Source organism: Cervus elaphus, chromosome 17 (genome assembly GCF_910594005.1).
Source record: "Cervus elaphus chromosome 17, mCerEla1.1, whole genome shotgun sequence".
NCBI classification, from domain to species: Eukaryota; Metazoa; Chordata; class Mammalia; order Artiodactyla; family Cervidae; genus Cervus; species Cervus elaphus.
In genome coordinates this window covers 62,420,350-62,708,707 of record NC_057831.1, presented here as the reverse complement: position 1 = coordinate 62,708,707, position 288,358 = coordinate 62,420,350, and the positions used below count along the sequence as shown (strand labels likewise).

General features: G+C 37.6%; 1 long non-coding RNA gene across 1 annotated transcript; it reads left to right on the top strand.

The window, feature by feature from the left end:
• The first annotated feature begins 101,046 nt into the window (after window positions 1-101,046).
• LOC122673298 lies at window positions 101,047-270,256 on the top strand. The gene is made up of 4 exons (XR_006334660.1): window positions 101,047-101,151; window positions 102,708-102,846; window positions 159,308-159,427; window positions 270,140-270,256. It is a non-coding gene; the product is annotated as an uncharacterized LOC122673298 (long non-coding RNA).
• Window positions 270,257-288,358: the final 18,102 nt, after the last annotated feature.

Sequence of the window (288,358 nt, the reverse complement as noted above, 5' to 3'; positions counted from 1 at the left end):
GAAACACTTTAAATCTGTTTAACATTGGATAAGTTACTTAAGACCCCTATTTCCTGGGATACACACCTTTAAAGTGGGGGAAATAACAGTGTTTGATACATAAACATTCCAAGAATTAAAAGCACTCTGAAAGCTAGCTAGTCCAGGATCTGCCACACGGTAAATTCTAAAAAACATTTGTTCTTATATTACTGTAACATGCTATTATTGTAATGTATGAGATATCTGTTACTCTAGAATGGATAAAATATATATATTTCGGCACTCATAGTGTATCTTATACTAAGGCATATTTGGGACTTTAAAGGGCTAATGATAACACTTTGCAAAAAGTGACATACTGGAAGAAAACCTTCAACTTGACAATAACTCTACAGTCTTGAATATAAATATATATATATATATATATATATATACCCTAAATATAACCTCATCTCTTTATGTGCTGAAATATCTTTTTGAAAGCTCTACAAAATTAAAAAAAAAAAGAAACTTCTCTGTTCATGTGAGAATTGCACTCTATACTAAACAGAAGTGTGCTGATTTTGATTGAAATTGTTTTGACAGACTTCAAATCAGTGACTATTTGGCAAATATTGTGTCAAAATTCAAGTAAAAGGTGGTTTAGCAAAGAATCTTTAATATTTACAGAATTTTTAGTCTCATTTCATTTTCAAAAAATCTTTAAAGTAATTATTTCTTATTCAATAGATATAACAGCATGATTTTAATACACGCAGGATTTAATTTCATTTGGTTTCCTGAAGAAATAGTAGGACAATTAATTCCAAGACTTAACAACAATATAATTGAATGAGAACACTCTAACAGTTACCTTTCTATTTTTTTCATGGGAAGCAATATTTTATGAATAGATTATCAGAAACTACTTGACACTCTGAAGGGGTCGCTCAATATGATTAACAATTCTCCTGTCAGAATTCTGAACAGATAAAGAATGAATTAAAGGGAATCAATCAGATAATGACCAGAATATTGCTTTTGTTACTGTGAAAGACGCAGCTACAGAAGGGAAACTCACGTGAGCCTTCCGAGCGGTGAGGGAGAGCGCACCACTCAGAGTGGCAGCATGCTTGCGACCTGCGGAACGCTGGCTCCCAGGAGGATGCGGGTAGAGTGAGCAAGCCTCGGCTCTCTTCCCCAGGGTGGGACTTACCCCTCTGCTTCTTCGTGGACGTGAGCATGGAGAACAGAAGAGCGGCAACGCTTCGGAGGAAATCTCTTCTTGTGGGTCTCGGGAGCAGGAAACAAAGCGCCCCTTCCAATGTGGATAATCCGTGAACACACGGGCTGTCCTGTCCTGTCCTTCGTCGCTCAGACGTGCTTGACTCTTGGCGACCCCGTGGACTGTAGCCCCCAGGCTCCTCTGTCCATGGGATTCTCCAGGCAGGAACACTGGAGTGGGTTGCCATGCCCTCCTCCAGGGGATCTTCCCAACCAGGGGCTGAACCCAGGCTTCCAGCACTACAGGCAGATTCTTTACTGTCTGAGCCCACCAGAGCAGCCCAAAAATACTGGAATGGGTAGCCTGTCCCTTCCCCAGAGGATCTTCCCAACCCACAAATCGAACCAAGGTCTCCTTGCAGACCTTGCAGTGCAGGTGGATTCTTTAATAGCTGAGCTACCAGGGAAGTCCTAATACACAGGATTCCATATGAAAAGTGAATTTAGGCAAAAGCCCTGATAGCTACAAAGCAATAATAACTTCCTCACAGTTTAGAGGTTGTAAGAAAAAAAACAAAACAAAACACTAGACCTAAGACAGAAATGGTGCTAAGAAAGAAAACTCTGTTTCAACAGCAAAGATGTACTGATAGCTTTTGTCAAAGTACATTTTCCAAAACATTATAAATGATGCATGCAAATATAGGATGACTATGTGCCACATTTAGCTATTTAATGAGAGAAACTGCACAATGGTAAATTCAGTTAAAAAGAAATTTTGATAGTATGCTGTGAGTACTGAATAAATAGGACAGAGTACACATTGGATATGTGTCAGCACTGAAAAAATTATAGAAACAGATTAGCAATTGAGATATAAAATAGGTCAATAGGATTATAAGGCAACAAAACAGTGACCTCTGGGTTACTATTATCTGATATACAGACAAAAGTAACTTTAATCTCTACCAGACAAATATATGGAAGATATCATGTTATGCTGGAGAGCCTGAATCAAAAGTAATGGTAAATATTCAATTAATCAAGGGCATTTTTCTCTAGAAAATCAAATAACTCTTGGATAGGATTGTTAAACACTTCACTTTGATCCTTTGAAAAGTTGTGGAGTCATTCTTTTGCCTAATTTTTAATTTAGGTGCAGCTTTTTAATAGTTTCTTCAGAGTGCTAATTCTCAAAAGTGTTTAATTGGAAATAACATACCCAAGGTAGAAGAACTCATAAATGCTAGAAGAAAGAGAAAATGAAGATTTTTGAACTCTCAGTATCTTCTTCATCATATTGCAAGCTGTTTACAAATAATTTTCCAAAAATATTATCCTCAAAACTAAAACTATCTAAAAAGTAGTGTTGAGAGGTCAAGGACCACCTCTTAGACCTTAAAGAGTTAAGGCAACAAGAAAAGTGTTCCTAGAGTAGCTAAAATTGAAGTCAGTTTCTTAAACTTAGATCACCTGTTAATCATTGTTTTCCACTTAAGTCTAAGTACTTAAAAATCTGTACTTAATATAAAAAATGTAAAAATGAGTTTCCTATTTGTTCTAACTATAACAGTGCTGTTGCTACAGAATGAAATAAATAGAATACATCCAGTAGTCTCTGGTATGAGGGACAGACTAACAAATTAATGGTAACTCCTGGCACTTAAATTAGTTGACAAATGAAAACTATGTATGTGAAGACATCTACAAGAAATTATTTGCTTATAAATGGATTTATAAAAATAAGATGGATGGTTTTAGAGCAGAAACATTTGTACAGTGTTCTTATAACACTTCAGTATGCCAGATGGAGCATTTAATAGCAAAGAATCTACTTCCTGAAAGCACTAATAGTAAACACTTATTCAAAATGCTATTTATTTTCTAGGCTTTACAGAGATGATTTTTTAAAGAAAATCATACTGCGCTTTGTGATGAGAAAGGACTTGTGAATAATCAGAAACAGGATGTTATTTCACATTGCATCCACTCAAACCTTGCAGACATAATAATTCTTGAAAAGGTCTGAAGTCCTCTTAAAGACATCTGCCTCTTAAGGCCATTTTCACAGCATTCTAAAATGATAACAAAGACACATCCCCAGATATTTCGATAGGAATATAAAAAGCTCATCTGGAAGGAAATGCTATAATTTCAACTCTATTAATATTTCAAGGACAGTAGGTTGCATTCTAGAGGGCTGCAGAGTTCAATCTTAAGTGCTGTGATTTTATATTGTAAGTACAAAAATCAAAACTGTTAGCTTATTGCATGCTCATATTGCAAGTGAGAATGAAATGCCTGAAAATTACAGTATTTTCGTAACATACATTCATATAAATAATGACCAAATTAAGTCATAGTTGATTTAATCCTAAATACTTTGTGATAGATAAATTTATTGGAATTTAGTTCCTAGTACATTATCAGCCCTAAAGTTAAGGGTGATGAACAGCATAGATTGAATTGTGTGGCTTCTGGAGAGAAAGACAAAGTATTTTGAAAGTGAGTTACCACATACCAACATATTTTCAAAATGCGTTTCAGGAAACCTCTAGTGTTATTCATTGATGCCTCAGAATTTTTTCATTATTTGGTTCAAATTTAAATGTAATTTAATATTTCTTAAACTGTAATAAGAGTGGAAATTGGTATTTGTTTATATTAACCCTTAATATAGACAATGAATGTGTCAACTTTAGCTACCAGGTCAACCCAGAATGAAGCTTTTTAGTCATCGTTGAGCAAATGTTTAAGCTTCTTATAAATGTGTCACTGACTTGGAATGTTACAGCTCTGCAGCTGTCTATTTTTAAAAACGAAGTCCTGGATACGTCTGCTCATGTAAAGCTTTACAAAGACACTGGTAAAGCACAGATCTATTTATTCAAATAACTGGGGAAATTCAGATGAATGTTCTTGAGGCGTATACGTATTATGGCATCAAAATATATGTGAAAATAAAATCATTTTATACATATCATACCCACTTCAGTTTTAACACTTATTACTGGCTTTCATATTTCTAGAGATTTTGAGTAAGTTGTAGATATTTTTACTTTCTTGAATCTGAAACATTCTACTACTATTATGAGCCTGGCTGGCTTCAGTTCAGTTCAGTCACTCAGTCATATCTGACTCTCTGCGACCCCATGGACTGCAGCACGCCAGGCCTCCCTGTCCATCACCAACTCCTGGGGTTGACTCAAACTCATGTCCATCGAGTCAGTGATGCCATCCAACCATCTCATCCTCTGTCGTCCCCTTCTCCTCCCGCCTTCAATCCTTCCCAGCATGAGGATCTTTTAAAATGAATCAGTTCTTCGCATCAGGTGGCCAAAGTATTGGAGTTTCAGCTTCAACATCAGTCCTCCCAATGAATATTCAGGACTGATTTCCTTTAAGATGGACTGGTTGGATCTCCTTGCAGTCCAAGGGACTCTCAAGAGTCTTCTCCAACACCACAGTTCAGAAGCATCAACTCTTCAGCGCTCAGTGTTCTTTATAGTCCAACTCTCACATCCATACATGACCACTGGAAAAACCATAGCTTTGACTAGATGGACCTTTGTTGGCAAAGAAAATGTCTCTGCTGTTTAATACGCTGTCTAGGTTGGTCATAGATTTTCTTCCAAGGAGAAAGTGTCTTTTAATTTCATGGCCACAGTTACCATCTGCAGTGATTTTGGAGCCCCCCAAAAATAAAGTCTATCATTGTTTCCATTGTTTCCCCATCTATTTGCCATGAAGTGATGGGACCAGATGCCATGATCTTAGTTTTCTGAATGTTGAGTTTTAACCCAACTTTTTCACTCTCCTCTTTCACTTTCATCAAGAGGCTCTCTAGTTCTTTGCTTTCTGCCATAAGTCTGGTGTCATCTGCATATCTGAGATTATTGATATTTCTCCTGGCAATCTTGATTCCAGCTTGTGCTTCATCCAGCCCAGCATTTCTCATGATGTACTCTGCATATAAGTTAAATAAGGAAGGTGACAATATAAGGTTGTGGCTGTGACTGGTGATGGAAGTAAAGTCCGATGCTGGCTGGCTTACTTACCAATTTACCTGAAGTTGCAAGATTAGGTATTAAAATGGGTAGTTTCAGATTTATTTTACATGACTTTTAAAATTATTACCAGAATACAGACAAAAGAATAATCTCTCAGCATTCTGCCAATATACTCACTTGCTATTAGCTCCCATTTCTGCCATGGGTTTCCCTAGCTATTCACATTCCAATCTCCAGATTAAATAGCACTTCCTTAGAGTGCCTCAGATTACCCTATTTAAAGGTCTATTTCTTCTTATTATTTGTTTCCTATACTTTTGCTTGTACATTTAATAAAGTGTGTATTGATTTTGCAGCTCTATGTTGATGAATAAGATTGTATATATTTATGGTGTACAGTGTGATAAAATATATCCACCATCTCATATGGTTGTCATTTTAAGCATGTGCGTACGTGTGTCTGTGTGTGTCATAAGGACACTAAGATCTACTCTCTAAACAAGTTTCAAGTATACAATACAGTATTATTAACTATAGTCTCAGTTGATATATAAAATAATCTTAGTATTTATTTGTTTCAGTGATATTTACATTTTTATATTTGTTATGCTATTAGTTCCATGAGGAGAGAGATTTTGTCAGTTTTATTCAAGAGTTTCTGGAAGTAAGTATACAATGGAAAGAAGACAAGGAGCTAAGGTAAGGATTGGAATAAAGAGGACGTAAAACTGCGCAAAATCCCAAAAGGATATCAAAATCCTCCAGAAAATGTAGTCGGTTTAATAACCATGACATTTTTAACCAAATATAATACATATATTCTGTTTCACAGTTCAAATTTATGCTGTATCATAGTATAAATATCAAAAAATATTATTCTTATATGTGACCCGTGTGGGAAATTTAACATGTCAGTATTTCATGGTAAGTTCTTAAAAACATTTGCTGTTGTGTGTTAACTTGCCTCAGTCGTGTATGACTCTTTGCGACGCTGTGGACTGCAGCTCGCCAGGCTCCCGTGTCCACGGGATCCTCCAGGCAAGGATACTGGAGTGGGCTGCCATGTCTTCCTCCAGGGGATCTTCCTGACTCAGGGATCAGACCCATGTCTCTTAGGTCTCCTGCATTGGCAGGCAGGTTCTTTAGCTCTAGCGCCACCTGGGAAGCCCATTTAAAAAAAAAAAATAATAATTACCATAAGGTGTTTTGTCCTTAGGCCTCCCAGATGGTGCCAGAGGTAAGAAGCCTGCCTGCCGATGCACTTTTTCTTGCATTTTGTTCTTAAGGCTTCCCACGCGACGTGACTGAAGCGGCTTAGCACTTTCTGTACTTACACATTTTGTACTTGTGCTGTGGCCCTAAAGATGGACTTTCCTTAAACACAAATTCTTCCTCTTCTTACTATTCTTCATGCCATGACCCCTTATCTAGAACTCACCTTATTACATTTTAATTTGTAAATAAGATTATAGATTGAAAAGTTCACCTGTGAAATATACAGGAGAAGCATTTGTTGAGTGTTGCATTTTGTCAGACACACTCCAGTTATTTCATGACCTGCCCAAAGGAGTTCAACTCTATTTTACAAATGCAGAAATTTAAATCCATAGGAAGTAGAGAATATCTGCATGCCCATTCAACTCGTAACATTTTGGAGCATTTTACCTACAATCTCTTTGACCCCATCTCTAAAGTAAGTGCTGCTGGGAAAGCACTAAAAAGAATGAAGAAAGGAATTATGGAATTTTAAATGTTATGAGAAAGACAAGCATCACAAATAACTCTAACATAAAGTAAATATTTTAATTTTTTTTAGAGACAGAAGATCATCATGTGCATAGCAGAAACCAAGGACAATATTGTAAAGCAAATGTCTAGTAATAAAAAATTTAAAACAAAGATCGTCCTGCAGTTGTTAAGAAAATAATTTGTAAATATGACTGGGTTCTCCCCCACAAAAGGAAAGTTTTCTGTATAATGGCAAAATAAACAAATCGAGTGAACACTATAAAACTTGACTGCAAGATTAAACAGAAAGATAGATAAAGATATATAATGGTGTGTGCTGTGTGGTGCTTAGCCACCCAGTCGTGTCTGACTCTTTCCAACCCGACGGACAGTAGCCCGCCAGGCTCCTCTGTCCATGGGATTCTCCAGGCAAGAATAAAGGAGTGGGTTGCCATGCCCTCCTCCAGGGGATCTTCCCAACCCAGGGATTGAACCCACATCTCCGACATTGCAGGCAGATTCTCTTCCGTTTGAGCCACCAGGGACCTACAGGATTTATGAACACTAGAGTTGTATCCAACACAAAGTGGTAGTAAGTGAGCAGGTTTCAAAAAATAAAAATGTTAAAACATGGCTAGGTGATATTGTGAGATGTGATTTCAGAGATGTATTTACTGGAAATGAACCTCAGATTGTTCACAGCAGCATAATATATTTCTTCCTAGAGCTATCATAATGTATGTTATTTATAATTAATTATCCTAAGCAATTTAAAAATTTTGAAATGATCACTGTTGAAAAAGTGTGATCATTGTGCATTGCAAATTTAAGTGAAATTAATCTTAGTATGAATGTAACAGGTCATCAAACACTAAAGGTTCTCTTCTGTATACTGTACTCCTTACTTACAGTAGGCAGATTTCCTGAGTTAAAGTGTCATATTCCTGGAGAAGGAAATGGAAACCCACTTCAGTACTCTTGCCTGGAAAATCCCACAGACGGAGGAGCCTGGTAGGGCTACAGTCCATGGGGTCGCAGAGAGCTGGACACGACTGAGCGACTTCACTTCCCTTTTCACTTTATTGTGGTGCAATCTGTAAGCACACAGTCTCACCTAGCCCTTCCCTTTACAAATGAAAAACAGAAAATGATTCACCTATTTATTTTCAATCATATTTGGTTTTTTAAATAAAATTTCTATTTAAAGTTCTGGTCAAACAAAGCATTGCCACCTACCAGGAAAAAAATGCATGAGAGTTCAGGATGACTAGGTCACTGCTCTAAGCTACTTGCAGAAGGGAGTAAAAAGAAGAAACGCAAAAGGAAGAAAAGGAGTGAAGCTGTTAGTTCAAGTAAACAAATAAACTTTAATTAACTTTTAGGATGTAGCCTTTAACTTTAAAAAATAATGCAAGCTTTAAGAACAGATATAAAAGCTGTTGTCAGAAAACTCAAAAGAGCTGGCAATCTTATGTATTAGAAGACAAAGGCAAGCAGCTGGATGCTAATTTCACAAAGGGTAAATGCCACAATTCCAAAAACAGCTTAATTTACATGAAAATTATTCATCTTAGTCCTAGTACACAATTTTGGAAAAAAAAAAAAAGTTTTTCAGAATGTTACAGATCAGTAAAATAACAAGAATTTTAACTCTAGAGACTCTTTTCAGACCATTAATTCACAAAGCCTTAGTACGCAAAGCACATTTTTGTTGTACTTATTTTATTAAGATCAGAAAAACTACCATCTGAGCAAGTGTTTAATGTTTGACATTGATGTAAGTGGAATGATTTGAAAGTAAAATTTGCCAAATGCTTGAAAATTTTTCCCTATCTTTGAAACTATTGAATATTAATATGCTCATGAAATTTGTCATTCATATTGATCAAGATCATCTCCAGGCAGATATTTTACCTGAATACTTTGGTTTTGACATATCCTTTGTTGAAACAGTAAATTACTTTTATTGTAAATAGTAAGCTGATTGTCTGCTACTTTCTCACATCCCTTCTTCCATTTTCCAATCTACTTGTCCATCCTGAGGATCGCCTCACCCACAATATGCAGATGCTGTAGAGTTCCAGGATTAATCCCTGACATGATGGGGATGTCAATGATATAGAAAGCTTTCACTCTGATTGCTCTCCATCAATATCATGCAGGTTTTTAAATATTTTGAATTAAATTCCAGGTTTGAATGACCTGGTGAATTATGGTAGGTATATACATCATTATTGACATCTCTTTATGCATAGTTCCAGAAATGTCCACTTGTTTAAATGTCATTAAAACCGCATTAAAGGAGTACAGTTCTTCTAACAAGAGTTAGCAAATAATTGTTAATAATATTTACATATAAAGAATAATCCTTCATTTATGCAAATATTTACTAAGCACCTATTTGCCAAAGCTATTTTGCACTTAGAACACCATGTAGAAAAATTAAGATTCATTTTATTATATGACAGATAGTATATTTTATATCTTTATCCCATATTAGGAGCTTTCCAAAGCACCATAATCAGAAATGCTTAGCAAAATAATATATAAATATATCATGTACTTTAACATTTGTTCTTTTTTAGCATTCAATAATAATTGGATATAGAACATTTCTGCCTGATATTGAAACAAAATATCATGAATATGTCAAAAAAAATTCTCTGTATCTGCTAAATATTGGCTTTTCTATATGAATGGATTTTCATAATATTTTCCTTTTGCTAACCTAAGGAAAGAGCTTCTCTTTATTTTTTCTTTTCTTTACAGGAATGTTCTAGCTTCAAATAACACCTATAATTTTGTAATTCTTTGATCTGGTGTATAAGACATGTTCATGTTATGTACGTAGCACTTGTGCTGTTACTCATCAGCAACTGATAGTAATCACACTTAGAAAATGATAACTGTTTATTAAACTGGATACCCTGAAAGGTGCAATGTAATCATATCCCCAAAGTTATTCTGAAAGTCAACTCATTCTTTAGTTTTGAATCATGTTAAACATTGATGTAAAAAGGTAGAGATTATCAATTTATTTTTGTCAGAAAGCCAAATTAACCTAGAGCTATTTAAAGACTGGATCAGTTTTTATATGTACTCATTTGAAAGTACTTAAGACTTGAAAGAAAGGATAAAAATCTTTTTTCCTTTACTCTTCTTAGGATCTTGCCTGGGCCCCTGCAAATTAGACTGACAAAAGACAAAATTACAAGAAAAAAACAGAGGACTTCGTGCTGAGTAACTCAAAGGAATCTGAGGACGTGGTTGCATATAGCGTCTTCACAAAGGAAGAATAAATTTGTAGAGGAGTGACAAAATAAAGAAAAGGGCATTGAGCTTCTAACCTTTGATCTTCTAGAAGAGAAAAATTGTGGGGAGGTAAATCTATACAGATACGTAACGGAAGATAAATATCAGTTAGTGAGGCTTGTTATGTAGGTTCTTCTGGTGCCAACTCCAGGCTTATGTGAGTCTGGAGTTGTCTCAGGTAATTAAGCACAGGCTTGCCTTTCCTGGTAGGGAAGGCAGTGTAAAGAGTTTTTCTTGAATCTGCTTCTTTTCAGTTTCCCTTAGCTTAAAACAATCATTATGCCAAAGTGGCATATTTTGGGGTAACATATTCTGGAACTCTTCAGATTCATTAACTTAAATTAAATGGAAATTGCAGGTAATATTTTATTAATTTAGATTTATATTTGTTCTCTATCACTTTCAATATTTGATTTATATATTCACTGGGCAAATCTTTTATGAATACATAATATATTATAACAATGCATTACACTTCAGGAACTACAGTGGGCAAATCAAAGCCTCATCTGTAACAAAACTGATTCCTAATAAGGAGTGGCATAGTAAATAAATAATAATAACATGTAGTATGTACTGAAAGTGCTACAGAGAAAAGTGAACCAAGAGAGGGATGGGATAAAATATACTAGGTTTATGAGGGGGAAGATATTGTATGATAAAGAAAATGCAACATACAAATGCCCTGAAGAATAGCAAAGAGACCAATGTTTGAAACAAAGTTGTCCAGAAAATGGAGATCATAAAATCAGAAAGGTAACTGGTATTGTGAAGGGCAGGCTACACATGAATGTATGTCCCTGCATTGTTTGATACTGAAAAGCACTAGAAGGAAAAAGTCTTAAAGAGTAATAACAGCAAATAAATTTGTAAAAGATCATTTTATTTACCATGTTTCATACAGAAATGCAAGGGCAGAACTAGGGAGAAGAATTAGTTCCTAGAAGAACTAGGAGAAGAATTAAAAGGCAGTTGCAATAAAAGTCTAGATGAGACTCTATGGTGAATTGGATTAAGGAGTAGACTTGAATGTGGTGGGAGTCAGTAGGATTTTTAGTTCATTTTGAAAGTAGAGCAAACAGTCTGCTGATGGATTAAATTTAAGATGTGAGAAAAACAGAGAACTCGGGAGTGGATCAAATTTTTGTCTTTAGCAACTAAAATTAGGGAGTAGTCTGGTAGCTCAGACGGAGCATCTGCCTACAGTGCGGGAGACCCAAGTTCAACCCCTGGGTCGGGAAGATCCTCTGGAGAAGGAAAAGCACCCCGCTCCAGTACTCTTGCGTGGACAATCCCATGGATGGAGAAGCCTGGTAAGCTACAGTTCATAGGCTCGCAAAGAGTCGGACACGACTGAGCGACTTCACTTTCACTTTCTACAACTGTAATGGAAAAGATGAGAGGAAGAAGGCACCATTTGGTAAAGATGAAACTGTATCTTTTGGCCTTGTTGAAGTTGTAACATCTATTAGACACTTCAACAAAGATGGCAAGAGAGAAGTTGAATATATTAATCCAGAGTTCAAGGATGATACAGATTGTAGGGAATTTATAATAGCTCAGTTATAATAGTTAAAGCAATAAAATTTCATGAGATCACCAAGAAAGTACAAGTAGCTGGTTAAGTGATAAGGTCTAATTACTCAGCCTTGGAACTCTTCCACATTGATGTTCAGTCACTCAGTTGTGTCCTACACTTTGTGACCCCATAGACGGTAGCACGCCAGTCTTTCCTGTCCGTCACTATCTCCTGGAGTTTGCTCAAACTCAGGTCCATTGTCATCCAACCATCTCATCCACTGGCATTCCCTTCTCCTCCTGCTCTCAATCTTTCCTGGCATCAGGGTCTTCGCATCAGGTGGCCTAAGTTTTGGAGCTTCAGTTTTAGCATCAGTCCTCCCGATGAATATTCAAGATTGATTTCCTTTAGGACTGACTGGTTTGAGCTTCTTACTGTCCAAAGGACTCTCAAGAGTCTTCTCTAGCTCCAGAGTTTGAAAGCATTAATTCTTCCATACTCAGCCTTCTTTGTGGTCCAATTCTCAATCCATGCATGACTACTGGAAAAACCATAGTTTTGACTACTAGGAGATCACAGAAAAGAAAAAACAAAACAAAAAAGGAGACATGGAAGCAGAGGGAGGAAAGTAAGGTAGATGACCTGAAAGCCAAATGGACAAAAAAAAAAATCAGAGAGAAGCAGATGATTAGCTTCATCCAATGATCTCAGTTCACTTCAGTTGCTCAGTCGTGTCTGACTCTTTGTGACCCCATGAACAGGAGCACGCCAGCCCCCCATTGTCCATCACCAACTCCCAGAGTTAAGTAGCAGCTGTACGCAGGAGCGGCTGAGAAGAGCTACCTCACACCCAAGGTCAGGAGCGGTGACCAAGAGGAGATACCCCACATCCAAGGTAAGAAACAGTGGCTTCACTTCGCTGGAGCAGCGGTGAAGAGACACCCCACGTGCAAGGCAAGAGAAACCTAAGTAAGACGGTAGGCGCTGAGAGAGGGCGTCAGAGGGCAGACAGACTGAAACCACAATCAGAGACAACTAGCCAATGTGATCACAAGGACCACACCTTGTCTAACTCAGTGAAACTAAGCCATGCCCTGTGGGGCCACCCAAGACAGTCAGGTCATGGTGGAGAGGTCTGACAAAATGTGGTCCACTGGAGAAGGGAATGGCAAACCACTTCAGTATTCTTGCCTTGAGAACCCCATGAATAGTATGAAAAGGCAAAAAGATAGGACACTGAAAGATGAACTCCCCAGGTCGGTAGGTGCCCAATATGCTACTGGAGATGAGTGGAGAAATAACTCCAGAAAGAATGAAGAGACAGAACCAAAGCAAAAACAACACCCAGTTGTGGATGTGACTGGTGATAGAAGCAAGGTTCGATGCTGTAAAGAACAATATTGCATAGGAATCTGGAATGTCAGGTCCATGAATCAAGGCAAATTGGAAGTGATCAAACAGGAGATGGCAAGAGTGAAGGTTGACATTCTAGGAATCAGCAAACTAAAATGGACTGGAATGGGTGAATTTAAATCAGATGATCATTATATCCACTACTGTGGGCAAGAATCCCTTAGAAGGAATGGAGTAGCCATCATAGTTAACAAAAGAGTCCGAAATGCAGTACTTGGATGCAATCTCAAAAATGATAGAATGATCTCTGTTCATTTCCAAGGCAAGCCATTCAATATCACGGTAATCCAAGTCTATGCCCCTGCCAGTAACACTGAAGAAGCTGAAGTTGAATTGTTCTATGAAGACCTGTAAGATCTTTCAGAACTAACACACAAAAAAGATGTCCTTTTCATTATAGGGGACTGGAATGCAAAAGTAGGAAGTCAAGAAACACCTGGAATAACAGGCAAATTTGGTCTTGGAGTATAGAAGGAAGCAGGGCAAAGGCTAACAGAGTTTTGCCAAGAGAACGCACTGGTCATAGCAAACACCCTCTTCCAACAACACAAGAGAAGACTCTATACATGGATATAACCAGATGGTCAACACCGAAATCAGATTGATTATATTCTTTGCAGCCAAAGATGGAGAAGCTCTATACGGTCAGCAAAAACAAGACTGGGAGCTGACTGTGGCTCAGATCATGAACTCCTATTGCCAAATTCAAGGCTTAAATTGAAGAAAGTGGGGAAAACCACTAGACCATTCAGGTACGACCTAAATCAAATCCCTTATGATTATACAGTGGAAGTGAGAAATAGATTTAAGGGACTAGATCTGATAGACAGAGTGCCTGATGAACTATGGACAGAGGTTCGTGACATTGTACAGGAGACAGGGATCAAGACCACCCCCATGGAAAAGAAATGCAAAAAAGCAAAATGGCTGTCTGAGGAGGCCTTACAAATAGCTGTGAAATGAAGAGAAGTGAAAAACAAAGGAGAAAAGAAAATATATAAGCATCTGAACGCAGAGTTCCAAAGAGTAACAAGGAGAGATTTAAAAAAAGCCTTCATCAGCAATCAATGAAAAGAAATAGAGGAAAACAATACAATGGGAAAAACTAGAGATCTCTTCAAGAGAATTAGAGATACCAAGGGAACATTTCATTCAAAGATGGGCTCAATAAAGGACAGAAATTGTATGGACCTAACAGAAGCAGAGGATATTAAGAAGAGGTGGCATTAATACACAGAAGAACTGTACAAAAAAGATCTTCATGACCCAGATAATCACGATGGTGTGATCACTCACCTAGAGCCAGACATCCTGGAATGTGAAGTTAAGTGGGTCTTAGGAAGCATCACTATGAACAAAGCTAGTGGAGGTGATGGAAGTCCAGTTGAGCTATTTCTAATCCAATGATCTATCAACTGCAGTAAGCATTGTGTTTGGCAATGTGGAGACCACTGATATGTTTATAAAGCAATTTCAGTAGAGTAGTGGTGGGAAAGAGTTAATTAAAAATAGTTCCAATAAAGCAAGGAGAGAAATTGACAACTTGGAGGACAAGTGATGTTTTTGAGGATTTTGAGATAAAGGAAACTAGAAATGTGATAGTAAATTGTAGAGAAAATTAGGACATGTAAGTGTTTCTATCTTTTTTTAAAACTGGGAAATTTAGCAGCATTTACTGCTATTATGAAAATTCCAGTAGACAAGAAAAACACTGGTGATGTATGAAAGAGACAAGATTACTGGTAGACATATATATCCTTGATCTACCAATAATCTTGTCTCTTTTGTACATCACCAGTGTTTTTCTTGCCTACTGGAATTTTCATTATTGTTAGACATATATTCTTGAGTGGGCTTCCCTGGTAGCTCAGCTGGTAAAGAATCTGCCTGCAATGCAGGAGACCCTAGTTCGATTCCTGTGTCGGGAAGACCCACGGGAGAAGGGATAGGCTAACTCCAGGATTCTGGCCTGGAAAATTCCATGGACTGTAAAGTCCATGAGATCACAAAGAGTCGGACACAACTGAGCAACTTTCACACACATGTCCTTAAGTAGAAAATAAATAACAGAATAATGAGCACAAGTGAAGTTTGTGTTACACAGGCGCGCGGACAGATCATCCTTGGTAACAGAAGGGAATGCAGAGTATCTGTGCAAGTCTTCATGTATAGGGATAATTCACTGGTGGTATTGTGTTAAAGTTCTCTTCTACCAGCTCCTAATTTTTGCATCAAAAATGATCAGTTGAGAATGACAATGAAGTGAGGCTTGGAAGGTTTCATCAAACAGAAAAATGTGACATTTACTTTTAGAAGTGTTTGAGATCAACGGATCAGAAAACAGAAATAAAACTACCTGGCATCACAATGAGCATGATTTAAGTAGTGGTCATGAACTTAAAGCGAGCCTTGACAAGAGGGTAGTGATTTTCTCCTGTCAGATTAGCTCTCCAGGGCTAGGTTTAAAGAAGGAAAGGGTTGGATTTAACAGAGGTTTGCATTTTCCCAAGACCACAAAGAGACAGGGGGGCCTGAGGGGCTGAAGACAGAGACAGCAGAGTGATTATTAAAAAGCAGCAAAAAAGTGGTGACATAAAGGAGTGGGAGGAAATGAAAAGAGAGGGACAACAGACTGGTATTGCCAAAGGATTGTTGTTAAAAGATAAGGGAAATAGTGAGCTATGAAAACAGGAAGTTCTGATGGAGAATGAGATCCTTAGTTAAAATACAGCTTTTAATTAATTTAAGAGCATGAGTTTTGTTCTCAAAGGGAAGTTGGCAAGTCATATAAATTTTATGATCCTCAATTTTGTCATTTGTAAATGAGGGAAAATAAGTTTAGCTTAAAGAGCTTTTAGAATGGCTATAGAAAATTACAACCCTGTTGTCAAGGCTCGCTTTAAATTCATGACCACTAGTTAAAGCATGCTCATTTAAACAACCCAGGTAACATGCTTAGGCCAGTGTCTGCACACAGAAATCACACTATTGGTACTACAATATATTTAACTAAAGTGCCATTGATCAGCAATAAAACAGCCTTGATCTCTCTTTGAATGATGATAAGTTAGATTCATAGGTTTAATTATGATTCATACCACAAGGGCAAATAATACTAGTTTTTAACTTCTTTCTATTAATATTTTCATGAAAATAGAATGCTAATTATAAGAGATTTAATTATGTAAAATTCATGAGGCTTTAAATAAAAATATCACAGTAAAACTACTGTGAGAATGTTTTTCACATTCAAAAGGAGAGATTTCAAAAATTATTACCAAGTATTGATTTGATATCCAGTCCATGTTTAACACCAGGCTAGAAAAAAAGAGATGTGCTCTAATCTCTGAGAACTTATCAATAAATATGAGGCAAAATATGTAATCAGACATGAAACAAATGCATAAACAAAAATCCCACATTGATAATTCAATGACAATTTATGTAGGAAGTATTTTAAAGACTATTTCTATTAAATTTTCTAGATTAAAAAAAAAAGAGGGCACCTTCAATATATTAGTTTAATTATTTTTAAAATAACCATTCAACTTGAGGAAATTCCGTGAATTGGAAATAAAGGAATGTATATTTTCAATCATTGATAACATACATGTTTTGTTTCTAGAGAAAAAAATATTGGTAGTCCCAAAAAGTAAAAGAAAATTTGAAAATGATCTTTAAAATTTTATCAGATTTTCTAAACACAAATATTGATATTTTACTGTTTTTTAATGACCCTGGATACTCCTGCTCACCAATTATTGACTGCTAATATATAATTAATATAATGATATTTCAAGAATTTCTTGATATCTGAGGCAACTCACTCTGAATAAAGTATTTTGAGTTGTAAAGATTAGAAAATAAGAATCAGTTAAAACTCAATTTCAGTATATATGATGACTGGATGAATAAGGACAAAATATTGATGCTTTGGTAGCTCTTTTGTGGCAAAATTATGAGGTTCTGAAAGCTCTTTTGAAAGTTAGTGAGTCATCAACTTTCTATTTTTCTCTGTGATTTAATCAATATTTAGAACTCCAGCCATCTCATCTTATCTTTCCAGCAAATGAAGTATGGGGAAGTAGCTGATCAAACTCCAAGAAATTTTTTCAAGTTTATCATTTAGGCCTCAAGTTTCACAATCATTCATTTATATAGCTTATTATGGCAGCAGGTTTAAAAAAAAACTGATTTATTTCTCAATAAAACATAAACTCGATTTTATATTTAAAACTCTAATAGGCATGATATAGATATCAGAAAATAAATATTATATATATATATATATATATATAGTGAGTGTGTGTGTGTGTGTGTGTGTGAGCATGTGCATGCACATGTGCTTCCTCTCTTAGTTGTGTCTGACTCTTTGTGACCCCGTGGGCTATTATAGCCCACCAGGCTCCTCTGTCCATGAAATTCTCCAGGCAAGAATACTGGACTGGGTAGCCATCCCCTCCTCCAGGGAATCTCCCAACCCAGGGATCGAACCCAGGTCTCTGCATTGCAGGTGGATTCTTTATCATCTGAGTCACCAGGAAAGTCTCTCTCTCTCTCTATATATATATATATATATATATATACACACATATATATACATATGCATATATACATATATATGAATTTAATTGGAATGTTTAGGTCATTTCCCTTTTTCATCTTATCAAATTCACCTAAACAAAACCCTTGGTAGAATGAAACATAAGAGATGTTATTTTACTGAGAGAAATATGGTACATTCAGAACAGTCACAAAGACTTGTAATAAAATGCTTAAGCAACTTTGAGGTACATATTTTACTTATTTATGTTCATTTCACGTTCTGCCCTTTCATTTTCACAGGTTGGTACAGTGACTGGCCCATGGTTTCTCTTCAGTATGTACTGTTCTACTTCTGAATAAGAGTTATTGGTGGCAAATGCCTACAAAATATATCTACTAATTGTAAATAGTCCTACGAGTTTGACCTAAAGCATTGAAATATATAAATATGTTGCTAGTGCCTAACAAATTTTGAGAGAAACAGAAACATGATAGTCTTGAAACGGTCGTGACTGTGTTAATTTATTTTTCATCCACCTCTAGCATAAGCTCCGAAGCCGTTGGCAGATCCACAAAATGAAAGCGCGCTGGGTCAATTCTGTTGGCCATATCACTTTACTCAATACTCCTACATGTTTATACAGACATACACATGTCAGTTCTTACTTAATTTGATTCAGATTAACTTGTTTCACTCAAATTTTTGCTTTAAAATTATGTCATTCAGTTTTAAAAAGTAAGAAAATTTTTAAAAGCTTTTTTTTTTTTTTTAAGACAAAACTACAAAGCAGCAGTAAACTAGCGGTTGACAGGGGTTTCAGGGTGGGCCAGGGGATAATCGGGTGGAGAGCAGAGATTTCTAAAGCAGTGGAAGCATGCTGCGAGATGTGCACATGCGTGTGTTCCCTGCTCAGTCACGTCAGACTCTGTGACCCCACGGGCTGAAGCCCACCAGGCTCTTCTGTCCACGGGCTCTCCCCAGCAAGAAAACTGCGGTGGGTAGCCATTTCCTTCTCCAGGGATACTCCTGACCCAGGGATCGAACCTAGGTCTCCTACATATCTTCTGCTTGGCATTTCTTTACCACTGAGCCACCTGGGAAGCCCCATAGCTACTGTCATAAGATGCATTTAATTGTACAATATTTAACAGAGTATATTATATGTAATAAATAGTACAAATAGAAATTAGTAAATAGTAAATATAACTAGCAACAAAATAAATAATAAAAGCATATTTTAATAATTTCAGGTACGTAAGAATGGTTCACTATTAGAAATATCTGTTAATATAAGTTAACTTTTTAAATTTAAATATAGTTGACTCTCAATATTATGCTACTTTCAGGAGTAATACATATGGCTTTGATACTTTCCTACATTATGGAATGAGCACAACAACAAGTCTACTGACCATCTGACCCCATACAAAGCTATTATAGTATTACTCACCAGATTCCTTATGACAGTATAACCTTGTGACTTATTTAAAACTGTAGATATGGACCTCTCAATCTCCTACACCTTCAATCCTAACCTCTTCCCTTTTGGCAGTTATCTATCTGTTTTCTGCATCTGTGATGGTGGTTTAGTCACTAAATCATGTCCAACTCTTGCGATCCCATAGACTGTAGCCTGCCAGGCTTCTCTGTCCATGGGATTTTCCAGGCAAGAAAACTGGAGTGAGTTGCTATTTTGTTCTGCAGAGGGTCTTCCTGACCCAGGAATCGAACCTGGGTCTCCTGCATTGTAGGCAGATTCTTTGCCAACTGAGCTACAAGGGAAGCTGTTCTCTGCATCTATTATTTCTATTTTTCTTTTGTTTGTTTCTTAGATTTCACATATAAGTGAGATAATGAAATATTTGTCTTTCTCTGTCTGAATTACTTCAATTACCATAATACCCTCTAGACCCATCCATGTTTTCCATAATAGCAAGATTTCAACCTTTGATGGCCGAGTAATATTCCACTGTGTATACAGACAAACATACACACACAAATGATATTTAGGTGATGACTTCTTACATTTAAATGCATTCTAATAGTCCTTTTTACTCCTTCCCATGTTTACTGCTTTTGAAATAATATTTTATATTCCTTTATTTTGTGTATCCTCAAATCCTTGTTATAGATTGATGATTTTACTACTTTTGTCTTTAATCTTTCTACTAGCTTTATAAGTGGTTGATCTACTATCTTTATTGTATGCTTGCCTTTACCAGTGAGATTTTTTCCTTTTGTAATTTTCAAATTTCTAGCTGTGGTCTTTTTATTTTTTTCTATTTAAAGAAGTCCTTTTAATATTTCTTATAAAGCTGATTCAGTGGTGCTGAATTATTTTAGCTTGTTTTTTGTCTGTAAAATTCCGTGTCTTTCCAAATCTATGATAACCTTGCTGTACTCTGTATTATAGGTTTTTCCCTTTCAACATTTTGGATGTATTTTGCCACTCCCTTATGCTCTTCAAATTTTCTACTGAAAAGCCAGCTGATAGTCCTGTGGAAGCTCTCTTGTATGTAACTAGTTGCTTTTCTCTAGTCTCTTTTAAGGGGCTCCCTTTATCTTTAATTTTTTACATCCTAATTATGTATCTTGGTGTGGTCCTCTTTGGGCTCATCTTGTTTTGGACTCTGCACCTCCTGGGCCTGGAGGTCTTCTTCCCCAGGTTAAAGAAGTTCTCAGTTATTATTTCTTCAAATAAGCTTTTTGCCACTTTTTGTCTTGTCTTGGACTTCTATCATATGAATGTTAATAAACTTGATGTTATTCCAGAAGTCTCTTAAATTATCCTCATTTTTAAGACTCCTTTCTTCTTTTTTTTCTGTTCATCTTAGATGATTTCCACTATTATGTATTCCTGTTCACTGACTTATCCCTGTATACCATTTAATTGATTCGTTTTAGTGTTTGGTTCTTCTTTATATTTTCTAATACTTCGTTAAACTTTTCACTTGTTCATCTTTTCTTCTGAGTTTGTTGAGAATCTTTTTGATCATTACTTGAACTGTATCGGATGGCTTATCTCCACTTCATTTATTTTTCTAAGGTTTGGTTTTCATATTCATAAGGAACATATTCCTCTGTCTCCTCATTTTGCCTATTTCGCTGTGTTTATTTCCATGTATTTATGTCCGTTACGTTTCCCGTCATGGAAAAGTGGCCTTTTGTAGGAATACACCCTCTGGGGCCCAGCAGTCCCTGCTGCCCTGATCACCAGAGACATGTTCTCTAGCGGGGTCCAGTGTGGGCTGCGTGGGCCTTCCTCTCGTGATGGGGCTGAGTACCCCGGGCACACTGGTAGCTGAGTCTTGCTCTCAGCTAAGCTGGCTGCCAGGCCCTGCCTCCTGCTGTGGTTGTCAGCCTGCTGGTGGGCAGGCCAGGTCCTGGCTCGGCTAGCCCTGCAGCCCAATACTAGTGGTGACTTGTGCTGGTGATCTGGTAAGCACGGAGGTTCTCAGTGCAAACAGGCTAAAAGAAGGACTCCAAAACTGCATCTGCCAGCACCAGTCTGCTTCTGGTAGAATACGCTTCCCAAAAGGGCTGCTCCCAGGATCTGTGTCCGTACATTGAGTTTCAGTTGCCTCCTGCCTCTCTGGAGACTCTCTTAAGATCAGCAAGTGGGTAATACCCGGGTTCTTTTTAAATTCCTGCCTCTACAAGAGGACTCAGGGCATGTGAGATTTTGTGTGTTCCCTTTAGCCCTCCAAGCTCTCTCTTAAGTGCGATTTGCTGGCCTTCAAAGTCAAACATTCTGGGACCTTGTCTTCCCAGCAAAGGACCCCTAGGCTGTGGAGCCTGGTGTGGGGCTCAGACTCTCTGCTCCTCTGGTGGATCTCTACAATCGCTATTATTGCCTCTTTAGAGTTTCTCTGGTGGCTCAGACAGTAAAAAATCTGCCTGCAATGAGGGAGACCTGGGTTCAATTTCTGGATCAGGAGGATCCCCTGGAGAAGGAAATGGAAACCCAGTTAAGTATTCTTGCCTGGAGAATCCTATAGACAGAGGAGCCTGGCAGGCTGCAGCCCAAGGGGGTCACGAAGAGTCAGACAGGAATAAGTGACTGACACTACCCACTGGTATGGGCACTGACTGCAGAATGTCTCTGCCCCCTCCTACTCATCCTGAGTTCCCTTCTTATATCTTTAACTGTGGAAAATATTTTCTGTTCATCTTCAAGACATTTCAAAGACAGTTGTTCTGTAAATAGTTCTGATTATGGGGTGATGAGCTGAGCTCAGGATCCTCCTACTATGCTATTGTAACCATACCCAGCTAACATACTTAGATCATACTAGATCAATATAACAACCCATGTGCTCATCCCAATAAAGCAAATAAACACTTTTAAAGGACTTATAATAAGATTATCTAGCCATATCTTTGAAATGATTAAAAAATGTCATCTCAGTACAAAAAAGTATTTAGCCTAAGGTTGATAATCAAAGCATTCCTGTTAAAGTCAGGAATAAAATCTGGAATCTATCACTAGTATTATTTACTATTAATATGGGAGTACTCACTAACACAATAAAATGAAATATTATACAAGAATGGTCAGAATTATTATTAGGTGTGGATGTTATTCTTGTATGCTTATGAAATGCAAGAAAACAAAGCCATAGCTATATGAAAAGTAAGTCAAGAGAAAGGTTAGAACTTAAATAAAAATCAGAAGAAATATTTCAACCTTGCTTATATGAAGAAGGTATAAAACTTTACTAATTCATGCAGGAGCCAACTCAAAAATATAGATGTTTAAGAAAAAAAACATTGTTTATAAATTAATAAATGCATTCCCTGTAATTCAATTTCCTAATAAACTTTTCATGATACGAAATAGTCTAAAATCCTTCTTAAAAAAATACTCATGTGCAAAGCAAGAACAACAAAAAATTTTAGGAAGTATATGAAGATATAAGAAGAAACTTATTCATATCTGATAAGAATCATATTGAAGTCTTAATAATTAAAACAGTGTGATATCAGCATTGAAACAAAAGAACTCTATTAATTTGGCAGCAGGTTGTAGAATGCGTGGTGAATGGTGGTTTAAATGATAATGATCTTTATTTTTTATCTGAGTAGCCTTGAAGTGAGCAGTTTGGGAATTTTTTCAGCAGTCTCAGATCTGTGTTGCAATTATTCTGGTCTTTCCTTCATCATTGCAATACTCTTGCTAAGCAACAAATATCAAGTCCTCACTCAACTGTAAACCATAAAGAAAGAAAGGTATGGGTGGAGAGAAAACTATCTTCCTAAATCAGTTTCTCTTATCAGGAAAGACATCTTCTCTCAACATATTATTTACCAGAAGTGCAATACATGCTTACTCCCTGTCTAAGCACTAGGGAAACAATGCAATTATAGTTACTGATAGAGGACTATTATGATTCATCTCCTGACGTTTCCTCACAAGCACCTGTCCTTGTAGCCATAACTGACATAACGTCAACAATGTTAAGAGGCAGTGCTGGATACTGAATAGGCAAATCAGGTTCTCTTCCTTGCATTTCAATGTACCAGAACAGAGAGCAGAGATATAAAGTCAAAATATAGTATCTGTTCTCTGGAAGAAAGAATGAATACCCATGCATTGGTGTTAGGGTAACTTCCCATGCCATCTGGAATCACAAGTAAAATAAACTTTCATTCATTATGCTTTATAATAGAAGAAATACCAATTCAAATGATTTCAAAAAATTTAAAATTACAAGAAATGTAAAACAAAAGAGTAGTAAAGTAGTAGTAAATAGCAGTAAAGATATTTTTAACTTGAATTGAGGAATGCCAATATAAATTGACCTTAAAACTTTAAAGGAAAATAAAAATATCTGTAAATAAATATTTAACAGTTTAAAATCATAAGACAAAAGAAAAAAGCCATATAAAAATTTAAAAGATAAATGAAAGAACATAAAATCAATATTTATGACAATTAAAACTGAAAAATATAAGAGTATTGACATATTAATAATCAACTTAATATAAAAACAGAATAAATGGATAGAGCAAGTATAAAAAGAAACTAACTGAAAAAGAATTAAAATGAGGCAAACATGAATAATCATAGGTAAATATCAATGCCAGAATGAATAAGATAAAGCAAATACTTCTATTAAATTATGAGTACACTACCTTTCTGAAACACTATTTGAATAAAAAAATTATTACTATTATTATTCTATATAAATGATTTTTACCAGTATTAGTAACCAGATTTAATAAATATGTGAGATAGATGAATGCATATTATTGCAAATAATCAATGCCAACAACTCAATAAGACAACACAATTATACTAGTACCTTTATGCACCTAAGAAAATATACTCAGAAAAGTTAAGAAATTTGCTCAAGGACATGGAGCAAGAAAGTGGAAGAGTTAATGTTAGCAGACATAAAATGTGTTCACTTTGCACTAGAAATTCATTTTTTAGTAATTTATGCTAATAAGACAAACAGACTGTAAAAATGTATGCAGGAGTATTTATTCAATCACACCATTTTACAATAACATTATTTAGAAACCACATAAATGTGCATCACAGATACTGGTGAAGTTAAAGTTGGTCCATGCATTATAAAATTTTAAATAGCCTTAAAATAATAATGTAGCTCATTCATTTACATGGAAAACCAAAAATGCCTGAAACATGCAGTTGCATACTAATGAATTATCATTAAACAGTAGACTGACAGCATTAATCTCTTCTTCCCCTCATAATACAATTACAAAACAGGTAATTGAATCATGTGTGACTGTGTGTGCCTCTGTGTGTATATCCTTAGAGGAAAAAAACAAAAATAGAACAACAACAAAAAAAAACAGAAAGACACAACAGGCTGGATAAGTGATGACAACATATTTTTGCTTGTGCTGCTGTATTTAAAAAATAGTGAATATTCCTGTTTGGTGAGAAAAGAGACCTTGGAGGAAGAAACAATTTGACACATTCATTCCTCTGGAGCTTAGCATTTTAAGGGAATTATTAATTTTGGAAAAAGTATCAAAAGAAATATGCACAAGTATATCCTATTAACTGATTCAGCTGTGAAAAATGTATATAAGAATAAGGTAGCAATGTGTTTTTAACATCTGTGTGCCATGGACATTTGTGACAGTCTGCTGGAACCTATGGACCTTTTTTCAGATACATGTTTTTAAAGGGAGAAAACAAAATGGATGATGTTACAAAGGAAATTAGTTACATTTAAATATTATTCATGAATTATTAAAATATAATGCATTTATACATGTGCTTCTTTATTCATTCAATAAATAATATTCACTGTAGACCTAATAACAGTGATGGATATAACTGCTATTTTGAAATCCCTACAACAACTGGAATGTGATTTTAAAAGTATTACTACTATTGGTGCTAAAGTCACAAGTACTGCTAAGACTACTTGATTTTTGTTTACAAAAATGTCTTTTCTGGGGAGAGGAGTCAAGATGGCAGAATAACAGGATGAGGAATTCGCCTCTTCTCACAAGTACATTAAGAACACATCTACAGATGGAGCGATTCTCACACAGCGCTTGCTGAACACCAGCAGAAGACCTTCACACCAAAAAGGACCAGGAAATTCTCCACACAGAAGGTGACTGTGGCCTGAAACAGTGAATTCAGAAGTGTTCCATCTCTGCGACATTCTGTAATACTTTCAAAAGGATAGATGCTAACTCTTTAAATATTTGATACAGTTCACCTGTGAACCCCTCTGGTCCTGCAATTTTGTTTGTTGAGAGTTTTTAAATCAAAGATTCAACTTTAGTATTTATAATTGGCCTGTTTATATTTTCTATATCTTCACGGTTCAGTCTTGGGAGACTGTACCTTTCTAAGAATCTGTCCCTGTCGTCTAGGCAGACCATTTAATGTAAGCCACATAGCTGCTTGCAGTAGTCTCCCATGATCTCTGTATTTCTATGATGTCAGTTGTAACTTCTTTTTCATTTCTGATTTTATTGATTCGAACCCTCTCATTTTTTTCCTTGATGAGTCTGGCTAAAGCAGTATCAGTGTTGTTTATCTTTTCAAACAACCAGCTTTTAGTTTCAATGATCTTTTGTAGTGTTTTCTTTGTCTCTATTTCATTTATTTCTGCTCTGATCTTTGTGATTTCTTTCTGCCTACTAACTTTAGGTTTTACTTGTTCTTTTTTTCTCTACCTGTTTTAGGTGTAGGGTTAAATTGTTTACTTGAGGTTTTTTCTTATTTCCTGAGGTACACTTGTATTGCTATAAACTTCCCTCTTAGAACCATCTTTTTCTTTTTTTTGCTGAATCCCATAGGATTTGGATTATTGTGTCTTCATACTCATTTGTCTCTGGGAAGAGCCAAGACAAGGAACCATCTAACTGTCCACTGGCAGAAAAATGGAGAATGTAGATGTTGTACATTTATACAATAGGATACTACTCACCTATAAAAAGGAATGAAATAATGTCATTGGTCATAACACGGATGGACCTGGAGATTATACTACTAAGTGATATACCAGAAAAAAACAAATATTATATGATATCACTTATATGTGGACTCTAAAAATGATACAAATGAACTTATATTAAAAAACAGAGATAGACACACAGACATAGAAAACAAACCTGTTTACCAAAAGGGAGAGAGGGAGAGGGATAAATTGTGAGTTTGAGATTAGCAATATTCACACTACTATATGTAAAAGAGATAATCAATGAAGACCTATTGTATAGCACAGGGAACTGTTTCTCAATATTTTGTAATAACCTATAAGGGAAAAGAATCTGAATATATATGTGTGTGTGTGTGTGTGTGTGTGTGTATAACTCAATCACTTTCCTGTATACTTGTAACTAACACAACATTGTAAATCAAGTATAGTTCAAAATCATCTCTCCCTATTTATATAATTGTGTGTGACCTTGATCAGGAGCTTCCCTGGTGGATCAGTGGTAAAGAATCCACCTGCCAGGAAGGAAAGCCAGGTTCAATCCTTGGGTCAAGAATGTCCATGGAGAAGGCGATGGCGCCCCACGCCAGTACTCTTGCCTGGAGAATCCCACGGACGGAGGAGCCTGGTGGGCTGCAGTCCATGGGGTCGCTAAGAGTCAGACACGACTGAGCGGCTTCATTTTCCCTTTTCACTTTCATGCATTGGAGGAGGAAACGGCAACCCACTCCAGTGTTCTTGCCTGGAGAATCCCAGGGACAGAGAAACATTGCAGGCTATAGACCATGGAGTCACAAAAGAGCCAGGCTAAACAACAACAAACACCTTGATCATTTATGTACAACTAGAAAAAACTAGGTATTTATCCATGACATAGGACGACAACTGAAAAGTCTGTCGGAAAGGAGCATTTTCCAGATAGTCTCTCATAACAGAGGTATTCATGATAATCAGACACAGACATGGCTGTGTCATTTTTTTTTTTCAGTTCAAAATTCCCTTCTCATAAATTGTGTTTAAATAAATTTCAATCAATTTGTAAACTCAAAAATGGCTTAAAGAAGTATATTACATCACTTCTAACTCTAAATTTAGTCTGTTTGATGAATATAAAATATAGCACAGGAAGTTATAATTTCTAGCTCAAATAATGATAATTTTTTAAAGCAGCTCCAGGCTTATTTAATGAAAATTGGTATATTGTAACACTTAATACTCATCTATTGTAAATGCCTTAGCACTCACTCAAGTGAAACTGCATTGCTCTTTATTTAGCTCTAAATGACAGATAAGAAAAATAGCATCATTCAAATTTATAATAATAGGTGTATTTATGACAGTATGTTCTTCTCTTGTACATGAACTGAAATAAAAGATACATGTGACAATAGAAATGAAGTAGATTTAGGAAATAATTTTTATAAATTAATTTTACTGTGAGATAATTTGAAATGTCATGTATATTTTTATTCAACAAGTATTATTTTAATCACTAATATGCGCCAGACATTGTGCTAATAAGTGGGAGATATTCTTCTGAAATAAGTCATTACCTCTTTCCTTGCAATTTTTTCAGTAAGTATATGATTCTGAAATGTCACTGAGGCAATTTTAGGTATCATTACACATCTTTTCACATGGGGGTCCGTTATGGTTTCATCATCAAGCCTTAGCACATATTCAAATATCAGGAGAAAAGCTGTAATTTGGAAAGCAAGTTCATGCTTCCTGGATTCATAAAAATAGAGGATGCTTTAATTTCTGTGCCGTATATGTGATGCAACTTCATGGGTTAGGAACTTTCACTGTCTGTTACAAAGGTCAAATTTACTTGGGTCATGAGGGGATTTTGGAGAACTTCATTTGGAAACATAATTCATAATAATTCTATAATGTCACCTAAAATATTCCAAGCTATTAAGTTGAGATAGAAAGTACATTTGGAGAATATTAAGTAAGACTGAAACATAGCTGAGACATTAGCTAGTTCTGTCCGTTTCAAACTGCTCCAACAAATTACTACAAAATTAGTAGTTTAAAATAACATAAATTTATTTTCTTAAATTTCTGGAGAAAATTTCTGGAGTAAAAAGTAGCACTTGCAGGGATAAAATCAAGGCGACAGCAGAGCTATTTTCTTTTTGGCAGCTATGGAGGAGAATCTGTTTCTTAGTTATTTCCAGCTTCTAGTAGCAGTCCCCAAAATTACTGGGACCAGGGACTGGTTTCTAGAAGAAAATGTTTTTATGGACCGAGGCTGGAGAAAGGTGATGGTTTCTGGATGACTCAAGTGCATTACATTTATTGTGCACTTAATTTCTATTATTATTACATCAGCTCTACATCAGATCACCAGGTATTAGATCCCAGATATTAGGGACCCCTGTTAGCAGATGTCTATATTCTTAGCATGTGGCCCCATTCTTCTTTAAAGTGTAACATTACCAATCTCTCTCTTTTCTTTTTCTAATTTCTCCTCCTCTGTAAACACATCCTCTTCCTTAACAAAGCATCGCCTCTGTCTGACACTTTTGGCTCCTGTCTTATGAAAATCCTTGGGTCCATCTAGATAAGATAGAATAGTGAATCTAATTTAAGACTCTTTTTTTTTTTTTTTTTTTTACATTTCATTGGGTTTTGTCATACATTGATATGAATCAGCCATAGATTTACACGTATTCCCCATCCCGATCCCCCCTCCCACCTCCCTCTCCACCCGATTCCTCTGGGTCTTCCCAGTGCACCAGGCCCGAGCACTTGTCTCATGCATCCCACCTGGGCTGGTGATCTGTTTCACCATAGATAGTATACATGCTATTCTTTTGAAACATACCACCCTCACCTTCTCCCGCAGAGTCCAAAAGTCTGTTCTGTATTTCTGTGTCTCTTTTTCTGTTTTGCATATAGGGTTATCATTACCATCTTTCTAAATTCCATACATATGTGTTAGTATGCTGTAATGTTCTTTATCTTTCTGGCTTACTTCACTCTGTATAATGGGCTCCAGTTTCATCCATCTCATTAGGACTGATTCAAATGAATTCTTTTTAATGGCTGAGTAATATTCCATGGTGTATATGTACCACAGCTTCCTTATCCATTCATCTGCTGATGGGCATCTAGGTTGCTTCCGTGTCCTGGCTATTATAAACAGTGCTGCAATGAACATTGGGGTGCACGTGTCTCTTTCAGATCTGGTTTCCTCAGTGTGTATGCCCAGAAGTGGTATTGCTGGGTCATATGGCAGTTCTGTTTCCAGTTTTTTAAGAAATCTCCACACTGTTTTCTATAGCGGCTGTACTAGTTTGCATTCCCACCAACAGTGTAAGAGGGTTCCCTTTTCTAAGACTGTTAATCACATCTCTTGCCATAAGATGTTCACTCTTTTGCCCTGTAACCTAACTATTCACAGATCCCAGGGGTCAGAATGTGAACATCTTTGGGGCATTGTTCAGCCTATCACACTGTGTGCACTTGTAGAAACAATTTAAGTTTTCATGGTCTTAATTTTCTTATCACAAAAATGAAGGATTTAATACCACTGATGTTCTCAGTAAAAAATGAGGATATGTGTATATATACATGTATGTATATCACTGATTACATTACTATATCTCTATCTACCTACCTATATTCTGTATGCCTAGTTAGCTATCTATTGTGTAATTTATTATCTAACATAAAACAGTACCTAATTCATAGTGTGACCCATGGTTTATGTAATTGTTAACTAAAATGTCTGTAAGTCTGAATATATGCTGAATTTTACTTTTAAATAACTGTTCAGTCACTAAATCCTGTACCATTCTTTGGGACCCTATGAAGTGCAGCACGCCAGGCTTCCCTGTCTTTCACTATCTCCCAGAGTTTGCTCAAACTCATGTCCATTGAGTCGGTGATACCATCCAAGCAACACGTCCTCTGTCCCCCCTTCTCTTGCTTCCCTCAATCTTTCCCAGCATCAGGATCTTTTCCAATGAGTGGCCAAGCTATTGGAGCTTCAGCTTCATCAGTGAATATTGAGTTGGTTTTCTCTGGATTGATTAGTTTGATTTCCTTGTTGTCCAAGGGACTCTCAAGAGTCTTCTCCAGCACCACAATTTGAAAACATCAATTCTTTGGTGCTAAACCTTCTTTACAATCCAACTATCATATCCATACATGACTACTGGAAAAACCATAGCTTTGACTATATGGACCTTTGCTGGCAAAGTTATTTCTCTACTTTTTAATATACTGTCTAGATTTGTCATAGCTTTTCTTCCAAGAAGCAAGTGTCTTTTAATTTCATGGCTAAATAACTGAGAATTTCTCAAAATCAGAAAAAAAAAATGTTTTTAACAATAGACTATTAATAAATACATTAGACTTTGAAAAATAAATAAGTAACAGTAAGGAATTAATAATAACAATGGCTAGAATCTAGAGCACATCTGCTTGTATTATTTTGAGTACTTTTTGTCTCCCAATCCCGTTCCCAACCATCTCCACCATTCCTCACAAGTTTAATATATTTATATATTTATGTATCCTTGAGATTATATAGCACTGGCTTGAGCATATATTTATTTTTAATTTATATAAATGGTACTTCTCTGTAGTTTTCATCATCTTGCTTATATTTTTGACACAATGCTATCTTCTTTGAGAGCTATGACTAAAAGAACAATCTGAAATGATATGACAAAGAGTTTGTAATAGCTCTACTGATTAATAGTTATTCAATGCTGAGAAAATTGTATAATCTCTTTGTTGCTTGGTATTTCCAAGTTATTGCATCTAATTGCATGGCTAATATTATTTTTCTCCTGATGATGGACACATAAGGCTCCTCTAATTCCCTTTCACCATAAACAATGTTAAATGAACCTACTTGTTCATGTTTTATATGAACCCATGCTTAAAATACTATGAGATACATACAAAAATATCATAGTCCTTAATTTATGACCGTACTTAATTTCAGTGATTGACACCAGTATATGTTCATAAACTGGTATTAAGGCCACAAAAAGGGTAAGTACAATTTCTCCTATTAACTTTACAATGTTATAGATTTAGTCTTTACATTTAGGGGTTAGTTTGTTTTTAGAAATGGTGTATGCATGATTCTGGTTATTGTTTCTTCCATGAAGACATCATTTGTCTCACCCATGTCTATTCTATCTTTTTATGACTAGTATAAAATATAGACAGAGTCTGTCTTCTTATAGCTAATATAAAATATAATCCCTACTAAAAAGTTGGCTTAAAGCTTAACATTCAGAAAACTAAGATCATGGCATCTGGTCCCATCACCTCATGGGAGATAGATGGGGAGACAGTGGAAACAGTGTCAGACTTCATTTTTTTGGGCTCCAAAATCACTGCAGTTGGTGACTGCAGCCATGAAATTAAAAGCCACTTACTCCTTGGAAGGAAAGTTATGACCAACCTAGACAGCATATTAAAAAGCAGAGACATTACTTTGCCAACAAAGGTCCGTCTAGTCAAGGCTATGGTTTTTCCAGTGGTCATGTATGGATGTGAGAGTTGGTCTATAAAGAAAGCTGAGTGCTGAAGACTTGATGCTTTTGCACTGTGGTGTTGGAGAAGACTCTTGAGAGTCCCTTGGACTGCAAGGAGATCCAACCAGTCCATCCTGAAGGAGATCAGTCCTGGGTGTTCATTGGAAGGACTGATGCTGAAGCTGAAACTCCAATACTTTGGCCACCTCATGCGAAGAATTGACTCATTGGAAAAGACCCTGATGCTGGGAGGGATTGGGGCAGGAGGAGAAGGGGACGACAGAGGATGAGATGGTTGGATGGCATCACCAACTCAATGGGCATGAGTTTGAGTAAACTCCGGGAGTTGGTGATGGACAAGGAGGCCTGGCGTGCTGCAATTCATGGGGTCACAAAGAGTTGGACACGACTGAGTGACTGAACTGAACTGAACTGATACAAGGATTTATATCTGGTTTTTCAGCTATTTTTTATTGGAAAATTTACTATAATGTGATAGAATTATTCTTAAATTATGTTCATTGTTACTATATCTTTGAAATAATAGGGTGTCTGTTTCTTCTTGAGCTCTCTCATAATTTCTTTAGCTACACATGGACATTTATTTTTTCCCAATCATAATTTCAGTTATAATGGCAGTAAATTCATGGATTGGAGAGACAAAATATTTACAATTAATATTACATTTAGATATTACACCTGAAAAGAGTATATTTCTTCATGTGTTTAGGCTTTTTATATACTCAAATCATTTTACAAATTTTGTTCATCAAGGAGTTAGGAACTTCTCATTAGATTAAAAAATTATGTACAATATTATTTTATTGCTCCTTGGGAAAATAATCTAATTTTCTATTATGATTTCTATTTGGAACTTACTGGCCTAGATGAAAGAAATTTATTGAGGAGTTGATTCAATAGTTATCTTAAATAGACCCTATTTGGAGTTTGTGTGTGGATTTTTATCAAGTTTTTTTTTTTTTTTAGAGCTGTTACAGCACTTATTCCTACTTTTGTAATGGTTCTTACCAAGTCCTCTTACAATTAACAAGGACAGGAAAACCTGGTTCAAAGAATTAAGGAAATATGCCTTAAAAGTGATCTTTTCAGAATACACACATGTGTGTGTGTGTGTGTAACTAAACTGCTGTACTATGCCTGAAACTAACATGGCATTGTAAATCAACTATACTTCAATAGAAATAAAGAATGTATCACTTAAATTTTAAAAAGCAATAGGAATGAGAACAAAATGGGTTAAAAATTGATTTTTTTGAAAATGATCAGGCAGTGATGAAATAAAATCTACCAACTAGTATTCTATATCCAGCTAAACTATATATCCTCCAATAGCAAAGGTAAAATTGGCCCATTACATAGATTTTCAGACTTCTGCTTTTTCACCAAACAACTGTGCTGATTGTTATATGATGTGCTACTTCAATAAGAAAGAAAATTTCAATGTTTTGTCTATGTCTAGTGTTGTCATTAGCAGTTTAAAATGGACTACTGTTCAGAAAATTTAATTAACATTTTGTTTTAGGATAAACTGAGATTTACAGAAAAGTTCTAATGATAGTCCAGAGAGTTTCCATATATTCCTTACCCAGTTTCCCACATCCTTATCATCTTACATTACCACAGTCAATACTAGGCAACTGGCATTTTAATATATTACTTTTAACTGCATTCCAATTTTTATTTTTATTTGAGTAGCTTTTTTATAGCTTTTTTTTTTTCTGTTCCAGGAACAATCCAGTGTACTATATTGTAATTAATTATCACATATTCTTACTCTCTACTGTTTTTTATTATTTTTTTTAATAAAGTTGGGAGTCTTAAGGAATATAACCAGGATCTTGTTGTTATTTTCATATCATGAGATAAAGACAATAGATTTTTGGAAAGAATACAACAGAGTTGAAGTGCCCTTCTAGCCATACCATAACCAGGTAACTGAGATCTACATGATTTCACTGGTGATATTAACTTTCATTACCTGGATCAGGTTAGATTTGCTGTTTCTCCACAGTAAAGTTAATATTTAAGGTCATAGTTTTTTCCACTGTTCAGTTAATATTTTCAAGACCCATCACTTATAACCATCAAAGACTCTCAAGATCGTGAAAATAATATAGTCTATTTTTCCTATATTTTTTTAATAACTTTGTATTTCAAACTCATGATAAACTAAGTTGGAATGAATTGCCATTTGAGAGTTGAGTAAGTAAGCAAAGAAATGTTCAATATCATGTCAAGGACAATGTTACAGAGCAAGCAGAAGAGCTGCACAAAAATCAAAATTTTTATTCCTTCACCGATCCTATAACATAAGACACCCTCACTTTAGTATTTTTAGACATGACAATCATCATGCTGCTATTAGGGATGCTTCCTCACATGATCACCATAATTTGAAAAGCAACGGTGCTGTCAAATGAAGTGTATGTAGTGTGAATCCTTCATGGAGAGTCCTTTGGGTACCAGAAAAATACTCTTTCCCCACAACTATCAGCCTTTAACTCTGGATTCATGTCCCTTGGTGCACTTTTTCTAATTTTGACCTTAACTTTATATTAATATACATATCAGAGTTGTGGATTTAAATGGAGCTATAAGCTTTTTCATGTTATCAAGATGAACCTTTTATATTAATATATTGTCAAAATGAACTTTTAAGGAATAATCACTAATAAACTGCCACTACCAAATAATAATAGAGAAAAAAAAAAACCCTTCAGCTTCAAGTGTATAAGGAAAAATGAAAGTTTAAGGTAAAATATTCTGAAGTCTCATTTTTATCTAAAATGCATGCAGTGTAAAAACAAAATAATACATCAGAAAATACTTCTCTAATTATTTCCATGTAATACAAGAAGACATTTATTCTTGCCATTAAGAGCAAAGCTGTTCAGTGATGTCAACAGGTTGAAGGGAAGTCTGCATAAAATGAATCATGATTATCAAAGTAAAAACCACACTGTGAGTAATGAGTAGAACTGACATTGTAGAAATTCCAATTAGAAATTCACAGACTCACTTGAAAAACATCCTCAAGACACAAAAGAATAAAGTGGAGAAATGCAATTAAAGAATAAAATTTAAAAGATATGATGTCCAGATCTTGGAGACTCATTTTAAATATAGTAGATATTCACAAAGCAGAAAGTATCCCAAATGAATGAGACAGTAATCTAGGGTACACAATGAGGAAAAATTTTGTAAGTTCGGAAGGATAGCTATCATATTTCATGTAAATCTCATGAAGAGATGATGGACATATACGCACTGCTGCTAAGTCGCCTCAGTCGTGTCCGACTCTGTGCGACCCCGTAGACGGCAGCCCACCAGGCTCCGCCGTCCCTGGGATTCTCCAGGCAAGAACACCGGAGTGGGTTGCCGTTTCCTTCTCTAGTGCATGAAAGTGAAAAGGGAAAGTGCAGTCGCTCAGTCGTGTCTGACTCTTAGCGACCCCATGGACTGCAGCCCACCAGGCTCCTCCGTCCATGGGATTTTCCAGGCAAGAGTACTGGAGTGGGGTGCCATCGCCTTCTCCAGATATATACACATTCAAATAGCTATTTTAATTACAAATTCTGAAAATATCAAAGAAATATGGCAAAATAGGTAAACCAGGTTTTCCTCCTTTTTATGCTTCAATAGTTTCCTCAATATTAAAGAAGAAAAACTGAAAAATATCATTTTAGATAAATTTTTATGTCTGTATTAAGATCCCAGGGTAAATATATTTTGGATTTAAACTATTTTCAATATTATCAAATAATTATTTATAAGTTGTAAAGACTATTATTTAGAATACACAAAAATAACAAGATAACATTTCTAATGAATATCAAATTTAATGTTAGGTATATAATAAAAACTGCAAATAGGGACATGTAAATGGATGTGCCTGTGTATATATCTCCTTCAGAAAGTTCTAAATAAAGAATAGAAATATGAGTTAAAACACTTTGAAAAGAAAGCAATACTTTTTACCTGTCATATAAAAAAATAAATTTTGATTTACAGTTGAGTTTTTAAATGAGATCACTTGTGTTCTTTCTAGCTCCAACTTACTTTGTGTGTATTCTTAAACTAATTTTAAACCTCAACTTCCATATATGGAAAATGGAATAATAATCACACCCATATCATAAAACTGTTCTGATAAAATTAGGTAACCATGTTTTTATTAGTAACAGAGAAAGTAACAGAGGCTAAGTTTTAAATGTGATTTTAAAATTTATGACTATTTTAGTTATTTTTAATCAAGAAAATAAACTGAGAGGGAGACTTAATAAGAAATTTCAGAATTTTGGATGGATACCAACATTTTAAATATATCTGTATATGTTAATTTGAAATTAGCAAATAAATTAGAAAGTAAGTTAATTTGATAACTTGCGCTCGACAATACAAACAAAATTATAAAATGCTGATCCTTATAGATGTATAAATCATTATAGGAAACAATACAAACTACCACTGGATTACTTAAAAATATAAATGAATGGGAATGTTCGCTTTATTGCAAACACTTAGACTGACGTGTATATTATTAATTCTTTTCTTTTAAACTTTTAGTAAAAAGTTTACTTTATAAATATTTGTGAATCTTTCATATTAAAGATTTACCTAAATATGTTTCTAAAGTAACATTTGTAAGAATAATAAGACATAAAGGGATTAAAAAGTAAATAAACACTTAAGGGATTAAGCATCTTGTGAGATATTATATATATAATGTTTCAATATAAGTAATAAAATAATGGTCATACAAAACAATATTCAGTAATTATAAATACTGTCAACAAAATAATAAAATAAGAAGCCATGAGCCCAGGACCCACTCAAGGCAGAGTGTTACTGTCACATTCTCCAAGCTCCTAGCTGCCAAACTCTTACCTTATCCCAATTATAAAAGTAACAACTACTCCATGATTTATTTTCTTATTCCTTATTTTTCTTTAAAACTTGACTAACAAGATGTCAGTATCATACTCTAAGAATGCTTCAGAGATGTTTTTTCATTAAATATTGTTTCTAAGATTTATCCAAATTGTGTAGCCATAGTTATTTACTATATAGTTTTATATTTTAAGAAGGACAATGCATTTGTTCTGTTTCCTATAAATGGACATTTGTAATCACTAAAATTGATAAGATGAGCATTATATGTGTACTGTTGTAAACATGGTGAAGTTGATATAGATGAAATAACTACAAATGAATTGCTTGTCTCACAATTTACACTGTGTGTGCACATATGTGTGCATATGCATGTGTGTGTCTGTGCCTAACTTTAAAATGTGTTCCAATATCATTTTACCACTTTACAGATCCAGAAGACAATGTTAAGAAAATTTCTTTAAAAAATAGGAAGCCTTCTTGCTCCATATAGTTAATGATGACAGACAAATGTAAACTTGGCAGTCTAGGACTGTGAAATTGTATCTAATGATGGTTTTACCAGTTAAGTCTTAATTTTTCAATAAGGATTTAATATTCAAATATAGTCTAAGGATTAGATCTGATAGACAGAGTTTAGTTCAGTTCAGTCACTCAGTTGTGCCTGACTCTTTGCAACCCCATGGACTGCAGCACGCCAGGTTTCCCTGTCCATAACCAACTCCAGAACCTTGCTCAAACTCACATCCATCTAGTCAGTGATGCCATCCAAATATCTCATCCTCTGTCTTCCTCTTTTCCTCCTGCCTTAAATCTTTCCCAGCATAAAGGTCTTTCCCAATGAATCAGTTCTTTGCATCAGGTAGCTTTGCAAGGTATTGGATTTTCAGCTTCAATATCAGTCCTTCCAATGAATATTCAGGACTCATTTCCTTTAGAATTGACTGGTTGGATCTCCTTGCAGTCCAAGGGAATCAAGAGTCTTTCCCAACACAACAGTTCAAAAGCATCAATTCTTTGGCACTCAGCTTTCTTTATAGTCCAACTCTCTCACATGCATACATGACTACTGGAAAAACCATAGCTTTAACTAGGCAGACATTTATCTGCAAAGTAATATCTCTGCTTTTTAATATGCTGTCTAGTTTGGTCAAAGCTTTTCTTCCAAAGAGCAAGTGTCTGTTAAATGGCTGCAGACACTATCCGCAGTAATTTTGGAGCCCAAAAACCTAAAGTCTTTCACTATTTCCATTGTTTCCCCATCCATTTGCCATGAAGTGATGGGACTGGATGCCATGATCTTACTTTTAGGAATGCTGAGTTTTAAGCGAATTTTTTCACTCTCCTCTTTCACGTTCGTCAAGAGGCTCTTTAGTTTTTCTTTGCTTTCTGCCATAGGTTAGTGTCATCTGCGTATCTGAGGTAATTGACATTTCTCCCAACAATCTTGATTCCAGCTTGTGCTACATCCAGCCCGGTATTTTGCATGACGTACTCTGCATAGAAGTTAAATAAGCAGGGTGACAATAGGTAGCCTTCGTGTACTCCTTTCCCAATGTTAAACCAGCCCGTTGTTCCATATCCAGTTCTAAATGTTGCTCCTTTACCTGCACACAGATTTCTCAGGAGGCAGGTAAAATGTGGTCTGGTATTTCCATCTCTCTAAGAATTTTCAGTAGTTTGCTGCGATCCACACAGGCAAAGGCTTTGGCGTAGTCAACGAAGCAGAAATAGATGTTTTTCTGAAACCCTCTTGTTTTGCTATGATCCAATGGATTTTGGCAAATTGACAGAGTTTAAAATTCCTGAGGGCTTTCTGAAGTGTAGTGAAAATCACTCAGTCGTGTATGAGTTGCGACCCCATGGCCTATACAGCCACAGAATTCTCCAGGCCAGAACACTGGAGTTGGTACTTTTCCCTTCTCCAGGGGGATCTTCCCAAGCCAGGGATCAAACCCAGGTGTCCTGCATTGCAGGCAGATATTTTATCAGCTGAGCCACAAGGGAAGCCCGATAGAGAGTGCCTGAAGATATATGGATGGAGGTTCATAACACTACACATGAGCGAGAGGAAAAGCAAATGCAAAAATGCAAAATGCTTGGCTGAGGAAGCCTTACAAATTGCTGAGAAAAGAGGAGTGAAAGGCAAAGGAGAAAAGGAAAGATAAATCTGTCTGAATGCAGAGTTCCAAAGAATAACAAGAAGAGATAAGAAAGCCTTCCTCAGAGATCAATGCAAAGAAAGAGAGGAAAATAATAGAATGGGAAAGACTAGAGATCGCTTCAAGAAAATTAGACATACCAAGGGAACTTTTCATGCAAAATGGGCACAACAAAGGACAGAAATGGTATGGACCTAAAAGGAGCAGAAGATATTAGGAAGAGGCTGCATGAATAAACATAAGAACTATACAAAAAAATATCTTAATGACCCAGATAACCACAAAGGTGTGATAAATAACCTAGAGCCAGACATCCTGGAATGCAAAGTCAAGTGGGCCTTAGGAAGCATCACTATGGACAAAGCTACTGGAGGTGATGGAATTCCAGTTGAGCTATTTCAAATCCTAAAAGATGATGCTGTGAAAGTGTTGCACTTAATATTCAAGAAAATTTGGAAAACTCAGCAGTGGCCACAAGACTGGAAAAGGTCAGTTTCCCTTCCAATCCCGAAGAAAGGCAACACCAATGAATCTTCAAACAACTGCATAATTGCAGTCATCTCACATACTAGCAAATAAATGTTCAAAATTCTCCAAGCTAGGCTTCAACATGACATGAACCAAGAATTTCCCAACATTCAGTTGGATTTAGAAAAGGAGAGGAACCAGAGATCAAATTGCCAACATGCATTGGATCATGGGAAAAGCAAGAGAATTCCAGAAAAACATTTACTTCTGCTTCATTGACTACACCAAAGCCTTTGACTCTGTGGATCACAAAGTGCAAAACTCTTAAAGAGATGGGAATATCAGACCACCTTACCTCCCTCCTGAGAAATCCATGAATGCAGGTCAAGAAGCAGCAGTTAGAACTAGACATGGAACAATGGACTGGTTCAAAGTTGGGGAAGAGTATGTCAAGGCTGTATATTGTCACCCTGATTATTTAACTTCTATGCAGAGTACATCATGCGAAATGCTGGACTGGATGAAGTACAAGCAGGAATCAAGATTGTAGGGAGAAATATCAATAACCTCAGATGCAGATGACACCACCTTAATGGTAGAAAACAAAGAGGAACATAGAGTCTCCTGAAAGTGAAAGAGGAGCGTGAAAAAGCTGGCTTAAAAAACTCAACATTCCAAAAACTAAGATCATGGCATCCAGTCTCATCACTCCATGGCAAATAGATGGGGAAACAATGGAAACAGTGACAGACTTTATTTTCTTGGGTTCCAAAATCACTGTAGATAGTTCCTGCAGCCATGAAATCAAAAGATGCTTGCTCCTTGGAAGAAAAGCTATGATCAACCCAGACAGCATATTAAAAAGCAGAGACATTACTTTGCCAACAAAGGACAAAGGTCTGTCTAGTCAAAGCTATGGTTTTTCCAGTAGTCATGTATATATGTGAGAGTTGCACCATAAAGAAACTTGAATGCTGAAGAACTGATCCTTCTGATTTGTGGTATTGGAGAAGACTCTTGAGAATCACTTGGACTGCAAGGAGATAATACCAGTCAACCCTAAAGGAAATCAGTCCTGAATATTCATTGGAAGGACTGATGCTGAAGCTGAAACTCCAATACTTTGCAAAGCCACCTGATGCAAAGAACTGAGTCTTTGGGAAAGACCCTGATGCTGGGAAAGATTGAAGGCAGGAGGAAAAGGGGATGACAAGGATGAGTTGGTTGGATGGCATTACCAACTCGATGGACATAAGTTTGAGCAAACTCTGGGAATTGTTGATGAACAGGGAAGCCTGGTGTGCTGCAGTCCATGGGGTCGCAAAGAGTTGGACAACACTGAGCGACTGAACTGAGCTGAGATGGTTTTACTATTTGTTGTCTTTTTTTAATGTGTTCATATCCCCGTGTACAATATTGAACTTATTCCTTGTTTAACAATTATTTGTGTTCACTTTTATGTGAAATGCCTCCTCAAGACTCTGGTTCATTTTTCTTTTTGATTCTTCCCATGTTCTTATTCTTTTTAGGAGCCCCTTATATATTCTGTAAGCAATCTGTTGACAATTGCTGCTACAACTATCTCTCCCAGCTTATGACTTGATTTTTTAATAGCATATGGTATATCTTCATGAAAAGAAAGGATTATTATTCCCTAACCCAAGGTAAACTTTTATTTCTTACATAAGAAGTTTTCCCTACATAATTGATACTCATGTTTACAGTGAAGAAAGGATTCAGTATTTTTTCTTTATTTCTAAACAATTAAGCTGTTACTATTTATTGAATAGCACATGTTTACACTGATCTTCAAACTGTGCTGATTAAATACTTTTTATGCGAGTGAGTTACATCTTGGGCGCTCTTTCTCATTGGCAATCCCTGCACTTATGTCACACAGTTTTTGTTTTAAAGCTACTTACTGAGGTATGACTGACATGTAAAAAGCTGTACGTACTAAAAGTACATAACTGGGTGAGTTTGGGGGTAAGTATGTACCTTGAAAACATCAGCATTATCAAGGCCATTTATATTCATCACCTCCAAAGTCTCCTCCCATCTCTACTACTACTACTATTATCAGTCATTAAGAATACTTTACATAAGAGTTAATCTCTTAGGAAACTTTAATTATACAATACAATAATTTTAGCTATAGGCTGTAGGCTATATAGCAGACTTTCAATTGCCAACTTCTTATCTTAAATATCTGAAACTGCCCATTTTCACCTTGCCCAGCCCTTGGCAACTATCATTCTCTATTTCTATGAGTTGGACTATTTTAAATCACACATATATATGAAAATGTATAGTATTTGTCTAAGTATGGTTTATTTCACTTAAAATTATGTCTTCCAAGTCCATCCACATCATTTAATGGAATAGGATAGAAAGCCCAACAATAAATCCATGCACCTGTGACCAATTAATCTACAACAAAGAAGGCAGAACTATTCACTGGGAAAAGACAGTCTCTTCAGTAAATGGTGCTGGGAAAACCAGACAGCTACATGTTAAAAAATGAAATTCAAACATTCTTTAACACTATACAAAAAATGATGAGGTCTTTTGAAACAAAATTGACAAACCCTTTGCTAAACTAACTAGAAAGAAGCTTCAAATAAGTAAATAAAATCATAAATAAAATAGGATTCATCAAACTGCCATGACAAAAATCCAAAGACTACAAAAGACTACTATAAACAAATATAAACAAACAATTGTACAACCTTGAAGTGTTCAGAAGTGGTTAATAAATTGCAGAAACAAGCAACCTACCAAGACTAATTCGGGTATAAAGAGAAAATCTGAACAAGCAATAATGACAGTAATGAGACCAAGGCAGCAATCAAAGTCCTGTCAACAAAGAAAAGCCTGGGATTAGATGTCTTCGAGGGTGAGTTCTAACACATTTTAAAAGAAGAACTCATGCCATTCCTTCTCAAAATCTTTCAAACAATTGAGGACCAGGGAATAACTGCAAATTTTATGAAGCCAGCACTACTTTAATATCGAAGGCAGATAAGCACACTAGAAGCAAAGAAAATCACAGGCCAGTATCCATGATGATGATATAAACAAACAAACAAACAAAAATACTAGTAACGCAAAATTAGATTGATTGCTCATGCATCATGACCAAGCAGGATTTATCCTGGGATGAAAGGATGGTGCAAAATATCCAAATCAGTAAAAAACAAAAACATTTACAGAATGAAGGGTAAAAATCATACCATCTCAACAGCCACAGAAAAAGCATTTAACAAAATTCCATATACACTCATGATAAAAACTCTCAGCAAAATGGGTGTGGAAGGAACTTACCTAAAAATGATAAAGACCATATAACAAGGTGACAGCTATCGTACTATAAACAGATTACCAGCATTTATAAAGAGTTCATTATCATTATCTTCAACCTATTGTGATCAGGCCATCACATATGGCCTGATTGATATCACCTCTTTCAAATGGATGATAAAAATCTATTTTCAATAGCAATGAGATCTATAAATCTGATCCTTAAGGATGTGTGCTAAGTCACTTCAGTCATGTCCAGCTCTTTGCGACCCTATGGACTGTAGCCTGCCAGGCTCCTCTGTCCACAGGAATTTCCCAGGCAAGAATACTGGAGAGGGTTGCCAGTCCTTCTCCAGGAGATCTTCCTGACCCAGGGGTTGAACCTGTGCCTCTGTATTGGAAAGCAAGTTCTTTACCACTAGCACCACTTGATCAAATGATGTCTTTTTTTCTTCAAGATTTCTAGAAAGCAAAATGAAGAGAAATGCTGTCGTTATTGAGATAATATTATTATTGAGAGAAATAAAAGTTCAGAATTTTATGAACCACCTATAAGAAAATGAATCAAAGGCTAAGTAAAAAAAAAAAAAGTAGTTAAATAGAAATAGTAGAAGTTAAATAGAAAAAGGTTTTTTATATTCAGAAAGTTAGCGATGGTGGTGAGTTAGTTGTTAATTCATGTCCAACTCTTTTAAGACCCCATGGACTGTAGCCCACCAGGCTCCTCTGTCCATGGGATTTTCCAGGTAAGAAATATTGGGTTGCCATTTCCTCCTACAGGGGATCTTCTGGAAACAAGGATCGAACCTGCATCTCATGCTTTGCAGAATTCTTTTACCACCGAGCCACAAGGGAGCCCTGAAAGTAAGCTGTTGTTTGGTTACTAAGGTATATCTGACTCTTTGCGGCCCTATGGACTGCAGCACCAGATCTCCCTGTCCTTCACTTCCTCCCAGAGTTGGCTCACACTCATGTTCATTGAATTGGTGATGCCATCCAATCATCTTATGTCCTGTCACCTGCTTCTCCTTTTTGCATCAATCTTTCCCGGCATCAGGCTCTCTATTAATGGGTGGGCTCTTTGCATCACATAGCTAAAGTACTGGATCTTCAACTTCAGCATCAGTTGTTCCAATGAATATTCATGATTGATTTCCTTAAGTATTGATTAGTTTGATCTCCTTGCTGTCCAAGGGACTCTCAAGAGTCTTCTCCAGCTCCACAATTCAAAAGCATCAATTCTTTGGTGCTCAGCCTTCTTTATGGTCCAATTCTCATATCTCTACATGACTACTGGAAAAACCATAGCTTTGAGTATGCTGGTTTTTGTCAACAAAGTGGTGTCTCTGTTTTTTAAAACACTATCTAGCTTTTCTTCCAAGGAGCAAGCATCTTTTAATTTCATGGCTGTGGTCACCATTCAAGGTAATTTTGGAGCCCAAGAAAATAAAGTCTGTCACTGTTTCCACTGTTTCCCCATCTATTTGCCATGAAGTGATGGGACTAGATGCCACGAGTTTAGTTTTTTGAATGTTTGCTTAAGCCATTTTTCTCAATATCCTCTTTCACCTTAATCAAGAAGTTCTTTAGTTCCCCTTTGCTTTCTGCCATTAGGGCAGAATTTCTGCCTTATTATCACCTGCATATATAAAGTTGTTGGTATATACCCTGGCAATCTTGATTTCAGCTTGTGATTCATCCAGCTTGGGATTTCACATGATGTATCTGCATATAAGTTAAATAAGCATGGTGACAATATAAATCCTTGACAAAATCCTTTTCCAATCTGGAACCAGCCTGTTGTTCTATGTCCAGTTCTAACTATTGCTTCTTGACCTGCATAAAAGTTTATCAGGAGGCAAGTATGTTGTCTGGTAATCCCATCTCTTTAAGACTTTTCCACAGTTTGTTGTGATCCACACAGTCATGGGCTTTAGTCTAGTCAATGAAGCTGAAGTAGATGCTTTTTTCTGGAATTCTCTTACTTTTTCTATGATCCAATGGATGTTGGCAGTTTGCTCTCTGGTTCTTCTGCCATTTCTAAATTCACCTTGTACATCTGAAAGTTCTTGGTCCACGTACTGTTGAAGTCTAGCTTGAAGGATTTTGAGCATTGCCTTGCTAGCATGTGAAATGAGAGCAACTGTACAGTAACTTGAACATTCTTTGGCATTACCTTTCTTTGGGATTGGAATGAAAACTGATCTTTTCCAGGCCTGTCGCTATTGCTGAATTTTCCAAATTTGCTGGCATATTGCGTGTAGCCCTTTAGCAGCAGCATCTTTTAGGATTTGAAATTTTAGCTCAGCTGGAGTTCCATCACCTCCACTATCTTTGTTCATAACAATGCTCCCTTAGGCCCACTTGACTTTACATTCCAGGATGTCTGACTCTAGGTGATTGATCATACTCTAGGTGATTGATCATACCATCATAGTTATCTGGGACAGTAAGACCCTTTTGTATAGTTCTGCGTATTCTTGTCATCTCTTCTTAATCTCTTCTGCTTCTCTTATGTCTTTACATTTTCTGTCCTATATTGTACCCATTTTTGCATGAAATATTCCCTTGGTATCTCTAATTTTCTTGAAGTGATCTCTAGTCTTTCCCATTCTATTGTTTTCCACTATTTCTTTGAATTGTTCATTTAAGAAGTTTTTCTTATACCTCCTGAATATTCTCTGGAACTCTGCATTCAGTTGGGTATATCTTTCTCTCTCTCCTTTGCCTTTTATTTCTCTTTTTTTCTCAGCTATTTGTAAGGCCTCCTAAAAGGCCTACCATTTTGCCTTTTTGAGTTTCTTTTTCTTCTTGATGGTTTTGGTCTCTATACAATGTTATGAACCTCCACCCATAGTTCTTCAGGCACTCTATAAGATTTATTCCCTTGAAACTCCTGTTACCTCCAGTGTATAATCATAAGGGATTAATTTAGTTCATACCTGAATGACCTAATGGTTTTCCCTACTTTCTCCAATTTAAGTCTGAAGTTTGAAATAAGGAGCTCATGATCTGAGTCACATTAATCTTTGCTAACTTCCTTCATTACAGATGCTACCAATATCTGTCCAAATGCTACAAATAGCTGTTTTTTCTTTTACTGCATAAAGTTTAATATACTTTACAGCATCCAAGATTCATAAACCTCTGCAAAGTGAAGTTTTGTTTCTTCTATGAATTTTGTAAAATCATCACTCTTTATCAATACAAACACTACCCATTTCCAACTCATTTAACATTTTTCCTTATGACATATCTTTTTTACCCATTTTTTTCATTTTATCATATACATTTCTTCATTGGAAAAAGACTCTGCTGCTGATAAAGACTGAGGGAAGGAGGAGAAGGGTGTGATGGAAGATGAGATGTTTGTATGGCATCACCAACTCAATGGACATGAGTCTGAGCAAATTCTAAGAGATAATGAAGGACAGGACAGCCTGGTGTGCTGCAGTCCATGGGGTCACAAAGAGTCAGACATGGCTTCTAAAGAACAACAATTTCCTGATTTTAACATGTCTTTATATATATGTAAGGACATATGTGCATGCTAACTTGCTTGAGTTGTGTCCAGCTCTGCGACCCTGTGGACTATAGCCCACCAGGATCCTTTGTTCACGGGAATACTCAAGGCAAGAATACTGGACTGAGTATATATGTCCCTTCATTTAAAACTCTTTCCAGTCTTCAAAAATTATAATATCATAGAATTATATTTCATAAACAAAGAATGCTCAAACTACTGCACAATTGCACTCATCTCACACGCTAGTAAAGTAATGCTCAAAATTCTCCAAGCCAGGCTTCAGCAATATGTGAACCATGAACTTCCAGATGTTCAAGCTGGTTTTAGAAAAGGCAGAGGAACCAGGATCAAATTGCCAACATCCGCTGGATCATTGAAAAAGCAAGAGTTTCAGAAAACATCTATTTCTGCTTTATTGACTATGCCAAAGCTTTTGACTGGATTACAATAAACTGTAGAAAATTCTGAAGGAGAAGGGATTACCAGACCACCTGACCTGCCTCTTGAGAAACCGGTATGCAGGTCAGGAAGCAACAGTCAGAACTGGACATGGAACAACAGACTGGTTCCAAATAGGAAAAGGAGTATGTCAGGCTGTAAATTGTCACCCTGCTTATTTAACTTATACGCAGAGTACATCATGAGAAATGCTGGGCTGGAAGAAGCACAAGCTGGAATCAAGATTGCCAGGAGAAATATCAATAACCTCAGATATGCAGATGACACCACCCTTATGGCAGAAAGTGAAGAAGAACTAAAGAGCCTCTTGATGAAAGTGCAAGAGGAGAGTGAAAAAGTTGGCTTAAAGCTCAACATTCAGAAAACTAAGATAATGGCATCTGGTCCCATCACTTCATGGGAAATAGATGGGGAGACAGTGGCTGACTTTATTTTTTTGGTCTCCAAAATCACTGCAGATGGTAGCTGCAGCCATGAAATTAAAAGATGCTTACTCCTTGGAGGAAAAGTTATGACCAACCTAGATAGCATATTAAAAGCAGAGGCATTACTTTGTCAACAAAGGTCTGTCTGGTCAAGGCTATGGTTTTTCCAGTGTCATGTATGGATGTGAGAGTTGGACTCTAAAGAAAGCTGAGCGCTGAAGAATTGATGCTTTTGCACTGTGGTGTTGGAGAAGACTCTTGAGAGTCCCTTGGACTGCAAGGAGATCCAACCAGTCCATCCTAAAGGAAATCAGTCCTGGGTGTTCATTGGAAGGACTGATGCTGAAGCTGAAACTCCAATACTTTGACCACCTGATGCGACGAGCTGACTGATTTGAAAAGACCCTGATGCTGGGAGGGATTGGGGGCAGAAGGAGAAGGGGACGACAGAGGATGAGATGGTTGGATGGCATCACCGACTCGATGGGCATGAGTTTGGGTAGACTCCGGGAGCTGGTGATGGACAGGGAGGCCTGGCGTGCTGCGGTTCATGGGGTCACAAAGAGTCGGACAACAGCTGAGCGACTGAACTGAACTGAAACAATATTTGCTTTTCCTATCCTTGCTTATATATATGTTTGCATTATGGTAATTATAAAAATATATTCAGTATATGATAAAAATATTTCCTTCAAGAATATTAATTCTTTAAAAAGTCTAAAAAATAGTTTGAACTTTATCATTTCATGACCTCTTTCTCATTCATATTTGTGAATTTTATTGATATCTGTAGGGCTTCCCTGGTGGCTCAGATGGTAAAGAATCTGCTTGCAATGCGGGAGACCTGGGTTTGATCCCTGGGTAGGGAAGATCGCTTGGAGAAGGAAACGGCAGCACACTCCAGTATTCTTGCCTGGAGAATTCCATGGACAGAGGGGCCTGACAGGCTACAGTTCATGGGGTCACAAAGAGTCAGACACGACTGAGTGACTAACACACCTACACACACACATACACATTGATATCTATAAAATTACTTCATATCAAGTGAAATAATCCCAAGTCTATTTAGTCTTAAAAATATATATATTTACCACATTATTTAACTTTACTCTATTAAAACATATGAGAAAATAATCCTTTATTTTCCTTCATGATGAGATTTTTTTTTTTTTTCCTTCTCACTCCCTATCCATCAGCAAAAATACCATTCAGGAACATAATTGAACATAGTGGTTGCAAAAAATTAATCAAGATAAAATCCACACAGTTAAAGGAACAAGCTAACACATTAAATGAAACTTCACCAAGTTTATTTGGCTTATATTAAAATATCATAAATGCCATCAGGAGATGCCTAACAAATCCTTTCATAAGGATTTGACCTTCATGTGTAAGAGTTATAGTCATTAATTCCAAGGTTCCTCAAGAGTAGAAAAATTACATTTTTATAATGTCAAGCACCAAGTTTACAGAATTTATATATTTCTTTTATTTGAAAAATAACATATGGCATTTCTCTGATGTTATGACCTATATTTATGCATATTAGAAGATAAGTCAGTTTAGCTACTCTTATATTAGAATTGTTAGTGGAAAATCACATGGGCATCTGGCAATGAAGAGAGATGTGGTACAGGCTGTTCTGCCCTTCTCACAAACAATTATTTGAAACAGAAATTAGATACAGCTTTTTCCCTGCCATAATTTCAGTATATTCTCCCTGAAAAATTGACTTCTATAATTTCAACTTTATCAAAATAATTTAGAAATGTGATATTCATTCTTTATAAAAAGTTGATAAAGAATATTGATGCAGAACAGAAGTAACATGTATGCATTGTTTCTGAAGTGCAGTTCTCAGAAATACTGATACACTAACTAAAAGAAAGATCAAGTCAGAGTTGATGTACTTTTATTTGCCTTTGTAGCCAGCTGGAAAATATGGGTACAAGACTTCTACATTTACTGTGATTTGCTTTTTTCTTGTATGCTTTCCCTTGTTAGACCAAATATTTTGCTAATTTTTCCATTCTGGGTCAATGTGACTTAAGACACAAGAGAATCAAAGTGTAATTCAAAATACTCCATTTCTGAATGTTAAGGTCGGAAGTTTCAGAATTCTTTCGTGTATTTAAGAGGCAGAAGTTAGAGCAGTGCGCACACATTTGAGAGTAAGGCACCCTCCTCTCTGCGACACCACTGTAGGGCTCTCCGTTGTTTTAAGGGGAACTCACAAGTAATATTCTTCATTTTAATCCTCATTAGAACATTGCTCACCTGTATGTGACTAACCTAGTAGAGAAACACCGTTGTTGTTGTTTTTTTTTTTTTAATACTTTACTCTTTTTTTATTCCGTTTTTTTTAAAGTGAAAGTCGCTCAGTTGTGTCCAACTCGTTTGCGACCCCATGGACTATACAGTCCACGGAATTCTCCAGTCCAGAATATTGGAGTGGTAACCATTCCCTTCTCCAGGGAATCTTCCTACCCCAGGGATCGAACCCAGGTCTCCCACATTGCAGGCAGATTCTTTACCAGCTAAGCTACAAGGGAAGCCATTTTTTTAAGCCAGCTCTTAAATCGATTTAAAATCTATCCATGTTTTGATAAATTTCTTTTTGAAGGAAAGATGTTGAACTTGATGGAACTCTTTTTGGAAAATTGAATAGTTTTAGTTTGTAGATATCATAGAACACAAAGTGTTTTCCGTTAGAGGAGAAAAGAGCCTGCAGCTTGAAGAACACACATACTTGGAGAAAACAGAGCTATTAGTAACATTTTTGTGTTAATCCTAATAGCAGGCAGTCATCATGACCTTTTAGGAGGGCCTGCTAACGAATAGCACTTTCGTAATTAATATCCCCGTGTAACTGAAATGAACGAATTCCCAGCTAACGGGCGAGGGTGTGTGCGTGTGCGCTCAGTCTCTCAGTTGGGTCTGATTCTTTACGACCCTGTGGGCTGGAGCCCGCCAGGCTCCTCTCTCCAGGGGATTCTCCAGGCGAGAATACTGAATGGTTTGCCGTTTCCTCCTCCAGGGGATCTTCCCGAGCCAGGGATCGAACCCGGGTCTCCTACGCCTCTTGCATTGACAGGCAGATTCCTTACCACCGAGCCACCTGGGGAGCCCAGAGAGAAAGGGATACAGACGTAAAAATCAGGGGAAAAAAGGACAGAAGCATAAAGCAAAGACAGTGGACACGAGTGCAGCAAGTTTTTTTTAAAGGAAGAATTCTTTTTTCTAAAATCAGTCAAAAGCACTATCGGCAGGGGTTCTCTATCTCTGTCTGAATTGACCATTGGTCCCTGCTGTTTCTGTCAAGAAAAAAGACACTGTAATTTCTAGTGTAATTTTAAACCTTGTGTTATGATTGGCAGTCTGCCCTTCCAGCAAGCTGGAAGATCTCACACTTGAATGAAAGGCAATTTACCTCTGTCACAGGGTGATGTTGTGAGACGTGACCGTCTCAAAGAAGGATAATACAAAATTTTATCTTACAAAACATTGCAAGATGTTGATTGAATCTTAAATTCAAACAAATGTATTATATCATATCTACCATGCTTAATAGACCACACAGGAAAAGAAATTATTCAGAAAAAGTGTTAGGAAATCTGTCAAACTTAATGAAATCACTGCCAAATAATTTTAAAGAGCTGAATACATACTGACACTAAAGGTACATATTGTTTGATTATTTTTAAATTAATAGAAGAGAGAAGGTCAATAATTAGGCTCAATTAATGAACATGGAATACCTTTAGTTATAACACTAAAACCCAGCAGTCTAACAATTAGGTAAGCTACCCTGTTATAAAACTGTCTCCAAAAATTGATTTTAAATATAAGAATAAGAATTAGCTGAGTCTTCCTGTGACTGTCTTCAGCAAACACTGACTGGCATGTTTCTAATATTGTATATTAAGTTTTAAAATATTAGATTACAGACAAGTTATTTTTAAAATAAAATTTCTTGCTCAGTCTAGCCCTTCCCTCAAAGTATTTATGAAAGAATCATTTGGATTTTAAGAAATCTATATTTGTTAGAATTCAGTAATGTATTGCAATTTTTCTTGAATTATGCTAACCCAGAAAGGGTGCAAAATCATACCTACTTTATTGGAAACAGGTATTTTTGAGAGAACTGGTTGTTTAACATATTTAGCATTGCTCCATTTAATTCACATAAGAACTCAATGAGTTATCAGTAACTTCATTTTACAGTTAAGAACACAGCATCTCAGAGAGAACACAGACTTATTTATAAGTAAAAAACAAAAGAAGTAGAATCTTTGAAAATACCCCAAATCAGATGCCAATGATCTTTTAGATTATCATTTCCCATCAAACCATAGTTATTCAAAATTTACTGAATATTTAAGAATAAATTGGGCTCGACTTTTTGTGAAATGTTGTGCTATAATTTAGATGAAGTTTTGTTATTCATGTGTATTAAGATTATCCCAGGGCTTCCCAGATGGCACTAGTAAATAACCCGGCTGCCAGTGCAAGAGACTAAGAAACACAGGTTCCTTCCCTGCATCTGGAAGATCCCCCGAAAGAGGGCACGGCGACCCACCCCAGTACTCTTGCCTGGAGAACCCCGCGGACACAGGGGCCTGGTGGGCCAGGGTCCACGGGGCTGAGAGGAGGGGACACAGTGGGAGACCTGAGCGCGCGTGCACACAAGATCATCCCAAACGTGCTTTAACACGTGGCCCTTTCGTTTCTTTCCTTGGAAGACGGTCACTGCTGTTCAGTAAAACACAATCTAGAAAAAAGCTGTCTCGGCAAGTCAGTGATTGATCTAAATTTTATTGATTGTTTAATGTGTCAAGTACTTTGCCAAGCACTAGAAAAGCAGTTTCATAAGGTAGAGTCCCGCAAAGAAATGACAGCCTAGAACTGAACACTAAAAACTCTCTGCCCTGTAATAAAGATAGAAATAAATTCAGGGAATTGTGGTATCACACAAGAGTAGCACCTAACACAGCGTGAGTTTAGGACGAAATTTATGCAAGGAGGGCTATTTAAGATAATTTTAAACAAATCAAAGTGATTCTTTTTATATTCCACATTATTTGTATAACTAATTTATGAATATTATTGTGTTTTGTTTGGCATTTCATATAATGAATATTATATCTGAGAAATGTCTGAATTTGAATTTTTATTTTTGTTCTTTAATTCTGAATAAATTAACTGTGGATTTCACATATACATATATATATACATCTTTTTTCACCAAAGCACATTATTTATACCTCATGGTGACAAACACCAATATTCTACATTCAAGCATGAAGTGCTCTTTATATTATCTTTGGTTAAACTACATTATGAATGAAATGGTTAAACTACATTATGAATGAAATGGAAAACAACTTTACATAAGTTCATACTCATGGTACTGTTTGTCACCTAGAAACCCAACAACAATAAAGCAGTTTAGGAATAAAGTCACAGGCCAGAGGTATAATGGATAACTTTTATTCATTTTCTTTAATTTATATTAGAATTATAGTTCTGATTAAAACAAACATATGCTGACTACTGTAGAGTGAATAGATTTATGTGTCTTAACTTCTCAAAACAACTAAAATACTCAACAAAATTGCCAAGAACAGACATTTTTGGGGCTCTGGAAATAAACCAGAGACAAACAACAAATTCATAAGAGTTTATTCATGAAAAACTCTCAAACTTCCAGGAAGAACAGCCAATGTGTTCTTGCCTTGGGCTTCTCTGCAAGAAATTCTATAGAAATTGTTCAGGCTGAAATCAAAGACACTAGTTAGAATATAAATCTGCAAGAAGAAATTAGTGGTGCTCATAAAGGTAACTAATAGACAAATACAAAAGAGTATAAATGCATGTTTGTTTATAATTAGTTTCTCCTACTATTTGATTTAAAAGTCAACTGCATAATGCAATACATTTTAAATGTATTGATGAGACTGTAATTTATAAAGATGTAATTTATATGACAATGATAGCAAAAAAGAGAAGGAATAACAAAACTATACTGCAACAGCTTTTTATACTATCAAAATAAAATTTTACAAATGAATGCAAAGGCATGTGATTCAGCAATAAAAAGGAACTATAGACATTGGGCTAACATAGATAAACATCAAAAACCTTACGCTGAATAAAATAAACCAGATACAAAAGACTTACTACATTTATATGAAACTTCCTAGACAGGCAAATCTATAGAGACAGTAGTTGCCTGAAGCTGAGGATGGGAGTGGAGATTGACTGAAAATAAGACACCAGGGAACATTTAAAGGTAATGGAAATGTTCTAAAACTAAATAATGTTCTGGCTACATAGCTTTATAAATTCACTAAAGATACTGAATTCTATGCTTATCCTATGTAAATTATACTTCTATAAAAAGAGCAAATTGTTCATGCTACTTTTATGTCTTAAAATGTATGCAACCAGTACACATTAGCTTCCAATCCCGTAACTTCTTTGACTATTTCACAAATTGCTGCTTCTAGTTCCATGTCAAGCATACAGAGAAAGCTCCTGATGTGTGAGATCCTCATTATAAGCTATGGAACAATTAAAAGTCACAAAGAGTAGCTTCTATTTCACATAGAATCATGAATCTGATTTCCTATATGAGCATATAAAAGGGTTTAACTGCTGGCTTTGTATGATATACAACTCATTATTATTCATATGAAAAATGCTATTCCTCCTTATAATGTGAATTATTCTAAAGCTGTGAAACAGCCCTGTGTTTGAAAAATTATAATAGAAATAGGATAGAAAAAGTCTGTCACATGAATTTCATTACTCATGTGACCTTCAAAAATTCTTGAAGTCAGCAAGGGAAAACATTCCTCTGTTTCAATATTTTCATGGAGCAGAAGGATACAGATCAATCCCAGTGTTTAAGTTGAATTTGGGTGGCTGCAGGAAGCTTTGTCATATTATCTGTGTTAGTTAACAACACAGCTGACCCTCAGCTAAAAATACACACACATAGTATATACACATGTGTCTATAATACATGTATATATATGATATATAGCATATACAGGTAGCTGCTCAGTCATATCCAAGTCTGCGACCCCACTGACTGTAGCCCACCAGGCTCCTCTGTCCATGGAATTCTCCAGGCAAGAATACTGGAGTGGGTAGCCGTTCCCTTCTTCAGAGGATCTTCCCAATCCAGGGATCAAACCCTGGTCTCCTGCATTGCAGGCAGATTCTTCACCATCTGAGCCACCAGGAAATATTCATGTATGTGTATGCATATATTAAATATTCAGGTGTATACATGTACTCTTTACCATAATATACAGAGCTCCTTTCACCATCTCTCCTTCATAGTGAGCACAACGTGCAGCAAGTTTTCTCAGTAAAGGACACTAGAAGGTACTGAAAAAGAAAGGCACTGCCTTGGGTTTCCAGCTGTTGCTTATTGAGTCAGTGATGGGGAGGTGGAGGTGATAAAGACATCAAGGGGAATTCTGCCCGAGCCTGTGACTAGCAAGCATGCTCACCTGGGGACATTGTAGCCCAATGTGGTCTAGTGATTACCTCCATGTGGTCCTCTTGACACAGAAATCAATGCCTGAGAGACCTTCCACCCACACTGGCAATCTGATTCCTTCTGCATGTCCCTGAACTGCTTGCCTGCCGTCCAGAGGGTTCTTTCCAAACCACCGCCCATTTTTGGTAACGGCGCCATCATCTACTGATGAACTGTACCCCTCTTGCTCTTTGAAGGGTTGCTTACTTCTTGCCCAAGGACTTCACACTAGTTCTGGCTATGCAAATCCATGAATAGTTTGGACACCTAGAATTGGGGTCCCAGCCTTCAGGAGTAGGGAAGTCAGTTCTCTCTTTTTTTTTCTTTTTCCTCTCCATCAGCTGTAAGGTAACAGAGTTTCCTTATATTAAGTACTTCCTGTTTTATATTAAGTACTTCCTGTTTTACTCACTGTGTGGTTTCTATGCCTTGAATCAACTCAGACACTGCTGGGTCTAACATAGTTTAAGTAGTATAGCTGGTTATAGAAGAGCATTTTTTCTTTTTCTTTCTTTCTTTTTGCTGCTGAAATTGGCACCATTTATTACTTTTGTAATGTTAAAATATGACAGTGTTTATTCTTAAATAAGATGGGGAATACACTTTGCAAGGACATAGAAGAAAATGACTGGTTACCAGATTGTGGTATGGGATGTTCAGAGGTGGAGAGACATTTTCCACTATATATATATTTTTTTTGCAGGAAAATATACATAAATTTCCATGTTAGCCATTTTAGGTATACAATTCTACAGCATTAAATGCGTTAACATTACTACTATGTGTTTTCAGAATTTTCTCATCTTCCCATAGATAAACTCTATATGCACTAAGCAGTAACTCATTATTTACCCACACCTCCAGCCTCTGGTAACCTCTGTTTTACTTTCTGTCTCTCTGAATTTACCTCTTCTAGATACTCAATGTAAGTAGAATCATATTTGTTATTTTGTGTCTGGCTTATTTTACTTAGCATGATTTCAGGGTTCATCCTTTATATCACTGAATAATATAACATTGCATGGGTATATGACTTTTTTCAATCCATCATGTATTGTTGGACGTATACATGTCACAGTGATTGTGATGATCATGGATTTTTTTTCTAATCTTGGATATTTATTGCATTAAGATTTTTTTCAGCAGGTAGCTACAAAGTATTTTGAAGAATAATTAATTCCTCCAAATTTGTATGAGATTGGGTAGATGAGACATAGTAGAAATCTTTTTAAGAATTTTTTTTTAATTCAAAATGGGAACAACAGTGAGAAAGGGAAATGGAAATTTAAATGTATGATTGTATTAGTTATTGATAGGCAGTGCCTGGACACCTGTTGCAAACTGCGTTTCTTTTCCCTGTTATTAGCAACTGAATCTAAGGCTAAGGATGGAGCTGTGGTAGTAAAACTTGGCTGGAGTCCACAGATTTATAAGACACATTTGCTAATGCCTGCAACGCAGGAGACTCCGGTTAGATTCTTGGGTCGGGAAGATCCCCTGGAGAAGGGAGAGACTACCCACTCCAGTATTCTTGGGCTTCCTTTGTGGCTCAGCTGGTAAAGAATCCGCCTGCAAAGCGGGAGACCTGGGTTCGATCCCTGGGTTGGGAAGATTTCCTGGAGAAGGGAAAGGCTACCCACTCCAGTGTTCTGGCCTGGAGACTTCCATGGACTGAAGAGTCTGACACAACTGAGCGACTTTCACACTTCACTGGGGTTTTAGTCATGGGGCGTGAAAATTTGTATCAATGAATACATAAAGCCAGTGTGAGAAGAATAAAGATACATACAATTTCACGAGTTAAAGAAGTAAGCCTCTAGAATTTTATTAGAAATGCCAAGGCTCAGGAGGTTATTGAAAATAGCAGTCTGTCACAGACACGGAGAACAGGCTTGTAGTTGCTCAAGGAGGTGGTGGGGGGGAGTGGGACGGGTGGGGATTTTGGGTTAGTAGATGCAAGCTATTACATACAGGATGGATTACAAAAGGTCCTTCTGTACCGCTCAGGGAGCAACATTCAATATTCTATGACAAAACAAAGTGGAAAAGAATATAAAAAAGAATTCCTATAACTGAATTACTTCCCTGGATAGCAGAAATTAACACAACATTTGAAAATCAACAAAAGAAAATACATGAATCTAGATGACTATGTTTCTGATGATCAAATTTGTTTTAAGATTCAAAGATAAATATTTTTAAAGAAAAGTTGTGTTGACTTCATATGGGAACAAGAGTGAATAAGTGAAAGGGAATTAAGCAAACAAGCTGATTATATTGGCAGAAGAAAACAAAAATCCTTAGGGGAATGGTAAAAATCTCAAAGGCCAGCTAAGACAAATGTGAAAGTGAAAAGAAAATATCCTTTACTGCTCTTGTTGATGGGTCCAGTATTTTTTGTTGTTGTTTATATGTTTTATTTTTGGTTTTGGTTCTGAAGATATAACCATTTTGTTAGGTAGAAAGTTAGGCATGAACAATGAGGGGTGGCTTGGCTGAAAAGGATGCAAGCAGTTCTAACCCCACCCCCACCCCCCTCAACCCCCCCCCCCTCAACCTCCCCCCAACCACCACCCCAGACAAGCCCGGGAGAGCTCACAGGTATGCTACAAAAATAACCGCAAAGACTTTTCTAACTCTTGCACTTGTGCCCTAGAAGAGCACACTGTGGATAGAAACTAACCACAGGGGCTTCTCCAACTCAGGCACATGCGTCCTTGATGCACAACTGTGTCCTCAAGTAACTTTAGGCAGCTAGGAGACCATTCAGTTCAGTTCAGTTCAGTCACTCAGTAGTGTCTGACTCTGCAACCCCATGAATCGCAGCTCGCCAGGCCTCCCTGTCCATCACCAACTCCCGGAGTTTACCCAGACTCATATCCATCGAGTCGGTGATGCCATCCAGCCATCTCATTCCCTGTCGCCCCCTTCTCCTCCTACCCCCAATCCCTCCCAGCGTCAGGGTCTTTTCCAATGAGTCAACTCTTCACATGAGGTGGCCAAAGTATTGGAGTTTCATCTTCAGCATCAGTCCTTCCAGTGAACACTCAGGACTGATCTCCTTGAGGATGGACTGGTTGGATCTCCTTGCAGTCCAAGGGACTCTCAAGAGTCTTCTCCAAAACCACAGTTCAAAAGCATCAATTTTTCGACACTCAGCTTTCCTCACAGTCCAAATCTCACATCCATACATGACCACTGGAAAAACCATAATCTTGACCAGACTGACTTTTGTCGGCAAAGTAATGTCTCTGCTTTTTAATATGCTGTCTAGGTTGGTCATAACTTTCAAGGAGTAAGCGTCTTTTAATTTCATGGCTGCAATCACCACTTGCAGTGATTTTGGAGCCCAAAAAATAAAGTTTGACACTGTTTCCACTGTCTCCCCATCTATTTCTCATGAAGTGATGGGACCAGATACCATGATCTTAGTGTTCTGAATGTTGAGCTTTAAGCCAACTTTTTCACTCTCCTCTTTCACCTTCATCAAGAGGCTTTTTAGTTCATCTTCACTTTCTGCCATAAGGGTGGTGTCATCTGCATATATGAGGTTATTGATATTTCTCCCTGCAATCTTGATTCTGGCCTGTGCTTCCTCCAGCCCAGCGTTTCTCATGATGTACTCTGCATAATAGTTAAATAATCAGGGTGACAATATACAGCCTTGACGTACTCCTTTTCCTATTTGGAACCAGTCTGTTGTTCCATGTCCAGTTCTAACTGTTGCTTCCTGACCTGCATACAGGTTTCTCAAGAGGCAGGTCAGGTGGTATAGTATTCCCATCTCTTTCAGAATTCTCCACAGTTTATTGTGATCCACACAGTCAAAGACTTTGGCGTAGTCAATAAAGCAGAAATAGATGTTTTTCTGGAACTAAGGTTTCACAAATATTCTATACATACATACATCTGATTACAACAGACTGAATGATGGGAAAGACATGCAGAATTAGAGCCTTTTGTTATGTAACTTACAACTGTCAATCAAAACTCTCAGTCCATGCGAACCTAGATAAATATGTAAAAGTCCTATTTTGTATGTGCCCAGACATGCCCCCTTCCCTGATTGGCCTGAGTGTATGCCCATTTGCATTTTGCACAGAGCAAAACCAAGAGGAGGAGACAGGGAGTATAAAAAGGGAAGCCAAGACAGCTCATGGCCACTCCTTCAGGGTCAGCCCACTCCCACATCTCAGGAGTGTACTATCCACTTTCTGTTTAATAAAAGATCTGCTTGAGCTATAACTGAGCTGTGACCAATCTATTGTTTTGAATCTTGCTACAACAAGACAGGAGCTGAGAAATCCTGCTTGCTTGATCTGTAATTAATCAGTCATTCCAAATTTTTGTTGATGAGACAAGAACTGAGGGAGAGAAAGAAACTGACCCGACATTTTGACTCTAGAGAAAAATGAGGGCTGACGGTCTAACTGAAGTCTGGAAATACAGTTTTTTAACAAATTGCAATGTTTGACATAAGCCATTTAGTATTTTAAAGGATGTGAGTGGAAAGACATTTGATAAACATTGATACTATGTAATTTATCAGAAAGGATAGGTTAGGTAATGCTGCAATAATAAAACACCCTGACATTTATGTTCAATATAACAAAGATTTAACTCTCATTTGTATCAAATGTTTATCATGCATTAATTATGCTTCCATGCTTTTCATCTTTACTCTAGGACTGAAGGTGATGACAAACTACGATCTGGAAGAGGGAAGGGAGGGCTCTGGAGGGTTTTCCAAAGGCAGTTAAATTGTCTGGACTGAAAGTGATATTCAACACATCTGCTATCATCGACTGACCAGAAGTAATCATAACGGCTCATTCAACCACAAGGGGGAAAGGAAGCTCAATTCAGTCTAGTATCTCCAAGGAGAAATAGCCAGAATTAATTGATAATTAGTGGATAATTCATTAACATTGAAAACTATGCATGTAACCAGAGGTATGGTAAAATTGGCTCACAGCAGTTTGGAAGAGTTGGTTTTGAGAATTTCTTCCCAAATCCTTATTAGCAATATCTCTTTGGAAGCTTGGATGTTTATAACATGAATATTGGCAAACACTACAAATTAGGGCTTTTTCCTTCCTGAGAGCAATTTTTTAAACATTTACAGCACACCAGTGAGTGTAACTTTATGAAGACACAGAAACAAATATGCTAAAAAGTAATACCAGAAAAAGAAGAGCAATTATTTCAAGCTCATATTTTGACAATTTCAAAAATATCTGTGTGTCTCCTACACTGTGGCTCCTACATTTGTAGAAAGTGCTTATGAATAAGAAAATAGCCTAATTGAAAATTGCATCAGTTATGCCTAGGTTCTTTTCTAATATCCTTAGATAAACAGATATCTATCCTTGATTTTCTCCTTAATTAATAACAGCAAGTTTCAGCTTCCTCAGAAACAAAAATAGCATACTGAGACCCTGATGAAATTGCACATTTTTAAACTCCATGATAATGTAGACTATATCTATATATGCTGTCAAAAGTCTTTCAGTGCTGGTGAGAACTTATATTCATTGCTGAGCTAATATTATCTTCAGTGTCTTACAAATTTCATTACAACATGTAAGTCACAGCTAGAGAAATTTATTATTCAATTGCCTTAAATTTTAACTATATTCAACTACTTAAAAATTATTTTCCCTAGAAATTTGCTTCTCTAAGTTAAAGCAAATAAATATATATTTTTCAAATTGTCTATGAAGTCTTGTTTCTGACAAAATTAGATGATTGTTAATTAAACATCCTCTGAATATAGAGGAAGAGAATTTGAAACAGACAAGTTAAACTGGCTATTCAAGACTAGCACAATAGGGAAGACAGATTGAATTCTATCCCATAGAAAGAAAAGGTGCTTTCTCATTGTTAATGTATAGGAATGCAAGGGATTTCTGTGTGTTAATTTTATATCCTGCAACTTTACTATATTCGTTGATTAGCTCTAGTAGTTTTCTGGTAGAGTCTTTAGGGTTTTCTATGTAGAGGATCATGTCATCTGCAAACAGTGAGCGTTTCACTTCTTCTTTTCCTATCTGGATTCCTTTTACTTCTTTTTCTGCTCTGATTGCTGTGGCCAAAACTTCCAAAAACTATGTTGAATAGTAGTGGTGAGAGTGGGCACCCTTGTCTTGTTCCTGATTTCAGGGGAAATGCTTTCAATTTTTCACCATTGAGGGTAATGCTTGCTGTGGGTTTGTCATATATAGCTTTTATTATGTTGAGGTATGTTCCTTCTATTCCTGCTTTCTGGAGAGTTTTAATCATAAATGGGTGTTGAATTTTGTCAAGGGCTTTCTCTGCATCTATTGAGATAATCATATGGTTTTTATCTTTCAATTTGTTAATGTGGTGTATTACATTGATTGATTTGCAGATATTAAAGAGTCCTTGCATTCCTGGGATAAAGCCCACTTGGTCATGGTGTATGATTTTTTTAATATGTTGTTGGATTCTGTTTGCTAGAATTTTGTTAAGGATCAAGGAAACAATACCATTCACCATTGCAACAAAAAGAATAAAATACTTAGGAGTATATCTACCTAAAGAAACAAAAGACCTATACATAGAAAACTATAAAACACTGATGAAAGAAATCAAAGAGGACACAAACAGATGGAGAAACATACCGTGTTCATGGATTGGAAGAATCAATATTGTCAAAATGGCTATTCTACCCAAAGCAATCTATAGATTCAATGCAATCCCTATTAAGCTACTAACGGTATTTTTCACAGAACTAGAACAAATAACTTCACAATTTGTATGGAAATACAAAAAACTTCGAATAGCCAGAGTAATCTTGAGAAAGAAGAATGGAACTGGAGGAATCAACCTGCCTGACTTCAGGCTCTACTGCAAAGCCACAGTCATCAAGACAGTATGGTACTGGCACAAAGACAGAAATATAGATCAATGGAACAGAATAGAAAGCCCAGAGATAAATCCACGAACCTATGGACACCTTATCTTCAACAAAGGAGGCAAGGCTATACAATGGAAAAAAGACAACCTCTTTAACAAGCGGTGCTGGGAAAACTGGTCAACCACTTGTAAAAGAATGAAACTAGAACACTTGCTAACACCATACACAAAAATAAACACAAAATGGATTAAAGATCTAAATGTAAGACCAGAAACTATAAAACTCCTAGAGGAGAACATAGGCAAAACACTCTCCGACATAAATCACAGCAGGATCCTCTATGACCCACCTCCCAGAATATTGGAAATAAAAGCAAAAATAAACAAATGGGACCTAATGAAACTTAAAAGCTTTTGCACAACAAAGGAAACTATAAGTAAGGTGAATAAACAGCCCTCAGATTGGGAGAAAATAATAGCAAGTGAAGCAACAGACAAAGGATTAATCTCAAAAATATACAAGCAATTCCTGCAGCTCAATTCCAGAAAAATAAATGACCCAATCAAAAAATGGGCCAAAGAACTAAACAGACATTTCTCCAAAGAAGACATACAGATGGCTAACAAACACATGAAAAGATTCTCAACATCACTCATTATCAGAGAAATGCAAATCAAAACCACAATGAGGTACCATTACACTCCAGTCAGGATGGCTGCTATCCAAAAGTCTACAAGCAATAAATGCTGGAGAGGGTGTGGAGAAAAGGGAACCCTCTTACACTGTTGGTGGGAATGCAAACTAGTACAGCCACTATGGAAAACAGTGTGGAGATTCCTTAAAAAACTGGAAATAGAACTGCCATATGACCCAGCATTACCACTTCTGGGCATACACACTGAGGAAACCAGATCTGAAAGAGACACATGCACCCCAATGTTCATTGCAGCACTGTTTATAATAGCCAGGACATGGAAGCAACCTAGATGCCCATCAGCAGACGAATGGATAAGGAAGCTGTGGTACATATACACCATGGAATATTACTCAGCCGCTAAAAAGAATTCATTTGAATCAGTTCTAATGAGATGGATGAAACTGGAGCCCATTATACAGAGTGAAGTAAGCCAGAAAGATAAAGAACATTACAGTATACTAACACATATGTATGGAATTTAGAAAGATGGTAATGATAACCCTATATGCAAAACAGAAAAAGAGACACAGATGTACAGAACAGACTTTTGGACTCTGTGGGAGAAGGCGAGGGTGGGATGTTTAGAGAGAACAGCATCGAAACATGTATATTATCTATGGTGAAACAGCTCACCAGCCCAGGCGGGATGCATGAGACAAGTGGCCAGGCCTGGTGCACTGGGAAGACCCAGAGGAATCGGGTGGAGAGGGAGGTGGGAGGGGGGATCGGGATGGAGAATACATGTAACTCCATGGCTGATTCATGTCAATGTATGACAAAACCCACTGCAATGTTGTGAAATGGTTGGCCTCCAACTAATAAAAAGAAGTGGGGAAAAAAAGAAAAGAAAAGGTGCATGGGATTGGGCACTAAAAAAAAAAAAAAAAAAACAATTGGAATATAGTTGTTTTACAATTTGAGTTAGTTTCTATTTTATACCAAGGTGAATATATGTATATATATATATTCCTCCCCACTCTTTTAGATTTCCTACTCACACAGGTCACCACAGATCACAGAGTAGAGTCTCCTGTGCTATACAGTAGGTGCTCACTCAGTTCAGTTCAGTTGCTCAGTCGTGTCCGACTCTTTGCAACCCCATGAATATCAGCTCGCCAGGCCCCCTGTCCTTCACCAACTCCCGGAGCCAACTCCCGGAGTTTACTCAAACTCATGTCCATCAAGTCAGTGATGCCATCCAGCCATCTCATCCTCTGCCGTCCCCTTCTCCTCCTGCCCCCAATCCCTCCCAGCATCAGGGTCTTTTCCAATGAGTCAACTCTTCCCATCAGGTGGCCAAAGTATTAGAGTTTCATCTTCAGCATCAGTCCTTCTAATGAACACCCAGGACTGATCTTTAGATGGACTGGTTGGATCTCCTTGCAGTCCAAGGGACTCTTGAATCATCTCCAACACCACAGTTCAAAAGCATCAGTTCTTCAGCGCTCAGCTTTCTTTATAGTCCAACTCTCACATCCATACTTGACCAATGGAAAAACCATAGCCTTGACTAGATGGACCTTTGCTGACAAAGTAATGTCTCTGCTTTTTAATATGCTGTCTCATTAGTTATCTATTTTATAAATGGTAGGTCGTGAAGATCCCTGGAGGAGAGCATGGCAACCCACTTCAGTATCCGTGCCTAGAGGGTCCCCACGGACAGAGCAGCCCCAAAGGCTGCAGTTCAAGGGGTGGCAGAGTCAGACAGGACTAAGCGTGTCACAGCAGTGTATGTACAAAGCTTCCCTGGTGGCTCAGTGGTAAAGAGTTTGCCTGAGACTCAGGAGACACAGGAAACTTGGGTTCAAACCCTGGGTCAAGAAAATCCTCTGGAGGGAATGGCAATCCCCTCCAGTATTCTTGAGGAAAATCCCACGGACAGAGGAACCTGGCAGGCTACAATCCATAGGGTCGCAAAGAGTAGGACACGCTGAAGTGACTGAGCATGCACACACAACGTCGACACGTCAATCCCTGTTTCCGGATTTGTCCCACTCCCTGCCACTGTGGCCATAAGGTTGTTCTCTACATCTGTGATTCTATGTCACTTTGCACATAAGTTTGCCTATACCATTTTTCTAGGTTCCACATATAGCAATATTATACAGTACCCATTTTTCTCTTTCTGACTGACTTCACTCTGTATGAAAATCTCCAGGTCCGTCCACATCTCTGCAAGGGGCACCATTTCATTCCAATGTTGTCTGAGTAATGTGTGTGTGCATGCTCAGTCGTGTTCCGCTCTTTGTGATCCCATGGCCTGTAGCCCACTAGGCTCCCCTGTCCATGAAATTGTCCAGGCAAGAACACTGGAGTGGGTTGCGTTTTCTCCTCCAAGGGATCTTCCCGACCCAGGGATTGGACTCACATCTCCCGTTTCCTGCATTGATCCTCCATCGTATATAGGTGCCACATCTGCTCACCCATTCCGTGGTTGGTGAACATTTAGGTTGCTTCTATGTCCTAATTATTGTATAGATTGCTGTAGGGAGCATCGGGGTGCGTGTATCCTTTCAAATTATGGTTTTCTCTGGGTATATGCCTAGGGATGGTATTGCTGGATCAGAGGCAGCCCTGCTTTTAGTTTTTTAAGGAACCTCCATACTCCTCTCCACAGTGCCTGTACATTCCCCCAAAACATTGTAGAAGGTTTCCCTTTTCTCCACACCCCCTCTAGCATTTATTGTTCATAGATTTTGTGATGATGGCCATGCTGACTGGCATAAGGAGATAACTCATTGCAACTGACAAGGGCTGAACCTCCAAAACATACAAACAGCTCATGTATCTCAATAAAAATAAAAAAAAAAAAGGAAAAAAATGAGTAAATGGGTGGAAGATTAAATATACATTTCATCAAAGAAGACATACAGATGGCTCACAAACACATGAAAGGATGCTCAACATCACTAATTGTTGGAGAAATACATGAGCTTTTAGGTGCTTCCCTGAGCTCGTGAAAAAGTACTTGAGGATACTAGAGAGAGAGAGGGAGATGGGTCAATGTGATTAAGCCATCTATGCTTGCCAACTGGCACTTATAAGTTTGGTTCCTACTTTCCTTCAGAGACAGAGAGAGGTAGGCACTATCTTCCTTGATGAATATTTTGGAAAAGATAATGCAGGTCCTTCAGAAAGATACTCCAGGGTTGTACAACTGGCAAGGGATTAGGAGAACATTTACATCTCAAAAGAATAGAGAAAGAATCTGTGCTTCAAGGTTTTCTAAAGTGAATGTGTGAAAAAAAAGGGAGAGTGACTTCCTCCTGTTTAGTCAAGATGAGAAATCTTTAAGACTTTGTGATCACTTTTAATACTTTAAAATAATATAGTGTATCCAATGAGTTTGATGTTAGTCAATGTGTGCGCGTGTTAGTTGCTCAGTGGAGTCCGACTCTTTGCAACCCCGTGGACTGTAACCCAACAGGCTCCACTGTCCAAGGAATTCTCCAGGCAAGAACACTGGAGTGCCTAGCCATTTCCTTCTCCAGGGGATCTTCCTGACCCAAGGACTGAACCCAGATCTCTTGTCTCCTGCAGTGACAGGCAGGTTCTTTATCCTGGTGTTAAAGGCGGTTGCACCACCCGGTCTTAATCAATGGTCACATAAAATTGAATTTATTTTTTGCATAAACTACTCCTCTATCACTTTTCCATTTATATTTGTCATTCTCATGTATAAGACTGTATTTGCAAGTTGATTCAGTAAGAAGGAAAACAACGACTTGCAGCCCAGAAACACACTGGAATTAAATGATTGTCTAAAGAATTATAGCTCTAACTATATATGGTAGTCTTTGATTTTGATGTCTCTATGGACTGAGTATTTCTGCCCCCCTCCAAATTTGTACATTGAAATCCTAATATGAAATGTGATTATTTTTGGAAGTGGGGTCTTTAAGAGGTAAGAGAATAGAGTCTTAATGAATGGGCTCATGTCTTTATAAGAGTTTCCCTGGTGACTCACTGGGTAACGAATTTGCCTGCAATGCAGAAAACCCAGGTTCAATCCCCGGGTGGGAAAGATCCCTTGTAGAAGGAAGTGGCAACACACCCCTGTATTCTTGCCTGGAAAACCCCATGGACAGAGGAGCCTAGTGGACAACAGCCCATGGGGTTGCAAAGAGTCAGACATGACAGCCACTAAACCACCATACCTTTATAAAAGGGAGTCCAGAGACATCCTTGACTTTTTGGCCATGGGAGGACACAGCAAAAAATGGCTGTATATGACCTAGAAACCAGACACTGAAGCTGCTAGAAACTTGATTTTAGGCTTCCCAGCCTCCAGAACTGTTAGAAATAAATTTATGTTGTTTAAAAGCCACTCAGTTTGCAGTATTCTATTATAGCAGCCTCAATCAACTAAGACAGAAATTGCTACCAAGAGGTGGCGTGTTACTATAAGACAAATACCTAAATGTATGTAAGCAGCTTTGGAAATGGGTAATGGGTAGAGGCTGGAAGAGTTCTGAGGTGAATGCTAGAAAAATCTTACGTAGCTATGAATGATTCTAATGAGAGCTCAGAAAGAAAAGACAAGAGCTAAAGAAAAAGCCTGAGTTTTCCTAGAGAGTATCTAAGTAGTAATAGTAATACGGTAATAATATGGATGGCAAATGCCACTGTGAAAAAGTCAGATGAAAATGAGGAACATGCTACTGGAAACTAGAGGAAAATTGATCCTAGTTATAAACTGGCAAAGAACCTGGATGAAGAGTGTTTGTCTTTTGTGGATGATAGAATGTGAGCAATGAAACTGAATATTTAGCTGAGGCTTCCCTGGTGGCGCTAGTGGGGTGGGGTCTTTAAGAGGTAAAGTGCCAATGCAGGAGACATATGAATCGCAGGTTCAATCCCTGGGTTGGGAAGATGCCCTGGAGAAGGAAATGGAAGCCTACTCCAGTATCCTTGCCTGGAGAATTCCATGGACAGAGGAGCCTGGCGGGCTACAGTCCATGGGATCACAAAGGGTTGGACACGAGTGAAGTGACTGAGCACGCACTTCTAAGCAGTGCTGAGATTATGGCTTGTTTTCTTCTGACTCCCTCCAGTAACATTCAAGAAGAGAGCAATGTCTTAAAGATGGAATTGCTAATCCAAAGAAAAGTGAAATTTAAAGAGCTGGAAAATTCTCAGCTTATCAGTACTCCAAAAATATGAGAACACTAAATATGCACCCAAGGATCCTTTGACAAAGAGATTAGTGTGGATCAGCCATATCAGCGGAAGCCAGGAGCTCTTCTTTAAAATGTGGAAGAATGGCCCTGAAGACAGTTCAAAGACCACCCAAGCTGTCACCCCCATCACAGGCCCAGAGTGCAAAGAAGTGGAGCAGTTTCCCAAGAGGGGCTGCCAGTGCCTGCAGGGCCTCAGTGAGTATGGGCTGGCACTGCCTCCCATCCCAGGCTCCCTACTCTGGTTCCACACCCCTTGGTCACTGCAGGAGAGGTTCTTGTAGGTCCTGCTGTGAGATGGGCCTCCGTGGCCACCTCTCTGGAGGGTGCAAAAAGCAAATTTTAGTAGATTCACTGTGGCATCATTTCTCCACCAAGGAGATACATAATCCCTTTGGCTATGTCTCTCCCTACCTTTGTTTCAAGAATAGAGCTTCCTGGATTAACAGGCCCAAATGGGACCATATCAGAGAAAGGCCATGGGGGTAGGATCTGGGGACAAAGGCAGTGTGGAGTCAGGGCCCCCCAAATCTGTGGGGCATGGATGACCAGCTGGCTACAACTATCAGGATTGCCCCTGCAGGGCATCCAGAAGATGGTTCTTCCACCCCAGAGTGGCTGGAGAGAAAAGCATCAAGACAAGGAGGATTAATCTTGAGCCTCAAGGTTTAGTGAACTATAAGGGAATCATTCATCTTTTTTCCCCCCCTATTTCTCTCATTTGGAATAAGAATGTCTATTTTATGCTTGTCACACTATTGCATTTTGAAAGTACATAACTTATCTGGGTTCACCAGCTCACAACTGGAAAGCAATTTGCTTCAGGATAAATTGTACGTTGAGTCTCACCTATATCTAATTTCGATGATATTTTGATGAGACTTTGGACTAAGACTTTAAACTTGATTATGGAATGAGTTAAGACTTGTCTATGGAGGTGGAATAAAGGAATTCTGCACGCAAGAATGACTGAATTTGGGAGACCTGGTGTATAATACCATAGAGTGGATGTTTATATTCCCCCAAAAGTTTTATGTTGAAATCATAATGCCCAGCATAATAATATTTGAAGGTGGAGCCTTTGGGAAATTATTAGGTCATGAGGATGGAGCTCTCATGAATGGGATTAGTGCCCTTATAAAAGGGGGTCCAGCTCCTTTGTCCTTTCTGCATGTGAATACAGCGAAAAGACAGTCATCTAGGAACAAGGAAGCAAGCTCTCATCAGACACCAAATCTGCTGAAACATTGATCTTGGAATTCCCAAACTTTAGAACTTTGAAAAATAAATTTCTGTTGTTCATGAGCCACCCAATCTATGGCATTCTAACACTGTGAATGGTCTAAGATATATATTGAAGCTTGCCTTTTCCATAATTATGTGTCATGATACAGTTACTGATAATATTAATAGCTTTGACACCCATGCTATAAACTATTTATTTAAAAATGCAAAGTGGAAAAACTAGGAAAGTTGAGTTAAAGTTCATTTGTTGGTTAAAATGGCTGAGAATAACCAAGGAATCCCTTAAGAAGAATAGATGCTGATAAAAACAATGACATATAAATAGAAACAGTTCCATGCACAGATGGTCATTTGATATATGACAGAGGACGCACTAGCAATCATTTGACTTTTTTTTTTTAAAAGCTCCTTTAAATACTGGATATTGATATATGTAAAAAATTAAATTTTGTCTCTTCTGTACACTATACATAAAATGTACTTTTTGTGCATCAGAGCTCTACAAGTAAAGAGAATAATTATGAATATTTTAGAAGGTAATAAAATATTTTCATAACAAGGGTAAAAAACAATTTCTTAAAACTAAACACAATTATTTATCAATTATAAAATAAAGATTAATGCATTCAATAGCACTACAAATCATTCTTTTACAAAAACTGTAAAAAAGCAGTGTGAAAAAAATATTTTCAATACTGACAATTAAAATATATTGAAAACTTGTACAATTAATTATAAAAGTGAGACAGAATCTAATTAAATATAGGCAAAAGCCTTAAAGGGCCACTTCGCAAAAGAGGAAAGCCAACTAGGCAACTAAGAAATGTGAAGATATAAACAAGTCAGTAAAAATTCAAATTAAAATCCCAATGTAAATCTATTCCACACACATCAAATGGGAACAGATTTAAAATTCTAATTTGACTAGAATGTAGATCAAGGGAAACACTCATATGCTATTGTAAGTATCTAAACTATTATCACCAGTTTGGAAAATGTTTGAAGTCATCTAATAAATCTGCATTCTTGCATACACTACACTTCATCAATTTCAGTCATAAATTGATACATTAGGTAAGTTCTCATACACTTAAACTAGGATATTTGTGCAAGAGTATACAAACAGCATTATTCATCACAGGAAAAGCAGAAACAACTTGTCTCCACCAATAAAAGAATGGGCAACATGCTGCTATGAAATAGCATAGTGAGATGGCATACATTAAAATGATTAAGAGTGCAGTACTTGGAGCCTGATTACAGAGATTCATATCTGAGCTTCATCTCAAATAAACTCAACCTGATGTATTTAATAATAATATCTACAGTTAATATGAGAGCAGTTACCATAATCATCATTCATTGTTAAGACAATGAAATTGAAGGAACGACGGTCACATACAGAATAGACGGCTGTAGTGAACATTAAATAGAGCTTAAAAAAGACAAACATGAACGTGTACAGTATAATTCCATTGGTACAAACTCCTGAGTCAGAAACTAGATATTGATAGGGGATATACATACAAAGAGCAAATCTAAAACAAAGTTAAAAAATGTAATCCAACTGTCAACATAATGAATACTTTTAGGAGTGGTAGGCAGATGTGATGTGATCACAAAAACCAAACCAAAATATCCCCCAAAACAGCATTAGGGTTATGGAAAGTTCTTCATTTATGGACAAGATGGTAGTAAATGACTATGTTCTTATATTAGGCATTAGCTTATTAAGATTTTACTCACTATTCTATGCATATATCTCCTAATTAAAAATACACTAACAAAAAAAATACACAGGTATATTAAATCAAAGTAAATGTGAAGCCATTTTTACAATAACATAGAAACTTGCATCCAAAATGCTTTCTGGAATAGCAGAGGAAATTAGGTATACCAGCCAGAAATTAGGTACATGTCAATAGCTACATGTGACATGTGATCAGCTGGGTTCAGATGGGAGGCAATACCATTTCTGACTTAATTTGTTGTTTTGTAGACCTAGTAAATATAATCATGGATCACTTAGAGAAATGTTTCATGTTAACAATTTGTTTTTCATTGTTAATAATGGTCTTTCCATGAATCCTTCATTCCACTCAGCCTGGAAGGTTTGCTTTTAAACTGCAGGTAACCCTGGGCTTCCCTGGTGATTCCGTGGTTAAGAATACAGCTTGCAATGCAGGGGACATGAGTTCGATGCCTGGTTCGGGAAGATTCTACATACTGCAGAGCCACCTAAGCCTGTGCACAACCACTGAGGCTGTGTTCTAGAGCCTGTGTGCTGGAACTGCTAAAGCCCATGCCCTGGAGCCTGTGCCCGCAACAAGGAAAGCCATCACCATAAGCAGCCTGCACAACGCAGCCAGGAGCAGCCCCTGCTCACCACAACCAGAGAAAGCCCATGTGCTGCAACAAAGGCCCGCTACAGCCAATTAATAAAATAAAAAAGTAAATCTAAAGTACAGGCAACATAAAGCATTCACTATGCTCAGTGTAAAATTATCCACTGTGTGAAAAGCCATTTTACAAAAAGGAGACAACTTGTTACAATAGGAAGTTTACATGTGAACTAATCTTAATGTTGCTATTGTAAACCCAAGTTATGATTGTGAAAATCTCTTACACAGTAAAACATAGTGCTTCAGAGAAGTTGGCAACAGAAATTATTTTGATGTCTACAGTTTGGGCATGAGCTGGGTGATCTGGCTAGCATTTAGAGATGCTTCACCCAGCTCTATTCTCAAATAGCTCTAATTATTTTCTTACCATCATCGAGTACAGCTGACTGGCACCAGACACTTTAAATCCAGCTTATAAACAGCTTTATATTATGTATACCTGTGTTTTGTATAGGTTGACCTTGGCTTAAATCTTGAAATAAAAGTCACATTTTTCAGAGGCTCTTACTCCATAGGTACAGTGTGTTACACAAAAAGATAGAGGAATAATTCTTAAATTCCTACAAAAAGGGAATTTAGTCTGTGTTTATATGACTCTTACATGATACCACCAACACTACCCACAAAACAAAGGAACAAATTATGTTTACATAATATATCTTTAAAAGAGTCAATTTATTATGATGGCTGAAAGTTTAAAAGTCTTGAAACAGAATCTCTTGATACATGAATTAAATTTTTCTTCACTAGTGATAAATAAAAATCTTTAAATTAGAAGGTATGGTTTTAGAATGTATGTTTGTACTGTAAGCCTGAATTATTTTCTCAATCAAACAAGTTGTCATGAATATCAAGGAGCAAGTGAGTAAGTGAAAGTCACTCAGTCGTGTCCAACTCTTTGCAGCCCTATGAACTATACAGTCCATGGAATTCTCCAGGCCAGAACCCTGGAGTGGGCGGCCTTTCCCAAGGAAAACAGAATGCAATGAAAATTCCTCCAGTGTCCATGCTTACAGTGCTGTGAGGGATATTAGAAACTATCGGCTTGAAAAATCTTCTTCTTAAGGAAACTGAGCTTCTAACAGTATAACAATTTGTCCAATATAGTTACTAAATTAAGGTGGACCAGAATCTGAGTCTGCTAATGACTAATATATAGCTTTCTTTGACAGCAAGTTGTTGAAGACTGCATTTATTTTATGAAGGTACACAGTTCTTTTCCAGAAGTAATATTTCTTTTTCCTAAATTTCTTTGCTCTTTTCGTCAGGAGTATTCTCTTCTGGGATATTATATAAATTAAATTATCATTTTAGCATTATATAAGAAGTTGTAAAAATGAGGCATGTCACAACTAGAGATTCTATTCTGAACACAAACTTGATAGTCACACTGAAATAGCATGATGACTCATCACTAGTGGCTCTCCAGAAAGGCTGAGAGCCTGTTTAAAAGTTAATAAAATTTTTCATCTTATTCTCATTAGTCTTGGCTGACAGTCTGAAATCACAATTCCATATAAAAATAGAATCATGGAAATTTCAAAAGCTGCACGATCAGGGTTAAAATCGACCAATGCAGAGAGCCAAGTCCGTGAGTTTGCAACATTTGTTGAGTCCCTACTCTGGGAAAGGTTAAAATCCCATGACAATGATGAATCAAACTAACTCTCACTCCTCCCCCCTGAAAAAAATAAGCTCACAGTCTAGAGACAGATAATAATAACCAGCAGCTGTTGAATTCTTATATTATAAATTAGCATCATCTCTATCACCATATTTCATGCTCACTCAATAACATATACTTCCACTCTCATTTACTAATGAAGGGTACAAAATTTTTTAAAAAAACACAAAAGGAATTGAGGTACAGATCATATAATTGCACTGCCCAAGTCAATAAGCTAGTCTATTTTTTCAGCTTATATATTATCTATAGGCAGAAGATAATTAAATATAAAATTGTAGTCAGCTTTGGAGCTACTGTTTTCTATAGTTTGATATTTTGGAAATCATTTGTTTTTCTCAATAACTTACTTTAAAACTATCAATTAAGTTATCTCTCCCCAAATAACCTAATTACAATTTTCCTGCAAGTCTTTCTCTGGTTCTAGCATCTCTCTTTAACTTTTACCAAACTCCTGGGATCTATGCCTGGACCTAAGTATTATTCATCAGAAAATTTATCAAACATATTTTAGACTGAAAGTTACCCTAGAATTCTTTAGAACTGATATTTTCACTTTGCTCCTTCCGGTGAGGAGACTAAATCTAGAAAAACAAAACACTTTCAGAACATGATAAAGCTGCACAGTTAATGGAAAAGTTCGGGGTAAGGGAAAGGATGAGGAATAAAACCTGCATTCCTGTCTCTGATCTGGTATTATTTCTCTGCATTTTATTTCTTGCTAGTAGATACTAAGATAACCGTTTTCACTATTTTATAAAATAAATGCTGATAGATTGTAGATGTAAGGCTTTTTTTAGTATTCTATTTCCACCCAAGTTTATTTTATGAACATTTCATTCCAAACACATGTAACAGCTATTATTTTCACTTTCAAGTCACATGCTTTACTTTATTAATTTAACAAATATTATCTATTAATCATAATACATGCTGAATATTACAGAATATATATTTTTATTAACCTCTCAAAATTTATTGCCTTAGTTACTCAAGATATCAATTCAACTACCGTTTAATACAATTGTTCTTATCTTCAAATCAAAGTAACAAAAGATTTAAGTAATATAGGCTCATTAGAGAATATCAAATTTAATTTTTTGAATAATTAAATTGAGCAGAATTTTATGTTAGTTGCAATAATAGCTAAAGTTTATATAGCATATAACATATGTTGAGGAAAGTGGTAAACACTTTACAAATATTTTCTAATTTATTTCTCAACATAAGCTATGGAACTGGCATTAATTTTATTTTATAAATGAAGTTACCAAAATTCAGGTAGGTTAAATAATTTACTCAAGGCCATGTGTAGCTCCCTAAAATGTAGAAATTCAAAACTTCTCATTTTTATAGAAATATCAGCTTCCTTTGCTTTATTCTCCCCAAAGAGAGCTGATTATGTTCCACAATCCCATATGTTTACTGACTTAAATGTCAGTTGCTAGTAGCAACAACTTGGAATACAAAGATGATACGTCATGTGGTAAAAATAGAATTTTAAAAACAATAATTTGATTAATGAAGAATTTGTACAGAAAATAAAATTCTTTAATAAGCCATTCTAACCATGTGGTTCTTGGATTCAAACCAGAGGCGAAGAAGGTGTAAACGAGGCATATGACATCCATCCTTGCCAATCAAATTTGTAAATATTCAAACAAGATCAATTCAAACATAGAAATGGACAAAACAGATCATATTTCTTTATTCTGTACCTTTAAAGAGCTCTTAAGCTATGTTATCTACAACTATGCCAACTACAACAAGTTCCCAAATATAATAATTTATCTGTATAGCTACAGATCTTCACTAGAAGTTTCTACTAACTTAAAAGGATTTCTTGATAGAATATTCAATAGATTAAAAAAATACCACAAAAGCCATGGAGAGAGCTTTTCACAGTTAGTGGATTTTAGCTTCAGGTTTGAGAAAAAATTTTAGGTGCTCAGAGTTTATTTGCTATATTAGGGTTGCTAAACGGGGACATGCTAAACTTTAGTAAAGTCTTTCTGCTTTAATAAACATGTACTTATTTATTTTCTGTAACTATTTCTTTAAGATCAGGATCTGCAGGCAGGTATAACTGAGGTTTTACCTTGGATTGAAAGTACTTCCCCAAGGATTGATTGATACAAATTTTTTAAGAACTCCCACAACTCTGAATTATCATACCTAATAATTCTCACTATATTGGCAATCATATTACAGCACACAAATGTATCAAAGTAACACTCTGTACTGTTCATGGGGTTCTCAAGGCAAGAATGCTGAAGTGGTTTGCCATTCCATTCTCCAGTCTGTATAGTCAAAGCTAGGGTTTTTCCAGTAGTCATGTATGGATGTGAGAGTTGGACCACAAAGAATGCTGAGTGCCAAATAATTGATGCCTTCAAACTATGCTGTTGGAGAAGACTCTTGAGAGCCCCTTGGACAGCAAGGAGATCCAAACAGTCCATCCTAAAGTAAATCAGTCCTGAATATTCATTGGAAGGATTGATGCTGAAGCTGAAGCTCCAATAAATATGTCAATTGATGAGAAGAGCTGACTCATTGGAATTGATGCTGAGAAGGATTGAAGGCAGGAGGAGAAGGGGATGACAGAGGATGAGATGGTTGGATGGCATCACCGACTTGATGGACATGAGTTTGAGCAAGCTCCAGGAGATGGTGAAGGACAGGGAAGCCTGGCGTGCTACAATCCATGGGGTCACAAAGAGTCGGACACAACTGAGCAACTGAACAACAACAAAAACATAGTGTACATCTTAATCTTACAAAACATGTAACTGTGCCAAATTTATTCAGCTAAAAAAATAAAACAATAAGCAAAGGAGAAGAAAGGGAGAAAGATGATGTGTGAAAAGTATAATTTCTCTTTGCGATTCAGCTGGGGAGCATATTATTTTTTTCTATAGAACAGGAGGAGAAAAATTAGACTAGAAAGAGTGCTTATGTCTATGGAAAACATTCTATGCTTGAAATCAAATTGGAAGTTGAAGAAAAAACTCAAATAATAGAGCTAAATAATTACAAGTGCCTATTGTCAGGTAGTATGATAAGGTGTGGGAACCTGACATTTAACACTCCAGTGAAATGAAGTTCTACATTATCTATCTTAGCAGTTGAAAAATGACTCAGCTCTATTTTAATATTTTCTTTTTAACTGTCATGAAAATCACAAAAGTAAGATCTCACTAAAAGAAAGTGACTTAAAGTTAAAAAAAAATACACTAATGAGTATGAAATAAGTAAATCTATCTAACCTCTTAATGAAATGTCTATTTCTAAATATTGAGCATCTGTTTTTCAAGTAACACTTAAAAACACCATCTACTTATATCATCTCATTGAAACATTTAATCACTGGCATGCTAGTAATAAGAACACATCTCCAGTATACATCTTTACCAGAGTGAACATCTGACAAATGCTCTAATCTGCATGGGATGATCTATCATGAATTCAGAAGTTGTATGCTAAACAAACACAGCTCATGAAATTCAGATATCCATACAAAGTTGTCTCTTATTCCCCCACTAAGGACATTCAGTAATGTTAGATTCTTTACTGACTGAAAGGAAACTGCCAGAGAACCCTTGTATTTATCAGTTACTATTAGATTCTAATGGCAGGAAGTGAAGAGGAACTAAAGAGCCTCTTGATGAAAGTGAGAGGAGAGTGAAAAGGTTGGCTTAAAGCTCAGCATTCAGAAAACTAAGATCATGGCATCTGGTCCCATCACTTCATGGCAAATAGATGGGGAAACAGTGGAAACAATGACAGACTTTATTTTTGGGGGCTCCAAAATCACTGCAGATGGTGATTGCAGCCATGAAATTAAAAGACGCTTACTCCTTGGAAGGAAAGTTATGACAACCTAGACAGCATATTAAAAAGCAGAGACATTACTTTGCCAACAAAGGCCCGTCTAGTCAAGGCTATGGTTTTTCCAGTGGTCATGTATGGATGTAAGAGTTGGACTGTGAAGAAAGCTGAGCGCCGAAGAATTGATGCTTTCCAACTGTGGTGTTGGAGAAGACTCTTGAGAGATCCTTGGACTGCAAGGAGACCCAACCAGTCCATCCTAAAGGAGACCAATCCTGGGTGCTCATTGGAAGGACTGATGCTAAAGCTGAAACTCCAATACTTTGGCCACCTGATGAGAAGAACTGACTCATTTGAAAAGACCCTGATGCTGGGAAGGACTGGGGGCAGGAGGAGAAGGGGACGACAGAGGATGAGATGGCTGGATGGCATCACCGACTCAACGGACATGAGTTTGAATAAACTCCCGGAGTTGGTGATGGACAGGGAGGCCTGGCATGCTGAGGTTCATGGGATCTCAAAGAGTCGGACACGATTGAGCGGCTGAACTGAACAACTCAGTAAAGTTTTCTTGCTTAGCTTGAGATTCCCCTCTTTGCACTGTGCCCTGGAAAATGCCTTAAAGAGGAAAGCTCCATGTCTTACCCCCTGATTACAGGTTTTACCACACTGTCTCTCTTCTCTTAGGGGTCACAGTTAATGCATTGCCTGTTGTCCGATGTCTGAATAAAATTATTTCATACTTTTTTGTTTTGTTTGCCAGTTTTATGGCAGGAGGAGAAATCTGGCCCTATGTCTTCATGTCCATTAGCAGAAGGCCTTCCCCTTATTAACACATTTGTTTAAACTATTTAAAATCATTTTATATATTAAATAGTTTTTGATCTTTTATTTGTGGAAATTAGATATCTAATTGATTCTTATTTAATATACTTCAAATAACTGGCTTTAAAGTACTAATATGATACTCAAAACTTGTGATTATCTGTCCTTGCTACCTATTATTTCTTACAAGGTTAGTAATTTCTTTCTTCATCAATCCTCTTATATATTTTTCATGGAAGAAAGACAGTGTTCAAACCCAATTTGTTAAAGATTTAAAGGCATCCCAAGTATAAAGTTGGTGTATAATACAAAATAACTTACATAATTTTTTACTTATAATCAAGGTAACTAATATTTTCAGAGAAGCATGGCACAATTTAATACATACAAATCAAAGCTTCAGTCTTAGCTGTTGTTATTAGCTTTGTGTCCATACCCAAGTTTTAATCCTTTATTAACTGCAGTGTTCTCCTAAAATGGAAACAGTAATCCTTCTCTTAATGGGATTAAAAGAGATAAAGTATGAACTTCCTAAATAGTCAATATTATGATAACACCATTATTTCTTTTTACTGTCATTTCTATTTTTATTGTGAGTTTCCTGAAAGGTATATTACCTAACCTCTAAGTACAAAGGAAGAGAACAAATCTTTCTTTTATCCTTATAAAATGAATTTATTCTTGTTTTGAGTTTGTGGCATTGTGTAGACACCACAATAATCAGGGACTTTAAATATATTACCCTTTTTTTGTTATTAATGCCTGTATAGCTCAACACATCAAATTTATAGACAACTGTGGGCAGCAGTGTAGTTTCTGAGCTACTTCATGTGTCTTGAGTCTCTGCCCCAACCACTAAGATGTATCCTTAGTATAACAAGAGAAACCGCTGATAACACTGCCATGCTATATTGAAAGATATAAAGTTTATTGGTAATGTGTATGTTAGTAAGAAAGGAGTATTTCCTGCCATATCGGTAAGCAAGGATGTCACAGCCGTCAGTGATTCTAGCCCTGCAATGTGAGTTCCCGACCCTCAGGGCACTCAAGAAGGAGGAGTGCTAAGACTACTGCCATCAGGCTGCAGCCACTCCCTACTGCGAGCTCTGAGTAACTCAGGATGTGGAAGAAGAAGATACTGGCCCCAGATAGCTGAGATGGATGTGAAAGGAATGGCATCAGTGAACCCAGACTCCTGCATCTTCCCATACATGGAAAAGCTAAATTCCTTAAATTGGGATATCTGATTTCCTTTAATTAACAATAATCTTTTGATGTTCAGACTACTGGCCCTTTGTTGCAAAACTTCTGTGTAACCTGGCTCCTCCCCTCGCCTCTTTGGGGCAGTTCTCTCAGGGTCACCTGAAACGCTGTCTCCCAGGCTGGAAGTCCTAAAAATTCTTAGCAAGTAAAACATAACTCTCAACTTTCAGGTTGTGAATATTTTTTAAGTTGACATTAGCGAAAAGATGAATAAGATGAATTGTTCCGTGAGATGAAGGACCTTGTTTTTAAGGTCCTCACAAAAATGCAGAATCAGCTACTTTATTATTCTGACACTTCCTGTTAATGGTAACAGGTTTCAATAAATTAAAACATTCTCCAGTGGGCTACACATCCATTATGTTAATGCAGGTATAGAAGCATAATCACAAAAGATACAAACTGTGGCAAATGTGACTGTGATATGCAAGGATGATTTTACAGACTGATTCTAACTGGTATTATAATACATGTTAGCTGGACAATTCATTTTAATATGGAAGAAATTGTGAAATTAGACATCAATAAATCAAAGATATAAACATAAATTCCTTAGTGATCTATTGCAATTAAATATAATAAAAATCTCAAGAGATTCAGTAATCATAGAGGGTGATTTGGGAATATAAGAAATATATTTTCCATTTCAAAGATGGTATGTTTTTTAAACCCTACATAATAAAGCTTTCAATATTATTGTAATAATTATTATAACACTGTTGGCCTGATTGCTAGATATAAAGGGCTAATTTGTCTTTGAAACATTTGTTTCTAATTATCAGCATTTGAGACAGAGAATGAATTACCACCATATTTTTTTTCTTAATGAATGTAAAGGGCATTCTAAAAAAACCTAGAAGACATTTAGTCAGTTCAGTTCAGTTGCTCAGTCAGGTCCGACTCTTTGCGACCCCATTACATCTGTCTTATTTCAGTCAGGTAAAATTTACCTTGACCTAAAGCTTTACAAAAAAAGAAAAACAAAGAAGTATGAGAACAGGTATTAAAAAATGACACAAAACAACCCTTGTGCAGTGTTGGTAGAAATGTAAATCGGCTCAGCCACTGTGGAAAACAATATGGACTTTCTTCAAAAAATCAAAAAAGTAACTGTTAGTACCATACGATCCACCAATCTCACTTCTGGGTATATATACAAATGAAATGAAAATAGGTTATAGAAGAGATATATGCATTCCCATATTTATTGCAGAATTATTCACAATAACAACTGTGCAAGCAACCTAAGTACACATTAATGAATGGATCAATAGAATGGCATTGGGAATTAATTGCCTGGTGGTCCAGAGGTTAGGACATGGTTCTTTCATTGATGTGGACCTGGGTTTAATCTTTGGTCAGGGAAGGAACCAAGATCACGCAAGTTGCGAGGCACAGTCAGCAAAACAAAAAAAAAGAAGAAAAAGATGTGGCATATGCATACAATGGAATGCTATTCAGCCAAGAGAAAGAAGGAAACTCTGCCATTTGCAACAACAGTGATGGACCCTGAGGACATTATGCTAAGTGAAGGAAGTCAGATAAAGATAAATACTGCATTTTATGGTATCACTTGTGTGTGTAATCCATGAAGCTGAACGCCTCAGTAAAGAGAAAAATTATAGCTGACAGGGACTGAAGAGTGGAAGGACGGAAGGAACTCTGTCCACGGGACAAAAACTTGTAATTAACAGATAAATAGTCCTTGAGATCTAGTCATAGTACAGTGACTATAGACACCAACAATGACCCTTTAACAACGTGAGGTTTAATCTGCATAAAACTTAGAGTTAACCCTTCCACAGTTCCTCTGCATCCTCAGATTCAACCAACCACCACCATGCAGTAATGCAGCGTTTACTACCGAAACATATCCAAGTACAAGTGGACTCCTGAAGTTTAAACCCATGTTACTCAAGGGTCAGCTGTATTCTACTACCAATGTCAAACTTACTAAGAAACTAGATCTTAATTATTCCCACAACAACAAAAAAATGACAATTATTAATGTGACAGAGATGCCATCTAACTCTACAATAGAAATCACACTGCAATGTATAAAAATATCAAATCAACATGGTATACATCTTGAATCTGCATGATGTTATATGCCAAATACATTTCAACAAAATAGTTTGTAAAGTTTCTTTAACATAGTCCTATAATCCAAATTTTTCTATTGAGTTTTCTCTATTTTAAATAGCATTTAGAGAATAACTAACATTTAATTATAATGAATTAAATTAATTATAATTAACTATAACAATTATAACATTTCCAACATATTTTTAATTATGCTAGCTTCAGAGATTTCCTTTTACATATCTGATTTTCTTCACAGCATATAGGCATGTTCATCAAAAATATGTAAGAATACCTGAGATATATTTCATAACTTAAGCATCTGTAATTTCAACATGCAACTTTCCATTAGTTTTTACTATATGATTTAATTACTTGAAATTATAAATATACTATCTAGTTTCAGGTAAAACAGAGTTGCCAAAGAGAACGCACTAGTCATAGCTAACACCCTGTTCCAACAACAAAAGAGATGACTCTACATATGGACATCACCAAATGGCCAATACGAAATTCAGAGTGATCATATTCTTTGCATCCGATGATGGAGAAGCTCTATACGGTCACAAAAACAAGCCTGGGAGCTTACTGTGGCTCAGACCATGAACTCCTTATTCCCAAATTCAGACTGAAATTGAAGAAAGTAGGGAAAACCACTAGACCATTCAGGTATGACCTAAATCAAATTCCTTATGATTATAGAGTGGAACTGAGAAATAGATTCAAGAGATTAGATCTGAAGAACTAGGGATGGAGGTTGGTGACATTGTACAGGAGGGTATAGTTAAGACCACCCCCCAAGAAAAAGAAAGGCAAAATGGTTGTCTGAGGAGACCTTACAAATAGCTGAGAAAAGAACAGAAGCTAAAGGCAAATGAGAAAAGGAAAGATATACCATCTGAATGCGGAGTTCCAAAGAATAGCAAGAAGCATTAAGAAAGTCTTCCTAAGTGATCAGTGCAAGGAAATAGAGGAAAACAATAGAATGTGAAAGACTAGAGATCTCTTCATGAAAATTAGAGATAACCAAGGGAATATTTCATGCAAAGATGGACACAATGAAGGACAGAAATGATATGGACCTAACAGAACCAGAAGATAAGAAAAAGTGGTGGTAAGAATACACAAAATATACAAGAATACACAAAATAACTATATGAAAAAGATCTTCATGACCCTGATAACCACGACAGTGTGATCACTCACCTAGAGTCAGACATCCTGGAGTACAATGTTAAGTGGGCCTTAGGAAGCAACACTACAAAGCTAGTGGAGGTGATGGAATCCAGCTGAGATAGTTCAAATCCTAAAAGATGATGCTGCAAAAGTTCTGCACTCAATATGGCAGCAAATTTGGAAAACTCAGCAAGGACAACAGGACTAGAAAATGTCAGTTTCATTCCAATCCCAAAGAAGGGCAATGTCAAAAATGCTCAAACCACTGCACAATTGCACTCATTTCACATGCCAGCTAAGTAATGTTTAAAATTCTCCAACCTAGCTTCAAGAGTACATGAACTGAGAACTTCCAGATGTTCAACCTGGATTTCGAAAAGGCAGAGGAACCAGAAATCAAATTTCCAACATCTGGTGGATCATAGAAAAAGCTAGAGAGTTCCAGAAAAACATCTACTTCTGCTTTATTCACTACACCAAAGACTTTGACCGTATGGATCACAACAAACTGTGGAAAATTCTTAAAGAGATGGGACTACCAGACTTAACTGCCTCCTGAGAAATCTGTATGCAGGTCAAGAAGCAACAGTTAGAATCGAACATGGAACAACAGACTGTTTCTAAATTGGGAAAGGAGTATGTCACGGTTGTATATTGTCATCCTGCTTATTTAACCTATATGCAGAGTACATCATGTGAAATGCTGGGCTGGATGAAGCGCAAGCTGGAATCAAGATTGCAGGGAGAAATAGCAATAACCTCAGATATGCAGATGACACCACCCTTATGGCAGAAAGTGAAGAGGAACTAAAGAGCCTCTTGATGAAAGTGAGAGTGAAAATGCTGGCTTAAAACTCAACATTCAGAAAACAAAGATCATGGCATCGGGTCCCATCACTTCATGGTAAATAGATGGGGAAACAATGGAAACAGTGACATACTTTATTTTCTTAGGCTCCAAAATCACTGCAGACAGGCCTGCAGCCATGAAATTAAAAAGAATTTGCTCCTTGGAAAAAAGTTATGGCAAACCTAGGGAATGTGTTAAAAAGCAGAGACGTTACTTTGATGACAAAGGTCCATCTAGTCAAAGCTATGGTTTTTCCAGTAGTCATGTATGGATGTGAGCGTTGGATCATAAAGAAGGCAGAGCACTGAAGAATTGATGCTTTTGAACTGTGATGTTGGAGAAGACTCTTGAGTCCCTTGGACTGCAAGAAGATACAATCAGTCAATCCTAAAGGAAATTAGTCCTGAATATTCAGCAGAAGGACTGATGCTGAAGCTGAAGCTCCAATACTTTGGCCACCTGATGCAAAGAGTTGACTCATTTGAAAAGACCCTGATGCTGGGGAAAATTGAAAGCAGGAGAAGAGGCTGTCAGAGGATGGTTGGATGGTATCACTGACTCAATGGATATGAGTTTGAGTAAGCTTCAGGAGGTGGTGAAGGACAGGGAAGCCTGGAATGCTACAGTCCATGGGGCCTCAAAGAGTTGGACAGTACTGAGTGACTGAACAACAACAAGAGGTATAATAAAACTAAGGATCACTCTTTCTTGAGGAAATCACAAATACATACAATAGTTTTGGACATAAGAGTTATACTATTTAGATGGCCATTATGCCACACTTTTCAAATATTCATTCAGATTTTAATGTATATACTTGGGCTGACACAAGCTATGTAGTGTTGTAGTTAATAGAATATTTATAAATAATCTATACACTATATTTGGTTGTAGGAAACAATGCTTTTTCATTATTATCATTAGAAATTAAGTCTGTTGCTGATACTGAAATATATAGCAATATTAACGTTTAGAACAAAAAAAATTAATGTCAGAAAATTACTTCCTTTAGAAAAGAGGCTCAACCTAACAAATGAATCATATGACATAAAAATGGACTATCTGAGTAGATAAAGATAAGTGATTAACCTAACTATTAGTTTGACTAGGACTCATCAGTCTTGCTCTCTTTAGAAATGAAATGGGAATTGGGACATTTCTTGACACAAAGAGGAATGCAGTCTAAGATGGACCAAATCCAGTGAAAATACATGCACATGGACTCTGCCATTAATCGCTGCAAAGCAACTGATGTGAAAAAGTCATGCTTTAAAAGGAAAAAAGGCATTTTTTTAAGGACACATGTACCATTAGCATGATTAAGCCCAAATGCAAGTTAAATCCTGAGGAAAAATATATTTGAACAGATTGATCCTAATCATTAAACATATATTTTCAACTTCGTGCTTCTCCTTCCCCCAAAAGAAAACCTGAAATAGTCATAGTCATAGTCAATTTCTACCATTGACTGGGTGGCTCATAAAGTATAGAAAATTATTTCTCACAGTCTAGTTGCTAGGAAGTCCAGGACCAAAGCAAAACCAGATTCTGTGTGTGATCAGATTCTGTGTCTGACCAGATTCTGTATGTGATCAGATTCTGTGTGTGACCAGATTCTGTGTGTGACCAGATTCTGTGTGTGACCAGATTCTGTGTGTGATCAGATTCTGTGTGTGACCAGATTCTGTGTGTGATCAGATTCTGTGTGTGACCAGATTCTGTGTGTGATCAGATTCTGTGTGTGACCAGATTCTGTGTGTGACCAGATTCTGTGTGTGATCAGATTCTGTGTGTGACCAGATTCTGTGTGTGATCAGATTCTGTGTGTGACCAGATTCTGTGTGTGATCAGATTCTGTGTGTGATCAGATTCTGTGTGTGACCAGATTCTGTGTGTGATCAGATTCTGTGTGTGACCAGATTCTGTGTGTGATCAGATTCTGTGTGTGACCAGATTCTGTGTGTGATCAGATTCTGCGTGTGATCAAAGCCTTTTGCTATGCCCTCACAGGGTGGAAGGGGCCAGAGTGCTCCTGAGCCTCTTTTATAAGGCCACTAATCACATTCCTGAGGGCCCTACCCTCACGACCTAATCATCTCCCAAGTCCCAATGCCACCAAACTGGGGGTTAGATTTCAGTGTACAAGTTTTGAGAAACATTCAGACCATAGCCTCTTACAAATGATCAGTAGTATCATGTAGATTAAGCCAAGTGAAAGAGAGAAAGGCTTACAAGGAAAGCAACACTCTGAAAGCGGGGCTTCCCCAGTGGCACAGTAGTGAAGAATCCGCCTGCAATGCAGGAGACACAAGCTAGATCCCTGGGTCAGGAAGATCCCCTGGAGGAGGAAATGGCAACCCACTCCAGTATTCCTGCCTGGGAAATCCCATGGACAGAGGAGCCCAGTAGGCTGAAGTCCATGAGGCCATAAAAGAGTCAGACATGTTTAGGGACTAAACAACAGCAATCTCTAAAAGGGGAGGGGAAAGAAAGGAGAATTGGGTATGAAGAGCCTCAAAACATCTGCCAACTCCTTAGTTGACCCACAATGGTGAGTCCTTGTACTTCCATGGTGCTGTTTCCTTAATGAGGACTTTCTAGGATGCACAGGCCGAGATGATAAGCTGAGGTGGACCCTTAATGCAATCACAGTTAGAGACTGTGGCTACATTCCCACATTGGTTCTCTCTTTGCCAGTTATCTGCAAAGCACACTTTTATGGCTGTCATATTATATAAGCTTTAGTTGAGAGGATACATCTCTGGGTGGAAGACTGGGGAGGGCAAGATGACACAATAAGCCTTACATGGCCACAGTACCATCCTTACAGACATATACAAAATAACCTTACTTGAAGAGAGTAAGGAAAAACAGATTCCAAATTTGAGAAAACTGACCATATGTGGAAATCATATCTTCCAAACCAAGGATGGGTTTTAGCTAACACACACACTCTCAAAGTTAAAATTAAAAGAACTAAGACTGGAAACTCTATTAACAGGGTCATCCAAACAGACTGCAGGTAAATTTTTAAAAAGTTTTTTTCCCTAATAATGCATGCATTTCTTTATTTTTGTTTACTTCTTTATTGTTGCTAGTCTTCAGTTCATCCTGAAAAAAAAAATACACAGATTTTCCAGAATGTGATCAAGATGATTAGGCAAGAAAGTGTGGTGATGCAGTCACCTATCTTGGTCCAGTATAGGAGCTGTCCTGATGGAACTAACAGAGAGGTCGTTACTAAGGATGGTCTTCCATTTGGGTCATATTCTCACAGGTAATTATCAAATGAAATATCCGGCACAGTGCTGAGGAACTAACATAAAATTAGGCAAAAAACAAAGCAAAAAAAAAAAAAAGACTAAATTACATCTCTGTCCAACTGTCAGATTAAAACATGCATATTAGTGCTCTATTGCCTCAGTAACACATTACCACAAATTTGGTGGACTGAAACAACACACGTTGACTATCTCACAGATTCCATAGGTCACAAGTTAGGGTGGGACAGGGTTTCACAAAGCTGAAATCAAAGTGTTGGCAGGGCTGCTTTTCTTCATGGAAGATCTGGAGAATAATCTGCTTCTAAAGTCATTCAAGTTGCTGGAAGATTCGACTTCCTCATGACTGCAGGACTGAGGTCCCTGGCTGTCTCCTTTGCTGTCAAAGATTTGTCACGGCTCCTAAATACTGTCTGTGGTGTTTCTCATGCCTTCCATGTGGCCTCCAATGAGTGGATCAAGCTGTTCTCTTGCCTTCAGTATCCTGATATTCATCCTGCTTCATCCAACTCCAGTTTAGAAAGTTATCTGCCTTTAGGGACTCATGTGATTATACTGGACTCAGTGAGATAATCCAAAATGATATCTCTATTTTAAGTCCATAACTTTAATGACAACTGTAAAATCTCTTCTGCTGTATAATGTAACATATCCATATATTCTAGGGATTTTGATGTATATATTTTTGTGGATCTATTCTAATATACACACAGAAAATTTCCTATGTACACTTTTAAAATCAGAATGGAATTATCCAAATTACTCAAATTTGAGTATGTATAAAATATTTACACATGTATATATACATATATTCATAAAAATGCATGTGCACAAGCATTTCCCCCAAATGTCTAAATCACTGATGTCAAGATACATTTTTCCATCTACTCCCTAATTGCTTCAACTCTACATTTCATTCAAATGTGTGGAAAAATCAAAATATATTTTAAAAATTCAAACACCTTTGAGCAATTTTTATATAAGAAGACATCAAACAAATCTCATTAACAAAATATCAAGGGATTCTCACAATATTTATATTTAATTATGTACCTGTTCATCAACACAAATAATAACTCTTCCATTTCCTATTGAAGGATATACTAGCTGGTTCCGAATTATGGTTACATTTTATCGCTTATATTCAGGTAAACAATATTGTTTTAAAATAGACTGCATCAGCTTGCATTTCTCTGCAGGAAATTCTGGAAGAAATGAAAATGATTTTAACCACTGTACCACTGCCTACATCAAAATAGAATTATAATTACGCTGTAGGCAGCAAACCACTCAAGGCCCCTGCAGTGCGCAGATAAAGGGCCTCATTGGCCATCCATTCCCCAGGTGGTTTAGCTTAATCTGCAGAGTATGTATAATGCATATTAATCCAAACAGCCCTGAACTCCAGCCATTTAGAGAAAGCACACCTGTTTTGTAATACGATTTTTTTTCCTGGTTCTAATCATTAGTACTGGGTATTTTTAAATGTATCTGGAAGCCCATATTGTTACTCTGAAAACACTTATCCAGAATTTTCACCCTTCCAAGATTACCCTACAACAAAGGGAGCAAAGATGTCCCGCATGCATGCCTGCATGTCATGGCAGAAGATGTTCAAAGTATCACATCATAGCTAAAAGTATGCAAACTCCCAGTCAGCGTAAATATAGCAGGTAGATAACTCCAGTTAAGTAGAAAATCCCTACAGTATGAGTTATTATATCCTTGTTTAAAACAATAGTGTCAGAAAAAGAACAGATTGCCCATTTCTACGAAAATATTTATGGTCTACATACCAAACTTTCACATATATTTTAAGATACTATGACATTATGCCAGATGGGCTTGTTCATTTGCTCTGTTGATTACACATCATGTATGATGGGTTGACAAGTAGCTTGTGCCTTGGAACACAAATAACAATCTAACAAAAGCAAATATGATGCCAACTACCACTTACAAACCTATGTTAGCTCTAATGTATTGAGATTTACAGATTGGCATAATATTTTTCAGTTTTCAGCTGACTGTTTCAATGTATTTCAGGTAAAATATCTATAAAGATTCCTTAATTCCCAGTATCATTTTTAATACTTTTAACACATCTTAAATTAAGCTATATAACAAAATAAAATATTATTAAATTAAATATATTTTATCTGGAAGAAAATTCTAAATAAAAATAACTTTTAACAGATTTATCTGTAAAGTCTCTCTACTTTATGATTTCTAGTCAAATTAAGACCAAATAATTAGACTTAGACATGAGGACAATTTTCTTACATCAGCCTTGAAAATTATATTAAAAATATTCAAAATTCTTATATAATTCACAGGCTAGCAAGGTAATGCTCAAAATCTTTAAAGCTAGGCTTCAACAGTATGTGAACTGAGAACTTCAAGATTACACAACTGGATTTGGAAAAGGTGGAGGAACCAGAGATTAAATTGCCAACATCTGGTGGATCACAGAAAAACTAAATAATTCCAGAAAAACAACTACTTCTGTTTCATTGACTATGCTAAAACCTTTGACTGTGTGGATCACAACAAACTGGGAAATTCTTAAAGAGATGGGAATACCAGACCACCTACTTGTCTCCTGTATGCAGGTCAAGAAGCAACAGTTAGAACCAGACATGGAACAACAGACTGGTTCCAAATTGGGAAAGGAGTACGTCAAGGTTGTATATTGTCACCCTGCTCATTTAACCTATATGCAGAGTACATCACGTGAAATGCTGGGCTGGATGACGCACATGCTGGAATCAAGATTGCAGGGAGAAATAGCAATAGCCTCAGATATGCAGATGACAGAGCCCTTATGGCAGAAAGTGAAGAGGAACTAAAGAGACTCTTGATGAAAGTGAAAGAGGAGAGTGAAAAAGTTGGGTTAAAACTCAACATTCAAAAAATTAAGATCAGGGCATCCAGTCCCATCACTTCATGGCAAATAGATGGGGAAACAATGGAAACAGTGGCTGATGTTATTTTGGGGGGCTCCAAAATCACTGCAGATGGTCACTGCAGCCATGAAATTAAAAGACACTTGCTCCTTGAAAGAAAAGCTATGACAAACCTAGACAGCATACTAAAATTGCCAACAAAGTTCTGTATAGTCAAAGCTATGGCTTTTCCAGTAGTCATGTATGGGTGTGAGAATTGGACCATAAAGAAGGCTGAGCACCGAAGAATTCATGCTTTCCAACTGTGGTGTTGGAGAAGACTCTTGAGAGTCCCTAGACTGCAAGGGGATCAAACCAGTCAATCGTAAGGGAAATCAATACTGAATATTCCCTGGAAGAAGTGATGTTGTAGCTGAAGCTCCAGTAATTTGGCAACATGATGCTAACAACATTGGCTCAATCAGCAGAAAAAAATCCTGGCGCTGGGAAGGATTGAAGGCGGGAAGAGAAGATGTCAGAGGATGAGATGGTTGGACTGCAACACTGACTCAATGACATGGACATGAGTTTTGAGTAAGCTACAGGAAATGGTGAAAGACAGGGAGCCTGGCATACTGCAGTCCATGGGGTCGCAAAGAGCTGGACATGCCTGAGTGACTGGACAACAACAGTTAGAATCCACGAGTCACACCATTACACACAAACGGCACGCTTGGCTAAGATCAGTCACTCCCATTTTCTCCTCAATGATCTTATTTAGCAGGGAAACAATATATCAATTAAGGTTTTTAATAAATATGTCTGCCATTAATAAATTAGTGACACTTTTCAAATAGGTAAATATTAAAAGGAAAGTAAGGAAAAAATTTTTTCATTTGGCTTTAGAGAATACTCTCATTAAACTCACCTTTTTTCTTTTATTCTTGCACTTACAGGCTTATAATCTTGACTGGGATAAATTTTTACCCAGAAAATTAATGAAACATAAAGATATAATGTTTTATTTATTTTTTTCTCTCAAGTTAAAAAAATAAATTTTAATCAATTTTAAAAGGATTTAAATCTATAAAATAATTTAAATATATAATACACAGAAATGGTTTTAAATTTTTAACATAGTTTTAATTTTCTGATTTAATTTCACAACTGAAACCAAATAAGATTAATTTTATGAATAATCCAGAGAAAACAATGTTACATATGAATTAACTAAGCATCTGCCCTGATGTACAAATTTTATTTTCATAGTTCTTGTATAATGGGAAAGAAATCTTTCCAACTCAGTCAGCAACAATTTTTATAGCTGGCATCTTCGCTGCATAATTTGAGGGTTTGGGGAATGCTTGAGTGACAGTGAATGGGCTTGCTATATCTCCATCTAAAAATTAACATTCTAATTGAAAATTAAATGTTATTACTTCCAATCATTAAATCATCATCATTTAAAACTTAATTGGCTCACATTTGTAAAACAAGTATTTTCAATGGATTTTGTTGGGATACAAAATTCCAAATGATAGAATTTTTGTGAACACAATGATGGACTTCAATCTCAAAACACTAAACAAGTCAGGAATAACTGTGTTGAAGTCATTATTTTCTGGTATATTTCATGACTTCTATAAACAGTGACAATGCTGTCTTCATTCATTTGGCCATCCTTCAACCCTGTCACTGAAGTTTCAACTTGAGTCCTTATCCCTTTCTATTAGATTCCAGGGAGGAAGATTTTAAATTCATTTTAAAGTCTTGTCTCTTAATCTTAGTAAGGCATGTCCAATCTAGACAAATCCTTGGCAGACATCGCCATAGTACTATACACAATCAGTTGAGGGAAAATATATTTTGGATACTTATTACTATTTGGCATCTGTGAAAGATTTCAGTGCATTATTATCTAGGACACAGTGTCTGATACTGTTGTACAAAAAACACCAATGACTAGCAAACATTGAGGACCCCATTCTAATGGGAATGGAGGCTTTTCATACCATTCTTTTTATGCTTTTTACAGGTATGATTCCTATCTTTAAACATTATCTTAGGATGCATAATGAAGGACATTATCTTTCTGATACCTTTTATTACTTTAAAAGTTATGTCTAATGTGTTTATGGGTATTAGTCTATGGTTACTTTTTTCTAAATATTTACCTACTTGGAAGTGTTTCACGTGACTTTCTCATTTTAAATGTCTACAGCCTTTGTATATCACTGTATCTTTCCATTGTTGGACATTTAACTATTGGAACTGTACTAACATTACAGAATGTTTGGTTTTAAGACTAGTGCATAACTCATAACTTTTCTCCCTTGTTTTTTTTTCAGATTGCACAATTAACACATCATTACATAATCTTATATATATATATATATGTACATATATATGTCAACACAGTATTGCAATTTTCCTTTAATTAAAAATAAAAAAATTACAGAGTTCTTCAAAAGAACAAAATCAGAGTACTAGCACAAATATAACCAAGCACAATTAAACCAGTCAATAATGTTCAAGTACCACAAAAACAGGCAGGCCAATCAGTAGAACACAATAAAAAATAGAGATTAATGAAAATAGATACGAAAATTAAAGATATAATTAAGACAACATCTAAAATCACTAGTTTTTTTTTAATGAAAGAAAACAGCTAAAACATAATAATTCGTATGACTTCTCTGAACACACTACATGAGACCTTTAAATGCAATGTAATTTTGAATAAGTCACCATCTCTTTAGCACTGCGCCCATTTCTGTTTTCGTCTCTTCCCTTCCTCACTTCCTTCTGCCCTCACTTCTACTTTACTGAATCTATACCCCTTCCCTTAATAAAGTATTAGCACATTATATTTTTCTCTTGGGTTATATTTTCCAGGGAATCTAGGAAATAAAAATATTTCTTTCATTAATTTTATATATAGGAAATATATATATAGGAAAAATTTTGCCTTTTAAAAATAATTTTAGCATAGAGAAATTTAAATTTTATACTATAAATTTATCACATGAAGTTTTCTCTAAGAAATATTACTTGGAATCCATTTTTTAATGTATCAAATGTCATCTTTAACAATTATGAATAAATATTGTGGTTTCTGTCTTTGGATTAAACTAATACACTTTCTAATACTGAAATCTATTTTCAGTGCCTTTAATGAGATCTCCTTGGTTTTGATGTTTTATTCTTTTAATATACCAATGGACTGTACTTGCTACAATTTTATTTTAGGAGTCATTACTAGTATTTATATTAGAAATTAACTTTTGTATATATGTCAGTTTTTATTATTAATGCTATCCTGAACTTACATAAAAATAAAGCATCCCTTCTGCATTCTGATGAAGAATCTGAATAGAAATGGAATTATGTTTTTCTTGAGGTTTTGATAGAATAATTATGCAAATACATGCATCTGGTACAAAGTCTTGGGCAGAATATCCTTGATTCCATTCTTAAATGCTTTGTACAAATGTCTTAGGTGTTTATTGTAATTGGTAAATTTTTATGTCTTTGTATTCAGTGTTGCTTTACTTATAATCTATTTTCAGTTTCCCTTCATTTACTCTTTGTCTGGAGAAGCCAAATATACCACTGGCTTTTGGAAAATCCCTGAATAATAAACATATGGCCAATCCTAAGGAGAGCAAATAATAACCAAAAACTCACTCTTGGGACAAGGAACTGTATAAGCATCCCTCATCAGCCACTACCCCACTTCCCTTTTCAAAAATGCACAGGATGCGAGTGTACCCACTTGGCTGCAGAACTAATGCTGTCTGCTTGACTTCTGTGTGCGTCTCTTTATTGATTCCACACTTGGGTAGGTAACATGGACACTTTGTTGTTGTTGTTGCTTTGTCCATCTCTCAAACTTATAATTTGAGACTTCAGTTTGCGCTTAGACAAAGGAGAATTTCAGTATTTGTAATTATACACTATTTGAGCTTACAGAATTGACGTAAAGACATTCTGCATTGAAGTTTGCCACCAAAGTCATGGCCAGGTAACTGTCGCTCTGTTCAGCCGGCTCTGACTTCTATACCTGTGCGCATGCTCTCACACACGCTGCACATGTGGGCGTATGTAGCTCACCAGGAAGAATAAATGGCTGAGAGCAGGATTGGAGTGTTTGGCAGTCTCCTGATACACACCAGCTCCAGTATTCTTGGGCTTCCCTTGTGGCTCAGCTGGGAAAGAATCCGTCTGCAATGTGGGAGACCTGGGTCCAATCCCTGGGTTGGGAAGATCCCCTGGAGAAGGGAAAGGCTACCCACTCCAGTATTTTGGCCTGGAGAATCCCATGGATCGCAAAGCATCGGACATGACTGAGCAACTTTCACTTTCACTTTGATACATAATAATGCCAACTCATTCTTATCAGTATTTCTAATTTTGTAGTACCTGTTATTAAGTCACCTTTTATACTGAATCATTCTACTTTATCCATAATGCAAAATTTGCTATTGCATATGAAGATATCCTGTTTCCCCTTTATTAGTATTCCATATCTTTAGACCAGCTACATAAGACGGATCAATTCTTTAAATCCTTTCAGGTACTCAAGACAAGCATACTGTTTACTCTTTCGCTGTTTATTTATTTTGCTTTTTATTTTGTTCTGAAATACATAATGGAAAAGAGGAAGGCAAAACTGCACAGACGTGTTACTGACATACTGCAATGAACCACAAGTTAAAATGAAACTCTTCCACACTTCTTACACACAGCTAGACTTGTATATTTTAAGAATCCTTCAATTGGAGAAAGAAGTTCTATCATTGGAGTTGACAGAGACATTTACTTAGAACAGCAGTGAGAAACAGTTGTTTCTAGGCAATTATTTTATGAAGGGAAAAAAGAAAATAGGTCTAAGCTGGAAACTACTTATCTGGTTTAGCATTTCGTAGCTATATCTAAAACTAGCAGTTTTCAAAGTATCTTATTGAGGTACTTAATTAATATTTTTTGTTCATAATTATATATTCTAGAAGAAGGTATAATCCTCATATAATTTAAAAATATCATCTTTATTTCAAGTGAGTTTTCTTTGACAATGGCAGGCATTGATTTTGCTCTATTTCTTTAAAAAATAACATTAGAAAATATTTTTTATGATAAAGGATATGGTTCATGACCCTACCATCTGGTAATCAATTAAAATTTAAAAGACCAGAAAATTTATTTATATATATATTATATATATATATGTACATTCAGTTGTCACATCCATGGAATAGTTTTTTCCTCCAAGCCTATGTTTCCTTAAAGCAGAAGTGAGTCTCTTGCAGGTGGTATATAGCTGGCTCTTGTTTTATTTTTTTTTTAATCCATTCAGCTGCCCTATCCTTTGGATTGGAGACCTCAATCTATTTACATTTAAAACAAGTATTGTCAGGAAAGTACTTAGTAATAACATCTTATTAATTAGTTTCTAGCTATTTTCTAATTTTCTTGTTCATTTCTTCCTCTCTTGCTTTTCTCTAATGACAATCTTTGATTCCTTTTGAACTGTGGTGTTGGAGAAGACTGTTGAGAGTCCCTTGGACTGCAAGGAGATCCAACCAGTCCATCCGAAAGCAGATCAGTCTTGGGTGTTCATTGGAAGGACTGATGCTGAAGCTGAAACTCCAGTACTTTGGCCACCTCATGCAAAGAGTTGACTCATTGGAAAAGACCCTGATGCTGGGAGGGATTGGGGGCAGGAGGAGAAGGGGATGACAGAGGATGAGATGGCTGGATGGCATCACCGACTCGATGGACATGGGTTTGAGTAGACTCCAGGAGTTGTTGATGGACAGGGAGGCCTGGCGTGCTGCAATTCATGGGGTCGCAAAGAGTCAGACACGACTGAGTGACTGAACTGAACTAGTTTCTAGCTATTTTCTAATTTTCTTGTTCATTTCTTCCTCTCTTGCTTTTCTCTAATGATAATCTTTGATTCCTTTCTCTTTATCATTTATGTATTGACTCTAGGCTTATCCTTTGTGATTGACAAGAGGCTTACACAAAACATCATACAGATATAACTATTTTATGCTAACAACTTTGATCACAGACAAAAATTCTAATTTTTTCCCTTTTTATGTTTTTGATTTCACAATTTACTTCTTTTTATATTGTATATTCATTAAGAAATTATAGAAGATGTAGTTATTTTTAACAATTTTTTCCTTTAATCTTTGTACAGGTTTCCCCTACTATTAAAAAGTAGAATTTTACTATGAAAACTTTTTAAAGCTGAAATGGCATAAAGTGAAGAAGCAATTACTTTTTTTTTCATTAAGGAGAAATTATCTCTTTGGACTTCTTTTGTTTAGAAAAAAAAAATAGATGCTGGTGTAGATCTGTCCTAAAAATGAAGTGTTGTGAAGGGAGCCTTTGAAAAGCAGGAGACACCTGCATTAGATTTAAGGGGTTAACATACTACTATACGGGCTTCCCTGGCGGCTCAGCGCTAAAGCATCCAGTTGCAGTGCAGGAGACACAAGTTCAACCCTTGGGTCAGGAAGATCTCCCAGAGACGGAAACGGCAACTCACTCTAGTCCTGTTGCCTGGAAAACCTCACGGACAAGGAGCCTGGTGGGCTACAGTCCATGGGGTCACACGAGTCAGACATGCCTTAGCAACTAAACCACCATACTACCATAATATAGTATCAGAGCACGCTGAATGTGACCGTGTATTTACCTTTACTGGTGTGTTCTGTTTCCATATGTTTTCATGCTGCTAATCAGCGTCCTTTCATTTCAGTCTGAAGAATTCCTTTCAGAACGTTTTGTAAGGCACGTCTTCATGTATGCTAAGTTGCCTCAGTCATGTCTGACTCTTGCATGACTCTATGAACTGTAGCCTGCCAGGCTCCTCGGCCCATGGGATTCTCCAGGCAAGAATACTAGAGTGGGCTGCCATGCCCTCCTCCAGGGGATCTTCCCGACCCAGGAATTGGACCCACTTCTCTTATGTCCCCTGCATTAGCAAACAGGTTTCTGTTTGTTTGTTTTTTTTTAACCCCTAGCACCACCTGAGAAGCCCAACCAAAGCAAGTCTAGCCTTGCCTGTATGATGAAATTTCTCAGTTTTTGTTTGTTTAGGCACATCTTCATCTCTTCTTTATTTCTAAAGGTCCACTTTACCAGATAAGCATCCATGGTTGGCAGTTTGGTTTTTTTCTTTTCTTTTCAGCATATTGAATATACCATCCTATTCTCTCCCAGCCTCCGATGTTTCTGCTGATGAAAAGTTGCTGATAGCGTTATATGAGTTCTCTTGTAAGTTATGTGCTTCTTTCTTTTCTTGATAATTTTAAGAATCTTGCTTTGGCTTTGACTTTGACAGCTCTATTAAAAGTGTCCTAGAAAAATTCTCACTGGATTTGCTTGGAGACCTATGAGCTTCATGAAATTGGATGTCCAAAACTCTCCCTAGATTTGGAAAGTCATTAGCCATTATTTCTTTAAATAAGCTTTCTCTTCCTTCTCTCTCTCTTCCCTTTCTGGGACTGCAATAGTTCAATGACTGTTTCTCTTGATGATATATCAAGCCATATATCACACTGGCTATTCTCACTCCTCTTTATTTCCCTCTGACTAGTTATTTCAAAGGTCCTATCCTCTACACTACATATGCTATTTTCTGCTCGATCCATTCTACTGTAATGGATGCACTTCTGTTGCTTTCTGTTGATGCTTTCTCCTCCATCTTTCAGCTCACTCACTGTACTCTTCCACTCTTGGATTCTCTTTGGTTTGTTTAGTATATCTCTATGGTAAAGTTCTCTTTTATTTGTGTATTTTTTCTTCTGATTTCATTAAATTGTCTTTTTCTGTTTTCTTATGGTTTTAGCTCTAAACTTCCTTAAAAGATTTTAGGGAACTTTTCAGCCTAGCCCCTGTTCCCTGCCCCATCCCCGTCTCTCACTTCTTCTCCGAGTGGTGATGAAGGGGAGCAGAGTTAGCGCAGCCATGCCCGCTGTAATGAATGATCGCCCTACCTTGAGGGAAGGGCTCCCTGTGAGCCCCTGCCCATGAGAGGGGCGGGGCCCCCCACCAGGTGTCCAGAGCCAGCAGCCCCCACCACAGATCCTTAGAGGAGGAGAGGACAGGTCTGTCACCCATCCCATTTTTCTCTTTCATCTTACTGTTGCCACAGCAACACTAACATTGGCAACATGGCAGCATCCTCTCTGCCCCAGTATGAGGTGGGTTCTGGGGACTGCCACTCAGCCAACACAGCTCCTGTGGCTTCCATGGACTCTGCTTAATTCTATAAGGACTGGAGAGCTGTGGAGGCCCAGCATGCAGAACTGGCGGGGCCATCTCCCAGAATCCCTACCCCAGGAGTTGGTACGCAGATTGAAGAGTGGCACTCTGGGGGCCCGCTGGGTCAGTCCCAATGATCCAGAGATGACAGCAGGACCACCCAGGCTGTGGAGTGGGATGGGGTGATTAAAGGATATAGCAGTAAGATGGCCAGTAAAACTAAGGCCAACCCTGGAGGTGATGGCCCAGTGCCACCTCTGGCTACAGGGGTGACTGCTGTTCACTATTAGATCCTGTGATGTGTGCTAAGTCGCTTCAGATGTTGTCCTGCCCTTCGTGACCCCATGGACTGTAGCCCGCCAGGCTCCTGTCCATGGGATTGTCCAGGCAAGGATACTGGAGTAAGCCCTCCTCCAGGGGATCATTCTGACCCAGGGATCGAACCCACATCTCTTATGTCTCCTGCACTGGCCGGTGGGTGCTTTACCACTAGCGCCAGCTGGGAAGCCCTGACATGGATGTAAAGCTTGGCCAGGTGACACTGTGAGACCCCTGCATCACCCCAGGAGAGCTTCTCAAGATCTCCAACTGTAACACCATGCATGATGCCAGCTCAAAACAGAGACTTACGTGATGAAAATGTGAGCACCTCAGCAGACTCACTATTCCAGGGTTTCGATGGCATGGTATTTGTTTACGGCCAGATAGGCAGTGGCAGGACATACCATGCAGGGGACCTGGATAGAATCCAGGCTGGATAAGGTCATCCCCAAAACCTCTTCTTCATCTACTTCTTGCACTCCTACAACCAGCAGGGCCTGGTCCAGTCCTCCAACCTGGGGATAAACCTAGAAGAGATTTGAGACCTGCTCACCAAGGAGTCCAGCAGGAACTTAGAGCTGATGGAGAACGCTGAGGCCTGTACATCAAGGATCTCTCCTCCTTTGTAACCGAGAATGTCAAGGAGACTCAGCATATGATGAACCTATGAGAGCAGACCCAGGCCATGGGCAACACACACACGAAGAAATCAGCTCTTACTCCCGCTCTGCTTCCTCACCACCATGGGCTACCGCGGCTGTGATGGCCAGGACCACAGCTCTTTGGAAAAACTCAGCCTTGTTGAACCTGGCCAGGAGCAAGAGGTAGAACAAAGCAGATCTCCACTTAACTGAAGGGACAGCCACACAGTCCATGGGTAGTGATGACGGTGGAGGTGGTGGAAGAGAAAGGCATACGGAAGCTCCCAAAATGAACCTCTCTCTGTCTTCCCTGGGCAATGTAATCACCGTCCCGGTGGGCCACAGGAGCACCCACATCCGCTATTAGGACACCAAGCTGCTTTGGCTGCTCTAGAACTCTTCTGGGGGCAAAGACAAGATCATCATAGTGGCCACACAGGTGCCAGTTTCTTCCTGGCGACAAGAGCGTCTCCAACCACTGCTGTGCCAGTCAAGACAAGGAAATCAAGAACGACCCCTGAGTGCATGAGGATGCCAAGGACACATTGCTGTGTGAAATCCAGGAGATCACCTACCTGAAGTCCCGCCTGGAGAAAGAGATGCTGGAAAAGTGGCCATGAAGGAAGAGCAGCAGCATAAAGAACCATAACATAAAAAGAAGCAGTGTAGAAAGCGCTACGTCAGCCCTGGGAGGTTACCAGGACGGGCCAGTAATCAAAGTCTGGGAGGCCAAAGAGGAGGGCAACAACATCCTCCACCACGCCACCACCTGTCCCAGCCTCCTGGAGCTAGCCTGGGATGGAAACGTGGATAATTACCTTCGGGTGTGCAAGCAGGGGCTCATGGAAGAGAAGGTGACTGGCCAGGATGACTGCAGTCTTATGATTGAGAAGAGGCAGAAGCTGCTGGGGATGAAGGAGAAGATGCTGCGAGACCCATAGCAGGAGCAGAAGGCCACAGAGCTGCTTGCAGTCAAGTACAAGGCCGTGGAAAGCGAGCTTCTCCTCTGGGGCAAGAACATCATGAATCACACCAAAGAGAGGCAGAAGACGTTGAAGCTGAAGAGTGAGGAGATTGCAGAGCAGAAATACCACGGGCAGGAAATACAGCAGGAGGTGATGATCTGAGATGAGGAGACAGTGAAGTTTCAGGCTACGTACACATCCCTGCAGCAGGACACGGAGGTCAAACCCAAGAGACTCATGGAGTTCCAAGTTCAACAGCAGGTTGTGAAGGCAGAGATCTGGGACCAGCATGATGAGCGTATCCAAGTGTCGCAGAACTGGAAGGAGGCAAAGAGCGAGGAGACCTAGGAACTCAGGTTCAAGTACCTAATCACTGAGGACTTCATCCCACTTGCGGAGAACAAGATTATAAACCTGCTTTCCCTGGCTGATGAGGACGAGCAATAGGAGGGCCAGCCAGTCGTGCCAGGTGGATTTAATAACGGCCGAAAGAAGCAGCATCCCATGTCTGCAGTGGGCTGCGTGAGGTCCATCAGACAGTACTCTTGGGGTGCCCTGTAACCCCAGCTACACAGTTGAAAGTACGGGTTGACCTTTTTGGAGCTGGATATATCCCCTCCACCTGTGTTTATGTTGGAATTCTCTCATGGTCAAGAACAAGACCCCCCATGTCTTGTGGAAAGGCTCATGCTGTTAAAACAGATTTCTGGAAAGAACATCTACCTGTAAAGTCTGAAAGTCCGGATCTCGGTCCCAGAGTCCTCGGTGGCCTCCAGGTGCCACCGCACGGATCCCAGTGGCCTCTGCTATGCAGCACCCCATGACGGTGGGGGGCCACAATGTCAAACTTCAGTCAGGCTACCCACGTGACAGACGCCTGGGACGGGGCAGCTAGCCCTGGGGTCTGTCCCGAAAGCACCACTGCTAGTGGCCACTCTCCTCCAAGCTGGCCGATCCACGTCTCCTCCGAGCTGGCCAATCCACTGACCAGCGGGCCCGACGCCAAGCTCCCCCTGCAGGGGTCTGCCGGCTGTGCGCTCCGCGGGCTGCTGAAAGGAAAGGAAACTCCAGAATCTTAAGTTCCGAGTGTGAGGTGGTTAGAACAGGAAAAAGGAGTCCAAAATGGTGATAGCTAAAGACAAAGAAGGGAAAGGCCTGCGAAAATAGAAGAAAGGAAGGCCCGCAGGCTGCAGTGAGGACCGCGGGTAAAACACACGCACTCCTGGCTGGCCCATCTTACACGGGGCAGGCCCAGGGGGAGGAGAAAAAGCACAGAAAACGAGGAGCCCAAATTGTGCCGGAGCTTCTCTTCTCTCTGTGTCTTCTGGGTTGGCATGCCCTCACACCTCCAGGATGGCTTTCCTTTGCTTTCTAAGTAAAACTGAGCTGTGACACTGCTCCGTCGCTTCAAACTTTTGTTGCCAGGAGGCAGGACAGAATCAAGGAAATTACACACTCTCCTGACAAGAGTAAGATGGGAGCGAGGGCGGAGTGGAGGTGGGGTGGTCTCCTCCCGATCTCTGACTTCTGGACACGTGCATCCCCCAGCTAGCAGGGTTCTACGCGGCTGACTCGCACCTTCGTGGAGACGCCCGCTGTGGCATTTGTGTGTGCAGTTTTTGTGGTTCTCGCTGTTTTACAGGTTTACTTTGATACCTGGGGAGAAGATAAGGGTTTCCTTGCTGTTGACTACATAAAGGTCTCTTTCCTGCAGACACGACTTCCCGAGAGGTAGGGAGCGCACCTGCTAAGGCTGCAACCGGCGGGAGGGGCCTCCAGCCTCGGGCCCACGGGATGAGGGGCGGGGACCACCCGTTGGAAGAGGCTGGCGGGGCGGTGAGGAAAGGGCCCCGCGGCCTGGCCGGCAGAGAACGGTGCGCTCAGCGAGCTGGGGGTGCTGCCGGCGGGGCTGCGGGCGTGGGGGCAGCTTCAGCAGAGAGTGGGAGCGGGTCCCCGGGGTGCGGCGGCCGGCCGGCTGGCCCGCCCAGGTGGCACCTGTCCGCGGCTGGGAGCAGCTCCCCGCAGGTGGGCCGCGCCGCTTCGCGCATGCCCAGCGAGGCGGGCCGCGCCGGCTCTCTAGACCCACAAACTCCCGGAACCGGCCGCCGCCGGCCGCAGGCACAGGTTCCTGCACGTGCGGAGGTCTCAGCCCCCAGACTTTCTCTCAGCCTGCGTCATAGCGCTTGGGCTTCTCTGAGGAACGAGGTCAGCGCTACTTGCGCCCCGTCGGTAGCCTTCTTTGAGGCCGGGCTTGCTCTAGCCCGGCTTCCGGCTCAGGCTCCAGTTCCACAGGCGCTGGAGATCAGGCTTGTTTCCCCCGGGGCTCCCTGGAGGCGGGGTGGGAGGTGCGGGACGGCTGCAGGCTGCACTGCCGCCCGGAGGCGGGGGGCGGAGCGTGATGGGCGCGGAAACAGGGGTTCCTCCTGCTGCTGCTGCTGCTAAGTCGCTTCCGTCGTGTCCGACTCTGTGCGACCCCCTAGACGGCAGCTCACCAACCTCCAATTTGCAGTCTGCAAGGGCGTGCGGCCGCGCTTGCTGGCTGAAGTCCTCCGGGACCCCTGCTACTGAGAGGTGGAAAGCCCTGCCCTTGCCTTCTTGGCCTGGGGCGGCGTGGTGGGTCAGCAGCTGCCTGGGCCCTTCTGACCATGTACCACCGAGTACCTGGGCAAGGACAAGAAAGAAACAGAACCAACTTCTGGTTATAAAATAAGTGAATAATGGGGATGTGACAATTCAACACGCTGACTAGTTGATACTTTTTGTATACTTAAAGCTGCTACGAGTGTGGCTCTTCTCTTCACAAGAGAAAAACCCAGCTACTTTAAATTCTTTTTCAGGGATGTTTTGGGAATTGATTACTAGCCGATTGCTGCGATCCCTTGTTGGGGTCATGTTTCCATGATTTTTAAATTTTTTTCCTTAAGTTTCTTGCAGCTGCTGTCCTTCCGTTAGAAGTAGCAGGCACTTCCTCCAGTCTTTACTGGCTTGACTTTAGGAAAGAAATACCTTCCCACTGCTCTACTGGGGATTCTGAGGCTTCCTCAGTCTCTCTGTGGTTACACCTGCATCACACTTCTTGCTGCTGCTTTTGGCAGAATTTCTAAGCTTCTTTCCATCTTGCAGCTCACCAGGTGGGTTGCTGACAGCTTCCCTTTGACTTTCCCAGTGGTGACGCTAAAGCTCAAATTTCTGGTTGCTTCCTGGTCTGCAGATTCTGGCTGATTTTCTGCAATGCTTACTAGCCATCAGCCAAAGCTTATTCTTCCTGCCTTTAAGAGTATGTACAGGGAGCTGGCCACACCAGGGGCCACACCGTTAGGGGCTGTGTGGGTGAGTTGCACAGAGCACTGGGGCTGCCCATGGGCGAGTTGGGAAGAATCACAGTTAAGCCTCCTCCAGTGGCTCTGGGATGGGCTTCCTGATGGTGCACAAGAGGCATTGAACAGTTTCTGGATCCACATCCCTTCAGTGCCCCCTGCCACTCTCCCAGCATCTTCCCTGCCCCAAAGGTGCAGCTCTTGACTCAGTTCTCTGGATGGGGTGAAGAAGAAATGAGCCTCTCACTTGTCTGGGGAATCTTGAGTACTCATTCTCATGCTTTCACTTTCCCCAAGTGAGAAATCATAGTCCAGGGCGATCTCTTTTGGCACTAATGTGTGCTACCTTGGGGGAGGGGTTATGCAGGTAAAGTCAAACTGTCCTTCCTTCCCTTTCCAATGCATCCAAATTCACACATAGGTATTTTTTTTAACCTCCAACAGTTTGATGCAACTACTCAGCTGGATTCCTGGACTTCTGCAAAGGCGCTCTCATCTATGGGTCTAACTGTTTTCTGGGGGGCCATGCTGAAGAGCAGGAGCCAGTTAACAAGGCCTTGCTGGTTCTACCACCAGGACCGAGGTATGTATGCATAGTACCTGAAGCACTTTATGATGGTTGATGAGAACTGGATCCCAGTGACAGTGACATTCTGAACAAACAGAAAACCCAGCACATTCTGGATGTCCTGATTTGATTTGCAGTTGGTTGAACTTTGAATCATAGGAGTGGGATATTCTCATAACCACTGAAATTAACATTCCGTGGATCCTTAAAATCAAAAGAAAACCAAGTTCAGGGTTATTTTTCTGTAGAATAGTCCTATTAGTAATTACTTATAAATAGATTAGATTATCTAAAGTTAAAAAAAGGATATTTGATATTGCTTTTGTGTTTCTTGCCTTTATCACCCTTCGTGGTGCCATACAGACTTGAGTAAAATTGGTAAATATTTTTATAGACTCCCACTGTCATTGATTCAATAGATCTATTAACACTTACTTGGTGTTTATTACTTTTAGTGAGTTTTTGATAGAATGTCATGTTTGATGTAATTCAAAATACTGAATATACTCTTTTTGACTTTTCAAAAAGAAATAGGTTTATTATCACTTTTTAAAGTTTTATTGGAGTATATTTAATTTACAAGGTTGTGTTAGTTTCTGGTGTCCAGCAAAGTGATTCAGTTAAACGTATATTCATTCTTTTTCAGATTCTTTTCTCATGCAGGTTATCGCAAAATAGTGAGTTGGGTTCCCTGAGTTATACCGTAGATCCTTGTTGGTTATCTATCTTATATATGTGCTAAGTCGCTTCAATCTTGTCTGACTCTTTGCGATCCTATGGATTGTAGCCCTCCAGGCTCCTGTCCATGGGATTCTCCAGGCAAGAATACTGGAGTGGGTTGCTATTTCCTTCTCCAATCTTATATATAGTAGTGTGTATATGTAGTGGGTTGCTATTTCCTTCTCCAATCTTATATATAGTAGTGTGTATATGTTAATCCCAGCCTCCTGATTTATCCCTCCTCGCCACATTTCCCCTTTGATACATTTTGAGTTCATTTTGTGTGTTAGAGAATGTTCTAATTCCATTCTTCCATATGTTGCTGTCCACTCGTTCCGGCTCCAGTTACTGAAGAGACTGTCTTTTCTCCACTGTGTGCCCTTTCTTCCTTCGTCAGAGGTTAGGTGACCACAGGTGTGTGGGTTTATCTCTGGATTCTCTGTATTTTTGTTGTTGTTGTTTTTGCACCAGTATCACACTGTTTTACTACTGTAGCTTTTTAGTATAGTCTGAAGTCAGGGAGCCCAATTCCTCCAGTTCCATTTTTATTTCTCAAGATTGCTTTGGCTATTCGGGATCTTTTGTCTTTCCATACAAATTAAGAAAAAAAAAAAATTGTTCTAGTCCTGTGAGAAATCCCGTTGGTAATTTGATAGGGCTTGCATTGAATCTTTGCATTGCTTTGGGTGGGATAGGCGTTTTCACAGCGTGGAGTTACTGCTTGGAACTGGGTCCTAGTGTCTGTGTGATTTTATTATAGCCCTCCAGAAGTGGAGCCTCTGTTTCCCCCAGTCCTTGGAGCTTCCGCACTCAAGCCCCACTGGCTTTCAAAGTCTGGGTGTTCCTCCTCCTGACTCCAGACCCTCAGGTGGGCCTGATAGGGTTCAGAATTCTCACTCTTGTGGGAGAACTTCTACAATATAATTGTTTTCCAGTGTGAGAGTCACCCACCTGGAGGATATGGGATTTGATTATGCTGTGAAAGCGCCCCTCCCACTGTCTCGTTGTGACTTCTTCATTGTTTTTTGAATGTGAAGTATTCTTTTTTATAAATTCCAGTGGTTGTGTGTGTGTGTGTGATGGTTATTCAGCAGTTAGTTGTGATTTTGGTGTTTTCTGGAGGGGAGACGAGTTTGCGCTCAAGTCATTTAGCGTCACCATCTTTTCTCGGGTAGAGGGCTGCTTTAGTTCGGATGCTTGCTGTCTCTTCTCCGTGTGGCCGTTACCCGCTCGGTGCGGGGTTGCAGTTAGCAGCAGCTCTTGTGCGCTCGGGACGGCAGGCAGCGCCCGGCGCCTGCCCGCGGCTCTCCCGGGCTGCGGCTGCTGCCCGCGCTCCCGGCTTAGCTGGGGCCGCGCTGTGCCTGCCCGTGAGCCTCACAGTCGCAGCCTGTGTTCGCCTCTGGAGCCCATAATGGCCGTGGCAACTTTGAAGAAGATATTTAACTCTCTTGGGAAATTAAAAAAAAAAAAAGATTATGTTGATACCATAAACAGTAGTCCCCAACCTTTTTGGCGCCAGGGCTGACTTCATGGAAGAAAAATTTTCCGTGGGTCAGTGGGAGGGATGGTTTCAGGATGATTTAACTGCATTATATTCGTTGTACACTTTATTTCTATTATTACTACATCAGCTCCACCTCAGATCATCAGGCGTTAGTTCCCAGAGGTTGGGGAGCCCTGCCGTAACATACATTTTCCAAGTGCTTCTGCTAACCAAACAGTGAACTGTTCAGGTATATTCACTGCATGCCTCATTGCAAAGTTGACATATAATATTTAATTCATGAATGAGAGCAAGATATGTCACTTGGAATTCAGTGGTTTTCAGAACAATCTTCACAGAAGACTCGAAACCCTAAGGACTCTGCATTAATCTTAATATGAAATGCAAATAACACATTCGAACGGTTGTTCTGCCTTAGGACAAAATATTTTTGACCTAATGCTAAAATAGGATTTCAGTATAAAAGCAAGAATGAAGGTTCTTAAATAAACACACAACAATAAACTTCATTGATTTTTGCCTGTGCTTTAAATATTTATATATACCATTAGGATGTGATTCAAAATACTAAAATGTATTAGTTCATCTTGTTTCTGCATTTCAGTACATTATGGATGTTCTTTATGTCAACTAAGAGATTACTTTGCCTCTAGTTAATATGCTGTATTATTTTTGTTATAAAGTATGTTAAACTGAGTTATACATATATACATATACTTATATGAAAGTATAGATATTTTTATAATTCATTAAAATGTTATTAAATTCTGATGCCAAGTAAGTTTGTTTTTCCATTAGTACATGCGCCAGTTAGGCTACTTACAGTGGTGACAACACTGAATCTCAAAGTAACTTAAAATCAATTAATTTCTCTCCGAATTGTGGCAGAAATTGCTCTTTTAGGTGACAATTAAAGAGTAATAAAAGCTAACATCCTTCCTCAGTAGCCATCTTAATTGCTTCAAATAACTGCTTAATTTATATGTCTCACTATGAGGTTATTACAAATATTCTGGCCAGTCTGGGTTTCAGGTTCACTTCTCTAGGTTGAGGTAAATTACCTATCAAATGAGTGAGTAGCTTTTCTGAAACATAAAAGATTTTCATTATAAGGAAAAAGGATAATGAATTTTCAGAGTTAATAACACTCAGTTTCCATAGCCTGACTCTGTAGCATTATCGACTTCAGCCTGCCCTTCAGGGATGTGGCTTCAAACTGTATGCATGACCTTTGACCGTCTTGGGAGCTTTGATCTTTTTCAGTCTACTGCTGCTGCTTCCTATACTCAGTAATCTTTGAGGAAGTCTCCTCTAGGTCCCAACATTGAAAGCCCTTCGCTTCCTCCAGAACAGAGAGAGCTGAGTGCTCTGTTGCCTCGATGAAAACCCCTGAGCCCTTCACAGCTCTTAGTATAAGTCTTATCACAACCCTTTCCTTTGGTTTATTTTCTCACTCATATCTTTCCAGATATAGCTTTCAAAATCTCCACATCTAGAGCTCTGTTCTTCAGTAATATTGAATTTTTTAGTTAAAAGAACTATAGGCATTTAACTCTATTTCATTTGACTTCTGAATATGCTCTTCCCTCTGTTAGGATCCACCTATGTGCTTCAATGTCTTCACTAAGCTAACATATATAGTCACTTGTATGATTTTATCATATATCATTTAATCTGAGAAGTGCATTCCTCTGAAATAAAGCTGGCAGCCAGTTGGTCAGCTTTCCCAGTTACATTATAAATTTGATCCTGTGCCTTTTTTCCCAATGTTATATACAAACTTTATAGAATAAGAAGAAAGCACATATTAGGGCCAAGATGTTAAGATGCCTATGAATATGAACACATGCCAAAGTCTGAACTCTGTATACTAAAGTCGAGGGCGAAGGTCTGCATGTTGTCATTAGCAAAAGTTATACTATGAAGGCAGTTTTCAAATTCTGGAAACTATGGGGCTTTCCTATTTCTCATAGTTCTGGTCAATGATATGGTTGCTTTAACTTATAAAACTATGTATATGGATGTATATTTTTCTAGGTATGCCAAAATGTGGTGTGACTCTAAACATTAACAGAATCAAGATAAGTTCTCCTCTTTATTCTTAAAATGCTTCACAGTCTTAGCTCTGTCTGTGTGCTGTTTTTATATCCTCCACAATCCAGTATGAGAGTTTGTTCCCACGTGTTAAAGTTAGTGTCGGTAACTGGATGGCCTCCTGACTTAGAGATAAGTAAATATGCTGACATTTCATGCACTCAGGAGTTAACAAATGTTCCTCAAATTATTGACAGGGTCAGTTGCTCACTCTCCCTTGCAAAAACTTTAGAATAGTAAACCGATTCCTCAGCTGTGCTCAGGGTAAGTATGTTAGTCGCTCAGTTGTGTCCGACTCTTTGTGACCCCGTTGACTGCAGCCAGCCGGGCTCCTCTGGCCATGGAGTTTTCTAGGCAAGAACACGGGAGTGAATTGCCGCTCCCTTCTCCAGGGGCCCTTCCCGGCTCAGGGGCTGGGGCTGGGGCTCCTGCACGACAGGCAGGTCCTTAAGGCCAGTTGTTCGGGCACCAGCTCACGTCCGACTCTCTGCCGCACTTACGCCCTTCGGGATACTCATGCTCAGAGACAGGAAAACACAGTAACACAGGTTGGTCATACTTCTTGCTCCACAGTCTTGCTCTGACTGACCATCTGCTGTTACTCAAAACAAGGAAGATGTTTTATTGTTTGTGACTTTTCTTTTTTTTTTCAGAAGCTGGGGTGATTTATAATCAAATTTCAGCAGTCTTAAGGCAAAGGTAGCAACCCACTAGGAGTCAGCATAGAGCACCTCTGAGACCAAGGGTTGCTATCTCACTGCTTCCCAGACGATGCACCTCTTTGAGACGTATCATAAAGCCAGGCATAAACATAGTGAGACCGTGACATTTTTATAGGACTTGACCATAGTGAAAAGATAAACCTTAGTCTTACTTCTGTCGATTTTGTCCTACCCACATTGCATGGAGGCAGCGTGATGATTTGCCTGTAAGATTGAATGAGCGCTGGACTGTTGAATCATATTTCTAACTTAGTGAAGTATAATTAGCATAACTTTATATAGTTCCATGAGTTATGATAAACATACATACTCATGGTTCCATGTGAAAGTGAAAGTTGCCAAGTCGTGTCTAAGTCTTGCAACCCCATGGACTGCCAGGCTCCTCTGTCCATGGACTTCTCTAGGCCAGAATACTGGAGTGGGTAGCTGTTCCCTTCTCCAGGGGATCTTCCCAACCCAGGGATCGAACCCAGGTCTCCCACATTGCAGGCAGATTCTTCACAGCTGAGCCACAGGGGAAGCCCTTACCCACAGTCAAAACATGTAACAGTTTTCATCTCCCCAGAAAGTTCCTGGGTGTCACTTTTCAAGCAACCCTTCCCTAATCCCTGATTCAGACAACATCTTCTGTGACTATAGATTAGTTTTGTCTCCTTTAGAATTTTATATACATGATATATTAATTTCTGGAGGCATCTATAAAAACAAATAGCCACAAACTTGGTGGCTTAAAACAGCAGAGCATGTTTAATTTATAGTTGCTGTGAGTAAATGGTTATCTTAAATAGAAAATACAAAAGATAAATGTAGCAAAATAGATATAAACACCATATACTGAAAAATACTAAACATTGGTAAAAAATAAAAAACAATTCTTATTTCCCTTTTATTTGGGGAATCCATCAGAAGGGTAACCTGAAGGGAAGGGAGAATAATGTGAAGCCTGAGGTTCCACCTGCCATTTGTGGAGGAAGTGGGGATATATGGAAACATGAGAAAGAAGGTGGGTGGCCTTTAGGAGCAAAGACCAGCCCTTTGCTGATCTTTTGAGCTAGCAAGGAAATGGGTCCTTACCACAAGTAAGGAAGGTAAGAAAATTAATCCTGCCAATTGAATCAGTTTGGATCAGATTCCTCCCTAGAGAGTCCAGAAATGAGCACAGACCTAACAGGTATTATAAGCAAAAGAAGAGAGATTTATGGTATGTTAGATATCTGTAGTATAAGGGACAACAGTCAGAAGTTACAGTGTATTTACTTTCCCCTTTTATTCCATGGAAAAGTCAGCGCTTATATTCCAGATGCTGGAGGGAAAAAATAGGCAAAGCAAATGTTGGCTGTTAGTTAGTGCCTTGCCTTCTGATGCACTTTTTCTCACTCAAGAGAGTTGTTCCAAATTTATGCCAATAATGGACACTCTAGATACAAAAGAAAGAAACAGTGCTTGCCTGTGTAAACAAAAGGTTAAAATGAAATAGCAAAAGAAAAGGTAGCTGAACAAAAGTAGCTTCTGGCTAATTTATTTGCATTCTAAAAGGGTTTTTTTTCAAACTGCTTATAATTTAAATTATAGAACTTTTATTTTAAAAAAGTTTTATGTGCCTCATTTTATTGCTGTAGAATTTAGGAAAAAGTAATCAATGATGGCTTACCCAAAATTATAGCTAGAGAGGAGAATACTATAATCTGTAATAGAACCTAGGACCCCTATTTCTCTAAAAGTAAATATCTGTTTCCAATTTTAACAAAAATATAAATTACATTTCTATACATTATATTTTGTTAGATAGTTGTATTTATATTCAGTGGTTAATCTGAAAATGTTACTTTAAATTGTATGTTAAAAATGCCAAACATTAATACAAAATATATTAAGGCAGTCTATTAATTGCAAAGTAACAGCCATTCATTTCTCAACACTATGTGATTCTTTTGCTTGCTTATTGAGCCTAGTATTTGACTATAGTGATAAAATGCATTTTAAAAGTTATTATAGTAGTTAGTCATATATATGGAATTTAGAAAGATGGTAATGATAACCCTATATGCAAAACAGAAAAAGAGACACAGAAGTACAGAACAGACTTTTGAACTCTGTGGGAGAAGGCGAGGGTGGGATGTTTCAAAAGAACAGCATGTGTAGTATCTATGGTGAAACAGATCACCAGCCCAGGTGGGATGCATGAGACAAGTGCTCGGGCCTGGTGCACTGGGAAGACCCAGAGGGATCGGGTGGAGAGGGAGGTGGGAGGGGGGATCGGGATGGGGAATACGTGTAAATCTATGGCTGATTCATATCAATGTATGACAAAACCCACTGAAATGTTGTGAAGTAATTAGCTTCCAACTAATTAAAAAAAAAAAAAACCATAAAAAAAAAGTTATTATAGTAGTTAGTCATGATGCAGCTAGTTTGGAAACGAAACCAGGCGTAAGTGCAGCAGTAATCAGAGTCCAGAGGACTAGTTTAATCTAAAATGAAAATTTTCTCATCTTTCACATTTATTCCAGATTGAACTTACATGGTTAAAGAGTGTATCTAGAGAGTTTCTTTCATTAAAATTAGCATTAATTTTTAAAGATTATTCCTTTATATGACAAGAAGTATCTACTTAGAGACTTCTATAAACCCATATTCGCATCACTGTCAGGATTTATAATTGAAGTGCTTTAAATTTAATTATTGTAATCGCGCTGCACTTGATGGTGTGAGTTGAGCTAACATGGGCTGGTGTACATTTTGTGTCTGCTGATAGTTTCCTGTTTCCAATGCTGCATAATGTCTTGCTTAAGCATAGTTCTTTGGGAAAGTGGACAGAAATATGAAAAGCAAATGGGATAAAGCGAATAGTTAAAAAAGAAAAGAAATGAGGATGAAAACTCTTTACAGAGGAAAAATGAAGCCAATGATTTCTAGACTTCACAGTCTAATTGCTACCATAAGACTGCATAGGTTACAGTAGTCTAGTGTGGGTCACAAACAAATGGAAAGTATTGGTTCGAGCAGACTTACACAGCGTCGGTATTTATGATAAAGAAACATGAGTTTAAAGACCCCTCTAAACAGCGCTGTTCTTTTGCTAAGCGGTGTCGGATTCTTTGTGACCTTTTGGACCACAGTCCGCCAGCGCCTCTGTCTATGGGATTTCCCAGGCAAGAATACTGGAGTGGGTTGCTATTTCCTTCTTCTTAAGAAGGCTTAAATGATGCCCTCAAGCATAGCACTAAATTCTAGGTGAACATTAGTATTAAACATAATATAAAGATGTGCTTAATCAAGGCACTCCAAGTCTTGCATCAAGCATAATAAATATTTTATAATTTGGTAAACTTTGGATTATGCTATTTTGAATATGCCTATCTGATAGACGAAGAATGAGCATGTGAAGAATCTTACATATTTATGATAAAAGCTAACAGGTTTTTTTTTTCTTATTTCTAAATGTTCTAAGAATATCCTTTTTTTTAGAAAATCCTTTACAGATTATTTCATTCATTCCCTTGAAATTCATCTCAAAATTTTCCTGAAATACTACTAACCCTGCGTATCTCAAAATTTTCCTGAAATACTATTAACCCTGCATTTTCCTAAAATATTAAAATTCTTATTTAGTCTTCTATGAAGTTGAGAACACAATATGATGATAAAATAATTGTTTAGTACATGAAGTCCAAAAGTGAAGATATAGTTGAAAAATAAATAGCTGCAGATTTTAATGTTGGTATTTAAAAACATTCCAGATATTTATGCATGCTAAGTCGCTTCAGTCGTGTCCGACTCTTGCGACCCCGTGGACTGTGGCCCGCCAGGCTCCTCTGTCCGTGGGACTCTCCAGGCAAGAACACTGGAGTGGTTGCCGTGCCCTCCTCAGGGATCTTCCCGACCTGGGGATCAAACCTGCGTCTCCTGTGGCTCCTGCACTGCACGCAGATATTTTCCCGCTGAGCCACTAGGGAAGCCCGAGATATTTGTAGCATGAGTTTTACCAAGACACTCGTCAAATAATGAATACAATTTAGCATTATATAGGAGGTTTCCATTCTTCACTATTATCACCATATTTGGTGGAGAAGGCAGCATAATAGAATAGTTTGTGGGACTTGGCATCAGTGAGATCTCTATTGGTATCTCATTTCTGTGTTTTATTGACTTTTTGAACTTGATGTTACTTATACTCTCGGGAAACCTGTCTCCTCAAATGCAAACCTTGGTTAATCAAGACTGGGTTATATGGAGGATTAAATATGTGAAGGAAATGGTATGTGAAATGGTGTCTATTTTCTTTCCTATTACTTTCTTCATTGGGATAAGGAACCCTTGTAAATCTGAGAAAGGATGTACCCTTTTAATTTATGTGGCCCTTAACACAATTTTTATAATTATATGCCTTGAGAAAACAAAGGGAATATTAGGAATAATAAGTCAGAGCATTCACTTAATGGCTAAATGAAAATTACCCTTTCCCCAACATTGGAATACTTGAATCAAAAGGATTCAACTGCAGACTTGTAATATATGAGTATTCTGGACCCTGCTGAAGCCTCTTAACTGAATGTGGGAGGATCAAGTGACCAGAAGCTGCTTGTTAATCAAACTGCCGAACTCTCAAACTCTGAAGTAGGTGGCTCATGGGAAAAAAGCTAGACGGGGATCTAAGATAGATGCCAGGAAACAAAATTTGAAATGACTAGCTATGTTGATTCTGTTTCTTATGACTCCTGATATCAAGCTCAGATAGTTAACATTTGTTTGGAGCAAACATTCTCAAATATTTATTTTCAAACTAATCATTTGTGAGGACTTGTCATACATTGTAAAACAACTGCCAAAGTGCTGAATAAAAGCCATAATTAATCAGGCAAACATCTAAATATTTATCAAGGTTCTGACATAAGTGCAAGTTTATGTTTGGGGACCATTGTCTAGAATAGAGAATGACTTTGCCAAGAAACAAATTTGTAGCTTGTATCCAACTGAATAATATATTGCAAGTAATTGACCCCTCACATCTTAGGGCAAGTCTTCACATGAATAATGAAACTTCTCAGGAATCCAGTAGCTGATATACTCATACTTATTAATTTCTATACTTTTACAAATATTATTATAGTACATGGGGTATGGGATTGTTAGCATATTAAATTTTGAAAAGACATTGTAGATGATAGATTGCTCAGCTCATTGACCCTGCACAAGAGGAAAAAATTTAGAAGCCTCGCCAGGAAGGTATGATTTGGTTCCTTGGAGTATATTTACAGAAGGCTGAAGAATGTATTTGTATAAGACAGAAAAAATATAGCCTAACTAAATCTGTTTGAAAACATTTGACTGCAAAAGAACAGTTTCAAATGTATTCTATATTAAGTTTGCAAAATAAAAGAGAGCTTAGAATAAAGTATATGTTTAGAAACCTTGACATATTTAATTTCCATTTAAGAAACAAAGGTATTGCTACTCCTGATTTGGGACATAAAACAATCTTGAAAAATATTGGAAAAAATTATTCTTCAACTAATCATGAGTTCTATGACTCTCATTGGTGATCAAATTTTAGGGTAGGACGATCTACTTTTTAAATTAATATTTAATAATATGGAGCCCAAATGAATTAAAAACTAATAGTATCATTGCTGTGTCAAATGGGTTCCATGGTTAGTTAATTGTTGGGTTTCCCCTTTTTTATGTAAAACAGATATGTAAAATAGGAAAGAGTCCAGCTTTTGTTGGTGTTAAAGTAAAAGTCACTCCGTCGTGTCTGACTCTTTGCGACCCCATGAACTATGCACTCCATGGAGTCTTCCAGTATTCTATACTGGAATGGGTAGCCTTTCCCTTCTCCAGGGGATCTTCCCAACCCGGGGGTCGAACCCAGGTCTCCCACATTGCAGGCAGATTCTTTACCAGCTAAGCCACAAGGGAAGCCTTGGTTGGTGTAACTCAAGAGTTGTTGTTGTTCAGTAGCTAAGTTGTGTCTGACTCTTTGCAACCTCGTGGACTGCAGGACTCCGGGCTTCCTTGTCCTTCACTATCTCCTAGAGTTTTCTGGAATTGGTTTAAACTCATGTCCATTGAGTCAGTGATGCCATCCAACCATTTCATCCTCTGTCCCCGCCTTCTGTTCCTGCCTACAATCTTTCCCAGAATCAGAGTCTTTTCCAATGAGTTGGCTCTTTGCATCAGGTGGTCAAAGTATTGGAACTTCAGCATCAGTCCTTCCAATAGAAGGAGTCAAGAGTTAGGGAACAGAAACAAGTGCCTACTCCCTTACCCCTCTCTGTTAGAGGGATGAGAATAGTTTGAAATCTACCCAGCTTGTATTAAAAGAGTACATTAAATACAAATACACAAATACATGCTTGCTATTTGAGAACAATAGAAACAACTGTTTTAGTATTGAGCAGAGACTAAGGAATTCTAGGATGTATGTATGTTTAAGTGCTCACAGGTGTTTGTAATGTGATTCTTATATATTTGTAAATTTTGGTAGAACACCTGAAGCTCTATTATAGGATCATTTCACTTAACTAATAAGTAAATCTTCATAACATCTGTGTTTCATCATAGGTTGCATATTCAGTTATTCATTTCTTATTTGGTTCCCTGGGTTGTAAGTGAAAAATAATGATAATAATATGTATTTCTGAGAATTGCCTAGAAAAGCAAGATACTCTCCTTGCGAGATACGAAAATGAAATGGAAAAGCAAAGCTTCTTGGCTAGAATCTACAAGGTTTTGATAAGTCTCCTTGTGACTCAGAAAGCTCATGCTCTATATAGAAATAGAGAAATTCTTTCATAAAATGTTCTAGCCTGCACGTATAGTTGTTTATAGCTTAGAAAGAATTTATGAGAGTTAAAAATATAATGTGTATTATGAAGAAGTCCACAGGAAATATGTGACTCTAATGCAAATATAATTTAGGAAGAAGCCAGAAGCCTGTTAAAAAAAAAGAAGAAGAAGAAGAATCTTTCTATGGAGCCACAAGTGCTGCAGGTAGCAGCACAGTACTTGTAGCAACCAAATCTATGAGCAAAGATTGGTTCAAGACTTTTAAGAACCATTTTAATTTGCATAATGTGAAGTTAATAGAAAAGGAGGTGTCAGTTGAATATGTAACTGAGAAAGTATTCCCTACTAAGGTAGAAATCTAACACACAGAGATGAGCCATAGGCAGAGGAAATTTCAGTTACAATTAAATCATTCAAAAGTGGAAGAAAATCTGTTTCTACATATATATTCACGCTGTTTGCAGTGAGCACGTAGTTCATAGGATACAGGAGCAAGTTTTAGGTTTGACAGTTGGGCTCATAATTAATACAACTATACTAATCATACATTAAATTACAGAATATTGTTTATTTTACAAGAAAATATTAATTTGATATCAACTCAATTCAATTAAATCAAATTAATATTTCCTGCCTTGCTTTTTGAAACAGTTTGTGTTTCTTAGAATATTTTATGAGAGACTGTGAATGTATTAGTGATTTTCACAAATGTGGGTATCTGCAAAGGTCTTGTAAAATATTACTAATATTGCCAGCTGTTCATTCCTTTAAGATAATAAATAGAAGACTTTTATTTTAAATAATAGATATTATTTTATATAAATTTTCTGTATAAAAAATATGACTTTCAGAAGGATGACAGAAGCTTTCAGTCTCCTAATTGTGTTATGGATATGGACTTTCCTTTAACTTTTTCCACTAAAGAACTTTACTAGTCTAATGATTATTTGAGTTGTCTGGTTAAAGTTTTGTTTTTTGTTTTTTTTTTCTCCCTGTGAAACATGGAAGCCTATATACCTATTCTCGGTCTGAGGAGATCATTTCAACTTCAGTATACATCAGAATACTTTAGACCTATGCTGTGGTACCTATTATTCTTCCAAATCTTAGTGGTTAGACAAACCAAAAGTATATTTCTTGCTCATTCTAATTGCAATGCAGTTTCAGATATTTCTTAGCAAAATATGTCTTCCATGTGGAAGCTCAATGGAAGTTCAAATAATTTCCATTTTATGACTCCACTCTTTAGAGGTAAAGCCTTATCCATTATCATCTTTGCAGGGGAGGAGTAAGAGAATAGAACTCTGTGATGACTTGTATTCTGTCTTAGCCTAGAAAAAACATGTTTCTCCCACTCATTTTAATGATGAGAAATAATCACATTACCTTGTCTAATTAAAATAAATATCATACTGCAGTCTCTTTTGTACAAGAAAAGGAAAAATAAATATAACAATGAAAACTAGCAATCTCTACCTCAAAAATTTAGCTGAAATTTAGTGTTTTTTGGCTTAAGAAAGTAAAATAAGTCAAATACTAGGGAAATGACATGAAGAACTAGATAAAATTATTGTTTATAGTATCATTTACTTTACTTACCATAGTTAATTTGTAAACCAATGAGGGGGAATATCCTATTTTAAAGAAAATATTGGATAGCATAGCAATTGCCTCCTAAATATAAAGTTTTTCCACATGACTTCCACTTATAATGCATGCCTAGAACATAATTAGGAGACGCAGTTTCTAAAAAGTCCAATTTATGTATAGAAGAAAACATCCCAAACCAATGTAGCCCACTCTGTAACCCTTTTTCTAAGTGGGGTAACAGGAGCATTATCTGTGAAACGGACTGAGCAACAGAACCCTCACAGTAGGAGACACGGATAGCACACAGTTCAAGGAGAAAGTCTGACCCCAGTGACGGAAAAGCTGGGACATGTAAGCGCCTGTGGGTCAGAACAGTGGCTATTGGGGAACCAGAAGGAAAGACTGGGCCATGCGTGCAGTCAAAGGTAAAAATGTGAGAACGTCCTGAGGGGATGAGAGAGGTCACTTTAAGAGGAGGCATTATTGGAAACTTGGTAGTGAAGAGATGAAGAGGGGGGAAGCAGTGACAAATATGGAGCTTTCAGAAACACTAATATCACAGCATCGGAAGAGATGCTATATCTCCTTACCTCCAATGCAAATACAGGAAAAAGTCAGCAATTAGTAAAGAAGCCTCACTGTGCTGTACAAATATGGTAAACTTGAATGAAGAATCTTGGCAAGCCATTCAAAGCACTCAGCCTCATCTGTATACAGTTTGCTATAATTAATGTTTAAGAACAATAAAAGGCACTTTAAAATATACAGAAAAAGTCACATAGCATCCACTTTAAATCTACTACAAGGAGAAAGTGACTGTCAAAACCTTTCAGTAGATGAAACACACCAGCCACAGTTATGAGGCAGAAGAAAATTATAATACAACTCTATAAAAAATAACATTAAATAAGCAGTGGTAAAAATGAAGGAACACTATGAATCAGAGTCAACAACTCAGAGTATAATTGGTTCATAAATAAGCTTAAAAACAGGGAACATGGATTAATCTTAATGTACTGAGCTAAAGAAGCCAGTTGCAAAAGACAACATGTTGTATGTTTCCATATACATGAAATGTCCAGAATAGGCAAAGTTTTAGAGATGGGAAGTAGACTAATGGTTATCTGGGGCCAGAGATGGATGGCAGGTAACTCTTAATGCACATTTTTTGTGTGTATGGAACAGTTAAATGTTCTGAATTTATATTCTGGTGATGATTGAAGAATTCTATGAACATTCTAAAAACCATTGAATTACACACTTTACATTTGTGAATTTTTTAGTATATGGGTTATTTCTTTTTAAAATTCTGTAATAATTAATATTACAGTATAATGATTTATTAACATATCTGCCTTCCAAACTACATGTGAGTTCTTCAGCATCAAGGACCATTTGTTGGAATTTATTTCTGCATATCCCAGAGTCTATTGCTCAGTGCTTGGCATATAGCATTGTTGGCTAAAGGGTGTATTATCTCTTCAGACTATAACGTACACACACACACAAATTTGAAATCAGATTGTCTGAGAAAAAAATCCAAAGAAAAGATAAAAACAAAAACTGATTTTAAAAATTATCAAGGGAGAATAAGTTGAAAGTATATTAAGGGAACTTGAGGAAAGGAATAAAAAAAAGAAGATAATTACATACAATAGGAGAGGAAAAACATGAGAGATAGCCATAGTTTTGAAACGTAGGGAGCAAAGACTCATCATAAGTATCATGAGAATATCTGTGAAGAAAATGCAAGAATAAGACTGAACTAATGTTCAGAATTATAATCAAGGAAATGTCTCTAGAATTCAAAGATAACTAAAATCAGCATTTTTAAAAGGATTCACTTCAGCTCTTGTTAAATTTGACTCAAAATGATGAATGTTGACATAAATGTGTGTAACTAATAGATTAAAAGATAAAGCAACCGAAATCTGTTAATCTTCCAGGTAAAACGACTAAGTACTTACAAAAGAAAGAGAAGAAGGATGATACATGTAGTAACAAGCAAGCCACGTGATAATGACACAGAAATGTCCATTAAGGTCAGTGAGGTGTTCGTCCCTTACTATTACTGCATTATCATCAATTTCTCCTCCTGTGTCTGTTAGTATTTGCTTTATATACAACATCTCTGTGTAGACTGTGTGCGCACAGTGGTTTTGGCGTGAGGGTTTCGTTTGGTAGGACACAAGCTAGGTCTTTCCCAAGGGTGTGCTGTCCATTACCCTCTTGCTAGGAGACGTGGTTTTCATTGGAGTGTCTGATTTCTGATTTCAGGTGTGATGCAAGGCTTCCTTTTTGCTCCATGACTGACCCTGCCCTGTCACGGGGGCCGTCTGCTTCCCAGTTGTTGGAAGCAAACCCCTGAGGGTCAGGTTCAGCCATGCTCCCCTGCCCTTGAGTGTGCATCCTGCCCCCAAGAAGGTAATTGTGGAAGCAGGTGAGGTCCCTGCCATCAGAGACGACTTATGTACTGCCTGGATAGGCACCTGCAGTTCCATCCATAAGAAGCCCAAGGTCACACGCCTTTCTCTAGTTTTTTTTTTTTTTTTTCTCTTTTTTTTTTTTTCTCTCTTTTTTTTTTTCTCTCTCTCTAGTTTGTTAATCCCAGATCCGGTGCAGGACATAGGAACTGAGGTGGCTGCTCTGCCACCAGAAATTTGGGCTGCCCCTCTGGTCGTCTTCTCCCAGGACCTGTCTGCCCCAAATGTGGTGCTCATCTGCAAAGTGTAAAGGCAGATCTGGAGTGCTCTCACTGGGAAAGAAGTTGCTGCATATGCCCAAGTGTGCAAACAGTGGCCACTGTTGCCCTTCCTAGATCACACGATAGGCCTCCCAGGCTGTCTCTGTGAAGCTAGGTTGAGTCCTCTCCCAGGACCTGTCTGCCCAATATTCAGCACTTACCAGCCTTGCACTGCTGTGGTACCCCCGTGTGCACTCTGACTACACAGGATCACACTCAAGGCCTCCATCGTCCGTCTCTGCATAGCTAGGCTAGATGATTTCTCAGGGCTTGGTGGGCCCAGATTTTGCACCAGGCTGTGTTGTACAGTGAGCAGGGCCAGTGTGTTTACTCCATTTGGATTGAGAATTGCAGTGAGGGGGCAGTCACCATCATACAAGGATTTCTCTGCCTTGATTGTTGGCAAGCCAGTGTATGCACATACCTCACAAGTAGGATCTAGGGTTCTCCTGTCCTTATCTCTGTCCTTGCTTTTATCCCAGTAGGTAAGGGGGCTTGTCACTTCCATGCAGGACCCTAGGACCAGGATGCCAGATCATGACTTGACCTACTTGCTCCCCAGGATGGGAGTTCAGCCATGTGGATCTTCTCTTCCTTTCATATTTCTCCCAAAGATTTAGTTCCCAATAAAATGCCTCTTTTCGCCCATCCTGCCCAGTTACATGGAGATCTTTTCTGCAGCTTTGTTGTACAGAAATTCTTCTGTCAGTTTCCAATTAATTTTCCATGAGAATTTTTTCCCACTTGTACGTGAATTTTGTTTGTTTGTAGGAGGATGTGAGCTCCGTGTCCTCTTGCATCTCGACCCCCATCTGTGAAATCAAGAGACTCACTTTATATTTAAGCCATGCATAGGTTGAAGGTGAAAGAATGGAGCAAGATATTTCATGCAAATAGTAACCAAATGAGATTAGATGTAGCTATAATCAGGAAAAAAAAAAAAAAACCTTTAAGTAAAAAACTGTTTCCAGAGAGAAAAAAGGATACTGTGTATAAAATGATCAATTATATAAAAGGATCAGTCCATCAAGGAGATACAAAAATTATATGCGTAGCAAATATCAGAAGTCCTAAATATATGAAAAAAACATTGACAGAATTGAAGAGAGAAGTGTACAGTTCTAGAATAATAGTAGTAAACTTCAGTATCCTAGTTTGAATCATAGAAAAACTGGACAAAAGATCAGTAAGGAAACAGAAGATTTGAATAACATTATGGAAAAATTGGACATAATAAACATTATAGAGCATGCCTTGCAACCACAGAATGATACACAGCGTGCAAGATGAACCAAATGTTAGGTCACTAAATCTTAATGTATAAATGATTGAAATCAAAGTATCTTTTCTGTTCTCAGTGGAATAAAACTAGACATAAACTGAAATGTGTGGGAAACTAGAAAAGTTGCAAGTATGTATTAATAGAAATTTAAAATGCATAGTCTTAACCAGTGGATGAAGGAAGAAATCACAAGAGAAATTTTTTAAAATCATGAGATAAAAGAAAATGAAAATAAAACATATAGAAACTTCCAGGATGCAATGAAAACAGGGATGGATATTGATAGCTGTAAATGCTTACATTAACAAAATCAACAACATAAGTTTATACATAGAATAACTGCAAACGGGACAAACTAAACTAAATCCTTGCAAAGGGAAGGAAACAATAAAACACAGATCAATAAAAAATGAAAATAGAAAAACAAAATTAAACTGAGATTTGATTCTACAAAATGATCAACAAAAATGACAAACTTTAGGAGAAAAGAAGATGCAAATAACTAAATTCAGAAGTGAAAAGGGAAATTACTACTGATTTTGTAGAAATGAAAAGGACTAAAAAAGAGTGCTATCAATGAGTTCAGTTCAGTCACTCAGTCGTGTCCGACTCTTTGCGACCCCATGAACCGCAGCACGCCAGGCCTCCCTGTCCATCACCAACTCCTGGAGTTTACTCAAACCCATGTCCATTGAATCGGTGATGCCATCCAGCCATCTCATCCTCTGTCGTCCCCTTCTCCTCCTGCCCCCAATCCCTCCCAGCATCAGGGTCTTTTCCAATGAATCAGCTCTTTGCATCAGGTGGCCAAAGTACTGGAGTTTCAGCTACAGCATCAGTCCTTCCAATGAACACCCAGGACTGATCTCCTTTAGGATGGACTGGTTGGATCTCCTTGCAGTCCAAGGGATTCTCAGAGTCTTCTCCAACACCACAGTTCAAAAGCATCAATTTTTCAATGCTCAGCTTTCTTCACAGTCCAACTCTCACATCCATACATGACCACTGGAAAAACCATAGCCTTGACCAGGCGGACCTTTGTTGGCAAAGTAATGTCTCTGCTTTTTAATATGCTGTCTAGGTTACCACTACATAAAAGGAAGGGCTTGGAAAGGCACAGCAGTCCCTGAATCACAGCAGTAATAAATCATTGCTGGACCCAGCGTGGGAAATCTCCCAGCCTTGGCACAACAGGAGCCTGACTCTGTCTTGTGAGAGCAACTCATCAGTACACTGTACTCCAAAGCCTTCTCAAGCCATCCTGTGGGACTGTTCCTTTTACTTTATTATCCATATATATATCCATATGTGGATATATATGGATGGTTATATCCATCCATATACATTATTATCCATATATCCATTTATATATATATATATATAAAGTGACTTCTAGGGTATGTCTTTCTTTGGCAGTTGCCAAACTTTTAGGGTTTATTTCTTACACATTCAAATTTGGAGGTGGAATATTGATTTAGGATTAAAATAAGCAATTCATTTTTTAATTGGCTTTGATGTATTGACAAGAAAATTCCTCAAAGACTCTGAGCTTCAGATCCATGTAATGTACCAGGAACCACCTAACCATATACAAAATTCTTTCCTAATGCTAATCCTAAATTCTTTATTCTCTCTCTCTCAATGCCAAATACATTTGAAAACATCAAGGTTATCTGATATAATAGGCCTATCTAAGTTAGAAAAACTCTTAATCTGATCTTTACACAAGGCTGTGTGATTTTGTTTCCCTGAGAATCTGCTGCTCAAATTTATTGCTTGAATGTGACTGTTAGAAATCCAGAAACAGAATTTTCCAAACTTTTGAGAGTCTCTTCATAGTAGAATTCTTTGTTTTCTTTGGTCTTATAACATATCTTCTAGAGGTAGAAAATAAAAATAAATTCATATATCATTTTAATTTTCACATTTCCTAGAACTGCAACTTAGTGCCATGTGGTCAGTGTACTAACTTATCAAGGGCAACAGCTTTGAATGAGATATTGCCACTGTCTAAGGAGTTGACATGTTTATGAGCTGTGATATAAATTTCTTAGATACATATCTGATTGCTAAGTCAATTCCACATCGTTTACGATTGTACTGTAAAAACATTTCACTTCAATTTACCATTTTTGTACTGATTAAGAAGGCACTATTGCTTTATAACAGACAAAAATGTGTGATGGCATAGTCATAACAGGAGTTCATTTTAAGCTCATATGAAGTTCGTTTATGTCTTCAATCTATTGATCCTTCTCATCTAAGACATGACCAAACACCAAACTCATTCTGTTGTGATGGAAGATACCTATACTGTCCTTACCATGTGTCTTTCAGAGCCACCGTACCTATTTAATCTTGTAAACAGTACAAAGAGAAGGAGAATAGAAAGCAGTTCCGGGCCCGTTTTTATGGTCACACGTGGCCACGTCCCTTGTAATCACATTCTGTTGGTCCAGATTCTTCAAGCCACATGCTGTTGTTACTTGTGCTTAGCATTAGGCCTGAAGCGGCGTGAGGGTTTTCTGTGTTCCTGTTCCACTTTCTGCTTTCAGCAGCTTCTGCGTGGCGGCGCGTGTGCATAGAGACAGGTCGTCTTTGCATGCTCTGTCCTGCAGCAGCACGCAACATTTCTCCTGGCCCACCGTCATCTTAGTGAGGGCCCATGTACCTAGGATATGGGGACAGATAGCACTGTGTGTGAATATTGGATCAATGTTTTTTCTTTTTTCTCTCACTAGACTATGTTGTTCACAAGGATGTACTTTTGTTTAATCTTATTTTCCTAATACTAATAGCACTCTCAGAAGCAAGCCCTCAAATAATGATCAAATCAATCAGTAAATGCCAAAGGGACAAAATAGGCAACATCAGTAAGATAACAGAAAAAGCATAAAATAACACAGCAGTTTCATTTCAAACATACAAAGAAGTTCAGGCAATTATATTTGAAGGAGATGTTTTAAAAATTCAGTTCATACTCTTTGTTGCATACATGAAGAAATGAAGGACAGGAGAAATTAGACTCTTCTAAAGTCACAGAATTCATCAGTGGCCGAGCTTGGCATAGAAACCAGGTCTCCTGACTCTAAATCCAATGCTCTCTTGACTTGGCTGCTCTGAGCAAACACTTTAATACCTTGGTATTTGGACCTAAGTGTCCATGTTGACAAATCAGGGAGGAGGCAGATAGCCTTCTAAACTATGTCTGAGCCATGGTGCCCAAACAGAGGGCTGTGTGGCAGCAGCTCTCTCAGGAAGTTATATTCAGGAAAGGCAACGCGTCAGCAGGTCTCTTCATCCCAATGGGCAGTAAGTGATTTCACACTGAATCAGGCAGCACAGCATCTGGCGTTTCAATATTTCCTCCTGAAGGGAAGATGATACACAATAACTGTACCTTCAGCTCTAACCGGTGATTTCTCTGCTGTGCCCTTCATAACATTGGTAGAAAAAAATTTCAAAAAAGGACATGAATAGACTTTGCCAACCATTCCAGGTATTCATAAGCTCAGAAAAAAGCTAAAGTTTCTATGAATATCAACAATAATAATAATAGTAATGATTCTTAATGTGAACTGTAACACAATTTGATTATTACCTAAATTCTTAAAACTTTCCACCAGAAATCACAAAATACCAATAGCCTTTTCTATATAATTAACTGACAAATTCATAGGCTTAGACAGTTTAAGAATCTCAGAGAAGTTGGAAGTGGTAGGACTAAAATTCAAATTTAATTGATTCAGTTGCTCAAAGTTACTGTAGTATACATAACTAATACAGGCATAGAATAGAAACACGTAATTAATGTATGGATCTCTAAAGTATTATCCAGATGCCTTTGTTAGTTTCTTGATTGTCATAGTTAAGGTCTGAATTTGGTGGTCCTGAGACAAAATCATCTCCCAAGAAACTATATGATGGTTTTCAAACCACCATCTCTATCAGCTCTGATCAATAGAAAGATAATTAGACCTACTTAATTTCACTTTTTTTTTGTTAACCATACTTTTGAAAGTAAAAGAAAACAGATAATATTAAATTTTATATTTTATTTAACCTAACATATCAAAGATATTTTTAATTCAACTTATAATCAAAAAACTATAAGTGAGATGATTTACATTTTTAATACTAAGTCTTTGAAATCCACTGCATTATTTTTCAATTATATATATTTTACTTTTGAAGAAAGCATTGTTCTAACATATAATTTCCACTAATTTATGTTGCATTTACGATGAAAACATTATCGCAGTAGTGTCTTTAAAATATAGACATTTGGAAGAAAATATCAAATATATAGTTTATTTAGATTCTCCAATAAGCCATGCTTGAATTGTCTTTTGATCTGAATATTAGGTTTTTCACCATAATAGAACAAATTCCATTTTTCCTTTTTTCTCATATATTTTGCAATTTAGAAAAACAGTTTTGAATAGCACATCTCTTCTCTGTTCCAGTAGCGGCTGACGCCTACGCTGCTGTCTGCTATTAAGTGTGATTGTTCTTCCCATTACCTGGTGTCTGAGTCATTTTCTGTGTCTGTGAATACTGTCTTCATTACCATCTGTCTGACTTCTTTAACACAGCTTCTCAACCTGACTAAGTTTAGACGTGTATCATATTTATCTCCATACTGTGAAAATTTTTCTGTAGTCGTTACTCTAATAATATTTTTTTCGCAAAGGTGATAATTTTTCCAGGAATCTCATTATTAATTATCTTCTTAAATCTACTTTTCAGTTGTTCCTTATATCTTGTTGCCTTCAAATTAATCGATACTTTCAATTAATTGTGTTATTATGTCATAATATTGCTTGTATATATTTTTGTCATATCCCCATACTGGTGCTGAATTTCACTAGAAAAAAGAAAGTTGAACTTCTATAATCAGAAAAGGACCATATCTTTCAGCGGTCTGGAGTGCAAAATAATAGAGAGTAAATTAGGAAGAAACTCAATAAATAAGTATGCCCCATGATATAGTATTACTTATGTAAAACAAGAATCATTCTTATAACAAATGGTATTTTATAATGGTCAAAATTATTTCATAGCAGTGAAAAGAGTAAGTGAAACAGGGACTGTAATATTGCTTGGTACTGATTATGGCAGGATGCTGCTGCTGCTAAGTCACGTCAGTCGTGTCCGACTCTGTGCGATCCCATAGACAGCAGCCAACCAGGCTCCTCTGTCCATGGGATTTCCCAGGCAAGAGTACTGGAGTGGGGTGCCATTGCCTTCTCTGATGGCAGGATGCTGAAACTGTCAAATCAAGGCTCACTCATAAGCAAGTGAAAATCAGTACAATAATTTCTAAAAAATATGTTTCATACTATTCTATGAATGTAAAAGTAGACTATCTTGTACAATAGATGTTGGATATTTCAGAGCTAGTAATTATGAACATGTAATTCTGTAACTCCATGAAATTATCCATTCAACTCCATGTCTGTCTTTTTTCATCTGATCATATATGTTCACTTTTCTCTTTCATCTCATTCTTAATTTTCTTCTTCACTCAATCTCTGACTCTTATATCATGCATCCTAAATTTATCTAAATTTATAAATCTAAATTTATTTCACAGATTAGTAAAGTAATGCTCAAAACAGATGTTTAAGCTGGATTTAGAAGAGGCAGAGGAACCAGAGATCAAATTGCCAACATCTGTTGGATCATCGTAAAGCAAGAGATTTCCACAAAAATATCTACTTCAACTTTATTTACTATGCCAAAGCCTTTCACATGTGGGTCACAGCAAACTGGAAAATTGTTACAGAGATGGGAATTTAAAGAGATGGGAATATCAGGCCACCTGACTTGCCTCCTGAGAAATCTGTATGCAGGTCAGGAAGCAACAGTTAGAACTGGACATGGAACAACAGACTGGTTCCAAATAGGGAAAGGAGTAGGTCACGGCTGTATATTGTCACCTTACTTATTTAACTTATATGCAGAGTACATCATGAGAAACACTGGGCTAGATTAAGCACAAGCTGGAATCAAGACTGACAGGGGAAATATCAATAACCTCAGATATGCAGATGACACCACCCTCATGGCAGAAAGCAAAAAAGTAGTAAAGAGCCTCTTGATGAACGTGAAAGAGGAGAGTGAAAAAGTTGGCTTAAAACTCAACATTCAGAAACATAAGATCATGGCATCTGGTCCCATCACCTCATGGCAAATAGATGGGGAAACAATGGAAAGAGTGACTGACTATTTTTTTGGTCTCCAAAATCACTGCAGATGGTGACTGCAGCCATGAAATTAAAAGACACTTACTTCTCGGAAGAAAAGTTATGACCAACCTAGACAGCATATTAAAAAGCAGAGACATTACTTTGCCAACAAAGGTCCATCTAGTCAAGGCTATGGTTTTTCCAGTGGTCGTGTATGGATGTGAGAGTTGGACTATAAAGAAAGCTGAGTGCCAAAGAATTGATGCTTTTGAACTATGGTGTTGGAGAAGACTCTTGAGAGTCCCTTGGACTGCAAGGAGACCCAAACCAGTCCATCCTAAAGGAAATCAGTCCTGAATATTCATTGGAAGGACTGATGCTGAAGCTGAAACTCCAATATTTTGGCCACCTGATGCAAAGAACTGACTCATTGGAAAAGACCCCAGATGCTGGGAAAGATTGAAGGCAGGAGGAGAAGGGGATGACAGAGGATGAGATGGTTGGATGGCATCACCAACTCAATGGACATGAGTTTGAGTAAACTCCAGGAGTTGGTGATGGACAGGGAGGCCTGGAGTGCTGCAGTTCATGCGGTCTCAAAGAGTTGGACACGACTGAGTGACTGAACTGAACTGAAATTCATCTATGCCCATGCTCTGTGTCTCACAATAGACAAGGGGAAAGAAATGACCAGGAAAAAATAATGTAGAGGAAAAAATACAAAGAAATAATTTTACAAAAAGAGAGATGGGCAAAGATCTACGTTGCAAAGGATGACTCCATCTCCTGGTGTCTTCCTTGCTTGCTTGTGGATGATAACTCCAGCCAGCTAACATGCATTGTGTGATAGCTCTGTGCCAGAAACTACACATTATCTTTTATAAATATTAGCTTATTTAATTCTCAAAAGTCTGGAGTATATCAAATTATTATTTCTATCATGTAGATACTTTTAAAGCCTGGAAGAACTAAGAAATTTTTCCAGAGTTGCATGGCTAGTGAGTACTATTGCCAGGATTTGACTGCAAAATGTGGTCCCAGAGCCTGAGCATGATTAATAATTCATGATCTTCTGCTCCAGATTTGGGAAATTGTATATATAACAAAGTATAGTGACAAAATTTCACAAAAAGTTTCTTTTTAATAGCTAAGTGATTGAGAGCTAACTGTAGGTATGTTCACAGCACCAAATATTATTTCCTTTACTATATTATGTATATTGTGAATCTCCAAGAATGCAATACAAAGTATTTCATTTTACAAATTCATTTTACCTCATTATTATTGAAGAAATTATTGAAGAAATATCCTTCTTTTATGTAAATAAAATATACAAAAATTGAAATACTGAATTTATAGATAGCACACTTTGATTTGGGGTTTATAATACATTATTACAGTGATCTTTGATTGTCATTTAATTTTAGTAAAGTTCCTTCACCAAGCTGTGAAGGGTGAAATTTGCTTATTTAGCGTATTTATAATGCAGTCATTGCTGACATTGACACTTCTCATATGAAACACTGAATTTTTTTTTTTAATAGATAAAGACTACCATAAAATAGCTTTGTCACTTGATAGGAGGTACATAGCTTCTCTAGGCCTCAGTTTCTTTATTCCCGCATAGGGACTTCATAACAAAGAATTGTAGCCCTTGTAAAATGTCATCCCACTTAAAGTCAAGTCCTGGACTATCCCAGAAAATGCCGCTGCAGCTACACTGACACCACAGAAAATCTCCTGTCCAAATTTACATAATAGTTTTTTTTTTTTCCCCAAAATAGGCTTTTAAAAATCAGTATTAGGTTCACAGTAGAAGGAACAGAGATTTTGTAATATAGCCTCAGCCTCCAAAAATGAATAGCCTACCTCATTGTCAACATTCCCCACTAGAGTGGTACACATTTCAATATACGGTCTTATATTGACACATCATTACCATCCAAAGCTCATAATGTGCATTATGGTTCACTCTTCATTTTGCACATTGTATGGGTTTAGACAAATGGATAATGACATGTAATCACCATTATGGTATCATACAGAGTAAATAAGCAAATCTCTAAAAGTCCTGTGTGCTTTGCTTATTTATCTTTCCCTCACTTGTAATGCCGAGCAACATATGATCTTTTTGCAGTCTCCAAAGTTTTGTTTTTTGAGAGTGGCATAGAGTTGGAATCATTAAGTAGGCAACCTCTTCAGGTGATCTTTCAATTACTAATATGCATTTGTTTCCTTCATATATTTTTATGACTTGATAGCTCATTTCTTTTTAGCATTGAACAAGTCTGGCTACCCCACAATTTATTTATTCATTCACTGGCTGAAATACATCTTGACTTCTTTCAAGTTTTGGTAGTTATGAATAAGACAGCTGTAAACATCCATGTGCATTTTTGTGTAGATATAAGTTTTCAACTCCTTTGGGTAAATACCAAGGAGCATGATTACCTAATAATGTGGTAAGATTATGTTTAGTTTTGTAAGAACCCAGCTTCCAAAGCACTGTACCATTTTGCATTCCGAGTTCCTGTTGTTCTACGTCGGTATTAGAATTTGTCATTGTCAGTTCTCTGTATTTTGGCCATTCTCCCAGGATTGTAGTGGTACCTCCTAGTTACTTATGTTTTGTGTCTGGTTTCCATCAGATAAGCTTGCATTTGCCTTCTACCTTTAAATCCAGAACATTTGGTTTGATGTCACAGCTTTAATTTCTGCTTGGCTAACTTTCTGGTTTGCCCTCCAATATAATCATTCCCGTTTTCCTTGGCTCTACATGGGGCTGTTTTAATATCATTATTGAACCACTTTGATACCCAATTCAGTTTCCTATAACCCTTATCTTTTAGCTCAAATCTGAAGTCATACACACCTAGAAGGGTAAAATAAGTAAATACCCCCTACCTGAAAATAATTCAAGCAATAGATGATCAGATATCATGCCAGTTTTTGAGAATAGCAAGGCTCCACAGCCAGGTATAAAAGATTTTATTTATCTGTTGTTTGGTACACTGACCTACAATCAGTATTTTTGGGGTGCTGGTTTATCTGTTGTTTGGTGCACTGAGGGCTTCCCTGGTAGCTCAGTTGGTAAAGAATCTGCCTGCAATGCAAGAGACCCTGGTTCAATTCTTGGGTTAGTAAGATCTGCTGGAGAAGGGATTAGCTACTCACACCCGTATTCTTGGGCTTCCCTTGTGGCTCAGCTGGTAAAGATTCCAGAGGGATTGGGTAGAGAGGGAGGTGAGAGGGGGGATCGGGATGGGGAACACATGTAAATCCATGGCTGATTCATGTCAATGTATGACAAAACCCACTACAATATTGTAAAGTAATTAGCCTCCAACTAATAAAAATAAATGAAAAAAAAGAATCCGCCTGCAATGCGGGAGACCTGGGTTCAATCCCTGGGTTGGGAAGATCCCCTGAAGAAGGGAAAGGCTACCCACTCCACTATTCTGGCCTAGAAAATTCCACGGGCTTGCAAACCGTCAGACAGGAATGAGCGACTTTTACTTTCTGGGACACCGAATGGCAAAATGCAGACAGATTTTGTCTTAGCAATAGTGTTCAAAAGTGAGATTATTAACTGAAAAGAGTAAGGGCTTAGAGTGACTGGTGTTGATTATAGAATTTACCACTTACCAGCTGTTTGGTCTTGACCAGCATAGGATGCTCCTCTCTGCCTCAGTTACCTCTTTTATGTTGTTCAGTTGCTAAGTCTTGTCCAACTCTTTGCAACTCCATGGATTGAAACATGTCAGGCTCCTCTGATATTAACAGACAATTTACAAAAAACGCATATAAAATTTGTCCTCAGATACACAAAAAGTATTCAAACTCACTCAAAGGTATGTCATACATACTTGGGGTGATACTGCTGAGCCAAATTGGGGGAAAATCTTGTATTTGAAAGCAGGATGTTCCCACCTGCCAGTTTAAAGCCTTCATGGTTTATAATGAAATGTGTAAAATATATAAGGTGTTGTAAATTGGTAATTTGAACTGGGAGGGGATTTAAAAAATATGCTGAAGAGAGATGCTATCATATATATGCACTCACACACACACATGTATTTCTTTTTCTTTAGGAAAACTAACTCCTGGCAGTTGGTCTAATTCCCTGATATCTGTTTCTACACAATAATATCCACAGGTCATTAAAAGTAAAAAGCATAATGACACATTCTCTTTGTGAGGCTTGGGAAAACAGGTACTCTTTTATGTCATAAATACTAAAGCTGATGCCTGTTGTGTTAGATTGGGATCCAGGAAACAGATACTGTGATGGAATGTGGCATGCAGTAATCAAGACCTGAGAGAAAAGCAGGGGGAAAGCAAATCTGGATGGAGGAGAGAATGTAACTGTGATGTAAGACCAACAAAATCCAGCCAGTCTACAGGAGGACATGGAGCATATATAACCCCTAAGAATTGTCATTTGGAAGCATTTTTTGCATTTCTCCAATGAAATATGTCAAGGCTGTATATTGTCACCCTGCGCATTTAACTTATATGCAGAGCACATCATGAGAAACGCTGGGCTGGAAGAAGCACAAGCTGGAATCAAGATTTCTGGGAGAAATATCAATAATCTCAGATATGCAGATGACACCACCCTTGTGGCAGAAAGTGAAGAGGAACTGTAAAGCCTCTTGATGAAAGTGAAAGAGGAGAGTGAAAAAGTTGGCTTAAAGTTCAACATTCAGAAAACTTAGATCATGGCATCTGGTCCCATCATTATGGGAAATAGATGGGGAAACAGTGGAAACAGTGTCAGACTTTATTTTGGGGGGCCTCAAATGGTGCAGATGGTGATTGAAGCCATGAAATTAAAAGACACTTACTCCTTAGAAGGAAAGTTATGACCAACCTAGATAGCATATTAAAAAGCAGAGACATTACTATGCCAACAAAGGTCCGTCTAGTCAAGGCTATGGTTTTTCCAGTGGTCATGTATGGATGTGAGAGTTGAACTGTGAAGAAAGCTGAGCGCCGAAGAGTTGATGCTTTTGAACTGTGGTATTGGAGAAGACTCTTGAGAGTCCCTTGGACTGCAAGGAGCTCCAACCAGCCCATCCTAAAGGAAATCGATCCTGAATATTCATTGGAAGGACTGATGCCAAAGCTGAAACTCCAATACTTTGGCCACCTGATGTGAAGAGTTTACTCATTGGAAAAGACCCTGATGCTGGGAGGGATTGGGGGCAGGAGGAGAAGGGTTGGATGGCATCACCGACTCGATGGGCATGAGTTTGAGTAAACTCTGGGAGTTGGTGATGGACAGGGAGGCCTGGCGTGCTGCGATTCATGGGGTCGCAAAGAGTCAGACACGACTGAGCGACTGAACTGAACTGAATGAAATATGTGTGGCTGTTGGATTTTATGCATTTGCTGTATCTTGTGTTTAAGTTGGACACCACCACTCTCACTTCCCCTTCCACACTCCTTCTCTCAGGATACTTCCTTTTTATCACAGCATCACCCAAAACTCTGCTTTGCAAAATTGTAGACACATGGAAGACATGGACCACAGTCTGATGTCAAAGGGGCCAGTTACCTGGAGCTTACTGCTTCACTGCCTGACAGATGGCACCGTGTTCCTTTCTTTAGATTTCCTGATGCTCTAAGGTCTTCCCAAACTGAGAATTTTTATTTGCTCTACTTGCTGCCTGGATTTCTTCCTGCTCTTCTTCACATGTGGGTGTGTGCTCTTAGCCCGTGTTTTCTGCTTAAATTTACAAAGCATTTTTAATAACTATGGGATTCACTTAACTGAAAATTTTATCTAAAATGTTTGAATTTATATCCGTAAATGAAAAAAGCTTTGATTTTCTATTCTTGTACTTTTATTATGGTTCTCAAATGCTACACAAGCTTCTTAAAAAATATAGTGTGCAATACAGTGGGTTTATGTAATCCTTGACTATTAGGTGAAATTCACCAGGAAAAAAAAGAAACACACAGGATTAAGGTGGGGTGATGACATTTTAAATATTTTTTTTTAGTTACTAAAAAGTAGCTAACTCGTGATTTCTGTTTTCCTGTGAATTTTTCTAATTTATGTTTTTACATAAGTACTTTCCTTTCAAATATATTTGCAAATTTTTAAAGATTAAACTTATAGTATTATTTTATCATGTTATATATCTCTGATATGTCAGAAGCTCTTTTACATTATTTATTCTGATGTTTGTTCAGCTATATTTTGTTTCTTCTTATGAATTTTAATAATGCCTCCCAAGATTTGTAAATCATACTATTTTAAAGAACCAGCCTTTTAAAAAATTTTTTGCTGTTGTCTACTCCATTATATTGTTCTTCAATTTACTCACCCAAATATTCCTTGAGAGTTTTCTAAGCTTGCTATCTTTCTTCCACTCTTATGATTTCAAAAGAATGTGTCATATTTACACATTAATCAACCCACAGAACTAAAAAAAAAATCTGTCACTGTTATAAATGTCCTTCATCTTATTGACTATAAAGAGACATTTTCTTTGAATCCTCTTAACAAATATCTCACTGTAACTACCATTCTTTTCTTTTTTTCTGATACCTTTATACTAAAAGTCCTAAATACATTTATCTATACTATTGTCCCTATTTCGTCTTCTCTTATCTTGCCTTGATCCCATTCCAATAAGAATTTTGGCCCTATTAGAGCAATGAAATATACTTTGTCAGTGTCAACAATGACATATCATTATATTCAAGGTCAAGTTTCAGTTTTCTATTTACCTGGATGTAGCAAATTATATGATTGCTCATTCATTGTTTTTTTTTTAATCTGAGTGTTTGTTTATGACTACACTGGGTCTTGGTTGTTGTGGCGAACTTTCTCTTGCAGCAAGCAGGGACTGTTCTCTAGTTGGGGTGCACAGGCTTCTGATTACAGAACATGAGCTCTGGGGTGCACAGGCTTCAGTAGTTGCGGTGCACAGGCTCAGGAGTTGCAACTTATGGCCTCTAGAGCTGAGGCTCAGCATTGTGGTGCAGGGGCTTAGTTGACCTGAGGCATGTGGAGTCTTCCTGTACCAGGGATTGAACCTGTGTTCCCTGCATTGGCAGGCAGATTCTTAACCACTGGACCCCCAGGCAAGTCCCACAATTGCTCATTCTTGAAGCACATCCTTAGCTTGTCTTCTCAGATGCTACTCTCAGTCCTCTAACAATGTTAGTCTTATTTCTTAGTTGTTTTGTTTGTTTCTCCATCTTTTATGTGAAACCATTCCCGTAGGATTAAAAAACCCATGTTGAAACCATGTTTCATAGTGTTAACAGAAAGTGGTGACCTACAGAAGTTCTTGAGCTTGTCTTACAGAACAGCAAATAAGGAAACAGCTGGTTGTAAACCCCTCTGCTTGCTGAAATTGGGGATGGAACCAACGTGTCAGAACCAAGTCTTTGCAGAATATACTTGCTTGTCCATAGGTGACCTTCTGTTGTCACAGCCCCAAATTCCCCCACATGTTTAATACCAACCCCCTAAATTTGCACATATGATTCTTGAAGAAGCATGAAGTCTGCCTGTACCTATGTATAAGGACTTAACAGCACTTCCTTGAATTTTGTAACCAACTGCTGTCTCCTTTCTTCACCACTTCAAAACTCTAACCCTTAAATATCCACTTGTAATGTGTCACCATGGAGATGGATTTGAGCCTCACCTTCTCTCTCCTTGTCAGTCAGGTTTTCAATAAGCCTTTTCTTTTCTTAAAGGCCAGTGCCATAGTATTGGCTTCTGTGTGCATCTGGCAGTGAACACTTTGCTGACTTGTATACATGTAGTAATACTAAAAATTCTTTTCTCAGGTCTAATGGCTGTATATTTATTTGCATGGTGATAATTGCCTATCTTTATTTTCCTTAAATTCATGTTCATATTCAATATTCTATCCAGTGTCTCCACTTTACTATCCAATAAACATCTCATATTCAATACATTAAGCCATTCTCTGATCCTTTCCAGCCCTTGTTCTTGGCCTGTTCTGTGTATGAACTTTGTAATCTCAGTAAATTTTTCTACTCTTCATTCAGGTGCTAAGGACAAAAAAAAAAAAAGTTATCCAAATCCAAAGACTTGAATATAGAAAAAAAGTTTAACAAATTAGGTCTGTTAAGTTTTTGAAAACTTAGCAAAAGTAGAAACTTCTAAAAATGCAGATTTTTTTATAATTTGGGAAAAAATTCATTAACTTTTAATAGCACAAACAAGGCAAAACTTTTTTTTCCTTCCATTTATTTTTATTCATTGGAGGCTAATTACTTTACAATATTGTAGTGGTTTTTGCCATACATTGACTTGAATCAGTCATGGATTTACATGTGTTCCCCATCCCATTCCCCTCTCCCGCCTCCTCCTCCATCCCATCCCTCTAGGTCTTCCCAATGCACCAGCCCTGAGCACCCATCTCATGCATCCAACCTGGGCTGGTGATCTATTTCACCCTTGATAGTATACTTGTTTCAATGCTGTTCTCTACCAGAAAATTACTAGAGCTAATCAATGAATATAGTAAAGTTGCAGGATATAAAATTAACACACAGAAATCCCTTGCATTCCTATACACTAACAATGAGAAAACAGAAAGAGAAATTAAGGAAACAATACCATTCACCATTGCAACAAAAAGAATAAAATACTTAGGAGTATATCTACCTAAGGAAACAAAAGACCTATACATAGAAAACTATAAAACAGTGATGAAAGTAATTAAAGAGGACACAAATAGATGGAGAAATATACTGTGTTCATGGGTTGGAAGAATCAATACTGTGAAAATGAGTATACTACCCAAAGGAATCTATAGATTCAATGCAATCCCTTTCAAGCTACCAACGGTATTCTTCACAGAACTAGAACAAATAATTTCACAATTTGTATGGAAATACAAAAAACCTCGAATAGCCAAAGCAATCTTGAGAAAGAAGAATGGAACTGGAGGAATCAACCTGCCTGACTTCAGGCTCTACTACAAAGGCAAAACTTTTGACCTAAAATACAAACAATATTATGTATTAGAAATATTCATGTATTATATATTTTAAAGTTCTAGGACTACATATAGGTTCATAAAAAGAGTAATAATGTGAACCAGGATGACATGAAGGGCTTTGACAGGGCCATAGGAGTTATGTTTTTCCCAAATACAGCAAGATTTGGAGTATGTTCATATGGCTATAAATACAATTTTGTTTTCTATGTGTAAACAGATATTAGATATCCTGCTATCAGTAAAAGAACTCTAAAATACTGTCTGAACTCAGGAAAACAACTTGAATATTTAGTAGGACCTACTTACTATAGGATAATTTTTTTACTTTAAAATTCAAATAATAAGCAAAGTCAACAAATTAACTGTACTAAGGAGACCAAACAGATGGGAATCTACAAAGTAGCTATAAAATATTAATTTCTGTTTTACTCATCATCTGTAGTTCTGGCTCTATTTCTATTAGATTTCACTACTTTTATGTAATTATAAAGCAATTACATGAAACATGTAGTTGTGGGAAATCACTGGAGCCCAAGTGACTATGTTTCTAATCAAGAGGAAAAGCATTAAGAAGGCCCCATTTCCTATATTTGAAATTGTGGTAAAATATAAAACTGGCTGGAATCCTAATTTTCCAAATGTTTCACGTTAATCTAAAAGTTGATGAAAATTTACTACCTCTTAATCTAAAAATGTTCATAAAATGAAACTCAGAGTTTCACCCAGCACTAATCTTTTCTCTGTTGCAATTATGTGACAGACAGCCTTTAAGATGGTCCTGTTTTTCAAATGCTCGTAAATCCTCTCCCCTTGTGTGTGGGCTGATTCTAGTGATTCACTTAATTCATTTCCAGTGAACACAGCAAGTGATGGGGTGTTATTTCAGGGACTAGGTTTCAAAGCACTCTGTCTTCTGTCTTGTTCTCCCTTCTCTCACTTTCTCTGATGGAAGAGTTAAATGTGAGATGCTCTATGGAAAGTGCACATACCAAGGAATGGATGTTGCTGGCTGACACCCAGGAGGATCTAAGTTCCACCAACAATTCTGCTTGTAGGTAAACTTTAAATAAGACTTCATTTGCTATTATTTTCTCCCAATCTGAGGGCTGTCTTTTCACCTTACTTATAGTTTCCTTTGTAGTGCAAAAGCTTTTAAGTTTCATTAGATCCCATTTGTTTAGTTTTGCTTTTATTTCCAATATTCTGGGAGGTGGGTCATAGAGGATCTTGCTCGGGCCTGGTACACTGGGAAGACCCAGAGGAATCGGGAGGAGAGGGAGGTGGGAGGGGGGATCGGGATGGGGAATAAGTGTAAATCTATGGCTGATTCATATCAATGTGAGACAAAACCCACTGAAATGTTGTGAAGTAATTAGCCTCCAACTAATAAAAAAATTAAAAAAAAAAAAATAAGACCTCAGTCCTCATATTGCCTTCATGTGCGAGACCTTGAGACAGAACTAACCTGTACACAGATGACTAACCCAGGAAAACTATGAGATGGTAATTGTGTGTAATTTTAAGCCACTGATTTTTTGGAATAATAAATCTATTGTGTGGATTAATAGATTTGGGGTAAACTCTCTAATAGATAACTAGTATAAATCCCAACAGAAGTAGTATTTCTTTATTTGCTTTTAATCTATGAATTTGAAATAAATGACTGTGATATTTCAGGTAATGTAATCTTCAGCTGATTCACTTGTATGTGCTGTGTGGCACATGGTTCATGATCAGTAACTCTCAGTAAATATTAACATTTACTAAAGGAAAAAGCATATGTTATTTAGACATAAAACAAGGAGGGACCAATTTTTACCTTCTGTTTGGCAATAATTCTTCTGAAATGTTTATGTATAAAATTTTAAGGGCTGAGCCAGTATATGTTTAGTAACTGACTGAACTACTATCGTAGTCTAGTAGAAAGTGTGAAACACTTAGTGATACTGTTAAATAAAGGCTGACTGGGGTGAAATTATATTGCATTCAGGATGAACATAGTAAACACTTTTGTAATTAGAAATGCTTCAGGGTCTCTTCCTAGTACTTTTTGAGATTGTGTGGTTTGTTTATTACATAAACACTGAGAGTCGAGAGAAATTGAGAGAGAAGAAAAGTAGGCATGAGATGTATCTTTCAAAATAAATTAATCATTACGGGATAACATTAACAAAGTTGTGTAGTATCATATTTTCTTATTCATATAGTTGATTTATAATGTTGTTACAATTTCTGCTGTATAGAAAAGTGACTCAGGTAAACATATATACATATACACACACACACACACACACACTCTTTTTTACTTTCTTTTCCATTATAGTTTATCCCAGGAGTTTGGATATATAGTTCTCTGTACTATAGAGTTCAGTTCAGTCGCTCAGTCATGGCCAACTCTTTGAGACCCCATGGACTGCACCATGCCAGGCTTCCCTGTCCATCACAAACTCCCGGAGCTTACTCAAACACATGTCCATTGAGTCAGTGATGCCATCCGACCATTCTCTGTCATCCCCTTCTCCTCCCACCTTCAATCTTTCCCAGCATCAGGGTCTTTTCCATTGAGTCAACTCTTCACATGAGGTTCCCAAAGTATTGGCATTTCAGCTTCAGCATCAGTCCTTCCAATGAATATTCAGGACTGATTTCTTTTAGGACAAACTGGTTGGATCTCCTTGCTGTCCAAGGGACTCTCAAGAGTCTTCTCCAACACCACAGTTGGAAAGCATCAATTCTTCGGCGCTCAGCTTTCTTTATAGTCCAACTCTCACATCCATATATGACTACTGGAAAAACCATAGCTTTGACTAAGCAGAACTTTGTTGGCAAAGTGATGTCCCTGCTTTTTAATATGCTGTCTAGGCTCGTCATAACTCTTTTCCCAAGGAGCAAACATCTTTTAATTTCATGGCTGCAATCACCATCTGCAGTGATTTTGGAGCCCAAAAAAATAAAGTCTGACACTGTTTCCACCATCTCCCCATCTGTTTGCCATGAGTTGATGGGACAAGATGCCATGGTCTTAGTTTTCTGAATGTTGAGCTTTAAGCCAACTTTTTCACTCTCCTCTTTCACTTTCATCAAGAGCCTTTTTAGTTCCTCTCTACTTTTCTGCCATAAGAGTAGTATCATCTGCATATCTGAGGTTATTGATATTTCTCCTGGCAATCTTGATTCCAGCTTGTGCTTCATCCAGCCCAGCATTTCTCATGATGTACTCTGCATAGAAGTTAAATAAGCAGGGTGACAATATACAGACTTGATGTACTCCTTTTCTTATTTGGAACCAGTCTGTTGTTCCATGTTTCATTCTAACTGCTGCTTCTTGACTTGCATACAGATTTCTCAAGAGGCAGGTCAGGTGGCCTGGTATTCCCATGTCTTGAAAAATTTTCCACAGTTTGTTGTGATCCACACAGTCAAAGGGTTTAGCATAGTCAGTAAAGCTGAAGTAGATGTTTTTGTGGAACCCTCTTGCTTTTTCAATGATCCAACAGATGTTGGCAATTTGAACTCTGGCTCCTCTGCCTTTTCTAAACATCTAAACATCTGGAAGTTCATGGTTCACATACTGTTGAAGCCTGACTTGCAGAATTTTGAGCATTACTTTGCTAGCGTGTGAAATGAGTGCAATTGTGAGGTAGTTTGAGCATTCTTTGGCATTGCCTTTCTTTGGGATTAGAATGAAAATTGACCTTTTCTATTCCCGTGGCCACTGCTGAGTTTTCCAAATTTGCTGGCATATTGAGTACAGCACTTTCCCAGCATCATCTTTTAGGGTTTGAAATAGCTCAACTGGAAATCCATACCTCCACTAGATTTGTTTGTAGTGATACTTCCTTAGGCTCACTCGACTGCACATTCCAGGATGTCTGACTCTGAGTGTTTGATCACACCATCATGGTTATCTGGGTCTGAAGATCTCTTTTGTGTAGTTCTTCTGTGTATTCTTGCCACCTCTTCTCAATATCCTCTGCTTCTGCTCCACTCTAAATGTAAGAGTGTGTGTCTACAAACCACAAACTCTCAGCCCATTGCTCCCCCTCCCTCCCCCTTGGCAATGACAAGTCTTTTCCCTATGTCTGTGAGTCTGTTTCTGTGCCACAGATATGTCTATTTGGGCCATATTTTACATTCCACATATCAGTGATATCATATGGAATTTATCTTTCTCTTGCTTACTTAGTATGGTAATCTCTAGGTCCATCCACATTGCTGCAAATGGTGTGATTTCATTCTTTTTATGGCTAGGTAATATTCCATTATATATATGTACCATATCTTTATGAATTCATCTGTCAATGAGCACTTAGATTTTTCCATGTCTTGGCTATTGTGAATAGTGCTTTCATGAATACAGGGGTGCATGTATCATTTTGAATTACAGTTAAGTCCGGATGTATGCCCAGGACCTGGATTGCTGGATCATATGATAATTCTGTTTTTAGTTTTTTGAGGATCTTCCATACTGTTTTCCAACTTATCATACATTCCCACCAACAGTGTAGGAGGGTTCCCTTTTCTCTGCACTCTCTTTAGCATTTATTTGTAGACATTTTAGTGATGGCTGTTCTGACAGGTATAAGGTGGTAATTAATGGGAGTTTTGATTTGCATTTCTCTAGCAGCTTATAATGTTGAGCATCTTCTTGGGTGCCTATTGGCCATATATATGTCTTCTTTGCAGAAATGTCTATTTATATATTCTTTCCATTTATCAATTAGGCTGTTTTGTTGTTGCTTTTAGTTGTATGAGCTGTTTATTTATTTTGGTGATTAAGTCCTTGTTGGTCACATGGATTGCAAATATTTTATCCCATTTTTTTATTTGTTCAGGATTTCCTTTAATGTACAAAAGCTTATAAGTTTGATTAAGCCCCATTTGTTTATTTATTTTTATTTCTATTGGGTGAGTGAACAAAGACGTTGGTACAATTTTGTCACAGGATGTTTTGCCTATGTTCTCTTGTAGGAGTTTTATGGTTCATGTCTTATATGTCTTTAATCATTTTGAGTTTATTTTTGTGCATGGTATAAGAGTATGTTCTAACTTCATTGATTTACGTGTAACTGTCCAGCTTTCCCACCACTACTTGCTGAAGTTCTTTTCCCATTTTATATTCTGGCTTCTTTTGTTGAAGACTAATTGACAATAGGTGTGTGGGTTTATTTCCAGGCTTCCTGTTCTATTCCATTGATCTCAATGTCTGTGCCTGTTTTTTTTGTTTTTTTTTTAAACCAATATTGCTGTTTTGATTATTGTAGCTTTGTTAGTATAGCTTTGTATTATTGGCTTAAGTATGGGTGTGTTATGCCTCCTACTTTGTTCTTTTTTCTTAGTATTGCTTTGGCAATATATATGAATTTTTTGGATTATTTTGTTCTAGTTCTGTGAAAAATGTCCTGGGTAATTTGATAGGGACAATATTAAATCTATAAATTATAACATTATAACATTGCCATTTTAACATTATTATTTTTTTTAATCCAAGAGCATGGGATATCTTTCCATTTCTTTGAATCATCTTTAGTTTTCTTTCTTTAAAGGTTTTATATTTCTCAGCATGTAAGTCATTCACCTCCTTGATCAGATTTCTCTGAGTATTTTATTTATTTTTGGTGTGGTTTTAAAAAGTAATGTTTTTTAAAATATTCATTTTCTGGTATTTCACTCTTAGGCTAAAGAAATGCAACTGGTTTCCTAACATTAATATTGTAGCCTGCTACTTTGTTGAATTGGTTTATCTGTTCTTATAGGTTTTGTGTAGATTCCTTAGGATTTTTTATATGTAGTATCACATATTTTTAATCCTATATATATTTTTTATATATAGTATTATCTGCATATAGTAACAGTTATACCCCTTCCTTTCCAATTTGGATACATTTTATTTCTTTTACATGCCTAATTGCTGTGGCTAGGACTTTGAATACTATGTTGAATAGAAGTTGTGCAAATGGTCATCTTTGTCTTGTTCCATATTTTAGTGAGAAGGCTTTCAGCTTTCTATCATTGAGTATTATACTAGCTGTGGACTTGTTATAAATGGCTTTTATTATACTAAGATATGTTTCTTCTATACCCACTCAGAAAGAGTTATCATGAATGGATGTTGACTTTTGTGGAATGCCTTTTTGCTATTGAGATTATCATGTGGTTTTTGACTTGTGTTAATGTATATTATGTTGATTTCTGTTGAACTATCCTTATTAACTTTGGATGAATCCCACTTGGAGGTGGTGTATAATCTTTTCTATGTGTTGTTGGATTTAGTTTGCAAACATTTTATTGAGAACTTTTACATCTATATTCAAAAATATTGGCTTTTAAATTTCTTTTTTGGTGGTACCTTTGTCTGGTTTAGTTATCTAGGTGATGGTGGCTTTATTAGAATGTCTTTGGGAGTCTTCCCTCCTCTTCAGTTTTTAGAAGACTTTGAGAAGGATCCATATAATTTCTTCTTTGTATATTTGGTAGAATTCATCTGTGAAGCGAGGCTTCTCAGAAGTCTCAGTGATAAAGAATTCACCTGCATGCAGGAGATGTGGGTTCAATCCATGGATCAGGAAGATCCACTTGAGAAGAAAATGGCAACTCACTCCAGTGTTCTTGCCTGGAGAATCCCATGGACAGTGGTGCCTGGTGGGCTCTGGTCCATAGGGTCAAAAAGAGTTGAACACATCTGAAGTGACTTAGCATGCATGCACACACTGGATCTTCCATCTTTCTTGGAAGGCTATGGATTTCCATCTAAGAACTGACTGTTGCTGTTTCTCATAGGTTTGGTATGGTTGTGTTTTCATTGTCATTTGTTTCAAGTTATATTTTTTTAATTTCCTTTATAATTTTCTTGTTCTCATTGGGTTTTTAGTAGCATGCTGTTTATTTTCCATATAATCATTTTTTTCTCATTTATTTTTTCTGTGGTAGATTTCTAGTTTAAGTCAGAAGATACTTGAAGTAATTTCTGTACTCTTTAATCTGTTGAGGTTAGTTTTGTGTCCTAGTATGTGGTCAGTCCTAGATAATGTCCCATGTGCACTTGAAAATAATATATATTCTGTTTTTTGTATGTTCTGAAAATATCTTAAGTCTCACTGTTCTATTGTATCATTTACGTTCTCTACTGCCTTATCCAGCACAGGCTAGAATCAAGATTGCCAGGAGAAATATCAACAACTTCAGATATGCAGATGACACCATCCTTATGGCAGAAAGCAAAGAGGAACTAAAGAGCCTCTTGATGGAAGTGAAAGAGGGGAGTGTAAAGTTGACTTAAAATTCAACATTCAGAAAACTCAGATCATGGCATCTGGTCCCATCACTTCATGGCAAATAGGTGGGGAAACAATGGAGACAGTGACTGACTTTATTTTTCTGGGCTCCAAAATCACTGCAGATCACCATGAAATTAAAAGATGCTTGTTCCTTGGAACAAAATCCATGACTAAGCTAGAAAGCATGTTAAAAAGCAGAGACATTACTTTGCCAGCAAAGATCCGTCTAGTCAAAGCTATGGTTTTTCCAGTATCATGTATGGATGTGAGAGTTGGACTATAAAGAAAGCTGAGTGCCGAAGAATTGATGCATTTGAGCTGTGGTATTGGAGATGGGATGGTTGGATGGCATTACCAACTTGATGGACATGAGTTTGAGCAGGCTTTGGGAGTTTGTGATGGACAGGGAAGCCTGGCATGCTGCAGCCCATGGAGTTACAAAGAGTTGGACACAACTGAATGACTGAACTGAACTGATTGCTTTATTTCTCTGTCTTGAATATCTGTCCATTGATGTGAGAAGGTTATTAAAGTCTTCTACTCTTACTGTATTCCCATCAATTTCTCCCTTTTTGTTTGTTAGTATTTATTTTATGTATTTGGGTGCTCTTACATTAGGCTTCCCTGGTGTCACAGATGGTAAGGAATCTGCTGGAAATGTAGGAGACCCAGGTTTAATCCCTAGGTTGGGAAGATCCCTTGGAGAAGGAAATTGAAACCCATTCTAGTATTCCTGCCTAGAGAATTCCATGGACAGAGGAGCCTGGTGGGCTACAGTCAATGGGGTCACAAGTATTCAGGCACAACTGAGTGACTAACACACACTCATACACACATTAGATGCATATATGTTGATGACTGTAAAGCCTCCTCTTTTATTCTTTTTATTATTAGTATCCTTCATTATCTTTTTTGTGGCCTTTGTTTTAAAGTGTATTTTTTCTGGTAAGTATTGCAACTCCCACTTTCTTGCCCTTTCTATTCACGTGAAATATATTTTTCTATCGGGAGCCAGCATATTATAGACTTAAAAAAAAATTCTACCTACAGCTCTATGTTTTTTGATTGTAGCATTCAGTCATTTAAAGTAATTATTAATACATATGTATGTAGTACCATTTTAAACCTTGTTTTCCAGTTATTTCTCTGCCCCCCCCCCCCTTTTTGTGGTTTGGAAATTTCCTTTTATTTTAAGCTTGTGTTCTATTCGTTTTGGTTTTTGTGAATCTCTCTTATCCACATTTCACTATTTTAATATCTTTTTTTACATCATTATGGTGATACTTTTGCTCTTTCTTTGTGTTTACCGTTGCTTTCTTTCTTTTTTTTTTTTTAAATTTTTTTTATTTTTTTTTTCCAGTGGGTTTTGTCATACATTGATATGAATCAGCCATAGATTTACACTTATTCCCCATCCCGATCCCCCCTCCCATCTCCCTCTCCACCCGATTCCTCTGGGTCTTCCCAGTGCACCAGGCCGGAGAACTTGTCTCATGCATCCCACCTGGGCTGGTGATCTGTTTCACCATAGATAGTATACATGCTGTTCTTTTGAAACATCCCACCCTCACCTTCTCCCACAGAGTTCAAAAGTCTGTTCTGTATTTCTGTGTCTCTTTTTCTGTTTTGCATATAGGGTTATCGTTACCATCTTTCTAAATTCCATATATATGTGTTAGTATGCTGTAATGTTCTTTATCTTTCTGGCTTACTTCACTCTGTATAAGGGGCTCCAGTTTCATCCATCTCATTAGGACTGGTTCAAATGAATTCTTTTTGACGGCTGAGTAAAATTCCATGGTGTATATGTACCACAGCTTCCTTATCCATTCATCTGCTGATGGGCATCTAGGTTGCTTCCATGTCCTGGCTATTATAAACAGTGCTGCGATGAACATTGGGGTGCATGTGTCTCTTTCAGATCTGGTTTCCTCAGTGTGTATGCCCAGAAGTGGTATTGCTGGGTCATATGGCAGTTCTATTTCCAGTTTTTTAAGGAATCTCCACACTGTTTTCCATAGTGGCTGTACTAGTTTGCATTCCCACCAACAGTGTAAGAGGGTTCCCTTTTCTCCACAGCCTCTCCAGCATTTATTGCTTGTAGACTTTTGGATAGCAGCCATCCTGACTGGTGTGTAATGGTACCTCATTGTGGTTTTGATTTGCATTTCTCTAATAATGAGTGATGTTGAGCACCTTTTCATGTGTTTGTTAGCCATCTGTATGTCTTCTTTGGAGAAATGTCTGTTTAGTTCTCTGGCCCATTTTTTGATTGGGTCATTTATTTTTCTGGAATTGAGCTGCAGGAGTTGCTTGTATATTTTTGAGATTAATCCTTTGTCTGTTTCTTCATTTGCTATTATTTTCTCCCAATCTGATGGCTGTCTTTTCACCTTACTTATAGTTTCTTTTGTAGTGCAAAAGCTTTTAAGTTTCATTAGATCCCATTTGTTTACTTTTGCTTTTATTTCCAATATTCTGGGAGGTGGGTCATAGAGGATCTTGCTGTGATTTATGTCGGAGAGTGTTTTGCCTATGTTCTCCTCTAGGAGTTTTATAGTTTCTGGTCTTACATTTAGATCTTTAATCCATTTTGAGTTTATTTTTGTGTATGGTGTTAGAAAGTGTTCTAGTTTCATTCTTTTGCAAGTGGTTGACCAGTTTTCCCAGCACCACTTGTTAAAGAGGTTGTCTTTTTTCCATTGTATATCCTTGCCTCCTTTGTCAAAGATAAGGTGTCCATAGGTTCGTGGATTTATCTCTGGGCTTTCTATTCTGTTCCATTGGTCTATATTTCTGTCTTTGTGCCAGTACCACACTGTCTTGATGACTGTGGCTTTGTAGTAGAGTCTGAAGTCAGGCAGGTTGATTCCTCCAGTTCCATTCTTCTTTTTCAAGATTACTTTGGCTATTCGAGGTTTTTTGTATTTCCATACAAATTGTGAAATTCTTTGGTCTAGTTCTGTGAAAAATACCGTTGGTAGCTTGATAGGGATTGCATTGAATCTATAGACTGCTTTGGGTAGAATAGCCATTTTGACAATATTGATTCTTCCAATCCATGAACACGGTATGTTTCTCCATCTGTTTGTGTCCTCTTTGATTTCTTTCATCAGTGTTTTATAGTTTTCTATGTATAGGTCTTTTGTTTCTTTAGGTAGATATACTCCTAAGTATTTTATTCTTTTTGTTGCAATGGTGAATGGTATTGTTTCCTTAATTTCTCTTTCTGTTTTTTCATTGTTAGTATATAGGAATGCAAGGGATTTCTGTGTGTTAATTTTATATCCTGCAACTTTACTATATTCGTTGATTAGTTCTAGTAATTTTCTGGTAGAGTCTTTAGGGTTTTCTATATAGAGGATCATGTCATCTGCAAACAGTGAGAGTTTCACTTCTTCTTTTCCTATCTGGATTCCTTTTACTTCTTTTTCTGCTCTGATTGCTGTGGCCAAAACTTCCAACACTATGTTGAACAGTAGTGGTGAGAGTGGGCACCCTTGTCTTGTTCCTGATTTCAGGGGAAATGCTTTCAATTTTTCACCATTGAGGGTGATGCTTGCTGTGGGTTTGTCATATATAGCTTTTATTATGTTGAGGTATGTTCCTTTTATTCCTGCTTTTTGGAGAGTTTTAATCATAAATGAGTGTTGAATTTTGTCAAAGGCTTTCTCTGCATCTATTGAGATAATCATATGGTTTTTATCTTTCAATTTGTTAATGTGGTGTATTACATTGATTGATTTGCGGATATTGAAGAATCCTTGCATTCCTGGGATAAAGCCCACTTGGTCGTGGTGTATGATTTTTTTAATATGTTGTTGGATTCTGTTTGCTAGAATTTTGTTAAGGATTTTTGCATCTATGTTCATCAGTGATATTGGCCTGTAGTTTTCTTTTTTTGTGGCATCTTTGTCAGGTTTTGGAATTAGGGTGATGGTGGCCTCATAGAATGAGTTTGGAAGTTTACCTTCTTCTGCAATTTTCTGGAAGAGTTTGAGTAAGGTAGGTGTTAGCTCTTCTCTAAATTTTTGGTAGAATTCAGCTGTGAAGCCATCTGGTCCTGGGCTTTTGTTTGCTGGAAGATTTTTGATGACAGTTTCGATTTCCTTGCCTGTGATGGGTCTGTTAAGATCTTCTATTTCTTCCTGGTTCAGTTTTGGAAAGTTATACTTTTCTAAGAATTTGTCCATTTCATCCAAGTTGTCCATTTTATTGGCATAGAGCTGCTGGTAGTAGTCTCTTATGATCCTTTGTATTTCAGTGTTGTCTGTTGTGATCTCTCCATTTTCATTTCTAATTTTGTTAATTTGGTTCTTCTCTCTTTGTTTCTTAATGAGTCTTGCTAATGGTTTGTCAATTTTGTTTATTTTTTCAAAAAACCAGCTTTTAGCTTTGTTGATTTTTGCTATGGTCTCTTTAGTTTCTATTGCATTTATTTCTGCCTTAATTTTTAAGATTTCTTTCCTTCTGCTAACCCTGGGGTTCTTCATTTCTTCCTTCTCTAATTGCTTTAGGTGTAGAGTTAGGTTATTTATTTGGCTTTTTTCTTGTTTCTTGATGTAAGCCTGTAATGCTATGAACCTTCCCCTTAGCACTGCTTTTACAGTGTCCCATAGGTTTTGGGTTGTTGTGTTTTCATTTTCATTCATTTCTATACATATTTTGATTTCTTTTTTGATTTCTTCTATGATTTGTTGGTTATTCAGAAGCGTGTTATTTAGCCTCCAGGTGTTTGAATTTTTAACAATTTTTTTCCTGTAATTGAGATCTAATCTTACTGCACTGTGGTCAGAAAAGATGACTGGAATGATTTCAATTTTTTTGAATTTTCCAAGACCAGATTTATGGCCCAGGATGTGATCTATTCTGGAGAAGGTTCCGTGTGCACTTGAGAAAAAGGTGAAGTTGCTTGTTTTGGGGTGAAATGTCCTATAGATATCAATTAGGTCTAGCTGGTCCATTGTGTCATTTAAAGTTTGTGTTTCCTTGTTAATTTTCTGTTTAGTTGATCTATCCATAGTTGTGAGTGGGGTATTAAAGTCTCCCGCTATTATTGTGTTACTATTAATTTCCTCTTTCATACTCGTTAGTGTTTGCCGTACATATTGCGGTGCTCCTATGTTGGGTGCATATATATTTATAATTGTTATATCTTCTTCTTGGATTGATCCTTTGATCATTATGTAGTGTCCTTCTTTGTCTCTTTTCACAGCTTTTATTTGAAAGTCTATTTTATCTGATATGAGTATTGCGATTCCTGCTTTCTTTTGGTCTCCATTTGCATGAAATATTTTTTTCCAGCCCTTCACTTTTAGTCTGTATGTGTCTCTTGTTTTGAGGTGGGTCTCTTGTAGACAGCATATATGGGGGTCTTGTTTTTGTATCCATTCAGCCAATCTTTGTCTTTTGGTTGGGGCATTCAACCCATTTACATTTAAGGTAATTATTGATAGGTGTGGTCCCGTTGCCATTTACTTTGTTGTTTTGGGTTCACGTTTATACAACCTTTCTGCATTTCCTGTCTAGAGAAGATCCTTTAGCATTTGTTGAAGAGCTGGTTTGGTGGTGCTGAATTCTCTCAGCTTTTGCTTATCTGTAAAGCTTTTGAGTTCTCCTTCATATCTGAATGAGATCCTTGCTGGATACAGTAATCTAGGTTGTAGGTTATTCTCTTTCATTACTTTCAGGACGTCCTGCCATTCCCTTCTGGCCTGGAGGGTTTCTATTGATAGGTCAGCTGTTATCCTTATGGGAATCCCTTTGTGTGTTATTTGTTGTTTTTCCCTTGCTGCTTTTAATATTTGTTCTTTGTGTTTGATCTTTGTTAGTTTGATTAATATGTGTCTTGGGGTGTTTCGCCTTGGGTTTATCCTGTTTGGGACTCTCTGGGTTTCTTGGACTTGAGTGGCTATTTCCTTCCCCATTTTAGTGAAGTTTTCAGCTATTATCTCCTCGAGTATTTTCTCATGGCCTTTCTTTTTGTCTTCTTCTTCTGGAACTCCCATGATTCGAATGTTGGGGCGTTTCACAGTGTCCCAGAGGTCCCTGAGGTTGTCCTCATTTCTTTTGATCCTTTTTTCTTTTTTCCTCTCTGCTTCATTTATTTCCACCATTTTATCTTCTACCTCACTTATCCTATCTTCTGCCTCCATTATTCTACTCTTGGTTCCCTCCAAAGTGTTTTTGATCTCATTCATTGCATTGTTCATTTTTAATTGACTCTTTTTTATTTCTTCTAGGTCTTTATTAAACAATTCTTGTATCTTTTCAATCTTTGTCTCCAGGCTATTTATCTGTAACTCCATTTTGTTTTCAAGATTTTGGATCATTTTTATTATCATTATTCTAAATTCTTTTTCAGGTAGATTCCCTATCTCCTCCTCTTTTGTTTGACTTGGTGGGCATTTTTCATGTTCCTTTACCTGTTGGGTATTTCTTTGCCTTTTCATCTTGTTTAGCTTGCTGTGTCTGGAGTGGACTTTCTGTATTCTGGAGGTCTGTGGTTCCTTTTTGTTGTGGAGGATTTACCCAGTGGGTGGGGTTAGACGATTGGCTTGTCAAGGTTTCCCGGTTAGGGAAGCTTGCGTCAGTGTACTGGCGTGTGGAACTTGATTTCTTCTTTTTGGAGAGCAATGGAGTGCCCAGTAATGAGTTTTGAGATGGGTCTATGTGTTAGGTGTCACCTTGGGCAGCCTGTATGTTGACATTCGGGGCTATGTTCCTGTGTTGCTGGAGAATTTGTGTGGTATGTCTTGCTCTAAAACTTACTGGCTCTTGGGTGGTGGTTGGTTTCAGTGTAGGTATGGAGGCTTTTGGACGGTCACTTATTGCTTAAAGTTCCATGTAGTCAGGAGTTTTCTGGTGTTCTCAGGTTTTGGGCTTAAGTTTCCTGCCTCTGGATTTCAGTTTTATTCTTCCTGTAGTCTCAGGACTTCTCCAACTATACAGCACTGATAATAAAACTTCTAGTTTAATGGCGAAAAGATTCTCCCCTGTTAGGGACACCCAGAGAGGTTCACAGAGTTACATGAACAGGAGAAAAGGGAGGAGGGAGATAGAGATGAGCAGGAGGAGAAAAAGGGGGACTCAAGAGGAGAGAGACAGATCTACGCAGCTGTCTGTTCCCAGAGTGTTCTCCGTATCTCAGACACCTACAAGGATTCACAGAATTGGATTGGGAAGAGAAGGGGAAAGGAGGAAATAGAGGTGTTCTGAGGTAGAAAACAGAGAGTCAAGATTGGGAGAGAATAATCTTCGGTTTAAAGATAGGGCTTCTTTTTTTTTTTTTTTTGGTAAGGTTATAGTGTAGTGAAAATGAAAATGAAGAGTAGTAGAGGAGTACTAGAGGACTTTAAAAGAAATAAGATAAAAAGAAAAATAGAAAATAAAAGAGAAAACGGAAAGGAAAAAAAAGAAGAAAAAAGAAAAAAAAGGAAAAAGAAAAAAAAGAAAAAAAACAAAAAAAAAAAAAAAGAAAGAAAGAAAAAAAAAAAAAATTTTTTTTCCCCTAATTAAAAAAATCGTAAAAATCTATGTAAATGAAAGTTAAGGAGTAATGGGGGAGTAATAGGGAATTTTAAAGGAAAATAAAAGAGAAAAAATAAAAAAGAAAAAATATAAAAAGAAAAAAAAAATTTTTTTTTTTTTTTTCCTTACTTAGAAAAAAAAAAAGTAAAAATATATCTAGGAGTTTCTCTGGAGCTGCTGCGGTCAGTGTGGGTTCGGCTCAGTTTCAGATAGCTCCTCGTTCCAGCTTACACTTCTCGATATCTACAGGGCCTTTCCGGTGAAGTCGGTGTTTTCTACAGGGATTTTAATCTGTTGCACCAGTCCCTTCTGAAGCGGTTCCCTTTGTTTATTTGGCTTCTGTTTGCCGGTCTCTTCAGAGCCTCATTTCCGCCCTGACACAGGCGGGCGGAGGTGGACTCTTATTCAGTTAGCTAGTTCCGTTGCGCTGCGGGGCGGGGCTGACGCTGAGGGGAGGGGCTGGCCCTGCGGGGCGGGGCTGACGCTGCGGGGAGGGGCTGGCCCTGCGGGGGCGGGCTGGCGCTGCCGGGAGGGGCTGACGCTGCTTTCTCCGTCTGCGCTGCTCAGGCTCCCGGCTGTTCTATATGGAGCGCGCCCCGCGCTGCGCTAGGTTCCAGCCCTCGGGTGTTCCACAAAAGCGCGGAAGGAAAAGCTGCGCCTGCTCTCTGTGCCTTCCCCGTTAGAGCGGTCCAGGCAGCGAGGGGCTTGATGGGCGCACTATCCCCAGGTGTGGCGCGCCCACTCCCTTCCGCGGACCCAGTCTCAGTTTCCGCTGACGCCAGTCGGGTGCACGCGCCTTCCGCCCTCTGCGTCCCCAGCCCCAGTCCCTGCCCGCGCCGGTCGGGTGCCTGCGCCCTGTGTCTCGCCGCGACCTTCCCCTCCCCCCTGCCTCCTGCCTCCGGCGGGGCTGGGCGGGTCCGCAGCCTGCGACCTCTTCTTGGGACTTTCTCCGTCCCTTTGTTCTGCGAACGGCCGGCAGTGTGTTCCGGCCGGTTAATTTTCTCTCTTTTGGTCTCCCACAGTTCAAGTTGGCACCTCACAGAAGCTCCCTCCGATTGTCCTCAGGGCACTCAGGCCCGGACCCTAGCCCAAGCAAGGCCGCCTAAGACTCCCTTCCCGGGACGGGTCTCCGTCCTTAGCTCTTTTGTCTCACTTTTTATCTTTTATATTTTGTCCTACCTCCTTTCGAAGACAATGGGCTGCTTTTCTGGGCGCCTGATGACCTCAGCTAGCGATCCGAAGTTGTTTTGCGAAGTTTGCTCTGCGTTCAGTTATTCTTTTGATGAATTTGTAGGAGAGAAAGTGGTCTCCCCGTCCTACTCCTCCGCCATCTTGGCTCCTCCCCGCGTTGCTTTCTTATATAAGTCTTTTTTCCTTTTGAGCTGTATACTGGCTTATTTAAGTGATTTACTTTACTATTGTAATTTCCTCTTTCCCATATCTTCTTGCTTCTTTTCTATTTAGAGAAGACCTTTCAATATTCCTATTGGTGTAGGTTTAGTATTGCTATATCCTTTTGACTTTTGCTTGTCTGAGAAAGTGTTTATTTCTTCTACTATTCTAAATGATAGTCTTGCTGAGTAGAATATTCTAGATCACAGAGCATTTCCTTTCAAGACTTTGAATGTATTTTTCCACTCCCTTCTGGCCTTCACTGTCTCTGTAGAGAATTCAGCTGATAGCCTTAGGGAGATTTCCTTGCAATTGACTCATTTTTCTCTTGCTGCCTTTAGAACTTTTGACTTTTTTTTTTTTTAGTATGTCTGATTGTAAGTTTGTTTGAATTCATCTTCCTTGGGATCCTTTGTGTTTCCTATGTCTGGATATGTTTTTCCTTCTTTAGGTTTGCGGAATTTTCAGCCATAATTTCTCTAAATACATTTTCTATCCCCTTTTTATTCTCTTCTGGAATTCTTTGTAGATTGGCATACATTATATTATCCCGTAGGTCTGTTACAGTGCTTTCACTTTTCATTTGGATTTCTGTCTGCTATTCTGATTGTGTAATTTCCATTATTCTACTTTTTTTTTTTTCTTTTGCATGATTCATTCTGCTTCATTGCCCATATAACTTGCCAGCTTTTAACTTGGCAAATGAATTTTCTAATTTTTCTTGGCTCCTCCTTATAGTTTATAGTTTTTTATGGTAATCTGCACTTCTATTGATAGCTTTTCTTCATTCCCTCAGTATTTACATTCTTTTTTTGAACTCAGTGTCTGTTACTCTGAAGATGTCTTTTTAATTGTTTGTTCCTTCAGGGAAATTCTCTTGATCCTTTAGCTAGGAGTGGTTCATCTGCTTCTTTATTTTACCTTTATTTCTCGTACTTTGTGAGTTTATTGCTTCCCTGATAGCTCAGTTGGTAAAGAATCAGCCTGCAGTGCAGGAGACCCTGATTTGATTCCTGGGTGTTGGGAAGATCCCCTGCAGAAGGGAGAAGCTACCCACTCCAGTATTCTTGGGCTTCCACTGTGGCTCAGCTGGTAAAGAATCCGCCTGCAATGTGGGAGACCTGGGTTTGATCTCTGGGTTGGGAAGATTCCCTGGAGAAGGGAAAGGCTACCCATTCCAGTATTCTGGCCTGGAGAATTCCATGGATTGCCTAGTCCATGGGGTCACAAAGAGTCAGACATGGCTGAGTGGCTTTCACTTGTGAGTTTAGGGAAAATAATTCTTTACTATAGTCTTGGAGGGCTGTTCCAGTCAGGAATATCCCTGGGTAGCTTGTGTGGGTTAATTTTTTTTTTTTTAATGTGAGGGCTGCTTTTATTTTGGATGTTAGCCACCTCTTTCCTTGGCATATGCTGGTCATTATCCCTTTGATAGGGAGTGTTCAGGGTGTTTGGTGGTTCATGCAAGAGGAGGCATGACCAGCACCTACTTACGGGACCCTTGGCAATAGTAGGGATCTGTGCCTGCCTCCGGAATCTGAGGTAGCAGCAGCAACTCACACCTGTCCTTGGAGCTTGTTCAGCTGGCCCCCTGCCACTTGAGAATGCGTGCACAGTCCTTGATGAATGTAACTTCCTGCTCAGTGTTTCTGACATAGTTTTACACTGCTAAGAAACTTCTTATGTCTAGTGACTGTAGGCTTTCTACAAAACCACCTTGAGCCTTCTCAGCAGACGTGCAGCAGAGACCGTCTACTGACACCAGGTTGTGGTGAGGTGCTGATTGCAGAGTACCAAGCAAGAACGGAAAGCGTGTGCTCAAAAGACCCAGATTTCCTGATGGCTTTGGGGGAAGTGTTTTTTAAAGCCAATGTGAGGGAGGGGTTGTAGGGTGCATGATCAGCTCATGTGCAGTTCTCTGATTGGCTGGAGGTGAGGTAACCTAATGATTCCGGAATCTCAGACATCAGCCTTCCGGTTGCACCTGGTCTGGGGTCTTTGTGCTGGTGTTCAACGTGCAGTTAACCTCCTCCACCTGATGGGTTTTTAGTATCAGCAAAATAACTTGAAGATGTGGCTCAATATATTCTGTATGGCCTTTGAGGAGGAACCAAGGGTCCCGAGCTTGGTTTTATGGCTAAACTATTATCATTTCGTCTTGCTTCACTGCTTTTCTGACTCTTCTGATTAAATTTGCTCTTTGTAACTCAGGGAAGGCAGAAGAGGATAAATCTTTTCTAAAAACGAGAGCTGGGGGGCCCAGGGTTGTATGTGTGTTGGGAGAAGGCAGTCTGTTCCCAAGACAGCCTTGCGGGGTCCTGTTTGGTTTCGGTTTGAATGATTTTCTTTGTGTAAAACAGAGGCCTCTGTCCTGGTGCTCTAAGTAACTTACTTAGTGGTGTGCAACTCTTTGCAACCCCATGGACTGCAGCCCACCAGGCTCTTCTATCCATGGGATTTCCCAGCAAGAATACTGGAGTGGGCTGCCATTTCCTTCTCCAGGGCATCTTCCTGACCCAGGGGTCAAACTCACATCTCCTGCATTGGCAGGCAGGAAACCTTTGTATGTTAAAGTATTAGAGATAAATTAAAAAGGGGGAATGTTTTCAGCAGGATTGGGATCACATTCTTCTTAGACTAGAATATGTCACATAGAGTAGAACTGCTGGTGAAAGTCTAATGTGAACACATACCATTTAATTTCCATTGAACTTGCTATATTCTGAGTAAAACATGCCTATGAGTAAAATAATAAAGTATAAGCAGAATAGCATTACAATAGTACCCTGCTGGGATTTAGCCACCAGCAGTGGAAGGGGCTGCTCCAAGAGCATCTGTCTTTTTGGCAAAATTCAAATGCAGATGCTCTCGTTACTTTCATAATGCTACTGAGATTTCCATTTGATTACAGAAACGGGCCTGCCCTCTGTTGCTAGGCCTGAGTCATTTGCCCTACCTGTTATGTTGAGTTGTCAAATTGCTTTTAATGAGGAAAAAAAAAAAACTTCCTGAGAAAAGCCCAATAAAAAGCATTAGCAACTGCTTATAATTTAAACCCAGATTTGCCAGCATACCTCCTTTTCCCAAATATCACTGTATTTGTATTCCCTATATGGTGGATGGCAACAGTTGCAAGCTCAGATTATTGTTCTTGTCATGCCATGGTCTCCTGTGAATGCTGTCCTATAAATGCTGACCTGTTATATATTTCTGCTGTCCAGTTGTTTCCTTGTAAAGGACCGATAAGTTAAAAATATTTAGAAACTCAGGACTTTCTTATACAAAAATAAAAGGCTAATATTTTAATCCTCTAAAAGTGAGATTATAAGAGTCTGTGTACACAAGCCTTAAAATGCAGTGGTGTGTGTGTGAACTATTGAGATGGTGAATCTGGTTGGAATTGGTATTTCATCTTTTTTTTTTGCTGATTATCTGCCAACATACATATGATTTATGCTTCAGTTTACTCATCTGAAAAATATTGAGATAACATATATGTTGAGAAGATATACAGATATATATTACAATTTCTTTAAATAGAATATATGTGTATTAACCTGAGATTAACTATATCCCTCAAGACACTATAGGAGTACAACTGACTCCTAGGTGCTGGCTATCTCATTTAAATGGTTTGTCTTCTGGAGAACATTTTTTTATCTACAAATCTCATTTTAGTTATCTAAAAAAGTGACTTGTGGAAAAATTATCTCTTGAAATACTTGTTTTCTTCTGGATTCATAATTTTATGTGACAAAAGGGGACAATACAGAACATATTACAATTTATAAATAAAAGTAAAACCGACCAGGATTATAGACAGAACATTACTCAAAAGAGAAACTACGGTTAGTTGATTATGGAAATTGAAAGAGCAACACGGGTGCAGAGGTTAAGTGGAAATTATGCAGCCGAAATTTAAAAGAAACATACAAGAAGTGTTTGAAAATGAAAGATTGTTATGGCAAGTCAGAATACCAGTAAGAGTATGAACTAATTATATTATATAAATTAAAGCATAATGAATGAAAGAATCTTCTAGAGCTATCTTATTTTCAAATAATATAAGAGATGATCTTTGTGGACTGTGTGAAATGACATCATTAGTGCATAAAATATTCAGAGTATCACATCACTGCAATTAGCAGTTATGTTGAATATTTTTTGTTTACCCTTTCTGAGATATATTTTCCACGTTTCTCTAATCTGTCCTGTGCCCTGGTAAGGTCAGTCCCTGTCAGAACCCCTTTACCCACATCTAGGTGGGTGACAGAGTTTCTTAGGCATATTGCTAAGGAGAGGAAGAAAGCCCAGTCAGAACATGTCATCTGCCTCGTTCCTTATCTGTCATGCTCCGGATTCCTTCCCTCAGTCTCAGCCCTTAGCGTCTGGTGAGCTACATGTTTTGATCTCTTACATGCAAAATGGGAGAAATTATTTGTATTAACATAAATACTGTATTAGTCCACTGTGGTAGATTAGTTAAATATATGTAAACCTAGAAACAAATCATGACATAACAACTTTGATAAGTTAATAATATAAGAACAGAGTATCAGAAAGAGAAGGAAAGAATTCCATTTACTTTGGGGTCAAAAGAAAAAAAAAAAATACTTGGGAATAAACCTACCTAAAGAGGCAAAAGATATCTACTCCAAAAGTTATAAGTCATAAATGAAAAAATTGAAGACAACCACTTTTCTATTATAGAATGGAAAAGTAACACACCAAAGTGAAATTTTTTGCGGCATTATTTACTTCCTATGTAATTTTCATGTCTGTTAACCCTAGTTTTCTAACCTGTAAGATAGTTTTAACAATACTAAATTTTCATAACAGTTGTAAAGAGATCAGGTTAAGAATGTAAAACAGATGACTGGAAAGCACTGTTCTGGTACACAGTCGGAATCTGCTATGCCTGAGACATCTAGAGTCCATTTTACTAAAATAATTTGTAAAGAAATTAAACTTTGAGTTTTTATTTTTTTATTTCTTTCCTTTGAAACATTGTTTCTGTAATCTTGTGTTTAATGTGTTTTGCTTTCTTATTATTTATGCCTTAAAACTATGTGACCAACCATCATGATTTAGAATTGCTCTGGTACAGTTCAAATTTTGATTCATTTACTCCAGATTTTCTTCCAATAGAACTTGTTGTTTTGGAAAGCAAATGTTTTTCAGATTTTTTTATCTTTTAAATTATCTTTGTAGATTAAGCACAGTTATTTGATTCTAATCTGTTATACTAGTTACATTATTGGATTTTGACTTACAATTTACAAACAAAAGCCAGCATTTAATAGAATTTCCAATCACATTCACCAGTCAAAAAGGAGCTAAATCATTTCTGAACCTAAAATATCTAGAAATGGAGACATAGCCTTAGATTTTCAGTAATCTAAAGTTCATTATCCAATTATTAGTATTTGTCTTGGATGTTCATAAAGGTAAATAATATTGCTATATATCTGGACTTTTGATGCTTAGTAGTGAAACAAAAGTTTTAAAAGAATATTCATCTAAAAAAACAAAAAAGCAAGAATGTTCACCTGAGCAAGAATAGCTCTGGAGGAACATATTTTGTGACTACCATTTTATTCTTATGAGTAGGCTCCTCATCTCATGCCTTCTGCTCAACACAGATCTTCTATAAATCCCCTTCTATTATTTTCCCCTCCTTTGCTCTACCTTTATTTTCCTTACAATTTCACTCTTTACATTCAGCTTGATACCGTCAATTTTCATTGCCTCAATTGTCAGCTATATACATATATACATTACATATCTATACACACACACATATATATGTGTGTATATATATATATATCTGTGTGTGTTTGTGTATATATATATGTATATATATATCTGTATATATGTATATCTGCATTCTTCTGGCTCTTAGTTGATATACGGACCTAAAACTCTATGAAATCAGCATCTCCACTTAAGATTTCTCAGGGACCTCAGAAACTCAGCATGTGTCAAACTGGGATCATTCTGCCTGAATTTATTATGTTGTGGATTAGTATCACTCACTCCACTGTTGAGCCAAAAACCCATTCTTCCTTGACTTACCCCTCCTTCTTGTCTTTCCCACAGCCAGTAAGAAATCCAACCATCTAATCCTCTGAGTCCTATCATCCAAATATTTTTTTGAACCTATTCACTCTTCTGTCCCATTTATCCTAAGATTTCTATCATGATTTAGAACACAGCCATTTCTTTCCTGGATGAATGTTTAGCCTTCTAATAAATCTCTCTGTTCTGAGTTATTTCTATGTCCATATGGTTTCCACCCAGTAGCCTATTTTTGCTTTCTTTTTGATTATCATTCATTTGTTAAAATGAAGTTAAAAGGAAGCTATTGTTGGATATTAATATCTTCAGTTATTAAAAACTAGTCTGACATTCATATATAGAGTTTGTCCAAACTCCAGTCTAAGTTGGCTTCCAGTGATTCTTATCAAAAGGAATATCACAAAGCCAGTTGTGAGTTGGTGGGAGGAGGGGGAGTGGCTGCAAAATAATCTTAGCATTTGAGGTACCCATTCCTCCAGTCCTGATTTAACCAGGATAGTTCTGCATTTATCTTTTTGTATATCTTAGTTCTGCATTATTTTTTATTGAAGGAAAGATGTGACAATGTTTGGAAACCATAATTATATCATTTTCCATATAAAATTGTTCTTTATTAAAAATTCAGTACAAGTATGCTTACTAGAGAATATCCTGATAAGCAAATCCATATATCATATTCTATCCCCTTAGAGTCCTAAATTTCCTTGGACATTATTTTTGTTTTCAATAGAGTGTAGTTTATTTCATTTTTCTTATGTTAGGTCTGTTTTCTTCTCTCTCCCAGACACAAACCAACTTCCCAATCAAAACTAATTTAACTTACTAAATGTATTCTTTTTTAAATTATTTTTTAATTGAAGGATAATTGCTTTACAGAATTTTGTTGTTTTCTGTCAAACCTCAACATGAATCAGTTTTAGGTATACATATATCCCCAATGCAAAGATCAAAATTTTCAAAAATGTTTCCACAAGTATATACTCAAGAGAAATTGATTTTATAGTGAAAATCCAGGAAGTAGTCCAAGTAAACTACGTTTTAAAGTACTTTCTCACTTTTTATAAAGTCAGATATTTCTTTCCTTTTTGTTTATGGTTTTGTATGCTGGTATTTTGGGTATGAATAGCTCTAGGCTCGAGGCACAGGTTATAGACAATACTGATTTGGTTGGGCTTATAGACTTTTGTATGCACCAACAGTTTTGTTTTGTTGGTTCTTTTACTGAAAAGCACTTTGACCCCTGTGTGTTCTTCCCTGGCTCACATTCCAAAAGCTAACAGGAATACTTGCAACTTTGTTTCCAGGAACCAGTGGCTTGTCTGTTTTAAACTGCATTCTGGCATCAATGACCAAATCAGTTAACAACAGTAATAGTACTCTAGGTAGAATCTATTGGCCACACCAGCTCAATTTTTATTAAATTTTTATTAAATGTTTGCCCCATCATTTGGACCACATAATTTTGGAGTTACCTTCTGCTAATAATTGCTGGGTTAAGGGAGAATTTTCTCATTTGTAATATCTTCATGCTCTCCCTGACCTTCAATCTCTCCATCTTTTACTAGGACAGAGAAGTTGGAGAAAAAAGATTCCCAAAGATATCCATCCTCTGTGGCCTCTGCTAGTTCCTTTCAATCAACACAACAGTGGATGTATCTCATCACTATGGCAACCATCTGCTTTTAGTAAGTTATTTCTACTATCTCTGCTTTTCATTACAGACTCTGTTTTAGTAACTCTTTACTAAAATAAGATTGCGGTGCTTAGCATATTCTTAACCTGAGTTCTCTTATTTCTTAAATCTGCAACTTTCTACTTTTAAACAATTCTGAATAAATTTTACTTAAGTAAACATTTTAAACAAATAGAATTTTGTCAAAAGGACAAATATACTATGCAGTGGCACAAAAATAGTTGCTAATTGGATTTAAAGATAGAATCAATGATTTATTGGAAATGGGTATCTTCAAAATATTCCTTATTTGATCTTATTAGGTAGTTCCAACAACTCCTACACCAATTTTAGAGTTAACATTGGCTGCTACTCTAGGTGATTTGACTACATTTCTTGGTTACCTTTTGACTGGTGCATGGCTAAAATTTCCAGATGGTTCACACAGTGAAAGTGCTTCAAGGGAAGCACAAACCAGAAGTTAGCCACATAAATATTAGTGAATAATAAATTTATTATTATATCCAATATAAAATTGATGATATAAATAAATGATATGTTTAAAATATAAATAAATTATGCCTGTGAACTGTTAGTTTGTATTGAAAGAATCAATGAAGAGAAAGCAAAAGATAGTAATCAATGAATTTTATTACATTTAATCTTTTTGAGAATAATTTCTCTTTGGAGCAACCATTTTCTCTAATCTCAGTGTTGATAGATACAAAATCATCACCCTTCCTTCTTTCTTTTTCTTTTTGTTATTGCAAAATATCATGATTTTTAAAAACATGGCTTTGTAGTGTAATGTTGGGAAATCAAATTTTACAATTCTAGTTGAGCCAGCATTGAGTGTATTTTATTAATAGGACAGGAAATAGAGTGTAGTTGAGTTATGCAAATACAGTCAGACCTTTTTTTTATTTACAAATTTTGTATTTTGCTCCTCATTGATCTTTTGCATTAAGTTGGATTTTTAAAGTATTTGAAGGATTTTAAAGATTTTAAAGTATTTTAGACATTCGTCTTGAAAGCTGAGTTGCTTGCTCCACCCTAAATGCTGCACCTGAAGTGAATGCCTAACTTCTCTTGCCCCAACCACAGTTCTCTTATTAATAAGATCCCTTTAGAAATTTGAAATATTAATTCATAATATTTAAAGTTTTGTTATTAAGCTGCTAAATGATCATTTATGATTCCATGAAAATGTTATTTTTAAAAAACATTTTTATTCCATAGTCAACAATAACAACATGTACATACTAGCAAATCATTTTGGCTTTTCTTCAGGTGACTTATTAGGAAAGTAGGAAATCATAGTAAGCAAATAAGAAAATAATTGTCTTATGGAGCATCTGATTTTAATAATTGAAATTGTTTTTACTTGATGCATTTTTCGAAAGAGAAAACCTATTTGCTTATATAAAAGATGTATTTTTGTCTAGGATGGGATTTTCAAAATGAATGAGTCTAGATGAGTCAGTCTTACGTTAATTACAATGCCATCAATATTTACAGAAGAAATACAGCTTTAAAATTTTTTTATTCTAATTCGACCTATAACATTTTCTAGCGGTCTCTTCCTCATTTTAAAAAGGAGATTTCTGTATTTAGTTGCATATTTAACTATCTTTGCCGTCAGTAAGGCAATGACGATTAAGGTAAGGAGAGTTTAACATATGGTGAATTGTGTGTTAAGTTTGTCTATTCCACTGAAGTGATACTGGGAGAGAGGGAAAAAAATCTGAAAATAAATATTTCTTTCTCTAAGACTTGAGTCTTTATTATTTGTAGTTAGAAATAAGTAATTACTGAAAGACCATAATGTCCCTGCTGGATTTTATGAATCTAAGGATTATGTGATTTAATTTTGATATTTCATACACTGCTTGATATTTCATAATTACTGTGAACACTGATACATCTGTAGCATTTTTAATTCTTTGATAAATGTATTAAAATATTTTACATTCATAGCAAGATATATGCCAGGGGCAAAAAGTTCATGAGAGGGAAATAATTATATCAAATGAAAGATTGAATTCTGTTTCTCTGATGCAGTGGATCAAATATTTGACTTGCTAGTAGAAAAATTACTTAAGAGCGCTACATAAGTGAAAGCAAGTTTTTTTAGCACTTGGCTCTTACTGTTCTTATAAGAAATTATATGTTCCTGTTCTTTTCATTAATGTGAAAGGGAAGAATTAACTCAGTGTGAATATATTTCACAGCATGATGTACTATAGGAAATAATGCCAAATACATAACAAGTAGAATCAGTAATTAAAATTAAGCATATATCCATTATCACAGTATGAATAAATATATATACACTCTTACACACAAGCATCAATGAAGATAGCACTGAGAATATGTGAAAAGTTCATTTCATAATTCAAGACAAATTGTAATTTTCAGTGAGGACCCCAGTAACAGCTGAGCAGATGTTGCTGTGTGTGCTTGCATGATCCTGATTTTCATAGAGGACCATAGTGCAAGTAGTTACCTGATTATGCTAGTTTCTGAAGTCACCAAGGACAAATCCTTTATACAGAATAAGTCTTAATTCAGAAAACTTTGTTACTGTCTGTTCACTTACTAAATAAATAAATAACTGTAATACCTAAGTAAGTCTTGTAAATCAATGCTAAAAAGAAACAGGCACCTCACAAAAGAAGAAAACAAAATTTTCAGCAAGAATAAATCCCCATATGAATCAAATAAATGTGCAGTTAAAACAACAATAGAACATGTGTCCCACTAGTAAAAATTTAAATGTAATGAAAATAAGCTGGCTGGCGAGGTGGGGAAATTGAATTCATTATAATTACTGCTGGAAATATGAGTTGTAGAACCCTTATAACTATCAACTAAAATACACATACACTTTAATCATTACTGTTCTAGAAATATGTCCTATTAGAAATACAGTTCAAATATAGAAATAAAATAAGCTTGACTCAATTTTATTTTAATATTAATATATAAGGATAATGTAAAAGATGAATAATCAAATCTAATGTATACTTATGTAAAGGAAAAATAATATGAAATTTTGAAAGAAACTAAACTGCTATTATAGGAGAACAAGGGAGAGTATATGGTGAGCAGATATAAAAGTAGATATTCTTTGAAATGAAGAAGATAATAATGTAAACCAGTACGGGGATAGATTTTTATTTTATATGGTATCTCTGCTTAATTCACATCATGTATGCATGTGTATGTGGAAGCCAGGGGCCTCCAGAGCATGAAGCTATACAGTGCTTGCAGAAGTGTCCACCATGAAGAAGCAGTGACCGTGGACAATAGTTATTGTTATAGTGAAGCTGCAGGAACATAAAAGGAAGTAACCTTTACAACTTAAGACTTGAAGGACTAGATATGTCACAGAAGTCTAATTTGTTCTTTACTGAGAATGTTTTTGAGTAAGGTTATCTAAACTTTTGGTTGCTACACTCAGTAGTATTTTTTTCAGACTTTAATTTCCCACATCCATCGATACAGCTGATCACATCTAACATCAGAATATACTTCCCACCCTTCCAACATTCAGTGGCCTTTGACAGTTTTCTACTAAATATTCTCTCATCTGTTTTATCACATCTTAGTCATCTTTGTCCCTGTTTTTTCATCCAAAATTAAAAAAAAATTATATTCTACAAGGTTTCAACATAAACTCTCCTGTTTGTACCTAAAACACCCAACTTTGCTCCTGTTCTTCACTGAGAACCTCAGTAACAACTGAGCAGATGAGTTTCTAACCACTTTTGCACCGACAACTATTGATTTTACTTCTTTGCTCTAGACTTTCCAGTCGGAGTCAGCTACATATTTTCAACTACTAGTTTTCAACACCTGGTTCAAAATTCTTTACTCTGAGCACCCTGGTCCCTAAATTCTATATTCTGTGCTCTTAACCTTTCTTTCATATTTTAATGTAGTCACATATAATTTGAAATTGATTTATTTATACTTTCATCTCCACGTGATAGAGAATTAGTTTTTTTTTTGTAAGAAATGCCTAATTTTTTCTCCTTTGCACAAGAGCTAGATCACATTAAGTCATTAAATAATCATTTAAAAGAAAAAGACTTTCCTAGTGAAATAATACCACTGAGTGACCATCATTCAGACAGCATAACTTCCTGTCTATTCCCCTAGAAGAGAACCTAAAAAGATGTTTTATCTAGAAATATGGTTCTTTGACATATTAAAGGTAAAAGTGTGCCTTCCCAATAAATCATCTTGCAAGAATTTCATGTCACTACTAAAGGTTATAATGCATAAAATGTCTTGAAGCAAAATCATTGAAGAATAAAATAATAAAAGAACCATGGAATAAGAACAACGTATATTTTCTTGCTTTAAGAAAAAAAAAACAAACTAGTTTTAGTTCAGGATCTAGCATAATTAAGTTGCTTTCTAAACAGTTAACTCTGACAAAAAATGAATTTTGATGATTTAAGAGAAAGTATCATTCCAGTCATTACTTTCAAGGTTTTCAATAATTCATCAGCAGGGATCACAAAAAAACTGAGAATGCAGCAAAGACAGAAATAGTATTGCACGTTTGAGTCTTAAAATGAATGCACCATGAAGAAGCCAGCCCTTGCAAAACATTGGTTGTATGTAGTCAGCTCAATGACCAACCTTGAAGAAGTCATACCAGGAGCTGTTAATCCGCCAAACCACAGTCTTTTTTTTCTAGCTCATCCTGGATGAAATAAGAGAAAATGGAGGGTCAGGCAGTCTCCCTGGACCAAGGGCTCAGAGACGCTAAGAAACAGACTGGAAACAAAGAATCCCAGTGCCTAATGTCCTGCTTTGCTGGTGACATATATCAGATGTAGTGGGCCACTAGTGGCCAAATACAATTATTCCCCAGTGCAGATATGTGTCATTTCTAATGGGGAATTATATAATGAAATAGATGCTTAAGGAATTAGACTAATCAGCTGGAGAATTAGTACAGTTCAGTCGCTCATGTCCAACTCTTTGTGACTCCATGGACTGCAGTATGCCAGGCCTCCCTGTCCATCACCAACTCCTGGAGCTTACTCAAACTCATGTCCACTGAGTTGGTGATGCCATCCAACCATCTCATCCTCTGTTGTCCCCTTTTCCTCCCACCTTCTATCTTTCCCAGCATCAGGGTCTTTCCCAAGGAGTCAGTTCTTCTCATCAGGTGGCCAAAGAACTGGAGTTTCAGCTTCAGCATCAGTCCTTCCATTGAATATTCAAGACTGATTTCCTTCAGCATTGACTGGTTTGATCTCCTTCCAATCCATGGGACTTTCAAGAGTCTTCTCCAACATCACAGTTCGATAGCACCAATTCTTCAGCACTCAATTTTCTTTATAGTCCAACTCTCACATCCATACATGACTACTGGAAAAATCATAGCTTTAACTATATGGACTTTTGTTGGCAGAGTATGTCTCTGCTTTTTAATATGCTGTCTAGGTTAGTGATAGCTTTTCTTCCAAGGAGGAAGCTTTTTTTTTTTTTTAATTTCATGGTTGTAGTCACAATCTACAGTTTTTCTGGAGCCCATGAAAATGAAGTCTCTCACTGTTTCCATTATTTCCCCATCTAGTTTCCATGAAGTAATGGGACCAGATACCATGATCTTCCTTTTTTGAATGTTGAATTTTAAGCCAACTTTTTTACTCTCCTCTTTCATCAAGAGGCTTTTTAGTTCTTCTTCACTTTCTGCCATAACGGTGGTGTCATTTGCATATCTGAAGTTATTGATATTTCTGCTGGCAATCTTATATCCAGCTTGTGCTTTATCCAGCCTGGCATTTCACATGATGTACTCTGCAAATAAGTTAAATAAGCAGGGTGACAATAAACAACCTTGACATACTCCTGTCCTGATTTGGAACCAGTCTGTTGTTCCATGTCCAGTTCTAACTGTTGCTTCTTGACCTGCATACAGAGTTCTCAGGAGGCAGGTGAGGTGGTCTGGTATTTCCACATTGTGTTGTGACCCACATAGTCAAAGACTTTGGTATAGTCAATAAAGCAGAAGTAGATGTTTTTCTGGAACTATTTTGCTTTTCCAATGATTCACTATATGTTGGCAATTTGATCTCTGATTCCTCTGCCTTTTCTAAATCTAGCTTGAACATCTGGAAGTTCATGGTTCACATATTGTTGAAGCCTGGCTTGGAGAATTTTGAGCATTTCTTTACTAGCGTGTGACATGAGTACAAATATGTGGTAGTTTGAACATTCTTTAGCATTGCCTTTCTTTGGGATTGAAATGAAAATTTTTCAGTCCCGTGGCCACTGCTGAGTTTTCCAAATTTGCTGACATACTGAGTGCAGCAGTTTCACAGCATCATCTTTTAGGATTTGAAATAACTCAACTGGAATTCCATCACCTCCACTAGCTTTGTTTATAATGATGCTTCCTAAGGCCCACTTGACTTCACATTCCAGGATGTCTGGCTCTAGGTGAGTGATCACACCATTGTGATGTCATGAAGATCTTTTTTGTATAGATCTTCTGTGTATTCTTGCCACCTCTTATGCTTCTGTTAGGTCCATACCATTTCTGTCCTTTATTGAGCCCATCTTTGCATGAAATGTTCCCTTGGTATCTTCATTTTTCTTGAAGAGATCTCTAGTCTTTCCCATTGTATTGTATTCCTCTATTTGTTTGCATTGGTCACTGAGAAAGGCTTTCTTATCTCTCCTTGATATTCTTTGAAACTCTGCATTCAAATGGGTATATCTTTCTTTTTCTCCTTTGCCATTAGCTTCTCTTCTTTTCTCAGCTATTTGCAAGGTCTCCTCAGACAGCCATTTTCCCTTTTTGCATTTCTATTTCTTGGGGATGATTTTGATCACCACCTCCTGTAGAATGTCGCAAACCTTCGACCATCGTTCTTCAGGCACTCTGTCTATATCTAATCCCATGAATCTATTTCTCACTTCCACTGTATAATCATAAGGGATTTGATTTAGGTCATACCTAAATGGTCTAGTGGTTTTCCATACTTTCTTCAATTTAAGTCTGAATTTGGCAATAAGGAGTTCATGATCTGAGCCACAGTCAGCTCCTCTTCTTGTTTTTGCTAACTGTATAGAGCTTCTCCATCTTTGGTTGCAAGAAAACAATCAATCTGATTTCTGTATTGACCATCTGGTGATTTAGATTGTCTGGAGTAAATCTGGAGAATTACTTACAGGACTTATGGAAAGGCAGATGAAATATGAAGTAACTTAAAATAGAAGGGGGAAAAGATCAGCACAAAATGTTTTGTCACTTATTCTGGGACATTCTGATCAATTTTATTTATGTATTCTTCAGGTAACTCTTATACACATAAAGTGAACCATAAATATTGTGTTCCTAAACATTATGGGTTTAATATTTAACAATCTCTTTAATATTTTATGAATCATTACAATAAGACAATTTATGAACACTGAAGTAAAAATGAACCAGAAGTAAAAATCAGGGTCAGCGTTCTGAAGAGTGGTTATTTTCCCAGATATGATATCTGCTGAAATTGTCAGATAAGAATAATGTTGTTTATGTATCTGCAAGAATAATTCTTCAGCATATTAAATGTTTAGGGATTCAAAAGCAAAGTGATGTAGTTGACTAGATTCATTGTCTAAGCATTTTGAAGTTCTTTTTTACTTGCAAATTGTTACTAAGGATTATTAATATTTAGGATGCAAGATAAGGTTTCCATGAACCACAGTCAGCTAGAATTTAATCAGACAATTGGACTACCAAATACAATGTGCCAAATATTTCAAGTAATTAATGAAAACTATTATCAGGCTCTCTATATAGTTTTTTATTAATAAACTAAAAACTGCTTTTGTAGAAAATGTTCTGGACTCACTGTGATATTCATACTGATTTCATAAGTGTACATAATCATTTTTGGCTTCATACAGGAAAAGTTTCATCTGGAACACATTAAAGACGAGTCTAGGAGCTAGGCGGCGGCAGCAGCAGCAGTAGTAGTAGTGAGATAAGTGTAAAGATCCAAAGATTTACACTAGAAATGAATCTATAAAAATAATACACTTGCATCCATTTTTAAAGTAAAAGAAGTTGAGACACAGTATATTTAACTCTTATCTCAAAGAATGTGACCTCTAAAATGTGACCAAGATTATTGAAGTAATAGTCTTGTGCTGAGTGGGCACATATATTTCACATTTATCTGACAGGATTATAGCTTTTCACACTGTGCAAAACAATCTACTAAACAACAGAACTCAAAGATGAATAAACTATGATTCTTGTTTGCATAGAAGAAAAGTAAAGTGCATACATTTTCACATAACTCTATCTATTCCAATAACTTGGAAATATGTGCAAGTATATATAAGTTATAAAGATGAAAACCACCCCTTCCCTATTTCATGAATAGAAGGACCTACAAGTATCACTGTTAGCCCTGAGTATTTCTGAAGAAGTTCAATACATTGGAGAGAAAGTACACTTCAGCACTGCTTTTCATCTTCTTGCAGCCTTTTGTCATGTAGTAAAATGAACAAAATCTTTAACAGCAGGGGAGTATCAGTAGGTGACCAAGAGGAGACTGGCATGATTAGAATAAATGCTAAGTAGTGGGACAGGGAAATTACTGATGAGAGTGACCAGGAAAAATTGGAGGGAACTTTGAAGTTTCTTAGCTCAAAATTGGTTTGTTTTATAGGGATTCAATGTTTATCAGTAAATTAGTGAGGTGGCTAGATAGACATGTGTTACTTTGGTTTTGGTCTACTTTAGTTCTAAATGTAGATCCTCATTAACAATATATTTATTGTTAATTTCTTTGTATTTTTATTTTTTAACTATAGTCAAGTCTTTTAATATCCATACCAGTGGAGGGAAGGTTGGACATAGACACAGGAAATTCATACATATAAAATTCAAATAAATATATGTGTATATATGCTTCACAACAAACTGTGGAAAATTCTTCAAGAGATGGGAATACTAGACCACCTGACCTGCCTCCTGAGAAATCTGTATGCAGGTCAAGAAGCAACAGTTAGAACCGGACATGGAACAACAGACTGGTTCCAATCTTATATTAAATGCACAAGGGCAAATGAAGAAGGAATCTAAACATAATCCTAAGGAAAACCACCAAATCACAAGGGAAGAATGAAAGAGAAGAAAGGAACAGTGAGGAATTACCAATGAAAAACAGGAAACAAATTAGCAAACTGGCAGTAAGTTTATACCTATCAATATTTACTTTAAGTGTAAATGAACTGCATTTGTCAGTCAAAAAGTGGCTGAATGGTTAAAAAGACCCATCTATATGCTACCTATAACATGCTTATTTCAAAAGAAAGGACACAGAAAATGAAAGTTTGGAAAAAATAATCCATGCAAATAGAAATAAAAAGAAGGCTGGATTAGCTCTACTCATATCAAATAAAATGCATATTAAAACAAAGACTAAAACAAGAAAAAGAACATTATGTAATGATTAAATAATTAATCCAGAAGGAAGAGATAACATTTATAAATGTATATGCACCCAAAAAAGGAACACCAAGGTATGTAAAGCAAATATTAAAGGACCGAAACAGAAATTTTCAGCAATATAACAAGGGGCTTTAACATGTACTTACATCAATGGGTAGATCATCTCTACAGAGAATCAATAAGGAAACAAACTTAGATGAATAATTAGATCTGATGAATTTGATAGATATAAAGGTAACATTCCACCCAAAAGCAACAGAATACACATTCTTTAGTCCACATGGAACGTACATTAGACTAGACTACTCATTAGGTCAGAAAACAAGTTTCAGGAGATTATGAAGATTGAAATTTTACCAAGGATCTTCTGAGGCCACATTGTATGAAACTGGGAGTGGCTGCCCACTCCAGTGTTCTTGCCTGGAGAGCTCCCTGACAGAGGAGTCCGGTGGGCTGCAGACCATAGGGTCATAAAGTTGCACACAGCTGAGCAACACACTTCAGTTCAAAAATCAAACATAAGAGTAAATAGGAAAAACTACGAAACTATAGAGATTAAAAAACATGCTACTGATCAACCAGTGGATCATCAAAGAAGTCAGAGGAGAATAAAAAATGCCTAGAGAAAAATGAAAGAACTATGACATACCAAAATTATGGTTTCCAGCAAAAATGGTTCAGAGAGAGAAGTTCAGAGCAGCACAGGCCTACTTCAAGAAACAGGAAAAATCACCCCAAAGAGTCAAATTTATACCTAAAGGAACTAGAAAAAGCAACTGTAGCTCAAAATTTTAGGAGGAAGGAAATAAGAGACAAAAACATGAAATAGAGAGTGGAAAGAGGTATACAGATATAATCAGGCAGTGTTTTATATTCTGAAATATAACTTTATAAGTAGTTCTTTCATGCTCAGAAAAATGATTTATATTGTTAATATCAAATAATAAACATTAATCCAGCCCAGTAATCAAGATATCAATGGACTATCCTTATATATACAGACTTTTATTTTGTACAACTTTAAAACTATATAAGCCTGTGTGTATACATAGAATAAGCATACTTGAGTAATAGTATAATATAAATTTGATCAAAGGAAACAAAATGTAACTGTTCAAAACTTATTTATTGACTCTTCCTATATTTGATACTGTATTTAGTAAAAGAGATTTATTGGTTATACACAGTCCTTTGGGCCTTTCTAAGATGACTCAGAAGGTAGTGAAATATTTTTTAGTTATAATACACTACTAAGGATTCATTCATTTAATTCCTCCGTTCATTTATCCATTCATGATGTAATCCTTTATCTACCCAACAGATATAGTTGAACACAAAGTTAGTGCATGAAAGTTATATCCAAGTTTAAGAAGAATTTAACATAAACAATTATTGGTGCATTTTTTTTATATAACAAGTGAGATACAAAAAAGTCCACATAACTACATTGCATTCTAAATATTAATAACATTATATTTGAAATTCATCAGAGGAAATCTTTATTTAAAGGTATCCTGAGGAAAGCATATTTTGAAATGGAAATAAAAAGTTCTTAATTTATCAACAGAGTATAGAATATTCAAATGAGGTGTCTTTAAAATACAGGATTTTATTTTAATACCAGGAAAAAAAAGGCAATGTTTATTCTTAGAAATGCTTTTCCTTTAGGATATGTTATCAGAAACTTAGGAATTAGCACAGTTTATTACTTACAGTTCTGTAGATCAGAAGTCTGAGAGGGGTCTCACCAAGCTAAAATATAAGAATTAGAGAGTCATATTCCTTTCTGAAGAAAGGACACACAGACACACAGACACACATGACTTTATAGTCAAGAAGCGATATCAGTTAAGAAGATAGCCTTGTATCTAAGACATGACAGTAAAAAAACACATGTGTTCCAAGTGACAGGAGCATTCAGTATCCATTTACCATAGATCTTCCTGTCTGGCCTTCCCTGGCGTTCTTCTGTGCTTCCCTCTTTCTGTTAGTGGGGACTGTTACCCTGCCCGCTTTGCTCACCTCCTTTTTCTGTTCCACTGAGGAGTGACCTCCTTCGTTGTGTCTTATTACCTCTTCACTGTGATTAGGAGCAGTGAAGAGAAGGAAGGAGAGACAGACAGACAGATTGGCTCAGACTTTCCGTTTTGTCTCACTTGGAGAATTTGTGAGAAATGGTGGGAAGGGAAAAAGGAAGGCTATTTTAGCCTTGCAGTACATTGTCCTCTATCGAAGCTTTACACATAATCTCAAAATATCCAAACACAGTCCCGAATTCTTGGTCGCTGACTGAGAACGTCCTCGATTCCCGTCATTTACACATTTCTCAGAATGTTCATCCTGTTCCTCTGCTTTTCCTCCAATTTCTTTAGATGACATAGGCATGCATTTATGTATTGTCAGTCCCGTCATTTATGCAGTAAACCCAATTTAGGGTCTTATCTACTCCAGACCATTCCTCCAAAAATTTTGCCTGATTGATATCCTACATGATTATCTTTCACACTTTACTATATTTGTTTCATCATTTTAAAGCATGCTGGTGTTTTTTCCATTTTAAAATGAAGATACCACAAATGAACAAATTTTATCCTGACTCCTTTCTCCACTTTTGCACACCAACTGCTGCCCCATTTCTTTAGTTATCTCCCTCGCAAAATTCCTCAAATAAATTGTCTATTTTCACTTCTCCAATTTTTCTCTTTCATTTCTCACAAGCATACTCCAATTAGGCTTTCTTAACCACCATTCTACCAAGCTGATCTCATCAATGACTAATCAGAGTATTTAAAACTATTGGCCACTCTCCCGTCTTTAATATTCTTTCTTAGTCTGGATTCCAGAATACCATGATTTTCTTTCCAGTGTTAGATAAATCAAGTTTAAAAGCCTCTTTTAAATTACTCCATGAGTGTATGGGCCATGACTATTTGCTTCAACTGTGCCTCGTACCTAAAATGAATGTTCTGCATGCAGAACCCAGTAACAAGTAAAAGGTGGAAGTGTTTATTCTAGGAGAAAGAATCATGAAAAAATACATTAAACCAAACTTAAGACTTTATGATCAATAAAGGATGGTTTTTTCCTACATATATTTTGTTGACTGTTGGCTCTGTTATGGTTGCAAATGATTATTAGGGACATTAGGACAATTTGTGTAAGTGTAAGTTTGCACATACTGTGCTTATTTTCATACCTCGGGTTAAAAATGTATAATTCTATGAAGTCTAGTTATCCTTCTATATAGGTCTTACCCTAGCATTTTGCAAAATGCTGCAGATTAGAGTGTGAAGAGAGTTATGTGACATTTTTCTTCATTAGACCATTTTTGGTCTAATGCAAATGCAAAACTCTCAATGCAAAACTCAATGCAAAACTCTCTGTGAAGTTTTATGATTTTATTAGACTAAAGCCTTAATTGTTAAAGAAAAAATCATTCTAACATTTTAAGAATCATAAGGAAGACTTTATTCAGGACTACTGTATTAGGTGTTAATAATATCCTAATAGGGGAGAGAGATTGGACTCAACGCCAAATGCAGGAAAAGCAGCAGGTGACTTATAGTCAATGAGCAGAATGAGAAAAGTTCAGTGGCTAGAAAATTACTGTGAGGAGATCTCAAGATTATGCAGATGCTTGCCAAACTGATTTAGCAAGATTCTTATTCAAACTGGGCTGAGCAGGTTAAAGATAAGGCCCAAGGATGAGGTCTAGACCCAAAAAAAAGCACAGAGAAACCTGTCTCAAGCTTATTCAAGGAGAAAATCTTTGTCACAACCTCCATTTATCAAATATTAAAGAGCTTCCGGATGTCCTATTGCTGTTACTGTTTTATAATATTACAATTGATCAAAATTATCCATAACATCACCACACGTTTAATAGCTCTATATTAAATCACGTCCTTCTGTCTTCCAATCAGGGCACCTCACTCCAGGATAAATATTTATCAACCTTTCCAAACCCACTCCTTGTTTTTCAGTTGTATTCATGAGGTTCATTTGTAATTTTTAAACTTTGTTATCTTTTTGGATTATTGCTTACTTTGATTTCTAATTAGGACTTTTCTAAGTTGTTAGATTTCATACCAGTATCATAAACCAGCCTGTTAGGTATTCTCAATAGAAATATTTCTCATAAGCACTGTCTTATTTCAGTACCAAATCTTTATCCTCGTCTCAGAAGGATATCTTGGCAAAATTGTTGGACTGATTCAATATTTTAGTTTATTCAACTAAGATATTTTATTTTATTAATGGTGTTATTAATTATAGTAGTAATTTTAATTGATTTTACTTAATTTTTTTTTAATGTAACTACCTAATTAACAATAAACTGGAAAATTCTGAAAGAGATGGGAATACCAGACCACCTGACCTGCCTCTTGAGAAATGTTTATGCAGGTCAGGAAGCAGCAGTTAGAACTGGACATGGAACGACAGACTGGTTCCAAATAGGAAAAGGAGTACGTCAAGGCTGTATATTGTCACCCTGCTTATTTAACTTATATGCAGAGTACATCATGAGAAACGCTGGGCTGGAGGAAGCACAAGCTGGAATCAAGATTGCCAGGAGAAATATCAATAACCTCAGATATGCAGATGACACCACCCTTATGGCAGAAAGTGAAGAAGAACTAAAAAGCCTCTTGATGAAAGTGAAAGAGGAGAGTGAAAAAGTTGGCTTAAAGCTCAACATTCAGAAAACTAAGATCATGGCATCCGGTCCCTTCACTTTGTAGCAAATAGATGGGGAAACAGTGGAAACAATGGCTGACTTTATTTTTCTGGGCTCCAAAATCACTGCAGATGGTGATTGCAGCCATGAAATTAAAAGACGCTTACTCCTTGGAAGGAAAATTATGACCAACCTAGACAGCATATTAAAAAGCAGAGACATTACTTTGCCAACAAAGGTCCGTCTGGTCAAGGCTATGGTTTTTCCAGTGGTCATGTATGGATGTGAGAGTTGGACTATAAAGAAAGCTGAGCACCGAAGAGTTGATGCTTTTGAACTGTGGTGTTGGACAAGACTCTTGAGAGTCCCTTGGACTGCAAGGAGATCCAACGAGTCCATCCTAAAGGAGATCAGTCCTGGGTGTTCATTGGAAGGCCTGATGCTGAAGCTGAAACTCCAATACTTTGGCCACCTGATGTGAAGAGCTGAGTCATTTGAAAAGACCCTGATGCTGGGAAAGATTGAGGGCAGGAGGAGAAGGGGACGACAGAGGATGAGATGGTTGGATGGCATCACTGACTCAATGGACACAGGTTTGGGTGGACTCCGCGAGTTGGTGTTGGACAGGGAGGCCTGGTGTGCTGTGATTCATGGGGTCGCAAAGAGTCAGACACGACTGAGCGATTGAACTCAACGGAATCCTGATTAACTGACTTCTTTGATATCATATTTTATTTTTTTTAATCGATTTTGAAAACAGTGTTTAGCCCATACTTGATTCCATAACTTCTTCCATCACCCTATCAAACTCTAATCCTGAAGGGTTTAACCAGTGAACTTAGCATCAACTTGGTTTAAGGGAAAAAAAAAAAAATTGAGTAGAAGAGGAAATGTATTAGAAACAATAAGTCAAGCTGGCTGCAAGATATGGATCTATCATTTATCATGGTTCCTTTTGGAGTATGCCTATAGCAGCTTATAGATATGAAATATATTCTTACCTCCTTTATTGATTCAGTCCCTGAGTGTGATTTTTATATCATACACCTCGCTGAATGAATGATGAGTTCTTGTGACAGTCAAAGACTGAAGATGTTTTCTGAACCACAGACCATGTGTTTAACACTCAAGCAAAATTTCCAGTTTCTTCTGCATCTTTCTTCCTATAGAATGGAATCTATTCAATATATTAAATGAATTATCTCTGGAATCTGGCTGTATAATCCTAGCATATCTAGGATCATGATGCTACTGAATACTGGACAAAATTCCCTTACTGTTTGTCACACTGTTGCAGAAGAGCCTATATTCATCCAGTAAAATGTATTTTTCTTGTGAGCAAGATATTATTGCTTAACAAAACTCAACCAAATAATAATAATGAGGAAAAAAAGACCATAACCAGAAATATGAAAATTAAGACAGGAGAAAAATCTCATTGGTAAAAGCAAATATACAGTAAATATAGTAGGTCAACAACTTATAAAGCTAGTAGGAAGACTGAAAGATGCGTAGTAAATCATTACAGCATAAATATTTAAGGGATAAACAAAGCAAGAAGATATATGATGTGAAAAGAAAACATGTTGGAATGAAAGTGTGGCTTATAAAAAATGTTTTCAGACTTGAAATAATCAACTTTAAAATAATCATATACATGATTATATATAGTTATATATGAACCTCATGGTAAACCACAAGCCAAAAGTCTTTAATAAATATACACAAAAAAGAGAAAGGAATCCAAACATAGCACTAAAGTTAGTCATCAAATCACAAGGTGAGAGAGGAAGAGAAGAAACAAAAATAACTGTACCAACAACCTGAACAAAATAAAATAGCAGCAAGTCCCTACCTGTCGATAATTACCATAAATGTAGCTAGAGTAAACGCTCCAATCCAAAGACACAGAGGGAAAGGAAGACACACATGCCCGCTGCTGCAAGAGACTTTCCTCGGATCTAAAGACACATCTAGACTGAAAATGAGCACATATAAAAAAGGTATTACATGCCCATGGATACAAATAGAAAGCTGGCTAACAGTACTTACAACAGACAATGTCAGTTCCGTTGCTCAGTCATGTCTGACTCTTTGCAACCCCTTGGACTACAGCATGCCAGGCCTCCCTGTCCATCACCAACTCCTGGAGCCTGCTCAAATTCATGTCCATCAAATCAGTGATGCGATCCAACCATCTCATCCTCTGTCATCCCCTCCTCCTCCTGCCTTCAATCTTTCCCAGCATCTGGGGTCTTTTCCAATGAGTCAGTTCTTTGCATCAGGTGGCCAAAGTATTGGAGTTTCAACATCAGCATCTGTCCTTCCAATGAATATTCAGGACTGATTTATTTTAGGATTGACTGGGTTTGATCTCCTTGCAGTCCAACAGACTCTCAAGAGTCTGCTACAACACCACAGTTCAAAAGCATCAATTGTTCAGCACTCAACTTTCTTTATAGTCCAAATCTCACATCATACATGACTACTGGAAAAACCATAGTTTTGACTAGATGGACCTTTGTTGGTGAAGTAATGTCTCTGCATTTTAATATGCTGTCTAGTTTGGTCATAGCTTTTCTTCCAAGGAGGAAGCATTGTTTTAATTTCACGGCTGCAGTCACTATCTTCAGTGATTTTGGAGCCCCCAAAAATAAAGTCTCTAACTGTTTCTCACAGATAACCATGATGATGTGATCACTCACCTAGAGCCAGACATCATGGAATGTGAATTCAAGTGGTCTTAGGAAGCAACACTACAAACAAAACTAGTGGAGGTGATGGAATTCCAACTGAGCTATTCAGATTTTAAAAGATGATGCTGTTAAAGTGCTGCACTCAGTATGACGGCACTTGGAAAACTCAGCAGTGGCCACAGGACTGGAAAAGATCAGTTTTCATTCCAGTCCCAAGAAGAGCAGTGCCAAAGAATATTCAAAGAGAAGTTGCTCAGTCGTGTCCGACTCTTTGTGACCCCCATGGACTGTGGCGGGCCAGGCTCCTCTGTCCATGGGATATTCCAGACAAGAATACTGGAGCGGATTGCCATTTCCTTCTCCAGGGGATCTTCCTGATACAAGGATCAAACCCAGGTCTTGGGCACTGCAGGCAGACTCTTTAACATCTGAGCCACCAGAGAAGCCCAAGAATGTTCAAATTACTGCACAACTGCACTCATCTCATACACTAGCAAAGTAAAGCTCAAAATTGTCCAGTGCTCAAAATTCTCCAACCCAGGCTTCAATAGTATGTGAACCATGAACTTCAAGATGTTCAAACTGGATTTAGAAAAAACAGAGGAACCAGAGATCAAATTGTCAACATCCGTTGGATCATCAAAAAAGCAAGAGAGTTCAAGAAAATCATCTACTTTTGCTTTATTGACTATGCCAAAGTCTTTGACTGTGTGGGTCACAACAAACTGTGGAAAATTCTTAAAGAGATGGGGATACCAGACCACCTGACCTGCCCCTGAGAAATCTGTATGCAGGTCAGGAAGCAACCGATAGAACTGGACATGGAACAGTAGACTGGTTCCAATTGGGAAAGGAGTACGTCAAGCCTGTATTTGTTACCCTGCTCATTTAACTTATATGCAAACTTCATGCAAAATGCCAGGCTGGGTGAAGCACAAGCTGAAATCAAGATTTCAGGGACAAATATCAATAACCTCAGATATGCAGATGATACCACCCTTATGGCAGAAAGAGAAGAACTAAAGAGTCTCTTGATGAAAGTGAAAGTGGAGGGTTTAAAATCTGGCTTAAAACTCAACATTTAGAACACTAAGACCATGACATCTGGTCACATCACTTCATGGCAAATAGATGGGGAAACAATGGAAACAGTGACAGACTTTATTTTGGGGGGGCTCCAAAATCACCTCAGATGGTGATTGCAGGCATGAAATTAAAAGATGCTTGCTCCTGGGAAGAAAAGTTATACCAATCTGCTGCTGGTAAGTCGCTTCAGTCATGTCCAACTCTGCGACCCCATACACGGCAGCCCACCAGGCTCCCCCGTCCCTGGGGTTCTCCAGGCAAGAATAATGGAGTGAGTTGCCATTTCCTCCTCCAATGCATGAAAGTGAAAAGTGAAAGTGAAATAGCTCAGTCATATCTGACTCGTAGCGATCCTATGGACTAGATAGCATATTAAAAAGCACAGACCTTACTTTGTTGACAGAGTTCTGCCAAGTCAAAGCTATGGTTTTTCCAGTAGTCATCTGTAGATGTGAGAGTTGGACTATAAAGAAAGCTGAGCTCTGAAGAATTGATTCTTTTGAACTATGGTGGTGGTAAAGACTCTTGAGAGTCCCTTGGACTGTGCCCTGTCAACCCTAAAGGAAATAAGCCCTGAATTTTCATTGGAGAGACTGATGCTGAAGCTGAAACTCCAATACTTTGGCCACTTGATATGAAGAACTGACTCATTGGAAAAGACTTTGATGCTGGGCAATACTGAAGGCAGGAGGAGAAGGGGACGACAGAGGATGAGATGGTTGGACAGCATCACTGATTCTATGGACATGAGTTTGAGCAAGCTCTGGAAGTTGGTGATGGACAGGAAAGCCTGACAGTCTGTAGTTCATGGGGTCACAGAGAGTTGGACACAAGTGAGGGACTGACCTGAAGTGAACTCACTCTTTCCACTGTTTCCCCATCTAATTGCCGTGAAGTGATGCTACTAGATGCCATGATCTTAGTTTTCTGAATGTCGAGTGTTAAGCCAGCTTTTTCACTCTCCTCTTTCACTTTCAACAAGAGGCTATTTAGTTCTTCTTCGCTTTCTGCCATAAGGGTGGTGTCCTCTGCATATCTGAGGTTATTGGCAATCTTGATTCCAAGGTTAATTGATAACAGACAGTCTAGTCTTCATAAAAGACTTTTATGAAAGAAAAAGGACATTACATAAAGGAATCAGTTCTACAAGAAAGAAGATATATTTCAACATGGGGTTATATAAATACATATATAAACATTATACAGTATAAATAGTGATAAAAGGAGAGATAGTCACATGATACTAGTGAAAAATTTAACACTTTACTTACCTCTATGGACAGATCATATAGATAGGAAATAATTATGCAGACACTGGCCTCAAGGGATATATTAGGCCATATCTACCAACTAACTAACTATGTAGATATGTATGTCTGAAATATATAACAGTCCATTTGAAAGAAGCAGAATACACTTTTTTTTCCAAGTGAACATGAAACTTTTGCCAGGATAGATCACATGCTGTGTCACAAAACAAGTCTCAATAAATTTAGAAAGTTTGAAATAATATCATGCATCTTTTCTGACATCAATGGTATGAGACTAGAAATCGATTGTAAGAAAAGCGCTATAAAAATACAAACACGGAGGGTAAAAAGCATGCTTACACTTTGGCAGTACAAATGCAGAATTGTATAACTGCTCTAGAAAAGTTTGATACTTTCTTATAAAATGACACATGCATTTACCATATGACACAGAAACCCCACACTTATATAGGGGAGTGAAATGAGAATTCATGTTCAAATCCAAGCCTATAAACAAGCTTTACATCATTTTTATTCATAACCACCAAAATATGGCAACCATCATGATATCCTTCCTAAATGCATGGATCAAGAAACTGACACATTCATACAATGAAAGACTTAACTCCTCAATGAGAAGAAATGAGCTGTTAATAACACATAATGCGTGGGTGACTCTGAAGATGTTATGCTGAAAGAATAAGCCGGTCTCAAAATGCTGTGCCCCGTATGGTTCCTTTTAAATGCTGCTGCTGCTCAGCCATTTCCATTGTGTCCGCCTCTGTGTGACCCCGTGGACTGCAGCCCACCAGGCTGCTCTGTCTGTGGGATTCTCTAGGCAAGGGCACTGAAGTAGGTCGCCATGCCCTCCTCCAGGTCCTTTTTTATGACATTCTAGTAAAGATAAAACTATAAGGCCAGAGAAAATATTGATGATTTCCATAGTTAGGGTGAGTGTTTTGACTACAAAGTGAATAATATCAAGAGGAAAATTTTGGAGGTGATGGAAAGTGTTCTGTATACTGATTGTGCTCGCGTTTATACAAATCTATGTAAACTCATTATAACTGCAAGGAGACAACAGCAAAAATTTAATTTTACTGCATGTCCCCTTGTGTATGTGGGGTAGAAAGGTGCCTTGCTTTTCATATAATTGTTGGTCTATTTTGAAAGACATGTATGGATGTGAGAGTTGGACTATAAAGAAAGCTGAGCCCCGAAGAATTGATGCTTTGGAACTGTGGTGTTGGAGAAGACTCTTGAGAGTCTCTTGGATTGCAAGGAGATCAAACCAGTCCATCCTAAAGGAGATCAGTCCTGGCTGTTCACTGGAAGGACTGATGCTGAAGCTGAAACTCCAATACTTTGGCCACCTCATGCAAAGAGCTGAGTCATTTGAAAAGACCCTGATGCTGGGAAAGATTGAGGGCAGGAGGAGAAGGGGACAACAGAGGATGAGATGGTTGGATGGCATCACCGACTCAATGGACATGGGTTTGGGTGGACTCCGGGAGTTGGTGATGGACAGGGAGGCCTGGTGTGCTGTGGTTCATGGGGTCGCAAAGAGTCAGACACAACTGAGCGACTGAACTAACCTGAACTGATTTTGAAAGAACAGCCACCATCTCTAATATTGCCACTCACCTTGCCTAGGGAAATAAACAACAACAAAAAAGAAAAAAAAATATATATATATATATATATGCATGCAGTGTTGCTTAATGCCTCTTTCTGAATGTTATACTTGCCGTTTCTACTTCTACGTCTTAAGAAAAAAGTCACAGTCATATATAATTATAAGTTGTTCGACAGTTTAACACAGCCTTGTCACTAGAAGGAGACAGCTGAATTATTGAGAACAGTCTTAATGACCACCACATTTAATGAATAATGGAAATACTCAGAGCAAATATATTGTATTCTACTATTGAGAAATGTGTTCCTTTTCATTTGTTTTTTCTTTTTGGAAAGGAAATGCAGAGATGTCTGGCTGTTCATCAGGTTGCAAATGCATGTTAGTATTTTTTGTAAGCTGAATTGGCGCTTTGTGATAACCAAGTGTTTGGTCTTGTTTCACAATAGCAATGATCCTTGGTCTGAGTAGGAATAATCTCAAATTGGACTCGGAATCTCCTTCTTTATTAATTGAAAATAAGTATTACCCTACTTCCTACAATGCAGAATTACTTTGGGTGAAATTTTAAGATAGTGAATGTGAAAATAATTAGAATTATAAAATACTATTCAACCATGAAAGTTAATAATTAATATTTTATATATTATTATAGTCATTATAATTGTAAAGTGTGTAGTACTTGAAGAGGTCTAAGTAATTTTACTTGTATGACTTCTTCACATTTCAAAATAGTAGATGCATTTCTTTGGTCTTTATAAGCAGAGAAAATTGGATTCTTTTAAAAAAACAGACATTTTTGAAGATTTTTATTTTCAAGCCAGCCTGAAGAAAGTTTCTTTGATTTCCTTAGATAAATATTATTTCAATTTGTGTCATAGCAAGCATTCTCTTTTGGTAATGTATATTCATTTCCTACTGGTATTTATCAGTTAGTTATCTTTGACTTCAGAATACCAGTATTTAATATCTATAGTCTCAAAAAATTTTTTTTCTTTCCTCTTTGCTACCCTAAAGCCATGTGTCCTTATAAAGGATTTTCTTTTAAGTAGAAATTGAAAAATTACACATAGACAGGGAAACAAACAGATCACAGAACTGTATGATCTTTAAAAGTGACAAATGGAAAAGATTAAAATAATTTATGAAAACTATTCTTTTCTAGAAAATTTAATCATGTTGATAAATCTCACATACAAGTAAAATGTTTTTAGAGTGATTTCTCCACAAGCTTCTAATAACCTAGCTTTATAGGACATTTTCTAGTCCTTTTCCTTTGTATATACCAACACCATATCTCTCCATGATTGAACTGGACAACACGGGGTGATGAGTTTGCTCATGTTCTGTATAAAACCACTGACCTGAAACACAATAGTAAAACTCAGCTTTGCATCAAATAGTTTCTTTCGTGTCTTCCTCTGAAAGATTGATTTCTTAAACATAACAGTGTTTGCTTTATAAAACACTGCTGTTTTCACCCCAGAATAAGACTTTAAATAGAGTCCTGTGAAAAATCAATTTATTGAGTTAGAGATCTTGATAATGTTTTTATTTTCTGTTGTTTATATACTGTCACCTATAATGTATTTCTGTGAAAATAAGAATCCTCTATCAACATAAAGTAATCAAATAACATCTCTAACAGAAATCATATAGGTCAATAATGGCTTTTTTTAAAGTAAAGATCAAATATCATTGTTTAGACTTCGCAGAAAGCATACAGTGCACAAAGACTGAATTCCAAACATGTGATTTGAAGACTTTTTTTTTTTTTTTTAGTATTGTGACTTGAATGTATTAGAAGCTAAAAGGCCCTGAAATCCATTAGGACAAAGCACAGAAGAATGATGATAAGAGCTGTTTACTGAAATATTTTAGTTGCTGGCCTTTATTTTGTGCTAAGCCATGCAAGTCTCTATTCATCCCTATATATTAATCCCTGTGACTGTTGGTTGAACTCTATAGCTTTCTCTGGAGTGATGATCTCACATGCCTTCTAGACTCATTTTTCTTTGAAGAGTGAGAGTGACTACTGAGGAAACTGTAATAGTCAGCCACGCACAGCAAAGCTCATGGCACCAAAAGCCACAAACACTGCCAACTAAAACTTGCAGGAAATTGCTCCAGTTAAGGTTAGAAAGAATGCTGCTTACCAGTGAACTGAATTTATTGCCCAACATGTGTTGGTGCTGAAACTCCAGTAGCCACTTGAGGCAAAGAGCTGACTCATTGAAAAAGACCCTGATGGTGGGAGAGATTGAGGGCAAGAGGAGAAGCGGGCAGCAGAAGATGAGATGGTTGGATGGCATCACCAACTCAATCAGTGGACATGAATATCAGGAGGATAGTGGAGGACAAGGAAGGCTGACCTGCTGCAGTTCATGGGGTTGCAGAGTCGGACACAACTTAGCCACTGAACAACAGTCTATCATTTCAGATGGATTTCCAACCTATCTCATAAACAGACATTTCTGTATTATCATCTGTAGTACCCACACACTTTCTATGTAGGCAATGTCTACATGTTCCTATAAACGCTTCACAAAGCACTGCTTCTTTAGATCTCAGTATTTATACCTGTTGTTGACAAATGGAATGATAATCTCTTAAATTCCCTCTAGTGTTCAGTTCAGTTCAGTTCAGTCGCTCAGTCATGTCCAACTCTTTGCGACCCCATGAATCACAGCACGCCAGGCCTCCCTGTCCATCACCAGCTCCTGAAGTTTACTCAAACTCATGCCCATCAAGTCGGTGATGCCATCCAGCCATCTCATCCTCTGTCATCCCCTTCTCCTCCTGCCCTCAATCCCTCCCAGCATCAGGGTCTTTTCAAATGAGTCAATGCTTCACATGAGGTGGCCAAAGTATTGGAGTTTCAGCTTCAGCATCAGTCCTTCCAATGAACACCCAGGGCTGATATCCTTTAGGATGGACTGGCTGGATCTCCTTGCAGTCCAAGGGACTCTCAAGAGTCTTCTCCAACACCACAGTTCAAAAGCATCAATTCTTCAGCGCTCAGCTTTCTTTACCATCCAACACTTACATCCATACATGACCACTGGAAAAACCATAGCCTTGACTAGACGGACCTTTGTTGGCAAGTAATGTCTCTGCTTTTTAATATGCTATCTAGGTTGGTCATAACTTTCCTTCCAAGGAGTAAGCATCTTTTAATTTCTCTCTAGTGTCAACATCCTTTAATTCTATGTCATTTTATTGTGCAAAATAGATATTGAGTGAAGACCAACTCCAACCTTGAACTAAATAGAAGTGTAGTAGGAAAAAATTGTGACTATGCAAACCTTTTCTCATAATATGAATTATATCAATGTGAATTCATAATAATAAATTATATAAAATTGTATAGATGTCTGACAAAATATATAGGTCATAGTTTAATTGATTTATTTGGTTCCACAAACTAAATTTGCTATGATAGAGTGACCAGGGAAACCCATGACTAGCACCACCTGGGAAGCCCATGTATCTGCCACAGAGAGTTAATTATGGTCAGATAGAATGGCTTATCTCTAACATTTCCCCTACTAGCCCAAATTTCATTTTGGGTAAGTTTCACCTAATATTTAAATAATTTGGGTTTAACAGTATGGCAATAAACATATTAATTAATGGATCAAAGATCATATTCAGTGACTTAATGTGACAGGTAAACTCGATGGGCATTTGTAGCTCATTTTCTCCTGCTCTTCCTCCTTCCATCCTTCTCTTCACCCCTGCATCACCCTTTCTTATTCTCCCCACAGTCCCCCCCACACACCATTCACTCTTCTGTGCACTCACAGATGCCTCAGGTTATTTTTTTTTCTTTCTTTTTTTTTTTTTTTTGATGCCTTAGGTGGGAATTCAGACCTCTGAGGTCATCTTTTTATTTCTTCATTCTGTCCAGTGACAGTAGAAATAAACAGCCAATTTCATTATATTTGTTAGTTTTCTAGAAATGTTTGAAAGTATCACTACACAGTTATCCAGTTCCTTGCTGCTCATGAGTGTTTGATTGTGACTACCCAGTTGAAGTATTTTGAAAATATCTATTGACAGATTGCACAGTGGACTATGAGTGCTCTCTCTACTATTGGAAATAGAGTCAGTGTTTTTAAATTTAACCACATTACAGGTCAATTCCAAAAACCTGAGAAGTAATTCAGAACACTCATCTGTAAAGTCCTATTTCTCCAGAATTACTCTTGAGATAAAACTCTGTATTAAAATGGTCTCACCAGAGATATAACAGCTGTAGTCACTTTCTTTTTCCCTTCCTTCCTCTCTTTCTTCCTTTCCTTCTTTCTTTCCCTCTCTCTTTCCCCCACCCTCCCCCCTCCACAGATATTGATAGATACATAGATAAATAGGTATGGGTTCATTCAGTTACAGAGATTATAGAGTCCCCAAATCTGTAGCCCAACAAGGTGCAGACACAGGGGACCCCACAGTATAATCAGTTTAAATGGGAAGACAAGAGAGGATAGATGTCCATCAGACACGGACTGGGCGAGGATGGAAGACTTTCATGTAGGAGGAATTCTCACTTGTGGGAGGATTAGCCTTTTTGTTCTATTTGCCCTTCAACTAATTGGGTGAGGGCTACCCACATTAAGAAAGACAGTCTGCTTTACTCGAGTCAATGAATTATCAAGCTTATCCAGAAATATCCTCATGGACACATATGGAATAATATTTCAGCAAACACCTGAAAGTCCCATTGCCTAATCAAGTTAACATATAAAGTTAATTATCACAGCTTGTCCATTTATTATCAGATTTTTAAAAATAAACTAAATCTTAGACCACTGGAACAGAATAGAAAGCCCAGAGATAAATCCACGAACCTATGGACACCTTATCTTCGACAAAGGAGGCAAGGATATACAATGAAAAAAGACAACCTCTTTAACAAGTGGTGCTGGGAAAACTGGTCAACCACTTGTAAAAGAATGAAACTAGAACACTTTCTAACACCATACACAAAAATAAACTCCAAATGGATTAAAGATCTAAATGTAAGACCAGAAACTATAAAACTCCTAGAGGAGAACGTAGGCAAAACACTCTCCGCATGAATCACAGCAGGATCCTCTATGACCCACCTCCCAGAATATTGGAAATAAAAGCAAAACTAAACAAATGGGACCTAATGAAACTTAAAAGCTTTTGCACAGCAAAGGAAACTATAAGGAAGGTGAGAAGACAGCCCTCAGACTGGGAGAAAATAATAGCAAACGAAGCAACAGACAAAGGATTAATCTCAAAAATATACAAGCAACTCCTGCAGCTCAATTCCAGAAAAATAAATGACCCAATCAAAAAATGGGCCAAAGAACTAAACAGACATTTCTCCAAAGAAGACATACAGATGGCTAACACACACATGAAAAGATGCTCCACATCACTCATTATCAGAGAAATGCAAATCAAAACCACAATGAGGTACCATTACACGCCAGTCAGGATGGCTGCTATCCAAAAGTCTACAAGCAATAAATGCTGGAGAGGGTGTGGAGAAAAGGGAACCCTCTCACACTGCTGGTGGGAATGCAAACTAGTACAGCCGCTATGGAAAACAGTGTGGAGATTTCTTAAAAAACTGGAAATAGAACTGCCATATGACCCAGCAATCCCACTCCTGGGCATACACACTGAGGAAACCAGATCTGAAAGAGACACGTGCACCCCAATGTTCATCGCAGCACTGTTTATAATAGCCAGGACATGGAAGAAACCTAGATGCCCATCAGTAGATGAATGGATAAGGAAGCTGTGGTACATATACACCATGGAATATTACTCAGCCATTAAAAAGAATTCATTTGAATCAGTTCTAATGAGATGGATGAAACTGGAGCCCATTATACAGAGTGAAGTAAGCCAGAAAGATGAAGAACATTACAGCATACTAACACATATATATGGAATTTAGAAAGATGGTAACGATAACCCTATATGCAAAACAGAAAAAGAGACACAGAAGTACAGAACAGACTTTTGGACTCTGTGGGAGAAGGCAAGGGTGGGATGTTTCGAGAGAACAGCATCGAAATATGTATATTATCTATAGTGAAACAGATCACCAGCCCAGGTTGGATGCATGAGACAAGTGCTCGGGCCTGGTGCACTGGGAAGACCCAGAAGAATCGGGTGGAGAGGGAGGGGAGGGGGGATCGGGATGGGGAACACATGTAAATCCATGGCTGATTCATATCAATGTATGACAAAACCCACTACAATATTGTAAAGTAATTAGCCTCCAACTAATAAAAATAAATGAAAAAAAAAATAAAATAAAAATAAACTAAATCTTAAAAGTAATCCATTAAGTGTTATTTTTAATATAGCTCTAGCCCTGTTTATATATTTTCCTTTTTTCTTTGAGTATAATGATTTGTGTTTGTTAATGTCTGTAATTCCGTCCTCTGTAATGAAATTTGTAAGCATACACTGGTTTCTCCATTTGTATAGCTTGAATTCAGTTATTCTCTAGATAGCAGTCTCTATTACTTTTTGAAAAATAGTGACCACTACAGTAGTTATACTTTCTTAAGCTGTAGAGCCACTTACAGAAGTGTTATTTTCACCCTTTCCAAATAGTTAGAAATGGTTTGGGTATATTGTTTTGTGGTTAATTTCAATTTTATTGCTTTGTTTTTATACAATATGGCTTATACTATTTCCACACTTAATGCTTCACTCTTTCCAAGAGACTTGATATATACTATATTAATAATTAGGTCATGCCAAATAAAACTTTTCTTTGTAGGACTTAAATTTTATGATATAACTGTTCATTCAAGCTGAGTTATATTTTGTCTGACTGATCTTTAAAAAAATGAGAGACATTAAAATCTACCACTATATATATATATATAATGGGTATATATACACACACACACATATATATATATAATGGGTATATATACACATATATATATATATATAATGGGTATATATACACATATTGGAGTAGAAAATGGAAACCCACTCCAGTATTCTTGCCTAGAAAATTCCATGGACAGAGGAGCTTGGCAGTTATACTGCATGGGTCTCAGAGTCAAATACGACTGAGCACACACTCATGTTCCTGTACACATATATTTGTGTATATATACATATATAAAATATGTGTAAGTCATATACATTTGTATATGAATACATTTATAAAATGAATGTGTTCTCATATACATGAAAACAGCATATAAATAAATTTTTCCCCTGTATTTTTCCTTTTTTATTGAGGTACAGATGTTTTACAATATTATATGTTTCAGGCGCACAACATAGTGATTCACAAATTTTAAGTTCATATTCTGTGTATAATCTTTATAAAATATTGGCTGTATTCCCTTTGCTATACTATATATTCTTGTGTCTCAGACAGTGAAGAATCCACCTGCAATGCAGGAGGCCTGGGTTCGATCCTGGGTTGGGAAGATCCCCTGGAGAAGGGAATGGTTACCCACTCCAGTGTTCTTGCCTAGAGAATTCCTGGAGAATTCCACAAAGAGTCGAGCAGGACTAAATGAGTAACACTTCTGTGTATAATCATTCTAAAATATTGGCTGTGTTCCCTGTGTTTATATTCTTGTAGCTTATTTGTTTTATACATAGTAGTGTTTGTACCTCTTAATCTTCTATCACGTCTGTTCCTCTTTCTCTGGCCCCATCCATAACCACTATTTTGTTCTCTATATCCGTGAGTCTGTTGTTGCTGTTATATTCACTAGCTTGTTTTATTATTTTACATTCCGCACTTTATTGATTCCATACAGTATTTCTCTTTCTTTGACTTATTTCACTTAGCATAATACCATCCAAGTCCATCCATGTGATTGCAAATCATTAAACTTTGCTCTTCCCTATGGCTGAGTAAGTATCCCATTACACACACACACACACATATATGCACATTGGGTCTTTATCCATATGTTTGTTAATGGACCCTTAGGTTGCTTCCATATTTCCATATTTGTCAGTTATAAATAATGATGCTGTGAACATCATGGTGCATATATATTTTCAAATTAACATTCTCATTTTTGGTGTTAGATACCCAGGAGTGGACATGCTGGGTCATACGGAATTTCAGTTCTCAGTCTGTGGGTAAGCCTCCATACTCTTCTCTGTAGTGTCTATACCAGTTTGTATTCCAAACAACAGTGATTTAGGTTTTCCTTTCTCCACATTGTAGCCAACATCTCCTATTTGTGGTCTTTTTGATGATAGCCATTCTGAAAGGTATGAGGTAATATCTCACTATGGCCTTAATTTGCATTTCTCTGATGATTAATGATGTTGAGCATCTTTCCCTGCACCTGTAGGCCATCTGGTTATCTTCTTTCAGAGAATGTCTATTCAGGTCCTCTGCCCATTTTTTAATTGGAATATTTCTTTTCTTGAGATTGAGTTCTTTATATCTTTTAAATATCAACTACTATTGGATATATCATTTCAAATATTTTATCCAATTCAGTAGACTTTTTTGTCCTGTTGATGATTTCCTTTGCTGTGAAAAAAACTTTTTAGTTTGATATAGTCTCATTTGATTATTTTTGGTTTTGTTTCCCTTGGCTGATAAGATATATACAAAAAATATTGTTAAGATTTATCTCAAAGAGTGTTTGACCTATGCTTTCTTCTAGAAGTTTTATGCTTTCCAGTCTTATATCTAGGTCTTTAATGCATTTTGAGTTTATTTTTGTATATAAAATTAGAGATTGTTCTGATTCCATTCTTTTACATGTAACTGTCTAGTTTTCCCAGCACCACTTAATGAAGAGATTGTCTTTTCTCCATTGTATACCCCTTGTCATAGATTATTTGACCATAAGCGTGTGAGTGATCACACCATTGTGGGTCTGATCATAAAGATTTTTTTGCATATTTCTTCTCTTTATTCTTGCCACCTCTTCTTAATATCGTCTGGTTCTATTAGGTCTCTACTGTTTCTGTCCTTTATTGTGCCCATCTTTGCATGAAATATTCCCTTGGTATCTCTAATTTTCTTGAAGAGATCTCTAATCTTTCCAATTCTATTGTGTTCCTCTATTTCTTCTCTTTGATCACTGAAGAAGGCTTTCTTATCTCTCCTTGCTATTCTCTGGAACTCTGCATTCAGATGGGTATATCTTTCCCTTTCTCCTTTGCCCTTTGCTTCCTTTCGCTGCTCTTCTTCTCTCAGCTCTTTGTGCACACCAGGACCCAGAGTCCCCGCAGAGACTGAGCGAGGGTCCGCGTGTCTCCTGAAGATGCGCAGGGCAGCAGCGGCCTGCCGTGGACAGAGGCTCTAACTGCGGCAGGCCTCGGACATACGGTGTGTGGCATAAGCCCTCTTGGAGGAGGTTGCCATTAGCCCCACCATAGAGCCTCAGCGTAGACAACCCGGAAACTGCAGAACAAGTATACCAAATAAATGATTACAATAAAACTATAATATGTTGAATAAAAGTAGGGAGAAGCTGAGATCTTTGTCTTATTCCTGATCTTAGAGGAAATGCTTTCAAATTTTTGTTGAGTGTGATGTTAGTGGTGGGCTTGTCATATGTGGTCTTTATTATGTTGAGATATGGTAACTCTATGCCTAACTTCTGTAGTTTTTTGCTATTAATTGATATTGAACTTTATAAAATATTTTTCTGCATCTATTGAGATGATATAGTTTTTAGTCCTCATTTTTAATATAGTATGTCTCATTAATTAATTCACTGATTTGAAAAATCCATGGGTCTCTGTAATAAGTCTCACTGGATCTTGGTATATGATCATTTTAATGTATTTTTGAATTCAGTTTTCTAATATTTTGTTGAGGAAATTTATGTCTATGTTCATCAGTGATACTGGCCTGTAATTTTCTTTTTTTATGTGTGATATCTTTGCCTACTTTTGGTATCAGGGTGATACCTGCTTCTTAGAATGAGTTCAGAAGTACTCCTTCCTATGCATTTTTGGAATTGTTTGAGAAATATAGATGTTAAATCTTCTCTAAACTTTTGTTGAAACTCCTCGGTAATGTCATCTGGTCCTGAACTTTGGTTTGTGAGGTGTTTTTACGTTTTAATTACTGATTCAATTTAAGTTTTGGTAATTGTTCTGTTCATATTTTCTATGTCTTCCTTGTTCGGTCTTTAGATTGCACATTTCTGGGAATTGTTCCATGTTATTGGCAGAAAGTTATTTACAGTATATATTTCTGTAGTGTCAATTTTAACTTCTACTTTTTCATTTCTGATTTTTTTGTGTGTTCTCTCTTTTTATTAATGAGTCTGGCTAATGGTTTTCCTATGTAGTGTTTAAGGTTTGAGATGTAAGTGTTCAGTCAAACTCATTTATCTCTTGTCTGCCTGATCGTTCAAAGAGTGAAAGAGACGTTAAAGTATCCTACTCAATGTATATATTACATATTTTATATATACACACAAATATACACATACATGTATCATATAGATTCATATATATGAAAATTGGTAATATGTGTATTTATTCTTCCTGGTACTTTTAATTAACTTTATTTTTTACAAGTTTTACCTGCCCACTGCAGTATAGTCACTAAGAGAGACTGACTGGAGATAAAATAACAGATGTGAATTCACCTCCTGGCCAAATTACTTAACTCTTTATGTCTCTATTTTCTCCTAAATTAAAGAGAATAATTATTCTACATGCATGGTTCATGGCTTTTCAGCATTGTTAAGTTTCATTTTGAGGAAGACAGCCTGTGTGTGTGTGTGTGTGTGTGTGTCTGTGTGTGTGTCTGTGTGTGTGTACAAACCCACTGAAGATACCATGCTTCCAAATCAAGCTATATCAAAGCAAAGAAGCAGGATAGAAAAAGAGAGAAAAAGGGAGAAACAACCTGCACTAGCTTGAGTCACCCGGAAAATGAGAAAATAGAAACATTTAGGGGTTTGAAGAAATCATGTGGAAAGCTTTGAACATTTAAAGATCATGGAACTAGGAGTATTAGTCAAATATACAGGTAAAGACAGATTAGTTATATTGTTTAAATATAAATTCTGGAGTCTGATTGCCTGCATTTAACCTTTGACTCTGTCATTTATTAGTTTTGCAGATTACTAAATATCTCTGTACCTCAGTTTCCTATTTGTAAAATTGGGATAATGATAATAGTTACCTCATTTATTGATTTGAGGTTAAAATGTGTTACCACATGCAAAGTTCTTTAAAAAGTGATTAGAACATTATAAGTGATAAGTAAGCCTTTTAAGTAGTAGGATTTTCAATTATTTGTTATTACATATGAGGATAAGAGGAATTCCAACACAAACTAAGGTAAATACTATTTTAATCAACATTGTCTACTTGCAGAATCATTCAGTTTCCATTGTCCTTAATTACTTTATATTAGTCTTTGCTAAAAAAAGTAACGTGTATCTTCCAAGTTAAAAGCCCTTTATTAACTGTAAAATATGTAAGTAATAAACAGGTATATAAGCTTATAAAATAATCAAGAAAAAATCAAATAGAAGCATGTGTTTTCCAGAGAATTTAAAATAAGTGAGTGAATGTGATTGCAATGTAAATAATGATTAAGTGGCTATTTTAGATATGGGGATTAGAGAAGAACTCTGCGGAGGTGGCATTTAAGCTGAGGTCAAACAACATGAGGGTGTCAGCATTGAGAGATTTATAAGGAAGGCTCTTATAGGCAAATGAAAAAGCAATATATTAATGGCTTTAAAGTAAGAATTATATTGGATTCATCAAGGACTATAAATGCACTGCTAATAGGACTAGATTATAGTGGTAAAGGAGTATTGGAAAGAGATGCAGTCAGAGAAGTAAGTAACAGCCACGTAATGTAAGGTTATGTGTTTTAAATGTGCTGGTAAAGCTTCAGAAGGTTTAAATAATAGATGAGAACTTTTAAAATTTGTTTTGAAAAAAATCACTTTGCCTCTACAAAAGCAGTGCATTTCAGGGGTTAAGGGGTGTACAGAGAAAGACCAAGTAGCTGGCTATTATATAAAGTGAGGGGAGCAGTTTGGGGAGCTTGAGTTAAGCACGCAGTGGTAAAGATAAATGGACAGTGAAATAAAAGAAGGCCAGAGAATCAAATGTAATGATCCAAAAGGGGAGATGTAATTAATTGGGTGAAATGGAAAGGAATAGCCATTAGTGATACTTCTAAATATTAGAATAGATTTAGAAGGATTGTGAGAGTAAAATATGAGTAGCTTTTCAGAGAGAGTTTGGTCAGAATTGAAGATCAAAGTTATCAAAATAGTAAAAAGACAACTTTTAGTTATGAAATGAAATGCATTAGTAGAAAAGAAAGTAACATGCAATCCTCTAATTAGTAATATATCAGGATATAAACAAAGAATTATTACATTTAATGTATTAGTATAATAGAAGACAAATAATTATGACAATTATTTTTTGATTTTGTTAAACTGATTTTAAAGCATAATTCACTTTTCAAGAATTCATGCTGTGAATCTAATAATCACATAGCAGTAAATTAAACATGATTTTTGACATTTTCAAAGCTTAGTAAATGTAACTTTTATATTCACTACAGTGTTTTTTAACATTAGTTTTATATATTAATATGAAAGTCCCATAGTAGTACTTAAGATCATAAATGTTGAAAAATTTCTTAGGAAAATAGTTTATCTAACAGATATAAGTATATATTATCCTGACAAGTCCCACTGACAATATATTACTAGGGATATATATGCATATAGTAAAACTATGAATAACAGTAAGGGAATGGTAGAGACTCAAGTTTAGAATCATAGTTACCTGTGAAGGTATGAACTTGATGGAGGAGTATACCCAAAGCTTCAACAATATTAATATCACCATCTTGCTTACATTGCCCAGTAGCTACAAGGGCCTTACTTTTATTTCCATGCTATGTCATTTTCATGCTATATACATATATATTTGTATACATTTATTCAAAAGTAAAAAAATAATACAAAGATTTCAACACTGATATGTAAGAAATTTGGAATGTCATATTTTTTAAATTTATGACAAGAAAAGGCAAACCAAAACAAATATCAATGACTTTTCTTGAACCTATGATGTTAGAATTATTCCAAAGTTAAATTTATCTTGAAAAGCAGAAACATCACTTTGTTGACAAAGGCTCATATAATCATCACTATGGTTTTTCCAGTAGTCATGTATGGATATAAGAGTTAGACCATAAAAAAGGCTGAGTGCCAAATTGATGCCTTCAACCTGTAGGACTGGAGAAGACTCTTGAGAGTCCCTTGGACAGCAAGGAGATCAAACCAGTCAACCCCAAAGGAAATCAACCCTGAATATTCATTGGAAGGACTGATGCCGAAACTGAAGCTCTTATACTTCGGCCACCTGATGCAAAGAGCTGGCTCATTGAAAAATACCCTGATGCTGGGCAAGAGTGAGGCAGGAGGGAAGGGGATGACAGAGGACGAGATGGTTGGGGGCATCACTGACTCAATGGACATGAGCTCTAAAACTTCGGGAGATGGTAAAAGACAGGGAAGCCTGGCCTGCTGCAGTCCATGGGGTCGCAAATAGTCAGACATGACTGACTGACTGGACAGCAATGTCATAATCAAAGCAGCATGGTAGTGGCACCAAAAAAAGGCACATAGATCAATGGAACAGAATAGAGAGCCCAGAAACAAATCCACATTTTATGGACAATAAACCTATTATGAAGATAAGAATATACAATGGGAAAACCCTCTTCAATAGTGTTGTGAAAGCTAGAGAACTGCATACAAAAGAATCAAACTGAATGTAAGATCTGAAACCGAAAAACTCCTAAAATAAAACATAGTTGATGAGGTTGACATCAGTTTTGGTAATGAATTTTTGGATTTAACACTTCAAGCAAAGGCAGCAGAAGCAAATATGAGTAAATATAAACTACATAAACCTTATAACCTTCTGCACAGCAAAGAAAACCATCATCAAGATGAAAAGACAGCTTACTACATGGGAGAAGGTATTTGCAAGCTGATCAGATGAGGGTGGTTAATGTCCAAAGTTTATAAACAACTCACACCACTCAACAATAAAAACAACAAAAAGCAAACAACCTGATTTTAAAATAAACAGAGGATCTGGCTAGATATTTTTCAAGAAAACCCATACAGATGACCAACAAGAACATGAAAATATGCTCAACGTCACAGATCATCAGGGGGATGTAAGTCATGTCCTCTGTGAAATGTCATTTGACACCTGTTAGAATAGCTGCTTTGAAAAGACATGAAATAATGTTGGTGAAAACATGAAGAAAAGGGAGCCTTCATGCTTTATAGATGGGAATGTAAATTGTTGCAGCCACTATGGAAAACAATGTACAATTTCATCAAAAAGTTAAAAATAGAACTATCATGATATAGCAATTATTCTGAATGCTTATCTGAAGGAAACATTATCTTATCTGTAGTCCTGTGTTTACTGAAGCATTATTTGCAGTAGCCCAAACAAGGTGATGTCTTGCCAGCAGTGGTTAAATTGATAAAGAAGATGTGGTGTGTGCACACACACATACACACACACACAGGGCTGTTACTCAGCCATAAAAAAAGAAGAAAGCCTCTGCCATTTTCAGCAATGTGGATGGGTCTTAAGGGCATTATTCTAAATGAAGTAAGAGAAAGACAAGTATCATATGATCTCACTTACATGTGGAATCTTACCAAAAAATAAAAGCATTTTATAGATACAGATTATAGCAGTTTGGTGGTTGCTAGTGGCTCGAGCTAAGGGGTGGGAAAATGAGTGATGAGGGTCAAACAGTATAAATTTCCAGTATTATATAAATAATTCATGGGGATGTAATGTTCAGCATGGTGGCTATATGTAATACATACGAAAGTGAAAGTGAAGTCGCTCAGTCATGTCTGACTTTTTGCAACCCCATGGACTGTAGCCTACGAAGCTCCTCCATCCATGGAATTTTCCAGGTAATACAAACATACTGTATTGTATATTTGAAAGTTGGTAAAGAGAGTATATCTTAAAACTCATCAGTAGAAAAAAATTGTAACTCTGTATGGAGTTAGATGTTAGTAAGACATACTATGGTGATCATTTTGCAACATATACATTTATGAAATTATTACTTTGTGAACCTGAAACTACCATGCTATATATCAATTATATCTTATTTGAAAATATACTAGAAGAGAGATAGATAATAAAACAATATCTAACATTATAATATTAATAATATTAAAATAATATATCTATAAAATAGTATTATAGTTATGACATTAATATATTATCACATATTAGTATAATAGTAGTAGTAGTGAAATAAACCATAGCATAATAAAACAACATATCTACAGAAAAGGTCCAAAATCCATTTCATTTTTTAACTATTTTATTAGTATTATAATAGTATTAATAGTATTATAGTTAATATTATTAGTATTGATTAACAGTATTATAATAAAACAATGTATCTATAGAACATTAATGTTAATATTTTAAAATATGAATTATAGTAAACAATATATCTACAGAAAAAGAGTTAAAAACCTTTAGATACTGATTAATTTTCAAATACTTTAGTTCAGATTCTTATGGACTAAGAGAAAGTAAAATATCCTTCCTGTTTGAAGCTCATGTATGTGATAGTAAGAGTGCATTATTTTAGATATCTTAGATATAGTGAGCAAGGCATTGAGTTTTTCAGAGTCCCCTTAAACTGTTCAGATATTCTCAAACTGATTTAAACTTATTTACTTATTTTTAATAAATAATTATATAATATTTTGTATACCTGGCCTTGTCCTAGAAAATATATGTCTCACTACTTAATAGTCATAATAAGTGTGTGATTCAGTCATTGCTATTATTCATACTTTAATAATGAGGAAATTTTGACACAGAAAGTTTGAGTAATGTTTCCCAAGGTCTGAGAGCAAGGATATGACATTGCCAGGATTTGAATCCAGTCTGCAGAACTTGTCTCTTAATAGTATATTATGTTGAAAACAGCAAAATAAAAGCTGATAGGTGACAATGTTCTTTTCAAATAACATTATTAGATTTTTTTACAATAAAATATCATTATGTGTAAGGAAATGTGTAGATTAAATTTTCTCCTTTGTAAGCATTCTGATTGCTGAAAAATCATATAACATTAAATTAGATCATCATGGTCAAATAGTTTCACAGATAATACAAAAATATTTTCAAAATTTACAACAAATATTAATGTTTTTTGTTATGCGTTAGAATGGGAGTCTCTAAAATAAGTAGTGTAGAGCAATGAATGTGTTAAAGTACCATATTTGAGAATTAAATAAAATTTAATTTTACTAGAATTTCAGTAGATCTAGCATCAGCTGCTTAACAATCCACTTAATGTGTTAAAACTGCTGCTTTTCTTTGAAACTTCTGTTACTTCTATGAATAATTATTTGTCTTGTTGGTTTAATATTGAAATGAAAATGAAATAAGAAAATGAAGTAATATTAAAACATTTAATATTATCTGAATGATTTGTATGATTTGGAAACAGTATCAAACAAGAAAAGAAGGAGCATTTATAATAGAACTTTAAAAAAAAATTCAAATGTAAGACTAATAAAAAAGGTAATACTTTGTACATATTTTAGGGAGGTAAAATAATAGATTGGGATTTGAAGAATAATAAAGTCCAGGATTAAATGATATAAAATGCCAGTTTAAAAAAATCTTAAATCACATATTGAAGTGTCAAATAATTGATGTAAGATGTAAAGAAGTAGTCAAACCATTGTAGAAAAGAAGACAAAATAATCATTTTGCACAAGATGTTGTCTCAAAAACATATACACATACTGAAGAGAAATCAATAGAAATTGTTAGAATTCAACTTTTTTGTTGTGTTTTTAGAATATGTAAATTAAAAGTTTTTAAGAAATAACAATAGATTTCCTACATAACAGTGACATTGACAGATGAATGGATATAGAAATGTGGTACACATATACAGTGGAATATTACTCAGCTGTAAAAAGGAACACATTTGAGTCAGTCCTAATGAGGTGGATGAACCCAAAGCCCATGGTACAGCCTGAAGAAAGTCACAGAGATGACGACTGTCTATTAATGCATGCATATGGAATCTAGAAAGATGGCGCTGATGGACCTCTTTGCAGGGCAACAGTGGACACTCAGACAAAGTGAACAGACTTGTGGACATGTAAGGGAAGAAGACGATGGGACAAATTTAGAGATGAGCATGGAAACATACACATTACCGTATGTCAACTGGGTAACAAGTGGGGATTTGCTCTGTGACAAGGGAGCTCAACCCAGTGCTCTGCGACAACCTAGGGGGTGGGATGGGGAAGAGATGAGAGCAGGGTTCAGGAGGGACGCGGCGTAAGGGAGCCACACCTGTGGCTGATTCATGTCGAAATACGGCGGAAACCAGCACAATACTGCAAAGCAATCATCCTCCAATACAAAGGCAAAAAGTAAAAATGAAAACAAAGTAGGATTGTTCACACAAAAATACGCATATAGAATACACATAAAATGTTAAAACACTATACATTAATAAAGAAAAATCTACAATTTTATCAAGAAGCAAAAAAGGCCAGAATAAATGGAAATTATTTGAAATACACTCTTAATTTCATTTTATATATTAATAACTCTTAAGCATCTGAAATATTATTTAATAAGCAAATACAAGAATATCATTCTTGTTTCATCAGTTCATTTTTATTTTTAAAGACATAGTAGTTTTTAGGTGTTAACTTGAAATATTCAATTTTCCTGAACTTCTAAAAAAATAAGAAATCAATTAGTAGCATCTGACAGGGAGTTATATCACTGTTCAATGGGAAAAAGAATTGTACTATTTATTGACAATTCAGTCAGTTCAGTAGCTCAGTAATATCCAATACTTTCTGACCCCATGGCCTACAGCACGCCAGGCTTCCTGTCCATCACCAATTTGCAGAGCTGGCACAAACTCCTGTCCATCGAGTCAGTAATGCAATCCAACTATCATCCTCTGTCGTCCCCTTTTCCTCCAGCCTTCAATCTTGCCCAGCATTAGGGTCTTTTCCAATGAGTCAGTTCTTTGCTGATATCAGGTGGCCAAATTAAGAGAGCTTCAGCTTCCGCATCAGTCCTTCCAATGAACATTCAGTACTGATTTCCTTTAGGATGGACTGGTTCTATCTCCTTGCATTCCAAGAGACTCTCAAGAGTCTTCTCCAACACCACAGTTCAAAAGCATCAATATTTCAGCACTCGGCTTTCTTTATGGTCCAACTCTCACATCAATACATGACAACTGGAAAAACCATAGCCTTGACTAGACAGAGCTTTGTTGGCAAAGTAATGTCTGTTCCTTCTAATACGCTATCTAGGTTGGCCATAGCTTTCCTTCCAAGGAGTAAGCATCTTTTAATTTCATGGCTGCAGTCACCATCTGCAGTGATTTTGGAGCCCAAAAAGATAAAGTCTGTCATTGCTTCCATTGTCTGCCCATCTATTTGCCACGAAGTGATGGGACCCATTATCTTAGTTTTCTGAATGTTGAGTTTTAAGCCAGCTTTAAATCTCCTCTTACTTTTATCAAGAGATTCTAGTTTTTCTTCACTTTCTGTCATAAGGGTGGTGTCATCTGCATATCTGAGGTTATTAATATTTCTCCTGGTAATCTTGATTCCAGCTTATGCTTCATCCAGCCCAGCATTTCATATGATGTACTCAGCATATAAGTTAAATCAGCAGGGTGACAGTAAATAGCCTTGATACACCTTTCCCAATTTGGAACCAGTCTGTTGTTCCATGTCCGGTTCTAACTGTTGCTTCCTGACCTGCATACAGGTTTCTCAGGAGGCAGGTCAGGTGGTCTGGTATTCCCAGCTCTTGAAGAATTTTCCACAGTTTGTTGTCATCCACACAGTCAAAGGCTTTGGCATAGTCAATAAAGCAGAAGTAGATGTTTTTCTGGAACTCTCTTGCTTTTTCAGTGATCCAGTGGATGTTGGCAATTTGAACTCTGGTTCCTCTGCGATTTCTAAATCCAGCTTGAACATCTGGAATTTCACAGTTCACGTATTAGTGAGGCCTGGCTTGGAGAATTTTGAGCATTAATTTACTAGCGTGTGAGATACATGCAATTGTGTGGTAGTTTCAACAATCTTTGGCTTTGCTTTTCTTTGGGATTGGAATGAAGACTGACCTTTTCCAGTCCTGTGGCCACTACTGAGTTTTCCAAATTTGCTGGCATATTGAGTGCAGCACTTTCACAGCATCATCTTTAGGATTTGAAATAACTCAACTGGAATTCCATCATCTCCACTAGCTTTGTTCATAGTGATGCTTCCTAAGGCCCACTTGACTCATATTCCAGGATGTCTGGGTCTAGGTGAGTAACACCATCATGGTTATCTGGGTCATGATGATCTTTTCTGTATAGTTCTTCTGTGTATTCCTGCCACCTCTTCTTAATATCTTCTGCTTATGTCCCTACAATTTCTGTCCTTTACTGTGCCTATCTTTGAATGAAATGTTCCCTTGGTATCTCTAATTTCTTGAAAATATCTCTAGTCTTTCCCATTCTATGGTTTTCCTCTATTTCTTTGCATTGATCGCTGAGGAAGGCTTTCTTATCTCTCCTTGCTATCCTTTGGAACTCTGCATTCAAGTGGATATGTCTTTTCTTTTCTCCTTTGCCTTTCACTTCCATTGTTTTCTCAGCTATTTGTAAGGCCTCCTCAGACAACCATTTTGCCTTTTGCCTTTCTTTTTCTTGGGGATGGTCTTGATCACTGCCTCCTGAACAATGTCATAAACCTCCTTCCATATTTCTATTAGATCTAATCCCTTGAATCTTTTGTCACTTCTGCTGTATAATCATAAGGGATTTGATTTCAGTCATACCTGGGTGGTCTAGTGGTTGTCCCTACTTTCTTCAGTTTAAGTCTGAATTTGGCAATATGGAGTTCATGATCTGAGCCTCAGCTAGCCCCTCTTCTTGGTTTTGCTGACTGTATAGAGCTTTGCCATCTTTGACTGCAAAGAATATAATCAATCTGATTTCAGTGTTGACCATATTGGTGATGTCCATGTATAGAGTCTTCTCTTATGTTGTTGGAAGAGGTCATTTGCTACGACCAGTGTGTTCTCTTGGCAAAACTCTGATAGGATTTGTCCTGCTTCATTTTGTACTCCAAGTTCGAATTTGCCTTTTACTCCAGGTATCTCTTGGCTTCCTAGTTTTGCATTCCAGTATCCTATAATGAAAAGGAGATCTTTTTGGGGTGTTAGTTCTAGAAGGTCTTGTAAGTCTTCATAGAACTGTTCAACTTTGGCTTATTCAGCGTTACTGGTTGGGGCATAGGCTTGGATTACTGTGATATTGAATGGTTTGCCTTGGAAACAGAGATCATTCTGTTGTTCTTGAGATTACACTCAAGTACTGCATTTCAGACTCTTTTGTTGACTATGATGGCTACTCCATTCTTCTAAGGGATTCCTGCCCACAGTAGTAGATATAATGGTCATTCGAATTAAATTCACCCATTCCAGTCCATTTTAGTCCACTGATTCCTAAAATGTTGATGTTCACTAGTGCCATCTCCTGTTTGACCACATCCAATTTACCTTTATTCATGGACCTGACATTCCAGGTTCCTATGCAATATTGCTCTTTACAGCACTGGACCTTGCTTCCGTCACTAGTCACATCCACACCTGGGTGTTGTTTTTGCTTTGGCTCCATCCCTTCATTCTTTCTGGAGTTATTTTTCCACTGATCTCCAGTAGCATATTGGGCACCTACCGACCTGGGGAGTTCATCTTTCAGTGTCCTATCTTTTTGCCTTTTCATACTGTTCATGGGGTATGATTAAACAATTAATTTTCATCATTATACATGAATTTTTATTTTTTTCAACTTTTCATTTTGTATTGGAGCATAGGTGATTAGTATGTTGTGATAGTTTCAGGCAGGCAGCAAAGGGACTCAGTCATACATATAGGAGTATCCATTCTCTTCCAAACTCCCCTCCTATCCAAACTGCCACATAACACTGAGCAGAGTTCTCTGTGCTATATAGTACTTCCTTGTTAGTTATCCATTTTTTTCATTTATTTTTATTAGTTGGAGGCTAATTACTTTACAATATTGTAGTGGTTTTTGCCATACATTGACATGAATCAGCCATGGATCTACATGTGTTCCCCGTCCTGATCCCCGCTCCCGCCTCCCTCCCCATCCCAACGTGTAGTGTCTATCCCAGACTCCCTGATTACGCCTTCCCGCGTCCTTCCCCCATATATACATTTTAAAATTTTTACAGAAACGGAGTATCTGCACAGCTGACACACACTACATTACAGAAAGCATTTTTAAACGTCTTTCTGTTCTGTTATTTTTTTCCAAGTATGCAAAGATTTTCACATACAATTATGATTTCCATATAGAAAGAGTTATTAACTTGACTAATGTAAATTCCTGTTAGTTTTCTAAATCATTGTTGGCAATAGTTTCCCTTTAAACATTATCCATAGGAAAGAATTAAGCTAATTCTAGAAAATTGAATTCCAAAATTAAGTTATGGTTTTGTTTTCTTTTCATAGAAACTTTATAAGTGTAAACACCGTTCTCTAACTTGCTCTAGGTGAGTCTTAAAGAAATTAAGGCAGTTGTTTTGGTTGGTGAGCATTCTTGTCTGTCTCCTTCCTCTGCTTTGGAGGTAACCAAGAATGTGCCCTGTTGGAAAAGGGCACATTGAAGGAAAGATTGAGAGGAAAGCTGTCACTTTTTCCACACAAGGAAACCTAGAAAAAATGCATTTCTAGAGCAGAACCACCTGGTCCAGTTGCTGACGGGCCAGATCTCCCCAAACAAGTCCACGCTGGGGGCGGTTCAGTTGCTGCGTCATCTCCAGCTCTTGCCACCCCGTGGGCTGTAGCCTGACAGGCTCCTCTGTCCCTGGGATTCTCCAGGAAAGAATACTGGAGTGGCTTGCTGTTTCCTTCTCTGAGAGACACCAAGGAATCCCTAACTCTGAAACATTGTTTTGGCAGTATCTACCTAGTCTCTCAACTTGTGTGTTGCTTTTAAAATAAGAATGTGTACACTTACAGGACATGAGAAACTGGAGAACGGGAGGCAGATTATTAGAAAAAAATCTATGATTTGTATGGAAATGCAAAAGACCCCAAATATCCAAAGTAATCTTGAGAAAGAAAAACAGAGTTGAAAGAATCAAACGCCCTGACTTCAGACTAAACTACAGAGTTACAGTGATCAAGACTGTATGGTATTAGCATGAAAGCAATTACAGATGAGTGGAACAGAAGTGAAAGCCCACTCACCTGTGGTCACCTAATCTATGACACGGGAGACAAGAATATACAATAGAGAAAATACTGTCTCTTCAATAAGTATTGCTGGCAAAACTGGACTGCTACATGTAAATGAATGAAATTAGAACCCTCCCTAATACCATATGCAAAAATAAACTCAAAGATGGATTAAAGACCGTAATGTAAGGTTAGATGTGGGCATGCATGCATGCAAGGTCGCTTCAGTGATTTCCCCCTCTTTGGGACTTTGTGGACTGTAGCCCACTGGGTCCTCTGTCCATGGGATTTTCCAGGCAATAATCCTGGAGTGGGTCACCATGCCTTCCCCCAGGGGATCTTCCCAACCTAGGGATTAAACCCAAGTTTCCTTCATTGCAGGCAGATTCTTTACACACTAACCCACCTGGGAGGCCTGTAACGCTGGATACTATAAACATAAATTGCAGCAAAATCTTTTTCAATCCATGACCTAAAGTAATGAAAATAGAAAGAAATAAATGGAAGCAAATTAAACTTAAAATCTTTTGCACAGCAAAGGAAACCATAAATAAAACAAAAAGACAACCCTCAGAATGGGAAAAAAATATTTTCAAATGAAGCAACCAGCAAGGGATTAATCTCTAAAATATACAAACAGCTCATGTAGCTCAATATCAAAAAAACAAACAACCCAGTGAAAAAGTGGCAGAAAATCCAAGTAGACATTTCTCCAAAGAAGACATATTGATGGCCAAAAAGCACATGAAGAGATACTCAACACTGCTAATTGTTAGAGAAATGCAAATGAAAAATTAAATGAGATTTCATGTCACATGGGTCAGAGTGGCCATCATCAAAAAAAATCTACAAATAAATGCTGGAGATTGTGTGGAGAAAAGGAACCCCCCCTAGACTGTTGGTGGGAATGTAAATTGGTATGGCCACTGTGGAGAACTGTGTGGAGGTTCCTTAAAAAAATGAAAATAGAGCTACCATGTGACCCAGCAGTCCCACTCCTAGACATGTATTTGGGGAAAACCATAATTGGAAAGGTTGCATCCACCCTGATGCTCTTCGCAGCACTATTTACAATAGTTGGGATAGGGAAACAACCCAAATATCCTTCTAAAGAGGAAAAGATAAAGAAAATGTACGTATATGCAATGGAATGTTACTCAGGCAATAAAAGGAACAAAATAGAGCCATTTGTAGAGACTTGGATGCATTTAGAGACTGTCATCCAGTGTGAAGTAATTTCAAAAGAAAGAAATATTTAATATTGCTTCTATGTGACCTTCCCTGGTGGCTCAGACGGTAAAGCGTCTGCCTGCAATGCGGGAGACCTGGGTTCAATCCCTGGGTTGGGAAGATCTCCTGGAGGAGGAAATGGCAACCCACTCCAGTACTCTTGCCTGGAGAATCCCACGGATGGAGGAGCCTGGTAGGCTACAGCCCATGGGGTCGCAAAGAGTCGGACATGACTGAGCGACTTCACTTTCACTTTCATATGTGGAATCTAGAAAAATGGCACAGATGAACTTACTGGCAAAGCAGAAATAGAGTCGCAGACGTCGAGAACAGATTTATAGTTACCGAGGAGGGAAGGAGGGGACGCACTGAGAGATTGGGATTGACGTATGTATACTACTTTGAGTAAAATAGATAGCTGATGCAAACCTTCTGGTTAGTATGGGGAACTCTGTTCAGTGAGTTGTGGTGACCAAAATGAGGAGGCAGTCTAAGAAAGAGTGGGGGTGTGTGTGTGTCTGAATCACTTCTCCACAGAAGAAATTAACACAGCATGTAAAACAACTAAACTATAATATATATATTTAATGTTTAGGACTCTTAGCTATCTCCCTTAGATCTGGAGCTAATTGTTGATATTGGGAGAAACCATCAGATATTTTTGTTGCAGCTAAGAGAAATTTTACTCATGCTGATTCATGGATTTCGACTTAAGGAATTGTCCTGGATTTTTGTTGTTTAGTTACCAAGTCGTGTCTGACTCTTTTGTGACCCCATAGATTATAGCCTGTCAGGCTCCTCTGCCGTGATTCCAGGCAAGAACACTGGCGTGGGTTGCCATTCCCTTCTCCAGGGGATCCTCTTGGCCCAGGGATCAGACCCATGTCTACTGCATTGGCAGGCAGAATATTTACCACTGAGCCACCAGGGAAGCCCATCCACCTGGATAATCTGGAGAAAAGTAACACAATACACCCTGATATCTTAACTGACTCATATGTGGCCAAAACTACCACATGGCCCATGATTTATAGAGTAGTTTACCATCTTGTTCATCAGGCAACAAAAATACTTCTCTTTTACCATCTTGTTCATCATGCAACAAAAACACTTTTCTTTTACCATCTTGTTCATCATGCAACAAAAACACTTTTCTTTTACCATCTTGTTCATCATGCAACAAAAACACTTTTCTTTTACCATCTTGTTCATCATGCAACAAAAACACTTCTCTTTTACACTGCACAGCAACAAGTAACTAATATAGCCTTAACTGGCTTCCCAGAAGGAGTCCTTCTCTTTGTTAAGGAAAACTGTGGTCACTTTTCAGGGAGGGACTCTTCATCATCTCTGGATGTCAGAGACTGCATCTGGTGACTGTCACTCGTTACGTTACCAGGGCCCCCTAAATGGTAAACCCTGAGCTGTGATCCCACGGTCTGGGAATTCCAGTGCTGTGTGCTTCGATGTGGTGAGCATGTGTCTGTTAACCGGGGTGATGGGCATGCAGAAATCACACCTCGTAAATAATATTTTCAATATAAAAAAAAAATACTACTCCTAAACTGCTTGGGGTAAAGATTCTTGAACTTCAAAACACATTATGTTGTTAAGAATCAAGCTGATTCATCACGACAGCTGCTTGGTTATTATAAGAAACAGATTCCTGGGACCTGCCATGTCTGCTAGAGCTTGACGTGTTCTGGGAGTGTCAATGGGATTTCTCTAATAGCCATATCAGAACCTATGGAATTTTTGTGGGAAATGGTCTTGCAGATGCTACGGTAGCCATGTGTCACTAATAAGTCTCTTTGGAGCTTAGCGGCTCAGTGATGGGACAGCCCTTAGGCACACACTGTGTGAACTATGGAATATAACCAAATGTTTTCATGTAGCTTTGCAATATTCTCATGTGCAAATGCATACCTAAGTGTACCCATGTAATGGTTCATCACAAATAACAACAAATACTGTGACGTAACTGCCAAAGACCAAACCAGGCCACATTACCTTTTCTTTTCTGTCCCACACCCCCTAAATTCTTGTCTTTAATACTCAGTGTGATACCTAACTAAATAAAAGGGATTTTAAAACTATACTGGAGGAAGAAATTTCAAGTTCATGTGGGTCAATTCCATTTAAGACTCAGTTACTGAGTCGCAAAGAGAAAAAGTTACACTTTTTGAATCGTGTAAATAAATGTATTCACCTCTTCTTCTTTTTAATATTTAATAATTGTGAAGACTGATAGTGTGCTAGATGCCAGGCATGCAATGTCACAAAATCAGATACGGTATTTCTGTTAGATTTTAACTACTCTAACATTTTGCCACAACTTAGTAGCTTAAAACGATACGACTTTATGATGTTATAATTCTAAAAGTCAGAAGTCTACACTAGGTCTCACTGGGCTAAAGTCAATGAGTCGTCAGGGCTGTGTTCCTTCTTGGATGCTCTAGACAAAATTCTGGCTTCCCCCCTCCCCAACTTCTAGCCTTCTGCTTTCCTTGGCTCACATCACCCTTGCATCTTCAAAGCCAGCAATAGCTGGTTGAGTCTTTCAAATCACATCCAACACAGACTTCTATCTCCCTCATCCACAATTAAGGACTCTTTATGATCACATTGGACATGCCCATATAATCTAGGAAAACGTCATGAAGGTGAGCTGATTGGCAACTTTAATTTCATCTGCAGCTTCAATCCCTATTGTCATATAAAATAACATATTCCTGAATTCTGGTGATTAAAACATTTTGAAGAGCCATAATTCTGCCTATTATAGTATTATCCATGAAGTCCAAAGGCATTCATATTTTATATTTATCTTTCTGACTCTGATGGCTTTGTTTAAATTAGCCACAAAATATGTTCTTATTGTTTAAAACAAAATGTATCATACAAATAAATTAATAATCTTAATTTCATTGGCAATCTATAAATTATGATTTGTATACCTTGCGGTTTATGTGTTGCCAGCAACACTATAGTACTAAGTAACCTCCCTATAGAACCAGCAGTGCAAGTCAGGCTTGTTATTTTTGTCTCCATTTTAAGAAGGAGAAAATAACTATGATTCAGAAGAGTTTTGTGATTATCCCAGATCACAGAGCTAGAAATACTAGAGCTAAAATACATAGTTTTGTATTTTTAAAGCCTTTGTATTCCAGTTTCACTTCAGATGTTCTATTTATTTTCATAAATTGACTTCCATTAATCTTTATATGGTAGCTAGGGTTAATCCTTAGCTACTAAGGAAACCCAAATTACCTTCAAATATTTTCTCAAAAGTTATTTCTTCCAGATGAACTTCCTAGACCCTATGCATACAAAACTAGTGTTTCCTTTCTCTAAAACCCCATGTTTTTTGTATTTATATAAGGGTACATCTGATTAACGTTGATTACATTGTTTCTAAGATTTAAATTAAAACCCTGTGAACTGTGTATAGTACTATGCCATCACAGAAACAGATTCTGTGTTTATAAGTTTGAGTAATAGCTGCGTAACTTCCACATTTCTTATTTAAATGGCATAGTCCTGTTCAACATTGAACATTAGTAAAGTTGAGAATTGTTTTAATTATCATATGAATTCACAAAGTCAAGATAGACTTCAGTTCAGTTCAGTCGCTCAGTCGTGTCCGACTCTTTGCGACCCCATGAACCGCAGCACGTCAGGCTTCACTGTCCATCACCAACTCCTGGAGTTTACCCAAACTCATGTCCATTGAGTCGGTGAGGCCATCCAGCCATCTCATCCTCTGTTGTCCCTTTCTCCTCCTGCCCTCAATCTTTCCCAGCATCAGGGTCTTTGCAAATGAGTCAGCTCTTTGCATGAGGTGGCCAAAGTATTGGAGTTTCAGCTTCAGCATCAGTCCTTCCTGAACACCCAGGACTGATCTCCTTCAGGATGGACTGGTTGGATCTCCTTGCAGTCCAAGGGACTCTCAAGAGTCTTCTCCAACACCACAGTTCAAAAGCATCAATTCTTCAGTGCTCAGCTTTCTTCACAGTCCAACTCTCACATCCATACATGACCACTGGGAAAACCATAGCCTTGACTAGATGGACCTTTGTTGGCAAAGTAATGTCTCTGCTTTTTAATATGCTGTCGAGGTTGGTCATAACTTTCCTTCCAAGGAGTAAGCATGTTTTAATTTTATGGCTGCAATCACCATCTGCAGTGATTTTGGAGCCCAGAAAAATAAAGTCTGACACTGTTTCCACTGTTTCCCCATCTATTTCCCATGAAGTGATGGGACTGGATGCCATGATCTTAGTTTTCTGAATGTTGAACTTCAAGCCAACTTTTTCGCTCTCCTCTTTCACTTTCATCAAGAGGCTCTTTAGTTCTTCTTCACTTTCTGCCATAAGGGTGGTGTCATCTGCATATCTGAGGTTATTGATATTTCCCCTGGCAATCTTAATTCCAGCGTGTGCTTCTTCCAGCCCAGCATTTCTCATGATGTACTCTGCATATAAATTAAATAAGCTGGGTGACAATATACAACCTTGACATACCCCTTTTCCTACTTGGAACCAGTCTGCTGTTCCATGTCCAGTTCTGTTGCTTCCTGGCCTGCATATAGGTTTCTCAAGAGGCAAGTCAGATCGTCTGGTATTCCTGTCTCTTTCAGAATTGTCCACAGTTTATTGTGATCCACACAGTCAAAGGCTTTGGTATATTCAATAAAGCAGAAATAGATGTTTTTCTGTAACTATTTTGCTTTTCCGATGATCCAGTGAATGTTGGCAATTTGATCTCTTGTTCCTCTGTCTTTTCTAAATCCAGCTTGAACATCTGGAAGCTCACGGTTCATGTATTGCTGAAGCCTGGTTTGGAGATTTTTGAGCATTACTTTACTGGCGTGTGAGATGAGTGCAATCGTGTGGTAGTTTGAGCATTCTTTGGCATTGCCTTTCTTTGGGATTGGAATGAAAACTGATCTTTCTCAGTCCTGTGGCCATTGCTGAGTTTTCCAAATTTGCTGACATATTGGGTGCAGCATTTCACAGCATCATCTTTCAGGATTTGAAATAGCTCAACTGGAATTCCATCACCTCCACTAGCTTTGTTCGTAGTGATGCTTCTTAAGGCCCACTTGACTTCACATTCCAGGATGTCTGTCTCTAGGTGAGTGTGAGTGATCACACCATCATGATTATCTGGGTCATGAAGATCTTTTTTGTACAGTTCTTCTGTGTATTCTTGCTACCTCTTCTTAATATCTTCTGCTTCTGTTAGGTCCATATCATTTCTATCCTTTACTGAGCCCATCTTTGTATGAAATGTTCCCTTGGTATCTTTCATTTTCTTGAAGAGATCTCTACAGAATGTGGTCCACTGGAGAAGGGAATTGCAAACCACTTCAGTATTCTTGCCTTGAGAACTGTATGAACAGTATGAAAAGGCAAAAAAATAGGACACTGAAAGATGAACTCCCCAGGTCGGTAAGTGCCCAATATGCTACTGGTGATCAGTGGAAAAATAACTCCAGAAAGAATGAAGGGATGGAGCCAAAGCAAAAACAACATTCAGTTGTGGATGGGACTGGTGATATAAGCAACGTTCAATGCTGTAAAGAGCATTATTACATAAGAACTTGGAATGTTAGGTCCATGATCAAGGCAAATTGGAAGTGGTCAAACAGGAGATGGCAAGAGTGAACATTGACATTCTGGGAATCAGCGAACTAAGATGGACTGGAATGGGTGAATTTAACTCAGATGACCATTATATCTACTACTGTGGGCAGGAATCCCTTAGAAGAAATGGAGTAGCCATCATAGTCAACAAAAGAGTCCGAAATGCAATACTTGGATGCAATCTCCAAAATGACAGGATGATCTCTGTTCATTTCCAAGGCAAACCATTCAATTGCAGAGTAATTCAAGTCTATGCCCAGACCAGTAATGCTGAAGAAGCTGAATTTGAATGGTTCTATGACGATCTACAAGACCTTCTAGAACTAACACCCAAAAAAGATGTCCTTTTCATTATAGGGGACTGGAATGCAAAAGTAGGAAGTCAAGAAACACCTGGAGTAACAGGTAAATTTGGTTTAGAGTACAGAATGAAGCAGGACAAAGGCTAATAGAGTTCTGCCAAGAGAATGCACTGGTGATAGCAAACACCCTCTTCCAACAACACATAAGAAGACTCTACACTTGGACATCACCATATGGTCGACACTGAAATCAGATTGATTATATTCTTCACAGCCAATGATGGAGAAGCTCTATACAGTCAGCAAAAACAAGACCGGGAGCTGACTGTGGATCAGATCATGAACTCCTTATTGCCAAGTTCAGACTTAAATTGAAGAAACAGGGGAAAACCACTAGACCATTTAGGTATGACATTAATCGAATCCCTTATGACTATACAGTGGAACTGAGAAATGGATTTAAGGGACTAAATCTGATAGACAGAGAGCCTGATGAACTATGGACGGAGGTTTGTGACATTGTACAGGAGACAGGAATCAAGACCATCCCCAAGAAAAAGAAATGCAAAAAAGCAAAATGGCTGTCTGAGGAGGCCTTACAAATAGCTGTGAAAAGAAGATAAATGAAAAGCAAAGGAGAAAAGGAAAGATATACCCATTTGAATGCAGAGTTTCAAAGAATAGCAAGGAGAGATAAGAAAGCCTTCCTCAGCAATCAATGCAAAGATAGACTTAATAAGTCTTGTTATCCTCATCCATGTTTTCCTCTGAACAAAGAGGTTGCCTTATTATGGGCCTTCTACTTGAAAAAGATCAAGCATACAAACATTTACAAAAAAAAAAAAAACCCTTTTCGAAGAATAATATAGGCAATTGTATTGGCTTGATGCATGCTTATGTCTCTTGCAGTATTTATCCTTTTGGTGGTTATTTGGAAAAATAGGGCCATGGATTTGCCACATTTTAACTTATCTTGCATGCAACCAAAAAAAAAGATATTGATAATGTAATATTTAAGTATGGTTCAACAAAAACAGCAATAATTTACTATCAAAAGGGAATCCTGAATTGTTTTCAAGGTTGTTAAGAAATAGAAATTTTTTAAAGCTCATGTTTAGTTTTAGTAGTATTGATTTAAAAGTAATTTACCCTGATGTGATTTCTTCTGTGAATCACTTTCAGACACACTTTCAAGTGTGTGTGATTATAATGTAGCTTCATATTGCTGGGTAAATTAATCCAATTCTATGTAACAAGAAAAGCAAGATCAAATAGCATACAGATTTTCCCTTTTTCCTTGTTCCATGTGTGTATATGTGTGTAATATAAATTTAATATAATTAAATTTATATATATTAATATATATATTATTTATGATACAATATATATTAAATATATTTTGTATGCATATATAAAATTTGCTTTCTAAACTTGTAAGAGGGTTTTTCTATTTGTATATAGTTAATATAAGATAGAAAAAAGGAAATATAAAGTAGATTTTATTGTTGAGCACCCCAGCTGTGAGATATCAGAAATCCAACACAATTTACCCCTCCTCTTCTTTGCGGGGTCATAGAGAAGCCCAAGTTGTTCATGATTTTCCCTGAATAAGTTTGCATTTCTTTTTTTACTGGTGCTGGTGTAAGCCCAAGTTGTTCATGATTTTCCCTGAATAAGTTTGCATTTCTTTTTTTACTGGTGCTGGTGTTCGTTCTGTTGTATCACAGAAAGTCTGTGACATGATTGCTGAAGTTCCCACCGTTTCTGACACTGGGAAGTGCTACATTACTGCATGCTGTTATTGCTACTGCAAAGCTCCCATAACCACCAGTGACCCAGACTCCAGTGATTCTTTCTGATGGTATAGACAGATTCAGATTGGTGCTAACCTAGGTCACAGCATTCCTCATATCTCGTCTCTTAGAGGAAAGAAAGTCAAAGTGAAGTCGCTCAGTCGTGTCCAACTCTTTGCGACTCCATGGACTGTAGCCCACCAGGATCCTCCATCCATGGGATTCTCCAGGCAAGAATACTGGAGTGGGTTGCCATTTCCTTCTCCAGGGGATCTTCCCGACCCAGGGATTGAACCTGGGTCTCCCGCATTGTAGGCAGACGCTTGACCGTCTGAGCCACCAGGGAAGCCCTAGATGAGCTAATGGTAAACTTTAATATCATAGCTACTGGTGTTGTCCTTACTGAATTACGAGAAAGTCCTCTCCCAGTTGACTTAAACATATGGTCAGTCTCCCCCAAATGATAGTCTTTAGTGTATGAAAGTGGTTATATGGTTATATTATGATGTTATTTTTGTACTTTCATTTAATCCCTTCCTTAAAAACAATGAGATAGCTTTCCTCAGAAAATAAGTAGCATTGCATATTTTAATGCCACAGATTACACAGTACCCCAGTACACACACACATAATTGTAAGCCTCATAGTCCCGGCAGCAGCTCTTACCAGAGTATATATGAAGAGAGGTTCATTTAAATACTTTATTTCTTAAGTATATATCCAATGTTTAGACATCTCTCCATTAACAAGCATTCCGTCATGGTTAAAAGGCATAATATAATAGTGGAGTGATTAATGGCTCAGGTTCAGAGGTCGGTCTGCCTCATTCAAATTCAGTGTTTATTCTTTGTTAGCTCTTTGAGGCGCATTTCTTAAACCCCATGTGCCTAAGTTTCCTTATCAGAAAAACTGTATAGTAATAAAGTAAGGGAATAAAAAGAAGTTCTGAAATACAGCATGATTTAAAATATGTCACATGGTAAGTGCTCAGTAAGGGTCAGTTTTATTATTTCCAAGTTCAAGATAGTGTTCTGATATTTACCACTTTGTTATATAAATTATCAATGAAACCAATTTTTAATTAAATATTCACAGTGAGATCAGCACTTTATTAGGCAGCATGAGCCCATAAGAAGTTCATAAATTAGAACACGACACACGCGAGGCTTCGCGTTATGAACTTGACAAGGACGTGCTAGAATGGCTTCTTAGAATGCATTTAGCTTAGCCACATTGCAGCTCTCAGGCTGCAGCATCGATCCTCTGGGCAGGACACGTGTGCAGGTTCAGGGTCAGCAAGACACCCGTTCACTTTCTGAATGCTGGGCCAAAGTAGAATCGCTACCAGCAGGGAAGATGGATGAAACATTCCAAAGTTTCACTGTGAAAGAACTTCACACAGACACAGACATTGGCTGCTAGGAATTCTTTTGGCAGACCAGTGGAGCAGGCAATTGCCATTTGGAGCCAAGTGTCTCAAAGCCGATGAAAGAAGAAAGAGCCTGCAACAATAATAGGTTGTATCAGGCCTGACACTCCAGGGGCCAGTGGATGGATGACACAACCCGTGGAGACCACTGAGGTGCTGCAAGCGCAAGGCCACGTGGACACGATCACTCTCAAACGTGATGTTCCTGCTTACCTGCAATCACGTGGCGTGCTATAATTAACAAAGCAATTTCCCAGTACTTACCCAGTAGACTCTTAGAATAATACTGTGAGCTGGATTGACAGTTCTCATTTTGTAAACTGGGAAAGGGAAGCTAAGAGAGCTGAAGTTAGGTGCACAGTGAAGAGCTACTAAGCAGCCAAACTATATCTAAAGGCAGGTTTTAAAAATTCTTAGGAATTATTTTTATTACACTAACTTCTATGTCATGTGAGAAAATAACTGTGAATGCATCAAAAAGAAATGACACAGATAAAGAAAAGTAATACAAGTAATAAACATTATACAGTACAGAAGAAATCAGGGTGCTGGGAAAGTGTGATTATTGACAATGCTTCAGACAATCTTCAGATGTATTCTTCTCAGTTAATGAAAGTATTCTTATTCTGGCAAATAAAGGAGATTAATCCACATTTAAAATTTCTCTCCAGCTATTACACAGACAGTATTAGTTATCTTTGAAAAATTCAATTTTAAGAGTAGTCATTAAATGGTAATTAGAATGGTTCAGTAAAATGTGCTGAATGGTTTGGTAGAGTTTCCTTGTACCATTTTTGCACCTGTTAGTTAGCATAGAAGTAACCTTTCCTAAACCACTACATGTAATACAAATAATTTTTTTTTCTTTTGCTTGAGACATCATTTATAGCTGCTCTGTTTGCAAACTCTTTGGATTACATGAGGCTGTGTATATATCCATAAATCTTCACCAAAATAAAACAGGGGTACCTAAAGTATTCTGCTTTGCTGATTTGCCTTGCTTTTAGGATCAAAGTTTTGTTCAGTAGTTCTCTGAACTATACCAACTAACAATTGGAAAGGAAAATGACACAATTTTGGTCTAGCTAAGATATAGCTTAAAGAAATAAACTTAATTGGGTTAATAACATGTCTTTCTGGGAATCAAAGCACAGTTTTCACTTTATCTCGTCTCAGCGTGGATAGAGCCACAGCTCATTTAGCAGAATTATTTTCTTCTCCCCTTGTTGTGCTAGGCAATTTGTGACACAGGCCTCATAACTGGAATACCAGCTATAAGACTATATCCCAGTAATAATTAAATATCTATACATATTTGCTTTGGAAAACTTATCTAAACTGTTTACTTCCCTTGTAAATTCTTTAAATTATTGAAATATTTTATTGAAAATTATTCTACAACTACTTAATACTTTGTGAACCTATGAAACATCTTGATAAAAATGTTCTTTTTTTGTTTTTACCCTATCTTACTAAAAAATGAGTTTCTAAGCGAGACTTTTGTAAGGATTGATATTAGAAACATAAAGCGGAGAAGGGAATGGCAACCACTCCAGTACTCTCGCCTGGAAAAATCCCACGGATGGAAGAGTCTGGTGAGCTGCAGTCCATGGGGTCACAAAGAGTTGGACGCGACTGAGCGACTTCACTTTCACTTTCACTTTCATGCATTGGAGAAGGAAATGGCAACCCACTCCAGGGTTCTTGCCTGGAGAATCCCGGGGACCTAGGAACCTGATGGGCTGCCGTCTATGGGGTCGCACAGAGTCGGACATGACTGAAGTGACTTAGCAGCAGCAGCAGCGGCGGCAGGAGATACATAAAGAGTTGCGGCAGGTTGACTTGGACAGAGTAGACTTTTAATGGGTAGCTAACATTAATATTACAGAATGGACCATTTTCATTAAGCATTTAGACTTAACCTCAGATCTTTTCCTGTTAAAGAAGTGCATGTCCACAATAACATTTAAACCCTTCAAACCCTCACTCCATTTAGTGATGATAAAAGTTATTTTAATAAAATTTTAAATTTAAAGGATGTCAATTTTAATGTTCTTATCTTTCATATACTAGTAAGTACACTAGCCTTCAGAGTCAACTACAAGTCCATTATTCAAAGAATCTTTACTGACATTACTTGCACATGTTAAAAAATAAAATTATATTTACTTGAAATATATTTGAAAGCAAAAAAGTAGAAAAAAGTCAAACAATTCTCGGTGAATATAGAATCAGTTTAAACAGAAAGATGCATGCTCAGAAAATAAGTTATTAAATTTAACTTTAGGTCTCAGATGGTCAGTAGAATGCAAAAAGACAAAGCTCTGCAGCTCAGAGTTTTCTTAACAATTAAATGGCATGATGTCAAATGCCAAACCATTCCAATGTCAGGAAGCAAGCAGAACTCATCTGCTTTCTCCTAGTATGTGGCTAATTGTACATGGCACAGTCTGAATAATCACTGAGAACACAGAAATGCTCTGGTCATGATGACCTCCCTTGAAATTTTCAGTGGAACATGCTTTTTAATCACTTGCGCCTACACTGAAGCCACTGGTTTAAGAAAATATTTTCCTGCAGACTTTTTGTAGTCCTAGCTCAATGTGTAGGATTAAAATGCAATTAAACCTATGAAATCTAAAGAAGATAGAGTTTGGGACTTGATGAGATGAAAGGGTCAGAAGATTCCCAACACATGAAGTAAACATTTGGTAAATTAGGAACAATTAAAATAGAAAAAAATAAATTTTCTCAAAGAATGGAACTAATGTACACGTGACCAAGACTGGCTAAAATTAACATTATACACTTCCATTTAGTGTAATGGCTACACATTTATAATGTAGCAGTAAAAATATTACCAGAGTTACAAATCAGTGATTCCATTGTTCTTTTCCCTTTTTCCTTTTTTTTTCCTTGTGTACAGTGAACAGCACATATTAAAAGTGTCCAATTTGATGAGGGTGTTGTATGTACAGTTGTACCAGTGAAATCACCCCTGCAGTCAGCATAGAGACATCATTTGCATCACCCCTAATAGTTTGTTCAAGTGGCTTATAATCAACTACTCTCCCCATCTTTCACGCTGTCCACTATCTGGGTCTCCTGACATACACGGATGTACTTTCTGTCACTGTAGATTACTTTGAATTTTCTCCGTTTTTATGTAAATCGAATTTTATTGTGTGCACTATGTTTTAAATCTTGTTTCTTCTTGGCATTAACAGCTTAAGTTTCATTAATTTTTCTGCATATTTATAGCCCATGTTTTATTCCTGAGTAGTATGCCATTGTATCAATATACCATAATTTATGAATTAATTCAACAGCTGATCCTTTGAGTTGTTTCTGATTATTAGGTATTGCAAAGAAAGTTGCCATGGATGCTTATGTACATGTCTTTGTATGCCCAGATGCTTTCATTCACTTTGAGTAATTAACTAGGAGTAGAATGGCAAGATCACATAGTAGGTGTATATTCAACTTTTTAGGAAACTACCCAAATGTTTCACAGTAGAATTATACTGTTTTACATTCGCACCAGAAGGGTATGAAAGTTCCAGTTTCCTCACATCTTTCCTAGCACTTATTATGGTTAGTCATTCTAATAGGCATGTAGTGGTATCTCATCATGATTCTAATTACATTTCCCTAACTACTTATGATTTTGAATATTTTTAATATGCTTATTTGTCATTCTTATAATTTCTTAGGTTAACTGTCACTTCAAATATTATCCCCATTTTTTAATTGGGTAGCATATTTAATTGAGTGATGAGAACTTATTTTATTCTGGATAAGAGTTCTTTTACAGTTTCCCTATTCTGCATTCTCACCAATATGAATTTTAGAATCACGCTATAAATTTCCAAAAAGTATCAAGGAAAGATAAGAAAGCTTTCTTAACAATGCAAAGAAATAGAGTAAAACAAAGAAGAAAGACTAGAGATCCTTTCAAGAAACTTGGAGATATCAAGGAAACATTGCACAAGAATAGGGACAGAATATGGGACAATAAAGGACAGAAGCAGCGAGGACCCAACAGAAGTGAAAGAGGTTAATGAGAGGTGGCATAAATACCAGGAGAACTGCACAAAAAAGGCCTTAATGACCCAGATAAACATGATGGTATAGTCACTCACTTAGAGCCAGACATCCTGGAGTGTGAAGTCAAGTGGGCCTTAGGAAGTATTAACTATGGACAAAGCTAATGGAGGTGATAGAATTCCAGCTGAGCTATTTCAACTCCTAAGAGATGATGCTGTGGAAGTGCTGCACTCAATATGCCAGCAAATTTGGAAAACTCAGCAGTGGCCACGGGACTGGAAAAGGTCAGTTTTCATTCCAATCCCAAGGAAGAGAAATGCCAAAGAATGTTCAAACTACTATACAATTGCACTCATTTCACATGCTAGCAAAGTAATGCTCAAGTTTCTCCAAGTGAGGCTTCAACAGTATGAAACAGAGAATTCCATATATTCAAGCTGGATTTAGAAAAGGCAGAAGAACCAGAGATCAAATAACCAATATCCACTGGGTCATAGAAAATGCAAGAGAATTCCAGAAAAACATCTGCTTCTGCTTCACTGACTGTGCTAAAGCCTTTGTGTGGATCACAACAAACTGGAAAATTCCTCAAGAGATGGGAATACCAGACCACTTTACCTGCCTCCTGAGAAACTTCTATGCAGGTCAAGAAGCAAGAATTAGAACCAGACATGGAACAAAGGACTGGTTCAAAATTGGGAAAGGAGTACATTAAGGCTGTATATTGTCACCCTTCCTATTTAACTTGTATGCAGAGTACATCATGTGAAAAGCTGAGCTGGATGAATCACAAGCTGGAATCAAGATTCCCAGGAAAAATAACAATAACCTTAGATACACAGTTGACACCACCCTAAAGGCAGAAAGTGAAGGGGAACTAAAGAGCCTCTTGATGAAGGTGAAAGAGGAAAGTGAAAAAGCTGGCTTAAAACTCAACATTCAAAAAAATGAACATCACAGCATCCAGTCCCATCACTTCAAAGCAAATAGATGGGGAAAGAATGGAAACAGTGACAGACTTTATTTTCTTGGGCTGCAAAATCACTGAGGATGGTGACTGCAGCCACGAAATTAAAAGATGCTTACTCCTTGGAAGAAAAGCTATGACCAAACTAGACAGCATGTTTAAAAGATCCGTATAATCAAACCTATGATTTTTTCCAGTAGTCCTGTACAGATGTGAGAGTTAAACCATAAAGAAGGCTGAGTGCTGAGGAATTGATGCTTTCCAGCTGTGTTCCTGGAGAAGACTCTTGAGAGTCCCTTGGACCACGGAGATCAAAGCAGTCCATCCTCAAGGAGATCAACATTGAATATTCATTGGAAGGACTGAGGCTGAAGCTGAAATTCCAACACTGTCACCACCTGATGCAAAGAGCCGACTCACCGGAAAGTCCCTGGTGCTGGGAAAGCCTGAGGGCAGGAGGAGAAGGGGGCGACAGAGGATGAAATAATTGGATGGTATCATTGACTCAATGCACATGAATTTGAGCAAACTTCAGGATATAGTGAAGGACAGGGAAGCCTGGTGTGCTGCTGTCCATGGCGTCGCCAAGAGTCGGACACAGCTGAATGACGGAACAATAACAACTGTTAAATTTCTACAACTGATGGTTACTGGAATTTTAATTGGGATTGTATTGAACCTAGAGATCCTTGGGGAGAATTAGTGTTTAGGAATTTGAGTATGTGAATGTGTTACCTATCTCAATTTACTAAACAACCTCTTTAATTTCCCTCTTAAATAATTTCTAGTTTTCATTGTGTATTCCTTTCATATTCTTTGTCAGATTTATTCCTGAGCGTTTCATATTTTGATACTACTGTCAGTGGTATTTTCCATATCTTCTAATGCTAACTAATTTTGGGCCCATCACTCTATCATTTATTAGAGAAGGGGAATTCAAATCACTAACTATAATTGTTACTGTGTTTCCCGATGAACTTATATCAGTTTTTGTTTCAAGTATTTTGCCTTGTTCATAAACATTTGGGATTATTATATCCTACTGAATTTTGACCTTTTTTCATTATCAAATGGCTTTTTTATCGCTGGTATTGTCCTATGCTTTGAAATCTACTTTGTTGACTGTAATTTTAGCCACTGCCATATTCTTTTGAATAGGATTGGAATTATAGATAGTTGTCCATCCTTTCACTTTAACCTATTTTGTTCTCCATATTTGATGTTTGTTTTTTACAGGCACTTTATGATTGGGTCATACTATTTTATGCAATCTGAATAGTCTACCTTTTATGTGTTGCATTTAAACTATTCAAATTTAATGTAATTATTGGTGCAGTTACCATTTCTTGTACTTGTTTCCTATATTTCCATCAGTTCTTTGTTTTTCTATTATTTTTGTACTGTTGATAATTTTACTATATCTCTTTTGCTGATTTATTAGCTGTAGTTCTTTGTTTTCTTATTTTTGTGATTACTGTAGAGTTTAAAGTATGGTAATACACCATTAAGGGATACTTTCACAAGTGTATGACTAGTAGCATAGCAGTTTCTCAAAAATATGAAAACTGGAATTACCACATGATCCAAGAAAACTGTTCTGGGATATATGCCCTGAAGAATTAAAAGCAGAAGCCTGAATAGGTATTTGTACACCATTGTTCATAGCAGCATTATTAACAATAAACAAAATGTGAAAGCAACCCAAGTATTTGATTAGTAGACGGATAGATAAATAAAATGTGTATATATGTACAATAAAATATTATTCAACCTTCAGTTCAGTCACTCAATTGTGCCTGACTCTTTGCAATCCCATTGACTGCAGCATGCCAGGCTTCCCTGTACAAACTCCCAGAACTTGCTCAAACTCATGTCCATCAAGTTGGTGATGTCATCCAACCATCTCATCATCTGTCATCCTCGTCTCCTTCTCCTCATGCTTTCAAGCTTTCCCAGCATCAGGATCTTTCCAATGAGTCAGTTCTTCACATCAGGTGGCCAAAGTATTGGAGCTTCAGCATCAGTCCTAACAACGAATATTCAGGACTGATTTCCTTCCAGATTGACTGGTTTGATCTTTTTGAAGTCCAAGGGACTCTCAAGAGTCTTCTCCAATGCTACAGTTCAAAAGCATCAATTCTTCAGCACTCAGCTTTCTTTATGATACAACTCTCACATCCGTACATGACTCCTGGAAAAACCACAGCTTTGACTATATGTACCTTTGTTGGCAAAGTAATGTCTCTGCTTTTTAACATGCTGTCTAGGTTGGTCATAGCTTTTCTTCCAAGGAGTAAACATCTTTTAATTTCATGGCTGCAGTCACCATCTGCAGTGGTTTTGGAGCCCAAGAAGATAAAGTCTGTCACTGTTTCCATTGTTTTCCCATCTATTTGCCATGAAGTGGTGGGACCAGATGCCATGATCTTCATTTTTTGTATGTTGAGTTTTAAGCTAATTTTTTCACTCTCCTCTTTCACTTTCATCAAGAGGCTCTTTAGTTCCTCTTTACTTTCTGCCATAAGGGTGGTGTCGTCTGCATATCTGAGATTATTGACCACAGACCTAAATATAAACACAAAACTCTAAAACTCCTAGAAGATATCAAATAGCAAAATCTTGATGGAGTTGTGTATGGTGATGCCTTCCTAGATACACACCAAAGACACAGCCTATTAAAGGGATAATCAATTTTCTGGACTTCATTAAAATTTAAAATTTCTGCTCTGTGTTAGTGTCCAGAGAATGGCAAGATGAGGCATAGATGGGAGAAAATGCTTGTTGAACACATCATGCGTGCATGTGTGCTAAGTCACTTAAGTCGTGTCCGCCTCTATGTGACCCTATGGACTGCAGCCCGCCAGGCTCCTCTGTCCATGGAATTCTCCAGGCAAGAATACAGGAGAGGGTCGCAGTGCCCCCTCCAGGGGATTTTCCCGACCTGGGGACCAAACCTGTGTCTCTTATGTCTACCTGCATTGGCAGGCGGGTTCTTTACCACTGGAGCCACCTAGGAAGCCCAAATACATCATAAAGAATTGTTATTCAAAATGTACATTGACTATTAAAATGCATCAATGAGAAAACAATCACCCCAATTAAAAATGGACCAGAACCTTAACAGACACCTCATCAAAGAAGATAGATGTACTGATGGCTAACATAAAAATATTATACGCATCATAAATCATCAGTGAAATGCAACTTAAAACTCTAATGAGATACCACTATGCACCTATGAGAACAGCCAAAATTCAGAATACTGAGATCATTGAATGTTGACAAGGGATATTAAACAATAGGTATTCTTTTTACATTAAGACAGTAGAAACTCTGGAAGTTACTGGTAGAATACAAAATGATCCAGTCATTTTGGAAGACCATTTGGTGGTTTCTTAAAAAAATATTCCTATCATATTGCCTAAAAATTGTGCTCCTTGGTGAATACTCAAAGGATTTGAAAATCCTATATATGTCTACACGTAAATCTTCACCCAGATATATATCCACATGCATTTTTATCCATAATCGCCAAAACTTGGAAAGGACTAAGATGTCCATTAGGTTAAAGGATAAGAAAACTATTGTAACTGATAAAATATTATTCAATGCCAAAAACAAATGAGCTATTAAATGATGGAAAGAAATAAGGGAACATTGTGTGCATATTACTATTGGAAAAGCCTTATCTAAAAAGTTACATACTACATGATTAAAACCGAGTAATATTCTGAGAAGGAAGAACTATGGAGACACGCTTAGTGGTTATCAGGGATGGGAAAGGGGAAAAGATGAATAGGCAGAACACCAAGGATATTTAGGACAGTGAAAATACCCTGTATGATATTATACTGTTATATATGTTGTTATACATTTATCCAGACCGATAGAGTGTATAGCACCAGAAGCAAATCATAATGTAGATTGTACTTCTGATGATAATGATGTGTCCGTGCAAGTTCATCATTGACAAAAACAGAATCACTCTCATGGGTGATGTTAATAATGGAAGAGACTGTGTATGGGGTCAGGAGGTAGACTGGGAATCTTAGTACCTTCCTCTTAATTTTGTTGTAGAATTAAAACTGGTCTATAAAAACAAAGTCCTAGAATTCTGAGGAATATTCTATTAAAACATAGGAGGGGCAATGTGGATTATGTCAAAGAAGTAGGTTTGAATTCTTAATTATTCTTAAGAGAAGCAGGTTTTAATTTTTAATTGTACTGTTAAATCTGATAAATTAATCCAGATTGCTCTTTCTGAATTTTTATCCCTTACTGTCTAATGCTTTTCTTGTTTTTCCCCTTAACATGGTACTTATATTAGTGTTGATGATAACTTTACTAATAATGACTCCATTTGTGTATTGTAGCCAATCCTCCATGAATTATCAGTTGCACGGAACAGATTATCATGACACTTAGTTATTTGTAGACTGTAGGAGTTAATAGAGAACACATATAAATGGCCCATGCAGAAGAAAGAAAAATACTTAAAAAGCCCTCATCCAAAAGATAGCAAAATATAGGCATAAATAAAGCAATATATGCAAAATGTTTTGATCTGAAGGCTATAAACTGCTAGGTTATCTTCACTCTGTTACTAATTTCTTTCAATTAAAATTACTTTCCTAGAGTAATTCTACAGTATATCTTTCTTGTGGCCCAATGTCTTCAAGCCTACAATGATGCAGACAGGTTGGAAATTTTCTATTATTTTGGGATGGGAACATGGCCTTTTTTATTAGATATATCTATTTTTAATTAGATTTATCATATAAACTATTTTGATTATCATTATACATTATGGAAAGATGTGTGTGCTAAAACTAAGTTACTCTGACATTTAGGATTTCTGTTTGCTTGTGTATCTTCTCCAAAAACCATATGGTAGAAGATTTCATTTTATTGGTAATATGACTCATAAGGAAAATCTTTGTGACCTATTTAACACTAAGTTTTCCCAGCTAGACTAAGAAACCCATTGCATTTTAAGAAATTATTCTCTTTTACAGCTGAATAATGAATAAAGTAGGAAAGTAAATGTTGAATCAAGCAGTTTGTTTTAATTTTTGCTTTATAAATTATAAAAGTATAATAACACATTTACAGGAGACTTGAAAACTGCAGAACAAGGTTACATATAGTTCTATTATACATTACAGTTATGTTTTATGTAGATTAATTGAGAGTTTTAGTTAGAGTTTCATTATCAAGCTCTCAAAAATTAATGGAATGAATAGAAAGAAAAGAATAAGGATATAGTAGACCTGAAAAGTACTATGAACCAATTCAACATAATTAAGATGTATACAATTTCCACACATCAGGATACAAATTCTACTCAAGTTCCCATAGACTATAAACCAGGAGACACTGGAACATATCCGGGGCCATAGAAAAAGGTGCAAAAGTTTCATGGTCTAAAAGTATGGAAATAATACAGACTCTGTTCTCTTATCACTGTGGAATTATGTTCGAAATTAATATCAAAAGATGTTTGAAAATAACCCATATATTTTCAAGTACAATGTGACATTTACCAAGAGAGATCTTTTACGTAACTATTGAAATCTTAATAAAATTGAAAGACTGAAAAAACATGGAAGGTGATTGCAGAGAAGAAAGCACTTAGATGAGAAATTAATATCAAAGATACTTTAAAATATATATATATTTGGAAGTTAAATATCCAGTGTTAAATGATGAGTGTATCTAAGAAGCCATAACAAGGAAAATTAGAGAATATTTGTAACACAATAGAATGAGAATTTATCAGAATTTGAAATTTGAAAAAAGTCTGTATTTAGTTAATAATACTGTACCACATGTTAATTTCCTTATTTTTTTTCTTCACAATATAGTATTTCTTTATATTCTCAGAATTGGATTATAAGTTTCAAGCTTTTTTGAAAATTAGAATTTTCAAAAAATGCAAATTTTTTTTAAAAGATCACTAATCTTTCTAGACATTTAGCCGTAATACTATGTGCCCGAATAAATGGGACTATATCAAAGTTTTGAGTAAATATAAATTGAAATCTAGCATTCTATTCATACTTAGTCAAACAAATGGAACCAAAATATCATAAATTTTTTAGCTAAGCAAAAATTCGTTGTTTTCAAAAATAAACATATTTTATTATATATGCTATATGTATATTTATATATGTACAAAAAATTTTCTACTAGATAAATGCTTGAGAAAGAAAAACAAGAAACAGGGGTACAGAAATTGGAAAACCTAAACTAAATGAAATAGGAGCTTTGAATATGAAGTAGAAAAAGTGAAACAATTTAGACAAAAGATCATCCTATAAGAGCAGTTTTTTTAAACATGGCTGCTCATTAGAATCACATCTGAAGCTTTGGAGAATAAGACAATACCTGGGCATTTGTATTCTTCAGGAAAAATGTCCAAAATAATTCTCATGTTCCTTTGGATTTTAAAACATGTTCACAGATTTTTCTATTAAACAGTAGTTTTAGTGATACAGAATTCTATTATTTTCTGTTGACCAGTCATGATAAAGTGGTATTAAAATGTATAATAGTCACATAATCACAGTAGTATAAGATGTTTATCAGTTTTCACAAGCAATAGCCAGATAAAATATTAAATAATTACAACTGCAAGCCATAATGGAAACATTCTTAACCTAACAATATAAAATAATTGCACACAATTTGGAGCTTTGAGTGATGTGGTAAGTGGAAGTGAATACATACACATGTTTTTATCCACCCACTCAGTCCATGTCTTTTCGGTTGATACATTTAATGCATTTAAGGTAATTATCGTATGTATGATCCTATTACCATTTTCTTAATTGTTTTGGGTTTATTTTTTGTCTTTTCCTTCTCTGTGTTTCTTGTCTAGGAATGTTCCTTTAGCATTTGTGGGTTTTTTCCTATTTTTTCAATATAAGCTTTATTTTTAATTTTTACTAAGTTGTGGTTTCTGCCATACAACAATGCAAATCGGCCATAATTATACATACATCCCCTCCCTCCCTAGTCATCCTCTCTCCCTTCCCTCCCCTCCTCCCATCCTGTCCCTCCAGGTCATCACACCACACCGGACTGGGCTACCTGTGCTAAAGAGCAACTTTTCAGCAGCTGTCCATCTTATACCTGAGTGTGTATATATACTGATGCTACCTTCTCCATTCATCCAACTCTCACTCCCCCTCTGTGTCCACAAGTCCAATTATCTACATCTGGATCTCCATTCCTTCCCTGCAAATAGGTTCATCAACATCAGTTTTCTAGATTCCATATGTGTCTGTGTGTGTGTGTGTGTGTGTGTGTGTGTGTGTGTGTTAATATAGGTTCATCCACCTCACTAGAACTGATTTGAATTTGTTCTTTTTTATGGCTTAGTTATATTCCACTGCATGTTTGTGTGTGTGTGTGTGTGTAAGTGTATACCACATCATCTTTATTCATTCATCTGTCGATGACCATCTAGGTTGCTTCCACGTCCTGGCTATTGTATTCATTGCTTCTTCTGAACATTGAGGTACATATGTCTTTTTCAATTCTGATTTTCTCAGCGTATATGCACAGTAGTGGGTTTTTGCTGGGGCATGTGGTAAAGCTAGGCCTCCCAATTCACTCAGTAGTAGTAAAGAATATGCTTGCCAATGCAGGAAATGCAAGAGATGCAGTTTCTATCCCTGTGTCAGAAAGATCCCCTGGTGTCTGAAATGGCAACCCACTCCAGTATTCTTGCCTGGTAAACCCCAGGGACTGAGAAGCCTGGTGGGCTGCAGGTCATGGTCACAAGGAGTCAGACACAGCTGAACACAGCAGCGTGGTGAAGCTAGTTTCATGGTGCTGAATTCTCTTAACTTTTGCTTCTCTAGAACGCTTTTTATTTCTCCATCAAATCTGAATGAGAGTCTTTCTGGGTAGAGTATTCTTGGTTGTAAGTTCTTCTCTTTCATCACTTTAAATATATCATGCCATTCCCTTCTGGCTAATAGAGTTTCTGTTGAGAAATCAGCAGATAACCTTATGGGAGATCCCTTATTTGTTATTTGTCATTTTTCTCTTGTTTACAATATTCTCTCTGTCTTTAATTTTTGTCAGTTTGATTACTATATATCTTGGTGTGTTCCTCCTTGGATTTATCCTGTCTGGGACTCTCTACACTTCCTGGACTTGCTTGACTATTTCCTTTTATATGTTAGGGACGTTTTCAGCTATTATGTGCTCAGGTATTTTCTTGGGTCCTTTCTCTCTCTCTACTCCTTCTGGGACCCCAATAAAGCGAATGTTGGTGTGTTTAATGTTGTCCCAGAGGTCTCTTAGGCTGTCTTCATTTTTCTTCATTATTTTTTCTATATTCTGTTTTGCAGGAGTAATTTCTACCTTTCTATATTCCAGGCCACTTATCTGTTCTTCTGCCTCAGTTATCCTGCTATTGATTCCTTCTAGTGTACTGTTCATCTTTGTTTGTTTGTTCTTTAGTTCTTCTAGGTCTTTGGTAAACATCTCTTGCGTCTTCTCCATTCTATATCCAAGAAGTTGGATCATCTTCACTATCATTAGTCTGAATTCTTTTCCTGGGAGGTTGCCTGTCTTCATTTTATTTAGTTGTTTTTCTGGGGTTTTATCTTGGCCCTTCATCTGGGACACAATCCTCTGCATTTTCACTTTGAGTCACTTTTGTGATGTGGTTTTCCTTCTGGCATTACCCAGGATTATAGTTCTTGCTTCTTGTCTGCCCTCTGGTGGATGAGGCTAAGAGGCTTATGTAAGCTTTCTGATGGGTGGGACTGGCAGTGGGAAAAACAGGATCTTGCTCTGATGGGCAGGGCCATGCTCAGTAAAAATTCAACCCGACTGTCTGTTGATGAGTACAGCTACAATCCCTCCCTGTTAGATTTTTGGCCAGAGGTGACCCAGCCCTCGAGTCTCCAGGCTCTGTAGTAGGGTTTTAATGGCAGTCTACAAAAGGGCTCAGCCAAGGGGCAACTCCTACGGCTGCTGCTGCCCGTGCCCCCGTCCCTGAGGTGAGGCCTGCTGACCCTCACCTCCGCAGGAGCCCCTCCATCACTAGCAGGGAGGTCTGGTTCAGTCTCCTGTGGGGTCACTGCTCCTTTCTGCTGGGTTCTGGTGCACACAAGATTTTTGTTTGTGCCCTCCAAGAGTAGAGTCTTTGGTTTCCCCAGGCATGTGGAGAAGTCCTATAACCAAATCTTGCTGGCCTTCAAAGTCAGATTCCTTGGGGATACCTAGTCCCTTTGATGGACCGCCGGGCTAAGAAGCCTGACGTGGAGCTCAAAATCTTCACAACAGTGGGGAGCTTCTTTGGTATGACTGTTCTCCAGTTTGTGGGTCACCCACCCAGCAGGTATGGGATTTGATTTTATCAGGATTATGTCCTTCCTACATCTCCTGTGGCTTCTCCTTTGTCTCCGGATGTGGTGTATCTATTTTGGTGGGTTACAGCATCCTCCTGTCAATAGTTGCTCAACAGCTAATTGTGATTTTCTAGTTCAATTTTAGTAGCAATGGAAAACCCAATTTCTATAATTAATTAGTTGAATGTATTCCATCACTGGTGCTGAAGACAGGATTAACCCCCATGTTGTAGATTACTGATAATATTTCTGTAAATATAATATGAAATAGTTTATGTTATAATTTAATCCATAGGAGAAAATTAAACTTACAGTACTATGCAGGGTATAAAAAGCAGCAAGTCTACCTAATTACATTTGTTATTACATCCTATATTTAGAGGATTTAGAAATTAATCTCCTCCTTAAAAGTGGTTATATGGTACCTATATTTAGTTTCCTGTGGCTCCAGTAATAAATTGGCACAAACCAAGTGATTTACAAGAACAGAAATATATTCTTCTGAAGTTCTTGAAGCCAGACAGGGGAATTCAGAATGCTGTTGTCAGTAGGGATGTACTCTCTGGGAAGGCTCTAGGGAAGAATCCTCCTTGGACTCTTCCAGCTTCTGGCGTTCCTTGGCTTGTGGCTGATTAACTCCACCCTCTGCTGCCTTCTTCATGCATCTTCTTACTCTCTCCTTTCTCTTCGTCTTCCGTTTCTTATGGGGATAAATGTCACTGGGTGTAGGGCCCATCAGATAATGCAGAATATTCTCATCTCAAGATCCTTAATTTAACTGCACCTGCAGGGACCTTTTTGCCAGCAGGGTCATATTCATAGGTTGTGGAAGTTAGAATATAGACCTATCTTTTGGAAAGGAAGGGGGAGGCCATAATTCAGCCCACTACACTGCCTACACATTCATATACTTTGTTCCTGAGTAAAGCCTCATCAAAGTTATGTTTATCAAAAATCTAGATTAGGCATATGAAACTCACATGTTTTTTTATACATCAAAAATATAAATGTTTTACCTTAAGTTATCAATATTCAAATAAACTTAAGTTTCCTATCATCCTCCTCAAAAAATAAATATTAAATACAACATTGAATAATCAGCCAAGTACTTAGACATACTTGGAGGAAACAGGAATAGAAAGAGGAAGCATCCATCAAAATGTGCATGACAGTGCACTTGTGTTATCTGTATTATGGAAATTACATTTTCTGGGGGAGAGTGGGAAAAATAGAAAGAGGTCTTCCAGGAGAAGTTCAGGTAGTTCAATCGCTCAGTCATGTCTGACTCTTTGCAACTCAGTGGACTGCAGCACGCCAGGCTTCCATATCCATCACCAAATCCCAAAGTTTGCTTAAACTCATGTCCATCAAGTAGGTGATGCCATCCAACCATCTCATTCTCTGTCATCCCTTTCTCCTCCTGCCCTCAATCTTTCCCAGCATCAGGGTCTATTCCAATGGGTCAGTTCTTTGCATCAAGTAGTCAAAGTACTGGAGTTTCAGCTTCAACATCAGTCCTTCCAATAAATATTCAGGAATGATTTCCTTTAGGATTGACTGGTTGGATCTCCTTGCAGTCCAAGGGACTCTCAAGAGTCTTCTCCAACACCACAGTTCAAAAGCATCAGTTCTTCAGCACTCAGCTTTCTTTATAGCCCAACTCTCACATCCATACATGACTACCAGAAAAATCATAGCTTTAACTAGACAGAACTTTGGTGGCAAAGTAACGTCTCTGCTTTATAATATGCTCTCTAGGATGGTCATAGCTTTTCCTCCCAGGAGCAAACATCTTTTAATTTCATGGCTGCAATCACCATCTGTAGTGATTTTGGAGCCCAAGAAAATAAAATCTGTCACTGTTTCCATTGTTTCCCCATCTATTTGCCATGAACTGATGCAACCGATGCCATGATCTTAGTTTTCTGAATGTTGAGTTGTAAGCCAACTTTTTCACTCTCCGCTTTCACTTTCATCAAGAGGTTCTTTAGTTCTGCTTCGCTTTCTGCCATAAGGGTGGTGTCATCTACATATCTGAAGTTACTGATATTTCTCCCAACAATCTTGATTCTAGATGTGCTTCATCCAGACTGGATTTCACATGATGTACTCTGTATAGAAGTTAAATAAGCAGGGTGACAGTATACAGCCTTGATATAATCCTTTCCCAATTTGGAACCAGTCTGCTGATCCATGTCTGGTTCTAACTGTTGCTTCTTGACCTGTATACAGATTTTCTTAGGAGGCATGTCAGGTAGTCTGATATTCCCATCTCTTTCAGTATTTTCCACAGTTTATTGTGATCCACACAGTCAGAAGCTTTGTTATAATCAATAAAGCAGATGTTGATGTTTTTCTGAAATTCTCTTGATTTTTCTATGATCCAACAGATGTTGGCCATTTGATCTCTGATTCATCTGCCTTTTCTAAATCCAGCTTGAACATCTGGAAGTTCACAGTTCACATACTGTTGAAGCCTGACTTGGAGAATTTTGAGCATTACTTTGCTAGTGTGTGAGATGAGTGCAAGTGTGTAGTAGTTTGAACATTTTTTGGCATTGCCCTTCTTTGTGATTGGAATGAAAACTGACCTTTTCTAATCCTGTGGCCTTTTCTAATCCTGGAAAAATCTCCTGAATTTTCCAGATTTTCTGGCATATTGAGTGTAGCACTTTCACAGCATCATCTTTTAGGATTTGAAATAGCTCAACTGGAATTCCATCACCTCCACTAGCTATGTCATAGTGATGCTTCATAAGGCCCTCTTGACTTCGTATTCTAGGATATCTGGCTCTAGGTGAGTGATCACACCATCATGGTTATCTGGGTCATTAAGATCTCTTTTGTATAGTTCTTCTGTATTCTTGCCACCTCTTCTTAATATCTTCTGCTTCTGTTAGGTCCATACCATTTCTGTCCTTTATTGTGCCCATCTTTGCATGAAATGTTCCCTTGGTATCTCTAATTTTATTGAAGAAATCTAGTCTTTATCTAGTCTTAGCTACCAGGATAAAGTAAAAAATATGTCCAGTTATGTGAACTCAGAAGAATTTCCATTAAGAAAGTTTCAGATGGTTGGTAGAAGGGGTTATAAAATAACCCTGAGAAGTTCCAGAAAATTTGTTGACCTAACATGTGGTAATAGATGCCAGCAAAATTCTTGTATTTTTGTCCACAGTTTTTTTCTTCCTCCCTTCCCTGTAAGATTTTCTAGCTCTTCCCATTGCCACGTGATTTTTCCTTGCCTCCTATTGGAAGAGAACACATTTTGGAAGCCCCAAACTCATGGGTATCCAAGAGATTTGACTTGCCTGTGTGATGTCTTGATCAGTGAATTCTGAGCAGGTAGATAAACAACATGTCCAGTGGAAACTTAAGATGCAGCGTAAGCTTTAACATGCAGCCATAAAAAACCATGGTCTTCATATAGACCACTCCAAGGGTCCCACGTCAGAGGTATAGCCTTTAGCTGACTCACAATCCACCTTCAGCTAAGAAATTAAAATTTGTTAATATAAGTCATTGAGATTTGAGGACCATATACTACCAGAGCAAAATTAACTAATACCGATATAAATAAAATGGCAATATAAAATATACACCTTGTATTTCCCAAACTCATACTGCTAAACACAACCCTATACTACTGTTTAAAAAGTTATTGTTTAAGATCAAGATTGGTTCTAAACACTGGAGCAGGGAGAGGCTAATAAAGGAAGGCATGAGATCCCATTCATTGATAGTAGGGAAAAATGGCCACTGTTAACCAAAGTGCTTAGAAGGATGCTGCCTATGTTTTTAATAATCCATTGCAATCATTACTGGATTTCACTCACATGAAACAATAAAATTATATATTTATCAGCTAACAAAGCATGGGATACCCATGAGCAAAGATCAGTTTATTTTTTTCCAAATAGAATTTTGCAGTTTCCACTGTACCCTTAAAGGGCACACAGAATATCTCCTTGTTCTATATTTTACCTGCCATAGCAGCTCCTGTTGGCCATTTGTTGTTGTTCAGTTGGTAAGTCATGCCCAACTCTTTGAGACCAGATGGAATACAGCATGCCAGGATCCTCTGTCCTCCACTATCTTCTAGAGTTTGGTCAAATTCATGTCCCTTGAGTCAGTGATGCTATCTAACCACCTCTTCCCCTGCCACACGCTTCTCCTCTTGCCTTCAAATTTCCCAGCATCAGGGTCTTTTCCAGTGAATCAGCTTTTCCCATCAGATGGCCAAAGTATTGGAGATTCAGCTTCAGCATCATTCCTTCCAATGACTATTCAAGGTTGATTTCCTTTAGGATGGACTGGTTTGATCTCGTTGGAGTCCAAGGGATTCTCAAGAGTCTTCTTTAGCACTACAATTTGAAAGTGTCACCTTTTTGGCTTTCAATCTTCTTTATGGCCCAACTCTTGCATTCATAGATGACTACTGGAAAAACCGTATCTTTGACTGTATGGACCTTTGTCAGCAAAGTGATGTCTCTGATTTTTAATATGCTGTCTAGGTCTGCCATAGCCTTCCTTCCGAGGAGCAAGCATCTTTTAGTTTCATGACTGCAGTTACTGTTCTCAGAGACTATGGAGTACATGAAAATAAAATCTGTCACCGTTTCCACTTTTTTCCCCTCTATTTGCCATGAAATGATGGGACTGGATACCATAATCTTAAGTTTTTTTGAATGTTGAGTTTCAAGCCAGCGTTTTCAGTCTCCTCTTTCACCCTCATCAAGAGGCTCCTTGGTTCTTCTCACTTTCTGCCATTAGAGTAGTATCATCTGCTTACCTAAGGGTGTTGATATTTCTGCCTGAAATATTGATTCCATCTTGATTCATCTAGCCTGGCATTTCATGTGATGTACTCTGTATAGAAGTTAAATAAGCAGAGTGATAATATGCAACCTTATCTTATTCCTTTCACATTTAAACCAGTCCATTGTTCCATATCCAGTTCTAACTGTTGCTTCTTGACCTGCATACAGGTTTCTCAGGAGACAGGTACCATCTCTTTAAGAATTTTCCATAGTTTGTTGTGATCCACAAAACTCAAAGACCTCAGTAGTCAATAAATCAGAAGTAGATGTTTTTCTGAAATTTCCTTGCTGCTCCCTGATTCAACCAGTATTGGCAATTTGATCTCTTTTTCTTCTGCCTTTTCTAAACTGTTTGTAAATCTGGAATTTCTCAGTTCACATACTGCTGAAGCCTAGCTTGAAGGATTTTGAGCATAATCTTGCTGGCATATGAAGTGAGCGTAACTGTTCAGTAGTTTGAACATTCTTTCCCATGGCCATTCTTTGGGATTGGGATGAAAACTGACCTTTTCCAGTCCTGTGGCCAGTGCTGAGTTTTCCAAATTTGCTGGCATATTGAATGCAGCTCTTTAAGAATATCATCTTTTAGGATTTTAAATTTCTCAGCAGGAATTCTGTCACCTCCACTAGCTTCGTTCACTGTAATACTTCCAAAGGCCCGTTTGACTTCACCTCCCAGGATGCCTGGCTCCAGGAAACTGACAGCACTGCTGTGATGATCTGGGTCATTAAGACCATTTTTGTATAACTGTGTATTCTTGCCACCTCTTCATAGCATCTTCTATTTCCATTAGGTCCATATTGTTTTTCTCCTTTATTGTGCCCATCCTTGTATGAAATGTTCCCTTGATATCTCCAGTTTTCTTGAAGAGATCTCTAATCATTCCCATTATGTTATCCTCTATTTCTCTGCAACATTCGTTTAAGAAGGCCTTTTTGTTTCTGCTTGCTAGTCTCTGTAACTCTGCCTTCAGTTGGCCATATCTTTCCCTTTCTCACTGGAGTTCCGCTTCCTTCTTTCCTCAGCCTCTGTGAGGCCTCCTCAGACAACCACTGTGCCTCGTTCCCTTTATTTTTCTTTGGGATGGTTTTGGCCGCTGCATCCTGTACAGTGTTACGAACCTCCGTCCATAGTTCTTCTGGCACTCTGGCTACCAGATCTAATCCCTTCAGTCCGTTTGTCACGTCCACTCTGTAGTCGTAAGGGGTTTGATTTAGGTCCTTTAGGGCTTCCCAGGTGGCGCTAGTGGTAAAGACCTGCCTGCCAATGCAGGACACATAAGAGACGCAGTTTAGATCCCTGGGTCAGGAAGATGCCCTGGAGGAGGAAATGGCACTCCACTGCAGTGACTTCGACTGGAGAGTCCATAGACAGAAGAGGCTAAGCCCACAGGGTCACAAAGAGTTAGTGTGACGGAAATGACTCAGCACGCGTACCTGAATAGGACCTAGCGATTTTCCCTGCTTTCTACCATGTGAGCCTGAATTTTGCAGTAAGGAGCTGATGATCTGAGTCACAGTCAGGCCCTGGTCTTGCGTTTGCTAAGTGTCTGGAGCTTCTCCATCTTTGGCTGCAGAGAACATAAAGAGTCTGATTTCGTTATTGACCATTTGGCGATGTCCATGTGTAGAGTCATCTCTTGGGTTGTTGGAAAAGAGCATTTGCTATACCCAGCATGTTCTCTTAGCAAAACTCTGTTAGCCTTTGCCCTGCTTCATTTTGTACTCCAAAGACAAACTTGCCTGTTACTCCAGGTATCTCTTCACTTCCTACATTTGCATTCCAATCCCCTGTGATGAATATAATATCTTTTTTTTTTTTTTTTTGGTGTTAGTTCCAAAAGGTCTTATACATCTTCATAGAACCGGTCAGCCTCAGCTTCTTCAGGATCAGTGATTGGGGCATAGATTTGGATTACTGTGATGTTGACTGGTGTGCTTGGAAATGAACCAAGATCATTCTGTCAATTTTGAGATTGCATCCAAGTATTCTTGCCTGGAAAATCCCATGGACAGAGGAGCCCGGCAGGTACAGTCCATAGCACCACCAATAGCTGGACATGCCTGAGTGACTGAGCATGTATATACTGGATTTTGGACTCTTTTGTGGACTGTGAGGGCTTCTCCATTTCCACCAATGGATTCTTACTCAAAGTAGTAAATATAATGGCCATCTGAATTATATTTGCCCATTGTTCACCATTTTAGTTCACTGATTCCTAAGATGTTAGCGTTCAATCTTGCCGTCTCCTCCTTGATCACATCCAGTTAACCTTTGATCTGTGGAGCTAACATTCCAGGTTCCTGTTAGCTAAGAAAGACAGCTTTTCTTAAGTAATCCCTTAGCACAAGTCCATAATTCTTACAACTTGACTCAGTAAGAATTCCCTTTTGTAATTATTTTTAATGTTTCAGAATCTATATTATAAGCAATAACTTCACACAGTTTTATAAATTTTCATTTATGTAACAGTCCTAAAACATCTTCCAAAAGAAAACATTTATCCATATTCTTTACTTGAAGAAGCACATGCAGAGAATTGGGCCACTTCCTTTAGGTGTACGTATAATGGCAGAATTTGTACTTGAACCCCTGTCTTCAAACTCAGTCTATTTCATTTCACCAAAAGAGGATATTTCAGAGCAATTCAATCTTTTTTTTTCTTCCTCACACTGACTTCTTAACTCTCCTGCACATGAAAATAATTTCATAAATACTGATTTCTGTCACTGCAGATTAGTTTAAAACTTACTTATGTAGAACCTCAACTAGCCTAAAGTATAAATTAATAAGGAAAAACTGATTACAAAGATATTTTGTATTTTAAAGCCAATAGAATAGATGAGAAAAGAATAGGAGTTGGAAATCATTTTAAGTACCATTAAACTTTCACATAATTCTATTGTGTTTTATACCTTTAAAGTCCAAATTAAAAGGAAATCTGTTCATGTATAAAGTATCTAGTTTCCACCAGCCTAATCAATATCACAGTGAAGATGCATGCATGCAAATTGGAAGACATCTTTAGTGTATATGCTTTGATTCATGCTTTTGGGAAATGTTCCCCAGTACTACAGCCTGGTATATTGTAGGCCTATTTCGTTTCACTCATAGAGGCCCATAGATTCAGAAGATTGATGACAACCCTGGACCATATGTTTTCTTGTCAGTGTTTAGAAGAGTTTTCTGTAGGAGTCTGAAAATAATGTTTTATTAAATTGGAAATTGGACCTCTGAGAAGAGGAGACAACCCTGGGTTTTCTGATGTTGGTCTAATTATCTCAAGCCACCGCTCTTAGTCCTGTATCTACGGACTTGTCTTTTTTTGGAAACCCATTCCTTTTTATAGTTAGTGGAAAATAAACAAATAAACATATGTCTTTGGGCTCAGTGGAATACAAACAACTGTGAATAATTAAGATAAGAGTCTTCTAGTAGAAGAGCATCTTATTGTTTAGCTCTAAATTTTGTTAATACTCCTACACCTTATATTAGTCAAAGTATTTATTTTGGCAGTAAGTACAGTGATGGTGAAAGCAAGATAAAACCTAGGAAGCAGAAATAATTTTAGCAGAGGGAAATGCATGCTGTAATAATAGTATTCTGCATAAATCTCTGAGGTGAAGTGTTTCCATGTGTGACTTTTAGGATGGTCTGATTTGCATTATAGTATATTTATATCATAATCATCTTTCACTTAGGAGATTCAATTATATGTGCCTTGCAAAAAATTAATCAGTGAGACAGGGAAGGAGGGAGGGAGAGTGAGAAGAGGAATGAGAACATGCCAGAGAGTAAGTGTGACATAGGAAATATGAATTCAGTCCATAAATTAAATTGTAATTCTCCAGCATCTGTGTATCTCTTATAATGTGAGCATCTCATTATGTTGATTACTTATTGTTAAAACAAGACCTTGGGTTATTTCATCTAGTGCTTAACCAAAGGAGCAGCTAGCTATCCAACAGTGAAGGCAAAATTGGTTATGTTAGCTTTAAAGAGGACCACTATGTCTATCTTTAAATGATTTCTTCATAAGGAAATTTTGAGGAGATTTTTGACCATCTGCAAAGTTTGCTTTTTCTGGTCTTTTAGAAAGAACTCAGTTCATGCATGTTCTTCCTCTCCATTGGTTTAGGCCTAATGATCTCAACTATATTTTTGCAAGCTGAACATTACTGTGGATTTCAGTGCTTACCACGTATTCTCCTCTTTTGGCATCACCCAAGAAAAGATTAATTTATAGTAAAACAGTAACATTTAAAAATTATTTGCATTTACATTTAAAATTAGAAAACATGGTAATTTAAAAAAAAAGACATTTCTGCTTGCTATTTCCTGTGTCCATGATATATATGGCTGAAACTTCTTGACTTTAGGATAATTTATTTTTAGTATAAATTCCAGGTACAAAACAATGCCAGGTGTTTTTTTGCATTTTGTTTTTCAGTATTTTCTATACCTGCTAGCATACACAACAATACAAACACAAATAAAGGACAACTGGTTTCTTTATAGCTATATAAAATATTTTGCATATTAAATTAGATACAATATTTGCTGCAGAATGAATGATTATGCTCCTCCCAAAAAAAACTGTCCTGAAACCTAATCCCACTCTAATGGTATTTAGAGGTGGGGAGGTGGGGTCTCTTGGAGGTAATTAGGTCAAAAGGGCAGAGCACTCATGAATGTGATGAAAGAGCCTCTCTTATGAAAGAGGCTCCAGCTTAGAGAACCAATGTTCTGTGGCAGCCTGAATAGGGCAGGATTTGGGGGGGATATGTAAGCATGAATGCTTAGTTGGGTCTTGACTCTTTGTGACCCTGTGGATAGAAGCCCACTAGGCTTCTCTGTCCATGGGGTGGATTGCCAGTTCCTCCTCCAGGCAATCTGCCCTCCCCAGGGATCAAGCCCATGTCTCCTGCATCAGCAGGCAGATTCTTTACCACTGAGCCACCTGCGAAGCCCTTGGGGGAGAATGGATACGTGTATATGTATGGCTGAGTCCCTTCGCTATTGAAACTATCACAATGCTGTTAATCAACTATACCCCAACAGAAAATAAAAAGTTAAAAATAAATCCCTATATAATGTTAAGCATTCACCAAAGATCCAAAAGACATTTCCCTGTGTATGACGCTTTGAGCTTCAATCCCAGATAAATACCCACCAAAAGGGAAAAAACAAAAACAAAAAAACAGAGAGACTCCAGAGAGCTCTCTCCACTCTTCAGTCTTTTGAGAAAATATCAAAAAGTTGGCCGGTTATGAATTCACAGTCAGGTTCTCACCAGGCCCAAAATCTGGTGAGGCCTTGATCTTAGATTCCCCAGGTTCCAGAATTGTGAGAAATAAATGTGTGTTGTTTATAAGCCACCCAGCCTATGGTATTTTTGTTATGGCAGTCTGAACAGATTAAAGCAGCATTTCAATAAAAATCTGAACACATATTAAGGTATATCTTACCTATTTTAAAATACATGTAATAAAATTTCATCAATAATCTTCAGTTCTCTCTCATGAGTTTTCCAACCTGTAGCCAAACCAGACTGCAGAGTTAGCAGGTTTGGAATGGTAAAATATGGGGAGCTAACTTTTGGACACAGTAAGATTAGTTTCCTACCACAAGTGAAAAAAAGAATAGTTATCTATCTAAGTCTATCCAGTTCAGTTCAGTTCAGTCGCTCAGTTGTGTCCAATTCTTTGCAACCTCATGAATCGCAGCACGCCAGGCCTCCCTGTCCATCACCAACTTCTGGAGTTTACTCAAACCCATGTCCATTGAGTCGGTGATGCCATCCAGCCATCTCATCCTCTGTCGTCCCCTTCTCCTCCTGCCCTCAATCTTTCCCAGCATCAGGGTCTTTTCCAGTGAGTCAGTTTCTTCGCATGAGATGACCAAAGTATTGGAGTTTCAGCTTCAGCATCAGTCCTTCCAATGAACACCCAGGACTGATTTCCTTCAGGATGGACTGGTTGGATCTCCTTACAGTTCAAGGGACTCTCAAGAGTCTTCTCCAACACCACAGTACAAAAGCATCAATTCTTCGGGGCTCAGCTTTCTTTATAGTCCAACTCTCCAAGCATATAAGAAACAGAGATTTGTTCGGAATGTTGGTAGAAATTTGAGTCAAACATATAAGGATTTAAAGTATAAAGATTACATCACATAAACTAACAGGCATAGAAAACAGAAGCTAAGGATTGAGCTCTAGAGCATTTCCAAATTTTGATCAAAAAGATGAGGGAAAGCCAGCAAGTAGTGATTGAGACGTAGAAGCCTGAGAAATAGAATGAAAATTAAGTGAAGATAGTAGTTTAGAAGCCAAGTGAAGAAACTGTTTTAAGAAGCAGAAAACAACCAACTATGCCAAATTCCTCTGACAATTGACTAAGATGAATATTGGGAATTAGTTGTGTTTACTGTATATTTCTATATGTTTATATATGTAAACATATAAAGCTACATACAAACTATACATTGTTTAATGATATCAAGGCATTGTCATTTGTTAGGCGATGTTCTAAATACTATATATATATGTGTGTGTGTGTACATATATATATATATTTTAATTTTATAGCAATCATGTGAAGTAAATATCATTTTTATTCTCACTCTGTAGATGAATACACTTACATGCACACACACACACACACACACACACCACACACATATAAGTAGGTTGTAAGCTGCTAGGGTCACATGTACTGTAAATGGTACAGCTAAGATTCAAACCCAGGCAGCCTGTATAAACTTTCAGCCTGTATAAACTTTCACAAGGACAGTTCCATTCCAGTTTTGTTGTCTTTTTAGAACTTCGTATATGGGTGTTTCTGATGCAGACAATCGAAGAAACAAGCATGAATTTGATGGTTAAAGGATTTAAGCTAGTGTATATGATGTGATGTGATTACACTGCCTCTTAATTGTGTGGCAAACACAATGGAGAATGATTTAATGAGATAATACCTGCAGTCAGGAATTACAATTAGAAAGTTCCCCTCGCAATCCAGGCAAGGAACGTGATAGAAGTAGTAGTTGGTGATGGAAAAAGTAAACAGATTTTAGGGCTACTTAAGGACAGAAGTCACATATTTCATTATCGAAACTTAAAGAAAGAGTCCCTTATAATCTCCAGATATTTGATTGGAATAACTAAGTGGATGATGATGCCATTTATTGGCAGAGAGAAAGCTAAAAGAAAAAGTTTAATGGAAGAAGCATAAGGAAAAGTTAATTTTAAATTGATCGGTTTGAGATCCTTGTAGAACTTTAAAATGGAGATTTCAATAGACAGTGTTGTAGAGTAGCTAAAGATGAGCTGCTTGGTTTGAATGGAAGGTGCTCCTTTATTTTTTACTTCATAATTTTTATGAGGGTGTCATTGATGTGCACTGGTGTGTTTCTTCTGTACAGCAAAGTGGATCAACTATGCAAATACGTCCATCTACTCCTTTTTAGATTCTATTCCCATGCACGTCATCACAGAGTATTTCATGCAGCTCCCTGTGGTCTAGAGGAGGCTCTTGGTGACCTATTTTATACACAGTGGTGCATATATGTCAGTCCCAGCTTCCCAGTGTTTCCCTGCTGCCCTCCCCCTGGGTGACCATAAGTTCGTTTTCTATGTCTGTGACTCCATTTCTGTTTTGTAAATAGGCTCATGTGTATCGTCCTTCTTTTTAGATTCCACATATGTGCCATGCTTAATTGCTCAGTCATGTCTGACTCTTTGTGACCCCATGGACTGTAGCCCACCAGGCTCCTCTGTCCATTGGGATTCTCCTGGCAAGAATACTAGAGTGGGTTACCTTGTCCTGCTCCAGGGGATCTTTCCAACCCCAGTGATCAAACCCAGGTCTCCGGCATTGCAGGCAGTTTCTTTACTCTCTGAGCCACCAGAGAAGCCCAATACATTTGTCTTTCTCTGTCTGACTTCACTCACTATGGCAATCTCTAGGTCTATCCATGTCACTGCAAATAGCATTATTTCATTTTATGACTGATATATGTTCCATTTTATATATATACCACATCTTGTTTATCCATTCCTCCACTGATGGATATTTAGGTTTATTCTGTGTCCTAACCATTGTAAATAGTGCTGCAGTGAACATTGGGGCGAGTGTATCTTTTTGATTTATGGTTTCTTTGGATATATGCCCAGGAATGGGGTTTCTAGGTCATATTGTAGTTCTACTTTTAGTTTTTTAGGAACCTCCATTGTTCTCCATTGGGCTCTACCAACTTACATTCCCACCAAGAGTGTAAATGGGATCTTCTTTTACACACCCTCTCTAACATTCATTGTTTGTAGGTTTCTGACCAGTGTGAGGTGATACCTCATTATAGGTTTGACTTGCATTTCTCTAATAACTAGTGATGCTGAGCACCTTTTCATGTGCCTCTTAGCCATCTGTATGTCTTCTTTGGAGAGATTAGATCTTCTGCATATTTTTTGATTGGATTGTTGTGGATTTTTTTTTTTTTTATATTGAGCCTAATGAGCTATCTGTATATTTTGGAGATTAATCCCTTGTTAGTTGCTTTGTCTGCAGATATTTCTCCTGTTCTGTGGGTTGTCTTTTCATTTTGTTCATGGTTTCCTTTCCTTAAAGCTGTGCTAAATATTTTAAGTTTAATTAGATCCCATTTGTTTATTATTTTCCTTACTTTAGTAGGTGGGTCATAAAAAACCTTGCTGTGTTATGTCAAAAACTGTTCTATGTTTTTCTCTAAAGTTTTAAAGTATCTAGTCTTACATTTAGGTCATTCTGAGTTTATTTTTGCATGTGGTGTTAGGGAGTGATCTAGTCATTAACATGTAACTGTCCCGTTTTCCAGCACCACTTATTGAATAGACTGTCTCTTCTCCATTGTATGTTCCTGCCTGCTTTGTCATAGATTAGGTGACAGTATGTGTGTAGGTTTATCGCTGGGCTTTCCATCCTGTTCCATTGATCTATATTTCTGTTTTTGTCTCTGTACCATAGTGCTTTTATGGTTGTAGCTTTGTAGTATTGTCTGATGCTCACAAGGTTTTGTTTGTATCCTCCAAGAGTCTGCTTCCCCAGCCCTGTGGAAGTTCTGTAATCAAATCCCACTGGCCTCCAAAGTCAAATTCCCTGGGGGTTCTCAGCCCCCGTGCCAGGTGCCCAGGGTGGGAAATCTGTTGTGGGTCCTAGAACTTTCTTAACAGTGCAAAAATTTCTTTAATATAATTGTTCTGCAGTCTGTGTTCACCAGAAGCCAGGAGAAAGGAGCAGTGTCCCCACAAGGGACTGAGCCAGACTTGCCTGTTTGTGTCCAGGAGTCTCCAGTGGAGGTGTGGGTCAACAGTTTGGCCTCAGGCCAAACAACAGGAAGGGAACACAGCCCCACCCATCAACAGAAAATTGGATTAAAGATTTACTGAGCATGGCCCTGCCCATTAGAACAAGACCTAGTTTCCCCCACAGTCAGTCTTTGCCATCAGGAAGCTTCCATAAGCCTCTTATCCTGATTCATCAGAGGGCAGACAGAATGAAAACCACAGTCACAGAGAACTAACCAAGCTGATCACATAGATCACAGCCTTGTCTCAATGAAACAATGAGCCATGCTGTGTAGGGTCATACAAGACAGATGGGTCATGGTGGAGAGTTCTGATAAAATGTGGTCCACTGGAGAAGGGAATGGCAAACCTCTTCAGTATTCTTGCCTTGAGAACCCCATGAACAGTATGAAAAGGTGAAAAGATAGGACACTGAAAGATGAACTCCCCAGGTTGGCAGGTTCCCCATATGCTACTGGGGTAGAGTGGAGAAATAACTCCGGAAAGAATGAAGAGATGGAGCCAAAGCAAAAACAACACCCAGCTGTGGTTGTGACTGGTGATGGAAGTAAAGAACAGTATTGCATAGGAACCTGGAGTGTTAGGTCCCTGAATCAAGGTAAACTGGAAGTTTTCAAACTGGAGATGGCAAGAGTGAACATCATTTTAGGAATCAGTGACTGGGCAAATTTAATTCAGATGACCATTATATCTACTACTGTGGGCAAGAATCTCTAGGAAGACATGGAGTGGTCCTCATACTCAACAGAAGAGTCTGGAAGGCAGTACTTGGGTGCAGTCTCAAAGATGACAGGATGATGTCTGTTTGTTTCCAAGGCAAATCACTCAATATCACAGTAACCCAAGTCTGTGCCCAACCACTAATGCCAAAGAAGATGAAGTTAACAGGTTCTGTGATTATCTACAAGACATTCTATATCTAACACCAGAAAAGATGACCTTCATGAAGCTGGGCAAAGGCTAATAGAGTTTTGCCAAGAGAACGCACTGGTCATAGCAAACACCTGCTTCCAACAACACAAGAGAAGACTCTATACATGGACATCACCAGACGGTCAGCACTAAAATCAGATTGATCATAATTATTTGCAGTCAAAGATGGAGAAACTCTATACAGTCAGCAAAAACAAGACCGGGAGCTGACTGTGGTTCAGATCATGAACTCCTTATTGCCAAATTCAGACTTAAATTGAAGAAAGTAGGGAAAACCACTAGACCATTCAGGTATGACCTATGTCAAATCCCATACAATAGATAGATAGGCAGATACACACACACACACACACACACACACACACACACACACACACACACACACACATATATATGATAGACTGTTACATAGCTGCTGATGAACTGTAAAGGATTCAGTGAAGTGAGGCAGAGATGGTAATTTCAAGAAGTAGCTACCACTTTAGGGCTATACAAATAAAAGAGAAGTTGTATTAGGCTTGTCAGAATCTAACATTTATGTCTCTTATGAAGGGGAGCCACCTCCTGGGTACTTCAAAAGCTTAGAGGACTGTTTCCATAGGTGAGGTCCCAGATGTTTGACTGCCCTGATACATTTGTGTGTGTTTGTGTGTGTGTTTGGTAGAAGTGACTGGTTAAAGGAACTTTAGTCCTCAGAATGCTCTCTTCCTGCATCTTCTTCTTCTGACTCTTAACTTACAGAGTAGACAACATTTTAAAGAGATTCTCTAAGGAATGTCATACATGATAACCTTGAGCAGATTTTTTCAGTGTAGGTTCTCTCCCAAACTGATATTGAAAGTGAAAATTCAAGTGGGGAAAAAAAAAGGGTTTATGAAGTTGAAAGAATGCCCCTGCATAATAAAGAAGGAACGAGCAAGTTTCTCTCGATATAGGAGCACAGAGATGAAAAGAATACGTTTTTCCTGTTTCTTCTTTCCAGCTTGGCTTTACCATTTTATGTCTCAGCTTATGTGAGGAATCAACAATTTCTCAATTAGCAAACAATATTTCTCTCCAGAGGTTTTCATGTCATTAATTGATCTTTAGTCTCTTACACTATAGATACTACTTTTTATCTATATTTTTATATTAATTCAATGTAAAGGGCAAGTAAGGAATTTAGAAGCAGCTGGGTAGTAGTAATCATCAATTAAAAAAACTATAATTTACTTCATTAATAACCCACGTACTTGATTTTATATCATTCTGAATACAGAATAGGAAAGCAGTGATAGAATACTTATTTGCTAGTGAGAGGGTAACAGGCAGGAAGGCCAGGGGTCTCCAAACAGAGGAAATAGGCTGCAAGTGTCAGACATTTTTTCTCTCTCTCTCAGGCGGCAGGAGGAAACAAACTAGTGATATATTTTTTTCCCTTCTCTATACAAATTTAAAAAGAGGTTTCTCTTAAAATACTGTGTTGCTATAATGACACCTGGTTCCACCTGAACTTCTCTCAAACTTTGAGTTAACCAGTGCATTTTTCTTATGGAGATGTTTGTCTTAAGCTATGTTAATGTACTATGCATTTACCCCAGACTCTGTCTTCAAGTCAGTTCAGCCTAATGGCTCAGAACCCACTTGACAAACCAGTATGTTATACTCAGACACTGTTCCCCTAATCTACGTAAACAAAACTATTTGTATGGTAATCTGCCCTTCTATAAGATTCAAGTCAATTGTTTTATGGCCCAGGATGACTCGTCTGGTACCAAGATTATCCCAAAATACATCTTTACGGATGAGGGGCCTGGTGCCATTCTCTGAGTTTTAAGACATTCCTTTCTTTCATTAACAGACTACTAGTGACTATATAACATCCAGCTAAAAACTTGCAGGGGGGCACTCTTTCTGCCCCCTTCTGATGCTTATGTCAGAAGCTTTCTCTAGCTCCTTTATCCTTTAATAAAACTTTATTACACAAAAGCTCTGAGCGATCAAGCCTCATCTCTGGCCTCGGATTGAATTCTTCTCCTCTGGAGGCCTAGAATCGCGGCATCTTTTCATGGTTCAGCAACAGTCCATCATGGATTGAGGGAATTAAGTATGAAGACAGGGACATAAAATCTATATTTCAAGTTAATAATCCCAATTTCTACTTCAGATAGGAAAATCTACATTCAGAACATAGAATATTATACAAATATTTAAGATTTTTAAGCATAAAGCAAAGCCTGTATTTAAAGTACTCTGAGGTTAATAATTTCTGTCATTAGCTTAATAGCCAAAAATATGCCAGATACAAAATTATTCAAATTTATATTACCTGAAACCTTTTAAAAAATAGAATAGGTGAAGCAATACAGAATTTTCTTCATTTATCTCTCATTCCAGCTGACCTTATTCTTTTCATGCTTTCTCCACCATTTTTAGGAGGCAGGTTTTAGGTTAAATGGGAAAAAAGTGAAGATTTCTTTACTTTGGAACACAAAATCACCAAGTAATAGTGTAAGAAGCAATTATCATTAGGAAGAGAAGGGTGTGGGCTTTCACTCTGAAGAGCCAGTGAGCCTTTGTAGACCACAAGACCTGAGGAATGTAAAATCCTCTTCCAGTTCCCCTCCTTGACATCCACATTGGAAAAATCTTTTGTTTCCCTTCCCACCTTGTCATAGATGTCCCACACAACAAGTAACTGGAGTTGCTGACCCCATGCAGACTGGTGTAGGACTTCCCTGGTGGCTCAGACGGTAAAGCGTCTGCCTGCAATGTGGGAGACCTGGGTTTGATCCCTGGGTCGGGAAGATCCCCTGGAGAAGGAAATGGCAACCCACTCCAGTACTCTTGCCTGGAAGAGTCCATGGATGGAAGAGCCTGGTAGGCTGCAGTCCATGGGGTCTCAAAAAGTCAGATACAACTGAGCGACTTCACTTCACTTGCAGACAGGTGTAGACAATGAAGGTGGAAAGGGATATCCAAAAAAGTAAATGAAAGAAAAAAAAAAAAAAGATAGTCAAAAGATTCAGAATTTGATGGCCTTATTTAGTGGGTAAAGTAAAGAGCTTTTTAAAATTGTATTCTGGTCTCCATGAATGCTCATGATTATACAATAATTTTTATATTAGTGAACCCTTCCTTCTTGTCTTTCTAGATACTGCAGGGCATAATTATGAGATTAAGCTAATTTCAACTTATTCTCTATTTAAATCACATTCTGTTTTCTTGTTACAAAAAAACAAATATCCTGTTAAGAATTCTGGCTTTATCTGAACTTGGCTCTGGATTGCTAGGGCAAGTGTTATGAGACTGCCTTGGGTCTCAGTATGAATCAAGGGTGAGTCCTGGAGCCATGGATTTAATAACCTACTATTCAATTTAAGAATATATAATGTTTATGTTCTTGAAGAGAATTCTCTTCTTGAGTAAGGAAGGTTAAAAATGGGTTGCTTTGGAAACCGTACTATCTTTATAAAGCTGCCTGTATTGCTTATAAAAACTATTATTATTTGAGAATGAACTTTGTGCTACCAGGAATTGTGCTACTCTCTACAAGTACAAAGATAAATACAGAACTGAGTTCTTCCCCTCAGAAACTCACAGTCCAGTGAAGGACACAGAAATGTGTAATCTTAATGCTTTCCAAAAATAATCATAGTTGAAGAATAGAATTTCAGGAAGGCAGTGGTTATTTCAGACAAAAATCTTGCATGGATCCTCAATTTCTCCCAGTGGTTTTTTCCTGCCTTAATGTTCTGCTTGGGCTTTCCAGGTGACTCAGTGTTAACGAATCCAGCTGCCAATGCAGGAGATGCTGGGTTCAGTCCCTGGGTCGGGCAGATACCCTGGAGAAGGAAATGGCAACCCATTCCAGTATTCTTGCCTGGAAAAACTCATGGACCATGGAAACTGACAGGGTACATGGGTCACAAAGAGTCAGACACAACCTAGCAACTGAGCGTGCACACACGCCCTTTGTCCTATTCACCTACAGACCTGTCCAGCAAATGTCAGAGGGAGCTAATCAGTCGCTCATCCTGAAAGCGCATTTAGTTCAACCAGCTGGGGAGTTTGCAGCATCCCATCACGTCTTGGCGGTGGAGGGAACAACATACCTTATGACCTAGGATCTAGTGCCATGAGCAGCGGCGTAAAGTGCCAGATAATACACCTGTAAGAACAAAAAGGCTCCGAGAGATGAACAGTGTCCAACAGAAAAGGGGTGGAGCGGAGGGCTTTGTTTTATTTCTTCCTCACTACCAGGCACTTCTGCAAAGCATGGCCACTCTGTGTAGCCTGTGCTAAAGTGTTGCACATTGAACAAACAGACCAACCAAATGTCCTGCTGGACCTTTACCTGGTTATAGTGAAGCAGTGGACACCATATAAAGTTTCAGCATCTTACCTCTTGTCCTAGGATCTTAGAAGATATGAGTTAATTGATTAGCATGGTTCTATAAAGTGTACTCTTAAGGTGGAATTTTTTATTTAAATTGTCCATTTATCTGAAAGAAAGAGGAACACCACTATCTTCAGTAGGAAAGATTCTAATAACTCCTGTTGTGTAGTAATATCGCCCTGAATTTTTCACCTGTGGAAAAATAGGGTGACTTGAAGGAAGAAGTCAAGGCATTGACAATTAACAAGTGAGAGTAGTATGTAAATTGACATGGAAATTTAGGATTATGGAATAATCTGTGCTTTAGACACAACTAGAGATTTAGGAAAAGAAAGTCAACTCAGAAAAGTCAGTTACTCACTCAGAGTATCCTTTAAAAGCCAGAAGGTCACTATACCACCTTTAAAGGAAAGCCTTATCGATTTCAGCATTAAGAGAAACTGCCTTAAAATATCACCCGAAATTTAACAGAAGTCCAAGTTTATAATGATAGTAAAGCTGCAAATTAGACTAACTGGGCAGTCGCAAAAGATTTTCTATGTCCACTTCAGGCATCTGGTCAGGACAGGTTAGGACCAAGACATGGGATGGAGGTTTGGGGATGGTCCAGGTTATCCTGAACATGCCTTGCTGGAAAAAGCAGTGTTATACTCCTTTCCTGAAGAGTCTAGCCTCCCCTCAGGTAAATAAAGGGTAATTATTTCACCTGTCATAGTGCCGGTAAGATACTTGTTAGCTTTGAGAACTACCCGATCTTCACTGTAGTTAGCTCTATAACCAATGTCTACCCTATGATCTCTTGGGAAAAAGAAGTAGAAAGCTGTTGCACAGGGGAAAAAAACAACATATAAAAGAAATTTTAGGCCCAATGCTGGGAAGAACCCAGTAAACACATATTGTTGTTGTTGTTCAGTCACTGAGTTGTCCCCAACTCTTTGCAACCCCATGGACTGCAGCACACCAGGTTTCCCGGTCCTTCATTATCTCCCAGAGTTTGCTCAAACTCATGTCCATTGAGTCGGTGATGCCATCCAACCATCTCATCCTCTGTCATCCCCTTCTCCTCCTGCCCCCAATCTTTCCCAGCATCAGGGTCTTTTCCAATGAGTTGACTCTTTACATCATGTGGCCAGAGTATTGGTGCTTCAGCTTCCTCCTTGGTCCTTCCAGTGAATACTCAGGGTTGATTTCCTTTAGAACTGACTGGTTGGATCTCCTGGCAGTCCAACGGACTCTCAAGAGTCTTCTCCAGCACCACAGTTCAAAAGCATCAGTTCTTTGATGCTCAGCCTTCTTTATGGTCTTACTCTCATGTTCGTACATGACTACTGGAAAAACCATAGATTCGACTACATGGACCTTTGTCGGCAAAGTAATGTCTCTGCTTTTTAATACAATTTCTAGGTTTGTCTTATGGGAATAGGTATAATAATATTGGCATAAAACCACAGAGAAACCTGTCCCTCGGTGTCCTAGAAGTGTCCACAGGACATCCCCTTCACCAGGGCAGTTGATAATGTGCTGGGTGGAGGGAATTGGCCTTTCTCCAAAAGCAACAATAGTGACTCTTTATTGTAAGCTAGAGATCTTAATAAGTGATACTGCCAAAGATCTGCACTCTTTAATATCAATGAGAATCATGGAATCCTGTAATGATAAAGCTGGCTGACAGTAGTTAAGCATCAGAAGAAAGGTAGACATAATCACCAAAAGGATCACAGAGTCAAAGTGACAGAGAAACTAGATCCACAGGAATCCCATGACAATGGCTAATAGATCATGGTATTCTTAGGGAAGCTTTTAGAGATTCAGGGATCTGGGGAATGTCAGCATATCCACTTTGATAAAAACAATGTTGTTTGATTTGTACTGTCTACCACTAAAAAGGAGGCAGAGTACCTTTGGAGCTACTTCAGACTTTGAAACAGTATGTATTATAGTTTGGACTATTGCTCCAGACTTGTATTAGGCAACCAAGGAAACTGACCAATCTGAGTAAGACCCAGAGAAAGACAAGGTAGCTTAGGCTCTGAGCGCACATTTGCCTGACTTATGTGTCACAGGACCCAGCAGATGCAAGGACGCCGGTAGTACCCATGAGAGAATACTGGGAAGGAGCAGGCTATGTGGTCTCCAGCCAGAAAAATATATTCTCCTATTCATAAAAGAACTCCTGTTTTTCTTTTAAATTAAGCCTTAGCTTGTCTTTTGATTAAGCCTTAGCTTCTGGCCATGGGACAGCAAGGGGCTTTGTGGTCTGAGGTATATCAATATTCTGATTGAAAAGATAGTTGCAACAGCCAACCATACAAGCTGGAAATTAGCTACCAAGGCATGGACCTGGGCAAGTTCAGAATGCACAAGCAAATCACATGTTAAGGGCCTACTACTTACTACATTACTGCATCTCCCTCACCCCAGCCTGCCAGAGGAGACATCAATGCTGAACATTCAATAAAGCAACATTGCTTGGCTTAACAAGCTACCGCCTGATTGCAGGGTGATAATTTCCAAACCATGTCACCAAAGGAGGTGGGTGGTAAGGAAGGGACGAAAGAGGAGGAAAGTTTATTCTCATTTGTTCCGTTGCTAAGTCATGTCTGACTCTTTGGGATCCCGTGGATGGCAGCATGCTAGGCTTCCCCGTCCTTCACTATCTCCTGGCGTTTGCTCAAACTCAGATCCATGGAGTCAGTTTGTTAAAATCTCCAGGCATAGGTTTCCTTTCTTATTTCCAATGTCTTTACAGTTATCACCACCCGAGGCCTTAATTTTAAAAGCCTTAGCCATCCATAAGATGCTACACTCATTCCTTCAATCCAAGGGACTCATAATACTGCAAATGGTCTCATGACCCAGAAACAGTTGACCTTTTGGAAAAATGGAATGATCTCTTGAAGACATAGTTCAGTATCAGTAGTGAGAAAAAATTTGAATTGAGGCATTAACCTTCAGGCTTCAGTATAATCTTTGATCCAACGATGGCTACGCAGTACTGAGTTTTCTGTTGCTAGCATACGTTGCCGGGGAGCCGATAATTGTGATTAGGAATGACCCCTCTCACGGTCATATCACACACCAGTGCACTATTTACCCTCTTATGAAATCTGTGCTTCCTTTTCCTGCAACTCTGGCTCTTGATAAAAGTTCCTGATCCCTAGGAAAATAAGACTTCCTCCAGGGGTGTAATAAAAGTTATACCAAGCGTGAAGTTGTAACCACTATCTGGTCACTTTTTTGCACCCCATGTTGTAGAAAACATTTGAAGAAAGGACTTATACCGCTAAGTTAAATAATAGATCCTGATTCCAAAAAACAAACCTAGAATTGTTCCTATTCAACAAAGCCAACAATAAATGTTTAGTACTGAACCAGCTCACTGGTGCTTTCCTTTGTATTTCCATGTTTGGAAGGACACCGGTAACCAGTAGCAGCAACCGCAGGACAAGGGGTTCCTCACAAACAAGAATCCTAAGTCTTAGGAATGCAGACCTGGCTTATCTAAGCCAGGTCATCAAAAATGTTAGCAGAAAATGAGGAGAATACAGAGTGGGTAGAGAGGAAGGAGGATGAATGCTAACTATGACTCCAAGACCAGATGGAGCAGCAGACATTCTATTCTGTCTCAGTAGCTCCCTTACTAGAATCTTCCCAGAGATAATACCTGGGCCCTAGCTCGGAGGATGTGTGCTTCCGCTGTGAGGGAGGAGTAAGGACTTCCTTATTCTTAGAAAAGATGGAGGCTCAGTATTTTTAAGTGAAATCTATCCTTTATGGAAGGGCATGAGTGATTTGAGCGCTGCAAGAAGTAGACTGTATTAGTTTTCTTAACGGCCTTTCCTGCTGAATATGTCATTTCTAGACCCAGGCAGCCACAGCCATGGCATAATCACTTGTTCAAGGACAGCAGAGCACAGCCAACTGGCTTATACTCTGGGTTTCTTTATGTGTCTTCTTGTAATTTTCAAACTTGGAAGAAAGGCATATGAAATCATGGTATGTGACATCTTGGACCGTCACTTAAGTGGCCATAGGATGCAAATTAGATGTGAAGAGGAGTTAACGTTCTATGGGGTGAGGTTTAACCAGTAAGAAATTAGGGAAAAAGGGGAAGTTCGGCAGGGAATCCACCTTCTTTCCCCTTTTCCGTAAGTGCTTCAAAAGACAGTTGCTCCTTTTTCCAAGAAGTCCTACATGCCAGGTAAATGTCGCTTTTGATGCTCTGTTTGCATTGCAGCTTCCTGGGAGCATCAGCCTAGGAAGTAACATGGTTCTTTACATTGCCTCTGGGCTTTCTTTTCTGTGACTTTTCACTTGTGCTTTTGTTTTGAACCTTTCAAATAATATATGAACATGTTAATCCTTGTATTAGTTTCAGTTTTTTAGAGGGTCAAGGCTAATAGAGTAGTCTTGTGTATATATATATATATATATATGCATGCTAAGTCATTTCAGTCATGTCCAACTCTTTGTGACCCAATGGACTGTGGCCCACCAGGCTCTGTCCATGGGATTTTTCAGGAAAGAATACTGGAGTAGGTTACTATATCCTCCTCTAGGGGATCTTCCTGACCCAGAGATCAAACCTGCATCTCTTACGTCTCCTGCATTGGCAGACGGGCTCTTTAACACTAGTGCCACCTGGGAAGCGTCTCTCTCTCTCTCTCTCTCTCTTTCTATATATGTGTGTGTGTGTGTGTGTGTGTGTGTGTGTGCGTGTGTGTAACAGATAAGCACATGAAATTTAAAGCAGCCACTTGAATTAAATCTCAGTTACCTATCAGCAATATGTCCCTGGACATCATCTGATATTTTGTGATCCTCAGTTTTTTAATCTGTAAAAAGTGATAACACATAAAGAGAGAAAAGGTAGTAAATAAGTAAGAAGTATATAAACTACTTTTTGAATAGCTGTGTGTAATGAACCCAACACTTTTATGTTAAGTATCTCAAACTCATGATTAATAGTATTAAGTATCTCAAACCCATTCAAATTCATGATTAAATAAGAATTCTTGACTTTGTGATACATGATACAGATTCTATACACCAGTGATTTGTCTTACATGTGTGCATATAAACAAGATTAGTTTAATCAGAGTTTTTTCTTGGGCACTTTTGAACTAAAAAAAAAACAAAGAGTCCTGCCCTGGGAACGGAACATGTGTTATAAAAGCCAGAAGCTGCATTGACTTTGTTTCCTGTCTTATGGAGAAAACACATTCTGTGAATAGACAGACTCTGACTTGCTTACAGGAATAGAGATGAGAAACTGAGAGAGACTCCTGATCACTGCTAAATCAGAGTCCAGTCATCGATGAGACTTGCCTTTAACTTTGCCTTTAAGAAAGCCTATATCTTCATGCCCAGTTTGGTTTTTTTTTAAGCCAATAAATTTCCAGTTTTGTGTAAACTAATCTTAGTTGCATTTCTGTCGATCACAGCTTAGGAGAAAAATATGTCAGCACTTAACAGAATGCTTATAACATACAAAGTTCTCACTAAATGGTTTTACACATTTTTAGTATAGTTGATTCATCAAAAAGAGCAAAAGATAAAAATTTTAACACTTTTGGGGCATTTATGAAATTCCTGTTTAATTTGTGGCTATAGAAACATCGGCCTTTTAACTATTAGTCAGAAGAACAATTTGGGAAGATAATCCTCTGAAGGGAAGAAATAGCAGACAGTGGGGTTAAATAGTGAAAAAGATGAGCACTGACTTAGATGAGATCTCTTTTCAACTCTTCCCCAGTGGCTCTCCAAGTTGAAAGTGGCAACAGCAATAGAAAAATCCTGAGGCATTTTTCTGAAGAAGTGAAAAAATAAAGAGAATTCCCAAGCCCATATTTCATCATTTCATATGTCAGTTTCTGGTTTAAAAGGAAAGAAACATTCAGCTTGAAGTCTGGGAGCCATTATTTTTTTTTAACACAATTAAAGCATATTACCAGGATTAAATGCGTATAGGATGTGTCCACATAGAACAAGCAGTCTCCCTTGTCTTTGGTGATTTTAAGGATCCTTATCCTTACTAAATGATTGTCTGTGCATATATAAATATGTTCACGTAAGAGAAAGAGAAGAGAGAATGTTTGGGGATAGTTGGGAAATTCCTATATCACAAGGACAGATTGAACAGTACTTATTGAATTTTCTTTGCACATTTACACTGTACTAAAAAGATAACTAGGGATTTTTGAAAATGACATTATTAAAGTTCAGTTCAGTTCAGTTGCTCAGTCGTGTCTGACTCTTTGTGACCCCATGAATCACAGCACCCCAGGCCTCCCTGTCCATCACCAACTCCTGGAGTTTACGCAAACCCATGTCCATTGAGTCGGTGATGCCATCCAACCATCTCATCTTCTGTCATCCCCTTCTCCTCCTGCCCTCAATCTTTCCCAGCATCAGGGTCTTTTCAAATGAGTCACTTCTTCACATCAGGTGGCCAAAGGATTGGAGTTTCAGCTTCAGCATCAGTCCTTCCAATGAACACCCAGGACTGATCTCCTTTAGGATGGACTGGTTGGATCTCCTTGCAGTCCAAGGGGCTCTCAAGAGTCTTCTCCAACACCACACTTCAAAAGCATCAATTCTTTGGCACTCAGCTTTCTTCACAGTCCAACTCTCACATCCATACATGACCACTGGAAAAACCATAGCCTTAACTAGACGGACCTTTGTTGGCAAAGTAATGTCTCTGCTTTTTAATATGCTGTCTAGGTTGGTCATAACTTTCCTTCCAAAGAGCAAGCATCTTTAAATTTCATGGCTGCAATCACCATCTGCAGTGATTTTGGAGCCCAGAAAAATAAAGTCAGCCACTGTTTCCACTGTTTCCCATCTATTTGCCATGAAGTGATGGGACTGGATGCCATGATCTTAGTTTCCTGAATGTTGAGTATTAAGCCAACTTTTTCACTCTCTTCTTTCACTTTCATCAAGAGGTTCTTTAGTTCTTCTTCACTTTCTGCCATAAGGGTGGTGTCTTCTGCATATCTGAGGTTATTGATATTTCTCCCAGCAATCTTGATTCCAGCTTGTGCTTCTTCCAGCCCACCATTTCTCATGATGTACTCTGCATATAATTTAAATAAGCAGGGTGATAATATACAGCCTTGACGTACCCCTTTTCCTATTTGGAACCAGTCTGTTGTCCATGTCCAGTTCTAACTGTTGCTTTCTGACCTGTATACAGGTTTCTCAAGAGGCAGGTCAGGTGGTCTGGTATTCCCATCTCTTCCGGAATTTTCCACATTGTGTTGTGATCAACACAATCAAAGGCTTTGGCATAGTCAATAAAGCAGAAATAGATGTTTTTCTGGAACTCTCTTGCTTTTTCGATGATCCAGCAGATGTTGACAATTTGATCTCTGGTTCCTCTGCCTTTTCTAAAACCAGCTTGAACATCTGGAAGTTCACGGTTCACGTATTGCTGTAGCCTGGCTTGGAGAATTTTGAGCATTACTTTACTAGCGTGTGAGATGAATGCAATTGTGCAGTAGTTTGAGCATTCTTTGGCATTACCTTTCTTTGGGATTGGAATGAAAACTGACCTTTTCCAGTCCTGTGGCCACTGCTGAGTTTTCCAAATTTGCTGACATATTGAGCACAGCACTTTCACAGCATCGTCTTTTAGAATTTGAAATAGCTCAACTAGAATTCCATCGCCTCTACTAGCTTTGTCCGTGGTGATGCTTCCTAAGGCCCACCTGACTTCACATTCCAGGATGTCTGTCTCTAGGTGAGTGGGAGTGATCACACCTTCATAATTATCTGGGTCATAAGATCTTTTTTGTACAGTTCTTCTGGGTACTACAGTAAATATTACGTCACTTAAATTTACCCTGTAACCTACCATAAGCAATAGAATATGGTGGCAATAAATAGCTCATAAAGGTATAACTGTAAACCCTAGTGATGACACTGATTTTCTTCAAAATGTAAAGGAAGATGTATGCTTTACATCAGATAGAGAACATTGTTTTTTAATCACATTCCTCCCACACAGCCACTCACAAAAATGAATAAGAGAGTTATTTGGTGATGATTCCAAAAATCTAAGTAGATTTACATGCTAAAGTATATCCCTCTAAAGTTGTATTTTGTATGTTGAAATTTGCTAACTTTACATTCAGATGTAAGGAACTAAGAAACAAATGAAAACTTCTGAATATGTGAAAATACTGCAGGGTTGAAGGAATCATATTCCAAGAAGAGGGGGCAACAAACAACAGTTATCTGGAGGCTGCCATACTTTCTTTTTTTAATGTTCATTTATTCAATTATTCACTCATTTTTTCATTCAGATAGCTAGCTGTGCTTGGACTTAGTTTCTACTTGTGGTATATGGGATCTTTAGTTGTGGCATGCGAGCTCTTATTTGAGTTGCAACATGTGGATTCTAGTTCTCTCATCAGGGATCAAACCCAGGCTGCTTGCATTGAGAGCACAGAGTCTTTGCCACTGGACCGCCAGGGAAGTCCCTGCCATACCTTCTTGTGTTTCTTGTGAGACTACCCAATCCCTAAACAATTTCCATCAGTTCTTATCCACGTCATCCCCACTCTTCCCTTATTCCTCTCCCTACTAAGCCCGGCCACATGTATGCTTGAAATGCTGAATTTGTGATCAGCCTTAATCTCCCTGGATACTTCCTCTCACTTCAACTGGCCAGGATCCCTAAAAACATCTCAAAATGAAACTATCCCCCTCACACCACACACAGTACTGTGCCAGGAGATGATCTCTATAGACCTTCTTCATGGCCACCATCTAGACATTATCATTCCATCATTTTCTGCCTAAAAAAAAACCAGTTCTGATGAAAATCATGGCATACATGTACATCACGGTTACAGTCATGCTTCTGTATTATGTTAGTTACTCAATCACGTCCAACTCTATGTGACCCCATGGACTGTAGCCCGCCAGGCTCCTCTGTCCATGGGGATTCTCCAGGCAAGAATACTGGAGTGGGTTGCCATGCCCTCCTCCAGGAGGTCTTCTCAACCCAGGGATTGAACCCAGCTCTCCTGCATTGCAAGCAGATTCTTTACTTCCCTGGATCAGGGAAGCCCAGGAATACTAGAGTGGGTAGCCTATCCCTTCTCCAGGGGGTCTTCTGGACCCAGGGATCAAACCAGGGTCTCCTGCATTGCAAGCAGATTCTTTACCAGCTGAGCTACCCAGGAAGCTCCATGCTGCTGTGATCTCCTTTTTATTCTTTCTTATGAGTAGAAGGCTGAGTGCATCTACATCACATCTATCCACATATTCACACATGTTGTCTTTGTTGTTAGAAATGACACATCTGTGTCCTCTCAGATCCTTGGCATCTTCACCTCAACCCACCCCTCCTTCCACCTCACCCTCAGGGCACCACAGCCCATGTTTCTGTACATGAGCTTGTCTCAGTTTATCTCCCCATTGTCTCTGAAAATCTGTCTCTTGCTTCCTATGCTTAAGAGTCACTGTTCTCCCTTCTGTTTCCCAAATAGGGATATTTTTATTCAGTTTGAAGGCTGACTCCAGCTATTGAATTGTAGCCAAATGAGTAGATTTTAAATAGCATCATATTTTACAGACCCCTTAAATTGTTCATTATAGGGAAAGTTTATTATTCTGATTTACCAGGGTAAAACACAGAAGTGAAACCTTCAGTAGTATATTCACCCTTGGCAATGATCCTGACCAAGCAATTGGTTTTGTCATTTTCATCATTTTCCCTCATTCCAACACTAAAGGAAACACCACACTCCTCCCAGGCCCATTTGTTAGATTCTTTATTTCCAAATTTGTCCAAAGGAGTTACACTATCTCTGCCAACACAGGCCAACTTTAGCCTTCCACAAACAATTAAGTTTCCTTAGTTTTAGGCCTGTCAGCATCTTATTTTTTTCTTTGATTCCTGATTCTTGCAACTCAACACTGCCTCCCTTCCTAGCCTATGTTAAGACCTGCTGAGGCCTTGAATTCTCTCTACCTCTCCATTTCTGGGGTTAAGCTTTCACTTTTAATATGTGATATACAAATTAGCTGTTTATTTAATTCTACAAGTTAAGTGGAGGTCTTCTCTTTTAGAGTTTAAGATTACATAATATCTCTTCCATTAGTTGGAGATCCACTCTCTATGAGCTTCAGCAACTCACTTGTATTTATTATTGCATGTATATGTGTGTCTGACTATCTCTCTGTTTTTGGAGACATTTCCAATAAAATAATAGTTCACAATTTTAATTCTTATATTGATGATCTTAATTCTTAAATAACACTTTATTTCTTGTTTCTTCTTAGCCTGTTTTACTCATAAAGATCTTTGGAAGATAGTAAAAAACTAAGTATGACAATGCAAGTTATATTTTTTCTTCAAATTTCAAGCTTATTTTGTGTGTTTGACATTTTGTAGCAATATAAGTATTATTCCAAATTGCATTCTCCATTTTCATTACTTGGAAATTGCTATGTGTCTCTTAATCTTTATGTTAGCTGGTGGTTGTTCAGTCACTCAGTCATGTCCACCTCTTTGTGACCCCATGGACTGCAGCACGCCAGGCTTCCCTGTCCATCATCAACTCCCAGAGTCTGCTCAAACTCATGTCCATCGAGTCGGTGATGCCATCCAACCATCTCATCCTCTGTCATCCCCTTCTCCTCCTGCCTTCTATCTCTCCCAGCATCACAATCTTTTTCAGTTAGTCAGCTCTTCGCATCAGGTGGCCAAAGTATTGGAGTTTCAGCTTCAGCATCAGTCCTTGCAATGAACATTCAGGACTGATTTCCTTTAGGATGGACTGGTTGGATCTCCTTGCAGTCCAAGGGACTCTCAAGAGCCTTCAGCACCACAGTTCAAAAGCATTATTTCTTCAGCGCTCAGTCTTCTTTATGGGCCAGCTCTCATAGCGATACATGGAAAACCATAGCTTTGACTAGAGAGATCTTTGTTGGCAAAGTATGTCTCTACTTTTTAGTACGCTGTTTAGGTTTGTCATAGTTTCCCACACCCCACCCCACCCCCAGGGGAAAAAAAAAAAGTTATCTGGTTAAGAACTTATTTTCCAGGGCATTTTACTCCAATTAATAAGGAGAAATGATTGTTAATAAGTTAAACCAGGCACTGGAGTGCACCTATAAAATATGTTGCTTTATTAGTCCATGTCACAAGCTTATGAGCTAGGTATGATTCCCTTATTAGGGATACAAATTTGGGCTTCAGAAATACTAAGTGTCTTGACTATATTTTCCAACAAGTTAATGCTAGAACTGGAATTCAGCATTATTTGGGCCCAGTCTAGGGTTTGCTTGTTCCAAAGCAATACTTGGAATTTTCTGTTTAAAGCTGTTAGATCAGCAGGTCTTCTGATAAAAGTTTTTCGTAGGCTTTGAGAGATAAATTCACAAGGCTGTCATAGAATACTATATTCCAGAACACCAAAGGCTGTCTCTTAATGCCTTCTATATAATGAACTGTGAACTTTTTACTTCACATTTGTTTTTTTCATCCAAATTAACAAAGAGAAACAATAAGAACTGAACTGTTTTTGTAACTTATTTCTGTTTATATCTTTCAACATGCTACTTTTTCCATAAAATTTATTCATCCTGATATAAAATCTGTCTTTAATCTGCCCATTGAATTTTTCATCTCAGGCATGTTTTCAGTTTGAGAAATTTAATCTACATATGCATATGTATATATACACATGCATACATACATGCAGATATGTTTGCAACATGTTTGTTACATGTCCTTATGTAACATTTTTAAATGAACATGCTGTTACGTAACATACTTGTTACAGACTAAACTGTTGTTTTCTTCACTTCTAAATCATATATTTAAGCCTTAACCCCTAGTGCTTAGAAAGTGACTGCATTTGAAGACAGGGCTTTAAAAATAAGTTAAAATGAGCCCTTAGGATGCAATCTGACTTGTGTCCTTTTAAGAAAAGCAAGAGACACTGGAAATGCATGTGAATAGAGGAACAGTCATCACCAACTCAGTGGACATGAGTTTGAGCAAACTCCAGAAGATAGTGAAGGACAGGAAGCCTGGCATGCTATAGTTCATAAGGTCACAGAGTCAGACATGGCTGAGTGAACAACAGAGGAATGATTATGTCAAGACGTTGTGATAAGGCCACCTTCAATAAGCCAGCAAGAGAGCTCCCACCAGGAAGCATCCTGCTAACCCTTCATCTTAGACTTCTGGTCTCCACAATGGTGGGAAACAGATTTCTGTTTATCAGCCCACACGGTTTGTGGCATTCTGTTATTACGGCCCTAGCAAAATAATATTAATACATTAGTTGTTCTTTTAACTTCTAATACTGTGGATTGCATATCTGTATGTTTCATATGTGTCAGTAATGGATCAGTTTGGGTTTGTTGGTCTTTTTCTTTTTTATAGGTCTTATTTTATTATTTCTTTATATGTTTTATAGTTTAATTGAATGCCAGCCATTATAAATGCAAAACTTTAGGGTCCTGGATATTTTGTATTCCCATTTATGTGCTTTGTTCTGAAACACATTACAGTAACTTGAATAAAGTTTGACCTTTTAGGTCTTGGTTTGAAGATTTGTTAGGTAAAACCAGAATAGCATTTGGTTTAAGATTAATTATTCCCCACTATAATGGCAAGACAGTTTTGAATACTCTAGCCAAAGTTCTTGAGTTACATAATTTTTTAGGCTGTTTCTTGGCAACAGGAACTATTCTAAGTACTATTCCAGGGAATATCAGGTACTGTTCCCTCTAATCCTTTCACATCTTGGGTGGTTTCCTCACAAGCTGATCAATACTCTGATGAATACTAAAGGGCCACCTATTGAAGGTCTTTGGAGTTTTCCCTCTGTGCAACTCTTGTTTCCAGAACTCAGCCTTGTCAATTCTAGCCCCCGTGGCTTTCCCAGATTCTCAGCTCTGTCACTTACACGTGGGGAGTCTTCTGCCTTTGTCATTCTTCAAAATATCAACTCTTTGCTGTTCCAACATAAAGTTCCAAGACGAACTTTAAAGACAAATATTTGGTTGGCCAAAAAGTTTGTGTGAGTTTTCTACATCATCCTATGGAAAAACCCAAAAGAACTTTTTGGCCAAACCATTATAACTGATTGAGTTTTAGAGGGTGAGAGGTGGTAAATTTCATATAATAAACATAAACAAATCTTAAGGGCACAAGTGAATGGATGTTGACAAAATGTACTCCGCCACATAAAATAATACTTTAACCAAATTATGTAATACCTTCCTTACTTAAAAAAGGGGCTTCCCTTGTGGCTCAGCTGGTAAAGAATCCACCTGAAATGTGGGAGACCTGGGTTTGATCCCTGGGTTGGGAAGATCCCCTGGAGAAGGGAAAGGCTACCCACTCCCGTAATCTGGCCTGGAGAATTCAGTCCATGGAGTTGCAAAGAGTCGGACATGACTGAGAAACTTTCTCCTCACTTAAGGAAGTTTCCTCTTATCCCTTTCCAGTTAGTATACACACCTCCACTGGAAACCACTGCTATGATGCCTATTACTTTAGTTTGCTTACTTTTATTTAAGTGTGATCATATATTGTGCCCTCTTTGATATCTGATTTCTATCCCTGAAAATAATGTTTTTACAATCCATTTATGTTAATGTATTTAACCAGACAAACAATTTTCTATTCTCTGAAATTCACAATTAGTGTATTTTTCTGTTGATGGACATTTGCACTCTTTCAATACTTTGATTATTGATAGACTTGGTGTTGATCATTCTTGTGAAAACTTTATACACATGTAAGTGTTCTTTTCTCTTTGGCAAATTCTACTTCGGAATAGTCATAAGGGATTTGATTTAGGCCATACGTGAATGGTCTAGTGGTTTTCTCCTCTTTCTTCAATTTCAGTCTGAATTTGTCAATAAGGAGTTCATGATCCAAGCCACAGTCAGCTCCCGGTCTTGTTTTTGCTGACTGTATAGAGCTTCTCCATCTTTGGCTGCAAAGAATATAATCTATCTGATTTCGGTGTTGACCATCTGGTTATATCCATGTGTAGAGTCTTCTCTTGTGTTGTTGGAAGAGGGTGTTTGCTATGACCAGTGCATTCTCTTGTCAAAACTCTATTAGTCTGTGCCCTGCTTCATTCCGCACTCCAAGGCCAAATTTGCCTGTTACTCCAGGTGTTTCTTGACTTCCTACTTTTGCATTCCAGTCCCCTATAATGAAAAGGACATCTTTTTTGGGTACTTCAGCTTCTTCAGTGTTACTGGTCGGGGCATAGACTTGGATTACTGTGAAATTGAATGGTTTGCCTTAGAAACTAACAGAGATCATTCTGTCATTTTTGAGATTGCATCCAAGTACTGCATTTTGGACTCTTGTTGACTATGATGGCTACTCCATTTCTTCTAAGGGATTCCTGCCCACAGTAGTAGATATAATGGTCATCTGAGTTAAATTCACCCATTCCTCTTGAGAGTCCCTTGGACTGCAAGGAGATCCAACCAGTCCATCCTAAAGGAGATCAGTCCTGGGTGTTCATTGGAAGGATTGATGCTGAAGCTGAAACTCCAATACTTTGGTTACCTGATGCGAAGAGTTGACTCATTTGAAAAGACCCTGATGCTGAGAAAGATTGAGGGCAGGAGGAGAAGGGGACGACAGAGGATGAGATGCCTGGATGGCATCACCGACTCGATGGGCATGAGTTTGAGTAAACTTCGGGAGTTGGTGATGGACAGGGAGGCCTGGCGTGCTGCGGTTCATGGGGTCGCAAAGAGTCGGACACAACTGAGCGACTGAACTGAACTGAACCTCGGAATAGAATTGCTGAATCAGTTTGCATGTATTTTAATAGTAAAAGAAGCTGCCAAACAGTTTAAGAAAAAGATTATATTATTTAGCACCTTCACTAACAGTGTTTGAGCATTCAAATTACTTTATATTTGTGCTAATATTTGGTACTGTCACTCCTTAAAACTTAGTGATTCTAATAGGTAGAGAGTCCTATCTTACCATGGATTTAACTTGCATCCCCATAGGAGTAATGCTTTTGAACACATTTTCATATGCTTACTTGCAATTTATATATTTCTGGTTTTGAAACTTCTGTTGAGTTAGATAAACCATTTTTAGTGTTTTCTCTTCTTACCTTTTTTGTTATTGACTGATACGAGGGTTTTGTTGTTGTTTTTAATAATAGTAAGCATATTAGACAAGACAAAAAATTTTATTCTTGGTCTAAGAAAAAAGTTAGATGATCTCCCAAGGTTATTTAAGTTTGACAAGGGTAAGGAATGAGACATTGTTTGAGAAATTTTTATCTTCTGAATTTTCCTATCAGTTCCATACACACATACACACGCACATATTCACATACATACATACATATGTATTTCTGAGCTTTCTATTCTGTTCCATTGGTCTATATGTTTGTTTTTATTCCAGTACCACCCTGTTTTAATTACTGTAACTTTGAGATATAGTTTGAAATCAGAAAGCATTATGGCTTCCACTTTAGTTCTGGTCTTTTTTTGGTTGGGAGGTGTTTGATTGCTGCTTCAATCTCTTCTCTGTTTTTTGTTGAGACTTCTTCTTCCTCTTTTTATAATTCACATGGTAGATTTTATCTCTCTAAAAATTTAAGAAAATTTTATCAAAATAGATGATCAAATGAGCAAAAATACAACTTGCAGAGTGGAGGGAGATATCTCAAAAAGGGCTCAACACTGGTCCAGATTATTCTTAGGCAGTATTTCTTAAAACAGTTTCTCCACATTCTAACATCATCATTTTATTTTTTGAGTAATGATAGATTTTGCCAACCTGCCTTTTTGTGTATTTTCATGTAGTTGTAATTCAGGAGTAACAAAGAAATATGTGAGCAAACCTTGATAAATATAGGAGATAAGGTAGGAGGAATATAACCAAGCTATACCACAGGTGACCTTACAATTTAAGGTTGGTATTTGGCTGTTGTTTAGCTGTGAGTCATGTCTAACTCTTTTATGACCCCATGAACTGTAGCCCGCCAGGCTCCTCTGTCCATGGGATTTCCCAAGCAAGAATACTAGGGTAGGTTGCTATTTTCTACTCCAGGGGATCTTCCAGACTCAGAGATTGAACCATGTGTCCTTCATTGGCAGACAGATTCTTCACCCTTGAGCCACTAGGGGAGACAGTATTTAGCTATGTTGACTAGAAATATTATTAATTTGTTTTAAAATATTGCCAATCTCATATATTGTACCACATATTTTACCATAGAATAAACAAAACTTGTTATTTTTTACTGCAATAAGAACACATCATGAGAGAGAAAATAAATAGTATTAAGTATAGGCCCAATATTATACAGATGATTTCTAGAACCTAATCATCTTGAATAACTGAAACTTTATATCCATTTCATGTGAGGCTTCTTTATTAAGGAGTTCATAGCAACTGTAGGCAAGCAAGTCTATAAAACAAACAAAGTATTGCAAAAAACAAAAGCTCTTTCTTAGTTGTTTATATGCAAGTTGTTTATATGACAGTTGAAACATCAGAAAGTATTCAGTGAACTACAGTATTTGAGGATGGTTGGCATAAATTAGAGTATTTCAGAGAATTACAGGAGATGCAAAAAGAAAGTTTCAACACTGATTACTTTATGAAGTATCTTACTGTGCTAATTTGGGGATTATTCTGAAAGCAGTGGAGAGATAATGCAGAATTTTAAGGAGTACTCAAAAAATCATATTATTGATCCAGAAAGATCATGTCATGGGAAGTTTCTCTGTGGAATGACATTTTAATTGAAATAGATAAGACAAGGAGCCAGCCAAGCAACATACATGGGGGGAAATATTATCATTATAATAACAAGAAGAACAAATAAGCTCTATACACCTGGCTTTCCCTATCTGCAAGCTCTGCATTCATGGATTCAACCAACAGAGGATCAAAGACATTCAAAAAAAAAAAAAAAAAAATTCAGAAAGTTCCAAAAAGCAAAACTTGAATTTATCATATGCTAAAAACTGTCTCCATAGATTTACCATTATATTTAAAACTATTGAAGGTGGTTTCACAATGTATTGGATTAATTACGGGATATGGGAGGATGTATGCAGAGTTGTATGCAGATACTGTCATCTTATACAGAGACTTGAGCATCCAAGGCTCTGGGCATTTGCAGGGATCCTAGAATCAGTCTTTCAAAGATCCTGAGAGACTGCAGTATTTGAGTGAAGTTCAGGATGTTTCATCTGAGTTAAATTCACCCATTCCAGTCCATTTTAGTTTGCTGATTTCTAAAATGTCGATGTTCACTTTTGCCATCTCCTGTTTGACCTCTTCTAATTTGCCTTGATTCATGGGCCTAACATTCCAGGTTCCTATGCAGTATTGCTCTTTACAGCATCAGACTTTACTTCAGTCACCAGTCACATCCACAACTGGGCGTTGTTTGTGCTTTCGCTCCATCTATTCATTCTTTCTGAAGCTATGTCTCCACTGATCTCCAGTAGTATATTGGGCACCTACTGAACTGGGGAATTCGTCTTTCAGGGTCCTATCTTTTTGCCTTTTCATACTGTTCTTGGGGTTCTCAAGGCAAGAATACTGAAGTGGTTTGCCATTCCCTTCTCCAGTGGACCACACTTTGTGAGCACTCTCCACCATGACCCTTGGTCTTGGGTGGCCCTACACAGCATGGCTCATAGTTTCACTGAGTTAGACAAGGACATGGTCTATGTGATCAGATTGGTTAGTTTTCTGTGACTGTAGTTTTCATTTAAGGAATCAGCAAATGAAAATGGACTGGAATGGGTGAATTTAACTCAGATGTCCATTACATCCACTACTATGGGCAAGAATCATTTAGAAGAAATGGACTAGCCAACACAGTCAACAAAAGAGTCTGAAATGCAGTACTTGGATGCAATCTCAAAAATGACAGAATGATCTCTGTTTGTTTCCAAGGCAAACCATTCAATATCATGGTAATCCAAGTCTATGCCCCAACCAGTAATGCCAAAGAAGCTGATGTTGAATGGTTCTAAGAAGACCTACAAGACCTTCTAGAACTAACACTCAAAAAATATGTCCTTTTCATTGTAGGGGACTGGAATGCAAAAGTAGGAAGTCAAGAAATACCTGGAGTAACAGGCAAATTTGGCCTTGGAGTACAGAATGAAGCAGGGCAAAGGCTAATAGCATTTTGCCAAGAGCACACACTGGTCATAGCAAACACCTTCTTCCAACAACACAAGAGAGGACTACACATGGACGTCACCAGATCGTCAATACTAAAATTACATTGATTATATCCTTTGCAGCCAAAGATGGAGAATCTCTCTACAGTCAGCAACAACAAGACTTGGAGCTGACTGTGGCACAGATCATGAACTCCTTATTGCCAAATTCACACTTAAATTGAAGAAAGTAGGGAAAACCTCTAGACCATTTAGGTAGGACCTAAATCAAAACCCTTAGGATTATACAGTAGAAGTGACAAATAGATTCAAGGGACTAGACCTGATAGACAGAGTGCCTAAAGACCTATGGATGGAGGTTAATGACATTGTTCAGGAGGCAGTGATCAAGACCATCCCCAAGAAAAAGAAATGCAAAAAGGCAAACTGGTTGTCTGAGGAAGCCATACAAATAACTGAGAAGAGAAGCAAAAAGCAAAGGAGAAAAGGAAAGATATTGCCATTTGAATGCAGGGTTCCAAAGAATAGCAAGAAGAGATAAGAAAGCCTTCCTCATTGATCAGTGCAAGGAAATAGAGAAAAACAATAGAATGGGAAAGACTAGAGAGCTTGACATGAAAATTAGAGATACTAAGGGAACATTTCATGCAAAGATGGGCACAATAAAGGACAGAAATGGGATGGACCTAACAGAAGCAGAGGTATCCTGCTTAAGAAGAGGTGCCAAGATTACACAGAAGAACTACACAAACAGATCTTCATGACCCAGATAATCATGTTGGCGTGATCATTCACCTAGAGCCAGACATCCTGGATTGCAAAGTCAAGTGGGTCTTAAGAAGCATCACTACAAACAAAGCTAGTGGAGGTGATGGAATTCCAGTTGAGCTATTTCAAATCCTAAAAGACGGTACTGTGAAAGTGCTGCACTCAATATGCCAGCAAAATTTGTAAAACTCAGCAGTGGCCACAGGACTGGAAAATGTCTGTTTTCATTCCAATCCCAAGAATGGCAGTGCCAAAGAATGCTCAAACTACCGTACTATTGCACTCATATCACAGGTGAGCAGAGTAATGCTCAAAATTCTCCAAGTCAGGCTTCAACAGTGTGTTAACCATGAACTTCCAGATGTTCAAAGTGGACTGAGAAAAGACAGAGGAACCAGAAATCAAATTGCCAACATCCATTGGATCATTGAAAAAAAGCAAGAGAGTTCCAGAAAAACATCTACTTCTGCTTTTTAAATATACCAAAACCTCTGACTGTGTGGATCACAGCAAACTGTGTGAAGTTCTTAAAGATATAGGATTATCAGACCACCTGACATTCCTCCTGAGAAATCATCTGTATGCAGGTCAAGAAGGAACAGTTAGAACAGGACATGGAAAAACAGACTGGTTCCAAATTGGGAAAGGAGTATGTCAAGGCTGTATCTGTCACCCTGCTTATTTAACTTATATGCCAAGTACATCATGTGAAATGCTGGGCTGGATGAAACACAAGCTAGAATCAAGATTACTGGGAGAAATATCAATAACCTCAGATATGCAAATGACACCACCCTTATGGCAGAAAGCAAAGAGGAACTAAAGAGCCTCATGATGAATGTGAAAGAGGGGAGTGAAAAAGTTGGCCTAAAACTAAACACTCAGAAAACTAAAATCATGGCATCTGGTCCCGCCACTTCATGACACATAAATGGGGAAACAATGGAAACAATAACAGACTTTATTTTGGGGTGCTCTAAAATCACTGCAGATGGTGACTGCAGCCATGAAAGTAAAAGACACTTGCTCCTTGGAAGAAAAGTTATGACCAACCAAACACCATCTTAAAAAACACAGACATTACTTTGCCAACAAAGGTGCATCTAGTCAAAGCTATGGTTTTTCCTGTGGTCATGTATGGATGTGAGAGTTGGACTATAAAGAAAGCTGAGCGCCGAAGAATTGATGCTTTTGAACTGTGGTGTTGGAGAAGACTCTTGAGAGTCTCTTAGGAGATCCGATCTGTCCATCCTAAAGGAAATAAATCCTGAATATTCATTGGAAGAACTGATGCTGAAGCTGAAACTCCAATATTGTGGCCACCTGATGCAAAGAACTGACTCACTGGAAAAGACACTGATGCTGGGAAAGATTTAAGCCTGAGGAGAAGGGGATGACAGAGGATGAGATGGTTGGATGGCATCACCAACTCAATGGACATGAGTTTAAATAGGCTCCAGGCATTGGTGATGGACAGGGAAGCCTGGTGTGCAGCAGTACATGGGGTCGCAAAGAGTCGGACACGACTGAGCGACTGAACTGAACTGAACTGAACTGAACTGAACTGAACTGAATAGTATGTTTCAGCTTCCCCTGGCTCAGATGGTAAAGAATCTGCCTGCAATGCAGTAGGCCCAGGTTCGTTCCCTGGGTCACCAAGAGCCTGTGGAGAACGGAATGGCAACCCTCTCCAATATTCTTGCCTGGATATATTCCCATGGACAGAGGAGCATGGCAGACTACAGTCCATGGGGTTGCAAAGAGCTGGACACAACTGAGCAACTAACACTACTACAGGTCAGGAACAGAAGATAAAGTCAGAGTGGATAAAAAGAATAGTATAAGAATAAAGTATAAAAAGAATAATACAAGTTGTACTTCTAAGCAAAGGTCAAGTGATTTTAGAGTTGGAAGTTAGATTAAGGAGTTTCCTTGGATTTTCCTCTAAGTGTAGTTTAAAACAACTGAAACATGAGCAACAGAGTAAATTTACTTCTTTATGTTTTAAAGTATTTATTCCACCTGTTGGGTAGAGAGCAAATTGAAAAAACGCAGATGCAGAGCTATAGCATGGAAGAAAGAGCTGACATGTCTCTAGGAAACTGTTTTTAGTGGTAGGGAGGGAAAGAAGTGGAATGGTTTGTGAAGTGGAGTAAAAACCATGCAAGACTAGAAGGGTATTGACTTGGGGATGTGATACAGAGAGGGAAATTTAGTTTTCCTGGTGGCTTAGATGGTAAAGAATCTGCCTGCAAGGTGGGAGACCCGGATTCTATCCTTAGGTCGGGCACATCCCCAGGAGAGGGGAATGGCAATCCACTCCAGTGTTCTTGCCTGGAGAATCCTGTGGGCAGAGGAGCCTGGCGGGCTTCAGTCCATGGGGTAGCAAAGAGTTGAACACAAAAGAGTGACCAACACTTACTTAGGTGTGTGGCATTAAACTGTTGGTGAATTACAGCAACCTTTACTGAAATAGGGACCCAGAAATGAAAATTGAGGTACAGTTGGAGGTCTCATGTAGGTAGCAATGAAATTGAATCCAGAAACATGAAGAAAGATGAGAGCCAGAGACATGAAAATCGTTGAGTATGTAAATAGCAGTTACAGCTAAGAGTTGGAAAAGATGGTTCATGATATGATGTTAATGAAAATATTACCCACCACATTGGATTTTGGAGTGATTAAATAAGTTAATATATTTACAGTTCTTTCAACAGTGTCTGTATTAACAATTTGTATTTTTATTTTTAGGTCTTGATAACTAATTAGATGTCTATAGTAAGCAGTAAATAGTAACTGGAAATGTGTTTATGGATCTCAGATTATGTGGTGAACAAAGATTTTTCATATAGGTAAAAGCTAGGTGAGGCATTCTGAGGCAATAGAATATCTTAATTAAATTCTCATGACCTAGAGTCAAAAAGAATTATGTTCACACTTCTGCTGTCTAGCTTACTATTATGCATGTGTACGACGGTGCACAACTTGAATAAACTTTAGCTCTTCTCTGATAGTCATACAATTATGATTCTTATGGAGTTCTTGTAAGGGTTAAATATATTAATGCTTGTAAAGACCTGCAAAATGTGAGGCACATAGTAAAATCACTGTTTCTCCCTTTCTGTGTCTGTCTCTCTGTGGATCTATAGCGTGTAGAATATATGTCAGTACGATAATTACATGTAACTATATTTTAGGGTGACTATAAGAACTGAGGATTCTGCCCAGAAGAGCACGTGTTTTAAAGAGATAGTCATACGATCATAAAAGAGACTGAAGAAAAGAAACTAAGGAACTTTAGAGAAAGTGCCTTTTTCTAAGTTCTGAGAAATGGCACTGAATATTCCACAGAAAGCTAAGAGTTTCCAAAACGTGCCACAAAACACAGTAACAGTCATCAGTTAATTTGCCAGATGATGCCAGTAATTTGTCATTTATGTGTTTAGGGAGATGGAGACAAAATTCAGGTAGCTAGACTCATAGCAAATATTTATTAAGAACCAGAAAGTTTAAAAATATTGGTATATGTTTTAAAGATTTTTTTTATAAACAAGTTATGATAGATAAGAAATAAGAGATGATTTCACTTAGCATTTTTGTCAGCAGTCTCCTTCATGGCTGACTCAAGGATTTAATCCTGAATGATATCATTACAGTATTCGTCATTATGTGAGCAGTAGATTTGTGGTAAATAGTAAACTTCCAAAGAGCGATAAAACTATCATAAACAGTTCAACATACAAAATACAATTTTAAAAAGCCAATGTTTTCCTTCACAGATACTTTTTTTCCTGTCCTCTGAAATGAAGCCATACTGAATTAAGCTTTTGAGTATCTTTTAGATTTGACTTTAAAAAAAGAAAATAGCAATATCAAGATTATATCAGCTAAAATAAATTTGGTCATATTCTTGAATCATTAGAATGGGTCTGATTTCATTTTAGTTATAACTTGGATGTAGATATTTCAAAATTATCAAATTTAAATCCTTGTTAAAAGTATAGGATATCACTAACAGTTATTCAACACATGGCCTAAATATTTTTAAGTAGTTTCTGTGTGTTCCAGCAACTTTATATGTATATGTATCCCCTCTAAAAAACTTATAAGCACATATCTGTGGTAACTACCCCTGAAGCTGGCATTATGATAACTTTACAAATGGAGAAACAAAAACTTATAGGGAACAGATTACTTACTCAATGTGGAGTAGTAAATTTACTGAACAGAATATAGTACCTAAAAACTACCAACCTAAATACATAACATGCTTTACTGATTTCATTGGAATATTTAAAAATGTGTGTTTGTGTGTATTTTTTTTTATTACTTAGGCACAGCTTGATTTTACCTTTTATTTATTTATTTTTTTAGCTGCACCTCATTGCATGCAGAACTTTCCCAACCAGGGATGCAACCCACATCCCCTGCAGTGGAAGTGCAAAATCTTAATCACCAGGAAGCTCCTTGCTTTTCATTTTATTTAGTATATGCTGGCTTCATTGATTGGGCCCCTTAATTCATGTAAGTGATTTATTTTAATGTTATATATTCATATAAGAAGAATTCTTAGGTCATTAATACTTTGCCTTTGACATAAAATCTTAATAAAGACCAGATCTCCAAGTAATTTGGGTACCATTCCCTAAAGTGATATTGCAGACCTGGGCCACTAAAATGTGCAGAGCAAATTTCTACTTGAGATAATGAAAAGTAAGTTTCAAAGACTCTCATTTGCACAGATCCCTTCTGATGACATAGGATTAGCCTTTGCAATATGTTTATTTGGTCATTTCATTCCTCTTAGTGGCCACCAAGACTGTATAAATGTGTGGTTTCATGAGCCCTGGAATCCATTTTTGTAAATCAACATTTAAAACTCGGGCGAGACAGCAAAAGAGACACATGTGTAAAGAACAGACTGTTGGACTCTGTGGGAGAAAGCGAGGGTGGGATGTTTGAGAGAATAGCATTGAAACATGTATATTACCATATGTGAAGCAGATTGCTAGTCCAGGTTCGATGCATGAGACAGGGTGCTCAGGGCTGGTGTACTGGGATGACCCCGAGGGATGGGATGGGGAGGGAGGGGGGTTCAGGATGGGGGAGAGATGTTCACACATGGCTGATTCATGGGAACGTATGGCAAAAACCACCACAATATTGTAAAGTAATTAGCCTCCAATGAAAATAAATAAAAAATATATATATCAAAAAAAAAAGAAAAGAAAAGGAGAGACATCACTTTGTCAACAAAAGTCCATATAGTCAAAGCTATGGTTTTTCCAGTACTCAAGTATGGATGTGAGAGTTGGACCATAAAGAAGACTGAACACCAAAGAATTGATGCTTTAGAACTGTGGTGCTGAAGAAGACTCTTGAGAGTCCTGTAGACAGCAAAGAGATCAAACCAGTCAATCCTAAAGGAAATCAAATCTGAATATTCATTGGAAGGACTGATACTGAAGCTCCAATGCTCTGGCCACCTGATTCAAAGAGCTGATTTATTATGAAAAGACTCTGATTCTGGGAAAGATTGAAGGCAGGAGGAGAACAGGATAACAGAGGATGAGATGGTTGGATGGCATCACCGACTCAGTGGACCTTAGTCCAAGCTCTGGGAGATGGTGAAGGACAGAGAAGTCTGGTGTGCTGCCGTCCATGGGGTTGCAAAGAGTCAGACACAACTTAGCAACTGAACTACAACACCACCCAGAGGGCCTAGTGCTAGTTACTTAATCTTTTTGTGGCTTTGTTTCCTTGTTTATAAGTTTGGAACAACAAAAAAAATATGTCATTCTTACAGTTGTGTGGGAATAAAATATATTAAAAAAAAAAAAAAAAAAAAAACTTGGTTAAACCCACCCCATTCAGGCACTTTTGTCAAATATCACTTTTGTTTTGATTTTTTATTACTCCTCAGAATTTTCTATATTTTCAAACTTCATGTTATAAAAAATAACACATTGTAAAAGTATTATTGGGTTTATCTGAAACTCAAAGTACATGTACTCTAGTCCTGACTCTGTTATCAACTCTCTGCGTGATGTTAGTTAAGTGTTAGTTGCTCAGCTATGTCCAATTCTTTGTGAGCCCATGGGCTGAAGCCCGCCAAGCGTCTCTGTCCAGGCTCCTCTGTCGATTTCCCAGGCAAGAATATTGGAGTGGGTCGCCATTCCCTTCTTCAGGGGATCTTCCCAACCCAGGGATTAAACCTGTGTCTCCTATGTCTCCTGCATTGGCAGGCAGCTTCTTTACCACCAGCACCACCTGGGAAGTTCAAGCACTTCCCTTCTCTGAGCCTGTTTCCCTAGATGGAAAAAAGGGAGATTGCCTCCTGTTCAGAAACCTTGTGTGTTGTGTCAGAGTTGAATCAGTGTTAGTGTGGGGGCAGTACAATTGTAGATGGCTTTGCTTATGAATTTTCTTTTCTCTATATTTCATACTTTTTTATAATGATACGGTTTCAGTTTATCTTTTTTTCTCACAGTTTGGCAGTGTTAACTACATTCACATTATGGTACAACCAAGACCCCTAGAACACTTCCACCTCACAAAACTGAAGCTCTGTACCTATTGAACAACTCCCCATTTTCTCTTCCTTTCAGTCCCTGGCAAATACTTTCTATTCAAATTCAACTTTCTATTTCTTTGGGTTTGACATACTTAAGATGTCTCATATAAATGGAATTATACAGTATCTGTCTTTTTGTGACTGGCTTTTATCACTTAGCAAAACATCCTCAAGATTCATCTATGTTGTAATATACAACAATTTCCTTCTCTTGCAAGGCAGATAATATTTCACTGGTTGTCTACACGATAGTTTTTTGTCTTTTCACCCAACAGTGGATATTTAGCTCGCTTTCTCCTCTTGGCTATTGTGAATGCTGCTGCAACAAACATGGATGTACAAGTATCTCTTTGAGATTCTACCAACTGTTATTTTGGATACATAGCCAGAAGTGGAATTTCTGCATCATCTGGCAATTCTATTTTTAATTTTTCCAAAAAACATGCATATTGTTTTCTGTAGAGGCTGCAGCACTGTGCATTCCCACCAGTAATGCGCAAGAGTTTTGATTGTTGCACATATTCTTTGGAGAATATCTATTCAAGCCTTGCTCTGTACATTTATTCATTTATTAGGTTGCTTTGTTGTTGAGTTGTAGGAGTTCATTATTCTATACATTTAACCCCTTATCAAATATGATTTTCAGATGTTTCCTCCTATTCTATATGTTGCATTTCTATACTTTGTTGGTTGTTTCCTTTGATACGAAGAAGTTTGTAATTTTAATGGAGTCCAATTTATTTACTGACTGTTTCTGGTGACATATCTAAGACATAATGTCAATCCAATGTCATCAAGCTTTTGCCCTATATTCTGTACTTTTATAGTTTTAGGTATTATATTTAGGTCTTAAATCATCCTTAGTTAATTTTTGTAATATTGTAAAAACTCCAATTTTATTCTTTTGCTTCTGGATGTTCAGTTTTCAAAACACTGGTAAAGAGATTATCCTTTCCTCCTAGTGTGGTCTTGGCACCCTTTTCAAAGATCTTCTGACCATTTATTCTCAGTCTGTCTTGTTCTATTGGTCTATTTGTCTTTGTACCAGTACCACACTTTTTATTACTCTACCTTCATAATATAATTTGAAATCAGGAATTTCCATGCTTCTAAAAATGTTTGTATTACTTTGTGAATAGTAGCCACACTGAGATATAATTCACATAATATAAAATTCAGCCTTTTAAAATGTACAGTTCATTTTTAGGACATTCACAAAATAGTGTCAATATAGTCACTATCTAGTTAAGACTGTAATCTCTCCAGAAAGAAACCCCATAATCATTAACAACCACTCCCCATTTCCTCCTCTTTCTCCTGACAGCAATTCACTGATTTTCTGTCTCCATGGATTTACCTATACTGGACATTTTATAGAAGTGAAATTATTCAATATGTTGCCCTTCATGACTGGCTTCTTTCATTTCATAAAACATTTTCAGGTATGTCCATGTTATAGCATAAATGAGTAGCTCATTTTTTTGTATCACTAGCTAGTATTTCATAGTGTGGATACACCATACTTTGTTCATCCATTCATCATTTAATGGACATTTAGGTTGTTTCTACTTTTCTTGCTATCACGAATAATGTCATGGACTTGGCTTTAACACAGGTGTCAAAAATGGACAAGCTAAATTGCTTTCCCTAGATAAAATATAGATTTATAATTTTCAAAACAAGCATAACATTAGTCATAATTTTAAAATATGTGATAAAATTACAATAAAATACTAATATCTATTACCAATTTGGGTTTTAAAAGTGAACTTTAGGTAGAATTAACTATACCAGTATACCAAGCCTTCCTCCACAATAAATGCTGGGTTTACTGGCTAAAAAAATCACCCAAACAGTATATTAAAAGCATCTTTGATAAACCTCTTTATTCCCATAATTTCTGATTCTTTCTATGCTGTTGGGATTAACATATTCTAAGCGTTATTTCAAGAAAGATGGAGAGATTTTAATTAATTTCTTGTTATTCAGTCACTCAGTCATGTCCAACTCTTTGCATAACCCATGGACTGCTGCATGCCAGGTTTCCTTGTCTGACACCATTTCCCTGAGTATGCTCAACCTCATGTCCATTGAGTCGGTGATGCCATCTAACCATCTCATCCTTTGCTGCCCCCTTCTCCTCCTGCTCTCAATGTTTCCCAGCATCAGGGTCTTTTCCAGTCAGCCAGCTCTTTGTATCAGGTAGCCAAAGTACTGGAGCTTCAGCTTCAGCATCAATCCTTCCAGTGAATATTTAGGGTTGATTTTCTTTAGGATTAACTAGTTTGATCTCCTTGCAGTCCAAGGGAATCTCAAGAGTCTTCTCCAACACCCCAGTTCAAAAGCATGAATTGTTTGGCCCTCAGCCTTCTTTACAGTCCAACTCACACAATTGTACATGACTACTGGGAAAACTGAGGCTTCCCTGGTGGCTCAGATAGTAAAGCGTCTGCCTACAATGCGGGAGACCCGGGTTCAATCCCTGGGTTGGAAAGATCTCCTGGAGAAGGAAATGGCACCCCACTCCAGTACTCTTGCCTGGAAAATCCCATGGACAGAGGAGCTTGGTAGGCTACAGTCCATGGGGTTGCCAAGAGTCAGACACGACTTCACATTCACATTCACTGGAAAAACCATAGCTTTGATTATAAGGACATTTGTCAACAAAATGATGTCTCTGCTTTTTAATACTCTGTCTAGGTTTGTCATAGCTTTTCTTCCAAGGAGCAAGCATCTTTTAATTTCATGGCTGCAGTCACCATCTGCAGTGATTTTGGACCCCGAGAAAATAAAGTCTGTCACTGTTTCCATTGTTTCCCCATGTATTTGCCATGAAGTGATGGGACTTAGTTTGAAGTGATGATCTTAGTTTGCTGAATGTTGAGTTCTAAGCCCACTTTTTCACTCTCCTCTTTCACTTTCAACAAGAGGCTCTTTAGTTCTTCTTCATTTTCTGCCATTAGGGTGGTGTCATTTGCATATCTGAGATTATTGATATTTCTCTTAGCAATCTTGATTCCAGCTTGTGCTTCATCCAACCTAGGATTTTGCATGATATTCTAAAAAGCAGAGATATTACTTTGCCAACAAAGGTCCATCTAGTCAAGGCTATGGTTTTTCCAGTGGTCATGTATGGATGTGAGAGTTGAACTGTGAGGAAAACTGAGTGCCAAAGAATTGATGCTTTTGAACTGTGGTGTTGGAGAAGACTCTTGAGAGTCCCTTGGACTGCAAGGAGATCCAGCCAGTCCATCCTGAAGATCAGTCCCGGGTGTTCACTAGAAGGACTGATGATGAAGCTGAAACTCCAGTACTTTGGCCACCTGATGCGAAGAACTGACTCATTGGAGAAGACCCTGATGCCGGGAGGGATCGGGGGCCGGAGGGGAAGGGGACGACAGAGGATGAGATGGCTGGATGGCATCACCAGCTTGATGGACATGAGTTTGAGTAAACTCCGGGGGTTGGTGGTAGACAGGGAGGCCTGGTGTGCTGTGCTTCATGGGGTGGCAGAGAGTCTGACACGACTGAGCAACTGAACTGAACTGAACTGAACTATGCATATGAGTTAAATAAGCAGGGTGACAAGATACAGCTTTGATGTATTCCTTTCCCAACTTTGAACCAGTCTGTTGTTCCATGTCCAGTTCTAACTGTTGCTTCCTGACCTGCATACAGGTTCCTCAGGAGGCAGGTCAGGTGTTCTAGTATTCCCATCTCTTTGTTCCACACAGTCAAAAGGTTTAGTGTAGTCAGTGAAGCAGTAGTAGGTTTTTCCTGTAATTCTCTTGCTTTTTCTTTAATACAACAGATGTTGGCAATTTGATCTCTGGTTCCTCTGCCTTGTCTATATTCAGCTTGAACATCTGGTTCACATATTGTTGGAGCCTAGCTTGAAGGATTTTGAGCATTACCTTGCTAGCATGTGAAATAAGCACAATTTTTCAGTAGTTTGAACATTCTTTGTCATTGCCCTCCTTTGTGATTGGAATGAAAACTGACCTTTTCCAGTCCTGTGGCCACTGCTGAGTTTTCCAGATTTGTTGGTATATTGAGTGCAGCACTCTCACAGCATCATCTTTTAGGGTTTGAAATAGCTCAGCTGGAATTCCATCATCTCTACTAGCTTTGTTCATAGTAACGCTTCCTGAGACCCACTTGACTTCATGTTCCAGGATGACTGGCTCTAGGTGAGTGACCACACCATCATATTTATCTGGGTCATTAAGATCTTTGTTTGTGTATTTCTTCTGTGTATTCTTGACACTTCTTAATCTCTTATGCTTGTCAGGTCCTTACCATTTATGTCCTTTATTGTGCTCATCATTGCATTAAGTGTTCCCTTAGTATCCCTCATGTTTTTTAAATTTTATTTATTTTTATTGGAGGCTAATTACAATATTATGATGGTTTTTGCTATATATCAACATGAATCAGCCATAGGTGTTCATGTTCACTCCGTCCTGAACCCCTCTCCCACCTCCCTCCCACCCTATCCCTTTAGGTTGCCACAGAGCACCAGCTTTGAGTTCCCTGCTTCATGCATCGATCTCTCACTGGTCATCTATATTGCATATGGTAATACATAGGTTTCAGTTCTATTCTCTCAAATCATTCCACCCTCTCCTTCTCCCACTGAGTCCAAAAGTCTGTTCTGTATGTCTGTGTCTCCTTTGCTTCCCCATAGGTTGAATACTTGGTACTATTCTTCTAGAGTCCACATGTATGCATTAATATATAGTATGTGTCTTTCTCTTTCTTACTTCACTCTGTGTAACAGGCTCTAAGTTCATCCACCACATTAGAACTAAATCAAATGTGTCCCTTTTTATAGCTGAATAATATTCCATTGTGTACATGTACACAACTTCTTATCCATTCATCTGTCAATGGACATTCTAGGTTGCTTCCATGTCCTAGCTATTGTAAATAGTGCTGCAATGAATATTGGGGTACATGTGTCTCCCTCAATTCTGGTTTCCTTGCAGTGTATGCCTAGCAGTGGGATTTCTGAGTCATATGGGAGTTCTTTTCTGAGTTTTTTAAGGAGTCTCCACACTCTTCACCATAGTGGCTGTACCAGTTTGTATTCCCACCAACAGTGTAAGAGGGCTCCATTTGCTCCACACCCTCTCCAGCATTTATTGTTTGTAGACTCTGGTGATGGCCATTCTGACCAGTGTGAGATGATACCTCATTGTGGTTTTGATTTGCATTTTTCTGATAATTAGTGATGTTGAGCATCTTTTCATGTGTTTATTAGCCATCCATATGTCTTCTTTGGAGAAATGTCTGTTTAGGTCTTCTGCCCACTTTTTGATAGGGTTGTTCACTTATCTGATATTGAGCTGCATGAGCTACTTGTATATTTTGGAGATTAATTCTTTGTCAGTTATTTGATTTGCTATTTTTTTCTCCCATTCTGAAGACTGTCTTTTCACCTTACTTAACAGTTTCCTTCATTGTGCAAAAGCTTTAAAGTTTAATAAGTCCCATTTGTTTACTTTGGTTTTTATTTCCATTACTCTGGGAGGTGGGTCACAGAGGATCTTGCTGTGACTTATGTCGGAGAGTGTTCTACCTATGTTTTCCTCTAAGACTTTTATAGCTTCTGGTCTTACATTTAGGCCTTTAATTCATTTTGAGTTTACTTTTGTGTATGGTGTTAGGAAGTGTTCTAGTTTAATTCTTTTATACATAGTTGACCAGTTTTCCCACACCACTTGTTGAAGAGGCTGTCTTTTCTCCATTGTATATTTTTTGCCTCCTGTCAAATATAAGGTGCCCATAGGTGTGTGGATTTATCTCCGGACTTTCTGTTTTTTTCCATTGATCTATATTTCTGTCTTTGTGCCAGTACCACAGTGTCTTGATGACTGTAACTTTGTAATATAGACTGAAGACAGGAAGGTTAATTCCTCCAGTTTCATTCTTTATCAAAATTGCTTTGGCTATTCAGGGTCTTTTGTGTTTCCATACAGATTGTGAAATTATTTGTTTTAGTTCTGTGAAAAATACCATTGGTAGTTTGATAGGGAATGCATTGTATCTATAGATTGCTTTGGATAATATACTTATTTTCACTATATTGAATTTTCCAATCCAAGAACATGGTGTATTTCTCCATCTATTTGTGTCATCTTTGATTTCTTTCATAGTGTTTTATAATTTTCTGTATACAGGTGTTTTATATCTTTAGGTAAATTTACTCCTAAGTATTTTATTGTCTTCATTGCAATGGTGAATGGGATTGTTTCCTTAATTTCTCTTTCTGATTTTTCATTGTTAGTGTATAGGAATGGAAGGGATTTATATCCTGTGATTTATATCCTGTGACTTTACTATATTCACTGAGTAGCTCTAGTACTTTTCTGGTGGCATCTTTAGGGTTTTCTATGTAAAGGATCATGTCCTCTGCAAACAGAGTTTTACTTCTTTTCCAATCTGGATTCTTTTTATTTTTCTTCTCTGATTCCTGTGGCTAGACTTTCAAAACTATGTTGAATAGTAGTGATGAAAGTGGGCACCTTTGTCTTGTTCTGATTTTAGAGGAAATGCTCTCAGTTTTTTGCCATTGAGGATAATGTTGGCTGTGGTTCTGTTGTATATGGCTTTTATCATATTGAGGTATGTTCCTTCTTTGCCTACTTTCTGGAGAGTTTTTATCATAAATGGGTGTTGAATTTTGTCAAAGGCTTTCTCTGCATCTATTGAAACAATCATATGATTTTTTATCTTTCAATTTGTTAATATGGTGTTTCACATTGACTTGTGAATATTGAATCCTTGCATCCCTGGAATAAAGCCTACTTGATCATGACATATGATCTTTTTAATATGTTGTTGGGTTTTGTTTGCTAGAATTCTCTTGAGGATTTTTCCATCTATGTTCATCAGTGATATTGGCATGTAGTTTTCTGGTTAAAGACTTCCCAGGTGGCTCAGACAGTCAAGCATCTGCCTACAATGTGGGAGACCTAGGTTCAATTCCTGGGTAGGGAAGATCCCCTGGAGAAGGAAATGGCAACACACTCCAGTACTCTTGCCTCAAAAATCCCATTTTTGAGGCAATCCTATGGAGGGGCCTGGTAGGCTACAGGCCATGGAGTCACAAAGAGTCGGATATGACTGAGCGACTTCAGCTTCCTTCTTTCTTTCTTTTCTTTTTCTTTTCTATTTTGTGGCAGCTTTGTCTGGTTTTGGTATCAGGGTGTTGGTATCCTCATAGGATAAGTTAGAGTTTTCCTTCCTCTGCAATTCTCTCATTTTCTTGGAGATCTCTAGTCTTTCCCAATCTATTCTTTTCCTCTATTTCTTTGCATTGTTCAGTTAAGAAGGCTTGCTATTCTTTGAAACTCTACATTCAGATGAGTGTATCTTTCCATTTCTCCTTTGCCTTTCACTTCTCTTCTCAGCTATTTGTAAGTCTCCTCAGACAACCATTTTGCATTGGTGCATTTCTTTTTCTTGTAGATGGTTTTGGTCACTACCTCCTGTATAGTGTTATGAACCTCTACCCATAGTTCTTCAGGCACTTTGTCTGTCAAATCTAATACCTTTAATCTATGTGTCACTTCCACTGTATAATGCTAAGTGATTTAAGTCATTCCTGAATGGTCTAGTGGTTTTCCCTACTTTAAATCTGAATTTTGCAATAAGGAGCTCATGATCAGAACCACAGTCAGCTCCCAGTCTTGTTTTTTGCTGATTGTATAGAGCTTCTCCATCTTTGTCTGCAAAGAATATAGTCCATCTGATTTTGGTATTGACCATCTAGTGATGTCCATGGGTAGAGTTGTCTCTTGTGTTGTTGGGAGATGGTGTTTGCTATGACCAGTGCAAATTTAATTAATTGGCTCATACAGTTATGGGGGCTGGCAAGACTTTAATTGATAGGGCAGGTCAGCAGGCTAGAACTTCATGCAGAGCTTTTATTACAGACTTGAGGCAGAATTGCTTTTTCTTCAGGAAACCTTAGGTCTTGCTCTTGAGATCTTTCAGCTGATTGGATGAGCTACAATCTTTAAGTAAAGACTTACTTAAAGTCAGTAATTTTAAATGTAAATAATGTCTACAAAATACCTTCACAGCAATATCAAGATGAGTATTTGACCAGGTAACTAGCCACCATGGCCTAAATTATCATAAAATATATTTTTTCTTATTTTAGCATTGTCTTACATTGAATGTAGCCTGTAAAAATGTACTATTTGTAACTATCTCCTTTTCCATTTTAAATTTATTTGGAAACACAACATTGAATGTATTCTATATAAAGAAAGCACTATTTTATATTGTTTTAAAATTGGATAGTCTAAGCTCTAATATTCTTTTATTGAACATAATTGCTTAAATGATGGCCTACTGTTTTACTGTCTTTTATGTTGCATTCAACATACTTTATTTTCTTCTATTTTATGCACATATTTATTTCCATGAAAAAGTACTTGGAAATGGTATAAGATGGGACAGAATTCAGAAAAGATGATTGCAAGAGAAAAGAGATAGATTTAAAACGATTAACATCAGAGGAAAAGTAGAGTCATTTATTTTCTACTCCACCCATCTCCCTCTGGTGCATACATCCTCTTACTAATGCATGTGAATGTCAACAGTACTGCTGGTAATTTGAAAGGAATGGAAATATTCCACAGGTAGAAAATTATCCCCCTAAGTATTGAACTCTAGACAGGTGGCAATTTCACTCTGATTATAGCTAAGGCTCTAAAGGAAATTTTTAGCCCAGAGATTTATTTTTCCTCACCTTTTGCATGTTGAAAAGCAGTCATATAGAATATCAAAAGTTATTCAAACTAAAGGATTTTTTTTTTTTTTTTTTTGGAAGCAGAGAAAGGTTTTTATGTAGGCAGGGAGACAGGGTGGCTCAGGCCTCCAAAAGTCCCAAACTCTCTGAAGGGTCTCAGAAAAGGACTTTGGTTTTTTTGGTGTTTTTTTTTTTTTTTTTTAAGGATTTCTTCCTTATAGATATATTCAGTATTATACCACTTTAGATCTGTAGATATATTCATCTAATGTGCTAACAAAATATAAAAATTCTGCATGATAAAACCGAGAATATATTCACCTGAAAATAACCTTGGTTTGTTAATCTAAACACAATTTTGAACTGTTTAAGATATTTTTCTTTCTTTAATTCTATTTACAAGCCTAAAAACTTGGCAAAAATAATTCCTAAGTCCTAAAGCAACTTATTCAAAAACTCCAAATATTATTAAATTCCTTTTGGAGAAAGCACTTTGTATCAAAAGCATTATTAGCCCTAAAACTAATTTCTGTCCTGATGAGGACTTGCAAGTATTTAATTTTTTTAAAAAATGGAAAATACTATTAATGTCCATTCTAAACTAAGTATTAGAAAAAGAATGGAGGGAAAAAATGTGACAGAAATTTGCTTTGGCATAGGCTTGTCAGTAAATTTTTGATAGGTTAACCAAAGCTATAAGACATGCAATCATAGTTTCAGAGATCATTGTAAAATATATCAATAATATGGAAGCTTCAAGAATTGGTAAAAGAAAAGATTCGTAATATATTCTGTAGATGGCTAATGCTAAAATCATGGTGTGCAATGTTGATAAACCAATAGGTTTATCTACATAAATATTAAATTTCTGTTAAGTAGCATTAACTTATCCTATATAAAATTTAGATTCTACACCAAAAATGAAAGCATTTTAATGCAACTTTGGGAGATTGTTAGAATTTTTATCCTAATGTCAAATAAGAAAAAATACATAAATTTTACTTTACGTAGTTTGGAAATTTTGTTTCATTTCCTTCATGTATTTAATAAAGCCATTTAAACAGTATAGCATAAAACATCAGTGGTGAACTAAACAGCCTCTGACAGAACAATTTGCATCTTTCTTGTTTTGTCTTTATATTCTTCTATGATAAAGATGATCAGTCATCCCTGTGATTCGGAATGAACAGAGCTGGTTAGAAAACAAAATAAGCAAACAATTTAAAAAAAACAAGTGACAGAATCCATACTTCCAAAGAATTATTTAATTTGAATGGATGTGAAATGTAGGCATCATGATTTAAAAAAAAAAAAAATCTCCTAGATTATTGTGTATTTGTTTCAAGGTGTTTCTTTTGTGGGTTTTTAATTTTTATTTTATACTCACATGTAGTTGGTTTATAAAGTTGTATTCGTTTCAAGTGTGCAGCAAAGTGATTCAGTTATATATAGATCCATTTTTTCTCAGATTCTTTCCCCATATAGTTTCTTATATCAAGTTTTGGAGGGTGCAATAGAAGATAACCAAAGACTCCTCCTTCCCGTCCCCAACCTTAAAACATAAGAATATAATAATATACATTAAGTCTTTATATTTGTGGGTCGATCACTTGGTTGGAGGTGATCTGAAGCTGTCTCAGGCAGTAATTTTTTTTCTTGGAGTATAATTTTTTACGGCACTGTGTTAGTTTCTGCTGCACAACAAAGCGAACCAGCTGTGTGCATCCCACCCCACCCCTCTGGTGCCTCCTTCCCGCTCTCCCGTCCTTCTCCTCTAGGTCGTCGTAGAGCACCAGGCTGCGCCCCTGTGCTATAAGCAGCTTCCACCCCCCATCTACTTTACACACGGTAGTGTGTGTGTGTGTATATGTCAATGCTATTTATTCTCTCTCCACTTGCCCCCCAGTCCCCTCCCCCAGCTGTGACCACAGGTACGTTCTCTGCGTCTGCAGCTCTGTTCTTGCCCCACAAGTAGATTCACCAGTACCGTTTTTCTAGATTCCATATGTGTGCATTAATGTATTGTATTGGTTTTTCTCTAACTTTGCTTTGTATGACAGGGTTTAGGTTCATACACATCACTCAAACTGACTGAATTTTTTTCTTTTTATCACTGAGTAATATTCCATTGTATATGTACCACATCTTCTTTATCCGTTCCTCTGTCGATGGACATCCAGGTTGCTTCCATGTCCTATTATAAATAGTGCTGCAGGGAACTTTGGGGTGTATGTGTCTTGTTGAGCTATGGTTTTCTCGGAGTATATGCCCAGTAGTGGGATTTCCGGGTCATATGGTAGTCCTAAGTTTAGTTCTTCAAGGACCCTCCATACTGTGCTCCATAGTAGCTGTATCAATTTACATTTCCACCAGCTGTGCAAGAGGGTTGCCTTTTCTCTACATCCTCCCCAGTATTTGTTGGTGGTGTGTTTCATGTTGTCTCAGAGGTCTGAGTTCTTTTCATTATTTTATCTTTATTCTGCTCCTCAGCATTTATTTCCATCGATCTGTCTTCCAGCTTACTTACCCATTCTTTTGCCTTAGTTATTCTATTAATTTATTCTATTTTTATTTTCAGACCCATTATCTGAAAATTATCAATGTTTATGTTCCTATTGCCATTTTCGTAACTGTTTTGAGTTCGTTTTTGTGGACCTTTTTCTTCTTTTGTGATTCCTGGCTAGAGAAGTTCCTTTAGCATTTGTCGTAAGGCTGCTTTTGTGGTGCTGAGCTCTCTTAGATTTTTCTTGACTGTAAAACTTTTGATTTCTCCATCAAATCTGAATGAGATCATTGCTGGCTCAGGTAATCTTGGTTGTAAGTTTTTCCCTTCCATCACTTCAAATAAATCCTGCTACTCCCTTCTGACCTGCAGAGTTTTTGCTGAAAAATCAGCTGACAGCCATAGGGGATTCCCTTGTATATTATTTTTTTTGCTTTTACCTTGCTGCTTTTAATATTTTTCTTTGTATTTAATTTCTGTTACTTTGGTTAATATGTGTTCTGGTGTGTTTTTCCTCTGTTTTATCCTGTGATTCCTGTACTTGGGTGGCTATTTCCTTTCCCATCTTAGGGAAGTTTTCCACTTTAATCCCATCAGACAATCTTCTCAGACCCCTTCTCTTCTTCTTCTGGGATCCTATAAATCAAATGTTAGTGTTTAATACTGTCTCAGAGGTCTCTGAGACTATATTCAATCTTGTCATTCTTTTATCTTTATTCTGTTCCTCAGCAGTTATTTCCATCATTCTATCTTCCAGCTCACTTATTAGCTCACCATTCTTCTGCCTCAATTATTCTGCTATTGATTCCTTCTAGAGTATTTTTAATTGTAGTTATTGTGTTATTTGACGTTTTTTCTTTAGTTCTTCCTGATTCTTATTAAATGTTTCTTGCATTTTCTACATTCTATTTTCAACATTTTGGAACATCTTTTACTTATTTGGAACATCATTCTTTACACTCACCTCTTTTTCAGGTAGGTTGCCTATTCCCTCTTCATTTATTTGGTCTTGTATGTGTTTATCTTGCTCCTTCATCTGTAACATATTTATTGTCTCATTTCTTGATGGGTGGGACTGTGTTCCTGTCTTATTAGTTGTTTTGCCTGAGGTTTCCAGCAGTGGAGTTTGCAGTCAGCTGTGTAGAACCAGGTCTTGGTATTGAGATGTGGACCTTTGGGATACCTCACTCTGATTAATATTCCCTGGGGCCTGACATTCTCTGTTAGTCCAGCAGTTCAGACTTGATCCCACCTCTGGAGCTCAGGCCCAATCTCCATCCCATAAACTGAGACCCTGGAAGCCACAGGGTGCAGAAAAAAATAAAAAGAGGGGGGTGGACAGAACAATAACAGAATAAAAAATAAATTTTAAAAGCTGACAGATATATTAGAAAAAAATCAGAATATATATGAAACAACCGCTGGAGGGTAAAACCTAACTCCAATAACAAAGTACAAGAAAAAAATAAAACAGCAGAAAAAACCTTGGCTGTGGGGGAGTGGGATGTAGGTGCAGAACCTATGCCAAGAAAAGACCCTGAGAGGGGGGTCTGAAGTGCCTCTGGCCTCGGGCTGTGGAGGATCAAGCCTGCGGCCCCAGGAGGTGGACGGGGAATGCCAGGCAGGTCACCCTGACCTTCTAACCCCAGAGGGAGGCTCTGTTATGCCCACAGGACCTCCACAGGTGGAGGGGGCCCTGGAACACGTGAAGGACTAGGCCTGGGGCCTCCGGAGGCTGCTTGGGGCTGAGTGGGCCAGAGAACTGCAGGCGCTTCCCCTGATCTGCCAACCCAGGAAAGATGCCCCCCTGCTGGCCTAGATTGTCCTCCTCCCCCTTCCCTCTCATGCCCCTAGAACCCACTCAGGCAGCGGGGTGCTGGAGGACAGAGGAGCCTTAGGTGGCTCCCTGGGCCAAGTGGATAAGGGGAAGGGAACTCCCAGTCCGGCCCTCCAGCCCCTGAGGGTGCCTCCTCCCCTCTGCAGATCCCCCAGAGACAAATGGACCTCTCTGGGTGTGAGAACCACTCTGCTCCCACAGCTGCCCCTCAGGTGTGCTGGCCCTGGCTGGCCTCCACTTCCCCTCTTCTCGTTGCTCCCCCGACATCTTACCAGGTTGCTGGGATTTCTGGCATCTGCCTGTTGTCAGAGGTCCCCCACCAGTGTCTGGTAAGTAACCTAGTTGTGGGGAGACATGGACTGCATGTCTTCCCTCTCTGCCAGCTTGCCTCTGCCTTGTAAAACCTATAGATGTATTTTTGATGTATTTTTGGGAGGAGATGAGCTCCATGTCCTACTCCTCTGCTGTCTTGATCTTGTCCATCCTTTAATTCATTTTAAATGGAAAGAATAATAAGACCAAATTCTTACTGTTTATGAGATAGTGCACAACTATTTTGCAAAGCTCTTTAATGAAAGTACTTGATAATATTAATAAGAACATAATATTTTAATATATTCCATATTATTATCTGGAATTCAAATAATGCCCATCTTAGAGGAAATATATGAGCTTTTTAATCTTTGAACTAATTCTGCAATCACATTGGTTATCACTCAATAGCATTGTATCTCTCATCACTAGTGTATGTTGTTTATTATGAATTTGTGATTAATGCTTCTGTGGTGACCTGTCCCAGATTATTTACTTATTTATAAAAATCCTAACACATAGTATAAAAATTTTCAGAGATGAATGATATGTTATTATGAACAATTCACAAAGAAATTTCTACACTACAAAAATACTTTAAAGATAAAATTTTAAATATAAAAATATCTCAATTACATATTGAATTATTAGATATATTCTAATCAATCAAAATTTATTATGTGCAAAATACCCACATGTAAACAAGTAAATTAGGATCACATAGAGGAATTCAAGGGACTAAAATTCTTAACAATATAAATATTTTCATATTAAAATATACCAATCAACTTATTTTAGCTGTAACATATAAAGAGTTTGGAAGTTGTCACTCCCATTCTTGAAACAAGAAAAGAGCTTAATAAATTGGAAGGCAGTGACTTGTCTTAAACTCATCAGAGAAATTTGTCTGCAGGACACATCTTTTACTCCAAAATCTGGATATTTGGATGAATCCAGAGAGTTACCTCCAAGAACTGCTTACCTGAAGCAGATTTTGAAGCTATAAACTTTAAGTAATACAGAATGGTAATTTTGTCAAATTGGTTGAAGCTGAGTGTGGGTTAGCCTGAGAGTTAAAAATTCCTGATTTCCACCATCTTGAGCAGATAAGATGACCAAAATTTTCATGGACACTAACTTCAGGAATCCTGCCCACTTCTCACAGTCAAGTGCCAAGAAATATTGCTCATAGATCTGAAGAGTGAGGGCAAATGTAGCTATTGTGAAGTATACCCAGAGCCTACAGAGGCCTACTCTCAACACACACACATAAAACAAAACAAATAACTATCTCACCTAAAATGCTAGATGAGGAAAACTAAGAAACACATGTGAATGTCACAATCCAGAGCACATCTCATTAAAAGACAGATATTTAGTTGTAAAATTTTAGAATACTTACTCTTCCCTCTGCTTTACCACCATACCAAGAGGGCCCCAGGATAAAAACTGTAGAACCATTGAAAGAGCTTCAGTACACAGAAGAGTTCTTAGGAAAGCTTGAAGACAAGAGAAGAGGAAAAACTAAGGAAACTAGTAGAATTTAAAGTCTGACACATACAGAAATTTCAGAAATTAAGCAGGCCCAACTCCTAGCCAAAGTAACATACAGCTACATTAAAATCTTTGTCTCAGTTCCTGTTATCCAATACACTGTGTACAAATTTAAACAACAAAAAAATTACATGGCATGTTAAAGACAAGAGAAACATAGCCTGAAGTGGCAAAACAAACAACAGAAAGATCCAGATACGGTGCAGGTTTTGCAAATAGAAATAACTACATAGGAAATGTAAAAGATTTATGATTAAAATATTAAAGACTGTATGGGAAAAATAGAAACTATGAAGGAACAAGTGGATAATGTAAGCAAAGAGAAAGAAATGCTAAGAAATAATTTAAAAGAAAATTATAGAAATCATAAACATTACAGAAATGAAAAATGCCTTTGGTACACCAGTTATACACAGCTGAGGAAAGAATCAGTGAGATTTAAGATACATCAATAGGAACTACACAAAATGAAAGGAGAGTTAAAAAATGGAAAAAAAATTATAGAACAGACCATCAAAAGACTGTGGGACAATGTAAATAGATGCATATATGTATAATTAGAATATGTAAAGATAAGAGACAAAGAGGAAATATATATATATATAACAGAAGCCGAAGATGTTAAGAAGAGGTGCCAAGAATACACAGAAGAAGTATAAAAAAAGATCTTCATGACTCATGTAACCACAATGGCATGATCACTCACCTAGAGCCAGACGTCTTGGAGTGTGAAGTCAAGTGGGCCCTAAGAAGCATCACTACAAACAAAGCTAGTGGAGGTGATGGAATTCCAGTTGAGCTATTTCAAATCCTAAAAGATGATGCTGTGAAAGTGCTGCACTCAATATGCTAGAAAATTTGGAAAACTCAGCAGTGGCCACAGGACTGGCAAAGGTCAGTTTTCATTCCAGTCTCAAAGAAGAGCCATGCCAAAGAGTGTTCAGCAAAGTAAATGCTCAGAATTCTCCAAGCCAGGCTTCAACAGTACATGAACTGAGGACTTCCAAATGTTCAAGCTGGATTTAGAAAAGGCATAGGGATCAGAGGTG